Here is a 288,358-nt window from a genome sequence, read left to right as displayed (position 1 = left end):
CTGTAAAGGCCCTGCAAAAGGTAATTGAAAAGAGAATACCATCAATAAAGTCACATATTGAGAAGAAAGTATGTAGTGAGTTCAATGAATGGCTGGTTAACATAAGGAACAAGGCTAGGGAAATTGGCCAGATAGCCATAGGACAAGCTGCATCAGCTCGTCAAAGGGATGAAGAGATGAGGAATCGCCAGAGGGAGGCTGAGGAGCAGAGCAATTCAGGATTAGGTGATTATGTATACACTCTAGATGTCGAGGAAGTTGATGAAGGTTCAGTTTTGAAGTTTGATCTCACACCTGTCTATCGTGCATATCACATCCATACTTGTCTTGGGATCCAAGAAAAGTTCCGAGAGTGTTACTATAAGAATCGATTGTTACAGCTTAATTCGGACTTACAAATATCCTCAGTACAGCCATTTCTTGAATCCCATCAGACATTTTTTGCTCAAATTGCAGGGCACTTCATAGTGGAGGATCGAGTCCTACGGACTGCTGTGGGGATTTTGTCTACTAATCAAATGGAGACAATGTGGAAAATGACTGTTGTAAAGATGACATCAGTGTTGGAGGAACAATTTTCCTGTATGGATGTTGCAAGCCATTTACTTCTGATTAAGGACAATGTCACTCTTCTTGGTGCAACACTTAGACAATATGGGTACCAAGTAGGTCCCTTGCTGGAGCTTCTTGATACTAGCAAAGATAGATACCATGAACTCCTATTAGAGGAGTGCCGTCGTCAAATGACTGATGCTTTTGCAAATGAAACTTATGAGAAGATGGTAATAAAGAAAGAATTTGAGTACAACAAGAATGTTTTGGCATTACATCTCCAAACATCAGATATAATGCCAGCTTTCCCCTATATTGCTCCTTTCTCCTCCAGTGTTCCTGATGTTTGCCGCATTGTTCGAACATTCATTGAGGACTCTGTCAATTATTTGTCTTATGGGGGGCGCATGAACTTCTATGATGTTGTGAAGAAATACCTCGACAAACTCTTGATAGAAGTGTTGAATGAAGCTCTACTGAAAGTAATTCATAGTTCCACAACTGGTGTTTCTCAAGCCATGCAGATTGCTGCCAACATAACTGTTCTTGAGCGAACTTGCGATCTCTTTGTGCAACAGGCAGCTCAACACTGTGGGATCCCTGTGCAATCCATTGAGAGGCCTCATGCAAGTTTATCTGCCAAGGGGGTTCTAAAGACATCACAGGATACTGCATATAATGCTTTAATGAACCTTATTAACTTTGCATTGGATGAGTTTATGGCACTAACCCAAAATATCAATTGGACAGCAGAGGAGATACCACAAGATGGAAATGACTATGTACATGAAGTGGTGATATACCTTGACACTGTGATGTCCACAGCTCAGCAGATCTTACATTTGGATGCGTTATTTAAAGTTGGTAGTGCTGCCCTTAAACACATCTCCAACTCAATTGTGACAGCTCTCCTAAGTGACAACGTGAAAAGGTTCAATGTGAATGCGATCATGAGCCTTGACAATGATCTAAAGATATTAGAAAATTTTGCAGATGGGAGGCTTCACAGCATGGGCCTGAGTAAGGAGAATAGTTTAAGAGATTGCTTGATTGAAGCTCGACAATTGATTAACCTATTATTAAGCAGCCAACCAGAGAACTTCATGAATCCAGTGATAAGGGAGAAAAACTACAATTCACTGGACTATAAAAAGGTTGCTAGTATCTGTGAAAAGTACAAGGATTCACCTGATAGGCTGTTTGGAAGCCTTTCAAGCCGGAATTCAAAGCAAAATGCCCGGAAGAAGTCAATGGATGTGCTAAAAAGAAGACTAAGGGATTTCAATTGAGAAAGCTTGAAGTGTGCTTTTTGATTCTTACTCCTATTTCTGTTTCTTTATTTGCATCCTTCACTGTAATTTACAGTGACATGGGCAAGGACTGGTATTTATTGGAAACATGGGCATGGTACTGGTATTTATTGCAGACTTATGATTTTGAATTTCCTAGTGTTTTATAGATATCTTTTTGGATTATTAAATTGAAGAATGATAATATTTATTTGGAGGAAAACGACATTGTGAATCACTGTTTGACTTGCTTTATACTTGATTAATCTTGATGCGGAAGTTTTATTGGTAAATTTTAAAATGGAATATACAATTCCATTAAGCTTTGTCCCAACTATAAGAGGTCGGTTACATGAATCCTTTTCTGCCAGTAATCTCTATTCAATGCCATATCTGTTGTTAAATTAAAATGAAATATCTATTATCATATTCACTTAAACAAAGCAAGTCCTTTGTTTCTTCTGGTACTTCCAGACCAATATTGCCATGTTCCTTTTAGTTATGTTGCATTACCAATATCAATTTACCTTTTATCTTACAGGACTCTAGGGGTAAAATGGATTTAATCTCAACTTCAAGCTTTATAAGCCCTGTAATCTTTGTTTTGAATTTTCTCTTTAGTTTATAAACTATTTAGTGTAGATCCCAGTCTATAATTTTCTTGGCTTGGCTGTGCTCCCTTCTGAAGGTAGGTAGATGAACTTTTGTCCAGATCCCGTGCACTTCATAAAATCTTGGCCTTATAATGCACCAAATTCTAATAATTTTGTTGGAACATTGAATCTTCAATTTGTCCAAAGTTCTTATCTCAACCATTTTATTACAAGTCTTTCTGCATAGTGCTAACAAGTTTGACTTATCATGGAAAAATGGTATACATATATTATTGCTATTTAGCAATTTTTATCTAATAGCTTATAATAACTTCTATGAAATTATTTTTCACAGATTAGATACTACTCTTTTTGCTGTATACTTTGCTTTTCTGCTCTAGGAGTAAGATTTGTAAACCTTGATCCTGTGTTAAGTGAAATTGTTTAGGGGCTGTGTATCTTTGTTATGTTCTTTATTTATGTTCCTTTTTATACTGTTGCCTAACTAAAGAAAAGGAAACTTAATGAAATTATGAAGTTTGCTTGTGCCGAAATGTTGAAATTGGAAAAAAGAAAAAAGGGTAGAACCAGAGGCCATTTGTCAGATAGTTATTATGTCATGATCCGTGGACAATAATTGTTGTTGGTAATGAAGAGATCTAGATGGTCTTCTAATGCATATGCTATGATTTTTTCTGACAAGTAGCAGGGATCAGCTACAGTTTTTAGCTTACAACAAGCTAAAGTGGCAGTAACTATTATCAATGAGTGAAGCAGAAAGCTTGCAGGAAAGAAATCAACACCATCTCTATTTTAGTGAGCCACATCAAGGGCAGAGTCTGATTTAAAATGTCTAAATTTATGTGGTCATGGTAGGTATGGCAGAATCTCATGAGAGTATATATATATATATATATATATATATATATATTAAAACAAAGTAGTAAAGAAAAACTCTCCTTTTTTTGATCTTTTGATTTTTTTATTTCATATCATTTTTTTAAAAAACCAATGAGATGCTCTCATTCCTCAAAAAATTATCTAAAATCTCTTTCTTACCCATTGTTCCCAACAATCTCCTCTCCTAAAATTTATCTTAATACCTCCCTCACTTTCTCCTAAATCATCTCTATTTATCTCCTAACTTATCTCTAATTTATTACAACATTTCTCTCCAAATTATCTCTAATAAATTTTAAAATAATTATTTAAAATACAAAAAATAATTATAATAGATTTAATAATATTTATATTATTAATAGTTTTATATTTCTACAAAATTCATCACGAAATTATGTACTAACAATATAAATTATGATTTCCTTGATTATTCAAATTAAATGTTATTCAAATAATAGAAATTTAACATTAAAAAACAACCAATGAGATGCACTTTTCCAAAAACCTAAATAATCTCTTCTTATGAAATATCTCCTAAACTACCTCCCCCACTATCCTCCAGTTTTTCCAAAATTATCTTTAATTCCTTTTTATCTTCTAAATTATCTCTAATTCCTATTTATCTCCAAAATTCTCTAATTTACCAAAGTGTTTATCTCCTAAATTATCTCCAAGTCCTATTTATCCTCTCCCTGAAAGTTTGGATTAAAAAAGTTAAGAATAATTTAAATATTCTAAAAATTATATAATAACTTTAAAATATATATTAAAAGCATAAAAAAATAATTTTATATTTTTACAAAATATATCACGAAGTTATGTACTAGCAATTTAAATTATGTATTTCCTGATTATTAATTTAAATGTTTTTCAAATATTTAATAATATTTAAAATAACAAAATTATGTAATAAATTTAAAAAAATTCTTCAAAGTAGACAAATAATTATAGCATAATATTGAAATCAATAATAATTTAATATATTACAAAATTAATAATGAAATTATGTAGTAATAGTATAAATTATGATTTTATGGATAATTAAATTCAATAAATAATTGATATTTTAAAATTTAAATATTTTACATATTATTTTAGTATTTAAATAGCTAAATATTTAAAATAACTAGATTTTAAATAGTTGAAATAAAGAAATTATGTAATAAAATTAAAAAAGGTCAGCGGTTTGTTGATCAAATCAATGCTTTTGGGCAAATTAATGGTTTTGGGGTAAAACGGAACTGGTCACATCTCGGTTTTTTTTACCCGACCATCCAATTCGGTTCGGTTTTGAAAACCATGTTTATTGTATTTTTGTTATAACCTATTGATTAATATTTATTAGAGATTAAACTTATACTATTTATTGACTAAGTTAATATATTTTTAGTACTTATTGTATTTTTTGTAATTATTGTATTTTTTCATTATCAATAAGTTTCCAATAATTGTGTAATTTTGCTATAAATTTTTAATAATCATTGGAGATTAAACTATTGTTCTTTGTCATATATGAGACTATTAATTTAGTTGAAATTATGAGTGCTCATGAGTTGGCCCGGTTCGGCTGTAGGTTATTTGGCCAACTAAATGACATGGTCAGGTTGGGGAGTTAGTTAGTTGAAATCGACTGACATTTTGTAAAATCCGATACACTCAAGTTGTATTGATTTGAGTCAATTTTTTGGTTTGGTTAGTCGGTTCAAAAGATTTAAACTTAAAAGTTAAATTTAATTTAAAAAATTATAATACAATTATTAAAAATAAATTTAAAAATTAAATTTATGATATAAAACATTTTACACTAAGAAATATGGGAATTTTTTTATTTTTCCATATTAAGAATTATATTTAAAATATAAAATATTAATATATATCCATGGTTAGGTCGTTTAATTTTGATCGGTTTACAAATAGCCAAAGTGAAGCTGATCCAACTTGGTCCAATTGGGAAATTTTTGAAACAAATCCAACCTAAAATACTAGAAAAGTGACCAACTCGGGTCGAGTTAATCGGGTTGGTCAATTTCATTAGTTTGATGAATAAACCTAACTAAAATTAATTATTGTTATTTTTGTATTATAAAAAATTATTAAAAGTAGTATAAAAAATATGAATAATTATTAATTATTTAAAAAATTGAAAATATAAAACAATCGTATACTCTTATGTGTTTCTATTAGGGTCATTTACTAGAACACACCTTATAGTTTTACATATTTACTTAAGCCTATCTTATAGTTTTACATATTTACATCCCATATATTTTGCAACTTATTTACTTAATCAACATTTCATTAAGGAGTATTTATTTTATTATTAGGCCCATGATTTTTTATTCTAAAAATATCTTTGACACTTTTTTGTACAGAAAACAAAATTGACCAAATATAACCAACATAATAGTTGTCTGTGTCTTATTAAGGGCAAAAATGGTATTTTTATTTTTATTTTCTTTTGATTAAATTTTTTTAAATGAACATTAGGATCAATACTGTCATTTTTTACTGTCATCTAATGGAAAATTTATTTAATCCATTGCAAATTAGAAGTGGTGTTTTAGTAGAATGTTAACTATAGGTAGATTTTAGTAAATCCATGAAACTATAAGGGATATTTAAGTAAATGAACATTTCTATTATTTAGCTTTGGCTTAATAAATCCCATGCATCACATAGGTCCCCACTAGTTTTTATTGATAAAATGTTCCTCGTTACATGTCTACATATGCTAATAACTCTGCCGAATTGTTATCTAAGTACTTTAGCTTCTTTTTTTTTTTTTTTTTGATATACTCTTAAGTTCTTTAACATTGTAAAGTGAATATTATATGCACCAATATGAGTTCCTATTAACCACATGTTTGGGGGTTTTGAACTTTTGACATGCTTGAGTATAAAGTATCACGTGTGAGTGACATGTTCTTGATTTATTTTAGTAGGTGGCTCTTTCCCTTTTTCTTTTCTATTATCCATAATGCAATTATCAGAACATGTTTTTCACAATCCTCTAGGGCAGTTGGAGCATATTAATATATCTGAAGATTTGCATTAGAGATGTAAACATGTTTTTGATTTATTTAAGGGTCGTTCATTGAAACATCTCCTATAGTTTCATGAATTTACTAAAATCTACCATATAGTTTGTGTTTTACTAAAATATCCCCTATACTTTGCGATCAATTTACTTAATCGACCTTCTATTAGATGAAAGTAGGAAATTAATTATAATTTTAACCCTAACATCCATTCAAATAAATTTAATCAAAAGAAAATAAAAACAAAAATATCATTTTGGCCCTAATAAAACATGGACAATCACACTTTTTCTCTATTTGATCAATTTTGTTTTCTATACAAAAAAAAATGTTATGGGTACTTTTGGAATAAACAACCATAGATATATACCCTTAAACATTTTTCACTCAGTTTAGGGGTATTTTTGGAATAAACAATCATTGATTCATGCCCTTGAACATTTTCCACTTAGTTTAGGTGATCATGTTAATATTTTCAGATAGCAAAAGGAATAGTTTTTAATGAAAGGTCGATTAAGAAAATAAGTTGCAAATTATAAGGGGTGTTTTAATAAAATGCAAATTATAGTATAAGTGTAAAATTTAAACAAATCTATAAAACTATAGGGGGTGTTCTAGTAAATGACCCTTTATTTAAATAGGTGGCTTTTTACTCCCTTTTCTTTTCTATATCTCGAATGCAATTACCAAAACATGTTTTTTCAAATCCTTCATGCAGTCAAAACATATTAACATATCTATAGGTAGTAAGCTTTAGAATGCTTTCCAAATGTTAAACAAAACTGTTAGATAGTGTATGCCCTTACCTCCAATCAGATAGATGTACAGATACATTTATTGTAAATGAATAAAAGTACATTATTGTTTCATGTTGATATTGATATGTTTCTATGAAATTTATTCCTTAAATTGAGCACTTATGAGACTCATGTTAGTTTAGAATGTTCTCAGTCGTTGGATAAACGTGCGAGTTTATCCTACCAAGGCTGACACTAATGTGCTACCAAAGAAGTTGTGGCAGCTTGTCTTAGTTGCTAGGGTTGGTTGAAATACTGAACCCGAACCATTTTTCAGTTATGCCCTAAACCTTGGAGATTGATGGGCAAAACTGAAAAGTTACACATAACCCCTAGACTTGATTATGGTACTATACTAGTGTTGGACTGAGTTGTTTTTGATATGCCAATCAATGAGATCCACTGTGGGGGGTCAAAACCTAGATATGTTGGGGCAGTCTGAGAATTCACCTAAGTGGGTGATCATAGTGATAGGATCGGCCATTTTATCGGACAAAGTGAATCATAGGGTTTACACTCTCTCTGATGGAAACCTAAGCTGTCAGCAGTGGATTTCAACTGTGTTTGAGATTTGGTTTTGCAATATATATATATATATATATATATATATATATATATATATATATATATATATATTGTTTTACGAAAAATGTTTGCAAAATGTTAATTCCCAAGATCCATCCGAGCAAAGAGTGTGACACTGCACTTTGCAGCCAGGGGAGAGATCCTTCATTGTCGGTTAGTGTTTAATCATTATGGGCCGAGAAGTTAAGTGTAAGAGATCATTACAGGGTTGATTACCTAATGGATTTTATCTTACTTAAGTCAATTTTCCTTGGGTCTTCATAGGATGGTTGAATTTAATGATCATTTAAGTGTAAATGTTAGGCTCATTTTGAGCCCATAGTGATGTGCTCAGGGGTTCACTGTGTTTAGTAATGAATTCGGCCAGGCCTTTTCACAGAGGTCGGGCTGAACCCATATGGACTTATATAGGGTCATTGTGGGGTCCCACACCATACAAATCGGGCCTAAGTTGGCCATATAACACCCTTGGGTCGTGAGCCTTATAGTTGATGGGCCTAAAGCCCATAATTAATATGACTAATTAAGCTATCACATGACAGTTTAAGTTGTCATGTGACTTGGGGTGAATCTAGGTTTGGATCTAGGTATGGAGCACCTAATCTTATAAGAAGATAAGGTATATCTCTAATTAGAATCCATATCTGATTTAGATTTGGAATATCTCCTAATTAGATTATGAGATAGCTCCATAAGATATTATAAAAGAGGAGGGGCGGACCAGTCCAAGATAGCTTCATATTTTTGCAATTTCCGGTTCTCTCTACACCCTTTTGTCTCCCAGCTTTTTCTTAGATACTACATCTTATTTAGGACTAATAGAAATCAGTTTTCCTCTGACTTTTGCAAGAAAAATCCAGAGGAATTTTGTGCTCACCTCCCCAGTTCGAATCAAGCAGTTGGATTGCAGTTTTGTTGAAAACTACGTTGCTGAACCGACTTCAGGAATACACTACGCCATCTTCAATGAAGGCTAGTTTTAGGACTGATTTGGGCATGAATTTTCACCTAAGGATCTGCCTTTGTGGTATCCATATCAAATATACATTTCCCTCTTTGTTTGGTTTCAAATCTGTTTCGGTTTAGTACAAGACCAATCTTGAAAAATGCTATTTTTCAAAACGTAGGGAATTCGATTCCTGAAAGGATTAGGAAATTTTTGAAATTTAACTGAGCCATCTAGCATGATTCGTCCATCCATATGATGGATCCTAACCCTTTCTTTAAAAACTTTATCGTATTAAATAACCTCTTCTCTACAATGATGTGCAAGTTACTCATGGTTGTTCTATTTCTTCTATCTCATCCCTCTACTATTCTAGAAACAAGTCTAGTAGCTGTTTTGACTTTTTAATCGACCATCAAGTCTATTGGTTTATAAACAGTGCATGGATGAAAAATACATACTTTTAGAACATTTTCTTATAAAGCGTTCGTTGTCCTGCTTTTTAGACATTAGAGGCTGTGAAGGTTGTGAAGAGGGGGCATTGCTAAGTGCAATTGTAAAATCTTGGCCCCTTTTAGGAGGTTCTGAAGATAAATAGATCATTTTAGCTTAGGGTAGAACGTTGATGGTTATACAAGGATTCAATGATCTTCAACCAGTTTGGCTTAGAAAATTTAGTTGAAAAAGACTAAGATCTGGGGTGAGAGTGGTAGTCCCAATAATAGTGGATCCTTTTTAGAAGTCTGAAATATATGTGAGAGAAAGTTATGGCTCACAAGAGATAATTTTAAAACCAAGGAAATTTATGACTTGGATTATGTACTCTCCTATCCCATCTCTCCTTGGGCAATTAGAAACCTGTCTTTTGCTTGTCTTTTTCTAAAGGGATGCCACATGTAGAAAATATGACATAGGTAGCGTTGGTGGATATTATCCATACCATTTAAACAATTAAATCCAATTCGAATATAACCTAATTCGATTCGATAAATATTTAGATTCAATTGATATATAATATGCAAAATATTTAAATATTTTATACAATTTATATATATTAACTAAATTATATAAATAATTTATTTATATAAAATAAATATTTTATTTATATAAAGAATTTATTTTATCATTTTATTAATTACCTAAAATAATTAATCGATTGAATTCGAATCGAATAAAATATTTGAATATTAAATTGAATTAGAATTCAAACATTAATTTTCATTATCTACTAGATATTGAATTGAATTCAGATATCAAATTTTCTAATCAGTTTTGAATTCAGATATTGTTTAATTCGATTTGCATTCAATCCATTCACACCTTGTTGGAAGGGTTAGAATTCAGGTTTGACATCTCCAAACCAGGTTTGGTGGCTAGTCGAATTTACAAAAATTTTCTAACATAACCCAGGAATTGATTTCCCTGTAACTTTGAAATTTGAAATTTATGGATCGATCTTGCACTGAACTGGATCAAATTTGAAATTCAAATTAAAACTAATCATACTTGATACAGAGACCATAAAATTCAGCTCCCAAAGTTGTAGTTTACACCCAATATTAGTCCCAAAATCAACCTCCAACTAAAGATTTAGTGTGTATGTGAAGCTGATTCAACAACAACATTTCAACAAATATTATTCTCTAACTTACTTGGATCGAATTGGCTTTGTGAACCTAATGTACCTTGATGTTTTTCTTACAAAAACATAGTGAAGGAATGATAGAAATCAGTCCCTAACAATGCTAGGTCAAATTAGGGTATCCGGGAGGCAAGGGAGAAGAGGAAAGAACAAGAGAGTGGAGAGAATTAGTTGAATTGGACTCTCCCCTCTTTCTCCTTTATATAGAGTACTCTCTTAATTTAATTAGAAACTGATCCAAATCAAATTTGGATTAGGACTCCATCTTTAATTGATAAGCATTATCCTCTTAAGAGGATAGGTGTTCTATACCTAGATCTATGCCCATTTTCAAGTTGTCATGTGATCACTTAACCAATCATATTAGTAATGGGCCTTAGGCCCATTTTATCTAATGGTTCACGTCCCAAGGTGTTGCATGGCCACTTTGGGCCTGAATATTATATGGTATGGGACTTGCAAAAGTTTCGCACAAGTCCATAAGAGGTCAACCCTATCTCTAGAAGAAGTTATGCCGGATTCACTGCTTAGGGTAGTGAACACCTGACCTAATAAGCTTGGACTTAGTTTGGGCCCAACGTTTACACCAAAATGATCATTGGATTTAGCCACCCTATGAAGACCCAAAGATATTGGACTTATGTAAGATAAAGTCTATCAGGTAATCAACCCTGTAATGGTTTCTTATACCTGTCATCTTGGCTCATAATCATTAGAACAATGTCAACAGGGATAGACTTTTTCCCTAACTGCAAAACACAGTGTCATACTCTTTGCTTAGATGGATCTTGAGATTAAAACATTTTGCAAACCTTTTACGTAAAATAGTAATATAAAATATAGATACATTGTTCAAATAAGATTTCAAATACAGTTGAAATCCACTACTGACAGTTTAGGTTTCTATAAGAGTGTAAAGCCTGACATTCACTTTGCCTGACAAAGGGATTGATCCTATTACTATTATCACCCACTCAAGTAATTTCTCAAATTACCCTAACATGCCCAAGTATTTAACCCTTGATGGATCTCATTGGTTGGCACATCAAAGGCAGCTTAGTCCAATACCTATTACAATATCATAATCAAGTCTAGGGTTAAGTGCATCTTTTCAATTTTGCCCATCTATCTCTAAGGTCCTGGGCATAATTGAAAATTGGTCTGGGTTTAGTGCTTTTTCTAAACACTCATTGTATGTGCTTGGGGTCTAACCCTAGCAGCTGAGATAAGCTGCTCCACCAGTTCGACAACACACCAGTGTCAACTTTGTTAAGATAAACTCCCAAATTCTATTCAATGGCTAAGAACATTTTAAACTAACATGAGTGTCGTAAGTGTGCAGTTTAAGGAATAATTCATAGAAAACATATCGATTAAAACATGAAAAAATAATGTACTTTATTTATTCATTAATAATATTTTATATACATCAATTTGATTAGAGCTAAAGACATATACTGTTTAACAACCCCTGAGTCTAGGTGGATAAGGGTAACTAATAGGGATCTACACAGATCAAAATTGAAGTGAATCAAGATATATCTAAATTTGAATTTGATTGGATAAATAAGGTTTTGAATTTGATTCAATATCCGTAGAATATTTAAAATCATTAATAGGATTCAAATTCAGGTGAATAATCGAATGTTCAACTTATTCAAATTCAACCGTTTAGGTTTGGCAACAAAAACATAAAATTTTAATCCTAATAAAAATAAAGAAATTGGAGATAAATGGAAGATGAGCATCTTGAACCAAAATCTTGTTGTTCCAAACCCAAAAAAACAAGCAAGGCTACCTATTTCTATTTGTGAATTAAAATACAAAAATATTTCTTATAATCAAAATATAATGGCTACAATTTTGACAAATTTGAACCTAAACCGGAAACCATTCCCACGGTAAAGAGTACACAAAAGAAGAAATAAAAGCTGTACACAAGAAAAATTATAGATGAGAAAGCAAAAAGAACAAGTAGGAATCTGACCTTAGTTGATATGCCGTGCCACTAATGCTCCTCGTCATCCATGATAAGTCATTGGAAATCTCTTGCCTTTGGGCTTAAAAGTCATCAATTTTTGGAAATCTCTTGCCTTCGGGCTTAGAAATCATCTGCTTTTTGAAATATCTTGCCATCAGTCTTAGAAATCATCAGCTTTTGAAATCTTTTGCCTTAAGGCTTAGAAATCATCAGTTTTTGAAGTATCTTGCCCTCGGTCTTAGAAATCATCAAATTTTTGAAATCTCTTGCCTTTGGTCTTAGAAATGATTAGTCTCTTGCTTTCAGGCTTAAAAATCATCAATTTTTTAAATCTCTTAACTTTGGGCATAGAAATCATTTGTTTTTGAAATCTCTTGGCTTAGGACTTAGAAATCATCAGCTTTTGGAAATCTCTTGTTGTTGGGCTTAGAAATCATCAGTTTGTGAAATCTCTTGCCTTAGGGCTTAGAAATCACCAATTTTTTAAAATCCCTTATCTTAGGTTTAGAAATCATCAGTTTTTGGAAATCTCTTGCCTTCAGGCTTAGAAATCATTAGTTTTGTAAATCTCTTGCCTTTAGGCTTACAAATCATTAGTCTTTGAAATCTCTTGCCTTAGGGCTTAGAAATCATTAGTTTTTTAAATCTCTTGCCTTTGGGCACAAAAATCATCAGTTTTCAAAAATCTCTTACCTTTGGGCTTAGAAATCATCTATGTTTAAGTTAAAACTCATTAGTTTCATGTCAAATTTCAGTTAACAATCATTCACTTGAAATATGCTTACAACGAAGTCCCTCATGGAAACAAAGTCCCATGAGGTAATAAAAGTTCCTCGTGGCTAAGATATCAGTGTTTTATTGCTTATTTCCCAATATACCGTGGATTGTTATTTGCACTATGGCATAAAGCATATTAGATATAAAAATCATCTGCTTTAGTTAAGAAAAAAACATTAATTTCTTGTTTAAATTATATCTTTTTGGGAGCTATTATGGTGCTAAAGTCCCTTGTGGCACTAAAGACCCTTGCGGAATCAAAGTCCATTGTGGAGAAGAAATTGGCATTGTTTTGCATCATTGCATAGCATAAATCTTGTTAATTTCCTACCTTACAGCGGATTGTTATTTGTACTGCAATATAATGCACATTTTTATCAATGTTTTTATTTTCAAAACATATCATGATTAAAAATGAAAAAAAAAAAAAAAACGAAGATAGAAATGATGATAATAAAAGCTTGATAACTGGTCAACCACCTTTCTCTAAACTAGTGGCAGCATGTCCAGAATTTACAAATTACCCATCATCCAAAAGGAGCATATGTGAGAATACTATCTTGAAAGATCATGTTAATTATGCATTGGCATCTTAATGTCACTGCCATGCACTTGAAAGTGCAACGTTTTACACCCTCATCATATTTATCAAGTGTTTTACTTGGAGTTTTCAAGCGTAGTTTGCTCTATTATGGAATCGGTTACGCTAGATCAACCATCGGACCTCTGTCAAGTTTTTGGAATGTTTTATTAAAAAGCTTTTAAATTATAGTATGAAGAATATCTACAATTATGATTTGCGATGAACTTAAATATCTTGTTCTTGAACTGCTTTCAGTGTTGTGTTTTCCTTGCTTTTAATGCTTTTCTTTATGGTAAATATACATTGATTCCGTAAGGTTTTTGATACCTAGGTGAAGGAATGAGAGATCCATCATATGAATGGCTGAACCCTACAGGAAGGTATGGCGAAATTTAAAAAATTTCTCTCTCTCATGTGGGAATTGCATTCCCTGTTTAGAAAAACTACACTTTTCAATGATCAATCTTGAACCAAGAACCGAACCAGATCTGAACCAAAACAGTAGGAGGGGCATATACCTGATACAAAGATGCAATATCTCCCAATGAAGGTGTTCATGCCCAAAGAAAGACTCAAAAGATTGCTCCCATTGAATATGACACAGTGAATGGTGGATCAGAATCAGTAGGGTCCATCCAACGAACCGAATTCTTTAGCAAGAATTCAATGGAGGCAGTGAGCACGACTTCTGATCAACCTTTCTTCAAAGATTGATGTCAAGACACCTCTTGATCGCACCTAGAAAGGATGGAGATCGAACTAGCAGCATGGCGGCAACTGGACGAAACTCAGGGAGAAGATGGCGTAGTCACACTGTTGTTGTCTTCTCTCTGGGTGTTCTAGATATCTGATCTCTAGATGCTTGGGAACTGATTGGGATGAACTTAATGGTTTGCCCCCTCCTCCTTTTATAGGCTTAAAGCTACCAGCTCCTAATCCCATTAGGAGTTTCCTGATTCAAATCCTTATTTGAATCTAAACTCTCTTTAAGAGATAAGGATAAGCATTTATCTTATCTACAGATTAGATAAGTTGTTATGGACACACCACCCGGCAGCGCAATGCGGCGCAGTCATAGGCAGCAGCACGCATAGCAGGCTGCCCAGTAGCTCGCACCGCCCGGTAGCGCCGCACAGTAGCAGCACGCACCGCACGGCAGCAGCATGCACCACACGACAGCAGCACTGTGAGACGCGCGCATCGCTCGGCAATAGCAATAGGGCGGGACCCACACGATAGCTCATCAAGGTGGGTCCGCACTTATCTAACTACATCAGCTCTGCTCGCCAACTCGCCACCAGCTACTCCATTCCTCATCTCATCTTATCTTATCTTCTTAGTAGGAGTTTTGTTCTTACTTATCTAGTTCTGTTCTTATCTATTAGAGACAAGAACTAAGTACTGTTAGAAGTCTGTTAGAAGTAGGAGTTTGATTTAAAGTTGGATTGTCCTAGCTTAGTCGAATGTCCCTCTTGTAAAGGTATTCAGTTTTCCAGTCAAGAAAGAGAGTGAGGAGAGTTCGGGTGATCTCTTGGACAAATCACCCATTAGGAGAGTTCGAGTGATCTCTTGGACAAATCACCCACGCGATTGCCACAATAGGGTCTGTACGCAAGGGCAAGGGCAAGGGAAGACAGGAGTCTCTCCCAGTAGACCGACCCGTGATGAGATCCTACGTGCGGGCCCATAACATTTTGGTATCAGAGCCAAACGTCATGGGCGATATGGAGCAGCTGTCTTCCAAGGTCCACTAACTGCAACACAAACTTGCAGAGACCAGCATGGAGGTACGTGAGGTCAAGGACGATGTCCGGGAGATTCGACGCTTGCTAGAGACATTCTTAGCCAATAGGGAAAGAAACTTAGAAGGAACTGCCACCAACAACAGCCGCAGACTGGACTGGGCAGAAATGCCTGCCGATCATCAAACGGCCACCCTGACTACCGCTGTTATCCCCAAATACAGTCAGCTAGAATTTTTGTCCTACAACGGCGCGGGAGACCCACTGGGGTGGTTGGACCACTGCGAACATTTCTTCCGCAACCAGCGCACCGATGACAAAGACAAGGTCAGCCTGGCCGTGTTTCACCTGACCGAAGAAGCATAGCTCTGGTTCTACCGAGTGGAGCAGGAGGAACCAGGTCTTAGTTGGGGGTAGTTCAAGTCGTATTGCCTCCTTTGATTCGGACCCCCACTAACAAACAACCCCTTGGGGGAACTCATTAATCTCAAGCAGACCGGTACCGTAATAGAGTACCAGTGGCAGTTCCAAACCCTTCTTGCTAGGGCCTCTTCAGTACGCCCAAACCAGCAGGTGGATATGTTCATAGTTGGTCTAGCCGAACCCCTGAGAGTTGATGTAGAGATGCAGAGCCCACCTAACCTGGTCTTGGCAATGAATTTAGCCTGAGCCTTCGAGCGCAAACTGCAGATTAGCCGAGGGCCGTTCAACATGGGATGCCCAGCAACGGCTTGGACAAACCCGAAGCCTACTGGAGGAGGGTCTTCGCTGGTAGCCAACAGGGAACCACTCGGAATGGCTCCATATCCAACAGCCAGCCCAGAATGGAAGCCACATACGAGCATCAATTCCAGATCAGCATCTAGTGTGGGGAGCAGCAGTGGTACACCCCCTATTAAGAACTTGTCTAGGGCTGAGATGGCAGAACGCAGGGCAAGGGGGCAATGTTTTAATTGCGATGAACTCTACTCAGCAAGGCACAGGTGCAAGAGACTTTTCTGCCTCCTGGTGAAACAAGAGGAAGATGAGGATGAACCCCCTCCATGGGAACCCAATCCAGAAGGGCGAAGCCATCCAAGATTCCTTTGAGGGTGTTTTCGACACCCAATTCGAGCTTGAGGACAAGCTTGTAGTCCGGGAGGGGTGTGATGCTATGGACACACCACCTGACAGTACAATGCGGCGCAGTACGCACAGCGGGCCACCTAGTAGCACACATTGCCCGGTAGCGCCGCACAGCAGCAGCACCGGGTAGTAGAACGCCCCGCACGGCAACAGCACGCACCACACGGCAGTAGCACTGTGAGACGCGTGTGCCGCCCGACAGCAGTAGTAGGGCGGGACCCACACGACAGCTCATCAGGGTGGGTCCGCACTTATCTAACCACGTCAACTCTACTCGCTAACTTGCTGCCAGCTACTCCATTCCTCATCCCTTATCCTCATCTCATCTTATCTTATCTTCTTAGTAGGAGTTCTGTTCTTACTTATCTAGTTTTGTTCTTATCTATTAGAGATAAGAACTGAGTACTGTTAGAAGTCTGTTAGAAGTAGGAGTTTGATTTAAAGTTGGATTGTCCTAGCTTAGTCGAATGTCTCTCTTGTAATCTCCTATTTAAGGAGCCACGAATTGAAATAAAGGCATTCATTTTTCCAGTCAAGAAAGAGAGTGAGGAGAGTTCGGGTGGTCTCTTGGACAAATCACCCATTAGGAGAGTTCGGGTGATCTCTTGGACAAATCACCCATGCAATAGCCACAATAGGGTCTGTATGCAAGGGCAAGGGCAAGGGAAGAGAGGAGTCTCTCCTGGTAGACCGACCCATGACGAGATCCTATGCGCGGGCGCATAACATAAGCTCTCTCCTAATCTCATTAGGAGGCTTCTAGATTTGAATTCAGATCTGGTCTCACTGAGTGGATAGGGTAAGACCCTATCATATCTACTAATTTAATCCCAGATCCACCCCCTTTATTTAACTAGTCAAACTAGGCCAGTTCAAAATGGGCTTTAGGCCTAATAAGTCTAAGTGCTCAAACTGCTTCCAACCTACTGCCAGTTGGGCTTCTTCGTATGGCGTGGGACCCAAACATTGATTTATACATATCAACCACATGGGTTCAGCCCAACCTTTGTTACAAGGCCTTGCCGAATACACTGAAAAGAAAGTGAACCCCCTAAAGCCCATCACATGGACTCTTAATGGGGCCAACACTTATACTAAATGGTCCCTAAGCCAAGCCACCTTATAAAAACCCAAGGACTATGGGCAGATGCAAGATTAGCCCATCAGGTATTACCCTCAATGGTCTAACACTTAACCTCTAAGTTTTGACCCCCAAGATTAACCCAAGGATTGTCCTAACATACCCAAGTTTTGACCCCCTCTAAAGATCTCACTGATTGGCATATCAAAGACAACCCAATCCGACACCTAGTGCAGTATCATAATCAAGTTTATGGGTTAGGTGTAACTTTCTAGTTTTGCCCATCAATCTCCAAGGACCAGGGCAATACTGGAAATCTAGTATGGTTCAAGGTTTCAAGTAAACCTACACTACATGTACCTCGGGTCTCACCCTGGCAGTTGAGACAAGCTACCCCAACACTTGGCAGCACATCAGTGTCAACCTTAGGAGGATAAATCTCCCCAGACTTATCCAACAGTTGTGAACATTCTAAACTAACATGAGTCTCATTAAGTGTCCAGTTTAAGGGTATTACACAAAAACACACCATAATAAAATGAATCAAATATGTACTTTATTCATTTACAATAAATGTCATAATGTACATCAACATGATTGGAGCTAACTGCATACACTGTTTAACAACTCCCATTTGCACTTAGGTCCAATCTAGTATAAGCCGGAATCCTAAACTTTCCATGTGTTTCTCAAATACTTCTTGTGTGAGTGGCTTAGTGAATGGGTCTACTACATTCTCCGCTGACATTACCTTCTAAATCAGGATGTCCCCTTTACTAACAATCTCCCACAGTACGTGGTACTTCCTCTCGATGTCCTTCAACTACGAGTGGGTTCATGGCTCCTTAGCCTGAGCGATAGCTCCATTGTTGTCACACAACAACGGGATGGGTGATGTGCTGGACAAAACTAATCCTAATTCATGAATGAACTTTTTCATCCCCATGGCTTCCTTGGCAGCTTCACTTGCGGCTATGTATTCGACTTAGGTTGTGGAGTCTGTCGTGGACCCCTGATTGCTGCTTTTCTAGCAAACAGCACACGATCCTATTGTGAAAACATACCCAGATGTAGGCTTTCTATCATCTGGATACGACTGGAAATCAGCATCAGTATACCCCCGGATCTGTAGTGATCTACCATTGAATACCCAACAAAACCCTTTTTTCCTTCGAAAGTACTTGAGTACATTTTTCACAGCGGTCTAGCGCTCCTGCCCTAGGTTGGCCTGGAATCTGCTTATCACACTCACTCCCTAAGCAATGTTAAGACGAATGCACAAAATGGCATACATGATGCTCCCAACGGCTAAGGCATAGGGAATGTCTTTCATGCTTTCAATCTTCTCATAAGTCTTGGGAGACATCTTCTAGGAGATAGTGATTTCGTGTCTGAAAGGAACATTTCCCTTCTTGGAGTTCTCCATGCTGTATCTCTTGACAATTTTGTCAATGTAAGCAAATTAAGATAATCCTATTGTCCGCTTCGATCTATCTCTATAGAGTCGAAAACCCAATATATAGGAGACTTCTCCAAGATCTTTCACGAAGAATTGCTGTGAAAGCCATACTTTCACCATAATCAACATTCCTATATCATTCCCAATGAGTAGAATACCCTCTACATACAGAACCAGGAATGTAACCTTATCCCCACTGGACTTCCTGTAAACACAGGGCTCATCCGGATTCTGCTCAAAGTCAAACTTTTTGATAGAAGAGTGAAACCGGATGTTCCAACTCTTAGAAGCTTGCTTAATTCCTTATATGAATCTATTTAATTTACATACCATGTATTCCTGACCTGCAGCTATGAAACCTTGCGGTTGTTGCATATAGATATCTTCAGAAAGATCTTCATTCAGGAATGTAGTTTTGACATCCATTTGCCAAATCTCGTAGTCATGGTATGCGGCTCTAGCTAGTAGGATCCGAAAGAATTTAAGCATGACCACGGGTGAAAAGGTTTCCTCATAATCGATGCCTCTTTCTGAGTATACCCTTTCGCCACCAAACGAGCTTTGTAGGTTTCAACCTTACCATTGGGGCCCCTCTTACAGATCCATTTGCAACCTATTGCTTTTACCCCAGGGGGCGGATCTACTAGAGTCTAGACTCCATTGGTCTCCATTGAGTCCATCTCAGCTCTCATGGCATCTACCCACTTCAAGGAATCTATGTCCAACATAGCTTCCATATAAGTCACAGGATCCTCCTCATTGGTCGTGGCTTCCACCAAGTATTTTTCTAGAGCTGATCGGGGACCACATACATCAGTATGTATAAGGTCAAGTGTGCCCGTACATCTTTTAGGCTTACCGTTAAATGGTGCCCATATCATCTTATGAAAGACTCTGACAGATCCAGTAGCAAATGGATAGCCCAATTTTATAGTGTGTTTCTTCATTACTGAAGGACCCATCTTCATGCTAATGATGGAAGGCCCTTAGAGAGTTCATCATATGAATCTCCCTATCACATGCACTCATATTTCAGGAGGGAACAAATGTTACGCCCTAGTATAATTTAGGTCAAACCGAAGTGGCTCCCACTGACTTTCATAAAACCAGATTTCTGGTGGGCCCTAAACGGCTAGGGTTCCGCACGTATCCTTTTCAGGGGTGTGGGGTCCACCACTGAGGGAGATCATCCAGTGACCTTTAGAGACACCATGGTAATGATGTGCATTCAGCCATGGTGTGCGTAAGAGCCACTGTCGTATCTGCATGGGCCAAGTACTTATGGCCCATGTACGTAGCACATCACACATCCATACATCATATGCAAGGATATAATTGATCCAATCAATTAATATTTGTAAAGCCCATTATTAAAGCCCATTTTAATCCATAATATTACTAATTAATATTATCTAGGTATATGGGATGAAAAGTTGTTAGCAGTTCGGTCCACATAGCTTTCCTGCAAATAGTCGGCTTTTGTAGTTTTAACACCTTAAAATTGGGCCTTACAGGTGTGGGCTGAATTAAGTCCCTTAATTTATCATCATTCCCTCAACCCAAAAGTGGGAAATTAGGGCTGACATCAGCCTCCATCGAACCACATATTCGGTCCAACCAGTTTGGGCCAATGTGGTTCGTATGAGTCTAGGGTTTGATTTTTAATTAAAGATTTAATTCAAGAAAATGATCTGAAATTAATTACTAATAAAAGAACAAGCAAGAATCAGTCATAGGGCTGTTCGCACACCTCCATCCTGCAAAACAAATGCCAGATCCCAATTTGCTGTTTCACAAATTGCAAATCGCAGATAGCGATCTTGATATCTATGAAATCTCTTTCTGCGCCGCCATCTTCGATCAAGAAAATAAAATAAATAGAAAACCTAATTTCTATTAATATTACATCTGATTGAATCCTATACATTCAGTCTAGAAAATAAAAAAAAAAAATTATTTACAGACCAGAATGTAAAAAACAAAAACTACAAATCGCATGTTCATTGCGCCAATCAAGATTTTGATCTCCATTTGTACGAACAACCCATAAATCAAGAAAATAATAAAGAACAATTCTAAATAAATTCCAGATTTATAAAAATTAATTTTAGATCATTTTCCCTTTAACTAGGAATCGATTTCCCAAAAAAACCTTAATCTGTGCAAATAAGGTAGAACGCCTTCTGCCCATTTGTGCGGGTTCAGATCTGATTTAATTTGGTTCAAGATTTGAACCATGGCTGTGATACCACTGAAGGGATGAGAGATCCATCATATGGATGGCCGAATCTATAGCAATGTAGGGCGAAATTTCAAAAATTTCTCTCTCTCCCATGTGGGAATTGCATTCCCTGTTTTAGAAAAACTACATTTTTCAATGATCAATCTTGAACCAAGAATCGAAGCAGATCTGAACCGAAATAGTAGGAGAGGGATATACCTGATATGAAGATGCAATATCTCCCAACGGAGGTGTTCACGCCCAACGAAAGACTCCAAAGACTGCTCCCACTAAAGATGACAGTGAATGGTGGAGCTGAATCAGCAGGGTCTGTCCAACGAATCGAATTCTTCAGCAAGAATTCGATGGAGGCAATGAGCACGATTTCTAATCAGCCTTTCTTCAAAGACTGATATCAAGACACCTCTTGATCGCTCCTACAAAGGATGGAGATCGAACTAGCAGTGTGGCGGCAACTAGAGGAAATGCAGGGAGAATATGGTGCAGTCACACTATTGTTGTCTTCTCTCTAGGTGTTCTAGAGATCTGATCTTTGGATGATTGGAATGAACTGAATGGTTCACCCCCTCCTCCTTTTATAGGCTTAAAGAGATCAGCTCCTAATCCCATTAAGAGTTTCCTGATTCAAATCCTTATTTGAATCTAGACTCTCTTTAAGAAAAAAAGGATAAGCCCTTATCTTATCTACAAATTAGCTCAGCTCTCCCCTAATCTCAGTAGGAGGCTTCCAGATCTGAATTCAGATCTAGAATCTCTGAGTGGATAAGGTAAGACCCTATCATATCTGTTGATTTAATCCTAGATCCGCCCCATTTATTTAACTAGCCAAACTATGCCAGTTTGAAATGGGCTATAGACCCAATAAGGCTAAGTGCTCAAACTACTTCCAACCTGCTACCCAGTTGGGCTTCTATATATAGCGTGGGACCCAAACATTGATCTACACATTAGCCACATGGGTTCAACCCAGCCTTTGTTATAAGGTCGGGTCGAATACATTGAAAAGACAGTGTATTCACCCCCTGAATCCCATCACATGGACTCCTAATGGGCCCAACACTTACACTAAGTGGTCACAAGGCCAAACCACCTTATAAAAACCCAGGGATTATGGGTAGATGCAAGATTAGCCCACCAGGTATTACCCTCAAAGGTCTTACACTTAACCTCTCAGCCCATAATGATCATACACTACCCGACAAGAGAGGACCTCTCCCTCGACTGTAAGGAACAGTGCTGCACTCTCTACTCACATGGATCACAGGAATTAAAACCTTTTGCAAACATTTTGAAACTATAATATATATTTATATCCGTATGTAAAATATATTTTGCAAAACAAATTTCAATGATTGAAATCGGCTACCGGCAGTCATGGTTTCCATCAGAGAGAGTGCATCCCCGATCATTACTTTTGTCCAAAAAAAGGGGTTGATCCTGTCACTATGATCACCCAATCAGATGAATTCTTGGATTGTCCCAACATACCCAGGTTTTGACCCCCTCTAAGGATCTCACTGATTGGCATATCAGGGATAGCCCAATTCGACACCTAGTGCAGTATCATAATCGAGTCTAGGGGTCAGGTGTAAGTTTCCAGTTTTTCCCATCAATCTCCAAGGTCCAGGGCAATACTGGAAATCTGGTCCGGTTCAGGGTTTCAAGTAAACCTACACTGCATGTACCTCGAGTCTCACCCCGACAGCTGAGACAGGCCACCCCAACACTTGGTAGCACATCAGTGTCAGCCTTAGTAGGATAAATCTCCCTAGACTTATCCAATGACTGTAAACATTGTATACTAACAGAAGTCTCATTAAGTTACCCTAAACCCTCCATTCACTTTGAAGTTTCCTTGAAAATCCCCCCTTTTATAATAGGAGGCTTTATTCCCAAAGCAAGGAGGTTGGATGAGAATGGGAGGTTGAATAGAATAAGAGTGGTCAAGTAGAATAAGTCCGGTGAAATATGTATAGGAGTACCTCAATTAAATGAGAGGGATAGAGGAGACAAAAAGAAGAGGTCACTTGTTTTTTTCTCGAATAGGAGAATGAAAGAATCACTTAGATAAAAAGGAGAGGAAAGAGGTCTCTTCAAAGAGAAATAGAGGGAAATATTGACATTGTAAAGTCTCAATTTGATCTAGTTGTGATTCCAAGTTTTAAGGTTTAAAAGGAGGGTACGAAGAGGTAGGGTGAAGGGACAGAGCAAAAATTGGGTGTTGAAAGTTGTCCCTCTTTGTTGGATGTAGCAAGCTGATGAACAACAAAGAAAAAGAAGCACACAAAGATTTTTGTAAGGGACAACAAGTTAGAGGAGGAAATTTTGCTATTGGAATTTTAGTTAAGGTTTAATTTGATGTAGTACAAAGCCTTTTCTTGTAAGATATAGTACCACCCCAAGCCCTAGAAGGCAACTGCAGTTGTCATACAAACATGAGAAAAACATAGTGGTGCCATCCCAAAAATAACTAGTATTAGTTGATGTTTTACTTTTACTTTTGATTAATTCTTGCATTAGTGATTTGTGTGTCGATTTGAAGGGTTTGATAGAGTTTAGAAACTTGTTCTTTGATGTAGTTTATTAAGTTTTATGGAGTTTTGGATTTTGATTTTTGGGTAGTTGGTGTTATGAAGTTCAAATTAGTAAATTGATGAAAGCTTATAGATTTTGGTTTCTGATATCTGATAAGAGATTATTGAGTTTATATGGGTTTTGAATTTTGATAGTTGATGTTGGAGTTCAAATTAGTAGTTTGATAAAAGCTTATGAGTTTATATGGATATTGAATTTGTTATTTGATTAAGTTTAACAAGTTTATATGTTCAAATCAATTATTTGATTCCAATATTTGATGGAATATTACTAAGTTAAAATGAATTTTGATATTTGGTGTTTGATGTTGAAAACATTTTAGAAACCACTTTGAAAACTTAACCAAGGTCCTGTGATTGTTGTTGTGCATACTATCGCTCTGATAGATGACAAGTGCCCTTTAGGTGGGAGCAGCTTATGTGTCAAAACATCGACAAGTAAAACGATGAAAACTATGCAGTGCAAGTGTATGGTGCTAAAAATTTTTGAACATGGTAGTCTAGTTATATGATATCAAACTTTCTATACTTCTGGACATACCGTGCATTGGAAACAAAATATTTTTGAACTCTATAATTGATTTTAGGAATGTGCCTGAACTGAAAGATTTTTTTTTGCTTGCTTATAATTATGTACAAATGGGAAAGCTATTGATTGATTTTCTCGAAGGCAGCTCACATAGGGTGGTAGATTTTTGCATTTTTTTAAATTAGGATTTTTGGATTATGCCAAGTGAATACTTTTGATTGATCTCATGATTATGCCCGAAGGTGAGTCATACAATGCGAGAGATTTTGATGAATTTTGGATTATGCTCGAAAGCAGACCACATGAAGCGAAAGCTTTAGATTGATTTTAGTTTATATCCAAAGGCAAATCACACGAAGCTAATGCTTTTGATGAATTTGATTTCGGATTATGCAAAAAGTAAGAGATTTTGAAGAATTTTTTATGGATTTTAGATTATTCCGAAAGTCAGATTGCAAGAAGCGAAAGCTTTTAATGGATTTATATGCATTTTAGAATATGCCTAAAGGAAAATTGCACGAAGTGAGAGTCGCATGAAACAAAAGCTTTTGATGGATTTTGGATTATGCATGAAGTGAGAGATTTTAAAGAGTTTTGGATGGATTTTAGATTCTGCCCAAAGGCAAAATGCATAATGTGAAAACTTTTAATGAATTTTAGATTATGCCCAAAGGCAAATCACACGAAGAGAAAGCTTATTATGAATTTTTTTATTGATTTTAGATTATGACCAAATGTGGATTGTACAAAGTGAAAGTTTTTTATGAATTTTGATGAATTTGTGATGGATTTTAAATTATGCCTGAATGTGGATCGCACGAAGCGAGAGCTTTAGATGAATTTTGATGGATTTTAGATTATGCCCGAAGACGAATCACATTAAGTGAATGTTAGACAGTTTTGTATGCCCTTAGCTTCAATCAGAATGATGTACTTTATGAGTTTATTGTAAATGAATAAAAGTGCATATTTGATTCACATTCCCTTGGTATGTTTCTGTATAATACCCTTAAACTGGACACTTAATGAGACTCGTGTTAGTTTAGAATGTTCATAGCTAATGGGTCGGTCTGGGGAGACCTATCCTAACAAGGCTGACACTGTGGTGCCAACAAGTCGGTTGGAGTGGCCTGTCTTAGCTGCAAGGGTGAGACCCTAGGCAGATATAGTGTAGGATTAATTGAATCTATGAACTGAACCAGATTTCCACAATTGCCCTGGACCTTGGAGATTGATGGGCAAAACTAGAAAATTAGACCCGACACCTATACTCGATTATGATACTGCACTAGGTGTCAGATTGGGCTGTCTTTGATATACCAATCAGTGAGATCCTTAGCGGGGGTCAAAACCTGGGTATGTTGGTACAGTCTGAGAATTCATCTAAGTGGGTGATCATAATGACAGAATCAGCTCCTTTGTTGGACAAATGTAATGATAAGGGATGCACTCTCACTGATGGAAACCAATACTGCCAGTAGCCAATTTCAATCATTGAGATTTACTTTACAAAATATATTTTATATGAGATATAAAAGTACATATATTATGGTTTTAAAATGTTTGCAAGAAGGTTTTCATTCCCGGGATCCATATAAGCAGAGAGTGCAACACTGTTCCTTGCAGCCGAGGGAGAGGTCCTCTCTTGTCGGGCAGTGTATGATCATTATGGGTTGAGAGGTTAAGTGTAAGACCATTGAGGATAATACCTGATGGGTTAATCTTGCATCTGACCACAGTCCCTAGGTGTTACAAGGTGGCTTGGCCCAAGGACCACTTAGGGTAAGTGTTGGGCCCATAGAGCCCATTTGATGGGTTTCTGGGGGTGCACTGTCCATAACAGTGTATTCGACCAAGCCTTGTAACAAAGGCTGGGCCGAACCCATGTGGCTGATGTGTAGATCAATGCTTTGGTCCCACGCCATACATGGAAGCCCAACTGGACAGCAGTTGGGAAGGTTTGACCCTATCCACTCAGATGGATTATCTGATAGGATAGGGTTTGACCCTATCCACTCAGAGAGTACAGATCTAAATGTGATTCAGATCTAGAAACCTCCTAATGAGATTAGGAGAAAGCCGATCTAATCTTCAGATAAGATAAGGTTTATCCTTATCACCTAAAGAGAAGGTTGATCCAAATATGATTTGGATAAGCAGCTCTTGATTGGATTAGGAGATGATCTTTTAGGTTAACAAAAGAAGGAGGGGGCGGCAGCCTTGAGCATAATTCATTCATATCTTCTTTAGTGCTGAAATCAAAAGAAGGAAGAACTAAGCATCCCTGCAGAATTCTTTCTTGCCACCTCCCTGTTCTTGCCGCCCTGTTTGCCAGTTCGATCTCCACTTGTGGGAGAAGTCAAGATTCGATCTTGACATCAGTTCTTTGATAAACAATTGATAGGAAGTTGTGCTCACGTGCCATCCTACTGATTCTTGCGAAGGACAAAGTTCTTGGAGATGAACACTACTGATTTTGCTCTATCCTACATGGCGCCATCTTCAGTGGGAGCAGTCTTTGGATCCTTCCTTGGGTGTGAACACCTTCATTGGGGGATACTATTTCTCCTTATCAGGTATAATCCTCTTCTACTTCTTTTTGGTTTAGATCTGGTTCAGTTTATGATTTAAGAATGATCCTTGAAAATATGATTTTCTAAATAGAGAATGTGATTCCTAGTTGAAGGAGAGAAAATTTTTTTGAAATTCGCCTCCTTATTCCGCAATCTTTGGGCATCCATACGATGGATCTCTCATCCCTTCAGTGAAAGCTTTTGATGAATATTGATGGATTTTTAGTGGATTTTAGATTATACCCAAAGGTGGATTGCATAAAGTGAAAGCATTTGATGAATTTTGGTGGATTTTTGGTTGATTTTAAATTATGCTCGAAGGCAGACTGCATTAAGCGAAAGTTTTTTATGAATTTTGATGGATTTTAGATTATACCCGAAGGAGGATCACACAAAGCAAAAGCTTTTGATGGATTTTGATAGAATTTGGATTATGCCCAAAGCCAGGTTGTAGGAAGAAAAAGCTTTTGATGAATTTTTATGTATTTTAGGTTATGCCTGAAGGTGAATTGTACAAAGCAAAAGATTTTGATGGATTTTAGATTATTCTTATAGGCGAATTGTATGGAGTGAAAGATTTTAATGAATTTTGATGGATTTTATATTTTGCCCAAAGGTATATTGCACAAAACGAGAAATTTTGATGAATTTGGATCAGTTTTAGATTATGCTCGAAGGCAAATTGCACGAAACGAAAGCTTTTAATGAATTTTGAAGGATCATTGGTGGATTTTAGATTATGCCTGAAGGCGGATCGTATGAAGTGAAATTTTTATGAATTTGGGTGGATTTTTAGATTATGCTCGAAGGTAGATCACACAAAGCGAAGGTCACACAAAGAGAAAGTTGCACAAAACAAAAGTTTTTGAAGAATTTTGATGGATTTTTTATTATGCCCAAAGGCATATTGCACGAATTGAAAGCTTTTGATGAATTTTGATAGATTTTAGATAATGCCCGAAGGCAGGTTCCACGAAGCAAAGCTTTTGATGAATTTTTTGAATTATGCATGAAGGCAGAACGCATGAAGTGAAATCGTTTGATAAATTTTGATGGATTTTAGATTATGCCCGAATGAGGATTTGATTCATTTTAGATTATGCCCGCACGAAGTGGGAGAATTCATTGATTTTTGGATTATGCCCAGATGACGATGAAGCAGAAGAATTCAATGAGTTTTGGATTTGGATGATGCAAAGAGCTTTAGGTGAGGTATATGCCAAAATACGGATAATTTTTAGATAATTTTGGATTTGGAAGATGCCAAAAAATTTAGAGGAGGTGTATGCTAAAATCTGGATGAAAGAAAATTTGATGAAAGATTTTGGATAATGAAGGAAATTTGTATGAAAAAATTTAGATTCTTTGGATGGAAGAAAATTGGATGATTTGGATTTGGATGCGAGATTTTTAAATAACTTTGGATTTGGAAAATATTTTTGGAAATTTGGATGCGGTTGAACTTTTCATTTTCTTTGTTTTTTCTTTTTTTTTTTTTTTGAATTTAACAAACAAGGATTAGTCGGATGGTTAAAGCTTACTTTCAATAAAACAATGGCATTCAGAAGTATTCATTTACTCTTTTAATGGTGTAAGAGACTTGACAATAGAAGCACTACTAGTTTTTGAGATACATGTCTTAGAAATATTATATGATAATTGAAAATTCATTTTAGGAAATATTCGAGCAAGTGGTAGCTTGCCCTTCTGCGTAGAAATTGAATCCTAACGACTTGCTGAAAAAGTATTGCATTTTGTTGTGATTTGAATGCTGAGTCAAACAACTTGAGTTCTGATACACTTGCCCCAAATTTGGAACATATTTGTTTTTTTTTTTTTTTTGCCTCTTTTTCCCAAGTTTAGTGTTTCTAGGTCTAGTTTCTTTTTTCCTTCTTTGTTTTCCCTATTTTCTATTTCTTTCTTTTTTTTTTCTAGAGTGCTTGTACTTGATTCTGTCATTGTCAACGGAAAAAGGTTTATCTGAAGGGATGATAGATCCATCATATGGATAGCCGAAACCTGCAGGAAGGTGGGCAAAATTTCAAAAATTTCTCTCTCTCTCTCCCATCTAGGAATTATATTCCCTATTTTAGAAAATGGCATTTTCAAGGATTAATCTTGAAACAAACCAGACCAGATCTGAAACGAAAAAGGGAGGAGAGGGATATACCAGATATAGAGTAACAATAACTCCCAATGAAGGTGTTCACACCCAAGGAGAAAACCAAAATTTGCTCCCACTAAAGATGACACGGTGTGAGGTGAAGCCGAATCAGTAGGATAGCTCTTCAACAAGAACCAAATTCTTTAGCAAGAATGTAGTAAATGGCTGGTGAGCACAACTTCAGATTGCCTCTTCTAGCAAAAAGCAATATCAAGAACAATTCTTGACCACTCCCATAGGTGGAGATCGAACTAGGTAGGGATGGCAAAATAGGAAGAAAAGAGCATAAAACAGGAGCAGTCAAACTGGGTGTTGTCTTCCCTCTTAATTCAGTAGATTGTGAGTGTGTTTGGAGGTCCGCCTGCTCTCTTGTTTATAGCCTTAAAGAGAGGTTCTCCTAATCCCATTAGGAGTTTCCTAATCCAATTCTTATATCTGGATCTAAACTCTTTTAAAGAGATAAGGATAACTCATAATCTTATTTGCAAATAAAGATCAGCCTTCCTAATCAAATTAGGAGTTTCCTGATCCAAATCTTTATTTGGATCTGGACTCTTTCAGTGGATGGGGATAATCCCTTATCCTATCAGCAGATCTAAATCCCAGAATCGCCCCTTATTTAATTAATCTTATTAAGCCAGCTTGAATGAGCTTTAGGCCCATTATGTTTACGTGCTCATTTAACATCTTAACCTGCTGCCCCAGTTGGCTATCCTTGTATGACATGGGACCCAAACATTGATCTACACATCAGCCACATTGGTTCAGCCCAGCTTTTGTTACAAGGCCTAGCCGAATTGACTGTAAGAGACAGTGAACCCCTGAGTCCATCACCATGGGCTCTTAATGGGCCCAACATTTACAATAAATGGTCCTTGGGTCCAGCCATCTTATGAAAACCCAAGGAATGTGGGCAGATGCAAGGTTAGCCCTAGATCTGTAGTGAACTACAACCGAATACCAGACAAATCTCATTAAGGGATAAGGATAAGCCCTTATCTTATCTATAGATTAGATCAGCTCTCTCCTAATCTCATTAGGAGGTTTCCAAATCTGAATCTGTATTCAAATCTGGACTCTCTAAGTAGATAGGGTAAAACCCTATTCTACCTGTTGATTTAATCCCAAATCCACCCCTTTATTTAATTGACCATATCAGCCGAGTTCGAAATGGGCTTTTAAGCCCATGAAGTCAAAGTGCTTGACTGCTTCCAAACTGATGCCCAGTTGGGCTTCTTAGTATGGTGTGGGACCCAAACATTGATCTACACCTCAGCCACATGGGTTCAGAACAGCCTCTGTTACGAGGCCTGACTGAATTCACTGAAAAGACAGTGAACACCCTGAAGCCCATCACATGAACTCTTAATGGGACCAACACTTACACTAAGTGGTCCTTGGGCCAAGCCACCTTACAAAAACCCAAGGACTGTGCGCAAATAATGATCATACACTGCCCATAATGATCATACACTGCCCGACAAGAGAGGTCCTCTCCCTCGGCTGCAAGGAATAATGTTGCACTCTCTGCTCACATGAATCCCAAGAATTAAAACATTTTGCAAACAATTTGAAATATATATATATATATATATATATATATATATATATATATATATATATATATATGTTTATATTCATATATAAAATATATTTTGCAAAACAAATTTTAACGACTGAAATCGATTGTCGATAGTCTTAGTTTCCATCAGAGAGAGTGCATCCCCGATCATTACCTTTGTCTGGCAAAGGGGCTGATCCTCTATGATCACCCACTCAAATGAATTCTCAGATTGTCCCAACATACCCAGGTTTTGACCTCTGCTAAGGATCTCACTGATTGGCGTATCAAATATCATAAATATCATAATGAATTCTCAGATTGTCCCAACATACCCAGTCTTAGTTTCCATCAAATATGTACTTTATTCATTTACAATAAATATCATAATGTACATCAATCTCCTTCGAATAAGTCATATGGAACGTCCTTCATGCCCTCAATCTCCTCAAAAGTCTTACGAGACATTTTCTTGGAGAGAGTGACTCCGTGCCTGAAAGGAACATTTCCCTTCTTGGAGTTCTCCATGCTGTATCTCTTGACTATTTTGTCAATGTAAGCAGATTGGGATAATCCTATTATTCACTTTGATCTATCTCTATAGATTCGAAAACATAATATATAGGAGGCTTCTCCAAGATCTTTCATGGAGAATTGTTGTGAAAGCTATACTTTCACCGTAGTCAACAGTCCTACATCATTCTCAATGAGTAGAATATCGTCTACATACAAAATCAGAAACGTAACCTTATCCCTAGTGGACTTCTTGTAAACACATGGCTCATTCAGATTCTACTCAAAGTCAAACTTTTTGATGATAAAGTCAAACCGTATGTGTCCAACTCCTTGAAGCTTGCTTAAGTCCATATATTGATCTATTTAACTTACAAACCATGTGGTCCTGACCCATAGCTATGAAACCTAGCGGTTGCTGCATATAGATATCTTCAGTAAGATCTCAATTCAGGAACGCAGTTTTGACATCCATTTGCCAAATCGCGTAGTCATGGTATACTGCTACAACTAGCAGGATCCTATTGGATTTAAGCGTGGCCATGGGCGAAAAGGTTTCCTCATAATCAATGCCCTATTTCTGAGTATATGCTTTCGCCACCAAACGAGCTTTTTAGGTCTCAACCTTACCATCGAGGCCCTTCTTCCTCTTATAAATTCATTTGCAACCAATTGCTTTTACCTCGGGGGGCGGATCTACTAGAGTCTATACTCCATTGGTCTCCATTGAGTCCATATTGGCTCTCATGGCATCTACCCACTTCAGGGAATCTATGTCCAACATAGCATCCGCATAAGTTACGGGATCCTCCTCACTAGTCATGGCTTCCACTAGGTAACTATCCTGATTATATCCAAAGCGGACCGGTGGCCTGGGAACCCAGGTAGATCTTCTAGGTTGGTCAATACCTGGAACCTGTGGGATACCTCCCACTGCTCCTGAGCTCTCCTCATCAAGAACTACTTCCTGACGATGGGTGTCCAGGATGTAATCATTTTCCAAGAACTGTGCATTTCGACTACAGAACACCTTCTGCTCACTTGAGTCATAGAATAGGTAACCCATAGAGCCCTTGAGGGAGCCTACAAACAGGCAACGACTGTACTTGGATTCCAATTTGTCCACACTCATTCTTTTAACGTGCATAGGACAAGCCCAAATCTTTAAGTGTCCGACACTTGGTTTCTTTCCGGTCCAAAGTTCATATGGAGTATTCGGAATTGATTTGGTTGAAACCCGATTCCACACGTATATTGCAGTCTCTAATGTGTAACCCCCAAAGGATGTGGGTAACTCTGAGTGTACGAGAAGTGACCGGACCATATCCAATAAGGTCCTATTCCTCCTCTCTGAAACACCGTTAAGTTGTGGTGTAGCAGGAGGAGCCAACTGTGATATTATGCCATTGACCTTAAAGTAGTCCCTGAATTTGTCAGAGAGATACTCACCACCTCGATCCGATCGAAGGGTCTTAATTTCTCTCCCTAATTGTTTCTCAACCTCTTGCTTGAACTCTTTGAACTTTTCAAAGGATTCAGACTTGTGTCTCATTAGGTACATGTAATCATACCGAGAATAATCATCGGTAAATGTAATGAAATACACATGCTGGCTACGAGTCCTAACACTCAGGGGATCACATACATCGATATGTATTAGGTCAAGCATGCCAGTACATCTTTCAAGCTTACCGTTAAATGGTTGTTTTGTCATCTTACCCTGAAGGCAAGGCTCACAAGTGGGAAGATCTTCTATAGTTAGAAAATCCAAAGGACCATCCTTTACCAACCTTGTAATATGATCAATGTTGATATGGCCAAGTTGGTTATGCCATAGGCACGTCGGATTAACTGTATCGCGGATCCTTTTCTTGGGATATCAGCCGACGTAATTTTGGCTATGCCATAGGCACGTGCGATGAATATGTTGTTTCTTTTAGTAGTAATCGTATTACTAAATAAGACAGAATAACCATCCACACACAGTTTTGAGATAAAATCAAATTTCTTCTTAAATTCTGTACAAAAAGATAATATTTGAGTACAATAAATCCCCAAGTAGAGCGTTACTTCTCCTTCACTCAGCCTTTTGCTTACCTTGAACACTTGTAGTGAGTTATACGCATGAGTTGAAGCCCCAGAGTCAATACATTAGGACGCAGAAGCTACCAACAAATTGGTTTTTAGGACACAAGATTCTAAATTACCTTTCTTGGATTCCAGGTATTGAGGACAGTTCCTCTTCCAATGGCTGACCTGATGGCAGAAATGACTGGCATCCAATGCCTTGTCTTTCCTCAATTTCTTGGGTTTGGTGGCCTTTTTCTGGGGCTTTCTCTTTGCCCTCCTCTTCTTGCCCTTCTTGCCAGCTTCAACAAGCATGGCTAGGCGCTCATCCTTCTTAATCAGTTCTTCGGCCCTCTGCAACATATTACTGAGTTCCTGAATGCTGATATTCAATTTATTCATATTGTAGTTCATTATGAACGGATTGAAGGACAGAGGCAAAGAGTTGAGAATGGTGTCTATCTGGGTCATGTGATCCAGCCCGGATTCAAGAGCCTCAAGCTCATTGATGTAACCCATCATCCGAAGACAATGGTCATGAACTTGTTGCCCCTTGGACGTCTGTGCGGTCTTGAACTGTTTCAAGACCTTCTGCAAAATAGAACAATTATGCTCTTCATACATTGTCTTTAACCTATCCAATATGTCATTGGCTAGTTCGATCGATCGAACTACCTCTGTATCGGATTGTCCAAAGAGGCAATGATGTAACACCAGGCGGGAGAGTTTTTCTCTTCCCATTCCTGATCGCCCTTCTCCGTGCCTTAGAAGCCCGATCTCCCGGATGTTCCGGGGCAAGATTCTTGCCCACCTTGTCCAGTTTTTCAGAGGTCAAGACCAGCATAAGATTATGACACCAATCAGCATAATTTGGGCCCTTAAGCTTGTTGTCATAAAGAAGCTTTGAAAATAGTCCATTTTCCATTTTCTGATAAAAGAGCAAACATCAGTCCACAACCTAATTTGATTCATGTTATCCACATAGATATGATTTTTAATTTATGTTCCTTCCCATTTATTCATCTCTGAGACTACCCTCCTATCTCTATGACGGAGACTGCAAATTGTCTCTGAAAATGTGGGAAACCACATAGGGTGCAATGGAACCAACTTTTTCAGCTGCATAACCCCACCACCTTTCCGTGAAGGATCATATCCACTCATCATATGAGCTTTCCCTTTAGCCTTTATCAGACAAGGGTCAGAGCCATTTTAGGTTAAACCTTTCTATCCAGTGAGTGCCCACCCATAATATTAGTGAACGCCAAGGTACCGTGAGAGAGTTTCCATTTTCTGGTGAAGCCCCTCCCACATCGGTCTATGATGACCCTATCATCTTATGAAACACTCCGACAGATCCAACAACAAATGGATAACCCATTTTCTGGTGCATTTCCTCATTACTGAAGGACCCATCTTCATGCTAAAGATGGAAGGCCTTTAGAGAGTTCATCATATGAATCTCCTTATCACATGCACTCATATTTCAGGAGGGAACAAAAGTTGCACCCTAGTTTAATTTAGGTCAAACCAAAGTGGCTCCCACTGACTTTCATAAAACCAGATTTCTGGTGGGCCCTAAACGGCTAGGGTTCCAAACGTATCCTTTTTCAAGAGTGTGGGGCCCACCATTTGAGGGAAATCATCCAATGATCTTTAGGGACACCATGGCAATGATGTGCATTCAGCCATGGTGTGCGCAAGAGCCACTGTCGTATCTGCAAGAGCCAAGTACTTATGGCCCATGTACGTAGTACATCACACATCCATACATCACATGCAATGATAGAATTGATCCAATCAATTAATATCTGTAAAACCCATTAATAAATCCCATTTTAATCCATAATATTACCAAATAATATTATCTTGGCATATGGACCGAATAGGGTTAGACAGTTCAAAACATATAGCTTTCCTACAAAAAGTGGGCTTTTGTAATTTTAACACCTCAAAACTGGGCCTTACAGATGTGGGCCAAATTAAGTCTCTTAATTAACCATCAATCCCTTGACCCCAAAGTGGGAAATTAGGGCTGACAATCAGCCTCCATCGAACCATAGTTTCGCACCAACCAGTTTGGACCAACCTGGTTTGAATGGGTCTAGGTTTTGATTTTTAATTAAAGATTTAATACAAGAAACGATCTAAAATTAATTTACTGATTAAAGAATAAGCAAGAATCAATCATAGGGCTGTTCGCACACCACCAACCTGCAAAACAAATGTCAGAACCCAGTTTGCAGTTTCACAAAACACAAATCGCAGATAGCGATCTTGAAATCTGTGAATTCTCCTTCTACGCTGCCATCTTCAATCAAGAAAATAAAATAAATAGAAAACCTAATTTCTATTAATATTACATCTGATCGAATCCTATACATTCAGTCAAGAAAATAAAAAAAAAATATTTAAAGACCAGAATGTAAAAAGAAAACTACAAATCGCAAGTTCACTGTGCCAATCAAGATTTTGATTTCCAGTTGTATGAATAACCCAAAAAACAAGAAAATAATAAAGAACTGTTCTAAATAAATTCCAGATTTCTAAAAATTAATTTCAGATCATTTTCCCTTTAACTGGGAACCGATTTACCAGGAAAACCCTAATCTACGCAAATCGGGTAGAACGCCTTCTGCCCATTTGCGCAGGTTCAGATCTGATTTAATATGGTTCAAGATTTGAACCACTGCTCTGATACCACTGAAGGGATGAGAGATCCATCATATGGATGGTCGAACCCTGCAGGATGGTAGGTCAAAATTTCAAAAATTTCTCTCTCTCCCATGTGGGAATCGCATTCCCTGTTTTAGGAAAACTGCATTTTTCAATGATCAATCTTGAACCAAGAACCGAACCAGATCTGAACCAAAAAGTAGGAGAGGGATATACCTAATACGAAAAAATAGTATCTCCCAATGAAGGTGTTCACGCCCAAAGAAAATCTCCAAAGACTGCTCCCACTGAAGATGACATAGTGTAGGGTGGAGTAGAATCAACAATGTTCTTCCCAAGAACCGAACCCTTCACAAGAATTCGATGGAGGCAGTGAGCACAACTTCAAATCAGACTTTCTCCAAAGACTGATATCAAGATCTGATCTTGATTACTCCTAAGACTGGAGAACAAACTAGCAATATGGCAACGGTAGGAGGAGAATGCAGGGAGAAGGCATAGTCACATTGTATTCGACTTCTCTCTATGCTCTGAGATCTTGTATCTCTGAGATTTTTGGATGCTGAGGGTGGAGAAGAATCAACAGTGTTCTTCCCTATAACCGAATCCTTCACAAGAATTTGATGGAGACAGTGAGCACAACATCAAATCAGTCTTTCTCCAAAGACTGATATCAAGATCTGATCTTGATCACTCCTAAGACTGGAGAACAAACTAGCAGTATGGCGGCGGCAGGAAGAGAATGTAGGGAGAAGGCATAGTCACACTGTATTCGACTTCTCTCTATGCTCTGAGATCTTGTATCTCTGAGATTTTTGGATGCTGAGGATGAACTGAATGGTTTGCCCCCTCCTCCTTTTATAGGCTTAAAGACAACTCCTAATCTCATTAGGAGTTTCCGATTCCAAATCTGTATTTGGATTACGAGTCCTGTTTAAGCGATAAGGATAAGCCCTTATCTTATTCGCAGACTAGATCATCTCTCTCCTAATCTCATTATGAGGTTTCCAGATTTGAATTTGTATTCAGATCTGGACTCTCTGAGTGGATAGGGTCTTACCCTATCCAGTCAGCATAGTTTGGGCCCTTCAACTTGTTGTCATCAAGCAATTTTGAAAATGATCCGTTTGTCATTTTCTGATAAAAGAGCAAACATCACTCCATAACCTTATTTGATTCATGTTCATTACATAGATATGGATTTTAATCTACGTTCTATTTCCATTTATTAATCTCTGAGATTTCCCTCCTTTCTCAGTGACGGAGACTACGGGTTGTCTTTGGAAATGTGGGAAATCACATAGGTGCATGGAGCCAACTGTTTTAGCTGCATAACCCCACCACCTTTCTATGAAGGATCATATCCACTCATCATATGAGTTTTCCCTTTGGCCTCTGTCAGATAAGGTTCAGAGTCATTTTCAGGTAAACCTTTCTGTCCAGTGAGTGCTTATCCATCATATTCGTGAACGCCAATGTACCGTGAGAGAGTTCCCATTTTCTAGTGAAGCCCCTCCCACATCGGTTTATGATGCCCCTATCATCTTATGAAACACTTAGAGAAGCCCAACAGCAAATGGATAGCCCATTTTTTGGTGCATTTCCTCATTACTGAAGGACTCATCCTCATGCTAATGATGGAAGGCCTTTAGAGAGTTCTTCATATGAATCTCCCTATCACATGCACTCATATTAGCTGGAGGGAACAGTTATTACGCCCCAGTTTAATTTAGGTCAAACCAAAGTGGCTCCCACTGACTTTCAGAAAGTCAGATTTCGATGGGCCTTAATCGGCTAAGGTTCCGCACGTAACCTCTTGATGAGGTGTGGGGCCCACCACTGAGGGAGGTCATTCAATGGCCAAAAGAGACACCATGGCAATGATGTGCATTCAGCCATGGTATGCGCAAGAGCCACTGTCGATTGAGCATGGGCCAAGCACTTATGGCCCATGTACGTAGCACATCACACTTCCATACATCTCATACAGGGATAAATTGATCCAATCAATTAATCATCTATAAGGCCCAATTGAAGCCCATTTTAAATCCATAATATTAACCATGAATATTATCTAGGTATATGGGTTGAATGGTTCAGCCCATATAGCTTTATGTGTTAAGTGGGCTTTTAGCAGTTTTAACTATTTAAAATTGGGCCTTTACAGGTTGGGCCGAATTAACCATTTAATTAAATATCAATTCCCAGGCCCATTAGTGGGAAAGTTATGGCTTACTTTCAACCTTGATTAAACCCTAGATTTGGTCCAAATAGTTTGAATCAATCTTGGTTCAAATGGTTCTAGGGTTTGATCTTTAATTAAATCTTTAATTCAAGAAAATAATCTGAAATTAAATACTGATAAAAGAAAATCAAGAATCAGTCAATAGGGTTGTTCGCACAGTCCATCCTGTAAAACAGAGGTTAGATCACAGTTTGCAGTTTCATAAACTGCAAATTACGGATTGTAGTTCTCCCATCTGCGAAATCTCCTTCTCTACGACGCCATCTTCGATAAAAAATAGAAATCCTATTTCTATTAATGATTTCATCAAATCGAATACCTATACATTCAGTCTAAAAATTAAAATATATATATATATATATATTTTACAGACCAAATGTAACAAAATGATCCAAAATCTGCAAAATCGCAGGTTCCCTGCACAAATCAAGATTTTGATCTCCTCTTGTACAAACAACCCATAAATCAAGAAAATCATAAAGAACAGTTCTAAATAATAATCAGATTTATATAAAACTAATTTCATATTATTCACCCATTAATTTTGGGAACAAATTTCCCAAAGCCCATATCTGCGCAATCTGTGACGACGGTGTAGTCGCTCTTCCCGTCGTCGCCGGTTACTCGCACACACCCAGTTCTTTTCTTCTTTTCCGCTACCACTGAGGGCTTACATCGTGCAAGGTCTGGTAGCTACAATCCTTCTACCTTGGCTATCCTCATTTCCTCTTTGTCTGCCAGCTCCGTATAATAAGTTGTGCTTGTAGGCAGGCTTCCAATTTGTCGAAAGGGACCTTGGGGTTCGGGATCCTTATTACGCGTCCCTTGTGCTTGGCTTTTATGCATTAGTCATATTGAAGGGATGGGAGATCCATCATATGGATGGCCTAACCCTACAGGAAGGTTGGGCAAATTTAAAAAAAAAAAAATCTTTACTCCCATTCAAGAATCATATTCCCAATTTAGAAAACTACATTATCAAGGTTTGTTCTTGTAACCAAACCAGACCAAATCTGAAACCAAGATTAGGGAGGGATATACCCGATATGGAATCCACGCAAAAAGCTCCTCCGAAAGTAGGTGTTCACGCCCAAAGAGTGTACCAAATCCACCCTCCACTGGAGATGACACAACTTAGGATGAGGTAGGATCAGCAGGTAGTTCTCCCCCAAGAACTTGTGATTCTTCAGCAAGAATCGAATAGGGTAGTGAGCATAGTTTCAAAATTGTTTTTTCCAGTGAGAAACAATATCAAGATCAAATCTTGATCAGATCCAAGAACTGGAGATCTAATAGGGTAGGGCGGCAAGAGCAGGAAGAAAAAGAACTAAAAGGCAAGATCTGAAGGGATGAGAGATCCATCGTATGGATGCCCAAAGATTGCGAAATAAGGGGGAAATTTTCAAAAAAAAATCTCTCATTCAACTGGGAATCACATTCACTATTTAGAAAATCATATTTTCAAGGATCATTCTTGAACCATAAACTGAACCAGATCTGAACCAAAAAGGAGTAGGAGAGGATTATACCTGATACGGAGAAATAGTATCCCCCAACGAAGGTGTTCACGCCCAAGGAAGGATCCAAAGACTACTCCCACTGAAGATGGCGCAGTGCAGGATGGAGCAGAATTAGCAGTGTTCTTCTCCAAGAACACTATCCTTCGTAAGAATCAGTAGGATGGCATGTGAGCACAGCTTTTTATCAATTATTTCTCAAAGAACTGGTGTCAAAATTGAATCTTGACTTCTCCCACAACTGAAGATCGAACTGGCAAACAGGGCGGCAAGAAAGAATTCTGCAGGGATGCTTAATTCTTCCTTCTTTTGATTTCAGCACTAAAGAAGATTTGAATGAATCATGCTCAAGGCTGCCGCCCCCTCCTTCTTTTGTTAACCTAAAAGATTAGCTCCTAACACGAGTCTCATTAAGTGTCCAGTTTAAGGGTATTACACAGAAACATACCAAGGGAACATGAATTAAAACATTTTGCAAACATTTTGAAACCATAATATATATAAGTATATCTATATATAAATATATTTTGCAAAACCAAATATCAAAACATTTAAAATCCAATGCCGGTAGATTAGGTTTCCATTAGAGAGAGTGCATTTTCCCAATCATTCACTTTGTCCAACAAAGGGGCTTATCATGTCACTGTGATCACCCCACTCAGATGAATTCTCGGACTATCCCAAAATACCCAAGTTTTGACCCCCTCTAAAGATCTCACTGATTAGCATATCAATGACATCCCAATCCGACACCTAGTGTAGTATCATAATCGAGTCTAGGGGTCAGGTGTAACATTTCAGTTTTGCCCATCTATTTCAAAAGTTTAGGACAATACAGGAATTTTGGTCTAGTTCAAGGTTTCAAGAAAGCCCACACTGTCTAAAACATATGTTGATGGGACCAGGGCTAGACCGTGTATTTGAGGTCGCCCTCAGAGGACATGGTGGGCGGTCCTTCCGGAGATGACCTGGAACTCCTACATGATGGAGAATGGTCCAATCGCTACCTGTAACTCAATAGACCCCTCTGTGACATATGCATTCCCATTAAAGTCTATTACCTCCATGGGCAGGTCTTTGACGGTTTCCTGTTGTATGCTCATTAGCTTCAACGTGTGAACAAATCAGATTGAAAGAACTCCCAGGATCGATCATGGACCTTCTCATTTCGAAACCCCCCACTCTTGTTGAAACATAGAAAGGCCGGTTGTGGTGAGGGTCAACAGCCAGCATGTCTTCCGGTGTGAATTCCACACTAGTGCGATCGGTAAGGTTCTAATGGTCTCTTCAAGTCTTCTGCTAGCACTTTGATAGCCAATTTCCTTGTCGAACTGATTTCCCCTGCTTAGTGAGGAAGTGTTGGAGCTCATGGCTTTGTGCAAGCCTTTCTATTAGTGCTTCAGGTTGGTATTGACCCGAGGCCCCAACAAAGTTGACACTCCCCCCTTAGACGTGAACTGGGAGGGGATCAATTTCCACCTGTGTTGGGTCTCTTTTCATGAACTCATCTATTTTACCTTTTGTACAAATAGCCTTCTTAAAGAAAAGTAGTCCATTAGATCATGATGTGATGATTGGTGCTAATTGCACAACCTCCCACCGCACCTATCCTTCTATGGGTCTACTCTTGCTAGCGGCAGTGGCAAATTGATTACCCTATCTTCAACTAGCGTGTTCATTACCATGATCACCTCCTCCCTTGTACAGGGGAAAGGAGGGATCAGTAGGTCATTCCTCTTTCCTTGGACAGCATTGTGATAGTAGGGCCCCTGCCTTGGTCCCCCATTGTTCTGGGGCTTCTGATCAACTACATAAGCTTCGTTTCTTCCATATTGCCCTTGAGTTGGTGTATATTGGATTAAAGTGTTCTTGACTGTGCGCATTGTTCTCTTCATGCACATCCATAGCTAACTGAATGTTTCTACTTCCACATTCTCAATACTTATCCTGTAGGCATGTTGCATCCCTTGCACACATTGTTTGACAAAGCTTTTCTCCGTGGCGTGTTCGTCAAAGACAGAATATGTCAATTTCTGGAACCTTATGACATACACCAATAGGTCTTCTCCCAAACACAGCTTTGTATTTCTTAAATCAGCCATTGTTAGCTTCCTCTCCAGAGTGAACCATTTTGACAAGAATCTTCTCGCCAATTCAACCCATGAGTCGATACTCCTAGCAGTAAGGTTGACAAACCAGGGGTATGTCGAACCGGTCAAGGATTTTGAGAACTCACAAACTTTGAGATCCCTATCAAGAATGAAGGATACCAAGACGTCCTCAAACTTTCTTATGTATTCCTGCGAGCTCCTCTACTGCCCGTCATACTGCGGCCCCAGAAAAGAGTTTTGTGGGGTAGTGCGTGCAAGGGATGCACCCAGCCTATAGAATAGGGAACGAGAATGTTGAATTCGAAACCTCCGTCAAACAATGGAAGTGCACAGAGAGAATATCGCACACCATTACCAACCCAACATCAACAGTGTCATAGTATGCAAGGAATGAAATATATGTCATTGTTCATAGACCCCATAACACCAAGGGATCTAACCAGGGGCCTTACTATCACAACGACAACCAGAACCGATGGAATGGCCCACTACCACCACCCGAAATCAACCCCGAGAAATAAAGACATGGAAGGAGGTGGTGTAACTACCATCAATCACAACACCATGATTTAAGGGACCGTTTCACTCTCCGGTAACTTTTCGGGCAAGAGGTAAAGCTAGATGATGTTGTTAAGAGAAAGCCGACCCATGTGGAGACCGACCCCCTCCTTGCACACTTGCAAGGGGATAGCATAAATGAGGTTGGGACATTAGGAGGTGACCGCCCAGACATGCTGAACCTCATTGCATGGGGGTAGCATAAACGGTTCGAGCAGAGCCCAGACTTACAAGAGTTCCTTAGTAAACAAGGGGCTACTATCACGACGCGACAGCTTGCCATCAAGGCACTAGTGGAAGCTTTCAGAAGGCCACTGGAACCTCATCGCATGGACAAATCCCATGTAGAGTTCACCCTGGATGACATGTTGGCCACAGATCCCCATCACAACCGGCCTCTATACATCATAGCGAAAATAGGGGATATGAGATGTGACGCTTGTTGGTTGACCAAGGAACCTCGATGAGTTTGATCTCCCTCCACACACTAAAGCTTATGAACATATAAGAGACTGTTATAGGGCTACCCATGGAGGTCATAGACTTTAATGGAAATGCTTCTGTCATGAAAGGGTCGATTGATTTATCGATGGCTATCGGACCATTCTACATCAACTAGGAGTTCCAAGTGATTTCTAGAAAAATGACATACCATGCCCTATTGGGGTGGCCCTTGATACATGGCATGGCATTTGTTTGGTCCACCTACCATCAATGCATAGAAGCCAAGCACAAAGGTCGAACCATCAGGATCCTAGACACTCGTGTCCTGTTTGATAGAACAAAGACCCACCTACAGGATGCAATATACTATATGGAGTTTGTCGAGGAAGGGGAAACCAAAGAGGCCAAAGTAGAAAGTGTCCAACTACCGAACCCAGTGAGTGAGCCTCTGATGGCCCCAAAAAGGAAGAAAAGGTCCAAGTGTGTGCGGGTGACTGACGAGAATGAGGAGAGCTACTATTTGATCGTGGAGTATGAGGACCCTGACATCCCGACCATGAAGAAGGCCATCCCAGAGGTATCTATATTTATATCTATATCTATATCTATATCTATCTATCTATATATCTACCTATCTATCTATCTATCTATCTATATATATATATATACATAACATAGCTCTCCTTTAAGAGAAGCTATTTATCTATTATCTCCATTTTTTGTATTATTTCTTATTTTCTTTTGTTATAAAAATATAAAACAGTAATCATTGCTTATCTTGATTAGATTAAACAACCAATGAGATGCACTTTCCCAAAACCTAAATAATCGCTTCTCCTAAAATTTCTCCTAAACTACCTCCCCCACTTTCTCCAAAATTATCACTAATTCCTATTTATCCACAAAATTATCTCAAATTCAGTAGAGAGTTCCTCTCCTAAATTATCTCTAATTCCTATTTATCCTCTCCCCAACTCTCTATCTATATCTAAAGAAAGTTTGGATTAAAAAATTTAAGAATTATTTAAACATTCTAACAAATTATATAATCTTTAAAATATTTACTAAAAACACAAAAAAAAATATTTTTATATTTTTATAAAATATATCAAGAAATTATGTTTTTTTGGAATATCAATTTATATGATTTTCAAATATTTAATAATATGTAATATCTTTCACGAGATTATTTTTTTTGAGAAAATAACTTTCAAAAATATTAATATTTATTAATAATGATTTTAAACTCTTAATCTATATTTATTATATAAATATATATATATACTAAGATTAATATTTATTGTATTTTAGTAATTATTTATTGTTTTTTGTGATAAATGTATTTTCAATGATTATGTATAAATTTATTTTTTTTATTTGAATGAAAATTTTCAATAATTATTGGAGATTAAACCAAGGTTTTGAAAAGTGACCCAAAGAATGAACTGGTTAGGAGTTTAGTTCCCGGGTTGAACAGTCAAATTGTTCTGACAAAAAAAAATTAAAAAAAATAAAGATGGTCAAAATCATTTGAACAATTCGAACGGTTAACCGCCCGGGTCAACAGTTTGTTGACCAAAATCAATGGTTTTGAGGAAAACGGAACCGGTCACCTAAGCGGTTCCCGATTTTTCAGTCAGACCGTTTAGTCTAGTCTGGTTTTGAAAACCATGGATTAAACTATAATATTGAATTTTTTAAATTTAATTTGTTGTACTTATTGTATTTATTCTATTTTTTTATAACTTAATGATTAATTAATATTTATTAGATATTAAACTATTATTTGAGATTATACTATTTATTGACTAAGTTAATATATTTTTAGTACTTATTGTATGTTTTCGCTATAAATTTTTAATAATTTTTGGAGATTAAACTATTGTTATTTATCAGAGACAAGACTATTAATTTATCTAAAATTATGAGTGTCCATGAGTTGGTTTGGACCAGTCGTAGGCTATTTGGCCAACCAAATTGACCTGGTTAGGTTGGGGAGTTGGTGAGTTGAACCCAATTGACCTTTTGTGAAAACTAACTGGTGTGTTGTCGTAGGCACCCAAAAATAATACCTATACTCCTAAAAATAAATGCAGTAGTGCGAGTAAGGATCGTTCCCACAGAGAGTATCTGACCAATTTTGTGTGTTGCGTGAACAAAGATGGAGGGGGTTGTATGTAACGAATCAGAATTAAAAAGAACGAAAATCAAATGAGAAACAATGCAATTCAAAGTACTGAAATTAATCAAAAGAATGAGTCTTGGTCTAAGTCAACATTCACCATCAAAACAATGCAATTCAGAGTACTGAAATTAATCAAAAGAATGAGTCTTGTTCATCGATGCAAAGATAAATCAATTCAAACTTCAAATATTCTTCGTAGGAATTATTTTTCTACATCTCCCTAATCTCAGTTAATCAAAAAACAAGTGATCCTCTTAACCCTTACTACTGAACAACTCCTAAACAAGCGTTAAAGATTTAATCCAGCAGTAGCCTTAAGATTTAGAGATCGATGAAGCTAAACAACACAAGCACAAGCGGTTGCATTTAATTTAGTTGAGTGTTCTTCCTATGATCTAACAATTTCTGATGCAACAAATGATTAAACCCTAGTTGCTTCACAGATTAGAGGGATCAAACAAATACAAATCTGGTATCTAACCTACCAGTAGATTGCAACGAATAATAAACTAGTAGGCCTCCTAGCAATCAAACGAAACAATCATAAACATGAACATAGAGGAACATTCGATATACAAAGCATAAATCAAACAATAAAAATCAAATTAGACATCATAGTTTTGTTGATTCTGAGGCTTTTGTTTCCTTTGACCAAGTATCAGAGTTTAGCCATGCATGATCATAGTGAAAACTCAAGAAAAATCAGAGAAGAGAGAAGAGTAGAGAGGTGCAACAGCCCTAGGTCTGATTATTTTCTTTCTTTCTTTTCCTCTTCTTTTCTTTCTCTATACTTCCCCCAAGAGAAGCCTACAAAATCTCCAAGTCTGACTTATCAAGAAAAATATCAAAGATAAGATAAAACAAAGTTCTAATGCAAGTGGGAGAGTGGTGATTTCGCATATGAAAACTTGCAGGCGAAGGAATGTTTCCAGCACGTCAGTAGTGCAGTTTCAGCTCTTTCGGGCCCAATTTCGATCTCGATGCAATCAGTTTCTATCAAAATTCAAAACATGAAAGTTGTATAATGTTTCCTTATCGTTCCAACGCATCTTGAATCATCTAAATCGGAATTCGGATGAAAGAGTTATGCCTAAATTATGATGTGGTGCCGAAACTGTCGAGAATTATCCGATTAGACTTGTTTTTCACTTAATGCCTCTATTTGTGCCCTAAATCAAAATATAAGAATAATGAATGCATTTGGGCATCAAATAAATATAAATGACTAAATATTAAGGAAGAAAATATGATATTTTTCATTCTCATCACTAACCCACTCAAGTTGTATGGGTTTTGGCCTATTTTCACAAAAGGTTATTCGGTTCAAAAGATTTAAACTAAGAAATTTAATTTAATTTGAAAAAATAGTAAATTATAGTGCAATTGTAGGTAGAGGTGTAAATCGGGTTGTGCCGCTCGCAGCACGGCACGAAATTGGATCGGCCCGGCACGACGATCTGCGGGTCGTGCCAGGCTCATCACGAGCATGCAGGCCTAGGGTTTTAGGTCCATGGGCCAGCACGGCATGGCACGACAGAGCGGAAAGTGCTGCCCGCGGGCCAACACAACATATATATATTATATATATCTATATAATATTATATAAATTATAATTATATAATAATATATAGTATATATAATATATTAATAAAATAAATATTTTTAAATTTTATTATACTAATTTATTTAATTATTGTATATATAAACAATTTTATACCCAAATTTCATATAAAATTAAAATTTTAAGTTTTTTATCAATTTTTTAAATAAATAGATTTGGCTCAATGCACAACCCGATCTAGCCCAAGGCTCGACGCACGGGCCAGCCCGGCCCATGACACCGGCCTGGATGGGCTTGGGCTGTGGGCCATGCCGGGCCGACCCCCAAATTTTTCACCTGGGTGGGCGGCACAGCCCGTGACAGCCCGCGAGCCAGTACAACACGGCCCGCACTTTACACCTCTAATTATAGGTACATGGTGGTCACTTATCAAAACAAAGGTGTCAAACTAATAATATGCGAATGCATGTAATGAGTCCATAACTCATCACACATCTTAGCGGAAACAAGTTGCGATGAACTTTGTACTCATGCAGACTTGCAATGAGTTTAAATCTATCGCAGTACCGCGGTGAGCTCCGGAACCACGCGGACTTGCGATGAGTTTAAAGTTATTACAAAATCGCGATGAGCGCAGACTCACCACAAATCAGAAACAAATAATATAAACACATGTGTCGTTAAGTAACGCACATGATGGGACACCCCGTGAACCTAACGAGGGTGCGCAAACTAAATAATGACGTCACACATACCACATCTTTTTAAAGGGATTACAAACGGAAGTAGCACATGTGTATCATGAGAATCCTCAAATGAAAGGAAAGTTCATCCTTGAAATTGAAGGAATGAAATATCCATCGTATGGACGCCCGGATAAAAAGGAATTGAATGGGTGAATTTCAAAACTTTCTTTCCTTCCTACAACTGAGAATCGCATTCCCTATTTTAGAAAATTAATTTTCAAGCATCAATCTTGAATCAAAAACTGAACCAGATCTAAACAAAATAGTAGGAGAAGGAAATGCCTAATACAGATAATTAGTATCCCTTAACGAAGGTGCTCACGCCCAGAAAAGTCACCAAAGACTACTCCCACTGAACATGGCGCAGTGTAGGACAGAGCAGAATCAACAATGTTCTTCACAAGAACTAGATCCTTCGCAAGAACCCACTGGACGGCAGGTGAGCACAACTTCTTTTCAATTCTTTCACAAATAACTAAAATCAAAAATGCTTCTTGATGACTCCCACGTGAATGGAGATGAACTACTAAAGGCGGCGGTGGAAGGAAGGAGGTGGTAGGGAGAAATTGGTACAGTCTCACCGTATGATGATTTCTCTCTTCTATGTTGTATCTATATCTGGGATGAGTGTGTTTAGAGGCTGCCGCCCCCACCTCCTTTTATAATCATAAAGGGATCATCTCCTAATCCTATTAGGAGATGTTGATCCCTTTAAATGATAAGGCAGAGTCCTTATCTAATCTGTAGATCATGATCAACCCTCCTAATTTGATTAGGAGTTTCTAGTTTTGAATCATATTCAAATCTGGACTCTTACTGAGTGGATAGGGACTTTCCCTTATCCTTTAAAGCTGGTCCATATCTCAGATTCTCCCCATTCAAGCTAATCTAATTAGCCCAACTCATATTGGGCTTTTGGCCCATTAAGTGTATGTGCTCACTTAAGCCTTCCAAATTGCTACCTAGTTGGGCTTTCTCTGTATGGCGTGGGACCCAAATGTTGATCTACACATCAGCCACAAGGGTTCAACCCAACCTCTATCACAAAGCCTAACCGAATTCACCGGAAAGCCCAGTGAACCCTTTGAGCCCAACATATGGACTATATGGGCCCAACACTTACACAAAGTGGTCCTTGGGCCAAGCAACCTTGTGACACCCAAGGACTGTGGGCAGATGTAAGATTAGCCCGTCAGGTTTAACCCTCAATGGCGTTACACTTAACCTCTCAGCCCATAATGATCAAACACTGCCCGACAAAGGAGAACCTTTCCAACAACTGCAAGGTACAGTGCAGCACTCTCCTCTTACATGAACCCCGGGGGTTAAAACCTTTTGCAAACAATTTTGGAAACCTATAATATATATAGTATATCGCATAAATATCTTTTGTAAAACAAAATTTCAACGATTGAAATCAACTACCGGCATTTTTTGCTTTCATCAGAAAGAGTGCATTTCCCCGATCATTACCTTTATCCGACAAAGGGCCTGATCCCATCACTATGATCACCCACTCATATGGGTTCAAGAACCATCTCAACATACCCAGGTTTTGACCCCCTCTAAGGGTCTCACTGATTGGCATATAAAAAATGGCCCAATCCACCATCTAGTGCGGTACCATAATCGAGTTTAGGGGTTAGGTGTAACATTCCAGTTTTGCCCACTAATCGCCAAGGTCCAGGGCAATACTGGAATTCGGGTCCGGTTCAAGGTCTCAAGTTGATCCCACACTGCATGTACCTCGAGTCGCACCCTGGTGGCATAGACGGGCCACCCCAACTGATTTGGCAGCACATCAGTGTCAGTCTTATCAGGATAGGTCTCCCTAAACCGACCCACTAACTGTGAACGTTCTAAACCAACACAAGTCTCATAACTATCCGGTTTTAAGGGTATTACACAGAAACACACCACATAACATGAATCAAATATGCACTTTATTCATTTACAATAAATGTCATAAGACATCAAACGGATTGGAGCTAAGGGCATACAAAATTGTCTAACAACTCCCACTTGCACTTTGGTCCAATATGGAATAAGCCTAGTCCATACTTTCCACGTGTTTCTCAAACACTTTCTGTTTGAGTGGCTTAGTCAATGGGTCTGTAACATTCTCCACTAATGCTACCTTCTGAATCAAGAGGTCCCCTCTACCAACAATCTCCCGTAGTACGTGGTACTTCCTCTTGATGAGCTTGGACTTCGAGTGCGTTTGTGGCTCCTTAGCCTGAGCAATGGCCCCATTGTTGTCGCACAGCAACGGGATGGGTGATGTATTGGATGGAACTACTCCCAACTCTTTGATGAACTTCTTCATCCACACGGCTTCCTTACCAGCCTCACTTGCAGCAATGTATTCGGCTTCGGTTGTGGAATCCACCGTAGACCCCTGTTTGCTGCTTTTCCAACAAACAACACACGATTCTATTGTAAATATGTAACCAGATGTATACCCTTGGATCTGTAGTGATGTACCATCGAATATTAGATAGAACTCTTTTATCCTTCGAAGGTACTTAAATATGCATTTCACAGCAGTCCAATGCTCATGCCCTAGGTTAGTTTGAAATCTGCTTACTACGCTCACCGCGTGAGCAATATCAGGGCGAGTGCACAACATGGCATACATGATGCTCTGCACGGCTGAGGCATAAAGAACATTCTTCATGTCCTCAATCTCCTCAGATGTCTTGGGAGACATTTTCTTAGAGAGAGTAACTCCGTGCCTAAAAGGAACGTTTTCCTTCTTGGAGTTTTCCATGTTGTACATTTTGATGATTTTGTCAATGTAAGCAAATTGGGATAATCTTATTCTCTGCTTTCATCTATCTCTATAGAGTCAAAGACCTAGTATATAAGACGCTTCTCCAAGATCTTTCATGGAGAATTGTTGTGAAATTCATTCTTTGACCAAGGTCAACATTCCCACATCATTCCCAATGAATAGGATATCATCCACATACAGAACCAAGAACATAACCTTATCCCCATTGGACTTTCTGTATACACAGGCTCATTCGGGTTCTGCTCAAAATCAAATGTTTTGACGGCAGAGTCAAACCGGATGTTCCAACTCCTAGAAGTTTCCAAATCTCATAGTCATGGTATGCTGCTACAATTAGTAGGATCTTAATGGATTTAAGCATGGTCATGGGCAAAAAAGTATGACTCCTAACCATACCGCGAATAATCATCGGTGAAGGTGATGAAGTATACATGTTGGTTATGACTCCTAACATTCAGAGGCCCGCATACATCACTATGTATAAGGTCAAGCATGCCCGTACATCTTTCAGGCTTGCCGTTGAATGGTCGTTTTATCATCTTACCATGAAGGCAAAGCTCACAAGTGGGAAGATCTTCTACAGTTAGAAAATCCAAAGGACCATCATTTACCAATCTTGTGATTCGGTCAATACCGATATGGCCAAGACAGTAATGCCACAGGAACATGGGACTAACGGTATCACGAGTTCTCTTGGGAACATCAACCGATATATTTTTGGCTATGTTGGTTTCTAGAGAAGGATGCAGAACAAAGAGATCGTTCTCCAGTTCCCCGTATGCGATGAATTTATTGTTTCTTTTAATAGTAAACGTATTACTAAAGAAAACAGAATATCCATCAGCACACAATTTTGAGACAGAAATCAAATTTTTTCTTCAATTCTGTCCATAAAGACAATCTTTAAGTACAAGTGATCATTCTCTAAAAAACAATTATGCGGTTCCGATGGCCATAGCTGCAACGCTTGCAGAAGTTCTCAAGAAGAGAGTCACCTTTTCCTCACTCAGTCTTCTGCTTATTTTAAAACCCTGCAATGTGTTACATGCATGAGTCGAAGCCCCGGAGTCAATACACCAGAAATCAGAAGTAACCAACAAATTGGTTTCTATGACATAGGATTCAAGATTACCTTTCTTGGATTCCAGGTAGATAGGACAGTTCCTTCTCAAGAATGCAAGTAATTTTATGCATGAAAGAGGGTGATTGTCATAAAGGATTCTTCTCTCAAATGATTTAACCCTCCCATTCTCAATTCGGGTGTGGGAAACCCTTAAAGGAGCAAAAGATTTGGCAACAACATGCCACTCTCCTTCTTTGTCCAAGGTTCCCCTCATTCCTACCAAACAAATGGGAAAGGGAAAGCACAAGTGATTCAATCTCCAATGAAAATCCCTTCCAATTGTTTTTTCCAATATAAAAAAAAATCAAGAAAAAAATCATTCAACCTAGACTAAATCAAATTGAAAAATTATGAAAGTGAATAGATTTCAAAAATGAAACAAATTCAAATTCAGCCAAAATAAAACACTATAAGACAAGGGATATTCATTCAAAGTGATTAAAAAAGTGTTCTAATGCTTCCTACATCTATCCACCCTGAAAAACTACTCAAAATAATGACATAATATCACATACATGAAAAGGGTTACATGCTGAAATTAGAGATACCTAGGATACCAATAAAGTTCAAGAAAAAATGTATAGAAAAAGAAAAAAAATGAGATGAGAAGCTCACATCTTTGTGGCCTTTTGACAAACAATTAGTGATGGATGATACGAGCTGAAATGTTGATGGTGCTGAAATGCTTGATGGTCTTCTTTGCTTGGGCCGAAATCTAGTTTTCTTCTTCCTTTTACTCCTTCACATGGCTAACCCTCTTTACCATTGCCCTTGCTTCTCTCTTGGTCGAATGGCTTGTCTTGGCTTCTCTTGGTCGAATGAGATGGTTTCCCTAAGATTTTGGTTGTGAGATGGTGGTGGATAGGAGACTTTGGTAATAGAGTGAGAAGGGAGATAAAGAAATTTCGGTTTTGCTTTGGGTGTGAGAAAGGTTAAGGGAGAAAGGAAATGGGGATTTTGGTTCAGGTTAGAATGTGTGAGAGAGAGAGGAGGAAGAGGGAGGAAGGTAGAGATTTCAACTATGATGTTGTTGGTTGAAGGTGGATGAAGGTTTTCTTAGTAAAGTTTGGTCAGGAAGATTGGGAAGGATGGGGAGGAGAGTTAGGAGAGATGGTGAGGTTCGATTAGGGTTTCTTTACCGGGCCAAAATTGAGGAGATCTTCTCCTTCTCTTCTTCCTTCATCATCTTTCTTCTTCTTTCTTATTCCTCCTTCATTTACATGAAAATGGGATGTTCTCTCCCCCCCCCCTTTTTTTTTGAGGGGCTGAGATCGAATAGGGGTTAGAGATGGAGGAGAATGGGGGAGTGATTGAGAGAGGAGGAGGAGGGTAGGGTTTTTGGTTGTTGGGTATGAAGGAGAAGAGATGAGAGCCAAGGAGTTCGGTGGTGGAGGAAGGAGGTTGAGAGAGAGGAGGAAGGTGGAGTTCGGTAGGAAGAGTCTTGAGGAGAGAAGACCGAATGTGAGAGAATCCCTCTTCAAAAAAGATGGTTTTTTTTACTTGTCTTTAGGGTTTTTTTATTGGGATAGGGTGTGCTAGGTTGATTCGGTTAGGGACTGGTTTAATCTCATTAGAACAAAACTAGACTTAGTTTGGTTAGGTTTGGACTGAATTGGAAAGGGTTTATGGTCTAGTTTGGTTTAAGAAAGAATGGTCAGGGTTTTAGGGTTTTGGGTAAACTCTCAAAATGATGGATGGCTAAGATGATTTGGTTCCCATCTAATGGCTAGGAGGATTGCCACATATATTTTTCTTTTTCTGTCATGGGCTCTCTCTCCTTCTTTGACTAAATTTAAGACTAAGGGACAACATACCTTGAAAGCCCCCCCCCCCCCCTTGTCTCCCTTATTTATGGCTAAAATGTGGGAGATCTAAATTTAAAATTTAAACTTAAAATTTGAAATTTGAAAATCAAATTTGAAAGGTAAATATGAAGGGAGGCAATTAGGGTTTTGAAATTTAGGGTTTTTGGGGTGTGGAAGTTAAGGTTAGGCTGATCCTATGGTGGTGAAGCAAGGGGGCTCAAACCTAGGGCTAGGAATGATTCTAGGTTTAGTGGGGGGTTTAGATGAATTCCTAGGAATGTGTAGGGACTTAAATGAAAAATAGAAGGTGGATTTTTGCAATGAGAAGGCAAGTCCAAGGGGGTATGATGTGCAGGATTCAAGGGCTGAGATTAAACTCAAGATGTTAAGGTTTATCTCTAATAATGAGATCGCACAAATTGGAATCTTCATATATGAAGGGATAAAATGGGGAATTTTGTAATGAAAATTTCCAACGGAGTTCTAAGGTGTTCGAAAAGGGTGATGATAGGTTTCATGGCCTTGGGAGTGCACCAGAGTGATAAATCAAGATTTGGAGTGTGTCGAGCAATAGGGGGCGTTAAATCAGGATTTTTCTTGATGAAAGGGTAAAATGGCCATTTTGGGTCTAAAAGTGGATAAGGGTTTATCCAAGTGTTTAGGAAGGTGATGGTGTAGTTGGTGGGTGCCGAACCCAACCAAAGATAAATAGTCTTGTTCTGAGTTAATAATTTTCAGATAGCAATGAGCAAGGTCGTTCTCTACAGGGATTGGGTGGATTTATTTTCAAATAGATGGATTAAGGGGGTTGTAAAGCTAAGGAAAACCAGTAAATAGCAGAAAATAACAGAAAACAAAAGATTAAGTCAATGGGAGAAAACTTCCTTGATGCAAAGATAGATTCATATGTTTATGAATAAATTGGTTACAGCTATTAACAAGCTCTAACAGTCAGCCTCTACTCTTATTATTCGACAAGAAAAACAAGATCTTTGATTGCTTCCCTTATTAATAGGCAGTCCTAAAGAAGCTCTTACGATTTAACCTATTAATAGCATTAAAAGGGGAGAGACCCAATTCTGGTCAACGATCTCACAAGCTCGAACCGTTTAAACTAGATCATGCATTTTTCTAACATAGATCAAAAACTTTTTTGCAATCAATTTATGTTAGTTGCCACCATGATCGAACCTACCAATCATATATGAAACTAGAAGTTCAGTCGGCCATAAATTATTTTCATTGAATGAGCAAGGGGCCCTTCTTGCTTAATCAACAAAAATAATCCTCGTAGTTAATTCGCAGAAAACACATGAATACTCATAAATAATGAACTGAAATAAAAATCAATTAGATCTCTCAATGCTTACAGAATCAAGGCTTCCCTAACCCTTCAACCATAAATAAAAACTTACAGACACTTCAGATGAGAAAGGGGGGGTGAACTCTTACTTCTTCTTCCTTGGTTGCTGATTTCTCTCTCTGAAGACTGAAGCTCTCTTGGTGGAATTGATGCCTTGGGTGCTGGTCTGCCCTCTTTTATATAGGTTTGGGGAGAGGGCTGCTCTCCAACTCCCTTAATGAGATTATCCTCAAACTGGAAAGTCCTAGTCTAATTTGAACTTATCCTACCTAACTCTTATCTCTTATCTTTCTAGGATTACAACTTGCGAATTTAAATCGATAAAACTCTTTTATTGAGATTAGATTCAACTTCTATTCTAATGAGACTCTTGGATCTTGAATTCGAACTGGGCTTCTTTAACAATTCGGGCTTGCTTCAAGACTCTTCTGCGAAATGGGCTTCAGCTTGTGAAATGGGCCTTGCTGCGAAATTTCTCAGACTTTGGGCCCAAATTCGTCTTCGATGCGGACCGGTTCTGCCAAAACCCAAAACATAGAAGTTGTGGGCCTTTTCCTTATATTTCCAGTGCTTCTTGAATTGTCCATATCATAGTGTGGAATTGAGAGTTATTCCCAGATCACTAATTGGTGCCGAAACTGTGCAAAATCATCCGATTAGCCCTGTTTTCTTCCAAATCGCCTTCTTGCTTGCCCTGAATCGAAATACAAGAGTAATGAGTCCAATTAGGTACCATAAGTGTAAAATACTGAATATTGAGGGATAAAGATATGACAAATTTTATTCTCATCAAATCCTTCCACACTTATAACCTTGCCCGTCCTCGGGCACGTCAAAATTCAAGTAAAAATAGAACAAGAACAAACTAGCTATCCTACCAATTTTTAAACTCGACTCTCTTTCACCTTTCTCCACAAATATTTTAGGTTAATTATTGCGAACCTTTAAATCAGCAAAACCAAGTCATACACGACTCATCCATCAATCAATCCAATTTTTGCTGCTACAAACCAGGTAGTAAACTAGGGAAAACATCTTTTTCTTCTCTCTGTTTTTGTTTTTTTTGTTTTTTTTTTTTTGTCTTTCTTTTGAAGAAGTGAGTGCATTTTACGCTCAATCTCACTCTAGGATTACTTGGTCAGTAGGTGCATTTTATGCTCCATCCTACTGTTTGAATTGCTAGCTAGTAGGTGCATTTTATGCTTCGTCCTACTATCAAATGACTTGGCTAGTAGGTGCATTTTATGCTCCATCCTACCATCGGATTACTTAACCGGTAGGTGCATTTTATGCTCCATCCTACCAATTGTAGCAATGTTTGCCCCATTTACTTAAACCTGAATTTAGGATTAGCTTCAAAGGGAATGACTTTAGATAGGTTGTGTACTTCTTAATTGTACCCCATTTACTAGGTTCACAAGAATTTTTCAAAATATTGTTTCAATTGAATTCAAAATAGTTGAGTTTTTTTTTTGAACTAAAATAAAACGGTTAAAGCCTGCACTCCCCCCCCCCCCCCCACATACTTAAAACTTAATAAAAGGTGGAAATGACTAAATGATAAATGCAAAAACAAGAAAAGAACAAACTTCCCTGTTTTTAATCATAAACCAGATCCTCCAGGTCTTATAGTTGCAACTTCCTATGTTTTCTCCTCTCATCCATCATGGGTGGGTTCAAATCTGGTATAGGGACCTGCACAATAGATGGGAGGAGTTTTGTGTGAGCCAGAGGCAAACTAATGAAAGCAGAATTATGAGCAAATTCAAAAGAATTCAGTTCAGAAGTTAAAGTTTGCAGTTCCGAATTCAGCATGAACTTCTACTCTGCTCATTACAGTCGATCAGGCCCATTGTTAAGTGCAACTCTCAGTGTGTCTTCGTCATCTAGCTCAAAAGTTTGTTGCACTAAAGAGTCAACAACGTCTATAGAAAAAATGGAATGCGCATCATTAGGGTATCTCATGGCATCATAGATATTAAATTTAATAATTTCACCATCGAATTCCATGGCAAGTGTCCCCTTATGCACATCGATTTTTGTTTTGGACGTCTTAAGAAAGGATCTTCCCAGCAAAATTGGAGACGAGTTGGAAGAATTATCTTCTTCCATGTCGATCACATAAAAATCGAATGGAAAGACCAAATTATTAACTTGGACTAGAACATCCTCCAAGACTCCCTTCGGGTATGTAGTAGATCGATCAGCAAGTTGTAAGATCATGCTCATTTCTTTTAATGGTCCGAGATTCATGGTTGTGTAAATAGAATGGGGCATGACATTTATCGAAGCTCCTAGGTCTAGCATAGCTTTTTCGATCTGGACATTTCCTATTTTACAGGGAATGGTGAACATACCTGGATCCTTGCATTTAGGGGGTAGTCTTTTCTGGAGAATAGCTAAAACATTTTCTCCTATATGGATTTTCTCATCGCCTTTCAGCCTTCTCTTAGTAGTGCACAGCTCCTTGAGGAATTTGGCATAGCGTGGCACTCGCTTAATTGCATCAAGGAGGGGGATGTTTACCTCAACTTTGCGGAATGTCTCGAGATTGTCCTTATCTTGCTCCTACTTGGATCTCGTGAATCGGCTAGGAAAAGGTGGAGTGATGACTATGGCTTGGGGTGGCTTTCCACTTGAATCCGTTTGGGGAGATGGTGTCTCCTTTTTGGTTGTATCATTGATGCTTCTTGATTGGGTTCATCGGATCGAGGTGGCGAGTATCTCTCTGACGAATTCAGGGACTACTTAAAGGACAATGAGATAGTGTCAGGGTTTGATTTGGTCCAAACAGTTTCAGGGACTACTTAAAGCCCATTTCGAACTGGGCTAATATGATCACCTATTCATGGGCTGATATGATCACCTTAGATTTGGTCCAAATAGTTTGAACCAATCTTGGTTCGAATGTGTGTAGGGTTTGATTTTTAACTAAATCCTTAATTCAAGAAAATAATCTAAAATTAAATAACTGATAAAAGAAAAACAAAAATCAGTTAATCTGGGTTGTTCGCACACTCCATCCTGCAAAACAAATGTTAGATCACAGATTGTAGTTTCTCAAACTGCAAATCGTAGATAGCGAATCTCCCATCTGCGAAATCTCCTTCTCTGCGCCGCCATCTTCGATCCAAAATTAAAATAAACAAAAATCCTATTTCTATTAATTATTACATCAGATCGAATGTCTATACATTGAGTCTAAAAATACAAAAAAATATTTACAGACCAAATGTAATAAATAAATTCAATAAACTACAAATCTTGCAGTTCTCCCTACGCAAACCAAGATTTCGATCTCCTCTTGTACAAACAGCCCATAAATCAAGAAAATTATAAATAACTATTCCAAATAATAATCAGATTTATTTAAAATTAATTTCAAATTATTTTCCCATATGTTTTGAGAACAAATTTCTCAAAACCCATATCTGCGCAAATTGGGTAGAATGCCTTCTCCCTATTTGCACAGGTTCAGATCTAAAAAAGAATGGTTCAAGATTAGAACCTGGCTCTGATACCATTGAAGGGATAAGAAATCCATCACATGGACGCCCAAGATTGTGGAATAAAGGGGGCGGCGAATTTCAAAAATTTTTCTTTCCCTTCAACTAGGAATCGAATTCCCTATTTAGAAAATCATATTTTCAATGATCATTCTTGAACCATAAACTGAACCAGATCTGAACCAAAAGGAGGAGAAAGAGATAATACCTGATACAGAGAAATAATATCTCTCAATGGAGGTGTTCACGCCCAAGGTAGAAACCAAAATCTGCTCCCACTGAAGATCGCACAGTGCAAGGTAGAGCAGAATCAGCAGTGTCCTTCCTAAGAACTTGATTCTTCCCAAAAATCACCTGGATGGCTTGTGAATACAACTCCTACCAATCTTTTCTCCAAAAGATTGGAATCAAGATCCAATCTTGATTTCTCCCAATGAATGGAGATCGAACTGCAATAGGCAACGGCTATAGGAAGGAGGCGGCTAGAGAATATTTGCAGGGTGCAGAATTCTCTCTTTTGTGATCTCAGCTCTGAAGACAAGATTGTTGCTGGTGAGTGTGTTGGATGTCTAAAAGCTACTGCACCCTCTTCCTTTTATAGACTTAAAGGGATCAGTTCCTAATCCCATTATGAGTTGCTAACCCAAATCACATATGGATTAGAAGTCCCTTTAAAATAAAGGATAATCCTTATCTTATCTGCAGATTAGATCAGCCAGCTCCTAATCTAATTAGGAAGTTTCCAAATCTAAATCTCATTTAGATCTTGGACTCTCTGAGTGGATAGGGTGTGGGCCCAATCCTATCAGCTGATCTTATCTCAGAATTCGTCCCTTAAAGACTAATCAAATTAGCGCAGTTTGAAATGGGCTTAAGGCCCATTTAGGGTTATGTATTCATTAAGCCTTCCAAACTGCTGTCCAGTTGGGCTAGTGAGTGTGTTGGATGTCTAAAAGCTACTGCACCCTCTTCCTTTTATAGACTTAAAAGGATCAGTTCCTAATCCCATTATGAGTTGCTAACCCAAATCACATCTGGATTAGAAGTCCCTTTAAAATAAAGGATAATCCTTATCTTATCTGCAGATTAGATCAGCCAGCTCCGAATCTAATTAGGAAGTTTCCAAATCTAAATCTCATTTAGATCTTGGACTCTCTAATTGGATAGGGTGTGGGCCCAATCCTATCAGCTGATCTTATCTCAGAATTCGTCCCTTAAAGACTAATCAAATTAGCCCAGTTTGAAATGGGCTTAAGGCCCATTTAGGGTTATGTATTCATTAAGCCTTCCAAACTGCTGCCCAGTTGGGCTTCCTTGTATGGCGAATACATTGGTCTACACATCAGTCACATGGGTTCAGCCCAACCTTTGTTACAAGGCCTAGCCGAATATACTGTTATGGACAGTGCACCCCCTGAAACCCATCAGATGGGCTCTATGGGCCCAAAACTTACCCTAAGTGGTCCCTGGGCCAAGCCACATTGTAACACCCAGGGACTGCGGGCAGATGCAAGATTAGCCCATTAGGTATTATCGTCAATGGCCTTACACTTAACCTCTCAGCCCATAATGATCATACACTGCCCGACAAGAGATGACCTCTCCCTCGGCTGCAAAGAACAGTGTTGCACTCTCTCATATATGGATCCTGGGAATTAAAACCTTTTGCAAACATTTCGAAACCATAATATATATATATATATATATATATATACTTTTATATCTCATATAAAATATATTTTGCAAAACAAATCTCAACGATTGAAATCGGCTACAGGCAGTCTTGGTTTTCATCAGTGAGAGTCCATCCCCGATCATTACCTTTGTCCGACAAAGGGGCTAATCCTGTCACTATGATCACCCACTCAGATGAATTCTCAGACTGTCCCAACATACCTAGGTTTTGACCCCCGCTAAGGATCTCATTGATTGGTACATCAAAGACAGCCCAATCCGACACCTAGTGCAGTATCATAATCGAGTCTAGGGGTTGGGTGTAACTTTCCAGTTTTTCCCATCAATCTCCAAGGTCCAGGGCAATATTGGAAATCTGGTCCAGTTCAAAGATTCAATTAATCCCACACTGTATGTGCCTAGGGTCTCACCCTGGTACCTAAGACAAGCCACCCCAACCGACTTGGTGGCACCACAGTGTCAGCTTTGTCAGGATAGGTCTCCCCAGACCGACCCACTAGTTGTGAACGTTCTAAACTAACACGAGTCTCATTAAGTGTCCAATTTAAGGGTATTACACAGAAACATACCAAGGGAACATGAATCAAATATGCACTTTTATTCATTTACAATAAATTCATAAAGTACATCATTTTGATTGAAGTTAAGGGCATACAAAACTGTCTAACAAAGAGAAGGGAAGGATTATACCTAATCCAAAGAAGCATTATCTGCCAAAGTTGGTGTTCACGCCCAAAGAAGATCCCAAGATCAGCTCCCACTGAAGATGACGCAATGATGATGGAGCCGAACCAGCAGTGTTCTTCCCATGAACTAGGTTCTTCTGAAGAACTCGATGGAAGATTGTGAGCACCACATGAACAATCAAGAACCTTTCTCGATTTTCTCTAACTGAGAACTCGAGCTGGCAGAAGGGGTGGCGGCGACTACTGGAGAAGAATGCTAGAGAAGAAGATGGCAAACTGCTATTTTCTTCTCTAGGGTTATCTGAGATCCTATCTCAAGAATGCAGAGTTGTCTATTGAAAACACCCTAGGGTTCGAATTCAGTAATTCGAAATTAGGGTTTTCCTCCTCTTTCTTAGTGATTAAGAAAACCTCTTAATCATTTCAGGAGTTGCCCTTATCCAAATCTGTATTTGGATTAGGACTCCTAATCTTATCTGTAGATTAGATCAGCTTTTGGGCTTAACCTAATCTCATATCCGCCCCTTTAAGTGACTGATCAAATCAGCCCAGATCGAAATGGGCTTTAGGCCCAATATGTATTAAGTGCTCAATAGTCTTCTAGACTACTGCCCAGTTGGGCTTTTTTGTATAGCGTGGAACCCAAGCATTGATCTACACATCAGCCACATGGGTTCGGCCCAACCTCTGTTACAAGGCCTAGCCGAATTCACTAGAAAGCCCAATGAACCCTCTGAGCCCATCACATGGACCCCATGGGCCCAACGCTTACACTAAGTGGTCCCTCGGCCAAGCCATCTTATAAAAACTGAGGGACTATGGGCATATGCAAGATTAGCCCATCAGGTATTATCCTAAATGGCCTTACACTTAACTTCTCAGCCCTTAATGATCAAGCACTGCCCGACAAGAGATGACCTCTCCCTCGGCTGCAAGGAATAGTGCTGCACTCTCTACTCACATGGATCCCGGGAATTAAAATAATTTGCAAACATTTTAAAACCATATGTAAGTATATATCATATATATAAATTTTGCAAAACAAAATTCCAACAATTGAAATCAACTACCAACAGTTTGGTTTCCATCAGAGAGAGTGCATCCCTGATCATTACCTTTGTCCGACAAAGGGGTTGATCTCGTCACTATGATCTCCCACTTAGATGAATTCTCAGACTGTCCCAACATACCCAGGTTTTGACCCCCGCTAAGGAAGTCACTTATTGGCATATCAAAGACAGCCCAATCCGACACCTAGTGTAGTACCATAATCAGGTCTAGGGGTCAGGTGTAACTTTCCAGTTTTGCCCATTAATCTCCAAGGTCTAAGGCAATACTGGAAATTTGGTCCGATTCAAGGGTTCAAGTAATCCTACACTGCGTGTGCCTTGGGTCTCACCCTGGTGGCTGAGACAAGCCACCCCAATAGTTGGCAGCACACAGTGTCATCCTTGACAGGATAAATCTCCCCAGACTTATCCAACAGCTGTGAACATTTAAAACCCACACAAGTCTCATTAAGTGTTCAGTTTTAGAGTCTTACACAGAAGCACACCACACAACATGAATCAAACATGTACTTTATTTATTTATATTAAATATCAAAAGTACATCAAAATTGATTGAAGCTAAGGGCATATAAAATTGTTTAATAGATGGAGTATCTCGAATTAGGAGAGTAGTGGCTAATGATGATCGTCTATTTGGGATCTTCTTGGGTAAAGGGTAAAATGGGTATTTTTGGGTCTAACATTTGTCAGATGGTCAATCAGGTGATTGATGATTTTTTTGTGAGGTTTGGGTGAATTTGGGAATGGTGTTATGATCGAGATCTAAGATTTCGAGAGTAAAGAGTAACGAGAGTTATCAATTTGGAATCTTTGTGTATGAAGGGCAAAATAGGGATTTTTGGATCTAAAATTTGCGCTGTGGGTATCCTGGGGTCTTTGGAGTCTAATGGAAGTGCCCAATGGCTTTAGAGGTGTGGGAATCGTAAGGATCTATGTTATGAGTATTTTGGCCAACGAAGGGTTCAAAATGGAATCTTGGTTTGATGTATGGGTAAATAAGGGTATTTTTAGTTGGAATTTGGTGATGTGGCATGGATTTTGAATTATGAGGCTGTTAGGAGGGTTTGATCATGTTGGAAATGTGTGGATGGTAGGTTTTGGGTTTTAAAAAGTGGCATAGTGTCAGATGTGTTGAAATGGAATCTCTAATGGATGAATGGTGAAATGAAGTGATTTAGAGCTAAAATTTGGTGTGATTGGTTGATAAATAGATTTGTTTCATGTGATGGAGTTTGGTTGGGTAACAGGTGTGGTGGTGTGGCATAATCGTGACCATTAGTAGGGAATCTTGTTGATTTAAAGGTGGATTTAGGGGTATTTAACTTGAGATTCGGTTTCTTAAAGTTTTGGCATGTTTCGAGGAAGTTGTGAGGTCTGATCAGGCATCTGGGGGTGCAAAAAGTGGGTTAGAGAGGGAACTGAACAAAAATTGGGTGTTAACTACGTTACTTAAGTATTCACTTTGCATCGATCCCAAGTTTAAGCTCGTGAAACAACCACAAAGAATCTTCAAACAACAAATAGCTTTAAAGATCAAAGAGGAAGTCGATTGACTCCTGAAAGTAAGATTCATAAAGCCAATTGCTCACCCACAATGGTTAGCCAATGTCGTCCCAGTCAAGAAGAAAAATGGCCAACTAAGTTTAGTACCTAGATCCTAACATGTTAGTTATTTACTATCAATAAAGGACTAGTGCACTAACACGTTAGTTCATGACTATCAGCAAACCACCATAGAACTCTAGCCATTAACCATCGCAAAACAAATATAGGAAAATGAAAGAAAACAAAGTAGCTGAAATTGAAAGAGTTAAGAGAGATTGTGAGGAAGGAAATGAGAGAGATGATAGAAAGGAAAGGGACCAATTGATGGGGAGGAGAGAAGAGAGAGAAATGACAAGCCCATATATTAAAAAAGCCACATGTTAAGAAAAAAGAGGAAAAAATAAGTGGGGAGAGAAAGAGAAGAGAGGGACACATATCACAATTGCGCATGTATCTTAGAAGGGCACACATCACATGAATGGCACAATAGCTACTAAAAAGAGAATGCTCGATGGTACACCTTCTTTATGAAACCACTAACTTATTGATTTTAGGCGAGTGATTATTGGACTACAAAAATCCAAGACAACGGCTCATTGGATTGAGGAGCTATCTTTGTTTCTAATTAATAGCTAGGTCCAAGAGCTTTCTTTGTTAATTATTTATTATTTTTTATTAGTCATTAGTTATTTTTATTAATTTTAATTGCGTTACTTATTATTTATTAATTTATTATTCTTTATTTGTATTATTTCAATATTATTTTGAATTTCATAAATTATTTGATATGAAATAGTGCAAATCGAACTCAAATTTATCAAATAGTCTGCTCTGGGGTAAAATAGTAAAATCAGGGAACTTCAGATGTTGAATGGTTGATCCAACACAAACAACTTTATCTATTCAGAGCATCTAAAAAGTAGAAAAGCATCATACCTCTTTTCAGATTTCAAACACTTTTAACATCTTTTTAACTTTCCTGATTTCAATTTCAGAATTATCAATGTCACCTTAAAGCGATGTCATAAACTACCTTTCACTTAATAGAGATTGCATAGGTCTCAACTAGTTCATAACAAGACAACCATTTTATTGCATTGGCTGACTATACATTTTTTACTAGCCAATCCATCCATAAGGGATGCAATTTTCCCCATCCCTGGCTGACTTAATGGAGATTGCCTTGGCAAGGGAGAGGATTAATAGGGATCCCCAAACTAGGATGGGGAGTGAAGTCCCCGCCTCACCTTGACCCTAGTTTTATATATTAAGTTTTATTTACTTTAAATTATTATACTATATATAATATTATTTATAACAATATTTATATTATATATATCAAAATATATTTAAAATATTATTTGTATTTAAAAGATTTCTTTATTCTAAGTAAATATATTTCCAAAAGTGCTTTTATTTTAAAAAAACCAGGGATTGGATCCTTGCTCTCCATTAGGGATATCAGATGGAGGGCAACTTATATCGCCAACAAAGGTCAGGATTGGGATAGGGAATATGGCCCCTACCTTGAGCTTGCCCAATTGCCATTCCCTGCCATATATATCCATATATATACATTAAAAGGGAATGCGCCAATCTAGCACTTTCCTACTTTCTAGTTGTTTTTTGAAAGGCACTTATCTTTTTCTTTTTTTTTTTTTAATTTTCTAATTTTAAGATTGAACAAAATAACTCCAAGTGGCCAATCAGCTTTAACACTTTTTATCTCCTCTCATTAACTCACCATTAATTCTCTCTCCTCTCCATTACTTCATTAAATTACCTAAAATTCATTAACTTTTTCAATATCCATAGCCATTTAATTTAACTATAACTTTATATATATTAGATATATTTATATTAAATTATAACTATTAATAAAAAATAATCATATTGAAATGGAGATGCTCAATGATATATTGTTAGGCTACATAATCTACTTCCATTTGAAAGATAACTAATTTTTAAGTTAATTAATAATGTAATTTGCATTTCACAAAAAATATTATTTACTTCACTCAACAAATAAAACCAATGCTTTAGAAAACTAGCTTGGAGTCTAAATAGTTATTACCTCTAGGTTATGAGCCAACATTTTAACTATCCAAGTTGTAAGAGTCAAACAATGACACATCATCCATTTATATATATATAACATGATATAATATAATTACATTTTGTATGTATACGTGTATGTATGTATGTATGTATGTATGTATGTATGTATGTGTGTGTGTGTGTATGTGTGTATGTATGTATTTATGTATGTATTTATGTATGTATATTATTTTAGGTCTAATTTGTACTTTTTATTTTAGTTTTAACTTTTTTATAACAAAAAAGAGACAAAAATTGAAATTTGAGGCCACAAAATAAGTTTTTTTGTATAGTGGGATTGCAAAGATCACGAAAAGTTACCCAAAATAAAAAAAAAAAAAAAGATCACCCCAATCAAATAACTAAGCACAGAGTTAAGTCCTTTAGAAGTTTTCATTACATTGTATATTGTAACCCTGACCTAATGTCTAGGTCAAAAAAATTAGTGGTTCAACCACATAGGCAGAACGGGTTTCAGCCAAATCAACGGTTTTTGAATTAACAAATTTTAGGAAAACAAGAATTAGAAATAAGCGGTGATGGTTCAAATGGTTTAACTGTTTGAGTCAATAACAAGTTTAAAACATTGTAAAAATTATAATCCATTTATATTTCATTTGAAAATAATAAAAATTAATCGACCATAGTAAAAATAATTTATTAAAGTACTTAAATAAAATATAAATAATTATTAGAAAATGTTATTATTGATAACAATATTTTATTAATACAATAAAAATAAATTGTTTAATAAAAAGTAACAAGATAAATTAAAACTAATATCTATTTAAAATTAATATAAAACCAATTCAAAATTATCTAACAATTATTAGTTTTGAAATTAAACTTAATAAAGATTAATATAAGTAAAAATTAATAAAAATTAATCTTAAATATAGTTTAATTAATTTTTTGGTAAGAAAATATAGTTTAATTAGTTTAACAATCTTATGAACCTCTCCTGTGTTTTGACATTAACAAAAACCTCCCATATTGTTTTGAAAAAAGGTGTAAATACCATCCATCTATTAGCATTTGAAATAGAAAATGTTGATGTAATGTATTAATATCTTTAAATACCAAATTTACCCTTAACCAACATCTTAGGATGTAAATTTACTAAAATGCCTTCTTTGTCCAAGAAGAGTAGAGAGATTTATTCTTTAAAGTTGTTAGGCAAAACAAATTAGTGGAAAGGTAAATTTGAAATTTCAATGTCTTTGTTACTAAAAAGCTAAGGGAGATGAGGTGTTTGCATTTTTTTTTTCAAAATTAGAGGGGTCAAAACACAAGGATGGTTTATAAAATTGTTAATTACCTAAAATTAATTCAAAATAATTATATATCAATAAAATTTAAATTTATTAAAATGATTTAGCATTAAAATACAAAAAATAACATAAATATATCTAGAGCATAGGAAGTTAAACACTATCACCACAATGCAACTTGAATTATAATGAAATAAACTGCACATAACCCATCTTGAATGGAACATGTTTAATTGGAAACTAGCAGGGACCAATGCACGGAAAATATGAAAGATTTAATAATTATATTTACATATAATGTTGATTTATAAAAAATAATATTGCTAATTGAATATGAACACACATTTTTTAATAAAATTGTGTAATTATTTGTTCAAATTATAGTTTTCCATTTCCCATAGTGATTTATCTTTAATAATTTTCAATAATTTGCAATGAAAACTATATAAATTTTCAGTGGTTTTCCAAAATCTATAAAATATAATAAATTTTCCTAAAATTTACAAAAATATTCTAATAATATTGTTATTTAGTTATTGAAATAATATTGTTATTTAAATTCTTAAAATATTAATTATTGCTATTTTTCTACTTTTATTTTTTTAATTTATTACATAATTTTGTTATTTTAACTATTTAAAATTTTGTCATGTTAAATATTTTGTTATTAAAATATTTAAATAATATATAAAATATTTAAAAATTTTCATCATTTGAATTTTATTTATTTTATTATTATTACATCATGTTAAATATTTTTTTATATTATTTAGCTATTTTTATTGTTTTTATTTAAGTTTTTTAGTTATTGAAATATTTAAATAATGTTTTATTTTTTAATGTTAAATTTTTATTATTTGAATAACATTTAAATTGAATAATTCATAAAAATATAATTTATATTATTACTACATAATTTCATGATGAATTTTGTAAAAATATTTAATTATTAATAATATGATTATTATTAAATATATTAGTTTTTTGTGTTTTAAATAAATATTCTAAGTTTAGTATATAATTTCGTTATAACATTTGAATAATTTTGAATTTTCTTAATTGAAACTTTCTTTACATAGATATAGATAAAAAGTGGGGGAGAAGATAAATAGGAATTAGAGATAGTTTAGGAGGGAATTAGAGATAATTTAAAAGATAAATAAGAGTTAGAGATAATTTAAGATATAAACAGGAACTAGAGAATTTAGGATGAAGTGGGGGAAAGTGTTGCCATGAAAAGCAAATCTCTCTTTCTTTATGGTTGTTAGAAATAGTTAAGCATATGTGATTTCTTTATTAGTTTGTTTAATGGATAATTTGGTGGATTAAAAAAATAAAATATTCAAAAAAATAGAAAATTAAGAAGGGGGTTTAGGAAAGCTATGCTGACATGGGAGAATCAGTTTTAATATATATATTCGATTTTTTCTAACTAAACCGTGCATCGCACGGGTCCTGACTAATATATTGAAACGAGATAATCAACTGACCGGGTTAGGCCTTGGGTTTTCTTGGTGGATCGTTTAGTCTCAATCGATACGAACCTGCACGCTACTGGGCGCGCTGACAAGTGACAACCTTCCTCTTCCAGCAGACATTCTTCTATCTTAAACCGAACGCTTCCTCTGAGAGTCTCTTCCTCAGAAGACGCCGGAGACTGCGGCCAACCGCCAACCCGGTATTGTCTAAGATTTCTCTCCTTTTTTTTTTCTTTGTTTGATACTTGTTATTTGATTGTTCTCCGTGGGTTTTTTGCCTTGTTGGAAACATCTTTTTTCTCTCGCTATAGATCTTATGTGCTTTACGTTTCTGGAACTGTAAGAGATTTTTAGGGTTGAAGATGAGGATTTGGAGGTGGATTAGATGGGAATTGCGAAATGTACCTTTTCAACTGATTTAATTTGCAATTTCTTGGAGTTTAAGGAATAGGCGGGATGGAAGAACTAATATAATCAGTTCAAAGCTTCAACCATCAAACGGTGTATGTGAAGATCATTTAATAAAGCGGGGAACATTTTTATTTATTTCTTTTGCTTTTGGTGTCTTCCAATTTTCAAATGGATTTAGGGATAATTCTTATATTTGTAGAATGAAACATATATTTTGGTCTTCCCCAATTCTGTATGGTACATTATCCTGTTCGTGTAGATTATATATGCATTTAGTTTCTGCCTCTTTCTTGAGGGAAGTCTTTGGAGAAAGAGAAAGACTTTTTGCGATCAAATAAAAAAAATGTTGGATGGTAAATCATTTCCTACTACATTTCTCCTCTCTTATAGAGTCTGAAATTATTTCCTTTGTAGTAATGCATCTGCTCCTGTCAGGAAGCATAAGAGATATGGTGCCAGATTGAGTATCATTATTTAGCCGTAGGGGAAGAATATTATGGAGATTACGGCTTTTTATGGTATGCTGGGGACTCTAAAACGAATGAAATGCACTATTTTCTGAAGGGGTACAAGAAGAAGGCAAAGTAATGACAGCTGAAATACACTCTATTTGTGGGACTGCTATCTTGAAGAACTTTGAGACTATCAGATTCTGTGATTTTGTGTGTTGCTGGGAGTAACTAATTTATATCTCACATATGCTTTGGTTTCTCTTTCTCTCTTCAATTTTTTTAGTGTACAAAGGCCTATACTTGATGGATATCATGCAATGGAATAATTCTTTTTATGACATTAATGCATAATTTACTTTCCAGATATAATTTGGTTAGCTTTCACGGTTTCACCTGTGGATATAGTACTTGATCCTCATGACTTTACTCATTGATATATTAGGTTTAATATCAATCCTATACTTAGGGGGTCATTGCTTGGTGCAATGGCTTACCTTGGGATGACAAGCATAAATGCAGGTTTCAGTCTGATAGTGCCCACTTTCTGCAAAAAAGCTAAATTTAGGTCCTTATCTAGCTTACTCTTCCCAAGATCCCAAATAGCCAGGTTTGATGCTGATTGCTCTTTTAATGTTATCCCTTTTTATTAATGTCAATTCTAAACTTAATGTTAATTTTGTGATTGGTTTTTATTTAAGTGTTTTCCTTTTCTTTTTATGAAAGTTAGTTGTGGGCATTGGATTATATCTTATTTATATTTTTGAATTTTGGGGTCTTCTCATTTTGATGTTATTAGTCTTTTCATTTAAACTCTACTTTCCTTTCGCTACCAGTCTGCCACTAAATTGTATTAGTTTTTCTCATTTTAGATTTGCCCACCTAATTCTTGGGCACCTATTTTCTACTTTATTTTTCTTTCATTTTTTAATACACACTTCTGCCATCATTAATCTATATTGTGTGGTCAAGCTTTTCCTTGGAACAACTTTGCAATTTTTACGCATTATTCATTCTATTCTCCTTACTACCAAAGTACTTGGTACCAAAGTGGTCAAGCTTGTGTGGTCAAAGCTTTCTATATATATAGAGAGAGAGAGAGAGAGGGAGAGAGAAAATAACTATAGAAATAAGGGGCCTTCCTTTTCTTTTTTTGTTTGAATGAAAGAGATGAGGGCACACAAAAACATGCAGGGTACTGATGGTAAGATGGTTACGTATATATTTTCGGCTTTCACAAGATTGTTAAGGGCCTAAAAGCAATGGCCAACTTACCCAACAGATAAAGGAGTGAATCCAAAACCCAAATGGAAGAGATATACTTTTCAAAGTTCCTGAAACTATCTTCCTATTCAACTATGATGCGTTTTCTGAATACCCAATCCTTTGGGTTGGTGACCTCTAGGGGTGGATTTGAGCCGAGCCAAGCTGGATATTACGAGGCTCGAGCTCGACTCGAGACTATTCTACAAGGCTTGAGCTCGAGCTCAACTCGAGTAAAAAATTCATAAGCTCGAGCTCAGCTTAGCTTGAGCTCGGCTCAGCTCGAGCTCGATTTTGAGAAATAATATTTTATAAAAATAAAAAATTATATATAAAAATATTTTTTATTTGATATTTAAAAAATTAAGAATTATAATATTTTATTATATATATATTATTTTCTATAATTTTATTATATATATTATTATATATATTATATATTAAATATCAAATATATATATTTGAGACGGATCGCGAGCCTCACGAGCTGAGCTCTAGTAGGCTCGAGCTCGGGCAGCTCGTGAAAAGCTCGTCTCGTTGCCACCCCTAGTGACCTCAAGCTTTTTTGGATTCAGCTATGACATAATTTCTCGGGCCTCTTGATAGTTCGTGTGTCATCGATGAGTAGCAATGTTCAAAACGGGCTTTTAGGCTCAGTGCTTCAGTTGCAGGAAATGAAAACAACAATTTAAATCTGAACTATAATCCCAAGAAACCTTTTTGTTATTTGCCCCTATGCTATGCTCTATGATTTGAGTTAGCGGCTGGTTCAGGAGGTTGGATGGCTGATGTGGAACTGAAAGACAGGGTAGAGAGAGGCTGCTTACAGACTGTGGTGTCTTTAGCTTGGTTGCAGCAGTAGAGAAAATAAAGAAACAAAGGGAAGAAGAACGAGAAGAAAAAACGAAGAGAGAGTGAAGAGAGAGGGGAACAACGAGAGTGGAAAATAGATTGGGGTGTGACGGCTATAGTTAATGTTCTGTTGCTGAGAACAGAATTGGGGCAGAAGGGGAAGGAAGAAAGAAGTAAAAGAGAAGCAAAGAAGAAAAAGATTGGAGAGAAGAAAGAGAGTGAGGTGGTGATTGTTGTAAGGTTTGATTGTAGATTAGAGGGAAGAGAAAAAAAAGAAGAGAAGAATAATAAGAAAAGGAAAAGGGAAGGGGTGGTGGTGAGCTGCTACCTGGTTCAACCAAGAGTTGGGAAGATGAAGGAGATTAATGGTAACTAGTGGAGGTGTGGTTCAGGCTCTGATACCTAACTGATGCAGCACCACCTGTTAGAAGAAAAGAAGAAACAACAAGAAGAGTAGTAGTATAGAGAGGAGAACAGTTGAAGGTGAGAAGAATTTGAAAATTTCAATTTCTCAAAATGTAACATAACCCTAATACATAATGTTAGGCTTTGTAAGAAACTTAAAATTGAAAATTATAAGTAAATCCCTACTAAATATAAAATAACAAATAACCCCTTACTAAAAAGAAATATTACAAATTAATTTAACAAAGAAAAGAAGCTTTACAAGTGAACCCAAATCCTACATTAAGTTGGTTTTTGATGGGAGTAGCCAGGGCAACACAGGGCCCTCTGGAATGGGAGGTGTATTGAGAAATGAGTTTGGAGAGGTTATTCTTCTCTAATTAGGTCCTTTGTGCTTTGGGAATTCTGTTAAGGCAGAATTACTAGCTGCCATACAAGGAGAGTATCATGCAAATGAATTGGGTAGTGGTGTAGTGGTTGAAGAATCCTGAGGATGTTGTGGTTCTACAAGAATGAATTAAAGAAATTCAAGTGGCTGACAAGGAATATGTCTATAACAATACAGTGGGTGGGGAGATCAACAAATGCCTTTGCTGATTGATTGGAAAAATAAGGGGAAAATAGGGAAGCTTTGTTCTGGGCTCCACTATAATGTTGTATTAGTCTTCATCTATTTTATGCTTTAATTTTTATGTAATCTATTTGGAGAGGCGACAACCTCTGCCTCTCCAAGGGGCTTTCATGTAATTTGGAGAGGTGACAACCCACGCCTCTAGTGACAATTTTGATAGTATATGTTGACGACATTATTGTCACAAGCAGTGATCTGGAGGAGATAGATGTGCTCAAGAAATCCGTGTAGTAGGACTGTAGGAGTTTGAAATCAAGGACTTGGGAGAACTAAGATACTTCCTGGGAATAGAAGTCGCAAGGTTTGGACTTGGTACAACGGAAATATGTTCTCTAGATCTGTTGTAGGAGATAGGAAAACTTGGGGTGAAACTTGTAGATACACCCATTGATTAGAATCATAGAATTAGTGCATTAGATGGTGAACTAGTTAAGGATGTATGGGGGTATTAGAGATTAGTGGGCCGATTGTTATATCTCTACATGGCACACCCAAATGTTTCCTGTAGTGTGGTTAGTTAGTACATGCATGCCTCATTGGCTACTCATTGGGAAGCTATTGATAGGATCCTTGTCTACTTAATGAATCATCTTGGTCGAGGTGTGTGATGTGCTAATCATGAACATGTGAAGCTGGAGGCATATACAGATATAGATTGGGTAGGATACTTGGATGACAAGAGATCTACATGTTAGACAGTGTATGCCCTTAGCTCCAATCAGACTGACGTGCATAAACATTTATTTATAAATGAATAAAGTACATTGTTGCTTCATGTTTATATTGGTATATTTTTTTGTGTATTACCCCTTAAACTGGATACTTAAGAGACTCATGTTAGTTAAGAATGTTCTCAACCATTGGATAGACTTGGGGAGTTTATCCTGACAATGCTGATATTAATGTGTTGCCAAATAGTTGGAGTATCTTGTCTTAACTGCTAGGGTTGGACCTAAAGCACAGACAGTGGGTGTTTGAAAGAGACACTGAACCCGAACCAATTTCTAGTTATGCCCTGGACCTTGGAGATAGATGGGCAAGACTGGAAAGTTATACATTACCTCGGACTTGATTATGGTACTGCACTAGGTGTTGGGCTGGGTTGTCTTTGATATGCCTAACCAGTGAAATCCATCAAGGGTCAAATACCTGGGCATGTTGGGGTAGTTTAGGAAATCTCCTGATTGGGTGACCATAGTGATAGGATCGACCCCTTTGTCGGACAAAGAGGATATCAGGGTTTACACTCTTTGATAGAAACTTAAACTGCCGGCAATAGATTTTAACTTTATTTGAAATTTGATTTTGGAAAATGTATTTATATGTTATACTACTATTTTATGAAAAATGTTTTAATCTTGGGATCCATCTGAACAAAGAGTGTGATACTGCATCTTGCACCCAGGGGAGAGGTCTTTCCCTGTCGGGCAGTGTTGTGATCATTATGGGCTAAGAGGTTAAGTGTAAGAGATCATTACAGGGCTGATTACCTGATGGGCTTTATCTAACATAAGTTTATTATCCTGGGTCTTCATAGGGTGGTTGAATCCAAGGATCATTTAGGTGTAAATGTTGGGCCCAAACTGAACCAATGCTGATTGGGTCAGGGGTTCACCGCCCTGAGCAGTGAATTCGGCCTAGCCTCTTTCAGGGGTAGGGTTGGACTCTTATGGACTTGTGTGAGACATTTGTGGGGTCCCATGCCATACAATATCAAGACCAAAGTGGCCATGCAACACTTAGGGATGTGAGCCTTTAAGAAAAATGGGCATAAGACCCATTACTAAATATTAATATGATTAGTTAAGTGGTCATATGACAACTTAAGTTGTCATGTGATTTGGGTTGAAAGCTGGGTATGGAGCACCTATCATTTTAAGAGGATAATGCTTATCAATTAAGAAAAGAAAAGTTCTGATCCAAATCATATTTGAATCATCTCCTAATCAGACTCGGAGTTTGCTCCATTAAGAGCACCTATCTTCTTGTTCTCTACTCCTCTATTGTCTCTTAAGAAACCCTAATTTGACTTAGGCTTTCAAGAATTGACTTATGTTTGTTTTCTTCTGTGTTTTTGCAAAAAAAAAAAAAATGAAGAAATTCAGGCTCACATATCCCACTTGATCCAAACAAGTTGGATAGAAGAATTTCTAGAACAAGTGTTGCTGAACTGGTTTCTTCAATCTTGGGAGCTGTAATTTATGTTCTCCATATCAAGTATAATTTGCTTTCAATTTGGTTCCAAATCTGGTCTGGTTCAGTGCAAGATTGATTCAAAAAATTTAGTTTTCAAAATCATCAGGAAATTGGTTTTTGAAATTCTCCCAACCATCTAGCATGGTTCGGCCATCCATATGATGGATTCTAACATTTTCAACACTACATTAGGCTTTTGTACATTTGTTGGAGCCAATTTGGTTTCACGGAAGAGTAAGAAACAAATCGTGGTGGCCAGATCTAGTCCAAAAGCAGAGTATAGGTCCATGGCTCATGGTGTTTTGGAACTTCTCCGGCTTAGATCTCTATAAAGTGAGATTGGTATCAATGTAGAGCAGCCTATGATGCTATAGTGTGACAAGTTATTGTTAATATTGCATACAACCCGTTTTAGCATGTGTTAAGACTGCTGAAACAGAACGACAGAAAATAGTTAGCCAGTTTTACAAGAGAAGGCCACGTCAATAGCCTAATTAACTGACCATCCACTTGTAGTGGTTTTAACAGAAAAAGAAATTTAAGAATATTAGTGAAGGGAATTCTGTAAAACAATATAAATAATCAAAGACAAGGGAAATAAGGGGGGGACCTTTCAGCATCATTCTCTCACTCACTCTCACATACTCTCTCTCTCTCTAATTCAAGAGGTTGGCTCCCTCGAAGAGCTCTGTGTTAGATAGGTTCCTAACAAGTTGGTATTAGAGCCAACATGACCAACATGAGAACAACCCAAGTAGATGCTCGGGTGGATTAGATGGAGGTAGAGATCCATTGGATGTTAATAGACCTCAAAGAAATGAAGGAAGGATTCACCGCTCTCCTCAATCGACTGGATCAAATGTCACCAAACAACGACAGGTAAAGTCAAGAAGAGCGTAGCAATGAGAATAGCGGTAGAACAAGACTTGGAGCAATGGGAGCAACAAGAATAGACTTTATTGTTTTCTTAGGCGGCGATCCGACTCCTTTGATTCTTAGAGCAGAGCGCTATTTCGATTACCATGAGACATCCGGGCAAGATAGGGTGGCTGTAGCTTCTATGCATTTGGAGGAGAAGCTATCTTATGGTATCAGTGGTACTGACGGGGGCACCCTCGCCAATCTTTGGGCGGATTTTATCGACGCCTTGACCATCCGCTTTGGATCATGTGGGTTCGAGGATCACGATGAAAATTTGGAAAAATTGCGACAGGTGGAATCAGTTAAAGATTACTAGATGGAGTTCGAGAAGCTGGCCGTGTGGGTCCAAGAGTGGATGGAAAAAGCTCTGGTGGGAAGCTTTGTCGGTGGCCTGAAGGAAGAACTACGACTTTAAGTAAAGGCGATGTAGCCTACTTCGGTCATAAAAGCAGCAACTCTGACAAGACTGTATGAAGACAAGTTTGCATGAGCAAGAAGGATTCATCGGCCATGGGGGCAATCAACCAGACCGATAGCGCTGAACAAAGAGAATGGGATACTGGGCTTAGGCCCAACCATCCCATTCAAACGATTGACCTGGGCCGAAATGCAAGCCCGTAGAGATAAAGGCCTGCGCTACAATCGCAAAGAAAAATTCAGACCGGGCCATTGGTGCAAGATACAACAATTGTTTCTCCTCCAAACAGAGACTAAGGAGGAAGACGACTGCACCGGTTACGGAGAATCTGAACTTGGATGGGAAATACAGCCGACTGGGACAGCCAAAATATCCCTGCAAGCCCTCATGCGACTTGTGTCTCCACAGACAATGAGAGTATCCGGGTTAATCCAGGGACGCCACGTGTCGATCCTATCTTAGATTTTGTGGATAAATTGGGACTTTTGGTTCAACCAACAGAGGCCCTTTACAATACATGTAGCCAACGGTAATAGCCTATCTTGCAACATTATATGCTTGGGCTTGCCCATGAAGATTCAAGGGCATCTATTCTCCGTGGACCTATATCCCCTTAATCTCGGTGGAGAAGACATGGTGCTATGTATCCAGTGGTTAAGGCAATTAGGGCCCGTGGTTTGTCATTGGGCTTGCCTCACCATGGACTTCACATCGGGTGATTCTATAGTCCATTTACAAGGACAAATGTGCAAAGTCCCAAGGCCCATCATTCTTGTAGCATTAACAAAACAAATGGGGGATCCTGATCAGCCCATATTCATGCACATTGATTTGAATTGGGCCAGCCTATTCTTAGATAAAAGCAACCCAAGTGGGCCTGGAGACTACCACAGCTACCTACAACAACTCCAGCAATATGACGTGTTTGGAGAACCCCAAGAGCTTCCTCCACCCTGGGAACATGACCATCACCCTCTCGTGCCAGGAGCCACTCCAACAAAATGTAAGACCCCACTGATACCCTTATTTTTCAAAAATTTGAAATTGAGAATCAAGTTCAAGATATGCTTGAGAAAAGAGTAATACAGCCTAACCATAGCCCATTCTCTCACCGGTATTACTAGTTACTAGTTAAAAAGAAGGATGGGACTTGGCGATTTTGCATTGATTATAGGGCCCTTAACAATATCACCATTAAGGACCGATTCCCAATACCGGTCATTGATGAACTACTTGATGAACTCAATCGGGCTACCATATTCTCAAAGTTAGATTTACGGGCCGGGTATCACCAAATAAGGGTACATATGGAGGATATTCACAAAACGACTTTTAGGACACATGATGGCCACTATGAATTCTTGGTCATGCCATTTGGATTGACCAATGTTCCAACGACATTTCAAGCCTTAATGAATGACATATTTCAACCATATTTACGTAAGTTCATTCTTATATTCTTCGAGAACATATTGGTATATAGCCTCAATTGAGAGGAACATCTGAACCATCTGCAGGTTACACTTGCAACACTTAAGGCCCATTCGCTGTTTGTACAATCTCAAGTATATTATCTGGGACATGTAGAAAATGGGACTGTAGCTGTGGACCCAGATAAAATCACTAGTATAGTGGGCTGGCCGCAACCAAAAAATGTGAAAGATTTGAGGGCCTTCTTGGGCCTGACAGGTTATTATCGCTGCTTTGTCAAAAGCTACAGCCTAACATCTGCCCCCTTGACCCAGTTACTAAAACGGGATGCTTTCCACTGGTCAGCCCAGGCCCAGCAAGCCTTTGAGCAATTGAAACATACAGATTCGACACCACCCACATTAGCATTACCTGACTAAACAAAAGATTTCATCATTGAATGTGATGCATCCAGTCAAGGTGTTGGGGCTGTCCTCATGCAAGAAGGCCAACCAGTAGCCTTTTTCAGCAAGGCTTTGACATCACAAAAGTGGGCCAAGTCAGTTTATGAACGGGAACTAATAGTAGTGGTTCTAGCAGTGTAGCATTGGCGATCTTACTTGCTTGGTAGACGATTCGTCATCAGGACCGACCATCAAAGTTTGAAGTTCTTGTTAGAACAGACGATCCTATCACCTGAACAACAACGATGGCTGCCCAAATTACTAGGGTACAACTATACAATCGAGTACAAAGCGGGGCCTACTAACCGCATGGCCGATGCCCTCTTACGGCACCCACAATCATTTCAGTTACTCGTGTCATCCCCAACCTCTCCACTCATGGATCAGCTTCAAAGTGAAGCTCACTCCCATGCTGGATTACAACAATTGAAGACCCAAGTATTGGAGAAGCCGTCACAACACCCATGGTATACTGTCAAGGATGGTCTACTTTTCTTCAAGGGTCACCTGGAAATCCTAGCAGATTCTGCCCATCTTTGGAAGCTCCTTGAACTACTTCATGGCTCATCCACAGGTGGTCACTCCGGTGTCCTACACACTCAGAAACGCATTGCCACACAATTCCATTGGAATGGCATGCGTTCCTCGATCCAAAATTTCATAGCTGAATGCATTGTGTGTCAACAGAATAAGATAGCTACTACAACACTAGCAGGCCTCTTGCAACCACTTCCAATTCCAACTCAAGTTTGGGATGATATATCAATGGACTTCATCACTGGGTTGTCTGTTTCCACCGGTAAAACTGTTATCCTTGTGGTGGTTGATCGATTGGTTAAATACAGTCACTTTTTACCTTTATCACATCCATTTACAGCAGTCACAGTTGCTGAAGTGTTTCTCCGGGAAATTGTACGTCTTCATGGGCGTCCCAGGTCAATTATGTCTAACGGAGACTTTATTTTCATGAGCCGTGTCTGGGCTGAACTTTTTCATCTACATAGGGTTAAGCTCTTCAAATCAACTAGCTACCACCCCCAATCTGATGGACAGACCGAGGTGGTTAATAGGAGTCTTGAAACATATCTCAGATGTTTTGCTGGAGATCGACCAAGGCAATGGGAGAAATGGATTCAATGGGTTGAATGTGGTACAACACCACTTTCCATAGTGCCACCGGGATGACTCCCTTCAGAGCTCTATATGGTCGGGACCCTCCTCTACTTATGAAAAGGGGACTACGACAGTGGCAGCCCTAGAGGAACAATTAATACAACGAGAAATCATCTCCTACAAGCACAATAGTGGATGAAGCGCAGTTACGATAAGCATCACAAAGATGTCTACTATGCAGTGGGTGATTGGATGTGATGCTACGCAATCCGAGCACTCCTAGCTAGTAGCTGGCTGGCTTCTGGCTGGCGACGGACGGTACCTGAGAAGAAGACAGTGAAGGATTCCCGGGGGACTTGCCCGATGGGAATACTCCGATTCTTAAGTTAGAATGCTGGAGAAAGTAATAAAGAGTGCAAAGAAGGCTAAGAGTGCAGGTCGCACTGGATCACTGAATGTTCGAGATTAGCTCGAGAGAGAGTTCAGATATATTCCAGGTGTTCAAGATACCTTTTCCCCTTCGACCAAGGGGCTCTTAAATATGGGCGTTCTTGTCAAATCAGGCGTAATCACCACTAGACCTCTGTCGCAGCCGTTATCAGTCAGGGCTGCGCAGGTAACCGTTGTAGAGTACTACCCAATCGGATGAGTGACACGTCCCGGAAGGACAGACACGCCACCATCTGTCGAGAGACGTGGGTGCAGTCTGTCGGGCTGGCAGGGACAGCGCCGTCAGTCAGGAGACGTGGTGCAGTCTGACGGGTACGGTCTTGTCAGATAGAAGCTTTCTGAAAACTTCGTGTCGCTTAGTAGCGAGTTGCCTTGTAGCGAGCTGCCTTGTAGCAAGCTATTTTGTTGCGAGCTACCTTGTAGCGAGCTCCTAGGGGTACTTCGAGGTGATTCCTCTTGAGGTTGCCCTTAGGGCAGTTTTTCTGCCTAAGTGTTCGAGCGAGTTGGTTATCTTAGCTCGCGAGCTGGGATGGACTTATCTTGGAGTATTCCCTTTCAGTACATCGGGGGTTCTCAAGCTCGTGCTATAGCGAGCTGTCCTGCGGGCTTGTTACTTAGTCACGGTCAGGCTGTGGTGCTGAGCTGTTACTTGTGCTGAGTCATGTCCACGTGTCACCGTCTCAGGGGGTCGGGTCAAATAACCCTCCATCAAGTGCCCCCCACTCCTCGGGCTAAGGGTGCTACCTTAGCGTGAGGAGTTCATGAAGTGTGACGGGTGGATTTGACCCGAAGTTCAAACTTGATTGACTGCTTGCATTAGATGAGCGCGCGAAAGTCAGGGGATTTTTGAACTTTTTGAATGCCGAAAAAACGCGCCGAAGCGGCTCTTAATTCCGGAAGTCGTGCAGCCGTCATTACCTTAATCATGGGAGATGTGCAACCAGTCACGTTCGGTTTCAGAAGACGTGCGATCAGCTTGACTGCGAACCGTTAGATTTGTCTTAATCCGAGCCGTTGATTTGAGGGCACAGTGGCTATAAATAGGAGGGCCCCAGGCCTCATTTTCTTTTACACTAACTTGCCTTGTTTTCGGATTCTGAGGTTGCGTCTCCATCTAGCTGCCCGAGCTCTTCTTCTGCTCATGCCGTCTCTTCGACTCATCTCTTTCCTGGTGAGTCTTATGATTTTGTCAGTATGTCTAGGTATCCGTACCACGTCTTCTCCCGGGGTGATGACCAAGATGACGCCCCCTCGAGCTCAGGGGGAGCCTGGGGGCAGGCTCCGAAAGCTCGGGAGGCTTTTGGTGAAACTGCTTCTACTTCTCGGGGTAGGGAGCCAGATAGCTTTGGTCCTTCCTCCATGTCAGTGGAGAGACTTAGGACCTTGGTTCTCCAATTTAACCTCCCCAGAGACCTTGTCTATAGTCTCCCCTCTGGTAACTATCCCTGGGAGCACGGTCCTGATGAGATAGTGATCTTCCAGGAGCAGCTCATCGCTGGCCTCCGTTTTCCTCTACATCCTCTGATAGTGGAGGTTTTGAATCACTTCAACGTGACTGTTGACCAGCTTCACCCCAACTCCATCCGAAATGTAGTTGGAACCATCTCTTTATTTTATGAGTACTGTCTTCCCCTTAACCTTGACATCCTTTCCACTATTCTGTGCATTAAGAATGCTTCTCCCAGAGCGCCTTCAGAAAGGCATTCCTACTATTTTTCTCCCCGCTACGGCTTCAAGCTCTTATATGAGCTGCCGAACAGGATCCCGGCCTGGAAGTGGGACTATTTTGTAGTTTGCAACCCCGAAGGGTGGCCCTTCCCAACTTACTGGAGGGCCGCCATCCAGGATTCAGGGGTTGACTTGGACCCCAAAGTTCGGGAAACGTTGCAATCCTGGGCAGCGGTTGGCTTCCATTGGTTGGACTACTTGACCGAGGACAAGCTCGTGTAGGCCGGCCTAAGCCCTGGTAGGTTGCCTTTTAGGTCGCGTAGTGCCTTGCAATTTTTTTTTTTACTGGACTAATACCTTGTGATTTTTGGCAGCCATCATGTCTGGTGTAGACGCACGCTGCCTTCTATCCAGCAACCAGAAGCGCAAGGCGAAGAAGTCGCGTCCTGACCGAGCTTCCACTTCTCGGAGCGCTGAGTTCGAGGCTGCTGATCCGGCCTTCGCTTCCCCACCGCCCGAGGTCTCATTGGTCCCACTCGCGGGAGTTGCCACGGAAGGTGGCCTTGAGGAGGGCGAGCTCCCGGGGTAAGGGCAATTCCCTCCGTCTAGGCCATCCTGCTCCTTCCCCTTCCCGCAATTCCCTACCGGGAATTGGGAGGGTGTTAATGACTTCATCGTGGCTGCGCGAAAGAGCCCAAGGGCGGTCTGCCATGAGGAGGTCACCAGTTGGGGAGAGATGGACCCCAAGGAGCTTGCCAAGCTAGCCTCCGCTCACTGCATGGTGGTAAGTGGCCTTTTTCTTCCTTCTCTTTCTTTTCTCTCCTTTTCTCTTTTCTGACCTTAGTCTTTTGTTGGCAAGTGAACTCCGCCATCCAAGCCATGGCCCTCCAGACCAACATTCACTCCGGTGATGCTCGTGCTCAGAGGTCAACCGTGCAGAAGCTCCAGGGCGAGCTCGACTAGGCCTGAGGTGAAGTCCTCCAGGCTCGAAAGGGGAGCGAGGCCCAGGAATTGCTCGTTCGGGACCAAGAGGCGCAGATCGCCCGACTATCTGAGGAGAGTACTCGCTACTAGGAGGAGTCGTCGAGGGTGGTAGCGGAGAGGGAGCTTGCCAGTAGGTTTGAGACTTGGAGTCCACGCTTCAAGACCGAACTCGGAACTTCGACTCCATGGTGGAGGCTGAGCAGCTTGACATTTTTGGCCCTTAGGCTCTAAGAGTGACTCGTGGTCTACTCAGTAGTTATAGGTAATACTGCCTTAAGTTGACAATATTCCATGCCTGAGGTACTTGTTTCCCTTCTAGGGTTTCAATCTTGTATATTCCTTCCCCGAGCACCCGTTTTACTTGGTAGGGTCTTTCCCAATTCGGTTTGAGCTTGCCAACACCTGGCTTAGGTACCATAACTTTACGAAGGACCAGGTCGCCGACGCGGAGGTTTTGCTTCTTGACCCTGGCGTTATAGTACCGAACTACTCTTTGCTGGTAGGCTGCGGTTCTGATATATGCGAGGTCCCTTACTTCGTCAAGCAGGTCAAGGTTGGTACGTAGCTCGTCTTCATTTGCCTTGTCGTCATACGCTTCTAGTTGTAGCGAGGGAACCTCGATCTCGGTTGGGATGACTGCTTTAGTGCCGTAGGTGAGGTTGAAGGGAGTTTCTCTTGTGGTGGTCTTCACTGTGGTTCGGTAAGCCCATAGAACACTAGGTAGCTCGTCTGCTCATAGTCCTTTAGCTCGGTCTAATCAGTCCATGGAGGATAGCTCTGTTCGTAACTTCTGATTGACCGTTTGCTTAAGGGTGTGCGACTGAAGTGAAGTTTTGTCGGATTCCCATGTCTTGGCACCAATTTTGGAATTTAATGTCTTCGAACTGCTTACCGTTATTAGAAATCAGTACTCGAGGTAACCCGAAGCGGCACACTATATTTTTTCAAAAGAAGTTTTGTACGTTTCGAGCTGTGATTGTCACGAGAGGTTCAACTTCTACCCACTTGGTGAAATAATCAACTGCTACCAGTAAGAATTTCCTCTGGCCTGTTGCTGGTGGAAACAGTCCGAGTATATCGATGTTCAATTGTGCGAAGGGCCACAGGTTAGCACTTGTCACACTTTCTGACGAGCTCAATAGCATTTGCTTTCATTGTTGGCTAGTAGTACGTACCCCTGTCGTAGCGGCTTTTGGGTGAGGGCCCTTCCTCCCAAGTGTCCGCCGCACAGGCCCTCATGAGTGTCGTAGAGCACGAGCTCAGCTTCGGAAGGTCGCAAGTAGCGCAGGTAGGGGAGCGTGTAGGATATTCGGTACAGTCGTTCGTCTATCATGACGTACTTGGTCGCCTGACGCTCTACCCTTCTGGCGGCATTGTGGTATGGTGGGAGGGTCCCGCGTAGCAGGAAGTTCGCAAGTGGGTCAATCCAGCTCGGCTCTGCTTGAACGATAGGAGCGACCTCCTCTGCCCCCCCCCGAGAATGCAAGGTCGAGGCAGGTTCTCTATGTACACGGTTCTCATGGTATTATCACTGGTGCTGGCTAACCGGGACAAGGCGTCAGCCTCAGCTTTCTTCGACCTCGAGATTTGCCTGATGAAGTGTGACTGGAAGTTGAGCAGAGCCTCTCTTACTTTGGCTAAGTAGGCAATCATAGTTGGTTCGCGAGCTTTGTATTCACCTGTGACTTGATTGACCATGAGCTGGGAATCGCTGCAGATGACGATGTGCTTGGCTTTCACTTCTTTGGCTAGAGCTAGCCCGACTATCAACGCCTCGTACTCCGCTTCATTGTTGGATGCTACGAACTTGAAGCGTAGTGCGTACTCCAGTTTTGTGCCGCTTGGGCCGTATAGAACGATTCCGGCTCCGCTGCCTTTCTGGTTTGAGGAGTCATCTACGTTAAGGATCCAGGGTTCTTCATCCGAGTTCGTGCTTGGCCTAACTAGGAGAGATGCCGCACTGGTTGCTACCTCACGGTGCTCGGACTCAACTAGCCTGGGAGCTTCGGGCTCGCCCGAACTGGGGGCCTCGTGCTCAACCGGCCTGGGGACTTCGGAGCTGAAAGTGCATTCCGCGACGAAGTCTGCTAAGGCTTAGGCCTTGATAGCAGTTTGCGGCCACCCCAACTGACTTGGAAACACATCGGTGTTAGCCTTGTCAGGATAGGTCTCCCCAGACCGACCCACTGGCTGTGAACGTTCTAAACTAACACAAGTCTCATAAGTGCCTAGTTTAAGGGTATTACACAGAAACACACCACAAGAACATGAATCAAATATGTACTTTATTCATTTACAATAAATGTCATAAGTACATCAAATTGATTGGAGCTAAGGGCATACAAATCTGTATAACAACAACTTCAATGCCAAAGAAATACCGAAGGTCTCCCAAGTCTTTGATTTCAAATTCAGAATTGAGAAATCCTTTTAGTTTCCTGGCCTCTTCAATGTCATTACCCGTGACCACAATATCATCAACATAAACAATCAAGAAGGTCACCAGAGTGTTATTTCTCTTCAAGAACAATGTATGATCAGATTGTGTTTGAATGTAGCCAAAGGAGACAAGAGCAGCCCAAAATCTCTCAAACCAAGCCCGAGGAAATTGTTCGAGACCATAAATGGATTTGTGTAGTTTACACTCCTTGCATTTCATTTCTTTCCCGTACACCCTTGGAGGTAGAGACATATAGACTTCATGCAGATCTCCATTCAAAAAAGCATTTTTAACATCAAACTGGTGTAGGGGCCAGTCAAAGGTAGTTGCTAGAGAAAGCAAGACCCTGACTGAAGTCATCTTAGCTACAGGAGCAAAGGTCTCAAGATAGTCAATACCATACATTTGGGTGTAACCCTTGGCAACCAACCTAGCCTTATACCTCTCAACCGAGCCATCAGAGTGATATTTAATGGTAAACACCCATTTACACCCCACTGGTTCCTTCCCTTCCGGCAAGTCCACAATATCCCAGGTATGGTTCTTATATAATGCTTCAAGTTCAGTGGAAACAACCTGCATATGTCTGAATCTCCGCCTTTGGTAACACCAGTGGAAGAGGTGGACACCCCATGATCAGACTCACACGGGATGGGAAGAGGAACAACTGGAGACATAGCAAAGGGTTCATCAGATGTCTCCCCTTCTGGAGGAATACTAAAGAAAAGAGCCAACTCTGCAAAGGTGACATCCCGAGATACAAAGCGGGTGCCACAAATTGGATCAAAACAACAATAACCCTTTTGTGTAGAGGCATATCCCAGAAACACACATGAGCCTTAGGTTCAAATTTATGCCTTTGGTGATTATGAATATGCGCATAACAAGTACTCCCAAATACACAAAGAGGGAGAGAAAAGAGATCCTCATCCGGGAAGAGAAGACTAAAGGGGGTTTTAAAGCCAAGGACCCGGGAGGACATACAGTTGATTAGGTAGGTAGCAGTATGAACAACATCTCCCCAAAACCTTACAGGAACATGGGATGCAAATAAAAGGGATCTGGCAACCTCAACCACATGTTTGTTCTTTCTTTCCGCCACCCCGTTTTGTTGTGGAGTATAGGAATAAGAACTTTGATGAATAACCCCAAAAGTTTCAAGATTGGTGGAGAGGGTTTTCTCAAAATACTCCTTAGCATTGTCAGAGCATAATATTTTGATACGGGTATTAAACTGGGTGAGGATGAGTTCATGAAAATTTTTCACAATAATTGGTACTTCACCTCGGGATTTCATGAGATAAATCCAAGTATAACGAGAATAATCATCAATAAAAAGGATAAAATACATGTAGCCCCCATGGTTGGCATATGATATGGCCCCCACACATTAGAGTGAACAATATGGAAAGGAGAAAGAGATCTTTTATTACTGATTGATTAGGAATGTCTACAATGCTTTGCTAGCTCACATGACTCACAACAAAGACTAGATAAAGGCACTCCTTTAAACATATATGGGAATAGATGACTTAAAGCAGAAAAAGACAAATGACCAAACCGAAAATGACATAACAAAATTTTGTTAACAGACTCTGACACAATTGACTCTAAAGAAACTCCATGAGATGGTTCCAAGGCTTGATCTGGTGTGTCCAGCAGGTATATTCCGTTCGCCTCATGGCCACTCCCAATCGTCATCTGAGACTGCAGGTCCTGAAAAACACAATGAGTGGGAAAGAAGGTTATGCTGCAGTTCATGGACTTTGTTAAGCTACTAACAGATAAAATGTTTGTTTTAAGCTTAGGAACATGGAGAACAGAAAATAAGAACATGGTGTCAGAGGTCTTTATATCTCCTTTACCAGAGGTGGGGGCAAGTGACCCATCGACAAGGGATATTTTCTCTTTCCCAGAGAGGAGATTATATGAACATAAAAGGTTAGATAGGCTGGTCATATGGTCTGATGCACCGGAATCTATAATCCAAGGGAGTTTATGATTACCTGAAACTGAAGCATGATTTGCTGAGGCATATGTACCTGAGTGAGAAAAGGCCGATGAAGAGGATGTACTGTTGGAAGGGTGGGATGAAGAAACTGTAGCTTCCAGGTGATTTAGGAGCCTCCCATACTTCTCAAAGTCTAACTTCATTGCAACCAACTGCTCAATGGTTGATGTTTTCTCACTTTCCTTACTTCCCCCTTCAGGTACTGTAGTAGCATTAGTAGCCTTGAGTTTTCCCGCTTGACTGCCCTTCCTTTCCAGCAGGTGTCCTTGGTATGCCGTGGTTTCTTGCAATATTCACACACCTACTCCCCCTTTTCAGTAGGCCCCTTAGATTTCATTCCTGCATGTGCAAAGTGTTTTGTAGGTGGACTCTACAACTGAACCTGTCGTCTACTTTCCTCACTACTTATCATGGCATATGCCTGTGATAGAGTAACCTCATCTCTGGCCAAAATATTCTGTTTGATAATATCAAACTCAGGGTTGAGTCCAGTGAGAAACTCGAACACCCTATTCCTCTCCACCAACTTTCTGTACATTTCAGCATCCTTTTTACTCTCCCATACCACAGTTTCCATAACATCAATTTCATGCCATAGGGATTTTAGTATAGAATAGTAGATTGCTACACTCTTCTCCCCTTGTCTCAGGTTCTTCACATCACTTTTCAATTTGTACGCTCTGGCTACATTCGGTTTCTATGAATAAGTCTCAGTTACACTGTCCCATATCTCCTTAGCAGAAGACATCTAGAGATAGTGCTAGCTTATATGAGGTTGCATAGAGTTAACTAACCATCCTATAACGGTATAGTTCTTTTGCATCCATCTCTCAAATTCAGGATTTGTCTCTTCGGGTTTCACCTTACTGTCTGTGAGATACCTGGGTTTTCCTCTACTACAAACATAAATTTTTATAGACTGTGCCCAGGCAAGATAGTTCGTCCCATCTAGCTTAATCGTGGTAACACCAGTCAAAACGGAATCTACTGGAGCAGGTCCAGAAACCGGCACCTGCTTGAACTCACTTCTGTATGTCTCCATTAATCAAATGGAAATCAAAGAACTGAAATTTTAACTATGCAAACTTACTTGAAGTCAAACCAGAAATAGGGTGCTTGAAAAACTAGGATTTTGCTCTGTCCAGCAGATGAGAGGAAGAGAGAAGATGGTGCCGCACCAACCAGACTGACCCAAACTCTTCCTAACCTGAATCGCCCTCCTTTAGCAGTCACAAGACACCTTCCAAGCACAAAGCGCCACAACCAAGCTTCACCTTTCTTGGTAACCTCGAAAATCTCTAGTTGGCTAGGGTTTCGGGCAGCAACAAAACAACATCACTTGGCAAAATTCGGCCAGAACTTAAATCTCCAAACCCTTCTAGCAACTGGGAAAGTGATTCTCTATACTATAGAGAATCTATCTCTCCATACACTCTCTTGATTTTAGAGTGTACAGGAACGAAGAAAAAGGAAGAAAGAAGAACTGTACCCGCTCTGTTACCAAGATGCGAATCAGTCTTCTAATATCAGGTTTAAAATCAGTAATTAACAGTGCAAATCAGATCTGAATAATAGTGCAAGAGCTGTGTATGTCGAAGAGAAGAGGTAAGAGAAGAAGAAGTCGAATGAATCACCCTTCTCCTCTAACCCTATTTTATTAATCTCCAAAAACTAATGATGACAAGTATGTCCTTAAATGGGCGGCTAGCTTGGCAATTACATAAAGAAAATAAAACAAGAACAAATAACAGGCCCATTAAGTGAGGCCCATCAACATAAAATAAAAGATAAAAATAAAGGATATCACACAAGCAGCTGTTAGGGCCCATTCGACCCAGTCTCTTTACACTCCTTACTGAAGAAAGGGCCTAAGCTAGGAGCCAATACAAGTGCTACCCTACCCACATTTTTAGATGAAGGACAAGTGCAGACTGAGCCTGCCCGCATCATTGACTTCAGATGGGTGCGCTGTGGCGGTAGAGTCATTTCAGAAGCACTAGTTGTATGGTCTAAACTTCCAGAGGGGGATGCCACCTAGGAGCCTTAGGGCCTGTTTGATTCCTCTTAACTCTTATCTCTTAAGAGGAATCTTTTAACTTTAAGAGAAAAATGGTTGTTCGTTTCCTCTTATCTCTTATCTCTTAAAGTGCAATCATACAATTTTTTGTTTTCTAATGATACCCCCAAAAAGACAAACAAAAATTCTGATATATGGGATCAAAATGGATATTTGATAATTTTCAGAATTCAGAATTTAGAACAACATTCTCTGCATTCAGAGTTCAGAGGAAAGAAAAGTTCACCAATACCAATATACCTCTTAATGTAATTATTGCACTTTCAGATGTCAGACTGACTTCAGAGCAAATGAACAGGCCCTTTCTTGGATCTGCAAACCAACTTTCCCACTTTAGACCTTTAGGGCAAGGTCTCTCTAAAGGAGGGAGGGATTGTTAAGACCGGTGAAACAGAACAACAAAAAATGGTTAGCCAGTTTTACAAGAGGAGGCCATGTCAACAGTCCAACTAACTGACCATCCAGTTGCAGTGGTTTTAACAGAAAAAGAAATTAAAGAATGTAAGTGAGGGAAACTCTGTAAAACAGTGTAAATAATCAAAGACAAGGGAAATAGGGGGGGACCTTTCAGCATCATTCTCTCTCTCTAATTCAGGAGGTTGTCTCCCTCGAAGAGCTGTGTTAGGCAGGTTCCTAACAGCATGATAGGAGAATAGGACCAAACACATCGAGGTTGACAGATACTTTATCAGGGAGAGGCTGTCCTTAGGTGAGGTGTGTTTGCCTTATGCCACATCACAGTTGCAGTTAGAAGATGTCTTCACTAAAGGAGTTGCAAAGCACAAGCTTGAACATGATCTATGCGAGTTGGGAATGATTTACATCTTTTCCCAACTTGAGGGGGAGTTTTGACAGTTCAGCTACTGGGCCAACAACTCTATGAGCCCAATTATCTTTTATATTTTTATTACCTATTATGTTTCTTTTAGTTGTTGTGCCTAAGCCCTCTTGTTCTTTTAATTTTTAAGGGGTGTTTAGTCTTTGTACTACATCAATTAAATATAAATACAATTAGAGGAGGCGACTAGAGAACATTTTGCCTCTCTCCTCATCTTTCTCTCATTCTTTTTCTCTTCTTTGTCCTTCTTCACAAAACCATTGTTCTTTTAATTTTTTAGGCAATATTTCTTTGATATTTCAGTTTCTACTATCCCATTCTTTCTCGACAATCAAACAGATCATTATTTTAACTTAATTTCTAGTGACCAAGACATTTCGTCAAGGCTTTAATTACTGTACACTTGATTTCTTCCTCTTAATGCTTTATATATTAAATTTACTATCCTTTACCACACAATGACTTTACTTTTTGATGTTTAATTATTATTCATATGTGAATTTTATTGCTTCTATTTAGATGTTGCTTATTTCCTTTTATAGGTTAAGCCATAATGGCAGGGAGAAATCACATGGCTCGTCATATTCCTGAAGTTCCATATGCTCGAGGTCCTGTGCCTCGACCACCCCATTCTGCATTGTTGGAGGAAGAACTTGAGATGCAGCATATTGAAATCCAGCGGCTCTTGGCTGACAACTGGCGGTTGTTTGAAGATCGTCTGGCACTGCAGCAGGAGCTAGGTGCTGTAAAGGAGGAGCTTCATTGCTTGAATATTGCCATCGCAGACATCCATGCTGGGAAAGAAGCACATTCACAGGAACTGATTGAGAGGGGTTTGAAGCTGGAAGTTGATCTTCGGGCAACTGAGCCTTTGAGAAATGAAGCTGTCCAATTACGAGCAGAAGTTCAGAAATTGAATTCTGTTAGGCAGGATCTGGCTGTGCAAGTTCAGAGCCTTACACAAGATTTAGCAAGGTTTCAAGCCGATAATCAACAAATTCCCCTCTTGAGGGCAGAATTAGATGGTTTACATCAGGAGGTTATGTGTGCTAGGTAATAATCAACAATATTGATTGAATTGCTTAGTTTTTTTGTTGACTTGTTTTATTTTTTCCATCTTTCCTGGTCATTTTTCTTCACTGCACTTTCTGTACTGTATTACCTTGTTAAACAACTCTAAAAGCACTATTCTTTTATAGGACTGCTTTTGAATATGAGAAGAAGGCAAATTCTGAGATGGTGGAACAGAGGCAAGCAATGGAGAAGAACTTGGTTTCCATGGCTCGTGAAGTTGAAAAACTTCGTGCAGACCTTGCAAGTGCTGATGCCAGACCATGGGCTGCTGGTATATCCTGTCTTTCACCCCTTTATATTTTCTCCACTATTAGCATGTATATTCTTTATTGATATTCCTCATTCTTCCAATCCATATTTCAGATTGAGTATTTCTACTTATAGGGGTTTTACTGTTTCTGTTTTTATCCTAATACTTTATCATTCATGTTCTGGTTTCTCAAGGTGGTTCTCCTGGAATTAAACTTAGTAGCCCTGAAGGGCGCTTCCTTTCTTCCTATGGGGATGGATATGGGCTTCACTCGGTATGTCTGATTATCTTATTTGCCTTTTCGCTAATTACCAGTCAAATTGTGAACATGTACCAACTTTAGGAATGAACTATTGTATCTTGTCAGTTTCTTGAGATTTTGGTTTGCTGCTTCACAGGGTGTTGCTGACAAGGGTCCATTGTATGGTGGTGTTAGATCTGGTTCATGGAGTGCATTTGACAAGTCACGCCTTGCACATCGCTGAGATCTGAAAGATATGCAGTTTGAAATGAAAAAGCATGACCTAGACCTTTTTCTTGGCTGTTTACTTGGCAATATTCAATGGTTAAGGGTTAGGTTCAACAATTTCACAGCACAGTGATCTTTGATCTCAATATTGTTAGACATAATAACCTGACTTATTATTACAAGACTTGTTATGTACCCTTTACTTGTATCTACTAAACACTATGGTACTAGTTCAACCTTTTGTTTTGGACATTCTTGTCTATTTCTATCTGAAGGTATTCTTCTTTTTCTAAGATCTTATTTATTTGTGCCTTGTGCTTTGAGTGGTCCTCTTCTGAATTGGAGATCCTATTGAAGTAGGTAATGTCTTAATTTCATTGAATATTTTTGATCATAAATGGTGTTCCAGATCCCCCATCTGTTCTTTTATTATTGTTAGCTTTCCAGATCCCACATCTGTTCCACTCTTGACCATAAGTATTTGGTTACATATCGACGATGCTGTTACAGGGTGAAATGGTCGAACAGTATTTGTATTGCTGACTCAAATAGTAGAAATGAGGTTTTGTTAAGTTGATTTGAGTTGAGTTGGTTGGCTGTGACATATGGACAGAAATGCCAGTGGTATATGGAGACCGAAGTGCCAGTAGTAGATACTGTATGCAGCAAGCATTTGATGTTCTGACCTCTCTGTGATGCATTCCAATATGAAAGCTCATCTCCTTAAGCAAACATGAGACTATTTTTGAACTTTGAGTAGTGAGTATATAAGTATATTGTACCTCTTGAAGGGTTGAGAGATCCATCAGATGGATGCCCAAAGATTGCGGAATAAGGGGCGAATTTCAAAAATTTTTCTCTCTCTTCAACTGGGAATCACATTCCCTATTTAGAAAATCATATTTTCAAGGATAAATCTTGAACCTTAAACTGAACCAGATCTGAACCAAAAGGAATGGGAGAGAATGATACCTGATACGGAGAAGCAATATCTCCCAACGAAGGTGTTCACGCCCAAGGAAGGATCCAAAGACTGCTCCCACTGAAGATGGCGCAGTGCAGGATGGAGCAGAATCAGCAGTGTTCTTCCCCAAGAACTCTGTCCTTCGCAAGAAACAGTAGGATGGAACGTGAGCACAACTCCCTTTTCAATCTTTTCTCAAAGAATTGATGTCAAGATCCAATCTGATCCTGTCACTATGATCACTCACTCAGATGAATTCTCAGATTGTCCCAACATACCCAGGTTTTGACCCCCGCTAAGGATCTCACTGATTGGTACATCAAAGATAGCCCGATCCGACACCTAGTGCAGTATTATAATCGAGTCTAGGGGTCGGGTGTAACTTTCCAGTTTTGCCCATCAATCTCCAAGGTCTAGGGCAATACTGGAAATCTGGTCCAGTTCAAAGATTCAATTAATCCCACACTGTATGTGCCTAGGGTCTCACCCCGGTAGCTGAGACAAGCCACCCCAACCGACTTGGTGGCACCACAGTGTCAGCCTTGTCAGGATATGTCTCCCTAGACCGACCCACTGGCTGTGAACATTCAAAACTAACACGAGTCTCAATAAGTGTCCAGTTTAAGGGTAATACACAGAAACATACCAAGGGAACATGAATCAAATATGTACTTTTATTCATTTACAATAAACTCATAAAGTACATCAATTTTGATTGAAGCTAAGGGCATACAAAACTGTCTAACACCTCTCTATAAGCTTGTCTACTTATATGTGCGATGGTCCATCACATGGTTTGGGCTTTGTTATGGTTTGCTGGATTTCAGAATGAAGTGTGAACTTCTGGATATCATGTGCAGTATAAAGAAAAGCTGTTCAAAACATATTACTAGTGTTGTAGTTATGTGAGATCCACCATTAGAGGTGGTTCTACTAATTTGGTGCAAAGACTTTTAAGAAAGCAGTGAAATGAGAAAAAAAATTCTATTTCAAGACGTACTTCTCCAAGATATTCAATATTGTCAAAATGTGTAGTGCATCACGGTATTTCCTTGGCTGCATAGAAGAAATCTTGTGCATTATTTCGGGGGCAGTGTTCATCTCTATATTATAGCTAGCATCTAATAGAGGACAGTTTCGTATTCTTGTTGGATGTAGTCACTTGAGTATTTTCTTGCACACTTATATGATAATTGAAATTTAGGGGGCAGATGGCATGTAAAAGTGCATGATGTGGATGATTGTGGTGTTAAAGCATATGAACATGTGAGTTCTCATTTATGTACTGGATATGGATAACTGATTTACTGGTTGAAGGTGCATGCATTTACTTGGAGTTGTTTGGGTATTACCCAACATTGATACCTGCTATCTGGGATCTTAGGAGGGGTGGACTGGATAAGGACCTGACCTTTGGATTTTAACACAAAGTGGCCTCTCTCAGACTCAGGTGTCCGGGGAATGGGGTACACCATTTGACTGTTAAAGTGGACTGTTGTCTCTAGGGATGAATGGTAGTCTGAAAATAATCTGTTTGCATCTATTTTTTATCTCAGATGTTTATATGTTCTGTTGATGTTATATTTTAGCAGTATATTTGAAGTTTTGTTCTCTAATTTTGAGATCTAATCTTATATTTGTTTGAGGTTTCTTGGATGAGGCATATTTTAACTTGGGATCATTTCATGTTAGATTCATGGCAATTACTGTTCATTGTGTAACTTGTTTTCTCTTCACAGCTCTGGTCCATTTATTAGGTGCAGTATAAGCTCAAAATTAAAGCTCCATTTTGTTTTGACCTTATGGATGAAGAAGAAACATAGATGATTGAGATTGTGGATGTATGTCACGACGTTCTGGGTCTCAGTATGCCTTCATTTTATTATGTTGTGGGAGATTAAATAGTGACGTATTTATCTCTCTTATTTGCATGCTGATTAGAATTGGGAATGCTATTTCCTTAAAGTGGGCTTGTTTGGTTAAAGGATCAGTTAGATTTTGGTGGTTAGTGGAGCATTAGTGGCATAACAGAGGAGATATAAATTGTTGTTTATCTAGTTCTTTCATAGAGAGTAGTCATTGAAATTGATCATTGTCTTTTTTTTAATTGTAAACCATATGAGTGGATTGAATGGTGGCATATGGTACTTGTAATAAATTAAGTTCAAGAAGTGGTCCTTTATCTCTCTTTTTCCTATTCATTTAATCTTTGTCTTTTTCACTCTAGATTTATTTTTGTTATGAATTCCTAATTTTTAATTTGTTTGGTTTGCCATTTCCTTATAATTAAATGGCTATATAGACTGGATACCTACAAGAAAAAAACTAACATTATCCACTTTAAGTTGAGATGCTCCTGGAATATCTGAGGAGATATTTTTAGTCTTGCAGTGAGATGATCAGTTCACTACATGCCAAATCAGCTCCTCCAGGATCTCCGAAGCATACCTACTCCTTCCATCCCTTAGTCATCATCTGTTTAGGAGCTTGACAAGAATACTAGGAATTTATTTGATTGTCTTCCATCTTTCCGATATCTCCCACTGATGCTGCTGATTTATCTGACTCATTTATATTCTTTTTGCTGAAGATTGAAGTCAGTTAGGGTAGAATGGCCTTGTGAGTCTTAAGTATGCATTCCATTGTTGTTTTGTTGTTTTATCAGTCATGCTTGTAATGTTTAAGGCTCGTGTTAGTGTCATCTATGCTCTGCTTTGGTTTTGAATGGTTGTTTCTGTTCTAAAAAGTGGACTAAACAATCTACGGCTTTCCAGATTGAAACTTAAGAGTACAAAATTCATCTGTAGACTACCGACAGTGAAACATAGTTGGGACTGATGGCCAATGTGGGTTTTTTTTTAATCACCGGAACTCATTAATTATCAATTGGATTTGTGTAAATAAAATTAAGACAATAATACCATAAAAGAGATGCCTGGGAAGGATAGGCATAAAGAAGATACGAAGGGGTTGGGGTGATTCCTTTGTTTGTAAGTTCCAAACAAGAAGAGCACTCGATAGAGAAAGTAATAATAAAAAAGATAAAAAACTAAAAATAATAAATAAACAATAAACACATTGGGCAAGGTAAAGTGGGGAGGCTAGTTCAACAAGCTTGGACGAACTTAGGTGGTAGGAGAGAACTACTGAACAGGGAATGGTAAAAAATATAAAATATATAAAAATAAAAGAATTAAAAAATGTATAAAAAAGATTAAAAAATTAGAAAGTAAAAAAATAAAAGATAATAAAAATTAAATGGGGTTTCATAGGATATGGCACAAATAATTGATTAAATAAATTAAAGAAAAACAAATGAAAGCATAAAAAATCAAACAATAGAAAAGAAACAAAAATAAAATAAATTAATGAAATATAAAAATATATAAAAAATAAAATAAATAATAATATTTAGGGAAACTTTCTTGTTATGTTTTGTTTTGTTATACTCTTATTCCATTGAATAATTGTTTATTTGCATTCATGCTTGAGACACCATGTGGACCCCACCTATTGGACGCGGGAGAGGGGTGCCTAACCTCTTCCCTCTCCCATCTGAGTCTTACCCGTGTAGAGAACACTAATGTGGACCCCACTAGTGTGGTCCCCACATCACTATGTTCGTATGTCAGCAATTAGTTATGATTAGGATTGGTCTATTAGTTATGATTAGGATTAGTATTTCAAATTTATCTTATCTTATCTTATCTTGCCATGTAAGCAATTCAGTCGTTTTACAATTATGACACTAGGTATATAAATTTAAGAGTGGGGCGGCTGTTTTTAATGCAACCTCTCTCTCTTTTCTCAGAAATCTTTGTCGAGTTCTCTCCCCTCTTCTCCTCTTTTCTTCTCTTCTTTTAGTTTCTCTTCAAAACCTAAGACTAGTTGCAATCCTGTACGACTACTTGGTATTAGAGCACTCGATCTAGGGTTTGTCATGTGGAATTAATTCAGCCAACCACATGAGAATTATTTAGGGCTGGAAGTTTAGAAAGATCCTTCATTTGGCTGATTCTTGGATGTTACAAGAAGTCTTCAGCAACTGCCCAAGGACTGGAGAGTGCTCCTTGTAATCAGGAAGAATCAGAGAAGAATCGAGTGATCAAGATTAGTTCTTTGATCAAGATTAGAGGTGCCGATCAGATTTTTTTCTGGTTCTTTGATCAAGATTTAAGCTTTCTAAGAGGATTTTCTCATGATCAGTTTGTTTTCAGAATTTTCTAGGGTTGATTAGAATCAAGATCAGTTTTTGGAGCAAGACTGAAGGTGGCGATCAGGATTTCCAAAGGACTTTTGGATCAAGATCAGTTTTTTCAGAAATTTCTGGGTAAGATTTCATTCCTTCTTGAGGTCGGCAGCAAGGATAGCTTAATCTGAGAGGTACGACTATTAAAACATTACCTTTTTTAAGTTTGGTTGGCATCAGATTTCTCTTCTCTATTTAGGTGTTCTATTCTTTGTATTTAAAAACCTAGTACTGCTGAATCTAATTTCTGTTTCTAGGCCGACTGTTATTAGAACCGGCTGACTGACTGATACAGTGATTTAAGTTTGTTTCTGTTCTCTATTTCAAAGACCCAATATTGCTCAATCTGATAACTGCTTCTAGACCTACTGTTATTAGTTTCAGACCCAGTAGGCTGACTGTTTCAGTGATTAAAAGGTGTTTTTGATTAACCCCTAGCCAAGAATGGAGTTTAAGAGCCAAAGGGAGGGTGTTTTTGGGACTGGTTCAGGTAACATGATTGAGAACACTTTCCAGATTACAACAATTAAGTTTGATGGATCAAACTACTTAGAATGGACCCAGTCAGCCATGATGGCCATTGGGGGTAGAGGAAAACTGAATTATTTGTTGGGAGATATGAAGTGTTTGCTGGAATGAAACTGCCGAAGGAGAAGAGAAGAAGAAGAAGAAGGAGAGTTGAGAATGGCGACAATAATCTCACAGCCGGCCCTACTCTTAATAAGTGTATTACATAATGTTACACAAATAGACTAGAATGCCCCTGATTAGTGATGGGACACCTAGACAAATAAAAAACACTAAATAAGATTGGGCCCAATAACTAAGGCCCAATAACAAAAGACTAAGGATCCAACAGAGATAAATAAACATATTAAGACAACTGAACCAACACTCTCCCTCAAGCTAAGCATGGATGTCAATCATGTTTAGCTTGCCAAGCAAGTCCAAGAATTTTACTATAGCTAGCCCTTTGGTTAAAACATCTGTGATCTGCATTTCGGAGGGAGTATAAGGAATGCATAGTTCTCCTGAGACTATTCTTTCTCTGACAAAGTGGCGGTCTATCTCAATATCTTTCGTTCTATCATGTTGCACTGGGTTATTTGCAATGTTAATGGCAGCCTTGTTGTCACAGTACAACCTGAGAGGGCACTCGATCCTTATTCCAAGTTCACCAAGAAGGATCTTAAGCCACTTTAGTTCAGCAACGCCATGAGCCATAGCTTGATATTCAACCTCTGCACTTGATCTAGCAACCACATTTTGTTTTTTACTCCTCCATGTAACTAGATTTCCTCCAACATAGGTGTAGTACCCGGAAGTGGACTTCCTGTCCCCAACAGAGCCAACCCAATCTGCATCAATATATGCTTCAACTTCAATCTTATTGTGTTTTCTGAACAAAATCCCTTTCCTCGGGCAAGACTTCAAATATCTAAGAATCCTTTCCATAGATTTCATGTGAAGGACCGTAGGAGTGTGCATGAATTGACTGACAACATGTACAACATTAGCAATGCCAGGGCGAGTGAAGGACAAATTGATCAATTTCCCCACCAGCTTTTGGTATCTTTCTTATCAAGGTAGTCATCTTCTACTGATTCTTGTAGGCCATGGTTCTGTTTTGTTGGAGTATCTGCTGGCCTACACCCCATCATGCCTGTCTCTTGTAGAAGATCAGGGACATATTTCCGCTGACATATGTAGATGCCCTCTTTTGATCTAGCAACTTCAATCCCAAGGAAGTATCTCAGCTAACCCAGGTCTTTGATCTCAAATTCAACAGCCAAGAACTCCTTTAGTCTTTTAATCTCTTCCAGATCATCCCCTGTAATCACCATATCATCCACAGACAATAAGTGCTGTAAGTTTTCCATTTCTCTTACTTATGGACAAGGTATGATCTGCCCCACTTTGAGTATAACCACCTTTCTTCATGGCCCCACAAAGCTTCTCAAACCAAGCTCGAGGAGACTGCTTAAGACCGTATAGTGCTTTTCTCAATCTGCACACCTTCTTGCCAAACCCATAACCTGGTGGAGGATCCATGAATACCTTTTCGTGTAGGTCACCATTTAGGAAGGCATTCTTCACGTCCAACTGATGTAGCTCCCATGAGAAATTTGCAGCTAATGACAATAGAACTCGGATTGTGTTGAGTTTTGCTACTGGAGCAAAGGTTTCTTTGTAGTCTATCCCTTCTTTTTGAGTAAACCCTTTTACTACAAGTCTGGCCTTATACCTTTCAATGGACCCGTCCTCCCTATGCATTACAGTGAACACCCACTTGTATCCAACAGTGCTTTTCCCTTTCGGTAGATCCACTAATTCCCAAGTCCTTGCTTTCATTAAGGCTTTCATTTCTTCACCCATAGCCTCTTTCCATCTTGGGTTGGATATTGCCTCTGAATACCTAGTAGGAACATGCACAAAAGAGATAGCAGACACAAAAGAACAATAACGGGGAGACAAATGTGAGTAAGACACAAAATCAGCAATGGGGTGTCGGATAGTACAAGAACGGGTAGGCTTATGAAGGGCAATGGGAAGATCCAAGTCAGAGGGATGTGTGGTAGGATTACATGGGGTTGCTGAGACAGGTTGATCCGAGTCCAATTGGTTGCTGTCATGAGTTGGAGGATCATTTTTCCTTCTGTTGTATGTGATTCTTATATCGTTCTTCTGTCTTCTGGAGTCTTCAGTAACATCTGCAACATCACTAGTAGTAGCTGGTACAATGGGAGCCTCATTAGATTCACCCGGGATACCACAACTAGGAGGATCAGGAGGAGAAGGTGGAAGGTCCAAGGCAGAAAGAGGCACAAAGGAGGGAATAGAAGAATCCTCTTCCATCCCGCTAGTCACCCCCTGAAGAGGATTCTGGGAAGAAAGAAAATAGGATTGAGACTCAAAAAAAAAACCACATCCTTTGTGGCATTTTTTCTTGGTGACTGGATGATAACACTTGTAACCTTTCTGTGTAGGAGAGTACCCCAAAAAGATTCCTTTCGTAGCCCTAGGATCCAGTTTGGTCTTCTTTGGATCCATTACATGTATAAAGCATACAAACCCAAGATTCTTGGTGGAAGAGAAAAGTCTAGAAGATGAGGGCAAAGGATAGAGAAAGGAGTTTTCACCCCCAATACCTTGGATGACATTCGATTTATCAGATATGATGCAGTAAGGACTGCTTGAGACCAATAGTTTTGGGGAACCTTGTGCTGAAATAGTAAGGTAGGTGTCTATTCTTGCGCTCAACAACCCCATTCTATTGGGGTTTACTAGCACAAGATGACTGATGGATCATTCCAACATCCTCCATAAATAGATTCAAGGACCTTTCAAAGTATTCAGTTGCATTATCAGACCTGAATTGTTTAATTTTCTTGTCAAATTGTGTTTCAATCATTTTGTTAAACGCCATGGTTACCCCGTGGCACTTCATCGCGTTCTTTTAACAAGTAGATCCATGTGCATCAAGAGTAGTGATCAATAAAACTGATAAAGTACCAAAAGCCATCAACAAAAATAATGGGTGAAGGGCCCCAAACATCAGAGTGGACTAAATCAAAAGAAGCTTGAATTTCATTACTAGAAATTGGATAAACAGTTCTACATTGTTTTGATAACTGACAGACTTCACAAACTAAATTTTGACTTGAAACACCTTTGAATAATTCTGGAAACAACACTTTTAATGATGAAAAAGGTAAATGACCTAGCCTAGCATGCCACAGATGTAACCTAGCTATTGACTCCACATTGGACTGACTACTAGTAGCAGATGTTTGTAAGGCTGAACTGATGTCTGCATCAAGGTAGTAGAGGCCTCCACACTCATGACTGCTCCCAATTGTTCTCTTCGTCAATCTGCCTTGAAAGACACAATGAGTAGGAAAAAAAGTTATTATACAATTCAAATTCTTGGTAAGCTTTGAAACAAATAAGAGATTTGAAGAAAGATTGGGAACATGCAGGATAGATTTGAGTGAGAGGCCCTTGCTTAGGTCAACCACCCCTTTCCCAGCGATGGTAGAGAGGGAACCATCAACAACCCTCATCTTATATTGGCCAGACAGTAAATGATAGGAAGAAAATAGAGAAGACATATGCGTCATGTGGTCAGTTGCACTGGAATCAATAATCCAAGAAGCAGGATCAATAGAACTAGTTGCACTAAAAGCAAAGGTAGTACATGATCTGGCAAGGGAGGTGGAAGCAAGAGAATTGGTCCTTAGACGGGCTAGTGCCCGGCTAAGTACCTCTGCCTCATCGACAGTGAGACCCAAGGACCCGTGTTCGGGGGAATTAGCAATCTGTCCCATGGAAGAGGAAGCAACTGTGGATGAGTGTTTTGAGCCATCACCATTGTGACTGGCAACCAGATTCCCAATTGCAGCTTGACCCTTCTGATGCTTTTTATCTTTCTTCAAAGCAGCTGGTTTCAGATGTGGATAGAGAACCCAACAAGTCTCTTTCACATGCCTTTCTCCTCCACAGTGGGTGCACTTCAGATGTCTCTTGTCCGAGTACTTATTCCCCTTTTGATTTGTAGAAATTAGGGCCGAATGTTCCATAGACTTTTCAGCTGTCTTAGTTTGAGTATCAACTTGCATCTCTTTTCTCCTAACCTCTTCATTCCTCACGAGGTAGTAGACATGATGTAACTTTGGCATTTCATCCCTTCCCAGAATTTGGGACCTTATGCTCTCATATATTGGATCTTGGCCAGCCAAAAATTTAAATTCTCTGCCCTCTTCAATTTGTTTGTCATGCCTTTCCTTGTCTCTGGCATTCGTCCAATCAAGAATGAGGTGATGATCTAGCTCTTCCCATAGTCCTTCTAAGGTAGCAACATATGTTGCAATAGTCATATCCCCTTGCCTTGGCAGCAATGCCTTGATTCAATCTATAAATTCTGGCAATATTTTTTCTTTGCCCATAAGTTTTAGACACTTTCTCTCATATGTTGGCAGCAGTGGAGAAATGTTGAACAGTCCTAGCTACCCTTGGAGTCATTGAAGCAAGTAGCCAGGACATAACTGTAGCATTCTCCTTACGCCAAACTGCATAATCAACACTACCCACTTCAGGTTCCTTATTTTGCCCGTCCAAATAACCAGTGAGTTCCCGGGATGTGATGAAGAACATGGCTGAAGTAGACCATTCTCTGAAGTTATACTCATCCAACAACACATTAGTAATCTGCAGGCTGTGCAGGTTTGGATTCTCCAGATTAGGGGACCTCCCACCAGTCCTAACATCTCTAGAAGACACTTCCCTGGATATAGAAGATATCTTCTCCTACTTGCAAAGATCAAAACTATAAACACAATATACAGAGAACTGTTTCAGACTTACGGAACTTGCTGCACTGCAAACTCTGTCCAGAGAACCCGTAACAGAGTTGAAACCACGAGCACCACACTGCTGCACTGTGCTCTAATTACTGCTGTTGCAAATTGTAATCAGTCCAGACTTCTGTTGTGCTCTAATCACTGCTGTCGCAGCCTGTAATCTCTGCCACGACCAGTTCTAGGACTGCCGAGATTAGTCCTCCCACCTAGATCTGTTCCACACAGATCTCTCTTAGCCGAATGGCTACAATCTACTGTACTAAGTCTATTAGGGCATCAACTTCTGGGACTAACTCCCCTTGGGCCCTACAACCAAGGGAAACCCTAGATGTAGGTCTGGCTGTGTTCTACGACCAACCCTAGGGTTTCTTTGCAGCAACCAAGATAGAAAAGAGGAAGAAAGAGAGTTGGATACGAGTAGAAGATGAAGCGGCGGCTGTAACCAGGTGAAAGATTAGATCTCTGATACCATGTTTGCTGGAATGAAGCTGCCGAAGGAGAAGAGAAGAAGAAGAAGAAGAAGAAGGAGAGTTGAGAATGGCGGCAATATTCTTTCAGCCGGTCCTACTCTATTATTCATAAGTGTATTACATAATGTTACACAAATAGACTAGAATGCCTCTGATTAGTGATGGGACACCTAGACAAATAAAAAACACTAAATAAGATTAGGCCCAATAACTAAGGCTCAATAACAAAAGACTAAGGACTCAACAGAGATAAATAAACATATTAAGACAGCCGAACCAACATGAAGCAACCAACTAAGGAGGATCCCACTTATGCTAAGTGGATTCAGGAGAATTATTTGGTGATGACATGGCTGTGCAACTCTATGCAACCACACATCAGTCGAAACTACTTATGGGCAAAAACAACTAAGGAAATATGGGATGTTGTGAAAGAAACATACTCTCAGCCCCTTAATGTTGCTAGGGCTTATGAGCTGAAATGTGAGGTTTAAAATCTCAAGCAAGGAGAGAAATAGGTCTGTGTTTATTTTTCAACATTGAAATCCTTGTGGCATGAAATTGAGCACCTTGAAACAATTGAATGAGAGTTAGAAGGACACACAAAGTTACAGAAAGCAGGTTGAAACTAATAGTGTTTGAGTTCCTAGCTGGTCTAAATTCTGAATATGATATTGTGAGACAATAGTTGACAAGAGGCAGTGTAACTCTATCCCAAGCCTATTCCCTAGTGCATAGTGAGGAGACTAGGAGAAAAGTTATGCTACAACAACAACCTTTCGAATCAGCACTGGTAGTAGTTAGGCCCAAATCTGGGGGTGATAAGGACAGGGATATGAAGAAGGAAGCTAAGAAGGACCTAGTATGTGAGCATTGAAAGCATAGTTGTCTAGGCAACTGGGCACTTTTTAGAAGTCGCCTTGCCCAACGCCCAATTGTTTTTGTTTTAGGCGCTCACCCATATCCCATATATATGTTATAATATTTTTTTGAATGTGCATATGTATTAATTATATCATTTTATTGGTTTGTTTTATCTTATTAGAATACACCCTGTTGTATATTATCATTTTTTTGTTAAAGTAATTCTCTTTTACATTTAAACTACGAAAGTTTCTTTAGGTTTGAGACTTTGAGTTTTGAACCGAGAGCTGAGAAGAGAAAACGATGACTGAGAGGTTTCCATTGTTCGGTCCAAGTAGTCCAAGACCTCCATGTACGTTTTTCCCTTCTTCTTCTTGAAATATTTTTGGGATGAAACAGGGGCTCTGCCTCCTCCTTCTTCCTAAACCACACTGGTACTCCTTTCTTACATTCAACAATCCTCCATTTTTTTTTTAGCCTGAAACAGGGTCTCCACCCCCTTAAACACAGTCCACATTGTCCTCTTTGACAACTTATGTTGGGAACGAAACAGGGACTCCGCCTCCCTTATTTTTCACTCTTTTCTTGTCTGCAATCCCCCATTTTTTGTTGGCTTGGATGCTAGCTATGGCATTTTATGTTTTATTCGAATGATTTTATTGCTAATAGTTAGCATACAGGTATGTTGATTAGTATATAAAACCAGTAAAGTAGCTTAGAATATATATTTTATTACTTTCAAATTCCATTGCTTAGCCACCTACTTAGTTGCCTAGGCGACTGAGCGCCTTGTGGGCACCTTGACAATTATGATTGCAAGAAACCTAAACATACTAAAGACAAGTTGCATCCACATCTAGTTCTAGTAAAACTCAGAAATAAAAAGGGGAATGCAAATATGGCTGTTAACACTGATAGTACAACCTCATTTGGCACAAGAGGCACTCCTCTAGACACCCTAGCTGCTGTCCGAGCTGCTCTAACTCAGCTGGAAAATGAATTTGGTACTTTAACTTCACCTCCTCAGACACCATCAGCTCCTCCTACCTCAATTTTTGCTCATTCAGGTAATTGGGCCTCAACTCACCATGCCTCCGCTACAAGTGATACAGAACATTCTTAGATAATAGATTCAGGAGCATTTGAGCATATGACTGGCTTGCCATCACTGTTTACTACCTATCACTTATCTTCCGGCAGAGACAAAGTGTCCATTGCTGATGGCTCCCTTGTTCCTATTTCTGGCAAGGGAGACATCAAGTTGTCTAATGCCATTTCCTTATCTTTGGTTTTGCATGTTCCTAAACTTAGTATTAACTTGCTTTCAGTTAGTAGCATCACAAAAAACCAGAATTGTTCAGTACCTTTTTTTCCTGATCGATGTGTTTTTTAGGACCTGGAGACAAGGAAGGTGATTGGGACTGGTCGTGAGATGAACGGAATCTATCTTCTTGGAGGGAGTTCTCATTGGGAAGATAGTAAAACTAAGAGGTCTTTTGTTTCTCCGTCTATTGATCAGATTATGCTAATAGAACTGTAGATGGAGGGGGAGAGAGGATTCAGAACTGTAGGAAGATGGAGAGCTGAGGTGTCGATTGAAGCTAAGTTTGAAGAGGAACGGGTAAGAGGTAAGGAAGCACTAAAGATAAGAGAGAACAACAGGGCAACAATACTGGTTCTAAATGAAGTCATTGTATGGATGAAAGGATTTGTAGATGGGGCTATCAACTCTGGCAAGGTGAATGGATGGAGAAACTCAATGTCAGTTCCAGGCAAGAAGTATGTAATAGAACTGAAGAGGAATTGGAAAGGGTGGTTCATCACAGTGGAGGGTCTACGTATCGGAAGGGAGAATGCAGAAAGGATGGAAGGTCTTTGTGAAGGTGCTGCAGTCCTTTCTTGAAGCATTGGAAACTAGAAAGATGGAAGTAGTGGAGGCAATTGGTCAAAACTTCAAAGACTAGTGGCGGAGACAGGAGTCAGTGTCATTTGGAACTACTGGAAGTGCAGAAGTCCAAAACCTTCAGACCTCCGAAGTGGTGGTGGCTTGTTCATCTATACATCGACGTATTCTGGTGGGAGCAGGGAAGGATGCTTGGAAGAAAAGAATGGTTCTAGTGGCTGATAAAAAAGTGAAAGATTGGAAGGTCCTGGAGGTTGCTAGTGAGATAGGTGTTGGAGATGAAGCAACACTGGTTCCATTTGCAGATACGAAGGCTGCGTTGGATGTGGGCAATTAGGAACTGAGCTTTAAAGCTTTAGTAGTGGACGGGGGCCTTATACAGGTCCAAAACTGGAGCCCCATCTGCTATGAAGTTGCAGTCAAGACGGGTGTGTTAGGTTGAAACTTGTAGGTCTCCCATTCCACCTTTGGTGCGAATCTGTTCTTGAACACATTGTACAGAGTCTAGGAGGAGTCTTGGTGGAAGTTGATAAACGAAACTTGGTTGCCGTTGAGGTACAAGTGGCAGGCATCAAACATGAGAATATGTCGAGGTTTTTTGAGGTTTGTTCAGATGATGTGTGGTACAAAGTCTGGGTAGCTGCGGAACTTGAACAAGCGTGGTGGGGAGGAGGATCCAAGGTTGAAGATGATGAGTCAGTGGGGTGGTGGACACATGGAAGGAAGAAAGTGGGCAGTGAGAAAGGGGTGCGAGTGGACATTAAAGGAAGGATTAATGGGTTGGCTAGGGTAGCCCAAACGACAGGCCTATTGTTTAAAGAAATTAATTAAAAAAATTTTGAATGAAATAATCTTAAGGTGGGCTCATTAAGTTATGCTGATATGGAAAGGAACCTGAATGGACCAGGGGGCAGACTGGCTCGGTCCGAGCCGGTTGAGGAGATAGGAGGGTTGGGTGGGCCGATGAGTAAACCGGGGCCTTTTCTAAGTGACCCACGTGACAACTTAAATGGTCATGTGGGTCGGGGTAAGGGGAGTTTACCACGAAGGATGATAGACGCTGGTATCGGTCTATCATTGTCCCAAAAGAGAGGAGGGTTGGAAAACTTACTAGCAGCCGCGCGCGAATAGGTCGGGGGATCTACAGTGGGTCCCTTGCCGGAACAGAGAAGAGGGGAGCTCCGGACGACAACTTTCAGAGAGGCCAAACCTGAGATACTCTAGGGAGAGAGCTGAAAGAGAGGAGGCGGATGAAGGTTGGGTGATGTGCAGTGGCGATGAAGACGAATCAGATGAAGGGGTAGAGGATGGCACCCGTATCGGTAGTGTGGATGAAGAATATGGTTACGGTACAGATGATAGGGGATAGTGGGACATTGCGAAGATATTCCGGGACAACTCAGAGGAGGACGAGAGGTGTGTAAGAGGAGGAGGCTAGGAAGGTCAGACAGAGGAAGCAAGAAGCTTGGGACCCCATGAAACAAGCAAGACTGAAGTTCTGAAGTGGGAAAACCTATACCCAAGACCTTATGTTGTGTAAGGCACAAATGAAAGGGGCGAATCAGGAGAGCTTGAAGCAAAGCTGGAACATACCAATCAGGGGTGAATTAGGGTACAGAGAAGAGATCACCATGTTGACCAAAGGACAGGACTCTCCCACCAACCCAGGGAGACAGATATTGACCAACTTCGGGAACTAGAAAGGGAGGCCAGGAACAATCCTAATCCATTTTCCCTCTCACACCCAGGTAATCAAGTGAATTCGGATTTTGTTACTAATGCTTTTTCTGTGTCCTTTGTTACAAGTTTTGCTTCCGATCCATGTCTTGATGCCCTTGTATGTGCAGTCAATCAAGAGGGTGGGGTTTCAGAGGTGTTGGAAAGGGAGGTGAAGTACAACGGAGAGGAGTGGGAAGGGAGATATAGAAAAGAGAAAGTGTGGGTAATTTTTAAGAGGGTATTCAAAGGGGTGGAAGGAAATATAATATGGAGAAGGGGTGAAGAACAGAGAAGAGGGGAGGGTTCACTGGAGAGAAGGGAAGAACAGGAGGGTAGGGAAGGAAAGGATAATGTGGAGTGCACAGTGGAGGAGGGAGGAAATGTGGTAAGGGTGAGGGATGGAGAGGAGAGAGGAGGGGAGAGATTAGAGGAGAGGAGGATAGGGCCGAAAAGGAATGTGGATGAAGGTCAGTGGGGGAGGAACCTAGGCAAGAGGATTAATAGCAGATTTTGTGGGGAAGTTGGGATGCAGATTAGAAGATTTGAATGTGCTGAAGGAGGGGTTATAGAAAAGGAGGGAGGTTAGAACAAAAAAGAGAAAGTTGAGTGAAGTTGAGAGATTGAAAAGAGACGTGGAAGGTGATAAGACGTTTGGGGCAAAAGGGGAAAGGAGCAAAGGGGGAAAGTAGTGGGTAGGTGTAGAAGGGAATTAAGGAAAGAGTGAGAATGAAGATACTAAGCTGGAATGTGAGGGGAATAGGAAGTGCGAGGAAAAGAGCAACAATAAAAGAGATAATAAAGAGGTATGACCCAAACATCGTAATGTTACAGGAGTCCAAGAGGATGGAGTTTAATGATAGATGGGCAAGGAGTGTATGGAAAGCGAGGGGGATCAGATGGGTAGTAGCTCCCTCCTGGGGTGCTTCAGGGGGGATAGTGACTATGTGGAAGAGGGATGTGGTAGAGGGGTTGGAGGAACTGATTGGAAAATTCTCAATTTCCATGAAGTTCAAACAAGAGGATGGATATGTGTGGGTGCTCACAAATGTTTATGGGCCAAATGATTATAGAGAGATAAAGGAATTGTGGGAGGAATTGGCTGATGTAAGAGAACTGTGGGATTGGCCTTGGTGTGTGGGTGGAAACTTCAATGTGATTAGATACTCAGAGGAAACAAATAAGACCACTTAGAGGGTGACAACTAGCATGAGGAAGTTTAACAGGTTTGTGGATGCCTTTGAGCTTAAGGAGATACCTCTAGCCCAAAAGATTTTTACTTGGTCAAATCTCCAATCTAGACCCATTTGCTCTAAGTTGGATAGGTTCTTGTTTTCTTTGGATTGGGAAGAACACTAGGGGAACTTGGCGTCTAGAGCCCTACCTAGGGTGACCTCGGATCATTGGCCCATAGTGATTTGCAAGGAAGAGAGGAGTGGAGGACCTGCTCCTTTTAGATTTGAAAATATGTGGTTACTCCATCCCGGGTTTACAAATAGGTAAGGGAGTGGTGGAATGAGTGTAACCAAGTGGTGGAATGGGAGGGGATGAGGTTTCATAAGAAGCTACAATTCCTGAAAGCTAAGATCAAGGAGTGGAATATCTTGGAGTATGGGAGGCTAGAAGAAAGGAAGAGAACTCTGATGGACAAAATTGAAAGCCTTGATTTCAAAGAAGAAAGGGGGGAATTTGGGGAGGGGGACAATGAACTAAGAAGAGTCTTGAGAAGACAACTAGAGGATTGCCTACATAAGGAGGAAGTTAGCTGGATGCAGAAATCTAGGCGTAAATGGTTGCAAGAGGGGGACAGATATACTAGGTACTTTCACTCTTTAGTAGATGGACGGAGAAGGAGAAATTTCATTTCCAAACTGGTTGTGGATGGAATTGAGTTAACTCAACAAGAGGAGATAGCTGGGGCATGTGTAGAACATTTTAAATCCATTCTAAGAAGGCCTGTTAGTGGAAGGGTGTGGGTGGAAAGATTGGATTGGCCAGATGTAGGGGGGGATAACAGGAGAAGTTTGGAGAGGAGGTTTGGCTTGGAAGAGATTAAGGAAGCTGTATTTTCTATGGATAGAACAAAAGCTCTAGGGCCGAAAGGTTTTATAATTGCTTTCTATCAGGATTGTTGGGATTTTCTGAAAGAGGACCTTCTACGGGTTTTTGAAGAGTTTCATAGGATAGGAATTATTAATCCAGGGGTGAACTCCACTTTCATTGCTCTGATTCCCAAAAAGAAAGAAGCCTCAAACCAAGGGACCTTAGACCAATTAGTCTAGTCAATAGCCTGTACAAGATCATTGCATAAGTGTTATCTTTGAGACTGAAGAAGGTATTGTCAGACTTAATTGAACAAAATCAGGGTGCCTTTGTGAGTGGAAGATAGATTATAGAGTCCTCATTGCCAATGAGAGTGTGGAGAGTGTCAAGAATGATAAAAAGAAGGGGGTGGTTTGTAAACTGGATTTGGAGAAGGCATATGACATGGTGGATTGGGAATTTTTGGGGAAAGCCATGACCAAATTGGGGTTTGGGGCTAGATGGCGTGAATGGATCATGGGGTGTGTTCCGAATTGTCATTACTCAGTACTAGTGAATGGGACAATGGTAGGTTTTTTCCTAGCCACTAGGGGTATAAGATAGGGTGACCCCCTATCCCCTTTTTTGTTCTTACTTGTTGCTGATGTGCTGGGAAGGTTGATTCACAGAGCAGACTCTAGGGGCCTCATTAGAGGATGGAGGGTTGGTAGGGAGGACATCCCACTCACTTGCTTACAGTAATGCGAGGTTCATCAGGAATTTGAAATTAGTGATTCAACTTTTTGAGCAAATGTCAAACTTGAAAGTGAACTTCGGGAAGAGTTGTGTAGTGGGTGTGAATATGGAGGAGGGAGAGGTTAGGGAGAATGCAGAAGTGCTTGGGAGTGAAGTCTCAGGTTGGCCTTTGAGTTATTTAGGTTTGCCCCTAAGTGATAATCCCAAGAGAGAGTGTTTTTGGAGCCCGGTGGTGGAGAGATTTGAAAAAAGGCTTGCTTCTTGGAAAAAGAATTATCTCTCCCTTGGTGAAAGGACTATACTGGTCAAGGCTACGCTAGCAAACTTACCCATTTATTTTCTTTCAGTGTTCAAAATTCTAGTGAAGGTTTCCAGTAGGTTGGAGAGATTAATGAGAGATTTCCTTTGGGAGATGGGAGAGGACAAGAGGGACCATAGAGTTAGCCGGAAAATGGTGACCAGGAGTAAAGCTTGTGGAGGTTTGGGGCTCAGGAATATCGGTAAAAGGAACTCGGCCCTCTTGGGAAAGTGGTTGTGGAGGTTTCCTTTGGAGTAGGAGAAGCTGTGGGCTAAACTAGTGGCAAGCATACATGGGATGGAGCAGAAAGGATGGGATGCTGGAATCAGAGCAAGGCCCACAAGCAATTCACCTTGGAAAGCCATTTATGATTTGCTTCCAGTCTTCTCCCCACTTGTCAAGTATGATTTGAATTCTGGCACTTGCATAAAATTCTGGGAACAAACTTGGGTGGGGAATGTTCCACTTAAGGACCAGTTTCCTTGTATGCCCTCTTTGAGTTTAAAAATAAGCCAATTTCTTTTTTCATCACCCCTTCCTCCTCAAGTTATGGGTTTGGGTGGAACCTGGGATTGGGGAGGGCTGTGAGGGACTCTGACCTCCATAGTGTCTTGGGCCTCCTTGACCTTCTAGATAATCTCTTCATTGACCCCTCTAAGGTGGACTCTAGAACTTGGACCCCAACCCCCACGGGTTCTTTTTCTTGTTCTTCCTCTTTCAAAGTCTTATGTTAGTCCACCAGTCCTGCAACCTCCCCTTTCCCGGTTAATGAGGTTTGGTGCAGACCAATTCCTCCTAGGGTTGGTAGTTTTTGTTGGGAAGCCTATCTGGAAAGATTCAATACTGGTGATTTGTTTCAAAAGAAGAGACCTAATACATGCTTATCACCTCATTAGTGTGTTCTATGCAAAGCGGATGGGGAGATTGGTTTTCACTTACTAGTGCCGTGCCAATTTGCAAAGTCAATTTGAGAATGGGCTTTTTCTCTCTTTGGGCGCAGGTGGATCCCTCCTTTAGATCTGCAGAGCCTTTTTCTCCTTTGTTCAAGTGGCGTGTGAAAAGGGGAAGGACTATGTGGAAAGGACTGAGGGCTGCAGTATGTTGGTCTTTATGGGAAGAAAGAAATCTTAGAATCTTCTCAGATGAAGAGAGAGGGGCTGAACAATTGAGGGTTGTGATCCATATCAGGGTTGTACAGTGGATGAAATCTCTAGAGCTATTCATAGACTACACAGTGGATGACATGTTGAGGAAGTGGGGTGAGATTGTAAGCTGTATGAAGTTCAAATCAGTTGTGAAGTTGTCATAGACACCCCCACCTGCTGGATTCCTAAAATTGAACTTTGATGGGAGTTGTAGGGGGAATCTTGGACATTTAGGGATTGGGGGTGTTTTTAGGAATGAGAACAGGCTTATTTCAGCCATGTTCTCAGGTCCAATTGGAGTGGGGGATTCTCCTAGAGCTGATCTTGGCAGTTATGGAAGGAGTTCAGAAAATGGACGTTAGAAAACTCATAATTGAAGGGGACTCGGTGGTGGTGATAGGGTGGTTGAAGAAAGACAACTGTGGATTATGGAAGTACAACAGTGAGAGAAGAAAGTTCAAGTGGCTGGTGCGGGAAATGGAAATCAGGATGAGTTGGGTTAAAAGATCAGCCGACTCTATAGCTAATGGGCTAGCTAAACAGGGGATAGAAAGGGATGTAATGCTTTGGGCTAAGTTGTAACTAAATTGCTTCTTTTTTCTTCCTTTTCTTTCTTTGAGGACTTAAGTTGTTTTTGGAAGATAAGAGTGCTTGTCTTCCTTGCTGCAACTATTCTTGTGATATTTTAATAAAATTGCTAAAGTTATTGATAAAAAAAAAATCGGTTGGGTCATTTATCTTTTCGGGCTTTAAGTTTGTTTCCTAGTTTGTTTGAATCCATCCAGATGTCCAATTTGAGATGTGAAAGTTGTGAGCTTGCAAAGCACTATAGGACAATTTATTCATTAAGTAACAGTAGAAGCAGTATTCCTTTTGAAATTGTGGATACCGATGTTTGGGGACCTTACCATATCACTGCCATGGGAGGGTATGGATATTTCCTGCTGTTTGATGATTATTATACTCGGTTTTCTTGGGTCTATCTTATGCGTTCTCGAGATGAGGTTCTAGCATTGACTCGGATCTTTCATCAAATGATTTTAACCCAATTTGGGGTCAAAATCAAAATTTTTAGATCCGATAATGCGAAATAATATTCTGCAAACCCATTAGCCTCTTATTTGCTTGACCATGGGATTTTCCATCAGAGTAACCTCTCGTACACCACAATAGAATGGGGTTGTTGAGAAAGAATATACACATATTTGAGGTGGCCAGAAGCATTATGTTTACATCCATTGTGCCTATACGTTTCTGGGGTGATGCTATTCTTACAACGGTATATCTCATCAATTGAATTCCTTCACGGGTTCTTGACATGAAACCTCCTTTTAACCCTTTTATATCCTGATAAAGTGTTATTTACCTTTGGGTATATTTGCTTTGTTCAGATTCTTGGACCTCATCATTCCAAATTTGATCATAAGGCCTCAAAATGTATATTCCTTGGTTATGCACAAATTCAAAAGGGATATTGCTGTTATGTACCAACTTCTGGGAGGAGATTTGTCTCTATCGATGTCACATTCTTTGAGGATGTACCCTATTATCCGAAGGTTTCTCCTTAGGGGGAGAGTAGTGAGGTTAGGATTAACTCATTAGAAGTTCCTTTACCTGTTCCATTAAGTGAAGAGGGATGTAACGGGGAGGGTTGTTAGAGGTGCAAGGATGTGAGAGTCTATCACAGATAGTGGAGGCAGGTTAATTTTGGTTATCAGCAGTCCATGCCAACCCTAGTTCCTTCTGTAGATCCAGATCCAGGTACCACAGTCCCTTTACCAGATATTATAGATGAGATACCTTCCACCATTGAGCCTTCACCTTCATTGGATGACCTTGACCTTACCATTGTAGTCCGAAGGCAAACGCCATTGCACAACATGCACAACTCACTGCATTTCCCAATTCTTGTCCTATGATCATTTGTCTCCCTCCTACAGGTATTTTCTTGCATCCATTTGCTGATATTCTCATTCCTAGAACAGTACAGGAAGCCTTGTCAGTTCCTGACTGGAAAGATTCAATAAAAGTATAAATGGATGCCTTCATCAGAAACAATACCTGGGAGATAGTTGATCAACCTAAAGGGAAGAAACCGGTTGGATGTAGATGGGTGTTCACTGTGAAATATAATGCTGATGGTTCCGTTGAAAGGTATAAGGCTTGATTAGTTGCAAAGGGATTTACTCAGACATATGGTATTGACTACTTGGAAACTTTTGCACCAGTAGCAAAGATGACCACTATTAGAGTCATATATCTCTTGCAGCGAGTTACTCTTGGCCATTGTATCAGATGGATGTTAAAAATGCCTTCCTCAACGGAGACTTGCAGGAAGAAGTTTACATGTAGTTGCCTTAACATGAAAGATGGTTTGCCGATTGAACAAAGTCTTGTATGGACTAAAACAGTCCCAGAGCTTGGTTTGATAGATTTAGACAAGCCCTTGAAAGGTTTGAATATGTGCAGGCCCAATCTGACCACACCTTGCTTATTAAGAGAGTGGATTCTTCCTTAACCTTTCTTGTTGTATATGTTCATGATATTGTAGTAACAGGGAGTGATAATAGTGAGATTGAGTCCCTTAAGCAACTCCTTCATCAAGAGTTTGAGGTGAAAGATCTGGGAGAGCTATGATACTTCTTGGGCATTAAGGTAGCTAGGGCCAAGCATGGGATTTTTTGTTTATCAAAGAAAGTATGTTTTCAATCTGTTGGAAGAAACTGGAAAGTTGGGTGTTAAGCCTGCTGGCACACCTATTGAACGGAACCACAATATTAGTGCAGAGGGTGGAGAGCCTCTTGAAGATAAAACTATGTTCCAACGGTTAGTTAGAAAACTTCTCTTTCTTTGTCTCACACGACCCAACATCAGTTATGTAGTCAGTGGTGTTAGTCAGTATATGCACTCTCCTAGAACTATTCACCTCCTTGCAGTTGAGAGGATATTGGCATATTTGAAGAGGTGCCTAGGCAGAGGCATTTTGTTCAAGAATAATGATCACATGAAGATAGAAGTTTACATTAGATGCTGATTGGGCCGGGTGTGTTGATGATAGAAGATCTACCTTTGGATATTGTTTTTTTGTAGGAGGTAATCTTATCTCTTGGAAGAGTAAGAAACATGATGTTGTTTCTCATTTCAATGCTGAAGCTGAATATAGGTCCATGGCAAATGGTGTGGCTAAGATTCTATGGTTGAGATCATTATTTAAGGAGTTGTGTATTGTTTACGAGAAGCCCTTAATGCTGTACTGTGATAATCAGGCTGCCATTAATATAGCCCATAATCTGGTACAGCATGACAGAACTAAGCATCTTGAAGTGGACCGACATTTTACCAGAGAAAGGGTTACATCTCAAGATGTATGTTTTCCGTACATCACCTCCGTCATGCAGCTCGCAAACCTTCTCACCAAGGTTGTTTCAAGGAAGAAGTTAGAGGCAGATCTATGCAAGTTGGGAATGCCAAATATCTATTCCCAACTTGAGGGGGAGTGTAGAGAACACTAATGTGGACCCCACTAGTGTGGTCCCTACACCACAGTGTTTGTATGTCAGCAATTAGTTATGATTAGGATTAGTCTATTAGTTATGATTAGGTCCTTTGGATTAGTATTTCAACTTTATCTTATCTTATCTTGCCATGTAAGCAATTCAGTCCTTTTACAATTATGATACTATGTATATAAATTTAAAAGTGGGGCGACTGTTTCTAATACAACCACTTTCTCTTTTCTCATAAATCCCTCTCGAGTTCTCTGTCTCCTTCTCTCTTCTTCTATTTTCTTCTTTTCTTTTAGTTTCTTTTCAAAACCTAAGACTAGTTGCAATCTTGTACGACTACTACCTGGACTGGCTTAGCGCCAAGCCTTGGGATGTTGGAGTCAGTATTAAAACAAAATGGTTTTGAAAATCATTCTCCGAGGTAGTTGATGGGTGGTAACTCCAATTCAGCCCAAGTGAGCCATTTCCTGATGCTCACTGGGGGGTTGTTCTTCTAGAGTTTGATGTAGCTAATCTTCGGGTGGCAAAGATTAAAATCGTTGGAGGGAAGCTTGAGAGTGTTCCTTGCTCAATTGACATCCTAGTTAATGGTTTTTGGATCCAAGTCTAGTTGGTGATGGAACCTGAAGAGTCACTTTGGAGATTTGGAGAGAAGGGTTAGAGGTTGAAGATGAAATTGACCTAGCAACTTGGAGTGCACGTGGCGGTAGAGGAGAGGAGAAAAAAATAATTGAAAGGCTTGTTTAATATGGAATGGGAACAATTGAACTAAGGGGCCCAAATCAAGATGGACCTTGAGAAAGAAAATATTTCAAAAAATTTGAATTTAATTTTAAAATGCTAGCGTTAAATCTTATGATGAAATTGCTAAAGTTTGGACTGAGTTGACTAGTGATTTAAAAGGCGTGCCTAGGCACACAGGCGAGTCGCATTTTAGGGTAGGCGCCTCACCCAGGTCCTAGGCGTAGCCCTTTCAAAAGGCGCACGCCTGATGCGCCCCGTGCCTCAGCCCAGTCGTGTGCCTTTTGAAAGTTCGATGCGTTTTTGCTTTTTTTTGAACCTAGCGGCTGCGCCCCTGGACCCCCTGCCACACCCCTTAAGGCAAGCCCAAACAAGTCCATGTTAGGATCCTAAATTCTTTCGAGAACCTCCTATTTGGTAATGTTGTTCATTCATTCATCCTACTAAAATATCTTCTTAAAAAGCAATTAAAATTATAAAATCATTATTTTTTGTGTGAGAACAAAGAATCTAGGACCCTAACATGGACTTGTTTGGGCTTGCCTCAAGGGCTGTGGCACAATGGCGGCTTGTAGAATTAGGAATGTAATATGTTTTACATCACATTAGCTACTTGAAGTAATGCAATTGAGGAAAAAAAGAGATTGTTGGGTTTTGCATGCTTGAAAATGTTTTATATGTTTGATTTTATTTTTAAATTTTCATTTGAATACACTTTACATTTTATGTATTTTAATTTTAGATAATAGGTTTTTTAAAACATTTATTTTAAAATTTAAGTCATATTTTTTATTAATATTTATGTTTAATATTTGTTATTTTTTTTCATTTTTTGAATTATTTGGAAATTTTTTTAATTTTCTGACATTTTTTTTTATTTTTTAGCATTGTTTTTGTATTTTTGCACCTTGCTTCAAAAAGGTACGCACCTCACCTTGTGTTTTTAAAACATTGGAGTTGACCAAGTCTAACCCTACTAGGGGCCTAACCCATTTAAAGATGAAGATTAGGAAAGTTTTGGACCCAACTACTTTGAACCTAGTGGGTGGTATCTCAGGCCGTGTTGTGGGTTCGTTTATAAATTTTAGCGAGTCTGAGCAGGTTGGTCATGTGCAGCATGACTTACAATCGACTAGGGACCTTAACCAATGTGTATCATTATCCCAAACCAATGGAACTGCTTGCTTGAAGCCTTTTTCTCGCCTAAAGACTTTACTCCTGTGGATCCCAAGACCAAAGGCAACATTCATTATCTCTTCTGAGGCAGTGGTTGATTGGTCAAACCCCAACTATGTCAGTAATTGATTAGAGGACAAGGGAATCGAGGATAATGGTTGTTTGGACTATAATTAGTTGGAGGATGATGTTTGAAACTCTGATACAAAGCTTGATTTTTTGGTGGACAACGTGGTTCATGGACAAACTATTATGGAAGACTTGAAGGTTGAGTTGAATATAGACATTCTGTTTACTTAAGCAGAGGAAGCTACGAAGGAAATCCCATTTTTTAATCTGCTGGCAATTGGTAATGGCCTCATTCAGGTGGAGTACAATGAGATGTTGGGGTGGGAAACTGAAGTCCGAACAAGGGGTTACTGGAATCAAATGTACAATTTAGGCAAGGTGTCCGTAAGGGTTTGACAGAGTACATATAGGGTTAGAAATGTTACAGAAAGCTCCCTAGCAGTTGCCCCAGTTGGGAAAGATAGCAAGCCCCAATTTGTCAATCAGGAAAAGATATTGCCCTTTCCTAATGTGTCTAAACCCTCCCATATAGTTAAATTGGGTATATTTTTTATTCTGTTTTAGCTACTAACTGTTGTTCTGTGCCTGAAGCTTTCATTTCAGCTTCCTGGGAGACCATCTTGTTGCAAGATGAGATTAGAATAGTGGGGAAGGAGATTAATAGGGAGGGTGGAGTTTGTGCAGAAGAGGAGGATTTGGGAGATGATAAAAGGTTTCTTTGAGGATCTGAAGAGAAAAGAATTAGGGGTGGGAAATATAACAGAGGTGGAGGATGTAGGAAACAGGGATGAGGTTTGTGGAGAGGATTTTGGTGTGTCAAATATGAAAGAGGTTAAATTTGTGGAGGATTAGGCAGGGTTAGGAAAAGAGCCACTAAAGCACTATTGAGGAAAGAAAGGCCAGATACTCTTGATACAAGAATCTAAACTTCTTGTTTTTATAGTCATTGGGCAAAAAGCATTTGGTAAAGTAGGGGTCTCAAAAATGCCACCCTTGTCTTGTGACTTGTGGCCGGGAATACTGTTCACCATAATTACAAGAATGCCACTCCTTGTCTTGTGCATCAAGAAACACAATAGCTTTCTATCTACTAATGCAAATAAACTGAAAATTGAAAGATAGGCCTTACTAAACTAGATGAACAAAGATGTTATAGCCTAGGCCCCACACAGGACTAGTTAAAATGACAAAAATACCCATACTGTCCAAATATACAAAAATACAGAATATTTAAGAAAATTCCAAATTTGATTCTTCAGCTCCTGTATTATTCTCCCCTAGTTAAAACTCGTCCTCAAGTTTTGAAGAACTTGAGGATGAAAAGTTGATGTACCCAATGACAAAAGGAGTAGTAATTCCCAAATCTACTACAACCAACACTTTTGCATCTTGCACCTGAATTTCTTCAACATGCTCCATTTCTATCTCTTCTTGATCGTTAGCCTCAAGCTGACCATGGGTGTTGGAAGTTCCTTCTTCAACAATTCTAATATTTCCCTGGCCAGCACCCTTTTGATCTTTAATGTTTACAACATCTATAAGTTGAAATTCTTCATTCACAACTTTAGGTCTAGGACGGGCATCAATATGCAAGAAATCATCTTCTTTATCTTCAACTTTGTACTTTCTTCTCATTGGCTTCAAATTCTTTGTTGTAGCCAGTTGCTTCTTCTCTATCTTGAGAGCCAATTCAAAGGCATGATCTGAGTCATAAATCTGAATTGTAGACAATTCATTCTTGATATCATCCCTTAGTCCATTCATGAAATAAACTTATTTGTGCCTTTCACTTTTTGTAATGTCACATCTAATATATAATTCATCAAACTTATGCATATATTGAACTACAGATAGCGAACCTTGCTTGAGATTAGTCAACTCCTCGTATAGATCATCATGGAAGTATTGTGGAATGTACTTTTCTTGCAAATACCTCTTCATCTTTGCCCATGTGGTAATAGGATATACACCTCTATTTTCTAGTCGTTACTCAAGAGTTCTTCACCATACATTAGCAATACATGCAAGCTTCATGCGTGCAAATCTAAAACTTTGGTTTTCAGACATATCATGCCAATCAAAATATTATTCTAGTATAGCAATCCAATCAAAGAATGTTTGCCGGTCTTCATCTCCCTTGAAAGTAGGCACTTCTCTTTCTCTCCTAACATTCTTGAAAGCCTTACTAGGATGTCAATCGAGCAAGGAACATTCTCAGTTGATTGAGACATTTGAAGTGGTGACCTGTCCATGTGGTGGGAAAAGTGGTTCATCATGCTCCGAGTCAGGTTTTAAACATTATCTAGTCATACACCAAAATCAAGAGGTTGTTTGGTACTGTGGCCATTTATTGAAGAAACATTTTGTACTGGATTAAAAATGAGAATAAACGTTTATTTATTGTTCTTTGACAGTTAGGTGACATTAGACACCATTAGGTGCCACATAAGCTGAATTGTAAATAAACAGCTGGGTGTTGGGGGAACCATTAAAAATGGTGTTTTCTGAACAGTTGGTTCAACCATAAACTTAGACAAGCGATTATCTAATAAATGTCTTACTAAATAGAATTTTGGAATAAATGCCTATGTGGTGATGAGCTGGTACCGTTTTTCAAATAAACGGCTATAGAACCAAACACAATCCAAGTCAAAGGGATAATTTTGATCTTTAAAAGTAGGCTTCAAGAACAAGAAGAATATAGAACCTATAACATCAACTTTTCAAAGATCTAAGAAACTCTTCTGTGAAATACCTTGAACTATTTTGACCCTAGTGTAACTGGATTTATTCTTATGACACCAAAAAACCATAAGATAAAGCTTTTTCAAGAATAAAAAAGACTCAAATATTATGAATCACTACTGGATCAGGATTTATGATTTCTTTCTCTTCTATGATTTCTCTCTTCCATGTCAGTATTGATCATTACTTGCTATACATTCATTTTGGCATCTTGAGAATTCTAAAATTTTTAGATATGTGAGGATCATTTGGTCTCTATATGATTGAATTGCATTTCTTAAAATATTAGACCCATTGACTTAGCTTTCCTTTTCTGTTATTTTATTTTCAAACAAAGTTTCTTATAGTTTGAAGTTAGTCCTACAGTATAAATGCAACTGCCATGGATCTTATTGCATTTGTCTTGAATTGTGTTGGCACTGGTATTCTTTGCGGCTTTGAACTTTTGATCCTTGGACAACAGCATCTGTTAAACAGTATATCTTTATTATTTTTCTTGCTGGTGTGATCTGTGGATGTTCTAATGGTCACTATATCATTATCACATTCCATAATCTTAAACTGATAAAGCTGCCAATAACGGATTTTACTGAGGTCCTTTTTCCTTATTTTGCAGATTGAAAGGCATCCTCAACTTCCGAGAGTATTGAAAAAGCAGCACTAGATTTCCTCAAATTGGCAGATTGAAGGAAAAAGGTAAATTTACGGTCTGCAGATTTATCAGATGACCATCCGTTTAATATTTTATGGGGCATGGTTCAGAGGTTACACTAGTTCCTCCACTTGTTTAAGCAGGGGAGACATCAGAGGAGCATTGCATGGAGGATTAAGTAAACAATATGATTGACTTCTTGGTTCCCTTGCCAGCCACTGTTCCTATCTACAAAAGGGATTATTTGTGGCAGGAGAGAAGGAAAATCAAGTGGAGGATTGTGGCAGAAGGAACCAAAAGATGACGTTTATGTGCGGTCCACATGTGCAAGGTCACTGGGCAAAAGGAATTGATGCCACTGCTGGAATTTTCCATCGATGGAATTAATGTCAAATGACAATGTAGTTCTGTTATCTTGAAGGTTCTTTTCTGGGTCTGCAAATCAGTCTAGACATTGATTCTAGGTTACAGTTTACGTGATCCTGCTTGTTGCTGAATTATATCTCTGCACCCTTTAAGGTGTTGACTTATTTTGGTTCTTTTAATTTCGTTGAACATTCCATGTGCATTAGGGGGCCGTTTGATGACAGCTGAAACTGAAATAGGTGCTGAAAAGATTCCACACTAGCTCAAAATCAGGGGTACTGCTCTGGCATATAATAAAACTTTGGAAAAGCAATGTCGAGAGATGTAGTAAGATTAGCAAGCTTTGGAATGTGCAAATGCATGGTTATTGATGAAAAAATTAAGATATGCATGAATATACTATAATGGTGTGTACAAACCTTGTATGGGTTTTTCTAGCTTTCTCTTCCTTTCCCTACCTATTCTTTCGAATCAAATACAGCTTAAAAGTCTTAAGGTATTAATGACATTTTCGAAAAAGGGTGTACCGCAACCATTTCTAATGATTGTCACATGGCAAGGGTGCAATTGGCTTAGTGCCCATTCATTCCTCACATGCTGGTTGTCATTAACTCATTGTGTATCGTGCTGTATCAATCGTGAGTTCGGATTTCCTCACAAAGTTGCTCCTCATGCCCACCTCACAACCCTTGCAGTTGCCTTGGGAACATTTCATGGGATGATGTTTCCAATGCACGGTTACAAGTGTTGTGGGGTGAGTGAGGAAATCTCTAACTTGTAGAAAAGATGGGTATGGATTGACAGATTGATAAAGATCACGTGCTGGTTGCATAATTTATGTTTTCTGGTTTTAGGTTTCTCACATTCTTGAGTGTCTGCCAAACCACTTGAGATCTTGCATTGAAAACCGGAAAAAAGCTCATTAGAATTGAGAATAAGAGGATTTGCTTGTCTTAGTAGATTCATGGATCTTTACAAAAAGTTAGAGAAATAAAAAAAGCATAAGAAAACTATTTTAAATAGAATAAGTATTTTTGTAAAGATCATTAACCCTATAGACACAGCGATGGGGTTGAGTTACAGCCCCAATGCTTCAAAACCCAAGCTCCCAATGCTTGAAAACCTTAGATGGGGTTGAGTTACAGTTTAAACAAGAGAGAAAGAACTAAAGAGACCCCTAACAAAACAACCCCCTTATCTTTTATAAGACTCACTAGCTTGTTGGACAAGCTAATTAAAATATTTACACATAAGCCCCCAGAATATTTTCTTCTCACCAACAGTTCCTTAAGAATAAAATTAAGTTCAACTTCAATGAACTCTTAAAAGATAACTTTTGCTACAAAAAGATCCAATTGCCCTTGACCAAGAAATGGCTTATAAAATAATGAAAATACCCCTGGTCCCAAACTATCAACAAAGCTACCCAAAAACAAACAACAGTTTGGGATCCCACTACAAGAAAAACATGCAAAACAGAATACATACACACATTTTTTCTTTTTTTCTTTCTTTCTTTTTTTCCTTCTTTTTTCTTGCCTATTCATTCTTGCCGAGTTAAAAAGGGCTTGACCCCGTGCGAGTAGCAATTTTAGCAGCCTTACACATATTTCCATCTAGCTTCATAAACTCCTCTTCACTAATCCAAGAGTTATCAATTGATGGTTTTCCTTTCCACTTGACCAAGAACCTAAAATAGGCCCTATTTCGAGTGTTGGTGACTCGGGCATTTTCTACACCCTCTACTTGTTAAAACTCATTAGAACTATTGGCCCTTTATGCTTGTCCTTGCCTATCCTTTGTTGTTGGTCCTAGGTCCCCATGGTAATCAAAGAGGTCTGCTACATTAAAAATGGGTGAAATGGACAAATCAGTTGGTAGCTCAATTTCGTATGCATTGTCACCAAACCGTCTCAACACTTGACATGGACTAATCTTTTTATGCTTCAACTTATGGCAAGTCCCAACAGGAGACCTCTCATGTTGCAAATAAACCATGACTAGATCGCTCTCATGAAACTCTTTCACCTGAAATGCTTATCCTTAACTTCTTTATACATTTGGTTGCTTTCTTTCAGCTTTTGTCGCACATTCTCTTGAATCCCTCGAATGGATTTAGCTAAAGCTTCGGCATCATCACTCACTCGTCGCAACCCTCTTATAGGAGTTAGGTCAACAACACTTTTAGGTGATCGACCGTACACAACCTCAAAAGGAGTCTTACTTGTAGACCTATTAATTGAATCGTTGAAGACAAATTCAGCTTGTGGTAGGATAAGATCCCATTGCTTTAAGTAGTCTCTAACTAGGCTCATCAAAAAGTTTCCTAGACTTCGGTTAACCACTTCAATTTGTCCATCTATTAGTGGGTGAAATGTACCGTTATATTGTAGGGTAGTACCCATACGCTTCCATAAAATTCTCTAGAGATGGCTAAGGAATCTTGTGTCACAACTTGATGTAATAGATCTTGGCAATCCATGCAACCGAACAACTTCTTCGAAAAACAAGTTAGCTACATGAGAAGCATCAAAATTCTTTTAGCAACCAATGAAGTGGGCCATTTTAGAGAAACGATCAGTCATAACAAAAATAGAATCATTACCCCTAGCAGTTCTTGGCAACCCTAATACAAAATCCATAGTAATATCAGTCCATGGTGCTTCTGGTATGGGTAAGGGAAGATACGAACTTGTATTTTGATGCTGCCCCTTAGATGTTTGGCACTTGTGACATCTATCAACATAATAGAACACATCCTTTTGTAGCCTTGGCCAAAAATACCTTTTGAAGATCATTTCAAGTGTCTTTTTGCGATCAAAATGTCTATTGCAATGCAAATCAACAATGAGTAATGCCCTCAAGGATCCTGATGGATTACATAACCTATTGCCCATGAATAAGTAACCATCATTCCACACAAACTTAGCTTGAGTATCCTTGTCACCTGCTATATAGCTTCTATAAATAGGGCCAAAATAAGGGTCATCTTGGTATTAGTCTTTGATGGAGCTGAATCCCACAACATTAGTAGACATTGTTGACACCAAGTGAACTCTCCTACTAAGAGCATCAGCTACCCGGTTTTGTTGTCCAGTCTTATGATTCAAAACAAAATTATATTGTTGTAGAAAGTCAACTCATTTAGCATGTCTTCCCCTTATTTTCTGTTGGAAGTTAAGGTGTTTAAATGTTTCATGTTCTGAATACAAAACAAACTCATGGTGGATAAGAGAATGCCTCCAAAACTTCAATGCTTGTACAATGGCATAAAACTCAACATCATTAGTGGAATACCTCATTCTAGCATCATTGAGTTTCTCACTAAAGTAAGCAATTGGATGGCCTTCTTGGCTAAGGACAGATCCAATCCCAACATGGGATGCATCACATTCAACTTCAAAGAGCTTGTTAAAATCAGGTAAAACCAATACTAGAACCTTCGTCATCATCATCTTTAGCTCTTGGAAGCTTTTCTCAATTGTGGGAGTCCAAGTAAACTCACCTCCTTTCAAGCATTCAGTAATGGGTGCCACAATAGTGCTGAAATTCTTATAAACCGACGATAAAATGTTGTTAGCCCATGGAAACTACGAATTTTAGTTAAGGTTTTTGGTGTTGGCCACTTTTGAATAGATTGAACTTTTTCTCGGTCCACCTCAATTCCCTTGGCTGAAACAACATACTCCCAAAACACCAATCGATTTGTCATGAAATTACACTTCTTCAAAATTATATATAGCTGATTTTGTCTCAAGACTTCTAGGATTGCTCTCAAGTGTTATAAGTGGTTGTCATGATCTTTACTGTGGATGAGTATGTCATCAAACTAAAATACCACAAACTTCCCCATGAACGGTCTTAAAACTTGGCTCATGAACCTCATAAAGGTGCTAGAGCATTAGACAACCCAAAAGGCATAACCAACGATTCATAAAGACCTTCCTTAGTCTTGAATGCAGTCTTCCACTCACCCCCCTTTTGGATACGAATTTGATGGTATCCACTCTTCAGATCTATCTTTGAGAAGACTTGTGATCCAGCCAATGTGTCTAACATGTCATCAAGGTAGGGTATGGGAAACATGCATTTAATTGTAATCTTGTTAATGGCATGACTGTCAACATACATACACCAATTACCATCTTTCTTTGGTGTAAACAAAGTTAGTATAGCATATGGGCTTAAACTCTCATGGATCAGCCCCTTCTTCAACAACTCTGTTACTTGTCTTTGGAGCTCCTCATGCTCCTTAGGGCTCATTCTATAGTGGGGTAGGTTAGGTAAGGTTGTTCTCGGCATTAAATCTATATGATGTTGTACATCTCTTAGGGGAGGAAGGCCATCGAGTAGTTCGTTAATCATCACATTAGCATACTCATGAAGTAGCTTCTTCACCAACTCTGGAACAGGTGTTTCTTTGCTAACTTCTTTTGCAACCAGCATGTAAACAACATCCAAATTCCCATATTCTCGAACCAATTTATTTGAGGTGAAGAGAGTAGCGGTTGGCTTTGTTTCCTTTTTTGGAAATGAATCAAGTTGCATTAGTTTATGAGTTATCTTCTTATTTCCTTTTGCAAGTTGCATTGGTTTAAGAGTTATCTTCTTTTTGTCCCCATCATGAGTGGTCTTATGGTCATATTGCCATGGGCGACCCAGGACAATTTGGCATGCATCCATTGGGACAACATCATACCATACCGATTCTTCAAATGTATTACCAATAGAAAAATTAACTAGGCATTTAGAAGAAACTCTTACCTCATTTCCTTTGTTGAACCACGAAATACGATATAGTCAGGGGTGTTGAATAATCTTGAGCTGTAATTTATCCACAATTTCTTGAGAAATAAGATTCTCGCTACTCCCACTGTCAATAATCAAGTTACACAACTTACCACCAGCTGTACAACATGTTCTAAAGATATTCTTTCTCAACCAGTCCCCTAGTAGTGGTTCTTGAGATGCAACCATAGAGTGTCGTATCACTAGATCCTCACCATCAATATCCCCATCCAAATTTTCTTCCTCTAAAGCATTAGATCTAGTAGTTTTAGCCACTTACCCATCCTCAATATGGCCTATATCATCTTGTTGTTCATTAGTGACTTCATCAACCAGATGTGTTTTTTCTTCAATCCTTTTATTAGGAAATTCATTTGAATGATGTCCCAACTCCATACACCTAAAACATCTAATCGTAAGCTGTCCTTAATTGCTCTTTGTTGCATTTGAAGTCCCTTGGACTGTAGGGCATGTTTAGTTGATCACACGATCCCTACCAGCCCCAACACTTTGACCTACTGATGAAGATGTAGCTTGTACAACACTTAGCCTCCGCCCTGAGCTCCCACTCAATTGAGCTTCAACCTTTAGAGCTAGCTGATATGCATCATTTATCTTATATGGGAAATGTAGGCTGACTTGATCTTGTATTTGCAACCTCAAACCATTGATATATCTACTAACCTTTTGCTGTTCAGTTTTTGACATATTACTCCAAAGAGTTAATCTATTAAACTCTTTTTTTGTACTCCTTTACACTCTTTTCCCGTTGCCTTAAATTCTACACCCTTTGATAAAGAGCTTGCTCATAGTCTGGTGGTAAAAATTGGGATTTCAACTTCTCTTTCATTCTTCCCCAGAAACTAACATTTCTTTTCCCCTTCTTTTCTCTATCCCTGTGGTAAATTTTCCACCAATCTAAGGCTATCCCATGCATCTTTGCTGTTACAAGCTTCACTTTTCTTTCTTCATTCATTTCTTTCTAATCAAAATAATTTTCAATATTGTCAAACTAATTTAGAAGCTCTTCGGGTTTCAACTCACCATCAAACTCGGAAATATGAAGTTAAACACCATGACCTTGATTAGATTGTAAAGCTGGCACTATTCAGTTTTCCTACCGCTGGTTGTTATTCCTTCCATGTTGATCACCTTTAGGTTGCTCAATGTCTTCACTTGATTCTTTACTAATAATGTCAATGAGTTGATCATCAACTCTAAGGAGCTTGTCTTCTTCTTCCTAGCCCTAAATCATTCGTTACATCACCATCCCTAGTAGCATTTTGAGTTACAAGTTGAGCAAGATGTTCAATCTATTCTTGCAGTCCTCTTATAGCCTCTTGGAAAACCTCTATAGTGACATGTTGTGGTCTTCTACCACCCCTACCATCTCCACCCATTGCAGCCATGATAATATAGAAAACACAAGAAGGAGATGAACTTTGAAGCAAATGATACCACTTGATGTGGACAGAAAGACAAGCTACATGCAGTACAACAATAAGCACAAGAAACACCAAATTGGAAACAACAAAATAAGTTGGATTTTTAGGGATTTCAGACCTGAACTTGAAGTAGAACTCTTCTTGGAACAGTTCCACTATAATAACAATGGCAGCAAACTGACCTCCCACGTGGATACGCAGCGATGGAGGGATTGGAAGGTGCCAAAATGGGTCGACTTCTCAAAACCCAAACTCCCAATGCTTGAAAACCCTACCTGGGCTGAACTATATCTCATATAAGAGAGAAGAACTAAAAATATGCCTATACAAATAGCCCCCTTCTCTTTTATAAGACTCACTACCTTGCTGGACAAGCTAGTTTACACATAAGCGCCCAAAATGTTTCCCTTTCACCAACAATTCCTTAAGAATAAAACTAACTTCAAATGAACCCCTAAAAGATAACTTTTGTTACAAAAAGACCCAAGAGACCAAAACCGAACAGAAATGCACCCAACTGCCCCTGACCAAAATCTGGCTTATAAAATGACAAAAATACCCCTAGTCCCAAATTATCAACAAAGCTACCCAAAAACAACAATTTGGGATCCTACTACACGAAAAACATGCAAAATAGAATACATACACACATTTTTTTCTTTCTTTTTTTTCTTCTTTTTTTTCTTGCCTCATCAATTGAATTATACAATTGTTATGTATTTATACTTTCTTCATAGTTATTTCAAACTTCAATTTTGTATCAATAATATATTTATTGATTTGATCTTTCTACCATATCCATGCCTGCCCAAAGTGTATCAAGATAGCCATTTCCAAGCCTTTTGATATGCAACCTTGATGCTGTAGAAATTCAAATACATCGTCAAAATACATTAGTAACATTGAATTTGATCTTGAAATAAGGTATAGACTTAAGAGGGTAACCATGATAGAATTTTCTATGGAATTTGCAATCTTCTTCCTTATGAATAATATATGAGTCTATTTCTATCGGTAAAAGAATAACATATGATATTCATGCATTTTTAGTTTATTTTATTCATGTTATGTAACATCTGAATTCAATAGGAACGTTAATGGATAATTGGCCCAACCCCACATATTTTCTTTTGATTTGTAAAGAATATATATTAATATAAAACTCATATCGAACTCATTCATTGTAGAAAACCTAAGACTAGATATCCAAGAAATAGAAGAAATTAAGTCTTTGTTTCTTTGTTGAGAGCATTAACATTGCCTACCTAAAGAGTTGAAACTATGTATAACATCATTCGTACCTAGTAGGGTAGATCAAGGTTGTCTATTAAACTAATTCTTAGGGATGAGTTGTATTGGGGTTCTAATTTATTATGATGTTTCCTTTTCTTCTTTGTGCATGCTTGGCGGATGCCCCAATAGTTGAGATGGTCATCATTTAGGTGGCGTTTGATTGTATTTTTTAGAGGTTTGAATCTGAAAATGCTATTTTTCAAAACTCACCCCTTGTTTGGTTGTACTTCTTAAACTGGGTCTGAAGTTGATTTTCAGATCTAAAAATCATAGACCTTGGGCCGACTCTTAACGTTTCAGAGCTGGCCCAATGTCCAAAATATCTTTACAATTTTTTGTAAATGACCCAAGTTACCCTTGATAACTCCAAAACCTAGAAAACCTAAACATTTTTGTGTTTACGAATGATCCCAAAGCGCCACTAGTGAGTCAAGCTCGAGGAAGAACGCTGCTGTCCAAGCTCCAGGAAGAACACCTCTGTCCATGCTCTGGGCTCCAGGTAGTCATTCTTCTTCTGATTCGTTTGATTTGTTTTTGTTTGATTTATTTATGTTTGTTTTTTTATTTTTTTGGAAGATGAACCGTTGTTTGTTTTCTTTGATGATTTTTGGAAGATTGCTTTGTTGAACGGGAGAAGAACTGTTGTTGTTTGTTTGCTTTTACGTATGTTTTTTTTCCTCTTTGCTTTGGCTTTCGGAAGATGAACTGTTGATGATTTATTTACGTGTGTTTTTTTAAGTTCCCACATTTTTATTCGCCTTAGTTATTCCATTGTTGATGATTTATTCTGGCACATTTTTATTCGCCTTAGTGAAGAGTAATATGAAGACGCTTTAGGACGATATTTTTTGTTTTTTTTTTCTTTAAGGAAACACGAACTTCATACACTAGGATCTGTAACAAGAAGGTGATACAGATTTTGCCACATTCTAAACATAAGAGAAACAGAAAGAAAATAAGGCCAGTTATCTAATATCATTACCAATGAATTTTCCTCCTGAATCCCAAGAAGGACTTCTTAATGATACTGCGCTTCTGGTTTATACTTCCATTCTCACACCAGTACTCTGGAAAGTAATCCAAAAATGTTTTGCTTCCTAGTGTATCAACTCCATTGAAAAGGAAGCTTCTGATCAAACCTTCGCATGACTCTCTCCAATCAACTTCTTCAGAACTTGATTACCTGGATCCTTCTCTGCTCTCCATGATAGACATTTATGCTGTGCTTCACGATTACAGATAACCTGAGAAGCATCCATCTCCTTTGATGCTTGGTCCATCAAAGGAGATGGATGCTTGGTCAATGAATCCAGAATATAAATATTATGTTTGTCTTGGCTTGATGTGAACTTGGTCCATATCACAATTGGTGAGAAAAATCTCAATGACTCACTTGTAATCTTCCCTCCCCATGGTAAAATATTGGTATACTGGAGACCAAGAGGCATTGAGTTTTTGTAGTACTTGTTGGATTTTAATCTCATAAGAGATTAAATCCAATGGGTTTGATTGGTCAATTACATGAGAAATTGCACCTGCACACTTGGTTGAAAAATCAGTTTTTCTCTTACAAAAAAAACCCAGTTTTGAACTTGTCCCACATTGGATAATTATAAGGTTTCTTTTCAGTATTTCAATAGGAGCTGATTTACACTCCTTAGAGTTAGTAGATGAGAGTATGGAGATTCAATACCACGCAACGCGCGTGCGTGCGTGTGTGTGGTGCAATGAGGCGCTTTAGAGGTACATTTTGCTCGCTCCCGCGTGGCTCGCGATGGGCGGCTTTGGTTTTGGTGCGTTGATGCCCGTTGATCATCATTGATGAGATCAACGGTCACGAATTGATCGGGTGTGATCAAGAGGCACAATTCAAAGTTAACAGTAACTTTTTAAACAATCACAATGTTTGAAATTGTGACTGTTCAAGGTGCCTTCTCTAAACCAGCACCTACCTTTTCCTCGTACCTCTTCACAAATTATTTAAGGAGCATGAATCAGAGTCCAAAACACACAATTTCGAAATTCACTATCTCTCTCTCTCTCTCTTAGTTTGGTCTGCTACAGTCTCACAGAATGTTTCTTTGGAGACTCTTCAACTTTGCTGGTTGCAGAATCTCGCCCAAGGCTCTGTTGTATCCTGGGAACAAATTTGCCTGTAACCCAACAACAAACTCAGTAAAACTGAGTGGGGGCAAATAACGTTCTAAAGACAGTGTCTTCAGACGTGCCTCAGAGCTTCTCCTCCAAAGTTACACTGGCCCTATCTTCTCCAACAATTTTAGAATGTTATTCTACAATGGAGGCGGAAGCAAGCATGACTTCAATCAAGATGATGAACCAAAATCTTGTTCGACTAGACCAGTTCGATAGAGCAAATTTCAACCGATGGAAAGACAAGATGATCTTCTTTCTAACCACACTGAAGCTATACTATCTGTTGGACCCGAATCTGTGATCACTTCCTGAACCCACTAACAAAGACTCTGAGAAACTAAAGAAGGAAAGAGCAAAACAGGAAGAGAACTCACTTCTGTGCCGATGACACATATTGAATGCCTTATCAGATTGGCTCTACAACTTCTATAAGGAACTTACATCTCTAAAAGAAATCTGGAAGGCCCTGAAATTCAAATACAAGGTGCAAGAAGCAGGTACGAATAAGTATCTTATTACAGAATACTTTAACTTCACCATGAACGACCATAAACCTATACTGGAGCAAGTTCATGAACTACAGGTGATAGTCAATAAAATTCGATCCCTTAACATCATCCTTCGTATTGAAGAAGAGTCTCGAATTAGAGACAGTAGGGATAAGACCCTGACCGGTATGCTGAACTTTAAGGTAAATTTTGTGGAAAACGGATCAAAGAAGACTAACCCTGCATTACGAGTAAAGAAGAAGGATGGGAACTTCAAAAAGAGCAACAATAAGAAAGGATCCTGCTATGTTTGTGAAAAGAAGGGGCATTATGCCCGAGTTTGCCGACATCGGAAAGGCGGAACCAAGTCTGCAAACATGGTAGAAGACAATCTCGTGACCATGATTACTGAAGTCAACATGACAGAATCGTCTTCTAGATGGTGGTTTGATTCAGGTGCCACAATCCATGTTTGTAAGGACAAGTCCTTATTCAAGACATATGAAGAAGTGACTGATGGCCATGAGGTATAGATGGGAAATCAAACATGTGCCAAAGTTGCTGGAAGGGGCAGCATAGAGTTGAACTTCACCTCCGGAAAGACACTGACTCTCCTGAATGTTCTCCATGTTTCTGACATTAGAAAGAACTTGGTCTCAGTAAATATTGTTTGTAAGAGGGGATTCAAAGTTGTCTTTGAATCCAACAAACTAATCGTATCCAAGAATGGGATATTTGTTGGAAAGGGATATGGTTGTAATGGTATGTTCAAATTAAGTATTAATGAAAGAAAAGTTTCTGCTTATATTGTTGATTCTTTCTCTTTATGGCATGATAGATTAACACACTTGAATTTTAAATCCATAAAGAACATGAGCAAACTATGTATAATTGCTTATAGTAATGAATCAAGTAAAAAATGTGAAATATGTGTAAAATCTAAAATGGCTAAGAAACCTTTCCCTATTGTTGAGAGAAATTCTCAATTTCTAAAACTAATTTATTCTGACATCTGTGAACTCAATGGTGTATTAACTAGAGGAGGCAAGAGATACTTCATAACATTTATAGATGACTTTTCTAGGTACACCTATGTCTATCTTATGAGAACTAAGGATGAAGCCTTTGACATGTTTAAAATATATAAGATTGAAGTTGAAAATCAACTAGAAAAGAAAATTAAAATCCTTAGAAGTGATAGGGGTGCTGAATACTTTAAAAACGAGTTTAATTTTTTTTTTTGTGAAGAATTTGGAATAATACATCAGTCTTCTGCTCCTTATACCCCTCAGCAGAATGACTTGGCTGAAATGAAAAATAGAACACTTACAGAAATGATAAAATGCATGTTGTTAAAAGCTAATGCATCCTTAAACCTGTGGGGGGAAACACTCCTAACAGCCTGCCATTTACATAACTGAATTGTTTCTAGAGTTAATAACAAATGCCCATATGAATTATGGACAATAAGAAAACCTAATTTAACATATCTAAAAGTGTGGGGGTGCTTAACATATTATAGAGTTCCAGATCCTAAAAGAACCAAATTAAGACTCAGAGCTAAGAAAAGTATGTTTGTTGGATATGCAAAACATAGCAAGGCCTATAGGCTTCTAGACTTAGAGTCCAACATAATAATTGAAACTAGAGATGTTGAATTCTTTGAAAATAAACTGTGTTCTGAAACTGCAGAAAATAAATCCACAGAAAATGATAGAGAAACTCAGATCTCAATACCTGTTGATAATAATGAGACTGAAAGAAGAAATGACACAATTATAACACCTACAATAGGACTTAGAAGAAGTCAAAGACAAAGAATAGAGAAACACTTAGGTTCAGATTTTATCTCTACTCAGTCAATTGTATTTTTCGTTGAGGCTGATAGAGAGAAGATTTTAAATAAAATACCCATTGTCCTAACCATTGAAAATGATCCAAAAACCTATAGTGAGGCCATGGCATCAAGAGATGCTGCCTTTTGGAAGGAAGTTATAAATGATGAAATGGATTCAATAATGTCAAATAACACATGGGTACTAGTAGATCTGCCTCTAGGATCAAAACCAATAAAATGTAAATGGATGTTTAGAAGAAAATACAACACTGATGGAACTGTGCAAACTTTTAAGGATAGATTGGTAGCCAAAGGATTTAGTCAAAATGAAGGGATTGATTACTTTGACACCTATGCACTAGTGGCTAGAACATTTATAGCATTAGCATCCATTTATCACTTATCTGTTCACCAAATGGATGTTAAAATTGCTTTCTTAAATGGTGATTTAAATGAAGAGGTTTACATGGAACAACTAGAATGATTTGTTCTTCCTGGAAACGAGAAGAAAGTCTGTAAACTGGTTAAATCACTATATGGAATAAAACAAGCACCTAAACAGTGGCATGAGAAATTTGATTCTTGCATTCTAGCTTTTGGTTTTAAACATAATAGTGCTGATAGATGCATCTACTCAAAATTCACTAAAAATTATAGAGTAATTATGTGTCATTATGTGGATGATATGGTTATTGTGGGTACAAATATGGTTGGCATAAATGAAACTAAAAACTACTTATCCTCTGTTTTCAAGATGAAAGATTTAGGAGAAGTAGATATCATCTTGGGAATAAAAGTTAAAAAGCATAGTAGGGGCTATGCATTAAGCCAATCACATTATATTAAGAAAGTACTTGAGAAATTTAAGCATCTAGGGTTTAAAGAATATAGCATGCCATATGATTCTAGTATAAAGCTAGTAGAAAATACTGGTAGAGCAATTGCACAACTCGAGTATGTTAGTGCAGTAGGGAGCTTGATGTATGCTATGCTTTGTACCAGACCTGATATTGCATTTACAGTATGTAAACTCTGTCGATTTACAAGTAATCCCGATGTAGAGCACTGGAAAGCAGTTGAGAGAGTTCTTGGGTATCTCAAGAGAACCTTGGAACTTGGCTTGTTTTATTTTGATTATCCAATTGTACTAGAAGAGTACACTGATGCAAGTTGGATTACCAGTAATGGAAATAACAAGTCCACATCTGGATGAATTTTTGTCCTTGGTGGGGGTGCGATCTCTTAGGCATCCAAGAGACAAACTTGTATATCTCACTCGACCATGAAATCTGAATTCATAGTCTTAGCAGCTGTTGGAAAAGAGGCTGAATGGCTTAAGAATTTATTATTAGATATAAAACTTTGGCCTAGTCCTATGCCTCCAATTTCCATTTACTGTGATAGTGAGGCAACTTTGTCAAGGGCTTACAGTGGTACATACAATGGTAAGTCCAGACATATAAGTTTGAGACATGAATTTGTTAGGCAACTGATTCAAGATGGAGTCATCACTATAACCTATGTGAGGTCAAGTAAAAACTTGGCTGATCCTCTTACCAAGGGTTTAGCCAGAGAATTGGCAAGAATGACAACCAAAGAGATAGGATTAAAACCCTTTACTTAGTCACCTGTAATGGTAACCCAACCTGAACTGACAAGCCATCAGTATTGGGTTTAATGAGTAACAACAAGTTACAATAATGTGACTGTTAGCACTGACATTGAGAAATTTCCCATCACAACATAAATAGTGTTGTCTGTTATGATGAGAGGTTGAGATAAACTCTTAATGAAGTTCTGAAATGTGTCAAATAATGGAGCACATAGTGGAACTTCACCTATGTGAACATCGAAGTGTTGTCGTTTCTCATGAGGGTTTGGGTTTGCTCTTGGGATTGTTAATGAAACTAGGAAAGAAGCACATGGCCATAACAGTGCTGAGCAAAATTTGAAACTCTTGCAGAGACTGAACATTTTTATGTGTATAGGCGTCTCCGGTCTGTCTTGAGAGTAGTTGGTTTAAGGTCTTACCACCAATAACTTTGACAAGGCTCTGAGATAACTATACTAACAAGAGGTTTAAGTTGATAAACAACTTTTGTAGGCATAACTATGTCATAGTAGTTTGGATTGAGAGAGAACTATGTAATTGATCAATCAATGTGGGGGATTGTTTGATTTTAATCTCATAAGAGATTAAATCCAATGGGCTTGATTGGTCAATTACATGAGAAATTGCACCTGCACACTTGGTTGAAAAATCAGTTTTTCTCTTACAAAAAAAACCCAGTTTTGAACTTGTCCCACATTGGATAATTACAAGGTTTGTTTTCAGTATTTCAATAGGAGCTGATTTACACTCCTTAGAATTAGTAGAGGAGAGTATGGGGATTTGATACTGTGCAACACGCGCGTGTGTGTGGCGCAATGAGGCGCTTTAGAGGTGCACTTTGTTCGCTCCCGTGTGGCTCGTGATGGGCGGCTTTGGTTTTGATGCGTTGATGCTCGTTGATCACCGTTGATGAGGTCAACGGTCACGATTCGATCGGATGTGATCAAGAGGCACAATTCAAAGTTAACAGTCACCAACTGTTAACAACTTTTTAAACAGTCACAATGTTTGAAATTGTGACTGTTCAAGTTGCCTTCTCTAAACCAACACCTACCTTTTCCTCATACCTCTTCACAAATTATTTAAGGAGCATGAATCAGATTCCAAAACACACAATTGTAATCACTGTGGTTCATAACATCGAAGGGAGAATTAAGGTCCAAGACAACTATATTCATGTTAGCTGTTGTGAAAAAGTTGGCACAAAATATAGGTAGATCAAGCTCAGGTTCAGGTAAAACAGCAAGATCCAAAATCTGCATTGTTTCACTCTCTTCAATGCTGACTGCAGAGGAGTTTGATATTGGGAACTTGAAAAGCTAGCATCTATAGCTCTGTTTTTACATCCATGGCCTTCATGGAATTGAATTTCTCTTGTAAAGGCGAAGGAACCAAATGGGTTCGTCGTTTTGTTTCTTCCAGAGTGAAGCCAACAAACTTCTGGTAAGAGAATGCTGAGACTTCCACAGAAGGCCAATTGAATAAAATTTTGGTTGTAGAAAATCCGAATATCGCAACCACTCGAGGAAGAGATGGCACTTGGATGCAGCGTGCATCATTTATATGCAATGTCATCCAATTTATTATTATTGTCATTTTAATTTTTTTTGTTTATTATTGTTGTTGCAGTTGCATAGGGTAGTTAAGGGAGATATGAACAAATGCTAGTGGTTAGGATAAATATATGTATGATGTATGGGCATGTAGATGATGACAATCGCTTTATTATGTATTTAATTATTTTTATTTGATTATTTTAATTTTTATTAAACTTTAATTTGTATTTGTTGTTGAAGATATTTTTAATCAATATTATTAATTATTAATTAGTAACCATTGATTTTTTTTTAAAATTTTAATCATTTTATTATTTTTAATAGTAAGTAATTATTTTTATCATTTTAATTACGTTATTTATTAATTAATTATTATTTTTCGTAAATATTATATATTTAATTATTTTTTTATTCACATTAGTTCAATATTATTATAACTATTAATTTTTATTAAATTTTAATCATTTTATTATTTTTTAATAGTCAGTAATTATTTTTTATTATTTTAATAACATTATTTATTACTTATTAATTATTTTTCGTAATTATTATGTATTTAATTTTTTGTTATTTGCATTAGTTCAATATTATTATAACTATTAATTTTTATTAAATATTAATCATTTTATTATTTTTTAATAATGAGTAATTATTTTTTATTATTTGAAATATGTTATTTATTAATTATTAAATTTTTTTTTGTAATTATTATGTATTTAATTAATTTTTATTCGCGTTAGTTCAATGTTATTATAACTATTAATTTTTATTAAACTTTAATCATTTTATTATTTTTTAATAGTGAATAATCATTTTTATTAATTTAATTACGTTATTTATTATTTATTAATTATTTTTCATAATTATTATGCATTTAATTGTTCTTTGTTCGTGTTAGTTCAATATTATTATAACTATTAATTTTTATTATTTTATTATTTTTTAATAGTGAGTAATTATTTTTTATTGATTTAATTATGTTATTTATTAATTATTAATTATTTTTCGTAATTATTATATATTTTATTAATTTTTTGTATGATTTCAATATTATTTTTGAATTTGATAAATTATTTTATATGAAATAGTACAAATTGAGCTCAAATTTACCAAATAGTCTACTCTAGGGGTAAAATAGTAAAAACAGTTCATTTCATATGTTAAAAATTTGGTCCAACACAAACAAGCTAAAGCATTTCAGATTTATCAAACGCCACCTTAGTGTTAGGGGTGACAATTTCTAAGCCGACCAACTTAACCCATCCATCTATCATGTGTGTTAATAGGGGAAAATGGTTAGTTCATGGGTACCCATAGGATTGTCACCACTCAATTTTTGCTCAATTTTTTCTCAAATCCCCCAATCCATGCCCTAAGCACCTGATCACACCTTAATGTTTTTCTTGAAAGGACTAAAAACTCTAGAAACCCAATCACCAAACTTGCACAATCTTTATCTGATTACCTTGATCAAGCTCCATCTTACACTCTTACTAGCATCTCAAATCAAACCATCTAGTTTAAAACCCTAGCATACTTGTTCAAGCCAAATTCTAGATCTAAAGTCCTAGGTCTTATTGCCCATTGAGTAAAGATTAAAAGCCATCTGGGAATGTCAACAACTATTGCGACTATATCTATTACAGTAGTAAAGTTAGCTTTTGGGCAAGAAATGTTAGTTTTGAAAGCTTGTCTTTACATTTGGTAGTTAAGAAGAGATTTTATTTGTCTCTAAACTTATTAGTGATGGATATTCTTTTCTTGTCGGTAATATGATTACTATTAAATTGAATTGTAAAGTCATAGTTAGTGGAGAAATAGAGAATACCTCTACATACTACATCATTCCCTAGAAACTAATGTTATTGAACAAACAATAGTCACTGTTTCAATGAAAAGAACTCGTGAAACTGTTAACCCTACCTATTTGTGGCACTTCAGATTTGGCCATATTAATAAAGAAAGGATCAGAAGACTAATTAAGGATGATCATTTAGATTTTCTAAACTTATGAGAATTTTATAGACTATGAACCATGCCTACAAGGAAAAATGACTAAAAGGCCATTTACTAGAGAAGCTCATAGATCCATAGGTGCATTAGATTTGATACGGATAAATGTATATGGTCCTATGAACGTAAGGTACGTGCTGGATAAGTTTACCTTTACTAATGATTCTTATGGTATGGGTACATATGCTCGATGTGACACAAACCTAAATCGTTTGAGTTCAAGTGTAAGGGGATGAACTTATATAATACTAAAGCGTCACCATGGGCTGTCAATAGTAACAAGACTAGTTTTTATGGTTATTTAGTTAGTAGTACTCACCTAAGGAGGGCCATAGACTCTTCTTGTAGAGGGCAGCCACAGATGCTCTTTACCGCTAAACCTTGAATTGTAGATACCTTTCGTAAAATGCAAAACAAAAACGAATAAAATAAATTATAGTTTAGGGAGAAAATAACTAAAAAGTTTATCATATGGTCGATATTGTTTCCCCTGAGATGACACAAAGTAGGAGCTCGTGGGCATGGAAAACAAAGTGAATATGTTCTCTACATTGTAGCCGAATATGTATCATCATCAGAGAAACCTAAGGACTTAAGCCCTTAACCACCTGGAGAATATTCTAGAATTCTTAAGTCATTAACCGTTTAGGGGATGCTCTAAAATTCTTGCCTATGCATGAGGTGAGCCCTATTCTTGTCTATAAATAGTAGGGCTCATGACGTGAAAAGGAACTTCTATCATTCTGACCATTCTATCATTCATCTTTCCACCATTTGGTTCCATTTGCTTTGTCCAGACTTAAGTCATTCCCTAAGCTTTCTAACCCTAGCATCATCTTGCCCTTTATTACCTAAAATTTTCATTTTCACTTAAACAAACTAGTATCATCTCTGATGCCGTTAGTATTTCCAGCATCCTAGTCACTATCTCCAGAACTTGGGTCATCTTTATAGTGCCATACCTACACAAGTAATTCAAACAAGACGTTAAGAAGCAATTGGATAAGGAGATCAAAGTCCTTGGTCAGATTGAGGAGGTGAGTATCCCTTTGATGAATTCAAGAATTACCTTAGGGAAAGCAAAATACTTTCATAGTTAACCCCTCTAGCTACACACAATTAAATAGTGTATCTAAAAGAATGAATTGAACATGATTAGATATGATTCGATCTATACTCGTTCACTGTGAACATCCCAATTGAGTTTGGGGTTCACTCCATGGCTGAAATGGTATAGAGCCACCACCCATTAATGCAAGGAACATGGGAGTGACGTGCCTCCCAAGTTCAAAAAACAGAACAAGACTCTCATGTGCCCAAAGTAAGGTTATTCTAGGTACTTTTTAGGGGAGAGAGGGAAGGTGTTAGGCATCCCTCTCCTATATTCAACATGTAGTATCATTCCCTTAATTAAGTAAAAAAAAAAAAAAAACCTAGAATGGATTAAGCCAACAAGAATGCTAGTGAGTTTGCCTACCAAAGAGGATGGTCACTGTGGGGTTGTTTCCCAAGTGATTCAACTACACGGCACCCTCCCTCTTTATCCAAATTTCCTTACACTCCTACTAAGAAGATGAAAGAGGCCAAATCACAAGGGGTTCAATCCCCCATGTGCAACCTCTCTAAAGCAGTTCTCAACCCAAAAAGTAAACAATCATGATAGCCAAAAAAAAAAAAAATTCGAATTAGGATGAGAACAGAATTAATAACACCAATAAATATACATTCTTTCATTCAAAAAAAAAAAAATCTAAAATGCATGTCCACTTAACTAATCACAACCGAATTGGACCCCAATTAATATAAGTTGATTTCAGCACTGTTTTTTGGTTCAAAACATGCCCAATAAACACTAAAAGAGCATGGGATAATGATACGTGCATGCATGCAGCAGCCGAAGACCCGGTCAAAGTGGATAGCAGCAGAAGACACGGTCATGTTAGCTCTTAGTTGGGATAAGCCTTATCCATTCAGTTTTAATTCTGTTAGAATAGATAAGTCTTCAATTCTGTTCCTAGATAAGTGCATTCTGTTTCCTAGATAAGTGCATTCTGTTTTTTTTGTTGATAAGCTCCTAAGATTAAGGGGCAGTAGTTCCTATTTCTACTCCTAGTTTGTAGCACCATAAGGCTATAAATATAGCCTGAATGAATGGAGTTGGATTGGCTTTTCTACAAACAAACTCTCTCTCTCTCTCTTCTCCTTATTCTAGATCCTTCTCCCTCTTGTTAGATAACTTGAGCGTATCATTGGTATCAGAGCCGGTTCGACAATGGATACCCGTGGAAAGACTAACGCGGAGTTCCGCAATGAGGTCAATGAAACCTTAGCACGACATGAGTCGAGCTTCGACCAAATGAACACTGTCTTACAAGCAGTGTTAACTGAACTCCAAGCCCTTCGAGCCTCACGAACCACTCCCAATACCACTCCCGAGACCAACCCCTTCGCCCATGAAGAATCCTCACACCCCCATACTTCCCACTCAAGCTCCACCCATGACCACCCTCATCAACACGTCAAGCTGTCATTCCCAAAATTTAATGGGGATGATCCGAGCGGTTGGATTTACAAGGCGGAGCAGTATTTTGAATTTCAAAATATTATTCCGGACCAACAGGTGCAGCTAGCTTCCTTCCATTTGGAAGGCATCGCCTTACAGTGGCACAGGTGGTTGACCAAGCATCGCGGACCGCTCACATGGGAAGAACTCTCCAAAGCGGTGTTACAACGGTTCGGCCCCACCGACTACGAGGACCCATCAGAGGCATTAACCCGCCTAAAGCAAACCACCACTGTGACGGCTTATCAAGAAGCCTTCGAGAGGCTCTCTCACCAAGTTGACGGCCTGCCCGAGAGCTTTCTCATTGGCTGTTTCATTGCAGGACTTCGTGATGACGTTCGTTTAGATGTGAAGATCAAGTAGCCTCGAACTTTGATAGAGGCGATTGGAGTGGCCCGGTTAATTGAGGAACGAAATCACTTACAGCGGAGAGCTAGCCAACCGATTCGATCCCCATCAGCCATGACAACCCAGAAGGTGTCGCCCAACCCCATGGCCGGTGTACTTGGGCCTCCACCAAGCTCGCGCGCGAACCAGGTTTTCAGTGCTCCTTCCCCAACATTCCGGCGACTCACCAACCAGGAGGCGCGAGAACGTCGTGAGAAGGGGCTGTGTTACTACTGTGATGAGAAGTTCACCTCCGGCCACCGTTGTGCACGTCCACAACTGTTCATGATTGAGGATCTGGAACCGGCGGACGCGGAGACTGTCGAATCAGAGGAGGAAAACCAAGAAGCCATCCCTGAAATCTCCTTCCACGCTATTGCAGGAGCTGAGCAGCCGCAAACCATACGTGTTTTTGGGAAACTGAAAAACAAGAACGTGACCGTATTAATTGACGGCGGCAGCACCCACAACTTCATTGATCAAGCCATCGTCTCCAAGCTTGGGTTGCCAGTGAACCGAGACAAGAAATTTCAAGTTATGGTGGCCAATCGTGAAAAGATCGAGTGCATGGGGCAGTGCCGATCTCTCACCCTCGCCATTCAAGGACACCCCGTTACCGTTGACTATTATGTTCTTCCCGTCGCAGCATGCCAGTTGGTGTTGGGAGTACAGTGGCTAGAGACGCTTGGACCCGTCGAGATGGATTACAAACAACTAACCTTGACGTTCAAAAAGGAGGGACTCTCTTGCACCTTCCAAGGATTGGGACGAGCCAGCATCGAAGCGTTAACCAACAAAGAATGCAATGGGTTACAAGGTACGGGATTTTTTTTTCAAATAGTTCCTTCACATAGCAGCGTCCAACCAGGTTTTCTTCCACCCGAGATGGACCACATTCTCACTGAATTTTCCCATGTGTTTGAGCCGCCCACAAGCCTGTCTCCTAAACGACCACATGACCACCGGATTGCACTGCTTCCCGACAAAGGACCGGTGAGTGTGAGGCCATACCGATACCCGTATTACCAGAAGACCGAAATAGAGAAGATGGTGAAGGAGCTTTTGCAGACAGGGCTGACAAGACCAAGCAATAGCCCATTCTCATCGCCGGTTTTGCTAGTGAAGAAGGCTGATGGAGCTTGGCGGTTTTGCGTGGATTACCGAGCACTGAACGAAATCACTATTAAAAACAAGTATCCCATTCCCGTGATTGATGAATTATTAGATGAGCTCTACGGCACCAAATTTTATTCCAAACTAGATCTACGGTTGGGATACCATCAGATTCGAGTGCAAGAAGAAGGCGTTCCTAAAACGGCTTTCCGAACACATGAAGGGCATTACGAGTTCTTAGTGATGCCGTTCGGCTTGACGAATGCACCTGCAACTTTTCAAAGCCTCATGAACGACCTCTTCCGCCCATACCTCCGGAAATTTATTTTGGTCTTCTTCGACGACATTCTGGTTTATTCTAAATCATGGGAAGACCACCTATCTCATTTGAGAGTTGTTCTAACTGTATTATCCTCTAACAAATTATTTGCAAAAATGTCAAAATGTCAATTTGGGGTTTCGCAGGTCGAGTACTTGGGTCATGTGATTTCAGAACAAGGCGTGTCCGTTGATCCAGCCAAAATACAAGCTATTCTCGCATGGCCTACACCGACATCAGCAAAGGGGGTCCGTGGCTTCCTCGGGTTAGCAGGATATTACCGGAAGTTCATCCGCGACTTCGGAAGCATTGCAGCTCCCTTAACCCAACTGTTGACCAAAGGGGGATTTCAATGGAACGAGGCAGCAGAGCTGGCCTTTCAGCAATTGAAGAAGGCACTCACTTCACCGCCAATCCTACGTCTACCAGATTTCTCCCAACGGTTTGTGATTGAATGTGATGTGAGTGGAACCGGGATTGGCGCCATCCTTATCCAGCAAAACCGACCGGTGGCCTACTTCAATGAAGCATTGAAAGGTTCAGCCTTGGCATTATCCACCTATGAGAAGGAGATGTTAGCTATTGTCAAAGCCGTTAAGAAATGGCGCCCATATCTGCTTGGGAAACCATTCACAGTCCGCACCGACCAAAAAAGTCTTAAATATTTACTCAAGCAGAGGATAACCACATCGGCACAAACGCGGTGGCTGCCAAAGATACTGGGCTACGACTATGAGATCGAGTATAAAAAAGGGGCTGAGAACCAAGGTGCGGATTCCTTGTCACGTATGGCTGAATTTCAGTTTCTTTCCATCTCTATACCACACGCAGACTGGTGGCCGACGCTACAAGAAGAGGTCAAACAAGACACCTTTTATGGGGAATTGATGAAAAAGCGACCCTCCCACAAGTTGCTTCAACGGGATGGGGTATGGTTCAAGGGGGACAAGATTTATTTGAGCCCCGCCTCCACCTTGATTTCAAAGGTGGTGGCGGACTGCCACTCATCCCCTGTAGGGGGACACTTTGGGTTTCATAAGACCCTCTCTCGCATCAAGCACAGCTTCCTTTGGCCCCACATGCGTCGGATGGTGAAGGAGTTCTTGCAACAATGTGACGTATGTCAGCGCTTCAAAACAGATTGCATGAGACCAACGGGATTGCTTCAGCCATTACCAATTCCTACTCAAATGTGGACAGACATCTCCATGGACTTCATCGAAGGATTGCCTTCCTCCAATGGGTACACGGTTATCATGGTAATTGTGGATCGGTTGACAAAATATGCCCACTTCATTCCCTTAAAACACCCATTCACTGCCACCACAGTCGCGAAGGCATTTGTTGCCAACGTTGTCCGCCTACACGGAGTACCAACATCCATTGTTAGCGACCGTGACAAGGTATTCATCAGCTCATTCTGGCAGACACTTTTTCAAATGCATGGGACGAAATTGTGTATGAGCTCCAGTTACCACCCCTAAACCAATGGGCAAACCGAAGTTGTTAACCGGACGTTGGAGCAATATCTACGGTGCTTTGCAGGTGACCAGCCGCGAAAATGGGTAGAGTGGGTTCCTTGGGCAGAATACAACTACAACACCTCCACTCACTCTTCCACCAAAATGACACCCTTCGAAGCAGTCTACAGAATCCCACCCCCTAGTCTCCTGACCTATGTACCGAGTACAGCTCGAGTAGGGGCAGTTGACGAATATTTGCGTGACCGGGACATCATCCTACGCGAGCTACAACATAACCTCCAGGTAGCCCGGAACCGGATGAAATGTCAAGCGGACCAGTACCGACGAGAAGTCTCGTTCGTAGCAGGTGACTTCGTGTATGTGAAGCTACAGCCTTACCGGCAGACCTCGGTGGCGTTTCGGCGTTCCATGAAGCTCGCCCCACGTTATTTTGGGCCGTACCCAATCATTGAGAAGATTGGTCCAGTAGCCTACCGCTTAGCCTTGCCCCTCGGCTCTCAAATCCACAATGTGTTTCATGTCAGTTTGCTGCGGAAGCACTTGGGACCCATCACCCCTACTTCCACTCAACTTCCTCCAATCTTGGATACTTCGACCATCCTACCCCAACCGGAAGCAATCCTGGATCGTCGTATTATTCACAAGGGCAAATACCGCCCAAAATCCGAAGTCTTGGTCAAATGGATTGGGGCGCCAGCTGAGGATGCAACCAGGGAGAATGAATGGCGCTTCAGAAAATCTTATCCCGACTTCCTTGCGGACAAGGGTCCTTCAGGGGGGGAGGAGAATGATACGTGCATGCATGCAGCAGCCGAAGACCCGGTCAAAGTGGATAGCAGTAGAAGACCCGGTCATGTTAGCTCTTAGTTGGGATAAGCCTTATCCATTCAGTTTTAATTCTGTTAGAATAGATAAGTCTTCAATTCTGTTCCTAGATAAGTGCATTCTGTTTCCTTGATAAGTGCATTAGATAAGTCTTCAATTCTGTTCCTAGATAAGTGCATTCTGTTTTTTTTGTTGATAAGCTCCTAAGATTAAGGGGCAGTAGTTCCTATTTCTACTCCCAGTTTGTAACACCATAAGGCTATAAATATAGCCTGAATGAATGGAATTGGATTGGCTTTTCTACAAACAAACTCTCTCTCTCTCTCTTCTCCTTATTCTAGATCCTTCTCCCTCTTGTTAGACAACTTGAGCGTATCAGATAATCATTGAAAGCTATCAACAAACTATCCTAATTTTTCCTACATCTAGTCACAAGAGAACTAAACTTCAAGAAAATTGCATAACAACATTCAATAAATAAAATAGACAAATCTGAAATAAGGGACTACCTAGAATATTAGTATAAGAATAAACAAACAAGTAGCTCAAATCGGCATGTTTCACTTAACTTAGACAAAATCAAATTAAAAAGCTATGGAAATGAACAAATTTCAGCACTGAAATAAATTCAAACTAAGCTAAAATAAACACTATAATACATGGGATATTCATTTAAATTGATTAACAAAATGCTCTAATGGTTCATACATCTAACCACCATATGGTCAACTAAAGATAATGCATGAAATTATCATATAAGCAGACAATGAAGTTTTGAAAAAAATAAAACTAACTACAAAATCAATAGGATGCATAAGGAAAAAAATAATATTAAGAATTAAAAACAAAAATGAAAAGAAAAAAAAATGAGTGAAGTGAGAAGATCAACTTTTTTGTGGCCTTTGATCAAATGGATAGTGGGGGGATGCAATGGACTGGATTTTTTCCTCCAGATTTGCACAAATATTGTAGAGGAATCCCCTTTCTAGTTTTCTTCTTGGGATTGTTTTGCTCCCAAGATCCTTGGACTGGATGTCTTCCTTCTTCCTTCTTGCTTTTCTTTTCTTTTCTTTTTTTTTTTGTGTTTCTACCTTAGTGGAAATGTACTAAGTTTTCCACACAAGCTCTCTCTCCTTTTTGTTTTGTTTGGGGTTGCTTGGACTAAATGAGAAGGATGAAGGTAGTGGGGGTTCATTGGTTGAGGTGGTTCAGTGGAAGGAAGAAGAAGAGGGTGAGTTCGGTTGGGTTATGTGGGGGTAAAGGTTTGAGAGAGAGATCAATGGCTCAATCCAAAGGGGAGGAGAGTTCTTGAGGGTTCGGTGGTGATGGAAAGGAAGAGAATGAAGCTAGGTTTTGTTGTGAGAGGAAAAGGATGGAAGGTAGGAGAATGAGAGCTAGAGAGAGAGAGATCAATTGGTTCAGATCATACCTAGGCTGAAAAGGGTGAAGGCCCTCCATCTTCTTTTCTTTCTTTCTTTTGTTTTCTTATTCTTCTCTCTCTTATTCTCTTATCCTTTCTTCTTTCTTTCTTCTTGGCCGAAAATCCCTGTTGATGTTTTCTTTTTCTTCATTTTTTGATGGAAATGGAGAAGTAAGAAGATGGTATTCGGTGGTGTTTTTGATGGAGGTTAAAGGAGATGGAGATGGGGGATAGGAAGTAGGAGGCATTGTGAGAGGGAGAGATCTTGAGAAGGGTTCGATGGTGGAAGGTTTTGATGGCTGGTTTCATGTTATGGAGGTTTATTCATGGAGGACTTGGGAGAGGGAGCCATACCTTGAATTCCCAAAAATGTTCTCAACATAGAGGCCTTAGCTTTAACAGCATAGGCCAAAGTTAACTCATAAAATGCCATATAAATACCGAAATATTCGCAATGCACGGTTGTAAAAGGCTGTGCAATGGGTGTGGTCAGGGTCTTCGCACGGGTATTTCTGTCATAAAATGCCAAACAACATCTACTTTCCCAAAAGAGAGCCGTTACTTTTCCATACTGAACGGGTATTTCTGTCATTATGCAGAGTTCCTGATTTCTCACCACTGAGAGGATTTGTTATCGTCTCGGAGAGAAGTGTATCACTGGCTCACTGCCTCGTCATCTATTTGAAAACTCAATTTCCCTCCCCATAGAGCAGAGAGAAAGACGAGCAGCAATAATGGCGCTTTGCTCGTCCTCTCTTCAAATTCCTCTCCTCTCAATTCAATCAAGAAGACGCCAACCACTTCCAATTACACTTTCTCAGGATAAAATCTTCAGATCGTTCCAGTTCACATCGCCTTCTCGACCAATTTCTCCTTTTCGAACCCTAACGTGTTTCTCGCAGAGGCAACCCACCGAAAAATTTGAGAGGCTGTTTTCTAACTTGAATCAAGCAACATTGAAGAGGGAGCCGGGTCAGTTTTCAAGTTTCTATTGAATTTGAACTTCAATGCCTCCATAATTCAAATTTCTCCGCATTTTTTGTTTTTGATCAACAGCAATGTCTCCTGCGTTTCTTTTACCATTTTTTTCTGTTTTTATTTTTTCTTATTTTTTGAGAAATTAGGTGTCCTTAAGAATGATGAGTGAGTTGGGCATTAAATAGTTTCTGTTGTTTTTTGTTTTTATTTTTCAGGTAGCCTTTCTAGTGGAATTTTTCTGGTTGCAGGAACCACGGTATGATTTCCTCGTTAACGGATTTCATACAGAGGTCAATGCTCACAGATATGCTTAGATGACTGCTGACGTTCTATACATAGAAACGCTATTGCGTATACATACTTTCGTACTAATGCTTCTCTAGGTGGTAAATATTTTTTTAAAGTTAATACAGTAAATGTATTCATTCAAGCATATGGCTTGCATATATTCTCTTATTTGTATTCGCTAACATGCTTATAACCGTAAGAGTTCATGCTTTTAAGTTCATGGTTGTACTTGCATGACACATTCATACATCTATTTCATATTGCACATAATCATTTTGCCAGCATTGATATGGTGCTGATAGGATAAACTTAGGTAGGTGAAAGCGCGTATTTGACATACACTGATACAAGCTCAACTGTAAACAGACCTGGGGTTTTCTGGTTTGAGATATAAAATTAGATCTTTTTAATCTGCAACTGAACAATTGACCAATAATAATTGATAAATTGGCTAGTATATGAGCCTTAACATGGGTTTTGGAGAACCTTTTGTTGATAAAAAAAATTTCAGATCCAACCTTGTTTACAAAACATTGCAGTTTTATATGTAAATGCATTCATGCAAGTAAACATTCACTTACCTCAATACCGTTGCATTTTAGGAAGACATTGGATATGTCTTTTGATTCATAAATTACATATCTAGTTAGCTAATAATGAAAACTAACACCTATCTTAATCTAAAAATAGGACTATATTATTGATTAATCTGCTTTATTTGCTTTAACATTCTCATTTCCAAATTCTTTTAAATTTTATAGGTAGGTGCAGGTATCCTTGCAATCCCTGCAGTGACACAAGAAGCAGGATTTCTGGCCTCTGCAATTACATGCATCATATGCTGGATTTATATGGTAATAGTTAGGTTGAATGGTATTATTCACAGAGCTGTTTGTTTATGAGTGATTACTCCATCCCTTTCTGTTTTCTTTTTCAATTGTGCATTACCTTTTTTGATGAGTTATTTACAACCCAAAAAAAATAGAGAAAAAAAGACATGAGAAGAAAAAATTCAAGTGGCTGGTGGTATATTGGCTGAAGGGAGACAAAACTGGCATGTGGATGTACAGAAATGAGAAGAAAAAATTCAAGCGGCTGACAAAAGACATGGAAGTTAAAGTAGCTTGGGTTAAGAGATGTGCAAACTCCTTTGCTGATGGGTTAGCAAAGCAAGGGGTGAATAGGGGAGAACTTGTTTTGGGCTCAACTGTAATTTTTCTGCAATATTTCTTGTTTGGGGGAGATAAGAGAGGTTTTTTTAGCAAGTGTACAGCCCAAAATAAATCATTCCTTCCCACCCCTTGTTTAGCAAGTGTATCGGATGCAGAATTTGCTTCTCTTTTGACCCAATTACAAGACACCTCTACCCCTTATAGCAGTTTAGCAGCTTTCCTCTTCTCATGAATGTAGCACCACCATCCCTCATCTTCCTTTTTTTGGAGCCAACTAATTCCAAGCTTCGAGCCACCTTCTATTACCAGCTTCCTGATATTCAGCTCTTAGCCTTCTGAATCCCTTCCATAACAGCCATAATTTCAGCTCTTAGGCTATGTTGGTTTGAAGGAAAAGGTAGGGAAAGGAAGGGAAATTTGTAAAGGTTTCCCTATCTTTCCCTTCCTTTCCCTACCTTTTCCTTCAAACCAAACATAGCTTTAAGGAATCTCCTTCACCAATTGGGCCTGAGAATAGTGCAATGATGTTTCCTTCTTCTTTCCTAAAAACTCCTCCTATACAATAAGGGCTAGGATTACCTTCACTACTACCATCAAAGTTAAGTTTAATGGAACCACTAGAGGGTGGGGACCATAAAGGCCTAACCACCTCCTTAACTGGAGCAGAATCAGCCACCTCCCTCCACTTTCTCACACCTCAATGCCAGAAATATCTCTAAAAATCTCCAATGACTTTACCCAATGGACTGCCTTTATGGTGATAGCTTCAATGACAGCTTCTTTACTTGTTTTTCCATGGAAGAGTCTTTGATTCCTCTTCTCCCAAATTGTCCAACACACTGCAGCCCTTGTGCATTGCCACAATATTCTTCCCCTCTTCTTTGATCAGCTTAGGAAATTGGAAGCGGATAGGCTTTGTACACTAGGAGGAGGGTTCCACCTGCACCCAAACAAAGACAAGAACCATTCCCAAATTGAAGAAGAAAAAGGGCAGGAAATTAATAAGTGATAGCAATTCTCATCATTAGCTTTGCAAAGGGAGCACCAATGAGGGGAAAGGCACCAATTGGGTCTTTTTCTTTGTAGTAATTTACAAGTATTAAATCTTTCCAAATACATTTCCCAGCACAAACCACCCATCCTGAGAAGAATAGGTTTAAACCAAATCTCTTCTGAAGGAAAGGAAGGCACTTGGCCATCACTGGATGAATAAAGGCTGAAAAAAGGAACCATGAGAAAAGGAACCCGAGGGTGAAGGCGTCCAAATTCTCCTATCCCTTCCAAACACATCCCTTCCAATTTCTGAAGAAGGTCAATGACAATGTTCATTTCATGATCATATGGTCCTCTTCTGAAACCCAAGTCCCGATCATTTTCTAATTAATGAAATCCTTTATGATAAAAAATAATAGCATGGAATCCACTCAAAGAACTCCTAACTTGGCTCTGATACCAAGTAGAATTCTGCAACCCAGGAAAACAGAGAAAGATCTATGCAACAATAGATTTTCAGCAGTTGGGAAGAAGAGGAGAAGGGAAAGAGAAGAATAGAAGAGAACGAAGGGGGAGCCAAAAGTATCCATTCAACTTGTATTTATATTTTTGTCAAAAAGTATATACACAAGGACCAATATGCCCTTAGAAGGGCAGCTGTTAAAGAACACTAATAAAAACTTAAAACAACTATGGGCCAAGGCCCGTCAACTACACAAAAAGAATTGGATGAAAATAAAAGGCCCATGTGGGGCAACTGTGAAGTGGCGAAACCACCATTCATTATGGTATTTTATTTAGTTAAGAAAAGTGAAGTGCTCATTATTAATTCTTCTAATAACTGGAGAGGTTTTTTTTTTTTTTTCTTTTTATTTTCCTCTTTCTGAAGTATCAAATAAGTAAAAAAAAAGACAAATATTATATAGCTAACTAAGTTAATGCAGGTTGTTACTGGATTGCTCATTGCCGAAGTAAATGTAAACACCATGTGTGAACTTGGTTCTGGTGGCGTCTCTCTGGTAAGTTGTTTTTGCTCTCTAACTGCTTAAGACAATGATTAAAAACATACAGTATTTTGTTTTACACTAAATTGACATCAGAAGACCTGTAGGTGACTAATATGTGCATTCTTTAACCATTTTGGTTGAGTACATAAGTTTATTCTTATATGTTTATAAACTATACATTTGGATTTTGGAATGCCTTGTGAGAAGATGATGAGAATTATAGTTTCATTGCTAAAAAGAGGAATTCTTGGTATAGATTAAAATCAAGAAGAAAAGGAAAAAGGTGTTGGTCTAGGGGATCTAAGCAGCCTTCTATAATGAAGGAAAAATCAGAAAATATAGTGTTCTTAAGAACTAAGGGATTTCAGAAGGATCTTGATGAGGGAAAAATTGGGATCCTACTCCAGGGCCTCAAGTTGATGGCTTCACTGGGTATTGAGGAGGTAGAAGTGGAGAGCACCTTGCAGGTGGTTTGGAAATGGTGTTGTGGAGGATCATGGTCTATTGCTAGAGGTAGATAGCTTCCAGGTAAAAATTCCATTCACCTGGATTCTGAGATCAGCTAACTTTGAGCCTAATGGTTTTGGGTGGCTGGAGATGGGGGGTGGTGATATCAGCTTCACTGAGTGTATTGAGCAGGTAGAGGTGGAGGGCACTCCCAGGTGGTTTGTTGGATGGTTTAGAAACGAAGTTGATGGATCATGGGCTAGATCTAGCTTCCAAAATAAACATTTCATTCAACTAGACTTTATGATCAGTGAACTCTAAGCCTCTATTGCACTGAGAAGATTTAGAAGATGGAAAACCAATCAAACGATGCAAGTCTCAAAAACTTTTGCCAGGTTAATGTTGGGATGTTTGGGACGGGACTAAAGAAGAAGGGGCAGAAGACAAAGAAAGTTTCTCAGACGAGCATTGAGAGCTATGCTTCAGACAATGAATACACAGAGAAAATGGATAAAGCTTGAGTTGTGTTTTTCATTGGAAATGGATGGTGGGGATCGAGGTGTTTTCTTCTGTTTTTTTTTTGGCAGGGGTTGGAAGGGTGTCGGACCTGCAGTTTCCCGCTTATCTATTCCAGTGATTGGTGGGAGGGGTATACATGATATTTGTTTGGGGTTTTTGCAGTTGTATCTGGGTTTGGATTTCTGAGGGTGTACTAGACTTTGTAGGGCTGGTTTTCTGTTTTAGTTTTTTTTTTCTTTTTTTTTTTTTTGTTTTTGGGTGGGCTTGTTTTGCTGAGTGATTTCTTATCACCCTGTTGTATCCTCTCTAACTCACTTTCCTTTTTTCATTAATGAAGTTTATTTTTTATCTTCAAAAAAAAAAAAAAGAATCCTTCCCTTCATGACTTATTGTATTACTGTTTCATGATCATTTTATGTTGAGATTCTTGGTTTGCATTTGTAGTCTCTTAGCAAATGGAGAGAAAAATTTTTGATGATAGAAAAATGGAGGGAAAAATTTTATTAAAAGAGAAAGGAGGGTATGTAAAGAGAGAAAGGGTGATGATCAGATCAACAAAGCTTTTACTGACATTTCTGAAGTAGACCAAAAACAAGATCTGACAGTCTCTTTCGACATTATTTATAAATAAGGAGTCTCTTTGGAAGGGAAATGAAGCCCAATGTTTGTTTAAGAGTCCACCCTTCCACCTGAAAATCTTTGGGTCATTTCTTTATTCCCATTGGTGCAATTGTGCAAGAACAATCTCGTAGTCGTTTTTGTAGAAACTGTAAAGATTGTTTCCTACCATTATGAGTTACATCAACATCAATATCCAATGCTTGTTTAGGAGTTCACATTTCTACCTGAAAAGCTTTGGGTTATTTCTTTATTTCCATTGGTGCAAGAACAATCTCGTAGTCCTTTTTATAGAAAATGTAAGGATTGTTTCCTACCATTGTTAGTTACATCATAATGAAATTGCCAAGGTCTACCAAGAATAATGTGGCTAACATCAATATCCATAACATCAAATATGAGCTCATAAAAATATACATCATCAGTAGAGAAGGTCACCTTGGATTGTTGTGAAAACCTTTTCCAGTTTAATTTTTCTTCACCAAACCAGCAATAAATGGGTTGGTGCTAGGTTTGGTTGGCAAGCTGAGAGTTAGAGGGAAAAGATTAGGGTCCATTGACCTACTATCAAAGAAGTTAAGTATGGTCTAAATTTGTTAAATTCAATTTCTTAGTGTTGCCCATGTTGTGCATCCACTGGAGACATGTATCAATTCATATATCATGGATACTGTTTCTAGGTGCACATTATATGATTCTGATCCTTTGTCCTTAATTTCAGGTGTCAATGGCCATGCGAACGCTTGGAAAAATTGGAATTCAAATTGCTTGGTGAGTTAATGTATAATCTTTCATTCAAATTTTTAATAAGTATTGTCAAATCAATTATATTGTTAATTGCTCATGTTTTTGATAATATTGTTCAATGGTGATTTATTACTTTGTGAAGAAAGAAATTTATTAGTGGATATTGAAGGCTTATGATCATGTGGATTGGTGATATCTACAGTGGGTGAGTAAGAGAATGGTGTACGAAGAAGATTTTTCATCAACAACGAAGTGGAGAAGGGAAGTGGATATTGAAGCTAAGAGGTTTTGGTTTGAAGAAGGCAGAAACAAAGTAAGTGGACATTAAAGATTAGAGAAGAAAAAAGAGGCACCATTCGTGTAACTGAGGTGATTGGATGGCTGAAGGGATTCATGGATGGGACAACATTCCCCATTAAAAGACAAGGTTGGAAGAGTGCAGTGGGAGCAGATGGGAAAAGGTTTGAAGTTGAGATAAGGAGAAATGTGAACTGAGGTGATTGGATGGCTGAAGGGATTCATGGATGGGACAACATTCCCCATTAAAAGACAAGGTTGGAAGAGTGCAGTGGGAGCAGATGGGAAAAGGTTTGAAGTTGAGATAAGGAGAAATATGAAAGGTTAGTTTGTTGTGATCATGGAAATATTTGGTGATAACAGAAAACATATGCTATGTGTACCAGAGGGTAGAAAGAGAACAGGTGGAGATCGTTTGCAGATTTATTACAGGAGTTTTTGCTGAAAGTGGAAGGAAGACAAACTCCAAAACATTGCAATGGTTCAGAGGTCTGCAATAAGCAGAGCGGCAATGAGAATTTGAAGGAAGAAAAATAAAAATAAGGAGATCCATAAGCTTAGTGTGCAGAAAAACTAAAAGTTCAAAGGTGCTATTAGATGGGGAGAAAGGAGTTTGGGAAAAGAAAGTAATTATTAACAACAGACAAAAAAGTTATAGATTAGGGGAGGATCCTGGAGGCAGTTGTGAAGAGATTCAACTTAAAAGATTCTGTGAATATTAAGCCTTTCGATGATTCGAGGGCCATGCTATTTGAAGCCGACGAAGAAGTCGAGCTCCCCACTCCTGAAATGCATGGAGTCTTCAATTGGTAGGATTATGGCAGCTGGCTGGAATACGTCTTGTAATCAGAATCTGATCCCTAAAGGAATTCTTCAGCTTTATCTAGTGGGACTCCCCTTTAATTTATGGAATGAGGAATTTCTTGAAAAGATGATCCAGGTCATGGGTGGAAAGTTGATAGCATATAATCTCCAAGATCTTCATGCCACGAGAATCAGAATTGTGGTTTTGAAACCTAAAAAGTCCCTAGATGCCTAAATCTAGGGATGCAAATGGATCAGATTGGACTCAAATAAGGGTATATTTGAATCCGATCCGACACTGTTCATGTTGGATCTGATCTGATCCGAAGGTCCAATCGGATCTGATAGGACTCGATTTGAATTCGAATCCTATCGGTAAGTTGGATCTTCGGATCTGATTTGATCCGACTTGTTTTCTTTAAAAATTACTAAATTCTTAAAAGAAAAATAAAATATAGTAATTTAAATAAAGTAAAAACAAAAAATACAAGTACTTTTTAATTATTTTCATCATATATATACATGTTTTTTTATAAAAACTTTAATAATATAATAAATTTATAAAAACATAATATAAAAAATATATTTATAAATAAATAACAAATATATGTATCATATATGTTTATATATATATTGGATCGGATCGGATAGGGGGTGATCCAAATCCTATCTGAAGATATGAACAGGGGTGATCCAAATTCAACCAAATAGGATCGGATTCGATCATGATCTGATCCATTTGCACCCCTACCTAAATCTGCTTGTTGAAGGTCTCTAGCTCAAGGTTTGGGTTCTGTTGGAAGTTGAAGTGTTACTATGGATGAAGTATACCAAGGAAGAAGATGATGGCATTTTCGAGGGATGGGTTACATGTTGTAAGGAAACATCTAGCCAAAGGTCAAGGGCTGTTTGGCCAAATGTTGGAGGTTATCTTCTACCTCAGTTCAGTAGGATCGACTGAAGTGTTTGACTCGTCCAAAAGGGCTTTCGAACAGAGCTCTAGATCTCAGCGCTGCTGGGCATAGTGGAAGACAAGGAAAAAAGATTAGGAAATCTGGCAAGAGAAAGTTTCTAGGGCTCAACCAACCAAGTTTTAAAAGAAGTGGAACTGCAGGTAGGAGTTCCTTGACAGAGGTTAGAGATAGAAAGGGAGAAAGATGGTTGTGGGATATCACAAAGTTTGATAAACGTGGTATGAAGAGGATTGTTGGTGATATAGAAGTGAGTTTCGACGATTGCACGCCTTCTTTGGTGATTAGAGATGTCAGAGATGGAGTGCAAGAAAGAAGGGGTACGGATGGGACTTGCACCTCCTCCGAACCTTGGGTTTCAGCTACAGTCAGATGTGGAACTGAAAAGTTAGGGTCTTTGACTTTGGACAAGAATGTTTCAGCTGGTTCAGAGAGGTTGGGAGGGGGGAGGAGGAAGATGGAAAAAGGAGTGTTAGTGTCGTTGTTGAGGTTGCGAGTAAAGATGAGATTGTAGGTAAGGAAGCTTGAGGTGATAGGTGTTTAGGTTTTTGGGCAGATTTGTGCAGATTTAGTAGTTGTTTTTGTTTATTTGTTGTTTAGATAGGGAGTGGGGACCACAACACGGGTCCCTTTTAGTGGTTCTTTTGAGTTATATAGGCAGTTTTATGTGTTAGCCACTCTATAATGGCATATTAGTCATTGTACCCATTTTTAATTAAAAGTTTTATGTGAGGAGGGTGCGGCCAGAAGTGATTGTTCTCTTTTTCTTTCTCAATTTCTTCTCTTCTTGCCTAGTTAAATTTTCTCAAAAAAATTTCTTCTCTCCTTCAAGAAATATCTCTTTTCTTTACAAATTCTTTGATTCAACAGTTTTCTACTTGGTATCATAGCAAGACTAGGGTTTCTTGGAGTTCTTCCATGCAGTCCTAGATCAGCCGATTGCAACGGGAGATAAAGGGCTGATCGATCTACTTCAGACTGCCCAGTTCTTGGATTTTTTTGGTGGGTTCCAGTCATCAAGAGGGTGATTTGTGTTTTGGCATCAAAATCAGGAAGAACTAGAGTGTGGGGAAGAGTCCTAGTCAATTTTGATCTAATCTTGGGTGCTTGGACTTTGTTGGACTTCTCTAGGTTATATATAAGGGGTTGTTTGGTTTCTGGGAGTTTCAAAGCCCTCTAGAGTGATCGATTCACTTTTCTCTCCGGTGGGAGACGGTGAGAGCAGAGGGATTTCTCTCTGGATAGGCTTTTCTTCTTTCGGAAAGGTCAGTTACCCTTGTGTGTGAGATCGATTTGATCTTGGAGGCTTTCTACCTAGTTATTTCTTGTTTTTGATTTTTTTTAGTTGAAATGGAGGGTTGGAGTATTGAGCAGAAGTCCACCGGTAACATGGGTCTGGGTGTTGGAGGTACTAGTTATATTTTTGGGTTTGGAATTATTATCATAATGAAATTGCATGGTACAAATTATTTAGAATGGGTACAATAAGCCAAGATGGCTATTGGTGCTCGTGGGAAATTGGGGAGGAGAAGAAACCTGCTAATACAGATTCCTCCTAGTGGGTATATGAGAATTACATGGTGATGTCCTGCTGTGTAATTCTATATTACCTCACATTGGTAATTGTGAGCTAATATTGCAAAGAAAATTTAGGATGGAGTGACTGAAACCTATTCCCAGAAACCAAATGTAGCTAGAGCCTATTAGTTAAGGAATCAGGTGATTAATACAAAACAGAGAGATGGACCACTTTCCATGTATTTCTCCATGCTGAAAACAGGATGCAACAACCTGTTAGAAGACTAAGCATACCAAAGACACTTGTTGGAAGCTCTACCCACATCTCATACTGGCTCAGGTCAAGAACAAGAAGGGATATGCAAATATGGGAATTATAGGAGACTCTTTGGGGCATCTTACCCAAGCTGACTTGGAGTACATTGCAGTAGTAGCAATTAGAACTGAATTGGAGAAGTATGGACAGCTTATGAGCAAGCAGGATTCAGCCAGTTCTAGTTCTTTAGATGGGCAACAGAGTGTAGGAGCCAATCGTACTACTTCCTTTGCTCATACGGGTAGTTCATATGCAGTTGTAAATTATGCATCCACGTTAGGTAAGGAGGGACTTCCATGGATTATAGACTCAGGGGGGCATCTGAGCACATGACCAATATACCTACCCTTTTTAGTTCTTACCAGTTGTGCTCTAGTAGAGACAGAGTCTTCCTTCCTGGTAATTGTGTTTTGTAGGATTTAGAGTCAAAGAGGACAAATGGGAGTGGTCGTGAGGTGAATGGAGTCTACCTTTTAGATGAGATTCCGAGACATCAGAGCCATCATGTTAGTAGCAACAGTAGTAGTGGATCAGAGTTAGTGAGTTCGATTATGATCTGGCATAATCGCTTGGGTCATCTTTCTTTTATTTCATTAAGATCTTTGTTTCCAAAGTTGTTTGAGCCTCTTCAGTTATCTAGTTTGGAGTGTGAAAGTTCTTAGTTGGGAAAACATTGTAGACATTCTTTTAAACCAAGTAATAAAAGAAGTTCTTTTGCTTTTGATATTGTTCACACTGATGTATGGGGACCTTATCATATTTCTTCCATGGGTGGTTACCGTGATGAGGTACCTATTTTGGTGCGATAGTTCTACCAGATGGTTCTCACACAATGTGGAGTGAGGACTAAGGTTTTCAGATCAGACAATGCTAGAGAATACTTTGAGAAGGATTTGACCACATTTTTTGAGCATGGAGTGATTCATCAGAGTAGTTGTGCATATACATCGCAGTAGAATGGGGTAGCAGAGAGGAAAAATAGACACATTGTGGAGGTGGCAAGAAGTCTTATGGTGTATGCTTCAATTCCTGCTCATTTTTGGGGGAATGCAGTTCTCATGGTTGTGTACTTGATTAACCATGTACTTTCATGCATTTTGGGGTTTAAGGTGCCATTTAGTCTTCTTTTTCCAGTTGGGGAGATATTTCATATACCTCTGAGAGTTTTTGGGTGTGCTTGCTTTGGTTCACAGTCTTAGTCCTCACCGTAGGAAGTTGGATCCTAAGGCTAAGAAACGTATTCTCCTTGGGTATGCTCAAAACCAAATGGGGTATTGTTATGATCCGGTGTCAGGGAACATGTTTGTCACTACTTGTGTTACTTTTTCTGAATCTACATTCTTTGTCTCTCGTGGTTCTCCTTGGGGGGAGTTTCTTGGGGAGGAGAACTCATAGTTTGTTCCTTTTCCTGTTTCATTTGATCCATTAGTTCCACCTGTTGTTACACCATCAGCAGCTCCAGTCCCACTGCTTGATCCACTATGGCTAGCCTCATAATGTTATCAGCACCAACGGGTTGACTCCACACATGCTCCAGTAGGAGAACTCATAGTTTATTCCTCTTCTTGTTTCATTTGATCCATCAGTTCCACTTGTTGTTACACCATCAGCAGCTCCAGTCCCACTGCTTGATCCATTACAGCTAGCCTAACAATGTAATCAGCACCAACGGGTTGACTCCACACATGCTCCAGTAGAAGAACCTGCACCATTCTCCATCAGTCCATCTGAGATTCTAGGTTCGGCTGATACTGTTCTAGGTATTTCCCTTGAGCTTGAGCCTGTTATTTCTCTTGATGGTGATGTTTTTGTACCTAACACTATTGTTGCAGCTGATCCCATTGATCTTGATGTTCCCATTGCACTCTACAAGGGAAAGAGAAAGTGTACAGCCCATTGCATTTCACACCATCTTTCCTATAGATGTGTGTTTGTCCTTCAAATCTGATATATAAAACTAATAAAAGAAATAAGGAAAAGTGAGAGAGAAAGAAAGATTACAATAGAATAGAAGAAGAAGATGGAGAAGAAGAGAAAGAATAAGAGAGTTCGATGAATATCTCTCTCTCTTCACTCATCTTTTATTAAACTTAATTAATCATGCTAATTACAAGTCTGCCCTTTAAGTGGGCGGCCAGCAAAGTAGTAACTTAAAAGAACTTAAATAGAGGTTAACAGGCCCATTAAGAAAAGGCCCATTAACACAAAACAGATTTAACATTACTTAAACATAAAAGAAATGTTAGGGCCCATTCAGCCCAGTCTCTCTACACTCCTCAAGCTGAGCATAGATGTTAATCATGCCCAGCTTGCTTATATAGTGCGTCAGCTTTCCTTTTGGAACACCTTTGGTCAAAACATCAACCAACTACTATGTGCAATGTTGATAGTTGCCTAGTTGTCACAATAGATCATCATTGGCTTTCATAGTCAATACCCAACTCTCCCAAAAGCGATATGAACCACAATAATTCTGACACTCCATTTGCCATTGCCCTATACTTTGCTTCAGTTGAGGATCTGGCAACCATAGACTGTTTCTTACTTCTCCATGAGACAATGTTCCTTGCCACCAAAGCACAATATCCTGAGGTGGATCTCCTATCATCAATACATCCGGCCAGTCAGTATTAGTGTATGCCTCTAGTTTGATGTCTCTACTTTCATGTCTCCATGCTTGGCAAGCATAATATGTTTCCCTGGAGTGCCTTTCAAGTGGAACAAAACTCTTTTTTGCGGCTGCTAAATGTGCATCTTTGGGAGAATGAATAAACTGACTAATAAAACTTACTTCATAGGAAATATTTGCTGAGTCATGGTTTAAGGTGGGAGATGGGGCAAGAATTAGATTCTGGGAAGATGAGTGGTGTGAAGTAGGGAAGTTGTGCGAAGTTTGCCTGAAACTTTATAGGCTATCTAAACACCAGATTAGAATTGATCAATGCTTTGAAGTGTGCAGATAAAAGATTGTATGGTGTCCCAAATTCAGAAGACCCTTGCTAGACCAAGAAATAGAAGAATGTGTTTAGTTGTTGAACTTGCTTCAAGTTGTCTGAAACCAATGAGGTTCAGACCTGTTTAGTAATTAGAAAAGAAAACAGAGATGAAGAGAAGAGAAAGGAAGAAGAGAGGAGGAAGAAAGAATAGAAGAAAAAAGGGGTTCAAACTTGTTTAGTCTGCCACCCCAAGTACTATTTATATTAGGCTTACAATAAAAAGAGGTACAATGACAGGAATACCCCTATCACTAGAAACTACTAAAAGAAACATTGTAACAGCACTATGATCAGAGAAACAAATGAAGAAGTGGGACCACAAGCTGGTCAATCATTTTCTCTACACTCCCCTTCAAGTTGGGAAAATATATTTATCATTCCCAACTTGCTTAAATTTGTTTCAAGCTTGATTCTGTTGACTGCCTTGGTGAAGACATCGGCAAGTTGCATATTAGTGGCAACATAAGGAAGGCATACTTCCGGAGAGGCAACTTTATCTCATATTAAATGTCAGTCAACTTCATTGTGTTTGGTTCTACCATGTTGTATTGGGTTGTGAGCAATGTTAATGGTCACCTGGTTATCACAATATAGCATCAGGGGTCTTTCAAACTCAATTCCCAATTCTATAAGGAGAGATTTCAGCCATAATATTTCTGCAACACCATTATCCATAAACCTGTATTCAGCTTTAGCACTGAAGTGAGCAACAACATTTTGTTTGTTGCTCCTCCAAGAAACTAGATTTCCTCCAACAAAGGCACAATACCCTGAAGTAGATCTCTTATCATCAATACAACCTGCCTAATCTGCATCAGTGTATACTTCTATTTTCATATGACCATTATTTTTAAAAAGTATACCTCAGCCTGGACACCTTTTCAAGTAGGCTAAAATCCTCTCAGTAGCAAGGAGGTGTGAGGTCTTGGGAGAGTGCATGTACTGACTAACAACACTGACAGCATAAGAAATGCTAAGGAGAGTCAAGCATAGGTAGAGAAGTCTTCCTATCAGTAGGCTTAGCTCCCAATTATCCTGTTTCTTCCAAGAGATCAAGAACATACTTCCTCTGGGAAATAAAAATGCCATGCTTGGACCTTGCCACTTCAATCCCAAGGAAATACCTCAACTCACTCAGGTCCTTTACTTCCTGTCACAACAATGTCACCAACATACACAGGTCGGACAATGCCAAGGAATATTTTAAAAAGAACTTAGCATTATATCTATTAGAGCATGGAGTAATCCATCAAAGTAGTTGTTTTTACACTCCACAACAAAATAGTGTAGTAGAAAGGAAGAACAGACACATCGTAGAAATTGCAAGAAGAATGATGATACCCTCTACTGTTCCAGTTCGGTTTTGGGGTGATGCAGTTCTCATAACAACTTTCCTGATTGATCAGCTGCCTTCTCGTATTCTTGGATATAGCACCCCGTTCAGCCTTCTTTTTCTTAAGGGGGAGGTGCTCCACATTCCTCTTAGGGTATTTGGTTGTGTTTGCTTTGTCCATGTTCTTGGTCCTCACTGCTCGAAGCTTGACCCGAAGGCAAAGAAGTGTGTCTTTCTTGGGTATGTAAAAAACTAGAAGGGATATTGTTGCTATGACCCATCCTCTAGGAGTCGGTATGTTACTATGGATGTCACATTTTTTGAGTCCACACCTTTCTTCTGGGGGGTTCTTCTTAGGGGGAGTGTTTTGGGGAAGGAAGTGAGCAATCTATACCACTTCCGGTTCCAGTCCCCTTGTCCACTCCAGTGTTCGACCCTCCTATGTCACCTACTTTACTACCTCCCTTGCTTCCTGTTTCTCAATGCTTTACACGACAACGCCTACGACTTCGCAGGGAGGTTGATTCCACAGTAGAAGAACCCACATCATTTCTTATCGACTCCTCGGAGACTCCAGATTCGACTGACATTGGCTGAGGTATGCCCCTTGCTTCCTTTGATGTTTTAGTTCCTATTGATTTCGCTAACCCCGTTGCAGATGACCTTGACCTTCCTATTGCACTCAGAAAAGGGAAGAGAAAGTGTATTGCTCATTGTATCTCACACTGCCTCTCCCATAGTGGACTTTCTCCTTCTTACCGAGCCTTCCTTTTTCTGATTTGCAGCTTGTTGATGTTCTTACAAAAGGTGTTGCAAGAAACAAGCTGGAGCATGATCTACACAAGTTGGGAATATGTGACATTTATTCCCAACTTGAAAGGGTATTTTTGTATTTGTACATTATTTTTTATGAAGTATATAAATCAAAGGAAGGGGGCGACTAGAATTAATTCTTTTCGGCTTCCTCTCATTTTCTTCTACTTCTTCTCTTCCTTTCTAGATGAAACCTTTCATCTCTTTCTTCTTTTCTTCACAAAGTTTATATCAAAAAATAGCTATAAGCTTTTCTACTGTAATATAGTCCACTAGCTTCATGCCCTCCACCAATCTTCATCCCTATCTTGAGATCTTGAAAACACGAGAAGAAGGGTAAAAGGTGATAGAGCAATTAAGAGACTTGATTAATTTACTAACAAACATAAGGTTTAAAAGGGAATTTGGGAACACACAAAACTGAGGACAAGAGTAATGAATCCACGTTAGCATTACCAATACCACAGATAGAAAATGTAGAGTCATTAGCAAGTGTAACTGTGTGTGATGTAGAGGACTGAGAAAGAGAAGAAAACACACATGGAGTCCTAGTGCTATGATGTGAAGCTCCCGGGTTGAGGGTGGCCCATGTAGCATAACAAAAATTGATAGTATGTCCCTCTAGTCCATAGTGTGTATACTTCCTCGGACTATTACTATGTCTTCTACCATGAGCTCCCCCTAAATCTTGACCATGGTTTTCAAGGCGCCAAGGCGAGTCTAGGCTTTTGGGGGGCACCATGTCGCCTAGTCACCAGATGTTTTTATGTTAAAAACATAGATCCAATGGTATTTCCCTAGGTACCATAACCATATTTCTTTAATAATTATTCATGATTTTCATAAGAAAAGTATAAATTTCATTTAAAGTATAGAAAATCAACATATTCATGAGAAGAAAAGGAAGAAGGAAAATAAAATTAAAAAAATATAGGGGCTGAACCCTTATTTTTGTTATAGGAAAAGAATAAAATAAAAGGTATTGGTAGTAGAAGAAGAAGAAGAAGAATAATATAAGGAAGAAGAAAATGTGTTGATTAGATAAAATTTTAAGTTCTTTCTTACTTATTGGTTCAAGTTGAAGTCTTTTTTTTTTGTTTGATCAATAACAACAATTTCATTAAATTAAGAGAATAGAGGGAAAGGAATACAGAGGGAGATAAAATAACTTAGCTCCCCAAAAAACAGAAAACTCAAGGAAAGCAAAGAAAATTAAAAACTAGCCTAGAAAACAGCCTCCCTAGTCACTCCTTGCTTGGCCAACCCATCCGCAAATGAGTTGGCACTCCTCTTCACCCAACTGTACTGAATCTCTATGTCCCTACCCAGCCATAAGAACTGTTTTTTCTCATTGTTAAAGTTCCACAAACCACTGTCCTCTGTCTTCAACCAATTAACCACCACCTTCGAGTCACCTTCCAGAATCAAACGACTAATATTTAGATCTTAATGTTTGTGTTGATTAAACTCCAATAAATAAGAAAATAATAAAAAGAAATTAGTATATAAACATACAAAATGATTATTTTAGTTTAGTAATGTCTATTCTTTAATTATAATCTCAAAAAAGAATGAATAAAAAAGTATTTTATGGTAGGAAGTAGAAAACTGCTTGGCGATTAGGTGAGGCGAGCTTCAAAGAGCACCTTGTTGCCTAGGCATTGCCTAGGTGTCACCTTGATAACTATGATCTTGACCTCTAATGCGCCTACCACCATGATTGAACATGGGACCACTACTACCACCATGACCTGGCTGAACTCCTCGAGCTCCTCTGCCACCACAATCTCCCCCTCTTGTCACTACAAAAGTAGACCTATCAAACACAATAGAGTGCTCCAGAGGTCTAACAGAAATCCTCTAAAGACATGCAAATACTTTTTTAAGAGTGGTCTTGACAGTATGGCCGGCCAAAAATAAGAGGAGAAGAGGAGAGAAGAGGAGAAGAGAAGAGAAGAGAGGAGGGAAGAAAGAAGGGTTTTGCAATGTAACAGTGTTGGCGGCGCCAACCTTTATTTTAATATATATAGGGCGGTAGAAATAACAAGGGAAAAGACCCTTGTGCCCCTGAGTACAATAACAGACATAACAAAAAGAAAAAACGAAATAAAAAACACTTTAATTAGCCAAACAGGCCCTAACATCTGCAACTAAATTATTTTAACATTATTCTAACACTCCCCCTCAAGTTGGAGCATAGATGTCAATCATGCCCAACTTGTCACACAAATCTTTGTGCCGCACATGATGGAGGCCTTTGGTGAAGATATCTGCAAGTTGTTCTTCTGAGTTGACATATGGTGTACACACTTCTCCACTTTCAAGTTTCTCTCTAATAAAATGCTTGTCCACTTCAATGTGTTTCGTCCTGTCATGCAGAATTGGATTAGCAGCAATATTGATGGCAACTTTATTGTCACAGTAGAGTGACATTGGATTGCTTATTGCGAAACCTAGTTCACCTAACAGATTTCTTATCCACATGATTTCTACAACTCCATGAGCCATCGCTCTATACTTTGCTTCAGCACTGGATCTAGCCACCACACTTTGTTTTTCGATTCTCCATGTGACAAGGTTTCCTCCTACAAAGGCACAATACCCACTGGTAGACTTTCGGTCATTGACTGCTCCTGCCCAATCTGCATCAGTATATATTTCCACTTTTAAGTGACTGTGTTTCTAGAACAACAAACCAGCTCCAGGAAACTTCTTGAGATATCTCAAGATCCTCTTTGCAGCCTCAAAGTGAGTTGTCCTAGGGCTGTGCATGAATTGACTAAGGACACCCACTGCATAGGAAATATCAGGCCTGGTCATAGACAAATACAAAAGTCTCCCCACGAGTCTCTGGAACATCTTTACATTTTTCAAAAACTCTCCTTGACTGTCTCTCAGGTGGTGGTTAGGTTCAGTAGGTGAATCAAATGGTTTTACCCCCAACTTGCTTGTATCTTCTAGTAGATCTAGTACATACTTCCGTTGAAATAAAGATGCCCTTGTGAGAGCGGGCAACATCAATTCCAAGAAAGTATCGTAAGGGGCCTAGATCCTTCACCTCAAATTTAGTGGCTAAGAATTTTTTTAGTCTCTGGATTTCTGCCTCCCAATCTCCTGTGATCACTATGTCATCCACATACACAATAAGAGCTGCAATTTTACCTTCACCTCTTTTCACAAACAAAGTATGATTTGACTGACATTGTTTGAACCCCATCTGTTGGACTGCTAAATGGAACTTACTAAACCAAGCCCGAGGTGATTGTTTCAACCCATATAGGGATTTTTTTAACCTGAACACCTTTTGTTCACTGCCTGCCAAGGAAAGGAGAATCTGGATAGAGTTCATCTTGGCTACTGGAGCAAAAGTCTCTGCATAGTCCACTCCATATACCTGTGTGAAGCCTCTTGCTACCAGTCTAGCCTTGTACCTTTCAACAGTTCCATCAGCCTTATGTTTCACTGTGAACACCCACATGCACCCCACTGGTTCCTTCCCTTTAGGAAGGTCTACCAACTCCCAAGTACCATTTTTGTGTAAGGCATCAATTTCTTCATGCATTGCATCTGTCCATTCAGGTTTTGACAAAGCTTCTGCCACAGTCTTAGGAACGGGGACACTATCCACAGAAGAGAGAAAGGCACGGTACAAAGGTGAAACATGCTCATAGGACACAAAATTAGAGATAGGATGATTAGTGGTACAAGATCTAACACCCTTTCTCTTAGCAATAGGAATATTAAGATCATTGGTGACAGGGGAATCAACATTTAAAGGAGCAGATATACCTGGCTGATGAGACGGATCTGCCTCGGGTGAATCCAATGATGTTGGTTGCATAGTGTCTGGCTCCATGGCTCTTGAACTCTGCTGGCTCTTATGGCGACGATGAAAAACCCGGAATGGAGGAGGATCGGGTAAAGGAGGTAGTTGAATTTGAGTCGTCGCCTGTTTCTCCTCAACCCTACTCTCCCCCTGAGGAGAAACCGAGAAAAACGGTTGACTCTCAAAGAATGAGACATCAATGGAAACATAGTACTTGCGGGCAATGGGATCATAGCAATGATACCCCTTTCCCCTTTTGAGATAAAGGGTAACCAAGAAAAACACAATGAATAGCCCGAGGATCAAGCTTACCACGAGTAGGGGACAGGTTATGGACAAAACAACGACACCAAAAAACACGCATCGGAATGGTGGACAGTGGGGCTGTAGGGAACAAGAGCTGATGTGGGGCCTTATACTCTAGTAGCCGAGAGGGCATGCGATTGATGATATATGTCGCACACAAGACTGCATCCATCCAGAATTGTTTTGGCACATTCATATGAATCAGCAAGCCACGAGCAACTTCGAGAAGGTGACGGTTTTTCCGTTCAGCCACACCATTTTGTTGGGGTGTCCTGGCACAAGAGCTTCGTTGAAGTGACCCACTCAAAGCAAAGAACTTCGTGAGATCACTATGGAAATATTCCTTTGCATTGTCCGACTGGAAGATATTGATTTCCGTTTGGAACTGAGTGAACACCATGCGTTGAACATCTTTCACAATTTGTGGCACTTCATTTCGAGATCGCATAGGGTAAACCCAAGTGTATCTAGAATAATCATCAATCAAAGTAACAAAATACTTATAGCCGGCCGCAGTAGGTAGAGTAACAGGGTCCCAAACATCGTAATAAGCAATACGAAATGGAAATTCAGATCTTTTATTTCGTAAAGGTAAAGAACTTCTACAATGCTTACTCAACTGACAAGTTTGACATTGTAACTGACTCACTGACAAGGACTCAAACAACTTTGGGGACATAACTTTTAACGACTCAAAAGAAAGATGACTTAAACGACTATGCCATAAGTAGGCTTGACTCTCACTTGACGAACTCGTGGACTCTGTTGCCACTTGACCAGCATTATTCTCTAACACGTAGAAACCATCCACCATGCTTCCTCTACCAATCGTCTTCCTTGAGGTCAAATCCTCAAACACACATGAAGACGGAAAAAAAGTGACTGAGTAGTTCAAAGAGTGAGTAAGACTACTAATGGACAGCAAATTAATAGGTAATTTCGGAACGTGCAGTACATTAGGAAGAGTAAGGCCAAGTGGGACAGGTATGGTGCCTCGGCCAGCTACGGTAGAAAAAGAACCATCAGCCAGTCTTACCTTATCTCTCCCAGAGAGAAGGTTATATGTCTGAAACAAATTAGACTTACCGGTCATGTGATTTGAGGCTCCAGAGTCGATAATCCAAGGAGAATCAGTAGTATGAGATGACACATGGAAGGTTGTGGCATTACCTGATGTCGACACAAACGTGGTAGGAGTAGGCCCAGAATCCATCTGGTGGAGAGTCCTACCATACAATTCCAAATGTTCACGAAGGAGTTGATAATATCTTCCTTAGGGTCAAAACTGGGATGTCTCTCCTGAGTTATTGAAGGACTAGTCTCTGTTGATGCCATATGAGTTATAACTTTTTTGATTCTGCTGGCCTGGTTTCTTGCCCTGATCAGGTGTTGACTTCTTACCCAAATCCTATGCCCATTTAGGTTTTCCATGGAGATCCCAACATGTATCTTTCGTGTGTCGTGTCTTCTGGCAGTGATGCACCAAAGCTTGCTCTTATCATCTGATTTTTTCTAAGTGTCACCCTTTTTAAAGCCACCTCCGACATTTGTATCTGAATTTCCCTAGACAGCTAGGGCAACTGACTCCCCTTCTACACCATTCATCACACTTCTTTTGCTTTCTTCTAACTGCAACAAGGCATACACCTCCTGGACTGATGGCAAGTCTTTACTACCCAAGATCTGCACCCTGTTGGACTCATATGATGGATTCAGCCCTAGGAGAAAGGCAAACACTCGTTGCTGTGATACAAGTGACTTATAGGCCTTTGCATCTTCATTGCACTTCCAATTCACATTCTGATAGTGATCAAGTTCTTTCCATATTGATGTCAAATCAGAATAGTACGTCGAGAGACTCCTCCCCCCCTGCATGCAAGTAGAGGATTCAGCTTGTAGTTGATATATCTTGGCATAGTGTCTCTGCTCTGAATAGGTGGACTTCACTTGTTCCCATATCTTACAAGCAGTTTCAGCCCACATAAAAGTCTTCCTTACCTGTGGCAGCATTGAAACCAAGAGCCAAGACATCACCATACTATTCTCTTGGTTCCACCTATCATGCTCAACACTTCCATACTTAGGTTCCTTCACTCTCCCATTGATGTATCCTATTTTCCCCCTAGCAGTGATGTAGAGTTTTATTCCCCTAGACCACTCAAGGTAATTCAGACCATCAAAGGGAATAACAGCCATGGGAAAGCTCATACCCATTCCCCCACTCACTCCATTGTGGCTCCTTGAAATCTCTGAAGTTGCAAAATTCTCAGTCGACATGGTCAAACAGTAAATCAGTCCCAACCACTGGACTTAGGATCCCTCCTTACTCCACAAAACAATGCTCCACTCAGTTCACACCCACACACTTGGGTTTAACAACCAGGTTGAGCACAATCAGTACCAAGTTCCGGACAAAAATAGAGGTACTATTCGGCAGATTTTAGACCTGTATAGTTTTAACAGTCCCAACCTACCAGAATTCCAGAATGTCTAACAACCACTAATCAGTAGGAGAGATCCTTCTTACTTATATTCAAATCAAACCATTGAGAAAACGGGTCATCCTTGACCTACTGTTGTCTTAACACATGAACAGGATCACACGATCCAAAAAAACAGGGGTTACACAGATTTGACAGCATTCAGCCGCCCAGACTCATAGGGTTTCCACTCGGCACATGACCAAGAAGGGTAAAGAAGAGAAAAACAGGGAGAACTGTACCAGATGTAGCTATTTTTTCAGTTCGAATCAGATTTCTGTTCCGCCCAGGTTCTGCTAGTCTGTTCGATCTTTTCTCTCAGTAAGGATGTTCGATCTGCTCTCTTTAATCAGTATTCCCGCTCTGATACCATCTTGACAGTATGGCCGGCCAGAAATAAGAGGAGAAGAGGAGAGAAGAGGAGAAGAAGAGAATAGAAGAGAGGAGGGAAGAAATAAGGGTTTTGCAATGTAACAGTGCTGGTGGCGCCATCCTTTATTTTAATATATATAGGGCGGCAGAAATAACAAGGGAAAAGACCCTTGTGCCCCTGAGTACAATAACAGACATAACAGAAAGGAAAAACGAAATAAAAGAACACTTTAATTAGCCAAACAGGCCCTAACATCTGCAACTAACTTATTTTAACATTGTTCTAACAAGAGGGAAGGGCAGATCCACCTAGTATTTGTGGTCTCACTGGTTTATGTTCAGCCTGCAACCCTACTAAGAATCTGGTTACATCAAGTTGTTCTTTCTGTTGTTAAATTTTGACATTAGATGTAAGGGGATGATAAACATTCAACTCATTCTAAAGATTCTTGATGCTAGCATAATACTCCTCAAGACTTTGATTACCCTATTGTAGATTAAAATACTCTTTCTAAAGTTGATATACTTTGGTAGTGTTATATTGTCCAGATTAAAGCTTCTTTTCATGGTCCCAAATCTCCTTAACTGTATCTAAGAACATAAAATTCACATTAATCTTGGGTTCCATAATATTCCACAACCATGTCATAATCTGTGTATTTTCTTGTTCCCACTCACTGTACCCATGAGAATCACCTGAGGGTTTTTCTTCTTTCAACCTGAGGGTTTTTCTTCTTTCACATGCTTCACCAAGGTGCACAATTCTCACCATTCAGTTTAATAGAAGTCATTGCACATTCAGGTAATTAGGGGGAATCATAACACTAGATTTGTATTCACTTCTATCTCCCATAGCTGCCATGGTAAAAAAAAAATCCACTCACTAGTATTTCACACCACCTCAATTGCTAGCCACAACACTGCACATTAATGTCTGGTTATTGCTGAAAACATCTGCTGTCACAGTTTTCAGCAATAACTGTCACTGCAGTCCTACACCTTCCACCAAAGAAAGCATCTGAATACACCCAAAACACATATTACTAGGTCTGCAATCAATACTTGTTTCACACTGTATCACCCATAACCCACCTATTTAAACCACCCAAATCAGTTCTGCACTAATCTACCCACTGCACCTGAAACAGCCCTCTTCAATCCATCGATTAGAGGGTTTTTACCAAACCCCTGAAACAATCACTTCACCACCAATTGGAGGCATGAAAGCCTCCAAAGAGAGAAAATGATCAACTCCTTTTAAGCCCCTCTGTGAATCTCCATGTGGTTGATGAGATCTCTGCAGAGATCTAGGGCAAAGGGTGATGCAAGAATCTGGATTGACCTGAACTGACTACAGATGCTCTGATACCATGTTACAGAACTGATCTGTACTGGTTTCAGCCCTAGAATAACAGAGAATAATAGCAGAGAAGAGAGAGAGAGAGAGAGATAACTGGTTTGCACTAGAGAGAAGAAAAGTAGATCTCTAGTCGGCCAGGTATTATTTATATGTTTCTAATTAAAAACACAAAAACACTTATGCCCCTGATTAAGTATGGGAAATAACACTTTAAACCATTATATAAAAGACATTACACCACACTCTTAATATAAAATAAAATGACCAAACTACCCCTGTACAGCCAACTCTAACAATTCCCTTAGAACTTTGACGTTTTCTCATTCCTTTTCTTCTTGTTTCCTTCCAATCATACTATAGGGCTTAATTGTAAAGTAAATTTAATCGGAACAGAATGTAAATAGCTATGATTATACTTGCTGTTTATGTTAATAAAAGGTATTGTTATTCATAAAAAGGAACACCTAGAACAAGGATATCCCATGCATTAAATGTGAAACCATGTAGGTTTACAAGAGAGATCCATATATGGAGAAGTAATGGCAAAAATAAATATAATGGTCATATCTTATATACATAATTTAACAATGAATATGACATTAAAATAATGGAATGGCAAAACAGGATTCATGTCGCTGGCCCCATATAGTTGGGATAAGGCTTGGATGATGATGGTGATATCTTATATGCATACTGTCTCTGTATCATAAAGAAGATTATGTCTTATATACATACTGTCTCTATAGTAAAAAGATGATGACGATGATGATATCTTACCATATAACACAAACGAAACCGCGTGAATACTTTAAAAAGTAAAACAAGTTATTGCAGTTTTCTTAAACCCTCTATACAAGGAGTTCATCTTATTCATTTACAAAATCACAATAGAAGAACTAAAGGGGATATCAGAAAATAGAAACAAAAAACAGAGAATCATGATGCTATTTAACCAGGAGATAGGGTATGCCTGATGCATCTTCTTGGAGAATTTGTACTAAATTGGCTGGGAACTCATCCGGCAAGTTAAAAATGAAATTGCTTCTCAAATCACAAGCAATTTTATCTAGTTAAATCAGTTATCTGAGCCTATAAGCTAATTGTTGGTATTTTATGTGTTATCTTTGGTTATGTATGCCTTATTTCATAATCTTTAGTTTCGGTAATGCAATTTGTTTTAAATTTTATTTTAATATGAAAATGTTTGTATATATGTTTCAGCTTGTCATATATCTCTATACACTATGCCCTTCTGGTTGCCTATGTTGCTCGATCTTCAGATATATTAACGAATTTCCTCGGCATTCCATTGTATGAATCGTGACTCTAGCTTCTATTTTTGTTTATAGAGGAATGATGATGCCATTTTAATCTGTGAGAATTATTCTATGTTTATATTATGCATCACATGATTTTTTACCAGTAACTAAAAGAAAATTTCATTAATCAAAAGAGAGCATTACAATCATAAGCACGCCCCTAGAAGGCTAGCCTCAGATAGCCTCTCCACTACTTTCAATACAAATATCTAGTTCAGATTACAATGGATTAGTGAGCTCTCGATATATCTCATTCCTATTAACTCTAAGCTTGGCTAGGCCATCTGCCAAAGCCATAATATGCATCATACAATTTTATACCCTATTCTTTTTTTTTCTTTTTCTATTTTATACCCTATTCTAATAGTTGATTGTTTTACTTTTTTTAGTGTGTTGAATAATGACATGTTTTTCGTTGATGTGTTCTTCAGGTATCCTATTTTGTAATATCTCTTCATGGCTTTGTTCTCTATTTTGCAATATCAGCCAATTGTAATCATATTTTAATGGGTTATTCTATGGTAGGAACATGTCTTTTTAGTACTAACACCACAAAAGCATTGTAAGGCTTTGTGAGTTTGCATGCTTGGTCTATTACGTCTATAATTGTTGCCTCCAAAGACCAATGTACATTTAGGTTGTAAATCTTGTGAACAAGGTGTAAATATTTGTAGCCTTAAACTCTTGTCAACTAAGAATAGTCTAGAATAATGACATGTTTTTCATTGATGTGTTCTTCAGATATCCTATTTTGTAATATGTCTCTTCATGGTTTTGTTCTCTATTTTGCAATATCAGCCAATTGTAATCATATTTTAATGGGTTATTCTATGGTAGGAACATGTCTTTTTAGTACTAACACCACAAAAGCATTGTAAGGCTTTGTGAGTTTGCATGCTTGGTCTATTACGTCTATAATTGTTGCATCCAAAGACCAATGTACATTTAGGTTGTAAATCTTGTGAACAAGGTGTAAATATTTGTAGCCTTGTGTAACATTTATAGTTGATAATGCATTCACAGCATTGATACTTGTTGATAATAGAGATATTTTTTTATATGTATTTGGGCAGTGGGATAGATGAGACTTTTATTATATTAATATATATAGTGGGCAGACTGCTTTAGGAGGTTTTAAGGGTCTGTTTGGTTTCCAAGAATAGGTGTCTATCGGAACCCTATTGTTTGTTTGGCAGGTGTTAGCGTAGAGGTATTTCTGTCTTTATACCTTGATTGATGTTGCTGATCTGTAATGTTGTGTTGAAACATGTGCTCTTAACTTAAGTAAAGGCACATAGGTCTTTTCAATCAATAATAATATAAATACTTACTGGCCGACTGGGAGAAGTCAAGTTGACTCTTTCAGTTCGAACCAGAATTCTCTCTTCTCTCTTTCTCTCTTTCTTTATCACTTTTTCTTCTTCTACATAACTGAACTCAGTCAGGCCGAACTCTAAGGCAGACCTGAATTATGAGAGCTAGGTTAAATCTACCTAGATTTCTGCTTGCCTAGGGTTCATTCTCTGCGCACCCTATCTAGGGTTTTCCTCTTTTTTTCTGTGTTCGATTGGAGATAAGGGAAAGGGCCAAAAAGGAGTGATCGTCCTCTTCTCTTGGGGGTCTCTATGCCTCCAGTCAGGTCGTATGTGGTCGGTTGCTGTGATTTCTGAGATCGCCCTCTCCTGGTAGAGGAAGAATAGAGGGCCGAACTGTGTGGGCAGTGGCTGTTGTGTGTGAAGCGGCTGATGTGTGTGGACTGCTCTCCTGCTTGCATGGGTGTTACTTCAGCGATAAGGTAAGAGATTTCAGTGCATGATATCTGTTATGGATTAAATAGGAAGTTTGTTTCAGACCATTTGCTAGGGTTTCGGCCAGTAAGTGCTAGGGTTTATGATGATTTCTTTGTGCATTTTGAAGGAAGAGATGTGATCATATAGTGGCGAGATTTCAGGTAGTTATAGGAGTTGGGTTTGTGGTGTAAAGAGCACACATTCCAACAACAATTAGTGCTGCAGTCAGTGTGATAGGTGTGACTTAGTGGTGTGTAGTGTGCAGATCTCAGTGATAATAGAATTCAGCAAGTGTGCAGAATTGGTGATAATATAATGGGAGACAATAATGATTATAAACCTAGTGTGATGGCGCCTACTGACTACCTGAATGTTCAGATGACCTCCATTAAGTTAAATGAAGAGAATTATGTGCCTTGGGCTAAATCCGTTGAAGTCTTTCTGAAGGCAAAGAAGAAGGTAAAACACATCAGAGAGGAGAAACCCTCCTCTGACTCTCACGAGTATGAAGAGTGGGAGCAAGAGGACACTCAGATCATCACATGGTTGTGGAACAATATGGAACCCAGGATTAGTGTGAACTTCATGTTCCTTGATACTACCAAAGATGTGTGGGACCATGCGAAGAAATTGTATTCGGGGCAGGACAATACAACCAGAGTTTATTAGCTTTATCAAGAGTACTTTAATCTGCAACAGGGCAATCAGAGTCTTGAGGAGTACTATGCCAACATGAGGAACATACGTAATGAGTTGAATGTCTATCATCCTCTCACTTCTGATGCCAAGATTCAGCAGCAACAGAGAGAGCAACTTGATGTGTCTAGATTTTTGGTGGGACTAAAGTCTGAATATGAACTAGTACGGGCTCAGATATTAGGGGGATTAGCTCTTCCGTCCCTAGAAGAGGTATTTGCTCGACTTCAGAGGATTTCTACCGGATCTACTAAGAACTCTAATATCTCAGATAGATCTGCCTTTGCTGCATCGAGAGGCCGTGGTGGTAGAGGTGGAGCTCAGGGAGCTTAGTTTGGCCATGGTGGTGGTAGTGGTAGTGGTTCTGCATATGGCCGAAGTGGCAATGGTGGGTCTACTCATAATCGTGGTGGTGGTCGTACTGGGAGCAGAGATTCAGGGGGAGCCCGTGGTAGAGGACGTAGCTCAGGCCCGAGGAAGTGCACTCATTGTGGTATGGATGGACATACCATCAACTATTGTTATGATCTACATGGTCCTCCCTCAACCTGGGCCAATCATGGCGCGACCGGTGACTCAAGTTCCAACTTTAGAGAGGAGAATCATTCATCTGACCAGTTGCCTCCTACATCCACAGATGGTTCCATGAAGGAGATGGTGAGTGTTCCCCGTGATGAATATGAGAGGTTTATCCAATCACAGCAGAACACGAGAACTTTTGCTCACTTAGGTATGGCTTGTCTGGCATCTACACCCAATCCTTGGATCATTGACTTTGGAGCCTCCGGTCACATGACTGGAACTCCAGGTGTGTTTTCCTCCTTATCTCATTGCTCAACATCACAAGCTGTCACCCTTGCTAATGGTTCCACATCCTCAATTTGTGGTGTTGGTAGTGTTGACCTAGATCCTATATCCCTCTCATCAGTTCTGTATGTTCCTAAATTGCTTTTTAACCTTGTGTCTGTTAGTAAGCTGACCAAATCACTTAACTGCTCCATTACCTTTTATCCTTCTATGTGTGTTTTTCAGGATCTCAAGATGGGGATGAAGATTGGTGGAGGGCATGAAGCAGGTGGACTGTATTATCTTGACGGTGGTGGTGGTAGAACTTCAACAGCTCTCCAGTCATCTCTTTCTCCTTTCCAGTGGCACTACCGATTTGGTCATCTGTCGCTCAAAGTCTTGAAGTCCTTGGTTCCGTCCTTGAGTCAGCTTTCTGTTTTGGATTGTGATTTCTCCTTTCCAGTGGCACTGCCGATTTGGTCATCCGTCGCTCAAAGTCTTGAAGTCCTTGGTTCCGTCCTTGAGTCAGCTTTCTGTTTTGGATTGTGAGTCGTGTTAGTTTGGGAAACACCATCGCGTTCCCTTTAGTTCTAGGGTTGATAACCGTGTGTCGAGTCCTTTTTCTTTAGTTCATTCAGATGTTTGGGGTCCTTATAAAGTAATGTCATATAATGGATACAAATATTTTGTCATTTTTGTGGATGATTTTTCAATGATGACGTGGCTCTATTTAATGAAAGAAAGAAGGAATTGTTTACTATTTTTCAAAAATTTTATGCTGAAATTCGTAACCATTTTAGTACCCACATCAAAGTTTTTTGTTCTGATAATGGCTGCGAATATTTATCCTCATCATTTTAGGAATACCTGGACCAACACGGCATTATACATCAGACCCCGTGTACCTACACCCCACAACAAAACGGGGTGGTTGAGAGGAAGAATCGCCATCTCCTTGAAACAACAAGATCTCTAATGCATCACATGCATGTTCCCAAACCTTTTTGGAGTGATGCAGTGCTTACCTCTTGTTTTTTGATTAATCGGATGCCCACGTACATCCTTGATGGTCAATCTCCGTTTCAGGTCTTGTTTCCCACTTTGTCTCCGTTCCCTCTTATGCCGAGAGCTTTTGGGTGTGTCTGTTTTGTCCATAATCTGGGTCCCGGGAACGACAAGCTTGATGCCCATTCTCTCAAGTGCATCTTCCTTGGCTATTCTCGGACCCAAAAAGGGTATAGGTGTTACCATCTTGGTTCTCGATGGTCCTTTGCGTGTGCTGATGTCAGTTTCTTTGAGTCTACTCCGTTCTTTTTGGGGTCTGGTGATGCTTCTTCCTCCTCATCACCTCCTCCTCTTCCACTTCCCGTTCTCGATCCTCCTCCCTTTGTTTCAGTCGTGACCAAATCCTTGCGTCCGGTGCCACCACCTGTTGAACGCCCACCTATCCGTCATGTGTATACACATCGCCCACGTGCACCAACTACTACTTCGGCTACATCACCGTCGACGGATCCGGCACCAGACCCCCACTTAGCATCTGAGATTGATCTACCCATTGCTTTACGGAAAGGTAAACGTACTTGCACCCTTCATCCCATTTCTAATTATGTTTCTCTTACTCACCTTTCCGCTTCCCATCGCCAGTTTGTTACCTTGTTATCATCAGTTATTGTTTCTAAAGATGTCCAGGAAGCCCTTGCCTCTCCAGGGTGGTGTCATGCCATGGAAGAAGAACTCTCAGCCCTTCATCATAATCATACTTGGGATCTCACTGCTCTTCCTCCTGGGAAGCAAGCTGGTGGTTGTAAGTGGGCTTATACGGTGAAGTATCTGCCTGATGGTAGTGTTGAACGCTTGAAAGCACGATTAGTTGCAAAAGGGTACTCCCAAGCCTATGGCATTGACTACACAGAGACCTCACCGGTTGCTAAGATAGGGTTAGTTCGTGTTGTGATCTCTCTTGCAGCCATGTATGAGTGGCCACTATATCAGCTTGATATCAAGAATGCCTTTTTGCATGGTGACTTACTCGAGGAGGTCTACATGGAGCAACCTCCAGGGTTTGTTGCTCAGGGGGAGGATGGTAAGGTGTGCAGACTAAGGAAGGCTATATATGGGCTTAAGCAGTCTCCTCGAGCATGGTTTGGTAGGTTCAGTGAGGTGGTAAAGAAGTTTGGCATGAAACAGTGCAAAGTTGACCATTCTGTATTTAGTCATGACTTTCCGGGAGGAAAAATACTGTTGGTGGTGTATGTAGATGATATTGTTATTACTGGGAATGATAACATTGGTATTGACAGGCTGAAGACTTATCTGCAGGATCACTTTCAGACAAAGGATCTAGGTAAACTGAAATACTTCTTGGGGATAGAGGTAGCGAGATCCAAGTATGGGATTAACCTGTGCCAGAGGAAGTATGTGCTTGATTTGTTGGAAGAAACAGGCTTGTTGGGTGCCAAACTGGCTGAAACACCCATGGACACAAATACCAAGCTAAGCAGTGATATGGGTGAAGTGTTTGAAGACCCTGGCAGATACCGACTACTTGTGGGCAAATTGAACTACCTAACCATTACCAGACTAGACATCTCATTTGCAGTTAGTGTGGTAAGCAGCCAGTTCATGCAAAAACCTTTGATTCCTCATTGGATTGCGGTTCTGAGAATTGTGAAGTATCTAAAAGGGCCCCTGGGTTGTGGTCTGATATACAAGAGTGGGGGAAAACTTGAAATAGAAGGGTATTCTAATGCTGATTGGGCCGGTTCTATGTCTGATAGGCGGTCTACTACAGGCTATTGCACGTTTCTAGGAGGTAACCTGGTGACATGGAAAAGTAAGAAGCAGACGGTTGTGGCAAGAAGCAGTGCAGAAACAGAATATAGGGCTATGGCGCACACCGCTTGTTACAGGCTATTGCACGTTTCTAGGAGGTAACCTGGTGACATGGAAAAGTAAGAAGCAGACGGTTGTGGCAAGAAGCAGTGCAGAAACAGAATATAGGGCTATGGCGCACACCGCTTGTGAATTAGTGTGGCTAAGGAACCTTCTACAGGAAGTAGGGTACAACATTAACACTCCAATGAAGCTCTATTGTGATAATCAGGCTGCAGTTCATATCTCCTCTAATCTAGTGTTTCATGAAAGAACCAAGCACATTGAGGTTGACTGGCACTTTGTGAGGGAGAAGGTGCTGAATGGAGAGCTAGACACTACACATGTTAATACAGGAAATCAGTGGGCTGACTTATTTACAAAAGGCTTGAGTTGGGGAAGAGTGGACTACATATGTAACAAGCTGGTGAGTATAGATATATACTCACCAGCTTGAGGGGGAGTGTTAGCGTAGGGGTATTTCTGTCTTTATACCTTGATTGATGTTGCTGATCTGTAATGTTGTGTTAGCGTAGGGGTATTTCTGTCTTTATACCTTGATTGATGTTGCTGATCTGTAATGTTGTGTTGAAACATGTGCTCTTAAGTAAAGGGCACATAGGTCTTTTCAGTCATGTTTTAATAATAATATAAATACTTACTGGCCGACTGGGAGAAGTCAAGTTGACTCTTTCAGTTCGAACCAGAATTCTCTCTTCTCTCTTTCTCTCTTTCTCTCTTTCTTTATCACTTTTTCTTCTTCTACATAACTGAACTCAGTCAGGCCGAACTCTAAGGCAGACCTGAATTATAACAACAGGAATGGGTTTTGATTCCCATTCTTAGGGAAAGGGATTCCCCCATATTAATAAATATATTAATAATGAAATAATAAAATATTACCAAAATATTAGTAAAATAGAAATAAATAATAGTACTATAATAAGATATTAATAATTAATAATAAAAACAAAGATATTAACTATTAAATATAATAATAATAAAATATATAATGTAATTAAAACAATAATAAGCATTAATGATAAAATGATAAAATAGTATGAAAGTAATAATAAGATGATAATAATTTAAGAGTATATTAATAATTAAATTAATAATAAAAATATATTAGTAAAATATTTATAAAAATATACTATAATATTAATAAATTAATAATAAAAAACAAAGATATTATTTATTAAATAATATTAAATTAATTTTAAAAGAATAAACAAAAATAATAGACTATTAATAAACTAATAAGAAAGTAATAATAAAATATAATACAATAACAGATTATTAAAAAAATCCATGTTAGAAGCTCTTGTCCTTGTATTACTAGATTTTGAAAAAGTCTTTGTTGTGGAGAGTGATGCTTCTCATGTAGGAATTGGTGCAGTCCTTAGCCAAGAGGGCAGATCAATAGCTTATTTTAGTGAAAAGTTATCAGAATGCAAGACAAGATACTCTACATATGACTTGGAGTTCTATGCTTTGGTAAGAGACCTACAGCATTGGCAGCACTACTTAATACACCGAGAGTTTGTGATGTATTCTGATCATCAGGCCCTTTGAGCCGAAGATATGTTTTGTTGTCAAGTTTGAAGGCACAAGTAGTTGGATTTGAAGAATTGAGAACACAATACAGCAATGATCTTTTTTTCAGCCACATATTGAAGGAATTGGATGACCCAACCAGTAGGAAGGTTTCTTGATTTGTGTTAGTGTCGATTATATAGGGGCAGATTAGTCTTTTTGTTTATGTTTAATATGAGGTGTAATATTGAGTTAAGTGATGTGTCCCATACTTAAGTAGGGGCACAAGAGTCAATTTGTTTTTGAAATAGAAAGCTAAATACATCCTGGCCGACTGGAGAGATTGGATTTTTCTCTCTTGTTCAAACCAGCCTTTCTCTCTTCAGATCTGTATAGTCTTCTGTGCACCCTAGTTAAGTATTTTGCAGATTTTTCTTAGGGTTTTTGGAGTTTGTCAAAAAGGCTGAAAAGGAGTGGTCATTTTCTACTTCTGGAGGTTTTACTGCCTCCTATTGATTGTGGTGTAGTGGTTTCAGGTGGCTGGTAGAAAACCCTTGGATGGACCGAAGAGGGGTTGCTACAGTAATCTCGTGGTCTATGTTCAGATGTGTGGTTCAGATAGGTGGCCGAAGATCTAGTACTAGATGTGTGGAGTGCTGGTGTGATATCTTTGTGTGTGATGGTTTCTTGTGTGGTGCCGAAAGTGGAGAACAGTGGTGACTACCATGCTGAAACCTGTGATAGTGAATGTTTCAGCAATGGTCAGCTGTAAGTGTGAAATAGTGGTTATCGTTCAACTATAGGAGTGTGGTGTGGTGGTTGATGGTGAGTTAGGGTAACATATTAGTGTGAGAAGAATTTTTTTTTTTTAGGCAGCTATGGGAGACATTAGTAACACAAGTCTGTTATGATTCCCCTGATTACTTGAATGTGCAAATGACCTCCACCAAACTGAATGGAGAAAATTATGTGCCTTGGGCCAAATCTGTTGAAGTGTTTCTTAGAGCTAAGAAGAAAGTGAAACATGTGAGAGAAGAAAAACTCCTAGTTGACTCTCAAGAGTACAGTGATTGGGAACAAGAAGGTGCGAAGATTATGACTTGGTTATGGAACAACATGGAACCTAAGATTAGTGTGAACTTCATGTTCTTAGACACAACCAAGGACATTTGGGGTCATGAAAAGAAGCTTTACTCAGGGCAGGACAATACCACTAGGGTATACCAACTCTATCAAGATTATTTTAATCTGCAGCAGGGTAATCAGAGTCTTGAGGAGTACTATACTAGTTTGAGGAATCTAAGGAATGAATTGAATGTGTATCACCCTCTTACATCTGATGTCAAAATTCAGCAACAATAGAGAGAATAACTTGACGTTACCTGATTTTTGGTGGGATTGAAGTTTGGATATGAACCGATGAGAGCATAGATACTGGGTGGGTCTGCCCTCCCTTCCCTTGAAGAGGTGTTTTCCCATCTCCGAAGGACTTCCATTGGACATCCGGAGAACCCTACCATATTAGATAGGTTTGCTTTTGCAGTGACAAGGGTGGGAGGTCGTGGTGGTAGAGGAGTAGTAACTCATCAGGGCCAGCCAGGCCGTGGTGGTAGAGGTGGACACATGTATAGTCGTGGTGGTGGGCGTATTAGAGGTCGAGATTTAGGGGGAGCTCGTGGTAGAGGACATAATAATGGTCCGAGAAGGTGTACACATTGTGGTATGGATGGACACACTGCTAATTTTTTCTATGATCTACATGGCCCGCCTTCATCCTAGGCAAATCATGAAGTGGCTAGTGGTGGTATGGAACAAGGAACTCAACAGACCGATCAAGACACCTCCATCTACAGATGCCTCCATACAAGAGATGATGAGTATTTCACATACTGAATATGAGCGGTTAATCCAGGCTACTTCTCAGCCGAGTACAACTATGCTTGCCCACTCAAGTATGGCTTGTCTAGCATCCAAACCCTCCCATTATATCATTGATTCTGGAGCTTCCGATCATATTACTGGGACTCTAGGTGTGTTCTCTTCACTTTCTTCATCCTCTACAACCCACACTGTCACCATTGCTAATGGTTCCACTTCTTCCATATGTGGTATTTGTTAACACTAGTTCATTATCTTTGTTTTTAAGTCTCTTAATTGCTCTATCACCTTTTACCCTTCATCTTGTGTATTTCAGGATCTCAAGACGGGGATGAAGATTGGTGTGGAGTGCATGAAACTGGTGGACTGTATTACCTTGATGGTGGTGGTGGTGATTCGTCAACAACAACACTTTGGTTGCCTTTTTCCCATCTCCAGTGGCACTATAGATTTGGTCATTCGTTTCTTAAAACACTTAAGCAACTTGTTTCAGTATTGAGTCGTCTTTCTACTTTGGATTGTGAGTCGTGTCAGTATGGGAAGCATCATCAGGTTTCCTTTAGTCCTATAGTCGATTGTCGTATGTCGAGTCCTTTTTCTTTGGTCCATTTGGACATTTGGGGTCCATTTGAATTACTTTGTTATTCAAGGATGACATGGCTTTATCTTATGAAAGAAAAAAGTGAAGTATTTTCTATTTTCCAAAAGTTTCATGCTGAAATCCTCACTCAATTTGGTCTTCATATTAAGATCCTACGTTCTGATAATGGCCGAAAATATTTTTATACACCATTTCAGCAATATTTAGAACAACATGATATTATTCATCAAATCTCTTGCTCGTACACCCCTCAACAAAATGGGGTAGTTGAACAGAAGAACCGTCACCTCTTAGAAACTGATTGGTCCCTATTGCACCATATATGTACCCAAATGTTTCTAGAGTGATGCTGTGCTTACATCTTACTTTCTTATTAACCGAATAACTATGTCCATCCTTGATGGTCAGTCTCCCTTCTCTGATTTGTTTCCTACACTGTTTCCTTTTCCTCTTACCCCTCGGGTTTTTGGGTGTGTGTGTTTTGTTTATAACCTCAGCCTTGTTCTCGACGTTGTTTTGTGCGTCCTGATGTTACCTTCTTTGAGTCGATTTTGTTTTTTTCTGGGTCGGATGTCTCTTTTCCTTCTCTTCCGCTTTCAGTTCCCGTTGCGGACCTCATTCCATTTGTTCTAGCTGTGACTAAGTCTTTGCCTCTGATGCCACTCCCTCCTACGCGGCCACCTATCCAGCAGGTGTGTACACATCGACATGCACCGACTCCTCCAACTTCTTCACCTTCGACAAATTCAGTAGTGGTTTTTGTAGCACATCATACCCCGTTTCTGACCTTGACCTTCCCATTGCCCTACAGAAAGGTAAATGTAGTTATACCCTTCATCCTATCTCTAATTATGTTTCTATTTCTCACCTATCCCCTTCCCATCAACAGTTTGTTTCGTTGTTATCTTCTGTTTCCGTTCCTAAGGATGTCTAGGAAGTCCTTATCTCTCCAGGGTGGCATCAGGCGATGGAAGAACTCTCCGCTTTGGCTCATAATCGTAAATGGGATCTCACCACTCTTTCCCTTGGTAAGCATGCTGTAGGATGTAAGTGGGTATACACTGTCAAGTATTTGCCTGATGGTAGTGTTGAGAGATTGAAAGCTCGGTTGGTTGCCAAGGGTTATTCACGGTTCCTGGCATTGACTACATAGAGACCTTCTCTCCTATTGCCAAGATTGGTTCTGTTCGTGTTTTGATTTCCCTATCTGCTATGCATGATTGGCCCTTGTTTAAGCTTGATATTAAAAATGCTTTTTTGCATGGTGATTTTCTTGAGGTGTATATGGAGCAACCACCCAGGTTTGTTACACAGCTCAAGAAAGCTATTTATGGACTTAAACAGTCCCCTCGTGCATGGTTTGGAAGACTCAGTGAAGTAGTGAAGTGTGGCATGAAACAATGTCAGGTTGATCATTCAGTATTCAGCTATGATTCTGATGCTGGGAAGATTTTTTTGTTAGTGGAATACGTAGATGATATTGTTATTACTAGCAGTGACAAGTTCAGGATTGATAGGTTGAAGACCTTTTTGCATGACTGCTTCCAGACAAAGGATCTTGTTGGTAAACTAAGATGTTTCTTAGGGATAGAGGTAGCAAGGTCCAAATATGGTATTAACTTTTTCCAGAGGAAATATGTCCTTGATCTACTGGAGGAGACAGGGTTGTTGGGTGCCAAACCAGCTTAAACACCCATGGAATTGAATGTGTTAAGCTGAGTAGTGATACAAGTGAGGAGTTTGAAGATCCAGGAAGGTACAGAAGGTTAGTGGGTAAGCTAAACTACCTAACCATTACTCGACTAGATATTTCATTTGTGGTTAGTGTGGTGAGTCAGTTTATGCAAAATCCTTGGGTTCTACATTGGGATGCAGTTCTAAGGATTGTAAGATACTTGAAGGGAGTTCCTAGTCGTGGTTTTCTATACAAGAATGGTGGAAAACTTGAAATAGAAGGATACACCGATGCTGATTGGGCTGGTTCTATATTTGACAGAAGGTCCACTATAGGTTATTGTACCTTTCTTGGGGGTAACTTGGTGACATGGAAGAGTAAGAAACAGACAGTGGTGGCAAGAAGCAGTGCAGGAGCTGAATACAAAGCCATGGCACATACAACTTGTGAATTGGTGGTTGAGAAACCTTGTATAAGAGATGGGGATCAATTGACACACCAATGAAGCTTTATTGTGACAACCAAGCTGCAGTCCACATTTCCTCTAATCCAGTTTTTCATGAGAGAACAAAACACATAGAAGTTGATTGTCACTGTGAGAGAGAAGGTTCTTAGTGGAGTAATAAGTACAGCTTATGTTAACATAGAAAGCCAATGGGTAGATCTGTTCACCAAAGGGTTGAGTCGGGCAAGAGTGGACTACACATGTAACAAGCTGGGATTATATGATATGCACTCTCCAGTTTGAGGGGGAGTGTTAATGTCGGTTATATTTGTCTTTTTGTTTATGTTTAATATGAGGTGTAATATTGAGTTAAGTGATGTGTCCCATACTTTAGGGGCACAAGAGTCAAATTGTTTCTGAAAAAGAAAGCTAAATACATCCTGGTCAACTGGAGAGGTTAGATTTTTCTCTCTTTTTCAAACTAGCCTTTCTCTCATCATTCTTCTTCTTTCTTCCCCTCTCTTTTCTCTTTCTCTCTTTCTCTCTTCTTTATCTTTTCTTCTCTGTTAATCTGAAACTAACAGGTATACAAATCTGAATTTTGTCAATTTGTTATAATTGAAGGTTATTTATTTAATGGAAATCAATTATGCATTCTTGAAGGGTCACTATGGGAACAAATCATATGAGAGATGCATGGAGGAGGGTTAACAATAAAGGGACGTGACTCAGTTTTTGTTGTGGATGATCGATTTTTGAAGATGGCACACTTTATCCCATGTTATAAGATAGTTGATGCTACTCATGTAGCGGATTTGTTCCTAAAAGAAGTTGTGCGACTAGATGGGGTGCCAACATCTATAGCTTCTGACCAAGATGTGAAGTTTTTTGGTCGCTTTTGGAGAATGGGCAAGCGGAGGTTGTTAATAGAAATTTGGGTAATATGCTAAGGAGTTTTGTGGGAGAAGAGATCATGTGAAGATATGGGATCAGGTCCTGCACCAAAGTGGCAATCAACTTCAATATGCTTTGTTCTCTTGTGAAAGACTGGATTAGAAGAAATGTGGACTGTGGCTTGGTTATCACAGTACAACCTCATGGGTCTGTAAACTGAGAACCCCAGCTCCTGCAAAAGATTTTTCAGCCACACTAGTTCACATGTAGTATGAGCCATGGCCTTGTATTCAGCTTCAACACTACTTCTTGCTACCTCAGTTTGTTTATTGCTCTTCCAAGTTACTAGATTACCACCAAGGAAGGTACGATACCCTGTAGTGGATCTCCTATCAAACACAAATCCGACCCAAACAATATCTGTGTACCCCTCTATCTCAAGAGTTCCTCCACTCTTGTATAACGGTCCATGATCTAGAGCTCCCTTCAAGTACCTAACAATTCTTAGAACTGCCTCCCAATGTGAAACTCAAGGGTGTTGCATAAACTGACTCACCATACTTACTGCAAATAATATATGTAGCCGAGTAATAGTCAGGTAGTTCAGTTTACCCACCAACCTCCTTTACCTTCCAGGGTCATCAAACACTTCACCTGTATCACTACTCAACTTGACATTTGGTTCCATGGGTGTTTTAGCTGGTTTGGCACCCAAAAACCTTATTTCTTCAAGTAAATCAAGGGCATACTTTCTTTAGCACAAGTTAATACCATGCCTTGACCTTGCAACTTTTATTCCCAAAAAATATTTCAATTTACCCAAATCTTTTGTTTGGAAGTGATCATGTAGAAAGTTCTTCAACCTATCAATTCCACTGCTATCACTACCAGTTATGACCATGTCATCCAGATACACCACTAACAAAATCTTCCTAGCTTCTGATTCATAACTAAACACATAATGGTCTACTTGGCACTGTTTCATGCCAAAGTCCCTCACTACTTTACTGAATTTGCCAAACCACTCACGTGGAGATTGTTTTAGCTCATGCCTTCTTAAGTCTGCAAACTTTACCATCCTCTCCTTAAGCAACAAACCCTGGTGGTTTCTCCATATATACCTCCTCAACAAGATCTCCATGTAAGAAGGAATTTTTGATGTCATGCTGAAAGAGGGGCTAATCATACATTGCTGAGTGAAATCAACACCCGAACTGAACCAATCTTAGCAATAGGAGAGAATGTCTCCATATAGTCAACACCGTACAACTAAGAATAGCCTTTGGCCATTAACCTGGCTTTCAACCATTCTACACTGCCATATGGAAGATATTTCATTGTGTATACCCACTTACATCCAACAACATGCTTACCAAGAGTGAGAGTGGTAAGCTCCCACATGTGATTGTGTGCCAGTGCAAACAATTCCTCTTCTATTGCTTGTTGCCACCTTGGAGAGGTAATGGCTTCTTCGACATTCTTAGGAATGGAAACAAATGATAACAAAGATATAAACTATCGATGGGAAGCAGAAAGGTGAGCAACAAGAAAACATAATAGGAAATAGCATGAAATGTACAACTACGTTTACCTTTCCTCAATGCAATAGGAAGATCAAGGTCAGGAGGAGGAGGTGCAACTACAGGATCCGTTGAGGAGGGCTGAACTAGAGGAGGGGCCGGTGCTCTTCTGTAAGTATACTCTTGTGTGATTGGTGGCCTTTTTAGTATTAACCTACATTGGAAAAGACGTTGACTGAGACGTGACATTAACCGTAGGAAGGGGTCCTCAATTGGAACTAGAAGAGGAAACACTGGAGTAGGAAGAGGAACATTAGAACTAGGAAAGAATGGAATATACTCAAAGAAAGTGACATCAGAACAGACAAAGGACCGATGAGAGCTAGGGTTGTAATACTTATACCCTTTCTAGGTTTTGGAGTAGCCAAGAAAGATGCATTTTGAAGCATGTGCATCTAACTTGTCCAGCCTAGGTCCTAAATTCTGAACAAAATAAACACAACTAAAGACTCTGGGAGTAAGAGGGAATGGAGAAAGAGTAGGGAACAAGATTGAGAAAGGAGATTGACTTCCAAGGATAGACATGGGCAACCCATTGATGAAAAAACATGATCTAAGGACAACATCACTCCAAAAACACTTTGGAACATTCATATCAAGCATAATAGACCAAGCATTTTCAGGTAAGTGTCGATTCTTCTATTCAGCCACACCATTCTATTGTGGGGTATAAGAACAAGAAGTTTGGTGAATTACCTCGTGGTGCTCTAAGTATTGCTAAAATGCTATTAAGGTGTATTCTTTTGCATTATCTGAGTGAAGAATTTTAATATGAACGCCAAATTGGGTACGAATTCAGCATGAAACTTTTGAAAAATAGAAAACAACTCATTTTTGTCTTTCATAAGATAAAGCCATGTCATCCTTGAATAATCTCATCAACAAAATTTACAAGGTACTTGTAGCCATTGTACGACACTACTTTATTTGGACCCCAAACATCTAAATGAAGTAAAGAAAAGGACTTAAAGCACGACTATCAACTCTAGGACTAAAAGAGACTCTATGGTGTTTTCCAAGCTGACATGGCTCACAATCCAATGATGAAAGATGACTTAAATAAGGAACCAATAACTTCAGGGCCTTAAGTGATGGATGACCAAGTCTATAGTGCCACTGGAGAGGAGTAAGAGAGGATTGAAGAGCTACTTTCGGACCACCACCATTAAGGTAATACAATCTACTTGCTTCATGCCCTCCACCAATCTTCATCCCCGTCTTGAGATCCTGAAACACACAAGAAAAGGGATAAAAGGTTATAGAACAATTAAGTGACTTGGTTAATATACTAACAGAGACAAGGTTAAAGGGAAATTTGGGTACAGGTAAGATAGAGGGTAAAGATAAAGAAGTGAGATCAGCATCACCAACACCATAAATGGGAGAGGTAGAACCATTAGCAAGGGTAATTGTTTGGGACTTAGAGTCCTAGTCATATGATCAAAAGCTCTAGAGTCAATAATCCAATGTAAGGGTTTGGATGCCAAGCAAGGCATACCTAAATATGCAAGAGTAATTGTGTTATGTTGAAAGGATGTCTAAAGAAACTCCTCATACTCCTCACATGGGACACTCACCATTTCATTCCCAAAAGCATCTATAGATGTGGAGGGTGTCAGATTATCCTGTTGGTTCTCACTCACTATACCACCACCACTAGTCATAGCATGATTGGCCTAAGTGTTGGGTGGACCATGTAAGTTATTGTTGAAACTGAAGAGAGGAGAGGAGACTTGTGTGTTTCGGCAATGAGGGTTATGAGAAGAGTTTTCGAACAGTCTCTATCTCAGCCCTCTAACACTGTTTTATTAGATATTTTTGAGTAATTACAAAGAGGCCCTTAGTTGGGCAGAATGTGCAAAGAACTCAAAAAAAAAAACTTAACATTAACAGGATGGGCCCAAAATAACAAGAAGAATAAACAACCTATGGGCCATTCGGCCCATCTTCTCTACACTCCCCCTCAAGCTGAGCATAGATGTTAATCATGCCAAGCTTGCTGGTATCATGCTGAAGTTTTGCCTTGGGAATGCCTTTGGTAAGAAAATCTGCCAACTGTCCTTCAGATGTGATGAAAGGAAGACACACTTCACCCGAAGAGACCCTTTCCCTAATGAAGTGTCGATCAACTTCAATATGCTTGGTTCTATCATGTTGCACTGGGTTGTGAGCAATGTTGATGTCCGCCTGATTATCACAGTATAACATCATTGGCTTGTCATATTCAACTCCAAGTTCTTCCATCAAAGATTTTAGCCATAATAATTCAGAAACCCCATGTGCCATGGCCCTGTATTCTGCTTCAGCAGAAGACCGGGCAACAACCGATTGTTTCTTGCTTCTCGAAGAAACAACATTACCAGCTACCAAGCTGCAATACCCAGATGTAGATCTTCTGTCATCAATGTTCCCGGCCCAGTCAGCATCGGTGTAAGCTTCAAGTTTGATATGACCATGCTTGGCAAACAGAATACCCTTTCCTAGGGAGCCCTTCAAATAACTTAGGATTCTCTCTGCAGCTTCCAAATGAGTGTCTCGAGGAGCATGCATGAATTGGCTAATGCAACTGACTGCATATGCAATATCTGGCCGAGTCATGCATAGATACAAAAGTTTCCCAAGAAGTCTCTGAAAGATTCCTTTGTCTTCTAACAATGTCCCTTCTGAGGCTGAGAGTTTATGACTCATATCAATAGGAGTAGCCGCAGGTCTAGCACCCATCTTTCCAGTTTCAGAGAGCAAGTCAAGAACATACTTTCTTTGGGAGATAAGAATCCCATCCTTGGATCAAGCCACTTCTATGCCAAGAAAGTATCTCAATTCCCCCAAATCTTTAATCTCAAACTCTGTATGGAGAAAAGATTTTAGATCTTGAATTCCTGAGGCATCATTACCCGTCACTACAATATCATCTACATACACAATGAGGTATACTGCCAGAGGTCCACTCCTCTTCACAAAAAGAGTATGATCGGACTGTGTCTGCACATAACCAAAGTTAACAAGTGCTGTTCTAAATCTCTCAAACCATGCCCTAGGGGACTATTTTAGTCCATAAAGAGATTTCTTCAGCCTGCATACCTTCCCTTTTATATTAGTTCCATACATCCCTGGAGGAAGAGACATGTAAACCTCCTGATGTAATTCACCATTCAGAAATGCATTCTTCACATCCAATTGATAAAGGGGCCAGTCAAAGTGAGCAGCTAAAGATAGAAGAACCCTCACAGATGTCATCTTGGCAACAGGTGCAAAAGTCTCTAAATAATCAATCCCATATGTCTGTGTATAGCGTTTTGCAACCAGCCTGGTCTTGTACCTTTCAATGGTACCATCAGCTCTGTATTTGATAGTAAAGACCCACTTGCAACCAACAGAAGATCTTTTATTTCTCAAAGGATACTTGCTTCTACAATGCTTTGACAATTCACAAGACTCACAATGAAGACCGGACAGACTAATTCCCTTAAACAGTTCAGGGAATAGATGACTCAAAGCCAAAAAAGACAGATGACCAAAACGACAATGACACAACATAATCTGATTAATAGACTCGGAAGAGACAGATCCAAGAGCAACATTCCCAAGATGATCAGTGCATTGTCCCGGAGTATCAAGCAGTTATATTCCGTTCGCCTCATGGCCACTCCCAATCACCTTCTGAGACTCCAGATCCTGAAAAACACAGTAGGAAGGAAAAAAGGTTACACAACAGTTTAATGACTTGGTTAAACTGCTCACAGACAACAAATTTGTATTTAGTTTAGGTACATGAAGGGCAGAAGGGAGGTACAAGGAATCTGTAGCCTTGATGGTTCCCTTACCAGAGATAGGGGCAAGTGAACCATCAGCTAAAGTGATTTTATCACGACCAGGAAGTAAGTCATATGGAACAAACAAGGTAGACAGATTGGTCATATGGTCAGAAGCACCTGAGTCAATAATCCAAGGGATCTTGAGATTACCTGAAGAAGTAGCATGATTAGCAGAAGCCCTTATACCTGAATGAGCAAATGCTGAAGTAGTAGATTTTCCTGAAGGGTCGGTAGCAGAGGTCACATCACTCAGCTGACTGATCATCTTCCCAAACTTTTCATATTCTGCTCTCATGGCTGCCAACTGTGCAGAAGCAGACATCTCTTCACTATTTGGCCCGACAGCTACATTTGCACTTCCTGATCTTTTACTATCATATTTTTCTGAGACCTGATGGGAACAAGATTAGGATGTAACTTCCAGCACTTGTCTTTGGTGTGCTTCGGCCTCTTGCAGTACTCACATACAACTTCTTTCTTTCCTGTGCCACTAGAAGTTCCAACATTCCCTTTAGTTTAATCCCCATATTGGCAAAGTGATCATTAATATCAGCCCCTTCAACCTGTACAGCCCTTCTGCTCTCTTCACTACTCACCAATGCATAAGCTTGTGACAAAGATACACACTCCTTGGAAAGAATATTCTGTTTTGTGATATCATATTCCGGGTTTAGTCCGGTTAAGAACTCAAATACCCTGTTTCTTTCAACCAGTTTCCTGTAGGTCTCTGCATCATTGGTGGTGTCCCAGGTTACAGCTTCTATCAAGTCTACTTCTTGCCACAAAGACTTCAAAGTTGAGAAGTATACAGATAATGGTTTCTCCCCTTGTCTCAGATTCTTCACATCACTTCTCAACTTATAGGCTCTAGCCACATTTAGTTTTTGGGAATAGGTTTCAGCAACACTATCCCATATTTCCTTTGCTGAATTCATCCATAGATAGTGTTGGCTGATCTGTGGCTGCATTGAGTTCACAAGCCACCCAATGACAGTGTAATTTTCTTGCATCCACTTCTCATAGGATGGATCATCTTCTGGGGGAGCCTTCTTACTCCTGGAAATGAACCCCCACTTTCCTCTACTACAAACATGAATCTTTACTGATTGTGACCATGCCAGATAATTAGTTCCATCTAGCTTAACTGTGGTCACAGTCAATAAGGAATCACTTGGAGTCCCCTGACCCAGTCCATATTCAGCACCACTTTTGTTTTCAAACTCTGAGGAGTACATCATGTAAACACTCCAAATATGATTTCAGATGACTTCTACAAGTATGCTGGATAAGAACAAGCAATAACTGAGTTCAGCCGACCACAAGGAGACAACACACTGAGTTCAGCCGACCACAAGGAGGCAACACACTGAGTTCAGGCTTCAAGAAGAAATCAGAAACTCCTAGGCACTGTGCACTTAGCCGAAGTACCTTTTCAAGGTTGTACACTCAGCCAAGAAGAGTAAGTACCAATCGGTATTGCTGAATAGGCCTTTTCACAAACACAGTGTGGGCAATAGAGACAACCCCACTGTCAAAGAAGAGAAAAGACCCCAAAAACTGTTCGTACAGCCCTCTAAAAACAGCCGAACAAGAGTAACAATACACAGCCTTGTTACAAGGATGTTTCAACAGGTTTTAACAGTCCAAGAAGAAGAGAAAAACAGCCCAGAAATTTCTGGGTTAAACCAGATTTAATGCAGTTGAAGGTAGTACAGAACAGCTAGGATTTTCGAACACTTCAACAGTCCAAACACAGTCGAAGGTAATGCAAAACAGAACTAGAAAAACTGAGCACAACTTACAGTTCGAGCTTCAGCAGTCCAAACACAGTCGAGCTTCAAAAACAGAACCGAGCTGTTCCCCTTCCCTTTTTTTCTTCTTCTCTGATTCTTCCTGGTTACCGAACCCCTTCTCCAAGAGATTCTAGTATTGGGCTTGTCCAATGACCTCCAAGAATCAGGTAGTATGTGACTAAGCCTCCAGCCCTAGGACGTTCAAGTTCAGATATGCTCTGATACCATGTTGAAACTAAAGAGAGGAGAGGAGACGTGTGTTTCGGCAATGAGGGTTTTGAGAAGAGTTTTCGAACAGTCTCTATCTCAGCCCTCTAACACTGTTTTATTAGATATTTTTGAGTAATTACAAAGAGGCCCTTAGTTGGGCAGAATTTACAAAGAACTTAAAAAAATAACTTAACATTGATAGGATGGGCCCAAAATAACAAGAAGAATAAACAACCTATGGGCCATTCAGCCCATCTTCTCTACAATTATAACAGAACTTAACAGTATGCCCCTCTAATCCACAACATGTGCACCTTCTAGGACCAGTACTCTGTCCTCTACCATGACCTTCCCCTGAATCTCGACCTTCACTCCGACCACTAGTACGGTTGAACATAGGACCACTTCGGTTCCCTGGAAATCCATGACCACCTCCACCACCTTTATTTCCGCAACCTCCTCCTCTTGCCACCACGAAAATAGACTTGTCTGAGAGAGTGGAAGGCTCTGTAGGTTCAATATAAATCCTCCAGAGTTGAGCAAACACCTCCTCAAGAGAAGAGAGAGCAGATCCACCTAATATTTTTGCTCGAATAGGTTAATATTCAGATTTTAAACCCACTAAAAACCTTGTCAAGAAGTGATTGGTGTAGTCTAGACATCACTATGTATAAGCTCAAAGGGAGAGGTAGCATGCTCAAACATGTGAGGAAAAGGTAAAGTATGACTCTTAAACAACTGCAGACAGACGACCCAACCTATGCTCCTTCCCTTTCACCTTCCTAGTGTTCCAATCCTGAATAAAACATTCATCATGAAAAAAGGTTAGAATGTTACCTTCATCAACTAAATGGCCAACAAAAGTTATATTTGTAGTGAGATCAGGAACAAGAAAGGTTTTGGTAAGAGGGAAGATGCGGTGGGTGAAACCTTAAGAGATAGATCATTGCTACCAATGATGTTTAACTTTTCACCATTGGTAGTAACAATATGTTTGCAATGGGTTTTAATAAGGTTACTTGGTTGAATGTTTTCCTTAACCCTAAATCCCAAAGAATCACCTTTAACAAAAGAATCACCACCAAGAGAAGATTTCTTACTTCCATGTGCTACAACAGTAGTGTCAATCCCATAGGTTGATCCATCTAGTTTCACAGGAACAATATCAACTCTATCAGAGGCCATTTCAGCAAGGAAACTGTTGGTTCGGCTTATTTAATGTATATTTTAGTCATTGTTGGGTCTTAAGTCATTAGTTATTGGGCCTAAACTTGTTTAATGTTTTATTTGTCTTGGTGTCCCATCACTAATTAGGGGCATTCTGGTCCATTCATGTAACATTATGTGATAAACATATATATGAGATAGTAGGTTCGGCTGAAAGGTTTAGAGCCGCCATTCTCAAACTTTCTCCTCTTCTTCTTCTCTTCTTCTTCTTCGGCTGCTGTGTTCCAGCAAACATGGCATCAGAGCATTAATCCATCTCCTGGTTACAGCCGCCGCCACCTTTTCTACTCTTATTTATTCCTTCTTTTTTCTTCTCTATCTTTGTCGCTATGAAGAAACCCTAGGGTTGACCGTAGAATATAGCAAGATCTGTATCTAGGGTTTCTCTTGGTTGTAGGGCCCAAGTGGAGTTTGTCCCAGAAGTTGATGCCCTACTAGACTCCTTACAATAGGTAGTAGCCATTCTAGGTGGAAGGACTGATTTCGGCAGTCCTAGTACAAGTCGTAGGGGTGATTATAGTCTACAATAGCAGAAGTCAAAGCCCAGTAGAAGTCAACACAGTGCAGCGGTGGGTTGCTCTTGGTTTCAGATCTAATACGAGTTCTCAGGAATGTAACAACCTTGGTAAGTCTGAAACAGTATTCTTTGTACTGAGTTTGCAATCGTGATCATTGTAAGAGGGAGGAGATGTCTTCAATATCGGGGGAAGAGTCTTCTAGGGATAATAGATCTGGTGGGAGGTCTCCTAATCTAGAAAATCCAAATCTGCACAGCTTGCAGATCACCAGTGTGTTGTTGGATGAATACAATTTCAGAGAATGGTCTGTTTCTGCCATGCTCTTCATTACTTCTTGGGAACTCACCAGTTATTTAGATGGGCAGAAGAAGGAACCTGAAGTGGGTAGTGTGGAGTATACAGTTTGGCGTAAGGAGAATGCTACTGTTATGTCCTGGCTGCTTGCTTTAATGACTCCAAGAGTAGCCAAGACTGTTCAACACTTTTCCACTACTGCTAAGATTTGGGAGAAAGTGTCTAAAACTTATGGACAGAGAAAGAACAATGCCGGAATTTATAGGCTAAACCAAGACATTGCTGCCTTGAGACAAGGAGTTATGATAGTTGCAACGTATTTTGCAACCCTAGAAGGACTCTGGGAAGAGCTTGATCACCACCTTATTCTTGATTGGGAGAATGCCAAAGACAAGGAGAGGCATGACAAAAAAATTGAAGAGGGTAGGGCCTTTAAGTTCTTGGTTGGTTTAAACCCAAGGTATGAGAGCATAAGGTCTCAAATTTTGGGAAGGGATGAAATTCCAGATTTACATCATGTTTATTATCTAGTAAGGAATGAAGAGGTTAGGAGGAAAGAGATGCAAGTTGACACTCAAATACAGCCTAGTTGAACAACCTGTTGAACATTCAGCCCTGATTTTTTCAAATCAAAAGGGGAACAAGTATTCAGACAAGAGGCATCTTAAGTGCACTCATTGTGGAGGTGAAAGGCATGTAAAAGAGACGTGTTGGGTTCTTTATCCTCATCTGAAACCAGCTGCCTTGAGGAAAGACAAGAAGCACCAGAAGGGTTAAGCAGCAAGTGGGAACCTTGTTACTAGTCACAGTGGTGATAGTACAAAGAACACATCAACAGTTGCTTCTTCTTGTCTCTGCTTTTAGTGCAACTAGTTCTATTGACTCTACTTCTTAGATTATTGATTCCAGTGCAACTGACCACATGACACATATGTCCTCTTTATTTTCTTCCTATCACTTATTGTCTGGTCAAGATAAGATGAGAGTTGCTGACGGTTCTCTCTCCACCATCTCTGAGAAAGGGGTAGTTGACCTAAGCAAGGACCTCTCTCTTAAATCTGTTCTGCATGTTCCCAATCTTACTTCCAATCTCTTATCTATTTCAAAGCTTACCAAGAATTTGAACTGTAGCATAACCTTTTTTCCTACTCATTGTGTCTTTCAGGACAGATTGACGAAGAGAACGATTGGGAGCGGTCATGAGTATGGAGGTCTCTACTATTTTGATGCAGACATCAGTTCGGCCTTACAAACATCTACTGCTAGTAGTCAGAATATTGTGGAGTCAATATCTAGGTTACATTTGTGGCATGCTAGGCTAGGTCATTTACCTTTTTGATCATTGGAAGGGTTGTGTTTTGGAGCAGCAACAGTAATCCGAACCAGTGAAGAAGGAAGAAGAAGATGAGGAAGAAGACAAGAGAAAGAGAGAATAGGAGGGTTTAGTCGAAACTGATTAGTCTCCCATTCAGTCGACCCCCTTATGTTTATTAGGTTCTAATTACACTTAGAAAGACTAAACTGCCCTCACTTAAGTGTGGGGCAGAGTACTCTAATAAAACAACCACATAAGCAAAGTACTTAACTGACATGAGATTACTAAACTACCCCTATTCGGCTCACTCTAACACTCCCCCTCAAGCTGGAGAATATATGTCATATAATCCCAGCTTGTTACATAGATGGTTCACTTTCCCTGAGTTTAGAGCTTTTGTAAACAAATCTGTCCATTGATCATTTGAGGCCACATGTTCTGTGTTTATCTCTCCAGCAAGGACCTTCTCCCTCACAAAGTGGCAATCAACATCTATGTGCTTTGTCTCTCATGAAATACAGGATTGGATGAGATATGGAGTGCCACTTGGTTGTCACAATACAGTCTCATAGGTCTATCCATGTGAAACCCAATTTCTTGTAGAAGATTCCTCAACCACACTAACTCACAGGTAGTATGTGCCATGGCCCTATACTTAGCTTCAACACTACTTCTGGCCACAACCGTCTGCTTTTTACTCTTCCACGTCACAAGATTTCCTCCAAGAAATGTGCAATAGCCCTTAGTAGATCTTCTATCATTCACTGAGCCTGCCCAGTCTGCATCTGTATAACCCACTACTTCAAGTTTTCCTCCTAGTTTATACAATAGTCCATGGCCTGGAGCTCCTTTCAGATACCTCACAATTCTAAGAATTGCATCCTAGTGAGGTATACAAGGGTTCTGCATGAATTGGCTCACCACACTAACTGCAAAGGATATGCCGGGTCTCGTGATAGTCAGATAGTTCAGCTTCCCCACTAGTCGTCTATACCTTCCAGGATCTTCAAATACTTCTCCTGTATCACTGCTCAACTTAACATTTGATTCCATAGGGGTCTCAGCCGGTTTTGCACCTAACAGTCCTGTTTCTTCCAATAGATCAAGAACATATTTTCTTTGGCACAGATTTACACCTTGTTTTGATCGGGCAACCTCTATTCCCAAGAAATATTTCAATGTTCCAAGATCTTTTGTTTGGAAATGATTTTACCGAAATACCTTTAATTTTCCAATCCCCAATTTATCACTGCCAGTAATGACAATATCATCCACATAGACCACTAATAGAATCTTCCTAGCTTCTGAGTTATAGCTGAACACTGAGTGATCTACCTGGCACTGCTTCATTCCAAAACTCTTCACCACTTCACTGAACTTCCCAAACCAAGCACGCGGCGATTGTTTCAGCCCATAAATTGCCTTCTTCAATCTGCATACCTTACCATCCTCCCCCTGAGCAACAAACCCAGGTGGTTGCTCTATATATACCTCCTCCACAAGATCACCATGGAGAAAGGCATTCTTTATATCAAGCTGAAACAGAGGCCAATCATTCATAACTGCCAGGGAAATTAGTACACGAACAGAACCAATCTTAGCCACCGGAGAGAATGTCTCCATGTAGTCCACTCCATACAACTGTGAGTAACCTTTAGCAACAAGTCTGGCCTTCAGACGCTCCACACTACCATCTAGCAAGTATTTCACAGTATACACCCATTACATCCCACAACATGCTTACCAGGTGGGAGAGTAGTAAGTTCCCACATTTGAGTATGTTGAAGAGCAGAAAGTTCCTCCTCCATTGCCCGCTGCCAATCAGGTGAACTGAGAGCTTCTTGAACATTGTTAGGTATGGAAATAGAGGATAAAAGGGAAACAAACTGGCGATATGATGTAGAAAGACGAGATAATGAAACAAAATTGGAAATGGGATGGAGGGTAGAACTGCGTTTACCTTTAAATAAGGCAATGGGTAGGTCAAGGTCTGAAGGTTCAACAATAGGAGCCATGAGAGGACCCACAGATGAGGTAGAAGCTGGAGGAGGGGCCGATGTCGTTCGACGTGTATACACTTGTCGGATTGGTGGACGTTCAGTGGTGATCTGCATGGGATGAGGTGATGAGTCTACTCCAACAACAACATCTGGAACTGGATCACTGACCGGGAGAGGAAGAGGAAGTGCGGGTGGAGACGAAGGCGCTTCAGGACTTGAGAAGAAGGGAACCGACTCAAAAAAGGTGACATCAGGGTAGACATAGCACTTACGGGTAATGGGATTATAACACTTGTACCCTTTTTGAGTCCGTGAGTAGCCAAGGAAGACACATTTAATTGAGCATGCATATAGCTTGTCTATTCCAGGGCTCAGATTTTGGACAAAGCACACAAAACCAAAGACACGAGGAATTAATGGGAATGGAGATAAAGTGGGAAACAAGATAGAGAAGGGGGACCGACCATGAAGGATGAAGGAAGGCATCCGATTAATGAGAAAACATGCAGTGAGTACAGCATCACTCCAAAAATGTTTAGGAACATTCATGTGGTGAAGAATAGACCGAGCAGTTTCAAGAAGCTGACGGTTCTTCCGTTCAGCTACCCCATTTTGTTGAGGGGTGTATGCACATGATGTCTGATGGATAATGCCACGCTGTTCTAAATACTATTGAAATGAAGTAAGAAAGTATTCACGACCACTAAAAAGCTTGTAACATCTAGTTGCTCCCTTTGCTGTTGCTGAACTTTAATATTTGGAGTAAGGGGGTGATAGACATTGAGTTTATTCCTTATATTCTTCATGTTGGCATAGTACTCTTCTAGTGTTTTGGTTCCTTGCTGTAAATCAAAATACTCCTGATAAAGCTGATACACTCTTGTTGTGTTATCTTGTCAAGAATATAGCTTCTTAGCATGCTCCCATATATCCTTAGCCGTATCAAGGAACATAAAGTTGGCACTAATTTTGGGTTCCATACTATTCCACAGCCAAGTCATGATTTGAGCATCTTCTTGCTCTCAATCATCAAACCCTGGAGAGTCCTCCGGTGGCTTCTCATCTCTTACATGCTTTACTTTCTTCTTTGCCTTGAGAAACACTTCCACTGATTTAGGCAATGGAACATAGTTCTCCCCATTCAGCTTAATTGAGGTCATTTGTACCCCTAGGTAGTCGAAGGAAATTACCACATTAGGTTTCTGATCATTGTAGTCATCTCCTATTGCTGCCATTGTACTCTTTCACAGCTGCCTCTAACCTTACTTCTCAGCTACAAGCTGATTGATGTTGTTCACAGTTTGATACTTCAGCACCTATTGCAGCCCCCAAACACAATAGTGGGAGCACACACTTGTTCTTCTTCACACTACTGCTGACTTCACACACCTATGACCCACATAAGCATCACAAGCACCACAACACAACAGTAGGCCCTCTTACAACCATTCAATAAAAAAAATTGTGCATCACAAGCACCACAACACAGTCAAACTGCTACACCCAGTTCAGATTTGTTTAACACACTTAAGAGGGCATTACACGACCACAAGAAGCTTGGCAAGGTCACTGCATTCCACCTTACACACTCGGCCACCTACAGCAGCCCTAACACCACTCAACAACTCACAACAGCCCTACACCATTTGGTTACTGCACACACAACCCTTCTTAGGGAAACAATGAACCTAGTTCTCTAGGTACTAATCAATACTAACTGATTCTTGAAGGGTTCCTACCCAGAAATACCAGCAACACAAAAGGACTAAATAACCAACCTTCCTTTGAGAGTTTCAGCCAACCATTCACTGCTGAAATCACCTTCCTTGATGAAGAAAACTGTGCGCAGCAGAGAGCAACGAGCTGTGATGTCTCAAACCTAGGGCGAACCAGCTCTCTCCATTAACTAACTAGAAACGAAGAAGAGGGTGTCACGAATACAGCTGAGATGCTTTGTAAGCGGAAGCAGGTCAGAAGCCTTGCTCTGATACCATGTTTTGGAGCAGCTACAGTAATCCGAACTAGTGAAGAAGGAAGAAGAAGATGAGGAAGAAGACAAGAGAAAGAGAGAATAGGAGGGTTTAGTCGAAACTGATTAGTCTCCCATTCAGTCGACCCCCTTATGTTTATTAGGTTCTAATTATACTTACAAAGACTAAACTGCCCTCACTTAAGTGTGGGGCAGAGTACTCTAATAAAACAGCCACATAAGCAAAGTACTTAACTGACATGAGATTACTAAACTACCCCTATTCGGCTCACTCTAACAGGTTGTTTCCTGAATTATTCAAGGGTATTTCAAGTCAAAGTTTAGTTTGTGAAGTGTGTCAGTTGTCAAAACAATGTAGAATTGTTTATCCAGTTTCTAGTAATGAAATTCAAGCACCTTTTGATTTGGTTCATTCTAATGTTTGGGGCCCTTCACCTCTTGTTTTTGTTGATGGCTATCATTACTTTATCAGTTTTATTGATCACTACTCATGATGCACATGGATCTACTTGCTATAAGGATGTGATGAAGTGCCACGAATAACCATGGCATTTTGTAAAATGATTGAAACACAATTTGACACGAAGATTAAGCAATTCCAATCAGACAATGCTACTGAATATTTTGAAAGATCCTTGAACCTATTCATGGAGGATGCTGGCATGCTACATCAGTCATCTTGTGCTAGTACCCCTCAACAGAATGGGGTTGCTGAGCACAAGAATAGACACCTATTGGAGACCACTCGAGCCTTACTATTTCAGCACAAGGTTCCCAAGTACTACTGGTCTCAAGCAGTCCTTACCGCATCATATCTGATAAATTGGATGCCATGCAAGCTGTTGGGTATGAAAACTCCTTTCTCTGTCCTTTGTCCTAATCTTCCAGACTTTCCTCTTGCACCTAGAGTCTTTGGTTGTGTATGTTTTATACATGTAAATGATCCAAAGAATACCAAGCTGGATCCTAGGGTTACGAAAGGAATCTTTCTAGGGTACTCTCCTACACAAAAGGGTTACAAGTGTTATGGTTCCGCCACCAAGAAGAAATATGTCACAAAAGATGTGGTATTTTTTGAGTGTCAATCCTATTTTCATTCTTCCCAGAATCCTCTTCAAGGGGAGACTAGTGGGATGGAAGAGAATTCTTCTTCCCCCTCCTTTTTTTTGCCTCTTTCTGCCTCGAGCCTTCCATCTTCTCCTCCTGATCCTCCTAGTTGTAGCATCCCGGGTGAACCTAGTGAGGTTCCCATTTTGCTTGTTACCACTCTTGATGCTGCAGATGTTACTAAGGACTCTAGTAGGCAACAAAAAGATATAAGAATCATCTACAACAGAAGGAAAAAGGGCCCTCTAACTCATGACAGCAACCAATCGGACTCGGATCAACCTGTCTTAGCAACTCCAAGTAATCTTATCACACATACTTCTAATTTGAATCTCCCTACAACAGAAGGAAAAAGGGCCCTCTAACTCATGACAGCAACCAATCGGACTCGGATCAACCTGTCTTAGCAACTCCAAGTAATCTTATCACACATACTTCTGATTTGGATCTCCCTATTTCTCTTCGTAAGTCTACCCGTTCTTGTACTATCCAACACCCCATTGCTGAATTTGTTTCTTACTCACGTTTATCTCCTCGTTATAATTCTTTTGTGTCTGGTCTCTCCTCCGTGCATGTCCCTACAAGGTACTTAGAGGCAGTGTCTGACCCAAGATGGAAAGAGGCTATGAATGAAGAAATGAAAGCCCTAGTGAAAGCAAGGATTTGGGAATTAGTGGATCTACCGGAAGGGAAGAGCACTGTCAGATGCAAGTGGGTGTTCACTGTAAAGCATAGGGAGGACGGGTCGATTGAAAGGTACAAGGCCAGACTTGTGGCAAAGGGGTTTACTCAAAAGGAAGGGATTGGCTACAAAGAAACCTTTGCTCCAGTAGCGAAGTTCAACACAATCCGGGTTTTTTTGTCATTAGCTGCAAACTTCTCATGGGAGCTACATCAGTTGGATGTGAAGAATGCTTTCCTAAATGGCGATCTACATGAAGATCATGGATCCTCCACCAGGTTATGTTTTTGATAGGAAAGTGTGTAAACTGAGGAAAGCATTATATGGTCTTAAGCAGTCTCCTCGGGCTTGGTTTGAGAAGCTTTGTGGGGCCATGAAGAAAGTGGGGCAGATCATACCTTGTTCATAAGGAAACAAAATAGCAAACTTACAGTACTCATTGTCTATGTGGATGATATGGTGATTACTAGGGATGATTTGGAAGAGATAAAAAGATTAAAGGAGTTCTTGGCTTCTAAGTTTGAGATCAAAGACTTGGGCCATCTGAGATACTTCCTTGGGATTGAAGTTGCTCGGTCAAAAGAGGGCATTTATATATGTCAGCGGAAGTATGTCCTTGACCTCCTAGAAGAGATAGATATGATGGGGTGTAGGCCAGCAGATACTCCAATAGAATAGAACCATGGTCTACAAAAATCAGTAGGAGAGAACTACCTTGATAAAGAGACATACCAAAAGCTGGTAGGGAAGTTGATATTATCTGTCTCTCACTCGACCAGATATTGCTTATGCTGTACATGTTGTCAGGCAGTTCATGCACTCTCCTAAGATCCCTCATATGAGAGCAGTGGAAAGGATTCTTAGGTACTTGAAGACTTGCCCAAGAAAAGGAATTCTGTTTAGAAAACACAATAAAATTGAAATTGAAGTGTATACTGATGCAGATTGGGCCGGTTTTGTTGGGGACAGGATGTCAACTTTTGGGTATTGCACATTTGTTGGAGGGAATCTGGTTACATGGCGGAGTAAAAAACAGAATGTGGTTGCTAGATCAAGTGCAGAGGCTGAATGTCAAGTTATGGCTCATGGTGTCGCTGAACTTCTGTGGCTTAGGACCCTTCTTAGTGAGCTAGGGATAAAGATCAAGTGTCCTCTCAGGTTGTACTGTGACAACAAGGCTGCCATCAACATTGCAAATAACCCAGTGCAACATGATAGGACGAAACATATTGAGATTGACCGACACTTCGTTAGAGAAAGAATAGTCTCAGGGGAACTCTGCATTCCTTATACTCCTTCCGATATGTAGATTGCAGATGTGCTAACAAAAGGGCTAGCTTCAACGGAATTCTTGGACTTGGCAAGCTAAACATGACTGACATCCATGCTTAGCTTGAGGCGGAGTGTTGGTTCGGCTGATTTAATGTATATGTTAGTCATTGCTGGGTCAAACATATATATAAGATAGTAGGGTCGGCTGAAAGGTTTAGAGCCGCCATTCTCAAACTATCTCCTCTTCTTCTTCTCTTCTTCTTCTTTGGCTGCTGTGTTCCAGCAAACAGAAACAACAGTCCAGACACAGTACTGGAGGAAGTCAGGGGACCTGAAAATATACAACAAACAACTTCAGCAATCAATAACTCAAAGTTGACAGTCCAAAAAAAGGCAAGTTTTAGGACTGTCAAATCTAAAACCTCTCAAATATCAATCTAAAATCTGAAACAATTTAATGGGAAGCAAGAAAACCCTAGTACAGCACCAGATCTAAGGTTACAGGTTGACTGAATCAGCCGATTGAGAGAAAACTGTGATTTGCCAACATATCAGGTGTCTTTTCCAAGAATAAAGTGGTACCTTGTGCTGGTCGAAACAACACTCAGAAAACTCCAAACCAGAAACTAAGTGTAGGGTTGAAAAGAGCTTGAGAGAACCCTTCAATCTGGAGAGAAAAACCTAAATCACTGGCTGGTTTATAAGGCCTGAAGTCCGAAGCTGTTGCAGTCAAAAAGGGTAACTGTACAGTATTGCCGCCCCAAGAAGAAGATCAGAATTCCTTCAAAAATTTTACCAAATCAGATGCTGTTCGTAGGGTGAATAGATCAGGTCTAGGTAACACTAGACCTGAAGTTTGGCCTCGAACCAATGTCTCCCAAGAAAGATCTAGGCGACACCAGATCAGGTTATCACAACCACAAATTGGAAGAGATTCACCATTAGCAGTAACAATGTGATTTTCAAAGGAACATGGTTTAGGGGACTGACCAAAGGAAGCCCTAGTCATGTGGTTTGAGGCTTTCAAGTCAATGATCCACTTATCTGATGGGGAAGAACAAAAGTAAATAGACTTACCAGATAGACCAATAGCTGAAAAAGCAGAGGAAATAGCCAAATGACATCAGTTGACAGATTTTAACTTCAATAAGAGAGCTAGAAGAATCTGCCTTTGGAGCTGAAGTGGAGGAAGATGAGACATCAGGTGATTCAGCCACTGCATGATAGGCCTTAGGCTCTCTCCCTTCTTAGGGGGCCAAATGGGGCATTCAACAATGATATGACCAGTTGCTTATAGTAGGTAAAAAAGTTATTTTTCTTGCAATGAGATGGCACATAACCAAAGTTGCACTCATAACACTGTATCTTTGATAAATTTTTCTTTCCTTTTTGCTTAGTAGCCAGAAAAATGACATCAAAGCCATGCTCTATTATCAAGAGAGGACTGAGTAAGAAGCCGGTTTCCTCTCTCAATAGTTCACAAAGACAACAGTTTGTGATTAAATCCCCCAAGTGAACCAACTCATATTCATTCCAAAGATTTAGAAATCCAGCATAGTACTCTCAAATCCTTTTCTCTCCTTGAGCAATATTGTCTGGAGATATTGGACTGCTAATAAACTTTCTCAAGGTAGTCAAACATGTCATGTGCAGTCTTAAGTCCTCTCATAGGAATAGCCACATCAACAATGACTGAACCTAAGATCTAGGAAATGACTTGTTCATTCTCAATCTTCCATTGCTTCAGCCCCTTTGCATCACTAGTATCAGGCATAGTTGTAGAGCCATCTATATAGCCCCTCATCCCTTTTCCTTCTGCACTATGGAAGTTACTACCATCAAACTTAACTGATATTGTCTGATTCGTCTTGGATCCCATCACTAGTAAACATATACGAGTACAGTGAAAGAAAGACCTCTGAAGTTGAGGAATGCTGTCCAAATCGCAGAGGAAATGAAAAATTAAAATTGCAGTCCAAAAATGGAAGGAAACCCTGCTGCCACCCAGAAGAGAAGATCAGAACTTCTCCATATCTCCAAGACTGCTTGAAAAATGATGTGACATCTAGGGAGAGAAAAACTGGATGAGGCAACACTACCACTAAAGTTTCAGCTCAATCTAATTTGTTACAAGAGAGTTCTAATAAGAACTCTTCTGCTGGTTTTTCTGAACAGAGAAAACCGTTTTAGGGATGATCTCACAAGATGACTGATGTGAACAATTTGCCTAAGCAAGTGAAGCAGAGAAGATGAAGATACAACAGATATGTTCAGTTGGTCTCAATCTGTCAAGCCAATCCAGAAACATAGCTTCATATTTAAAAGGGGTAAAAGTACAAGTTTAACCTTATAAAAGAAAATAAGATACAAAAGAGTACATGAGTCTAGTGTAAGTTCACATTTGTTTCCTTCTCTCTCTGAATCTTTTAATCATTGGAAGGACCCAGGAAAGAATAATAAGATTATAAGCTGAATCTGAGTCTGAGAGGGGCCTCATCCTTTTTCTAACGATGTTCCCCTGAGATCCAAAGCACAATTTTGTTTTTTTATTCACTTAACGGAAGGGAAAAATCAGCATATCAACTTTGCTGTTAATATTTAACGACGATGTCAATTATCAAAGTACTTGGGGGTATTTTAAGGGAATTTTCAAATAGTTGGGTAAGTTTTAGTCAATGGTCAGAAAACATAGGGGTAGTTTAAGTACTTTTCCCTAGATTTATTTTTTGTATACTTGCACAGGTGTTTGTTTGATATTTAATTGGAATTTATGAATGTTCTGGTTTTCATCTTTAGCACTCTTAGGTAGCAATATTATAAGTGACATTAGCTTTTGAATTATTCTTGCAGATGGGAAAGTGCAACCTTATTTTCAATGGTTTTGGGAGGTATATGCTACTTTGGAAGGTTGGTTGTTATGTCAGTTTTTTCTCAATATCCTATACCTAATTGAGTTAATGACAGAAATACCCTCTAAACCTCTCAATATTGTTTCTAGTATCCCCTTCAAATAATGGATTGCATATAAAATATAACCTAGCTTGTTACAAATGTTATCAACCCTTCTTTAACTAAAAAATTTAGTAATCAAATCAGCTAGTTGATTTTCAGTTTTCAAAAAAGGTTAAATAAATCTCAACTGAAGTTTTTATCTCACAAAGTGGAAGTCCAATTCAATATATTTTATCCTTTAATAAAATACTAGATTGGATGAAATGTGAGCAACAACCTGGTTTTTAGAGAATTTCATGGAAGGTGAAACCATATATTCAATCTCTTACAGTGAATGGTTTAACCATATTCATTAACATGCAGTACAACCATTGCTCCACACTTCAACATTACTTATTGAAGTTACACTTCATTTCGTACTCTTCTTGGCAATGTTCCCCCAGAAAGGTTCAATACCCTAATGTAGATGATCTTTTGTTAGAAGAAGTTTCTGTCGAATGAGCATTTATTTACCCTTCAACCTACAAATGACCTCTTGAGTATATTCATTGTCTAGGAGTTCATTTGGGATATCACAATATTCTACTAACAAAGTCCTAATGGGGAAGCCCAGGAACATGCATAAATCGATTCATCACACTAACCATAAATGAGATGGTAGGTCTTGTGATGATTATGTAATTTAGTTTGAACCAACAACCTATGTTTTTCTAGATTATCAAATAATTCTCATTTATTAACACGCTCAGCCTCAAATATGCCTAGGGGATATAAGATTGAGGTTTCTATTTTCTTAGGGCTAGGATTTCACATAAGAATACATTATCCATCTTCTCTTTTGGTTGGAATCTTTATTTCATTTTCCAATTTATGGTCAATATTAGAAAGACATCCTATAATTGTAGATGTAATATGCCCAAACTCCTAGCTAGTTAATATAACCAGAAGTTGCAAACTAGCACACCAAAAGAATAATAAGACTGAAGTCTCTAACAACAATCAATAGAAGTTTGAGGATGTCCGAATAATCCGTCCTTAATAGCAATCAACTAGAGAGAATAGTTGGAAGAAAGCTGTTGAGGTGAATAGATTTCTTGTATTTGGGGCAGTAGAATAGCTTAGTATTTCCTTTCTTTTTTTAAGGGCACTCCTATCCATATTTTATCATAAACAGGGGTATTTTTGTAAACACCATTTATTTACACTAATACAAGTAGTGGGCCGACTGGTTTAGAGTATTAGTGACTTCTAAACTATTCTCTAATCAGTTTTGACCCAGTTCTCTTCTCTCAGTCTTCTCCTTTGTCTTTCTCTTCCTCTTCGTTCTCTACTTTCTCCTTTTTTCTTTTATTTTATTTCTGGTTGTTGACTCATTATTGATTGACAGTGATTACCATCTTTTCATGATATCAGAGCAGGTGAAGTGATTAGGGTTTCTTTTCTTCTTTCCTCCCTAATTGTTTGATTTTTTTTTTCTCTTCTAAGTGTGCTGCAACTATTGTTGGTGATTGGAGTTGAACCCAGATAGATTTCTGGGTGATTTGTGATGGTCTATACCATTACAGCTTCTGTGAAAAGTGACTGGTGATGTGTTGTGACCCTCTAGTGGACTCAAACCAGGAGGGAATCCATTGTGAAGTGAAAGGTGCTGTTTTTTTATGATCATGAGAGTGACAAGGTTGGTATTTTCATCCCCTATTTGCTTTCAGTAGTTTTGTTAGGCCAAGATAACCTTTGGAAGTGTGTGTGTAGAGAACACTGATGTGGGCCCCACAGCCACGGTCCCACTGTGTTCGTAGGGTAGAAGATGTTCTAGTCTGCCTAGGGTTAGCTATTGGTCATTTAGTTGTTTTAGTTGTTATTTATTTCAGACTTATTTTTTGCTCTATTTGTTATGTAAAGACTAAGGGCAGATCTGTCCTTTCCATGTAATGAGCATAACCTATAAATATTAATTAAAGTGGCGGCGGCAGGACATTAAGCTTCTGCTCCTCCTTTCAACCCTTGTGTTCTACTGCTTCTCCTCCCTCTTCCTCTTCTTTCCTCTTACCTTTCTTCTTATCTTCGATCCTGAAATCCATTAGGGTTCAAGACTGATAACAGTCCTAAACTTCTACTTGGTATCAGAGCTAGGGCTTCTCATGTGAGTCTAGTCCAGCCGACCACATGAGAACCATCCAAGGCTGGAAGCTGAGAAAGCAGAGTTCATTGACTGGTTCTTGGAGATCTCCAGAGGATTAACAGCTGTTTGAAGAAGTGCCACAGTTGCAACGAATTGGTGATCAAGAAGAATCAGAGAAGGCTAGGGTTCGGGTAACCTTGGTAGGTAGCGAACTGCATCCTATTGTAAGTCTTTTATTTTCTGAGAGAAGTAACATCAGAGAAGATAGGTTGGACCTATCCAGCAAGGATGGCCGAACCACTCTAGGGTTTTGTCTTATCCCTGTGGTAAACCCTAGTATTAGGCCGAACCTTGTGATCTTATCCCTGCGGCAAACCCTAATAGTTCTCCTCAACATTGATCAGTTTTAGGGTTTCATATTAACCCTAATACAAACCTTATCCGTACGGTACTGTCTGGAGTGTACGGCTCTTAGGACTATTAAAACCTCAAATTGGCTTCAGCATATCAGATTGCTCCTCAAACTGTTTTTTTAGTTTTCTTTTGGGGTTTCGAACACTTCTAAAGGGGTGAAAACAGTTTGGACTGTTGCTGTTGTGTGTGGTTATTGATTTCAGATCAGTCTTATACATGTTTCATGCACATCTACCGTGAGTACAGATTGGTTCTATACTGATTTTGTGACTATGGTTGGGAGTCCTAGTGCTGGTTTTGACTGTAGTAACCATAATTTTGAGACTTCCAGTTCTTGACCGAAATGGAGTTTAAGAATTCAAGTTATGGTGGTGGTTCTGAGACAGGTTTTCAGATTACAACCGTAAAGTTTGATGGATCAAACTATTTGGAATGGGCCCAATCAGCCATGATGGCTATTGGGGGAAGGGGCAAAGTAGGGTATCTCTTGGGAGATGTGGCAGAACCTTCCAAGGGAGACCCTATGTATACCAAGTGGGTCCAAGAAAACTACTTGGTTATGACATGGCTCTGTAATTCTATGCAGCCCCATATCAGCCGAAATTACTTATGGGCAAAGACAGCCAAGGAGATATGGAATGTGATGAAAGAGACTTACTCCCAACCCCTTAATGTTGCCAGAGCATATGAGTTGAAATGTGAGGTGAATTCCCTTAAACAATGAGAGAAACCGATGTCGGTCTACTTCTCTACCTTGAAGTCCCTGTGGCATGAGATTGATCACTTAGAGACTCTTGAGTGGTAGAGTCCCAAAGATGCTCAGATACATAGAAAGCACATCGAGACAAACAGAGTGTTTGAGTTCCTGGCAGGACTGAATTCAGAATATGATATTGTGAGGCAGCAGAATTTGACTAGAGATAGTGTGACCCTCTCTTAGGCATACTCCTTAGTGCACAGTGAAGAGACCAGGAGGAAAGTCATGATGCAACCTTAGCCGCTTACACCTGCCTTGGTAGCTGTCAAACCCAAAACAGAGGGTGATTCAGAGAGGGACAGAAAGAAGGAAGATAAAAGGGATGTGGTGTGTGAGCATTGCAAGAAATCTAAACACACAAAAGAAACATGTTGGAAGCTGCATCCACATTTGGTCCCGGCAAAGTTGAGAAATAAAAGGGGTAATGCTCATGTGGCTATGACTACTGATTTAGCATCTTCATCTGGCACGAGAGGCACACCATTAGAGACCTTAGCTACAGTTCGGGCTGCTCTAATACAATTGGAGAAGGAAGTTGACTGTTCAACTCAGTTACCGCAGTCATCATCAGCTCCGGCCACATCGGCCTTTGCACACTCAGGTACTCGAGCCTCAGCCTACCATGCCTCCGCTCCAAGTACTACTGAACCGTGTTGGGTAATAGATTCAGGTGCATCCGACCATATGACTAGCTTGCCCTCTTTGTTTACTACTTATCACTTATCTTCTATTTGGGATAAAGTATCTATATATGATGGCTCTCTTGTCCCTATTTCTGGCAAGGGTGACATCAAACTGTCAGATACTATATCCTTGTCCTCTATCTTGCATGTTCCTAAACTGGATACTAACCTCCTTTTCGTTAGTAGTATTACCAAACATTTGAACTGCTCAGTAACTTTCTTTCCTGACCGATGTGTTTTTCAGGACCTGGAGACGAAGAAGGTGATTGGGACTGGCTGTGAGACGAATGGGATCTATCTGCTCGGGGATAAGAAGTTACTTGTTTCTCAGGTTGTGAGTCCGGTTATGTTTTGGCATAACCGATTGGGTCATTTATCTTTTCGGTCCTTGAAGAGTCTGTTTCCTACTTTGTTTGAGTCTGTTGAGTCATCTCAGTTGAAGTGTGAAAGTTGTGAGTTTGCTAAACATTGTAGAAACTCTTATTCATTGAGTAATAAAAGGAGTAATAGTTCTTTTGATATTGTGCATATTGATGTTTGGGGGCCATATCACATTCCTTCTATGGATGGGTACAGGTATTTTTTGTTATTTGTTGATGACCACACCCGGTTTTCTTGGGTTTATCTTATGCGATCACGAGATGAGGTGCCTGCCCTGACCCAAAACTTCCACCAAATGATCCTAACCCAGTTTGATGCCAGGATAAAAGTGCTTAGATCTGATAATGCAAAGGAATACTTTGCTAAGCCATTGGCATCGTACCTCCTTAATCATGGGGTTAATACCGTTGGGGCTATTCCCTTACCTGTTCTTCAGGGGGATTGCAGTGAGGACAAGGTTAATACCGTTGGGGCTGTTCCCTTACCTGTTCCAATTGGTGATGAGGGCTGTAGTAGCGAGGGTGGTCAAAGGGATCGGGAGTTGAGAGTCTATCACAGGTGATGCAGGCAGGTTGATCCCCATCATCACCAGTCCCAGCCAACTCCAACTTTTTGTCCACATCTATAGCCCACTGCATCTCTTAGATTTTGTCCTATGATCGCCTATCTCCCTCCTACAGGTCCTATCTCACCTCCATTGCTGATGTCCCTATTCCGAGAACAGTGCAAGAAGCTCTATCAGTCCCGGAGTGGAGAGGTGCAATGCAAGTTGAAATGGATGCCCTGTTGAAAATAATATCTGGGAGCTAGTTGACTTGCCCAAAGGAAAGAAACCAGTTGGATGCAAGTGGGTATTTACTGTGAAGCACAATGCGGATGGTTCCATTGAGAGGTACAAAGCTCGGCTAGTTGCAAAAGGGTTCACTCAGACTTATGGTATAGATTACTTGGAGACATTTGCCCCGGTAGCCAAGATGACCACCATTCGGGTTCTATTATCTCTTGCAGCAAGCTACACTTGGCCTTTGTACCAAATGGATGTTTAGAATGCCTTCCTGAATGGGGACTTGCAGGAAGAGGTTTACATGCAGTTGCCTCCTGGATTCTATGATACAGAGGCAGGTAAGAAGGTCTGCCGGCTCAATAAGGCATTGTATGGTTTGAAGCAGTCACCTAGAGCTTGGTTCGACATATTCAGACTTGCCATTGGGAAGTTCGGTTATGTACAATCAGATCATACACTGTTCATCAAGAGGGTGGAGTCGTCACTGACACTACTTGTAGTTTATGTTGATGATATTGTGGTGACAGGAAATGACAACCTTGAGATTGAGTCACTCAAATAGCTCCTTCATCAAGAGTTTGAGGTGAAAGATCTGGGTACACTACGGTATTTTTTGGGTATTGAGATTGTTAGATCTAAACAATGGATCGTTATCTCTCAGAGGAAATATGTTTTAGATCTCTTGGCTGAAACTAGAAAGCTAGGTGTCAAACCTGCAGATACACCCATTGAACAGAACCACATGATTAGTGTAGAGAGTAGGGAGCTGCTTGAAGACAAAGTTATGTTCCAGCGGTTAGTGGGAAAGCTCCTATATCTATGCCTTACCCAACCAGACATCAGTTATGTCGTTAGTGTTATCAGTCAGTACATGCATTCTCCTAGAACCACGCACCTTCTAGCAGCAGAAAGAATACTAGCATATTTGAAGAGATGCCCGGGTAGAGGTATACTGTTCAAGAACAATGACCACATGAAGGTGGAAGTCTATACGGATGTCGATTGGGCTAGGAGTGTTGATGACAGAAGGTCTACCTCTGGATATTGTGCTCTTGTGGGAGGTAACCTGGTTTCTTGGAGGAGTAAGAAACAAAGTGTTGTCTCCCGATCCAGTGCTGAAGCTGAGTACAGGTTAATGGCTAATGGAGTGGCTGAAATTCTTTTGGGTGAGATCACTACTTGAGGAGTTGGGTATTGAGTATGAGAAGCCCCTGATGCTATATTGTGATAATCAAGCGACTATTAATATAGCACACAACCCAGTGCAGCATGACAGGACTAAACATATTGAAGTTGATCGACACTTTGTACGAGAGAGGGTCTCATCACAAGAAGTGTGTCTCCCATACATCACCTCTAATATGCAACTGGCATATATCCTCACCAAAGTTGTACCACGGAAGAAGCTAGAGGCAGATCTATCCAAGTTGGGAATGATAAACATTTATTCCCAACTTGAGGGGGAGTGTAGAGAACACTGATGTGGGCCCCACAGCTACGGTCCCATTGTGTTCGTAGGGTAGAAGATGTTCTAGTCTGCCTAGGGTTAGCTATTGGTCATTTAGTTGTTTCAGTTATTTATTTCAGTCTTATTTTTTGCTCTATTTGTTATGTAAAGACTAGGGGCAGATCTGTCCTTTCCATGTAATGAGCATAACCTAGAAATATTAATTAAAGCTTTTGCTCCTCCTTTCAACCCTTGTGTTCTACTGCTTCTCCTCCCTCTTCCTCTTCTTTCCTCTTACCTTTCTTCTTATCTTCGATCCTGAAATCCATTAGGGTTCAAGACTGATAACAGTCCTGAACTTCTACTGTGTGTAACTTTGATTGAAGATAAAACTCAGAGTGGATACAAGAAGATGCAGAAATTAAGACTTGGTTTTGGAATTCCGTGGATACCAAAATCAGCAGCACACTTATTTTTCTGGATACGTCTAAACAGATTTCGGATCAAGTGAAGAGGATGTATTCGAGTAGCAATAATATCACCTGAATATATAAGTTGTTTTAATCATTATTTAGTTTACAGCAGGGAGATAAAACATTCACCAGCTTGCCACTAGTGATATTACAGTTATGGAAAATCAGAGGAAAGAGTTATATGTTGCTAAATTTCTCCCAGGCATCAAACCTGAATAAGTACGAGCTCAAATTCTTGGGGGTCCAGAATTACCTGATTTAAAGGATGTGTTCTCTAGATTTCAAAGGGCTAGGTTACCTGAATCTACTCCTTTATCTGATCGTGTTGCTGTTGTTATTTCTAGAGTTGGTGGTTGAGGTGTACATAGTGGAGGATGTTGAAGTGGTGGACGTGGCCCATCTGGGCAATATGGTGGGAGAGGTGATATTGGAGGTAGAGGTGGTCATAGTCGTGGAAGGAATACAACTATTAGATTTTGCACTCACTATTGGTTAGAAGGTCACACCTTTGGATACTGTAAAGACTTGTATGGAGTTTGATTTTGCTCACAGTGCCATCATGAGGGCCATATAGTTGATTGCCATTTGTTGAAGAAAACAGGGAGTTATGCAAATCAAACCACTTAACATGATGGAATGACTAATACATCTTTGCAGACTATTGCTATAGATAATCAATCAGAAGGGGAAACTATGACCATCTCAAAGTAAGTGTATAATAAATTGATTGCAGCTACATCTTCATCCACTACTACTCTTGCTTAGACATCAGGTATTGGCTCCACTTGCCTTCTTTCTACCACATCTCCATGGGTCATTGACACAGGAGCTACCAACCACATGACAGGTACTTCATCTGCTTTTACCCAGTTTCATTCTTTACCCCTTCTTCTACACAACATGTTACCCTTGCCAATGGGTGTACATCCCTATTTTCTGGAATTGGAAGTATCAGTCCAACTCCACAACTTCCTTTATCATCTGTACTTTATGTTTCAATTTCCTTTTAATCTTATGGCTGTGAGTAAACTGACTATCTCTGTCACCTTTTATCCTTCATATTGTGTGTTTCAGGACCTCAAGACAAAGAAGCAGATTGGTGGACACGAGTCCAGTGGTCTCTACTATCTAGAGGGTAGCTTAGAGAATATTGGTTTTTAGTCATCATCTTTTAATGTGTCACCTTTCCAGCTATATTGCCGACTAGACCATCCTTATAGTCTTCATGTTTTGTTTCCTCCAATACTAGCCAACATTAGCTTTGAGTGTGATGCATGTCAGCTTAGCAAGCATCATTGGGCTACTTTTCCTCCTTGTGCCATCAGTCGTGTGTAGTACTTTGTTACTTTTGTTGATGATTTCACTCGAGTTACTTGGTTATTTTTGTTAAAGGAAAGATCAGAGTGGGAAAATTCCCAATTAGTACCCTGTACTTTGGGCCTAGTGCCACTTTGGTCCCCAAACTTTGAAATGCGACAATTCAATACCCAAACTTTTAAAATGTGACAATCCAGTACCTTCCGTTAATTAGTTGTTAAGTGGCATTTGAAAAAGACACTGTTGAGTGGGCCAACTTGTGTTTAGTTTATTTTCTTTTAAATGAAGATGTTGTTGGGCCTTGGGCCCATTAGTTTTTATTTTTTAAAGAGCTGTAATTACTTAGTTTGAGTTGCCGCCCTACTAAGGGCATCTTTGTAATATCTCATACTAAAGTTAATTATAAATAGAATGAGGGGCTGGCGGCTAGGGTTATGTAAATCAGTCCTAGTCGACCTTCTTCTCTTTTCTTCCCTTTCCTCTGTCTCTTGCTGAAATCCCCAACTTTCTACTCTTCCTTTCACAAGAAGCTTGGTCGAAATCAGATCATAAGGCTTTCTACTTGGTATCAGAGCAGGTTGATGGTTCTTGAAGAGATTCGTTCCTACAGCCCTAGATCGGCCGACTGCATGGAGATTTAAGAGGCTGATCGAAGCTTTCAGGTAAGCCCAGTTTTTGGATTTTCTTGATGGATCTGTATGCCCTGTAGTTGGTCTAGGGTTTCTCATCAGAATCAGGAAAAACTGGAGAAAGGGGAAGAGTCCTGATTTTGTTGGACTCTTCAATTTTGACCTAGGTAGTGGCACCCTATTTTTTTATGGTTCCTCTGGGTTTTTTGTAAGGGGCAATTCAAGTTCCATGTGGTTTGGACGCCTCTAGAGAGGGCGGTTGCTTCTTCTCTCTCTTCTCCCCATCCCACCGAAAAGGAATCTTTCGTGGGAAGAAAGTCCAGGACACCAAAGGAGTGTCGTTGGTTCCAAAAGGTATTCTGTTTATTCTTGTTGCATTTTTTAGCCGTTTTCTGTACCTCTTTGAGACACATGGAGGGACACAGAGTTGAATATAAGCCCGGGAATGAAATGGGACCAGTGGGAGGAGGTGTTGGAGACCCCTTCGGAGCTGGAACCATTACTACAGTTAGGTTGGATGGTACAAATTACTTGGAATGGTCCCAATCTGCAAAGATGGCCATTGGGGCTCGTGGAAAATTGGGGTATATTACTGGTGAAGAGGTAAAACCCGAAACTGGCAACTCCCGGTGGGTGCAAGAAAATTATATGGTAATGACATGGTTGTGTAATTCTATGGTGTCACATATAAGTAAAAACTTGTTATGGGAAAACACTGCTAAGGGGATATGGGATGGGGTTGCAGAGACCTATTCACAGAAGGAGATTGTTGTTAGAGCTTATCAACTGAGAAATTAGATTATTGCTACTAGGCAGGGAGATAGATCTGTTGCAACTTATTTCTCAGTCCTTAAGACCCTGTGGCAGGAGATTGACCATCTAGAGACCTTTGCTTGGGAAACCACCAAGGATGCAACTACCTATCAAAGACACTTAGAGAAGTATAGGGTGTTCGAATTCCTTGCTGGCCTTAACCCTGAGTTTGACATTGCACGACAACATCTTCTTTCCAAGGACAGTGTCACTCTCTCCCAAGCATATGCATTCGTGTCAGGAGATGAGTGCAGGAGGGATGTAATGATGAAGAATCTCATGTTTGATCAGTTTGCTATGGTAAGTGCTGTGAAACCTAAACAGAATGGCAATGAGAGAAAGAAGGAAGACAAAAGGGACTTAGTCTGTGACTACTGTAAGAAACCAAAGCATATAAGAGATACTTGCTGGAAGCTTCACCCACATCTTGTGCCGATCAGATTGAAGAATAAGAAAGGAAATGCACATATGACAGTTACTGGTGACACTCCGCCCCCCCCTACTACAGCTGCCTTGGAGTCTGTTGTAGCTGCTGCAGTAAGGGCCAAGCTTGAGAGGTTTGGGTTACTTCTGAATCAGAGGGATATAGCTAGATCCAATTCAGCCGCAACCGGACAACAAGGTACAGGTAGCACAGGTGGAACTCACTCTACCTCCCTTGCCCACACAGATAGTCCACATGTCACTAAAAACTATGTTTCTGCTTCAGGTAAGGAGAGATCTCCTTGGATTATAGACTCTGGAGCCTCAGAGCACATGACCCATTGCTCCACCATTTTCTCCTCTTACCAGCTCAGTTCTAGCAGAGATAGGGTCTCCACAGCTGATGGATCCCATGTGCCTATTGCTGGGAAGGGATCTGTCAAGATTAATGATTCCATTTGGTTACCCTCTGTCCTCCATGTTCCTAGATTGAGCACCAACTTGTTATCTGTTAGTAGTTTGACTAAGAATCTGAATTGCTTAGTAATTTTTTCTCCTGGACATTGTATTTTGCAGGAACTGGATTCAAAGAGGACGATTGGGAGTGGTCGTGAAGTGAATGGAATCTACCTCCTGGATACTCTTCCAATTCACCAAAGTCATCATGTTTGCAAGGACAGTGAGGCAAAACTTGTGGATCAAATTATACTTTGGCATAATCGTCTGGGTCATTTGTCGTTTTCTTCTTTAGGTTCTTTATTTCCAAAACTGTTTGAGTCTGTAAGTCTGTCAAGGTTGAAGTGTGAAGGTTGTGAACTTGGAAAGCATTGTAGACACTCTTTTAAACCAAGTAATAAAAGATGTTCTTCTCCTTTTGATGTTATTCATTCGGATGTGTGGGGGGGCCCTTATCATGTTCCCTCTATGGGCGACTATCACTATTTTCTCCTATTTGTGGATGATTTCTCTCGATATTCCTGGATTTACTTGATGAAATCACGTGATGAGGTACCATCCTTGGTGAGGCAATTCCATCAGATGGTATTAACACAGTTTGGAACTAGAATCAAGATGTTCCGATCTAACAATGCTAGGGAATATTTTGAGAGACATCTTGCCTCATATATGTTGGAGTATGGTGTTGTCCATCAGAGTAGCTGCTCCTACAGTCCACAACAGAATGATGTTGCAAAGAGAAAGAACAGACACATTGTTGAGACGGCAAGAAGCATGATGATCACAACAACAGTTCCGGTTCGTTTTTGGGGTGATGCTGTTCTCACGGCAGTATATCTGATTAACAGGATGCCTTCTCGTATACTTGGATTCAGCACTCCATTCAACCTTCTTTTTCCTCAGGGGGAGATGTTTCATATTCCCTTAAGGGTGTTTGGGTGTGTCTGCTTTGCGCATATTCTTGGTTCTTACCATTCGAAGCTTGATCCCAAGGCAAAAAAATGTGTCTTCCTTGGATATGCAGAGAATCAGAAAGGGTACCGCTGCTATGATCCAGTCTTTGGGAACCAGTTTGTTACTTTGGACATCACCTTTTTCGAATCTACATACTTCTTCTCAAGGAATCCTTCTCAGGGGGAGTGTTTTGGGGAAGTAAGTCAGCAGTTTATCCCTCTCCCAGTTCCACTTCCTGTGTCTACTACTGTGCTTGACAACCATCCGATGTCACCTACCTTGCCACCCCCTTTGCGTTTCGTCTCACAGTATTACTCACGGCAAAGACTTCATAAGGAGGTTGATTCCACTACAACAAAACTCACACCACTTTCTGTCGATCCCTTGGAGACTCCAGATTCAGCTAATACAGATCCAGGTATTCCTCTTGATCCCTCTACTATTTCAGTTCCCATTGGTCCCACTAACACTGTTACAGATAACCTTGATCTCCCTATTTCTCTTAGAAAAGGGAAGAGGAAGTGCACTGCTCATTGCATATCACAATACTTATCCTACAATGGACTTTCCCCTTCCTACCGTGCTTTTCTTTCTTCTCTTGATTCCGTGTCTATACCCAAGGGTGTTAGTGAGGCTCTCTCCAAACCTGAGTGGAAGGCAGCTATGCAAGAAGCGATGGAGGCTTTGATTAAGAATTAGACATGGGAGATTGTGGACCTACTAGAAAGCAAGGAGACAGTTGAATGCAGATGGGTTTACACAGTTTTCTCTTGCTGCCTCATACTCTTGGCTCTTGTTTCAACTGGATGTGAAGAATGCTTTCCTAAATGGGGATCTGCAAGAAGAGGTGTATATGGATCTTCCAGCTGGTTTTTATGATAATGCTAAAGAGGGAAAGTATGCAAGTTGAAGAAGTCACTATATGGCTTGAAACAATCCCCTAGAGCATGGTTCGACAGATTCAGAAAGGCCTTGATTGTTTTTGGCTACACTCAAACTCAATCTGATCACACCTTGTTTGTGAAGCACAGGGGATCCTTGGTGTCAATCCTAATTGTTTATGTGGATGATATTGTTGTCACTGGGAATGATCTGAGTGAGATTGATAGTCTGAAGAGGAACCCGCATAAGAAATTTGAGATTAAGGACCTTGGAGAACTGCAATACTTCTTAGGCATTGAAGTTGCAAGATCGAAACATGGAATTTTTATCTCTCAAAGGAAGTATGTCTTGGACCTTCTCCAAGAAATAGGGAAACTTGGAACAAAGGCAGCTAGCACCCCCATTGATCAGAACCATAGAATTAGTGCATCAAAAGGTGAACCAGTAAAGGACCTTGGGAGGTACCAAAGACTTGTGGGTCGGCTACTATATTTATGCATGACAAGACTGGACATCTCCTATGCAGTAAGTGTAGTGAGCCAATACATGCATGCTCCACGAGACCAGCACTGGAAGGCAATTGACAGGATCCTTGCTTATCCGAAGGGACATCCAGGCAGAGGCATATTGTTTACTGATCATGGACAACTCAAGCTAGAGACCTATACAGATGCGGACTAGGTAGGATGCCTCGATGGCAGAAGATCAACTTCAGAAGTGTGCACCCTAGTTGGGGGTAACCTAGTTTCATGGAAGAGTAAAAAACAAACAGTTGTGGCAAGACCAAGTGTAGAAGCCGAATATAGGGCCATGGCACATGGAGTTTCAAAACTTCTCTGGATCCATTCTCTGTTGGAAGAAATCGGTGTTCAGGTAGAAGAACCTATGATGCTATACTGCGATAACCAGGCAACAATTAATATTGCTCATAATCCAGTCCAGCATGACCGAACTAAGCACATTGAAGTAGATAGACATTTTATCAGAGAACTTCTGGAGAAGTTTGTCTTCCATACATTTCTTCTGATCTGCAGCTTGCTGATGTCCTCACAAAAGGCGTTGCAAAGAATAAGCTAGAGCATGATCTACGCAAGTTGGGGATGCATGACATCTACTCCCAACTTGAGGGGAAGTGTTGAGTGGGCCAATTGTGTTTAGTTTATTTTCTTTTAAATGAAGATGTTGTTGGGCCTTGGGCCCATTAGTTTTTATTTTTTAAAGAGTTGTAATTACTTAGTTTGAGTTGCCACCCTACTAAGGGCATCTTTGTAATATCTCATACTTAATTATAAATAGAATGAGGGGCTGGTGGCTAGGGTTATGTAAATCAATCCTAGTTGACCTTCTCTTTTCTTCCCTTTCCTCTGTCTCTTGCTGAAATCCCCAACTTTCTACTCTTCCTTTCACAAGAAGCTTGGCCAAAATCAGCACATAAGTCTTTCTACTGACACAAATGCCCTTCAAGTGTTATTTAATTTTCTTTATTAACCATCTAAACGTTGACAAAAAATTAATAGTCCCAAATCCTTACCTCTTCCATTCAAGAAAGTTGGGGTCACGTTTGAGTGGGCATTTTGGTGACCCCAACTTTCTTGAATAGAAGAGACAAGGATTTGAGACTTAATTTTTTGTCAATGTTTGGATGGTTGATAAAGAAAATTAGATGACACTCGAAGGGCATTTGTGTCTTTTTCAAATGCCACTTAACGGTTGGTTAACAACTAGTTAACAACAGGTATTGGATTGTCATGTTTTGAATGTTAGGGTACTAAATTGTCGCATTTGACATCCTTACCGGATTTGGATTCAAATCAATGTTTGTGAGATCTGATCCGAAAGGATCTGTGGTTTATAGTATCAGATCATATTTGGATATTACCTTCTTTGAAAAATTGAAAATAAATTTCAATCTATTTCAATAAAAGTCACTGATTTTAAGCACGTCAGTCTCATCCTTCCCCACCATCAATATAGTTAAAGCAGTCGAGATTCGAGAAGAAGAAGAAGGAAGAAGAAGAGAGGAAGAAAAAGAGTTTTTCGAATAACTCATGTGTGTTACTGTTCACAAACTGAAGAGTTTCTTTTTAACATTTTAAGAAAATTACAAATGGGCCCTTGAATAGGTGCCAAAAAAAAGGAGAAAAGGACATAAATGCCCTTACATTCTCAACACTCCCCCTCAAGTTGAGCATAGATATTTGTCTTGCCCACTTGTTCAAATTGTTGTCAAGCTTTGATTTGGAGGCACCTTTAGTAAGACAATCGACCAGTTGATCTTCAGATCTAACGAAAGGTAAACAAATCTCTCCATTGACAACTCTTTCTCTAATGAAATGCCGATCAACCTCTATATGCTTTGTACAGTCATGTTGAACAAGATTGTGGGCTATATTTATGGCTGCTTGATTATCACAATATAATATCATTGGAGTATCAATTTACACTCTCATTTTTGTCAACAAGTTCTTCAGCCATAACAATTTGGAAACTCCATGAGCAATAGCTCTATACTTTGCCTATGCACTAGATCGAGCCACGACTGATTGTTTCTTACTTATCCAAGATACAACATTACCACCCACCAAGGTACAATAGCCAAAAGTGGACCACCTATCATCAATAGAACCTGCCCAGTTAGCATTAGTAAGCCTCTACCTTGAGATGCGCATAATTAGAATACAACATCCCTTTTCCTGGACATCCTTTTAAATAGACTAGTATTCTTATTCACTACTTGCATATGAGATGACCTAGGCTTGTGCATATATTGGCTAACCACACTCACAACATATGATATATCTGGCCTAGTCAAACACAAGTAGAGAAGGTGATTGACAAGTCTTTGATGTACAACTTTGTCAAGAAAGACATCTCCATCATCAACTCCCAAATTATGATTGGGATCAATTGGAGTTTCACTTGGTTTATAATCCAATTTCCCTACTTCCTGAAGCAGATTAAGAACATATTTCTTCTGAGAAATATAAATGCCCCTCTTGAAACTTGCGACCTCAATCCCTAGGAAATATCGAAGATTTCCATGATCTTTAATTTCAAATTCAGTAGCAAGAAAAGACTTTAGGGGACTGTTTAAGGCCAATTTTTAAGATAGCTTTTCTGAATCTGTCAAACCAAGCTCTAGGGGACTGTTTAAGGCCATAGAGGAATTTCTTCAAACGACAAACCTTTCCTTCACTCCCAGGGATGTTAACTCGAAGAGGAAATTCCATGTAAACTTCTTCCTGAAGGTTGCCATTAAGGAATGCATTCTTAACATCCATTTGATACAAGGGCTAAGAATAATGGGCAACAAAAGACATGATAATTCAAATTGAGCTCATCCTGGCTACTGGAGCAAAGGTTTCTTGATAATCAATGTTGTAAGATTGAGTGTACCATTTTGCCACAAGTCAAGCTTTATACCTTTCAATTAAGCCATCAGCTTTATGCTTCACTGTGTAAACCCACTTACACCCAACAAGAACTTTTCCCATTGGAAGAGAAACAATTTCCCATGCCTGATTTTTCTCAAGCACCTCCATTTCCTAATTCATAGTATCCTTCCAATGAGGGAACTGTACTACCTCAGTAACACTATGAGGGATAAAAACAGAAGCAATGGAAGAGATATAGGCACAATAAGAGGGAGATAAGGTATTACAAGAGACATAATTGGAGATAGAATATTTAGCACATGTCCTTTTTTCTTTACGAACCATAATAGGAAGGTTAAGGTCAGAAACCACACTAGGAGGCTCAATAACAGGTTCACCGCAAGTATCAAAAGTAAGAAGGGGTTCAAAATCCAGATTACATGAGTCCGGGAGTCAGATTGTAATGGACATTCAATCTTTGGAGTCCTCTTTTTTTCATCTAACGAACCATTGATGCCAAGACCGAGGAATAGGAGGAGGCACAGGAGTATTACTACCACCACAAGGAGGAAGAGGAGAAGGAGAAGGATTGACAATACCAGTTACAGCTGGAGCAGGTTTCGGCATACAAAAAGGAGTCCGATCTTCACTAGTAGTCTCCCCATGAAGAGAAGGACGAGAAGAGTAAGAGAAGGGAGTAGACTCAAGGAATGTAACATCTTTGGACACATGCCTTTTTCTAGAGCGAGGGTCATAACAACGGTACCCTTTTTGGATTGAAGAATATCCCAAGAAGACACACTTAATAGACTTTGGATCAAATTTCAACCTAGAAGAACTCATGTCATGGATGAAACAGACGCACCCAAAGATCTTAGGAGGATGATGGAAGGTATCCTCATAAGGAAAAAGAAGTTGATGATAAGACTGGAGATGAAGGGTCCACGAATGAAGTCTTTAATAAGATATACAACTGTTTGTACAGCATCCCCCTAAAATTGAGTTGGGACATGCATATGGAATAACAATTCCCTAGCAACTTTAACCACATGTCTGTTTTTCCTCTCTGATACCCCATTTTGTTGTGGGGTATGAGGACATGAACTTTGGTGAATTGCTCCTTTCTTTTCAAGGAAAGTTTGTAAGTGCTTCTCAAAGTATTCCTTGGCATTGTCAGACCTAATAATCTTAATCTTCTTTTCAAATTGTCTCCACCATATTTAAAAAGCCTTTTATAATTGAAGGAACTTCATCTCGGCTCTTCATCAAATAAGATGGAAAGAATGTTATAGAACAATTATGAGACTTTGTAAGAGAGCTAACAGATAAGAGAGTGGTTGGTGTGTTTAAACAGCCACCCCCCTCTTAAATTTATATACATAGTATCATACTTGTAAAAGGACTAAATTGCTTACATGGCAAGATAAGATAATTTAACAAGATAAGATAAGATAAAGTTGAAAAAGACTAATCCTAATCTTATCCTAATTTTATAAAAAACTGGTCCTAATCTTATCATAAAGAACTAATCCTAATCATAACTTATCACCCAAACACCTTTCCTTGAAGGTTAAACATGGGCTACAACAATAAATAGAAGAAAAGAAGGTGTTGGCAACAAAATAGGGGAAGAAAAAAAATCCCAAAAAAGGTTTTAGGGCTCCAAAAAATCTAAGACTGCTTCCTATAATCTCAAAAAATTACCACACTTCAAACACAAGTGGGTTTAACAGCAACCAGCCCACCATGCGAGCATGCAAGCCCTAAACTCCAAATCTATAATCCAAGAAAAATGTAAAAAATCTTCAAACCTCTATGAAATGTATATCAAAATTCTTCTAAAAATGAGGCGCATCAAGGGGTGCCAAAACTACACATGAACGCAGCCGACTGTACGGGCTGCTGACGTCAACTGACGACGTGCTGACATCAGTAGGTTTGTCTGTGAGTCACGACCAACAGTAGATGCTCTCCTTGATCTTCCGATGCCCTAATACCAAGTTAAAGCAATTGAGATTCGAGAAGAAGAGAGGAAGAAGAGTTTTTCGAATAACTCAGGTGTGTTCACACCTTGAAGAGTTTCTTTTTAACATTACAAGAAAATTACAAATGGGCCCTTGAATAGGCGCTCAAATACAAAAAAGGACAAAAGGACATAAATGCCCTTATTACATTCTCAACAAATACATATGAAGTTTGGTCGGTTTTTTATTGGAAAATGGTCATTGGAACACTCACTGACATTTGTACAGTGGTAACCATGTAGAACATCAACATTTTGTTGCAATAGAAGAGCGGTTAACAATTTCTGTGTTCACTACTTCAAGTGAACATTGTAGTTGATAACAGGTTAATAAGAAAGGCTTCTTAGGTCGGATCCAACCCAGATACGATCGAAACTCATGCTACCGGTTACCAACCTAGATACATCCTTATTTTGGAACTTTTTATAAATTACCAAAATAAGCCAGTAAATTATTGGAAAAATTAATTCATTTACTTTTAATTAATTAATATTAAATTACTATTAAATAATGTTGGCTTACCATTAATTATTAAATAATTATTAAAATTACATTAATGTAATTCAATAATGTTAATATACTATTAAATAATTATTGGCAAAATTATTTTTAAGTAATTTTGGTAATTTGCAATTATCAGGGATTATTCATTTATAGTAAAAATTTCTATCACACAACCATGTTTGAACACACACCACATCCCAATTTCTACCACAGGAAAACACCAAAAAATAATAGGTTTCTTGAATTACCAGCTGACCCTATAATCACATAATTCAACTACTGCTACACCAAAACATCTCACACAATCACCACAAAGTGATGGACACTTACTACAACCATTTGAAACCCAAAAAACCAGCCCTTCTTCAAACTGTTGATTAGAAGGAAGCTTAGAATGCCGAAATTCTCAAAACCTGTTGCAACTCGAGGGCCTCGAGGCATCAAAGCCCCTTTACTTAGAGGGTAATCTGTTCTTCGCGGTCCTTTTTCTTCCCTTGAAAGAGTACAACTTTTCTAGAGAAGCTGAAATTGACATCTAGACCAAGTTAGTATAGGAAATTGTGGACCCCACATTAAGAGTAGTTGTGCGACACCCTGAGATGTACTTAGATTTAATTGATTAGGATCAGCTTTCCTAGTAGGATAAGTTTTATTCTATCTTATCTAGGATTAGTTTTATTTTAATCTTATCTTTTATTGCCATGTACGCATTAAAGTTCTTTTACAATTAGGAAACTATGTATATAAATTAAGGAGTGGGGCGGCTGTTTTAAGCACTCCAACCATTCTTTTCTTTCAAAGCTTCTCCCATGAGTCCTTCTTCTCTATCTCTCTTCTTCTCTTCAAATTTTCTTCTTCTCTTTTATTTTCTGTTCAAAACCTAACGAGTCTCTTGTACGACTACTTGGTATCATATCCAAATTTAGGGCTTCTCATGAGAGTTTGATCCAGCCAACCACATGAGAACTGCCTAGAGCTGGAAGAATAGAGAAAGCTCCCTTCGGCTGATTCTTGGAGGTTATGTACAACAACAGTCCAAAGATTGGATCAGATCTTTGACAACCAGGAAGAATCAGAGGAAGAGAAGAGGATCAAATCAAGTCTTAATCAAAACTAGAGGTGGTGATCAAAGTTTCAGAAGAATTCTGGTTCAGGATCGGTTTCTTCTATTCAAGACTGAAGCTAATTATCAAGATCAGAGTTTCTCAGAATTTTCTGGTAAGTTTTCAAGCCTTACCAGAAATCGGCAGCAAGGATCTCTTGATATAAGAGGTATGATTAAGAAAAAAACCCTTTTTGCATTTTTTGGATGATCCAGTAGTTCTTTTTAACAAGACTGATACAATTCAGTCTCAATAGACCAACTATCACAAAATTAGGGTTTCTAAATCAGAACCCTCTTGTTATCTGCTACAGACCCAGTAGGCCGATTGGTATAGTAATTAGGAAGTATTCGAATGGAGTTTAAAAGCTAAGGGGAGGGTGTTTTTGGGGCTGGTTCAGGCAGCATGGTTGAAAACACCTTCCAGATTACAACTGTAAAGTTTGATGGTTCAAACTACTTAGAATGGGCCCAATCAGCCATGATGGCCAATGGGGGAAGAAGAAAGCTGAACTATTTGTTGGGAGATGTGAAGGAACCATCCAAGGAGGATCCCACTTATGCTAAGTGGATTCGGGAAAATTATTTGGTGATGACATGGCTGTGCAACTCTATGCAGCCACACATCAGCTGAAATTACTTATGGGAAAAAACAACTAAAGAAATTTGGGATGTTGTGAAAGAAACCTACTCTCAAGGGGAGAAACAAGTCTCTGTTTACTTCTCAACCCTAAAATCCTTGTGGCATGAGATTGACCACCTTGAGACAATTGAATGGGAGATTCAAAAAGATGCACAGACAACAAGTATTTGAGTTCTTGGTTGGTCTAAATTCTGAATATGATATTGTAAGACAACAAGTATTGACAAGAGAAAGTATAACTCTATCTCAAGCCTATTCCCTAGTGCACAGTGAAGAAACTAGGAGAAAGGTTATGTTACAGCAGCAACCTTTCGAATCTGCCCTAGCAGCAGTTAAACCCAAGCCAAGGGGAGATAAGGAAAGGGATATGAAGAAAGAGGCTAAAAAGGACCTAGTTTGTGAACATTGCAAGAAACCTAAACACACCAAAGACACTTGTTGGAAGTTGCATACACATCTAGTTCCGGAAAAACTCGGAAACAAAAAGGGTAATGCCAATATGGCTATCAACACTGATAGTGCAGCCTCAACGGCTTCAAGAGGTACTCCTCTTGATACCCTAGTTGTTGTTCGAGCTGCTCTGACACAATTAGAAAGTGTCAGTAATTTAGTACCATCTCCTCAGCCATCATCAACTCCTTCAACCTCATCTTCAGCTCCAGGTAATACAGAACATTATTGGATAATAGATTTAGGAGCATCTGACCATATGACTGGCTTGCCATCACTATTCTCTACCTATCATTTATCTTCTGGTAAAGACAAAGTGTCCATTGCTAATGGAGCCCTTGTTCCTATTTCTGGCAAAGGAGACATCAAGTTGCTTGATGCAGTTTCACTATCATCTGTCCTGTATGTTCCTAAGCTTAATACTAACTTGCTCTCAGTTAGTAGCATTACAAAAGGGCCGAATTGTTCAATAACCTTTTTTTCCTGATTGATGTGTGTTTTAAGGATCTGGAAACAAGGAAGGTGATTGGAACTGGCCGTGAGACAAATGGAATCTACCTACATGGAGGAAGTGCTCATAAGGAAGATAGTGAAACTAAGAAATCCTTTGTTTCTCAGTCTGTTGATTAGGTGATGCTTTGGCATAATAGATTGGACCATTTATCCTTTCAGGCTTTGAAAAGTTTGTTTCCCAGTATATTTGAATTTGTTCAGATGACTAGTTTGAAATGTGAAAGTTATGATAAGTAATAACAGAAGCAATATTCTTTTTGAAATTGTGCACAATGATGTTTGGGGACCCTATCATGCCACTACCATGGGGGGGTACAGATATTTCCTATTATTTGTTGATGATTACACTTGATTTTCTTGGGTTTACCTTATGCGTTCTCAAGATGGGGTCCAGCATTAACCCGAATCTTTCATCAAATGATTTTAACCCAATTTGGGGTCAAAATTAAAATTTTTAGATCAGATAATGCAAAAGAATATTTTGCAAGCCCATTAGCCTCTTATGATTATGGGATTATCCATCAGAGTACCTGCCCACATACACCACATCAGAATGGGGTTGCTGAAAGAAAGAATAGACACATATTGGAGGTACCAGAGGCATTATGTTTACCTCAAATGTGCCTATACCTTTCTAGGGGGATGCTGTTCTTACAGCTGTTTATCTCATCAATTGGATTCCCTCACGAGTTCTTGACATGAAAACTCCATTTACCCTTTTATACCCTGATAAAGAATTGTTTACCATTCCCCTCAAAACCTTTGGGTGCACTTGTTTCGTTCAAATCCTAGGCCCTCATCGTTCCAAATTTGATCCCAAGGCCTCCAAATGTATTTTCCTTGATTATGCCCAAACTCAAAAGGGATATTGTTGTTACAAACTGACTTCTAGAAAAAGATTTGTCTCAATGGACATCACCTTCTTCGAGGATAAACCCTATTATCCAAGGGTTTCTCCTCAGAGGGAGAAAAGTGAAGTCGGGAGTAGCTCATCGGAAGTTCCTTTTCCAATCCCATTAAGTGAAGAAGGATGTAATGGGGAAGGATGTCAAAGGTGCAAGGATGTGAAAGTTTATCACAGACAATGGAGACAGGTCAATTTTGGACATCAGCAGTGCAGGCCAGTCCTAGTCCCCACTACAGATCCAGATCCCGGTACCACAGTAGCCCCAGTTCCTTCTGCAAATCCATATCCAGGTACCACAGATACTACAGATGAGAGACATTCATCCATGGAGCCTTCACATTCATTCAGTGACCTTGATCTCCCCATAGTAGTCCGTAAAGGCAAATGCCATTGCACCACAACTCATTGCATTTCTCAGTTCCTACCCTATGATCATTTATCTCCCTCCTACAAGTCTTTTCTCACATCAATTATATTCCCATTCCTAGAACAATACAGAAAGCATTGGAAGTACTAGAATGGAAAGATGCAATAATAGAAATGGATGCCCTCATCATAAATAATACCTGGGAGATAGTTGATCAACCCAAAGGAAAGAAACCGATTGGATGTAGATGGGTATTTACTGTGAAACATAATGCTGATGGTTCTTTTGAAATGTATATGGCCCGATTAGTTGCAAAAGGATTTACTCAGACATATGGTATTGACTACTTAGAAACTTTTGCACTAATAGCAAAGATGACCACTATTAGAGTATTATTATCTCTTGCAGCTAGTTATTCTTGACTATTGTATCGGATGGATGTTAAAAATGCCTTTTTCAATGAGACTTGTAGGAAGAAGTTTACATGCAATTGCCTCCAGGATTTTATGGTACGGAGACAGGAAAGGTTTGTCGGTTAAACAAAGCTCTATATAGACTAAAACAGTCCCCCAAAGCATGGTTTGACATATTCAGACGAGCCATTGATAGGTTCGGACTCAGTCAGACCACACCTTGTTTTAAGAGAGTGGGTTCCTCCATAACCTTGCTTGCCGTGTATGTGGACGATATTGTAGTAACTGGGAGTGATACTAGTGAAATTGAGTCTCTTAAGCAACTCTATCAAGAGTTTGAGGTAAAAGATCTGGGGAAACTACGATACTTCTTGGGCATTGAGGTAGCTAGATCCAAGCATGGGATTTTTGTCTCTCAATGAAAGTATGTTCTTGATTTGTTATAAGAAACAGGAAAGTTGGGAGTTAAGCCTGCGGACACACCTATTGAACAGAACCACAGGATTAGTGTAGAGGGTGGAGAGCCTATTGAAGATAAAGTTATGTTTCAACGGTTAGTTGGAAAGCTTCTCTATCTTTGGCTCACAAGACCTGACATCAGTTATGCAGTCAGTATATGCACTCTCCTAGAACTACTCACCTCCTTGCGGTTGAAAGGATATTAGCATATTTGAAGAGGTTCCTAGGAAGAGGCATTTTGTTCAAGAAAAATGACCACATGAAGATAGAAGTCTACACAGATGCTAATTGGGCTGGGAGTGTTGATGACCGAAGATATACCTCTGGATATTGTGCTTTTGTTGGAGGTAATTTGTTCTCCTGGAAGAGTAAGAAACAAAGTGTTGTTTATCGTTCAAGTGCTGAAGCTGAATATATGTCCATGGTAAATGGTGTGACTGAGATTCTATAGTTGAGATCATTACTTGAGGAATTGGGCATTGTTTATGAGAAACCCCTAATGTTGTATTGTGATAATCAGGCTGCCATCATATAGCCCATAATCCAGTACAACACGACAGAACTAAGCATATTGAAGTGGACCAACATTTTATTAGAGAAAGGGTTACATCTCTAGAAGTATGCCTTCCCTACATCACCTCCGACATGCAGTTTGCAGACATTCTCACCAAGGCTGTTTCAAGAAAGAAGTTAGAAGAAGATCTATGCAAGTTGGGAATGACAAATATCTACTACCCAACTTGAGGGGGAGTGTAGGAAACTATGGACCCCACATTAAGAGTAGTCATGTGACACCCTGAGATGTACTTAGATTTAATTGATTAGGATCAGATTTCCTAGTAGGATAAGTTTTATTCTATCTTATCTAGGATTAGTTTTATTTTAATCTTATCTTTTATTGCCATGTAAGCATTAAAGTTCTTTTACAATTAGGAAACTATGTATATAAATTAAGGAGTGGGGCGGCTGTTTTAAGCACTCCAACCATTATCTTCTTTCAAAGCTTCTCCCACGAGTGCTCCTTTTCTATCTCTCTTCTTCTCTTCTTCTCTCTTTCTTCCTCTTTTATTTTATGTTCAAAACCTAAAGAGTCTCTGTAGTCTTGTATGACTACTGTTAGAATGAAACCTGGAGCTCTGATACCATATTAACTTTAGGAAACAATTAAAAAATATGAAAGAAAAAGGAAGGAAATCATAGTAGAAAGGTCCAATTGATAGTGAAAGTAGGAGAAGAAGAAGAAAAAGAGAAAATATGTGAATAAAGGGTTTTCAGGAGAGAGGGTATCGAACCATTATATCTCATTGTTGACCCAAGTAACATTCTGCTTCTACTATGGTGATGGAGCTTACAATAATAACTATCATCTTATGCCTTGCTACAACCTAATGAGGGGCTGTTTTATCTCTTCATGTATCTTTCTTAAACCCTCATATAGATGATAGTGCAGGGCTGGAGAATACTGCCCATTTCTCTTAAACCTTGGTTGAAATTCGTTGAAAGTACTCTCAAAGTACCCCCATTGTTAGAAATACTTGAATCTGTTTTCCATACTAAGTACCATTTAATAAAACTAGCAAATAATATTTGGTACCCTATTCCTTGTCTTTATATGATATATCAATGTGAATTGAGAATAATCAATGTAATAAAATACTTCATATGACCCAATGAATAGGCATGAAAACACAGATGTCAAAGTGGACAACAGAAAACAATCAAGTACTTTAATTATTAGGATAAAAAGGAATTCTTTAATGTTTAGACTCATGCAACTCACATTGAAGACTAGAGGAAGGAGTAGACACAAACAACTTAAAAGACATGAGTCTTAAATATTGCAACCAGGAACCCACAAGAAAATATTGCTTTTATTTTGACTCTGATTGGGATGAGCAGTTGAACTACCACAAAAAGTAGAGCTGATTGATTGAAGTGTGGAGTCCAATATGTAAAGGCCATCAGCTTCTTTCTCATAGCCAATCATCATCCCTGATGCCAGATCCTAAAGGACAATGACCCTGAAAGATACTAATGGATGATAGGTTAATAGAGAAATCAGGAACATGAAAAAATAGGATAATGATAATAGATCATAGATCCTAATGTTTCCATTCCCTGCAATAGTAAAAAGGGATCAGTTAGCAATTTTAACCTTATCCCAACTAGAAAGTACACTTATGTAGAAAACAAGGACAAATGGGTCATATGATTGGAGGCTCCAGAATCAATGGCTCAAGTAGGAGTGGATGAATTGAGAATCTCATGATTAGTATAAAAATGTTTACTTAAATGGCTGAAAGAGATAAAAGTTATAGAATTACCCCCTTTTGAAGTTCCAATTAAGGCATTGACTAACTGAACTTGACCATCTCTTCACTACTTTTTAAGAACTAGTATGAACTAGTGTTGGCTGTATTACCACTAGTATACCTCTCTTGACCCCTTTGTCTCATTGCCAGAACATGCAACGTGAGCATTATTTCTCTGATGTTTTCCCTTCCCAAATGCAAACCAATTAAATAGCTAGAAACTTGTTTTCAATCCCACATCTGTAGTGCTCTGATACCATGCCAATCAAGTATGTACAATTTGAAGGTCTATATGAAAAGTGTAAACAAAATATAAAAAGTAATAAATAATTCTACATAATGCAATAGTACTTCACCATATAAAATGGTACCACGCATCTATTCCTCATCTACACTAGTAGTTTCTCTTCATGTTACCTCTATTTATATGAGATCATATAAGTAAATAACTAAGACATTTTAAATGACCAAAAGAGTTCTGATTTGGAAGCAATGCTTCATGCAGCCAGCGGTTTATTGGTGCTATTAACGGGTTTCTGGTTTTCGGTATCATAATTTCTTTCACAGCTCTTGTGGTAATTCTCCTACCCAGAAGCATCTCTTAGTTTTAGTTATAATTCTTCCTTGCAAAGATAGATTCCAAGCATCCATCATTTGTCTAACCACCAAAATTTATAATTAGTAACAATGAATTTTTGTGGTATGCCATTGTGTTCTAGAATTCAACCAAGTATTGCTTACTTATAAAGTCTCAAAAAGGTACCTACTAAAGAAGAAAGAACTCAAAAACTAAAAGTGAAAAAGAAGAGAAGTGAAAAGGAAAGAATCAATAGGAGAAAAAACTAGTCTCACCTATTTTCCAATTTTTTTTTTCTGTTGGGGGCATGGTTACATATTGAAATACTAAATTACCCCTACCCTAGAATAATGAGACAAAATTACCTTTCCACCTAATATCTTTGTGTTTTCCACTACTTCTAACACTTTCACTCAAGTTGGATCATATATATCATATAATTCTAGCATCTTATTAATTTAACCCACTCTATTCCAACTTAGGCTTTTAGTAAACTGTTTTCCACCTGGAACCAGTAGGAAGGAGAGAAGAGAGGAGAAGAGAATAAAGGAGAAGAGAAGAGTGACAATGGAGAGCCAAGAAACTTGGGCTGGTGGTGCCTTGTTTATTATTTATAATAGGGTGACATAATAAAAGGTGGAAGTACAATAGTACCCCTGAGTGGCACACTCTAACATAAACATGAGAAGTAAAAATCAGAAAACAGTAAACTAACAGCATTCCCCCTCGAGTTTGATTGTATATGTCAGTGCCCAACTTGTCACATAATTCATTGTGCCACAATCATTTGAGCCCCTTTATGAGAACATCAATAAGTTGCTCCTTTGAACTCACATAAGGAGTGCAAACTTCACCCTTCTCAAGCTTCTCCCTTATAAAATGCTTGTCCACTCTTGGCAGTGTAGCCGGCCAGAGATAGGTGGAAGAGGAGAGAAGAGAAGAGAAGAGAAAAGAGAGAGTTTGCAATGCAACAGTGCTGGCAGTGCCAGTGTTTATTTAATATATATAGGGCGACAAAAATAACAAGGGAAAAGACCCTTGTGCCCCTGAGTACAATAACAGACATAACAGAAATAAAAAAACGAAATAAAAAAACACTTTAATTAGACAAACAGGCCCTAACAATTGCAACTAAGTTATTCTAACATTATTCCAACACTCCCCCTCAAGTTGGAGCATAGATGTCAATCATGCCCAACTTGTCACACAAATCTTTGTGCCGCACTTGATGAAGACCTTTGGTGAAGATATCTGCAAGTTGCTCTTCCAAGTTGACATATGGTGTGCATACTTCTCCACTTTCAAGTTTCTCTCTGATAAAATGTTTGTCCACTTCAATGTGTTTTCGTCCTATCATGCAGAACTGGATTAGCAGCAATATTGATGGCTGCTTTATTGTCACAGTAGAGTGAAGTAGGATTGTTTACTGCAAAACCCAGTTCACCTAACAGATTTCTTATCCACATGATTTCCGCAACCCCATGAGCCATCACTCTATATTCTGCTTCAGCACTGGATCTAGCCACCACACTTTGTTTTTTGCTTCTCCATGTGACAAGGTTTCCTCCTACAAAAGCACAATAACCACTGGTGGACTTTCGGTCATTGCTGCTCCTGCCCAATCTGCATCAGTATATACTTCCACTTTTAAGTGACTGTGTTTCTGGAACAACAAACCAGCCCCAGGAAACTTCTTGAGATATCTCAAGATCCTCTCTGTAGCTTCAAAGTGAGTTGTCATCGGGCTGTGCATGAATTGACTAAGGACACCCACTGCATAGGCAATATCAGGCCTGGTCATAGACAAATACAGAAGTCTCCCCACAAGTCTCTGGAACATCTTTACATCTTTCAAAAACTCTCCCTAACTGTCTCCCAGATGGTGATTAGGTTCAATAGGTGAATCAGATGGTTTTACCCCCAACTTGTCTGTATCTTCTAGTAGATCTAGTACATACTTCCGTTGGGAAATAAAGATGCCCTTGTGAGAGTGGGCAACTTCAATTCCAAGGAAGTATTGTAAGGGGCCTAGATCCTTCACCTCAAATTTAGTGGCTAAGAATTTTTTTAGTCTCTGGATTTCAGCCTCCCAATCTCCTGTGATCATTATGTCATCCACATACACAATAAGAGCTGCAATTTTTCCTTCACCTCTTTTTACAAACAAGGTATGATCTGATTGGCATTGTTTGAATCCCATTTGTGGGACTGCTACATGGAACTTACTAAACCAAGCCTGAGGTGATTGTTTCAATCCATATAGGGACTTTTTCAACCTGCACACCTTTTGTTCACTGCCTCTGGCACAGAACCCTGGGGGTTGGGTCATGTACACCTCCTCTTCCAAGTCATCATTCAAGAAGACATTCTTGATGTCCAATTGGTGAAGATCCCAGTCAAGATTTGCTGCCAAGGAAAGGAGAATCCGGATGGAGTTCATCTTCGCTACAGGGGCAAAAGTCTCTGCATAGTCCACTTCATATACTTGTGTGAAGCCTCTTGCTACCAGTCTAGCCTTGTACCTTTCAATAGTTCCATCAGCTTTGTGTTTCACTGTGAACACCCACTTGCACCCCACTGGTTCCTTCCCCTCAAGAAGATCTACCAACTCCCACGTACCATTTTTATGTAAGGCATCAATTTCTTCCTACATTGCATCTGTCCATTCAGGTTTTGACAAAGCTTATGCCACAGTCTTAGGGATGGGAACACTGTCCACAGAGGAGAGGAAGGCACGGTACGAGGGTGAAACATGCTCATAGGACACAAAGTTAGAGATAGGATGATTAGTGGTATAAGATCTAACACCCTTTCTCTTAGCAATAGGAATATTAAGATCATTGGGGACATGTGAATCAACATTTAAAGGAGCAATGGGAGAAAGTGTACCTGGCTGATGAGACAGATCTGCCTCGAGTGAATCCGATGATGTTGGTTGCATAGTGTCCAGCTCCACGGCTCTTGAACTCTGTTGGTTCTTATGACGAAGATGGAAAACTCGGAACGGAGGAGGATCGGGTAAAGGAGGTAGTTGAATCTGAGTCGTCGCCTGTTTCTCCTCAACCCTACTCTCCCCCTGAGGAAAAACCGAGAAGAAAGGTTGACTCTCAAAGAATGAGACATCAATGGAAACATAGTACTTACGGGCAATGGGATCATAGCAATGATACCCCTTTTGAGATGAGGGGTAACCAAGAAAAACACAAGGAATAGCCCGAGGGTCAAGTTTACCACGAGTAGGTGATAGGTTGTGGACAAAACAACGACACCCAAAGACACGCATCGGAATGGTGGACAGCGGGGCTGTAGGGAACAGGAGCTGATGTGGGGCCTTATACTCTAGTAGCCGAGAGGGCATGCGATTGATGATATATGTCGCACACAATACTGCATCCATCCAGAACTGTTTTGGCACATTCATATGAATCAGCAAGCCACGAGCAACTTCAAGTAGATGACGATTTTTTTGTTCAGCCACACCATTTTGTTGGGGTGTCTTGGCACTAGAGCTTCGCTGAAGTGACCCACTCGAAGCAAAGAACTTCGTGAGATCACTATGGAAATATTCCTTTGCATTGTCCGACTGGAAAATATGAATTTCCGTTTGGAACTGAGTGAACACCATGCGTTGGAAATCTTTCACAATTTGTGGCACTTCATCTCGAGATTGCATAGGATAAACCCAAGTGTATCGAGAATAATCATCAATCAACGTAACAAAATACTTATAGCCAGTCGTAGTAGGTAGAGTAAAAGGCCCCAAACATCAGAATAAACAATATGAAATGGAAATTCAGATCTTTTATTTCTTAAAGGTAAAGAGCTTCTACAATGCTTACTCAACTGACAAGTTTGACACTATAACTGACTCACTGACAAGGACTCAAAAATCTTTGGGAACATAACTTTTAACGACTCAAAAGAAAGATGACCTAAACGACTATGCCATAAATAAGCCTGACTCTCACTCGCCGAACTTGTGGACTCAGTCGCCACTAGACCAGCATTATTCTCCAACACGTAGAGACCATCCACCATGCTTCCTCTACCAATCGTCTTCCCCGAGGTCAAATCCTGAAACACACATGAAGATGGAAAAAAGGTGACTGAGCAGTTCAAAGAGTGAGTAATACTACTAATGGACAACAAATTAATAGGTAATTTCAGAACATGCAGGACATTTGGAAGAGTAAGGCCAAGTGGGAGAGATATGGTGCCTCTGCCAGCTATGGTAAAAAAGGAACCATCAGCCAGTCTTACCTTATCTCTCCCAGAGAAAAGGTTATATGTCTGGAACAAATTTGACTTACCGGTCATGTGATTTGAGGCTCCGGAGTCAATAATCCAAGGTGAATCAGTAGTATGAGATGACACATGGAATGTTGTGGCATTACCTGATGTAGACGCAAATGAGGTAGGAGTAGGCCCAGAATCCACCTGGCGGAGAGTTCTAAACGTAACCATAGTATAGTTGATATCATATATATCAGTTTTTCATTAGGATTTATATTTTTAGGAGGGTTTTTGAGATTTAGAGGTCAAAAAGAAAGAATTGGCTAAATGTTATGACTCATCAATCAGATGGATTTTTTGAAAGAACGGTTCAAGGAACAAGTGATTCCTTCTCTCGGCACCAGTTACTCTCTAGAGCTACCCCCTCCCGTTCCATCAACTAATCTTATTCTGGGATCTTGTTAGTGATATTGAGAAAAGGTCAATAAATATCTCTATGAATTTTCCTAATTTCTATGTATATTAAACTACTACAGTATCCTATATATAATTTAATATTAATAATTCATTTTTATAATTAAAAAAAAAATTAATTGCTTTATTGTTTTTTATTATTTTCTTTGTTCTATTTCCTTTTCCTTCAGATGAATCTAAAACTCCATAGTATATTATCTTTTCACGGGTCGAATCAAAAGAAAAAAGACACTTCAAATATTTCCCCATTTACTTTTTTACTTTACCTTTTTCTTTTCGGTCAGAAAAAAGTAAATTCCCTACTTTTTTGTCCCTGTTCCTAAATTCAATATTAAAATGAAATAATAGGAAACTGGAAATGAAAGTATCTTTCTCGCATCCGTTCTCAATCACATTGTCGGAACAAATGGATGCATCGGTATAGAAATATTTAGTACATGAAGCCACGATCTGAGATATATATCCAGAACTGATTTTTTATGGACTAAAAGAAAGAAAAGATATTAAAAAAAAAGACGGCTCTTGCATTGTGACTTGGAATAAACGTTTCTTTGTGGAGGAACGGAATAACAATTTATTCCTATAGAGCATCCAGGAACAAGAAGATTCAATCGGAAATATCGATAAATTCTTTCGTAGTCCAAGGAAATTCAATAAAAAAAAAAGGGTCCGCAGCTACAATTTCATCTCTATTGAATTTTAATATCAGAATAGCTGATATAGTCATGATTCAATGGGTCAGGTCCACTTACTTTTCTTTTGTTGATTTTTTTTTTTTTTGATTTCTAATCTTTACAATGGATTTGATTGGAATAAAAAAAGCAGGAATATTTGGTGATTCATAATTGGGATTGGGTAGATAGAATCTCTATGTCCTAGGACCAAAAATATTGAATAATGAAACATGAGTAGGAGTATGGCCTATAGTAACATAGTCGTCCTCCAACTCCAAAAAGTGGGATGACTTATCATTACTTATCATTATAATGAACAAATAATGAACAAATATTGTTAGAACTATACTACTACTATAGTATATATAGTATACTTTATAGTATACTATAACTCATTATAATGATAATTTATCATGCAGTATACAGGCAGTTACTTTTTTTTATTACAAATATAAAATCTCTATTCTCCGCTTAAAAAAAATGAAGACTAAGACTGGAGTTTTTTGAAAAAAGCCCCTTATCGGATTTGAACCGATGACTTACGCCTTACCATGGCGTTACTCTACCACTGAGTTAAAAGGGCTCATTTGATTTCATTCTTGAATGAGCCACTAGACACTATGAGTCTACCGCATGTACCTATGTATCGAATTCTCAACTTTCTACGACGTCTAGGTGATAAAATATTTTTAGGAGCAAGCAAATCATACTGATTTTTTCTTCCATTTCCAACCATTTGTTCATGTTTTGAAATGGATTCATCAAAATTATTCTTATCAACATACCTTTTTTCTCGGTATCTTTGATTAGTTTGGTCCATATTAGTAAGAAGTTTGAAACCATCATCCCAATTATTCCTGGATCATTGGCTAAAGCAAAATTTTGTAGCGAGGCTAGCTTCTTTGGTATGGCATGGCTAGTTAGTTAGTTTAGTTCTTCTCCCGCCCAACCACCCCATAGTTCTTAGTAGTTGGTTAGGTAGGGATTGATTGTTAGGTATAGTCTTCTTATCCCACCCATCTCCCTTAGTTTAGTTTGTAACGACAGCGACAGCTATCGCCTTTCTTAGTATTTAGACGACAGCTAACGCTCTATTTTCTTATTTCGTTTCGTTAGATCAGTCGCACTAGGGAATTAGGGAATCCCATAAGGGAGATCCTCGATACGAAAAGATCATCTAATTGACTTAGATGGGGCTGATGACCTATATGTTGTTATAATTGAAATTGAAAAGAAAATAATTCAAAATCGATACTGATTACTTGTGTATCAATTGAATTTTCTTATGTCATTAAGGAAATACAATTTTAGATCCAAATCCAAGAATTGTTTATGAATTCACAGTCAATAGTTAATGGTTCCAACTTGCTCTGATTTTTTCATTCTGTGACTGAAAATCCACATTTATTTTCTCTTTCAATAGAAAAGAAAAAGGGAAGTTTTTAGGCATATGTTTTGAGATACTATACAATACAATCAATCGAAGGGAATCAACTGGATTCAATAAAAAAAAAGGTTCAGTAATCCCCCAAAAAGGAAATATTTCTATCTATTTTGTATCGTTTTGGCGGCATGGCCGAGTGGTAAGGCGGGGGACTGCAAATCCCTTTTCCCCAGTTCAAATCCGGGTGTCGCCTGATCAACGAAAGACTTGGAATCCCTTATTCTGCTGATAGAACTCGCAGAATTTTTTACCAGCAGAAGCAGAGGAAAAGGACTAGGCAGGCCTGTCGATACTTGCTTTATTTGAAGAATCTGGAGGTTCTATTCTATAAAGGGCTGTAAATCCTTGCGCCTAGGATCCAAGGAAAGATTATAGTATAGGAAAGGCTATGAAGATTTTCTATTAGTTGCGATGCGAACAGGCGTTTACTTATGAGATTAGTTGAGTAGGCTTGCGTTAGTTGTCTGCTAGTTGATAGCTAGTTGTGGGGCTTTCGACATAAAAAAGGGCTTCAGCCTATCCGGCTTGGCTTCACTATAGCTCATGACTTGTATTGTAGTCGTAGTCTTGTAGTCGGCCCGGAATGCCTCTGTAGTCTTTCGCTCCGCTCCTTCCTTCATTCATTTTCTTTTAGTTGCGGTAGCTTCCGCGCAAGCAAGATATGGCGAAGCCAACAAGCGAGAAAACGTAAGCGCGCCCAACCTAGGTTAGGAGCTTTCTTCGCATGCTTTCGCGCCTTGTGCTCAAGCCGTTGCACGTTAGCGTAGCCAGCAAGATGCGGCTGAAAAGCCGTATCGCGCTATCACCAGTCAGGGAGAAGTCAACTATCCACCCTGCCCGCCTCATAGTCCATTAGTGGGTCTCCCGTACCTCTCATATTAGGAAGTTAGCTCGTCCTCTCTCAAACTCATAACAAGCGGAAGTCTAATCAACATCTCATTGTCTTCATTATTAACAAGGTTGGGAATCACCTGTAATAACTCGAGATCTTGGGGAGCTCCTTCCGAAGAGAGAATATGTTGGAAATAATTAACAGCTTCCGGACCCATCTCCTCGTGATTATTAGTCAAAATTCCATCGCTATTTTTGATTCGGGATATGTAGTTTTTCCCATTTTCTGATGAAGCCCCTCCCACATCAGTCTATGACGCCGCTATCATCTTATGAAACACTTGGACAAGCCTAACAGCAAATGAATAGCCCATTTTCTGGTGCGTTTCCTCATTACTAAAGGACTCATCCCCATGCTAATGATGGAAGGCTTTTAGAGAGTTCATCATATGAATCTCCCTATCACGTGCACTCATATTTACTAGAGGGAACAAGAATTACGCCCTAGTTTATTTTAGGTCAAACCAAAGTGGCTCCCACTGACTTTCATAAAGCCAGATTTCGGTGGGCCTAAGTCGGCTAGGGTTCCGCATGTAACCTCTTCAGGAGGTGTGGGGCCCACAATTGAGGGAGGTCATCCAATGACCAGGAGGGACACCATGACAATGATGTGCATTCAGCCATGGTGTGCGCAAGAGCCACTATCGAATCTACATGGGCCAAGCACTTATGGCCCATGAACGTAGCACATCACACATCCATACATCACACGCAGGGAGGAATTGATCCAATCAATTAATTATCTGTAAAAACCCATTTGAAGCCCATTTTAATCCATAATATTAACAATTAATATCATCTAGGTATATGAGCTGAATTAAGGTTACCCAGTTCGGCCCATATAGCTTTATCCTTTGAAGTGGGCTTTTGGCAGTTTTAACAATTTAAAACTGGGCCTTACAAGTTGGGCCGAATTAAATATCCAATTAATTATCAATCCTTAGGCCCATTAAACAAAAATTAGGGCTGATATTCAGCCTTGATCGAACCCTAGATTCGGTCCAAACAATTTGAACCAATCTTGGTTCGAATGGGTCTAGGGTTTGATCTTTAATTAAATCTTTAATTCAAGAAAATAATCTAAAATTAAAGAACTGATGAAACAAAACAAGAATCAGTCAATCCAGGGCTGTTCGTAGAATCCATCCTGCAAAACAGAGGTTAGATCACAGAATGCAGTTTCACAAACTGCAAATCGCAGGTAGCGAATGTCCCATCTGCGAAATCTCCTACCTTGCGCCGCCATCTTCGATCCAAAATAAAATAAATAAAAATAGAAAACATAATTTCTATTATAATTACATCAGATCGAATACCTAATACACTGGGTCTAAAAATAAAAATATATATATATATATTTACAGACCAAATGTAATAAATAAATCAAAAAACTGCAAATCTTGCAGGTTCCCTACGCAAACTAAGAATTTGATCTCCTCTTGTACAAACAGCCCATAAATCAAGAAAATCATAAAGAACTATTCTAAACAATAATCAGATTTATATAAAATTTAATTTCAGATTATTCGCCCATAATTTTGGGAGAAAATTCCCAAAAACACTTATCTGCGCAAATTTGGTAGAACACCTTCTGCCCATTTGCGCAGGTTCAGATCTGAATTAAATTGATTCAAGATTTGAACTTGGCTCTGATACCACTGAAGGGATGGGATATCCATCACATGGACGCCCAAGTCTTGCGGAATGGACTGGGCAAATCTCAAAAAAATTTCTCCCATCTTTGCAGGGAATCGAATTCCCTATTTTAGAAAAACATATTTTTCAAGGTTCAATCTTGAACCATGAACCAAACCAGATCTGAACCAAAAGGAATAGGAGGGAGGATGTACCTGATACAGAGAATTAGTATCTCCCAATGGAGGTGTTCACGCCCAAGGAAGGATCCAAAGACTGCCACTGAATATGGCGCAGTGCAGAATGGAGCAGAATCAGCAATGTTCTTCAAAAGAACTTGACCCTTCGCAAGAATCAACTTGATGGCTTGTGAGCACAGCTCCAATCAATCTTTTCCCAAAAGATTGGTATCAAGATCAGATCTTGATTTCTCCCAAGAACTGGAGATCGAACTGAAGGTAATGGTGGCGGCAGGAAGGAGGCAGCAAGAGAGATTTTGTAGAGGTTGCAGAAATCTCTCTTCTGTGATTTCAGCTCTGAAGACAAGAGTCTTAGGTTGCATGTCTAAAGGCTGCCGCCCCCTCCTCCTTTTATAGATTTAAAGGTATCAGCTCCTAATCCTATTAGGAGTTGCTGATCCAAATTATATTTGGATTAGAAGTCCCTTTAAGTGATAAGGGAGAACCCTTATCTTATCTGCAAATCAGATCTGCCATCTCCTAATCTAATTAGGAGGCTTCCAGATCTAAATCTCTTGGACTCTCTAAGTGGATAGGGTCTAGGCCCAATCCTATCAGCTGATCCATCTCAGAATTCGCCCCCTTTAATTGACTGATCAAATCAGCCCAGTTCGAAATGGGCTTAAGGCCCATTTAAGGTTATGTACTCACTTAGCCTTCCAAACTGCTGCCCAGCTGGGCTTCCTTGTATGGTGTGGGACCCAAACATTGATCTACACATCAGCCACATGGGTTCAGCCCAGCCTTTATTACAAGGCCTGGCCGAATACACTGTTATGGACAGTGCACCCCCTGAAACCCATCTTATGGGCTCTATGGGCCCAACACTTACCCTAAGTGGTCCTTGGGCCAAGCCACCTTGTAACACCCAAGGACTGTGGGTAGATGCAAGATTAGCCCATCAGGTATTATCCTCAATGGTCTTACACTTAACCTCTCAGCCCATAATGATCAAACACTGCTCGACAAGGGAGGACCTCTCCCTCGACTGCAAGGAACAGCGTTGCACTCTCTACTTACATGGATCTCGGGAATTAAAACATTTTGCAAATCATTTCAAAACCATAACATATATATATATATATATATATATATATTTTGCAAAACAAAATCTCAACAATTGAAATCGGCTGCCGACAGTTTTGGTTTCCATAAGAGAGAGCGCATCCCCGATCATTACCTTTGTCCGACAAAGGGGCTGATCCTGTCACTATGATCACCCACTCAGATGAATTCTCGGATTGTCCCAACATACCCAGGTTTTGACCCCCGCTAAGGATCTCACTGATGGGTACATCAAAGACAGCCCAATCCGACACCTACTGTAGTATCATAATCGAGTCTAGGGGTCAGGTGTAACTTTCTAGTTTTGCCCATCTATCTCCAAGGTCCAGGGCAATACTAGAAATCTGGTCTAGTTCAAAGGTTCTATTAATACTACAATGCATGTGCTTTGGGTCTCACCCTGGTAGCTGAGACAAGCCACCCCAACAGTTGGCAGCACACCAGTATCAGCCTTAGCAGGATAAATCTCCCCAGACTTACCCAATGGCTGTGAACATTCTAAACTAACACAAGTCTCATTAAGTGTCCAGTTTAAGGGTATTATACAGAAACACACCACAGGAACATGAATCAAATGTGTATTTTATTCATTTACAATAAATTCATAATGTACATATTTCTGATTGAAGCTAAGGGCATACATTTGTCTAACACTCCCAACAAGCAGCTGAGTTTTCCTCTACCCCCAATGGCCATCATGGCCAAATGAGCCCATTCTAAGTAGTTTGATCCATCAAACTTCACAGTTGTAATCTGAAAGGCATTCTCAGACATGTTACCAGCATTGCTAGTCTCAAAAATACCTTCCCCCTGATTCTTGGACTCCATTCTTGGTCAAGAATTAATAATAAAAAACCTTTTAAACCACTGTAATAGAAAGCAGCACCCAAACAACTGATAACAGCCGGCCTAGGTCTTCCAAAGAACAAAGAAAACAGAATTATGTACGAAACCAGTTTAAAAATCTGATCTGAAACCAACAACAGTTTTGAATTATAGGGTTTTCTCTCAAAACCCTAAAGGAAAAAACACAGATTTTCCAGCCACACCTCTCAGAATAGACCAAGATGATTTTTCCAAGGTTATTCTCAAGAAAAAACTTACTTCATGAAAGAAAATTTCTGTCTAATGCAAAACCCTAATCTTGAGGATCTGAAGCCTTTTCTGATTTTTCCTGACTACTGGAACTCTCCCAGCCTTCTACAATCTCCTTAGTAGTAGCCGCACACTACCAGTAACCTCCAAGAATCAGCCGATCCTCCTTTGTTGAAAAACTTCTAAACATAGGAGATCAAGACTAACATAAGAGCTCCTAGGTCGGCTCTGATACCAAGTAGTCGATCAAGACTACAACCAGTCTTGAATTCAAAAGAAAAAGAAAGAAGAAATTTCAGAAGAGAGGAAGAAGAGAGGGAGAAGAGAGAAGAAGCACACAAAGAGATTTTGAAAAGAGAGAGAAGGTTGATCAGTTGATCTGCCGACCCACTCTTAATATTTATACATGTTGACTAATTGTAAAAGGGCTGAATTGCCCTTATTGCTTACATGGCAAATAAACTAATAATAAAGCTGAAATAACAAGTTGTAATAACTACCAACTAACACTGACATAACTAACAAAAGTATGCTGCCATACGAACACAGTGGGGACCACAGCAGTAGGGTCCACGTCAGTGTTCTCTACACTGAACCTTCCCAGAATCCTCTTCAGGGGGGGGGGGCGGAAATTGCGGGGTGGAAGAGGAGATTTCCTCAGAAGTTAATCCATTTGTCTCTACTCCTATTGACTAGAAAACTCAGGAAACAAACATCTTAAGGAAGCAAAGTATAAATGACCAAGATGACAATGCCAGAGATGCATCTCATCTTTATTACTACTCTTTTGTAGACTCGATTGACTCAATAAATTGGTGCTTGTAGAAGAAGCAGACGCTACTGAATCCAAAATGTGGAGTCCATCTGTCATACGTTCCCTACCAATCATCCTCCTCAAAGTCAAATCCTGAAACACAAGAATTAGGAAGGAAAGTTACATAACAATTTACCGACTTAGTAATAGAACTGATAGAAAGAAGATTAATAGGCATTTTTTGAACATGGTAAACATTAGACAAGTTTAAACCAACAGGAAGGGAGACAACTCCCTATCTAGAAATAGAAGAGAAAGAGCCATCAACAAGCTTTACTTTATCTTTTCCAGACAAAACATGATAAGAAGAGATTAAGAAGAAATTGTTGAAACATGAAAACCATTGGCATGAGTACCTGAGTTTGCTGCATAAGAAGTGGAGGGAGTAAGGGAAGTTTCTTTCAACTGTCTGAGAACATGCCCAAACTGCTCAAATCGATTACGTATGGTTCTCAAAAGACCTTCCTTAGGTGTGGAGCCCATAGATTGAACAGTGGAGGAGCTACCCTTACTTGGCTGTTGTTGGATCCCTTGATTTGGTGTAGTTGAAACAGTATTGGCTGCATTAGTTTTCTTACTTTACTTCTCTTGGAACTTTTTAGGTTTTCCATGTGAATCCCAACAAAAATCCTTAGTGTGTTGAGACCTTCTACAGTGGGTACACCATAATTTATCCTTACCAAAATTACTTCTTTTTTGCATATCACCTCTCTTGTTTTCACCCTTAGGAAAGCAACCTGCTCCCCCCTCAGGAGGATTGATGACTGTCCTCCTAGTTTCCTCAGACTGAACCAAAGCAAAGACTTCTTCAAGACCTGATGGTTCCTTGCTGCCCAAAATTTGAACTCGAAGAGGTTCACAAATGGAATTCAGACCTGCCAAAAAGGCAAATACTCTTTCTTGAGAAAGTAATTTTCTATAAGCAGAAGCATCATCATTGTTTTTCCAGTCAATAGTCCTATAGTGGTCCAACTCCTTCCACATAGATGTGAGAGAAGAATAGTAGGCTGTAAGAGATTTGTCCCCTTGTTTATAGGCTGATGATTCAACTTGTAATTCATAGATTCTAGCAAAATGCCTTTGTTCCAAATAATTTGATTTTGCACAGTCCCATATCTCCTTAGCAGTTTCTGTCCACATGAAGTTTTTTCTAAGTGAAGGCCGAATGGAAGAAACAAGCCAGGACATGATTAAATAGTTCTCTTGACTTTCCCTTGGCTCCAACAAAGATTTTTATACTTTTAGACCACTCCAAGTAATTTAAACCATCAAGAAGGATGATGGAAACTGGGAAAGTAACATTCTCCATGCTGCTATTAGCACTACTTTGTCCTCCAAGAGGATTAGATGTGATTGAACTACCAGTTCAAATGGCTGAACAAATTGTTAACATCACACCATTAGGTCCCGAAACTGGTCACACAACTGATACATTTCTAGGAAACACATCAACAGATGAATAAAAGTTAAAAAAAAAAGAGCTAAACTGAAGCTCAAACAGCCACATGAACAATTCAGGAGGCTTCTAACACCAAGGAAACATTTTTTCAAACAGTTCAAGGGCAACAAACTTACCAGATTTCAAACTTGTTTACTAAATAAACTTGGCTGACTACTGCTGGTCTTCACACAGTTATCAAACACTTTTGACATGGAAAATACCCAAAAAACTCTTCCTTTGAAGGTTGCAAAATCTTCCTACATGTGCTGAAAGGTGAAACACCACCCACAAACAAGAGACAACTGGTCCTATGGCCAGAAAAAAAAAAAAGGAAAACACTGAAGAGATGATAGCCAATCAGTCCAAGAAGATTACAGAGCTGCACCCTTTAAGAAACCAGATTGCTGTAGAAGATGAGAAGAAAAAAAATGGTTTTCTATGACAGATTATGCTCTGATGCCATGTAATCTCTCACAGATACCTCATGAGAAGAGAAGAAATAGAAGAGAAGAGAAGAAAAGAAGACAACAGGATGTTATATTAATAAATATAAAAGTTACAAGGAAGTCCCTGAGAATAAGAAAAATTACAGAAATATCCCTGCACCTAAAATACATAATAAAAAACAAAAATAAGAGAAGAAAAAGGAGAAATTGGTGGGGAGAAATTTGTCCCAACCTCTAGGGGTGGAATTACATATTGAATTACCCCTACTTAACTAATATGTAATGAGGCAAAACTACCTTTCCACCTAATATCTTTATTCTTTTCACCACTAACACCTACAAATTGAGAATTGTTTTCTCTAGAAGAAAAGCTGATCATTCTTTTAGGCATTTCATTCATTTGTTAAGCAGTTAATCTTGCCACCTCTCATAATGCATGGCATTTGTTTTAGCATAAACAACATATTATAGTAGGATTATACAAAACATTAGTCATCCCCGGTTGGATGCTATCAGAATTATGTCTTAATTTGTGTCTTCTTGTGGGAAGTTATGCCATTTGTAGTAAAAGTAAATAGAACAAAGTTTCTTTCCTTAGGGAGTGACCAGTGGGAACCTGCAATGGAACACACTTCTGCAAGGCAACTTTGAAGCTGTTCCATCAAGTATACCAATAATTGCACTCTCATTTGTTTACCAGGTAACTGCCCTACTTTTCATCAAGATTTCGAGATTCAAGATTGACATCATTTGAATATTCCGTCTATTGCAGAACGTAGTGCCTGTTCTTTGCACGAATCTTGAAGGGGATCTGTCAAAAGTAAGGTGACAAATTTTATCGTCATACACGTCACTTGGATTTTGTAGCTCAATAAAGTATATATATTTGGTGAATTCTGTTATTAAGTGTGATATTTTATCACCTGGAATAACTGGATATAACGGTGCTGATTGCCTTATTGTCCATGACATCAGAAAGGGAATCATCTCTTCATATAATGACTTGGGCAAGGCAGCACATTACTCTTGATAGCATTCCAACTGCATAACTCTCTTATCATTCTATTTTTGACTCGAATGAAGTTGTAGAGAGACTGGGACAAATGGGCCCTAGTGTCTATTTTATGTTTTAGTAGTAGGTTATTTATTTTGTATGCTAATGGGCCTGTCTAATGGGCTTGTTAACTTCTTTTAAGTTATTTTAATTTTATCGCTGGACACCCCACTTAAGGGCTGATTTGTAATTAACCACATTAATGAAGATTAATAAAAGGACTAGTGAGGGGAGAGAGGTGATTAATCGAACCCTCTTCTTCTTCTCTATCCCCTTCTTCTATTCTGCCCTTTTCTTCTTCCTTTCTCACGTTTTACTTCTTTAATCAAGTTTCTCATCAGATTTAGAAGTCAGATTTACTTATTGGTATCAGAGCAGGTTTTCCCTCTTTTTTCTTTTCTCTTTTCCTATACACCCTTCGATTAGGAGTGTGTATGGAGAGATAAATTCTTGATAAATCAGAGAATATTTTTGCCTAGTTGGTAGAGGGTTTGAAGAGTTAGAATCTGGCCGAAAACTGCCAAGAAGTGGAGCTGTAATTTTCTGCCCAAAACCCTAGCCAACTAGAGATCTTTCAAGTTACAGGTCAAGGAGAAGATTTGGGTGTGGCACTCAGGATTTGGGAGGTTTAGTTTGATCTCTAGAAGTGTGCATATGAGACTTGTAGATGGTTTGGAAGATTTGGTAGGAGCGGCTACCTCTTCTCTCTTCCTCCCTGATAGCCAGGTGCAGCAAAACCCTAGTTTTCAAGTCTCCAGGTACTGTATTGACCTCAGATAAGTTTATATAGACTGAAAAAAAACTGGTTTTTTTATTTTCATTTGATCAATGGAGCATTTCGGAAGTGAATTGAAGCAGATGCTGGTATTTGAGATTGGCCAAATAGATTCCTTTTTTACTGGAGTGACCACAATCAAGCTAGATGGCACCAATTGTCTAGCCTGGGCACAGTCTATACAGATTCATGTTTGTAGTAGAGGTAAACTGGGATATCTCACAGGTAGTAAGGTGAAATCCGTAGAGTCAGGCCCTACATATGAGAAATGGATGCAGGAGAACTACACTGCTATTGGATGGTTGGTTAACTCTATGCAACCCCATATAAGTAAACATAGTGTTACAGAAACATATTCACAAAAGTTGAATGTGGCAAGAGTCTATAAGCTGAAAAGTGTTGTGAAAAATATGAGACAGGGTGAGAAGAGTGTAGCGATCTACTATTCCTTGCTGAAATCACTATGGCAGGAAATTGATGTTATGGAGGCAGTTGTTTGGGAGAGTACTAATGATGCGAAGACTTTTAGGAAACTAGTGGAATGAAACAGGGTGTTTCAGTTTCTTACAAGACTCAACCTTGAGTTTGACATTACCAGACGGAGTCATAGTTTTCAAGGCGCCTAGGTGAGGCTAGGTAACCACAGGGCACCTAGGCGTTGGAATTTTAAAATGCTTGTTTTATTGAGTTTTTACTTTATATATGCTTTTCAGACATGTAATTCAGCCATAAAAAAAACATTTGATTCAATTCAGCCATACAATCACTGAATCAGCCATAAAAAAATCAGTCATAAAAAATTTGAATGAGAAGAAGAAGAATTAAAGAAGAGATTAGAGAAGAGATTAAAAACTGAGATGATTCAAGACTTCAAGTGTGAAACTGTGAATGACTAAAGGGAGGAGAAGAGTAGGGCGGAGCCCCCTTTTTAAAAAAAAAAAGGGACTCATGGGGCGGATTGACGACTGAGAGTGAGAGTGACTAACTGAGAACACTACTCATGGGGTGGGTGGAAGAAGAAAGGGAGGACTGAGGAGTATAGGGGTGGAGCCCTTGTTTTTTCGACTGAATTGATATCTGAGAAGAGAGAGAAGAAGAAGAAGAAGAAGAAGAAGAAAGGGAGGACTGCCAGAGCCTCTATTTTTCAAAAAAAAGTAAAAAATGCTGAAACTCTAAAATCTGAAGAAAAAGAAGAAGAAGAAGAAGAAGTGCATGCTCGAACTAAGGTGCGAATGCGACTGCGATGGAGCTGGGCTACTCGAGCTTGCAGAGTTTGCCTGTTCGATTCTCCTCCCTCTTCTAGTCGAACCAAAACCCTTGTAAACCCTTGTCTTAGTTTAGTTGTATATACTATTCTATAGTTGTCTTAATACTAAACTGATATATTGTAACAAGGCTTAGGCATATGTTTGGGTGAGGCGACCTTCAAAAACCGCCTAGTGCACAAAACATCTGGCGTTTGGGCGAGGCGACCTTCAAAAACCGCCTAGTCGCCTAGGTGTCACCTTGACAACTATAGACAGAATATTCTGGCAAAGGATGAGGTCCCTCTTGCTTAGGCATATGCTATGGTAAGCAGTGAAGAGAGTAGACGACAGAGGTACAGTTACAAAGTTCACCTACAGAACATTTTGCACATGCTAGAATAAAGTCGAAAGGTCCGACCAAGAAGAAAGCAGTGATATGTGAATACTACAAGAAACCAAAGCATACTAAGGACACTTGTTGGAAACTCCATCCTGATCTTCTCACGGATAGGTTTTAGAATAACAACAATAACAGCAATAGCAGCAATTTTAAGAAGAATCGACAAACAAGAAATCCTAAGAATGCTAATGTTGCCACAATACCTGAAAGAGGGAACAAGGAGAGTGAAGAAAAGTTATCTACAGAGTAGTTGGCAGTAGTAAAGGCAAAGATTGAGAAGTATGGGAGGTTACTGAATCACTTAGGTACCACTGTAACAGCATCCTACACTTCTGGCAACACTTCATCATCTGTGTTTGCTCACTCAGGTACTCGTGCTTCTACAAATCATGCTTCTGTTTCAGGTAATCATAAAATCCCTTGGACTATTGATTCTAGTGCATCAGACCATATGACAAGTTTGTCTAACCTCTTTTGTTCCTATCATCTCCTATCTGGTAGAGAGAAGCTATCTCTTGCTGATGGGTCTCTTGCTCCCATCTCTGGCAAAGGAGATATCAAGGCCTCTAACACACTTGTCTTGTCCTCTTTTCTTCATGTCCCCAAAGCTTAATACCAATCTCTTATCTATTAGTAGCATGACTAAATCCATGAACTGTAGTATAACCTTTTTTTCCTACCCATTGTGTTTTTCAGGACCTAAAATCTCAGAGGACGATTGGGAGTGGCCATGAGACGAATGGAATATACATGCTGGACACACCTGATAGGTGTCTTGGACCACCCAATGGAGTAGCTTTGGAGTCTGTTGTGTTAGAGTCTATTGATAGAGTCATGTTATGTCATTTGTGGTTTGGTCATTTACCTTTTTCAGCCTTCAGTCATTTGTTTCCCGATATGTTTAAGGGAGTGTCTTTATCAATTCTTCATTGTGAGCCATGTGAACTTGCAAAGCATTGTAGACAATCTTATTCAGTAAGTAATAAAAGATCTATTTCTCTTTTTCATATTGTGCACTTTGATGTGTGGGATCCATATCATTTGCCTACTATGAGGGGTTACAAGTATTTTATCCTCTTTCATGAGATCCCGAGATGAAGTACCAACTATTGTGCAAATTTTTCATGAGCTTATCCTTACTGAGTTTTAATACACAGATCAAAATATTCCAATATAATAATGCTAAGGAATATTTTGAGAAGAATCTTTCATCCTACTTTGAGACCTTTGGGGTTATTCATCAAAATTCTTGTTCCTACACTCCATAACAGAATGGAGTGGCAGAGAGGAAGAACAACCATGTGGTTGAGGTTGCTCGATACCTCCTTTTTGCATCTCATGTTCCTATTAAATTTTGGGGGGATGTTGTCCTTACTACCACCTTCTTGATTAACCGTATGCCTTCTCGGGTTCTGGGCTTCAAAACCTTGTTTAGCCTTCCTAAGGCACATAAGTGTGTCTTTCTGGGATATGCCTTCACACAAAAGGGATATTGTTGTTTTGATCTAGCTCGTGGCACCTGCTTTGTCTCTAGGGATGTCACATTTGTTGAGTCCATTCCTTATTTTGGTATTTCTCTTGAGGGGGATCATCTTGAGGAGCCATTTGCTAAGTCTCCAACTATTCCTCATCCAGTTCCTTTTGAGTCCCCTATTGAGTCATCTTCTTTTGGTGCCTCCCCTTCCACTATGTCTCCACCACATGTTCCTACTCCCCCTCCAACCCATCCTCCTACATTTCCTTCACATCTTGTGCTCCAAAGGTGGTAACAACGGCAAAGATTCAGGCACGGCAAGTTGTTTCCACTCCTTCCGCAAAACCTCTTGCACCTTCCATCACTACTGAGGTAATAGGTCAACCCTCCTCTAACCTACCTACCTTCCCAGACCTTGACCTTCCTATTGCCCTTCGAAAAGGATAGTGGAAGTGTACAACACATTGTATCTCCAAACACTTCTCCTACAACCTTCTATCCCCTACCTATTACTCTTTTCTTGCCTCTGTTTCTACCCATGTGATTCCTAGGTCTATACCAGAAGCCCTGTCCAAACCTGAATGGAGGGATGCTATGATGACCGAACTTGATGCTTTGCATAAGTACCATACCTGGGATATTGTGGATTTTCCTGAAGGGAAGGAACCAATGGGTTGTAAATCAGTGCTCACTATTAAGTACCATTCTGATGGCACTATTGAGAGGTTTAAGGCTCGATTGGTTGCTAAAGGCTACACTCAAATGTATGGTATCGACTACCTAGAGACCTTTGCTCTTGTGGCCAAGATGACTTCAGTTTGAGTTTTGTTGTCTTTAGCTGCTACCTTTGATTGGCCCCTTCACCAGTTTGATGTTAAAAATGCCTTTTTGAATGGAGAGCTCCATGAAGAGGTCTATATGTCTTTGCCTCTAGGGATGTATGGAAAGGAAATGTAAGGGAAGGTGTGTAAACTACAGAAATCTATTTATGGTCTTAGGCAATCTCCTCGAGCCTAGTTTAAGAGATTCAGAACTACTCTTGTATCTCTTGGTTACACACAAACCCAATCTGACCATACTTTATTTCTAAAAAGAAGTAACTCTTTGGTGCTTTTCTGATTGTTTATGTTGATGACATTGTGGTCATGTGTAATGACACATAGGAAGTGATTAAGCTCAAAAGATTTCTTAACTCTGAATTTGAAATCAAGGATTCGAAGGATCTCAGATATTTCTTAAGAATTGAAGTTGCTAGATCCAAGGATGGTATCTTCATTTCTCAACGCAAGTATGTTCTTGACCTCCTTGCAGAGACTGGTAAACTTGGTGCTATACCAGCTTCCACCCCCATAGATCCCAATCATAAGCTCTTTGCCACTAATGGTGAACTGTTGCCTGATAGGGGAGTGTTTCAAAGACTACTTGGGAAGTTGTTATATATCTGCATGACTCGGCCGGATATTTCCTATGCCGTGAGTGTTCCAGTTTATGCATTCTCCCAGAGACACATATTTAGCTATTGCAAAAAGTGTTGTGTGTTATTTGAAAGCACTCCAAGGAAAGGTATTTTGTTTGCCAAACATGGACACGAAGTTGGAAGCATGCACTGGTGTTGATTGGGCTAGATGTATTGATGATAGGAGATCCACCTTAGGATATTGTGCTTTAGTGGTAGGGAACATTGTCTCATGGGGGAGTAAGAAACAATCTATAGTAGCCAGATTCTCAATTGAAGTAGAATACAAGGCAATGGCACATGCAGTGTCGGAATTAGTGTGGCTGAGATCACTTCTGGAAGAGTTGGGTGTTGACTATGAAAAGCTAATGATGCTCTATTGTGACAACCAGGCTGCTATCATCATTGCACATAATCCTGTTCAACATGACAGCACTAAGCACATAGAGGTTGATAGACATTTTATACGATAAAGAATTGCTTCAGGAGAGGTTTGCTTGCCATTTATTTCTTCAGAAGAGCAGTTGGCTAATGTCTTGACCAAAGGTGTTCCAAAAGGGAAGATGAAACACTATATAAGCAAGTTGGGCATGATTGACATCCATAGTTGTCAAGGCATTGCCTAGGCGCCTGCCTAGGCATCACCTAGGTGACTAGGCACCCTTGGCTGGGCACCTCGCCCAAACGCCTTGATTTTTAGCAACTAGGCACCCTTCTAGGCGACTAGGCACCCGCCTAGGCAACAAAAATGACAAGGCAGAATCATTTATATTGTTGTATCTTATTAATGTATTTGTTAATACATTTTATTATATGCTATATATATCAATTATACTTTGTTTTAATGTTTTACTATTGAAATTTAAAAGATCAAAGGGTTTTGAGAATAGAAAAAGAAAGAAAGAAAGAAAAAAAGAAAAGAAAGAGGAAAGAAAGAATAGAATAATAAAGTTATTTTTTTCTATTATCTCTCTCTAATTAAATAAAACAGAAACTCCATCCTTGTCTTTTTTCTATTTTACCTTCCATCTTGAATATTTATCATATTAAGTTAATAACCTTATTTAGTTGCTAATTAATATGAAATTGCTCTATTAAGAACTTATTATAGTAGTATTATTTTTGAAAATAATGAAATTAATATATGTAAGATTTTTATCTTTTAGATGTGATGATTTGCCACATTTTTAGAGGAAATTTAATGTTCTTAATAAAGAGAATTGCTATTCTTTCATGCTGAATGGTATATAAAACTAGGAAACTAGCCAAAAGTCGGTTTTTTATATTATAAAATTTTTATCGTCTAGGCAACTAGGCGCCCTAGGGTTGATCAGAACCGCCTAGATGCCTTGAAACTATGTTGACATCCATGCTCAGCTTGAGGGGGAATGTAGAGAGACTAGGCCAAATGGGCTCTAGTGTCTATTTTATGTTTCAGTAGTAGGTTATTTATTTTGTATGCTAATGGACCTGTTAACTTCTTGTAAGTTATTTTAAGTTTATGCTTAGCTGGATGCCCCACTTAAGGGCTGATTTGTAATTAACCACATTAGTGAAGATTAATAAAAGGATTAGTGAGGGTAGAGAGGTGATTAATCGAACCCTCAACCTTCTTCTTCTTCTCCATCTCCTTCTTCCATTCTGTTCTTTTCTTCTTCCTTTCTCACTTTTTACTTCTTTAATCAAGCTTCTTATCAGATTTACTTCTAAAGTAATTCATTTGAGGACAAAAAGAGAGAAGAGGAAAATTAAGGGATCGTGGGGTTCCTCCTAGAGACTACTTTATGTAATGAAGGGAGAAATTACAAAGATTGCCCCTACATGGGTGGCAGCAGTTATAATATCTTGTAAGTTGACCTAATAGGTAAAAGAAACATAACAGGCTCATAAAACTCACTTTTCTGTACAATCCCCTTCAAGCTGAGCATAGATGTCAATCATGCCCAGATTGCCCAGAGTTGAACTAAAGAGCCGTCTTAGAAACCCCTTTCATGAAAATGTCTGCCCATTGTTGATCAGTTTTCACCAAGGGAATACAAGCATCACCAAGAACAACCTTCTCATTTATGAAGTGTAAATCCACATCTATATGTTTGGTTCAGTCATGATTTGTTGGGTCATGAACAATGTTAATTGCAGGCTTATTGTCACAGTATAGCAGCAAAGGCAACTGAATTACAACACCCAACTCTTCCAACAAGGACTTAAACCATAAAGCCTCAGATAACATATGTGCCATGGTTTGATACTTAGCCTCTGCACTAGACCTCACCACTACATTTTGTTTCTTAATTTTCCATGACACTAAACTTTCACCCAACTAAGGTACAGTAACCTAATGTAGATCTTCTATCATCTAGGGACCCAACCTGGTTGGCATCCGTATAAATCTCCACATTCATATGATCATGCTTCTTGTACAAAATACCTATGCCTGGGTTCTTGTTTAGATAAGCAAGAATACAATTTACTACAGCCAAATGTAATGAATGAGGACCATGCATATATTGACCACACTAAATGCATAAGAAATGTTTGGTCGACTCATGCATAGGTAGAGCAACCTCCCTAGAAGTCATTGGTACATGGAACAATCCCTTGCTCCCCCTTAGTAGCACACAACTTATAATTAGGTATATCTGCAAGTTTCACTCGAAGTTTTCCTGTTTCCTTGAACAAAGTCCAACACATACTTCCCCTAGGAAATGTAAATATCATGCTTGGTCCTGCTACCTCAATACCTAGGAAATATCTCAACTCACCTAGGTCTTTAATCTCAAAGTCAGAAGCTAAAAATATCTTAAGATGTGCAATACCATCTATATCACTACCTATCACCACAATGTCATCAACATAGACAATAAGAGTAGTAATCAACTAACCCATCTTCATAAATAATGTGTGGTCAGATTGAGGCTACTAAAACCGATCCTTTGTAATGCTTTTTTGAACCAATCAAACCAAGCATGAAGGGACTTCTTTAAGCCATATAAAGACTTCTTAATTTTGCTTACTTTATCATTGTGCTCCCCACTATATAACCCTGGAGTTAGCGCCATATACACTTCTTTATTAAGATCACCATTTAAGAAGGAACTTTTTACATCAACTGAAGCAATGGCCAATCATACTGAACTGCCAAGGACAAAAGTACAGGGACTGATAGCATTTTGGCAACAGGACTACAGGAGAGAATGTCTCCTCATAATCTACACCTTAAGTCTATGTGTATCCCTACTCAGCTTCCTACTATTATTCTTCTCTATACAAATAATATAAGTGCTATCAAGATTGCATCTAGCCTTGTCTTCCATGAGAGGACTAAGCACATCGAGGTGGACTACTACTTTATCTGACATCTTTTCAGTACTGAATCTATATTGCTTCCCCATGTATCCTTGGACATGCATATTGCTGATATGCTCACCATGACTATGACTAAAGCTCAAAACATCTTTTTTATAAGCAAACTAATGCTTATGTCCATGCAACAATTTGAGTGGGAGTGTGGAGATTCTGTGACTTATATCTTACTACTATAGTCCCTGTTGCACATTACTTGTATTCTGTATTCTTTTTTCTCTTTCAGCCCTATATGGGCATTCTCATAATTGTACATATCTTTCAATATATAAGAGGCCCTTTGAAGTTGAGGTCGACTATTCTAGACACCTCTAAGATTATTCGTGTTATCTTCTCTATTCAGCCAAGAGTGTTGACATAGTATCAGAGCAGGTTGCTCTCTGATCTATTTTATCTTCTCTTGATCCTCACTGAAAGTAGTAATCCTATCTTCCTATTAGGATTTACTTCCCTCTCTGTTATGTGAAAGAGATTAGAGCTGTTTCGATCAACTCTAAATGCTGTTCAGTCTACTTTGTGCAACTAGCAGGAGAGATTTTAATAGATCTCTCTTGGGAGATCTTGGATCGAGGCCAACCTTCAGATCTAGTGTCACCTAGACCTGATCTATGCACCCTACAAACAGCATCTGATTTGGTAAAGTTTTTGAAGGAGTGTAAACTTTCCTTTTTTGGACTGCAACACCTTTAGGCTTCATGTCTTTTATACTAGCCTGCAATCTAGGGTTTTCTCTCCAAATTAAAGGGTTCTTTCAAGGATTTTCAACCGCTACACTTGGGGGTCTGGTTTGGAGTTTTTCTTAAGGTTGTTTCTATCAGCACAAGGTACCTTATTTTTCCTAGAAAAAATACCTGATAGGTTGGTAAATCACAGATTTCGCTCAATCGACTGATTCAATCAATCTATAACCCTAGATCTTTTGTTTCCCTGGGGCTTTCTTGCTTCCCATTAAAGTGTTTCCCTGGGGCTTTCTTGGACTGTTGTTAGATCTGGGGATAGAGAAGCATTCCAACAACAGAGGAAGTCAAGGGACATCAAAAAATACCACAAACAACTTCAGCAACCAAGAACTCAATGTTGACAATCCAAAAGAGGCATGTTCCAAGACTGTCAAATCCAAGAAGGGATCAAAAACCCTTAAATATCAATCTGAAATCTGAAACACTTTAATGGGAAGCAAGAAAGCCCCAGGGAAACAAAAGATCTAGGGTTATAGATTGATTGAATCAGTCGATTTATGGTTATAGATTGATTGAATCAGTCGGTTTAATGGTTTTCCCTAATATTTTTGTGCTTGGACTGTTGTTTCTTTGTTGAAATAACCTCTGATAGAGTTGATATTATTCTTGTGAAAGTTGATGGATTAACCTATGGGATTGACACTGCTTTTACAGCACACGGGAATAAGAAACCTTCTACTAGTGGTGATTCTTTTGTTAAAGGTGATTCTCTGGCATCTATGGTTGAGGAAAACATTCGAGAGCTAGTAACATCTACTATTTCTTCTCCCTTTTCTGCTATTGGATTATCTAATGAGTTCTCCGGTGGTTGTTCTTCTCCTTCTCATGTTTGGATCAACCATATGATAGGAGCCTACCCTAGCTAACCTAGTAATCTTACTAAAACCCATCACAAACATATTTTTACTACCAATGGTGAAAAGTTAAACATCACCGGTAGCAATGTCTATCTCTTAAGATTTCTTCCACTGTGTCATTCCCTCTTAACAAGGCCTTTCTTGTTCCTAACCTCACTACACATCTCATTTCTGGTGGCCAATTAGTTGATGAAGGTAGCATTCTCACCTTTTCCCATGATGGATACTTGATTCGGGACCGGAACACTAGGAAGGTGAAAGGGAAGGGGGGCACAAGTAGGACTGTCTGTTTGCATTGGAGTTCGAGAAGTCTCAGACTGCAACATCATTCGCTTATTTTAGTTCCTCTACTTCTAGTTCCTTTCTGAGTCACAAAGATATGTTTGGGACTTACGGAATAAACATTTGGGTTATATACATGCTGAGAAATTAAAGTTTTTGTTTGATTCAAGTTTGATTAAGAATAAAGTTCCTTCATTGCAAACCTTTGATACATCTTGTGCTTCCTGTTGTTTAAGTAAGAATTGCAGTTCTTTACTTCACATGTTTGAACTTGCTACCTCTCCCTTTCAGCTTATACATAGTGATGTCTGGACTGCATCCATCACTTCTCAACTTGAATCAAATACTTTGTATTGTTTATTGATGATTGTACCAAATACACGTGAATATACTTTCTTCGCCACAAGTTAGAAGTGTTCCCAACATTTAGGGTGTTTCATTATATGGTACAATTTTGGTTTTAATCACGAGTGTGTATTCTCCATTCATATTCACGGGGAGAATACATTGATGGAAACTTTTCTTCCTCAATTATTCTCTTCTTCCTTCCCTTTCTTCCATATTCTTCTTCAATTACTTTTCTCTCTTCCATCTTCTTTTCTGTTTTTCTTTTTTCTTTGTTCTTTATTTCAGTTTATTGCAGGTGGGATCAACAACTTGAATAAAAAGCAAACAATAAAACAAGCTGTAAATAATGACTAATAAAGACTGTTAACATATTGAATTGCATGATATTGGCATACATCTGACTCAAAGGTGCCCCACATAATATAGTTTAATATTCTAAATCAATGCCTTGAAGAAAGTTCCTTTTATAAACTTCTTGTATGCTTTTATATAGTTAGAGGTTACTAATCAATTGATTGCATTTCTGTAGTCTTTAGTTCCATGGATATTATTGACTCTTTTAACTTTTGCAGGACCGCCATTGTTCTAGGAACAGCTATTCCTCTTCTTCTCTTTCTTATTTGGGATGCTGTAATTCTTGGAACCATTTCAAATCTGGGTTCAGATAGCTACAAGATCACAGACCCATTAGAACTGTTGCGGTCTGGCAATGGGATTGTTGGAGTAAGTTGTTCAATGGTCATTCTTAAATCTCTTTATTGGAAGTTTAAACAGGATAAGAGAAGAGTGTAAATTGATAGGGAAAGTCTGTGGTAAATTTGAATTTTCATTTTTTGCAGCCAATTATTGAGGTTTTCTCATTTCTTGCGATTGCAACATCATATATTGGATTTGTTTTGGGTCTTTCCGACTTCCTAGCTGATTGTGAGTGGGCCTCATTCCTTTTTTTAAGGGAAAAAAGTAATATTTATGTGCTTTGGAATAATGTAATTTTTTATTATTCTTCTCCATTACCATGTCCTGTATCCTACAAATACATGACCAACAGACTTATCCAGAAGTGCTATACAATCAAGACTACAAAATTATTTATTATTCTTCTCTACTTTCATATTCTCTATCCTAACCGCATACATGACCAACTGACTTATCCTCAGGGATTATAAAATCAAGATTATAGATCATACTTGCTATCATCCTATGGTTTCACCAATGGAACCCAATCTTGTATTCATGTTCTTTCTGGTGCTTCACTAATGTGGCTTTTTAAACCTTGGGCTATCCTAAAGGACAAAATTTTAGAAAGGGATGCAGTGATAAAATCCCCATTAATTACAGGAATAGAAGCTAAGCATTCTTACAGAACATAATTCGGGTCATGCAAGTGCATCTGAAATCACATCTGAACAAAATACAAATAATTATACATAGCCATGCATTTATGTCACAAATCTCAATCATTCTTGCATTCTTTTGGTTTCTTAGTTCTACTGAAATGCATTCCCCTTCTTGAATTTTACTCTTTACCTTGTCATTTTGGTGAATCTCTAGTGTTAAAACTGCCAAGTGGCCAGAGCAAGCCTCTCCCTTACTTGTTGACTTTATTTCCGCCACTAGTTCTGTCACTGCTTGACCCAGAGATATTTTTCAAAGCATTGGATTTTGCAGGGACATATGGAGGTAAGCCATTTTTCTGACAGATCCTTGTTTTATTTATTTGTTGTTGCTGCTGTTTGTATTTATGGATTTTGAAAAGCGACATTCTCAAGTCAATTCAATAATTCCTTATCCCAAACTAATCTGGAGCCTGCATGAACCTGGCTTTGCCTTGCCATTCTGCTTAGGCCCTAAGGCCTATATTTTCTGTTAACTCACAATTTGTCAAGTTCTTTCTCATATTCTAATCTATATGCTTATGGACTTCAACCTTATCCTTTTATAGGGACCTACCCCCCTTTGCAGCAATTTTTAGATGCTTAGTAACAGTAATTTTCTAAGAAGTTCAGACAAAGTTGTGCCTACTGCCTGATTTATCAAAATAGAGAGACTTAGGAGATTTATTATAAATTTTTGTTGTTAGCTGCCCTTGTTGTTACCTACCCCCCTTGAGAGTTGCATTAATATATTCCTTCATTCTTTTTTAACGATATTAATGAAAATGAACAGCAATTCTGAGCCCAATTCCAAAATGTTACTATTTGGGCAACTCAACAGTGTCTTTTACATGTGAAGTTACTTTATTTCTGAGCTTGTATCTGATATGGGGCTCTTTCCAATTCATAGTTTTGGTCTTGTTCGGAATTCTTCCTGCTGCCATGGCATGGTCAGATAGGTTCAATGATTCAACCCAGCCTCCAAAGCTACCTTTACTTGTCCCTGGAGGAAGATTCACCCTATCTATTGTAATTGGAGGAGCGGGGTATGTTATTCTCTCAGAAATACTCAAGAACTTGGGAAATCCATGATTACAAAAATTGAAGGTTCTATCTATTGTTGTAAGTTTCAATTGCATGAAAGCTTTTTTTAACTTGAGGAAACAATTGACGGAAAAAGAAATTCAGGAAAAGTTATGAGAATTTGTTTGGTTATGCACATTTTCCCTTTTCACCTCTTGTGGTCTAAAAGATTGTATATTATTGAAAGATGATTGCTGAAAGCAGAATCTTTTTTTTTTTTTTTTGGTAGAGTTGAGTTGAGTCAGTTGAGTTATACAATCAGCTTCAGCTGATCGGTTGATTTTCAAATGCTTCATTAAATATAAAAAAAGGGAAGAAAAAACATTTCAGATATACCAAGCCATCCATTGGATTTGCCAGTCGAAAATGCAACTTATCACAAGAAATCCTCCCAAATAGATTACAATTTGAAGTTTGTAATTCACTACTTGTAATTTTGGTGCAAGACCTCGATTGTAGTTTGTATCCAATGTATTTGAGTAAGGAGGATCACAATAATACCATAAAGTCTGTCTGATAAAATCGAAAACCTAATCTGGTTTCCCGCAACAAGTTATATCTATATCTATAGAAGGGTAGAGCAGTACACAAGGCTCCTGCCAATGTGGGGTCTAGGGAGGGACAGATGTGTGCAGCCTTACCCCTGCACATACAGAGAGGTCTCAAAGATTTGAACCCCGGTCGCCCAAGTTGCAATGGAGAAATCAAGGCGCACCCTCTTATATCTATGTATCTATCAAAGCATTAAGACTGTTGGGATGCAGTCAGCAAATCTATTTAATCAATATTAGGGCTGCTCATGGTTAACCGAACCATGGGTATTTTTTGAACTAAACTGATGCAACCGGCTGATTGCCTATATTACGGTTTTTCAGTTTTTCTATACTATAGCTTTGCACTCAAAATTAAAAAATAAAAAAATAAAAAATAAAAAAATAAATATCTGAGAAATTTCTGAGATTTTGCTAGGCTAGTCGACATTTGACTGGTTGTCTAAGACATAGTTGTTAAGGTAGGCTCCTCGATGTCGTGGTTATGGCCTCAATGGAATTGACAATACTTTCTTCAGTCCCTCTTGTTCCCATTTAACCTATCTTCTCAGACCAATGGATGTAATCCTTGTCCTAAATCTGCATTAGGATTTGGGTTCTCAAGGTGTAGAGGGGGAAGTACTTTTTGTGCTATTTGTCAGCTTGCTCCTTGCCGTACTTTGTACTAGCTAGGGAATTTTCAGCATTAATGTACTTTTCTTCTTGGGAAAGCAATTCAAACATGTTTTTGGGTTGTCTCTAGGAAAGGGAGAAATTAAACCTAGAGACCTTAAAGGTCTTTTATGATTGTTGCCACTTCTATCACCTGATCGAGGTCATGGATCTCCAAGAAGGCTATGTTAAAGTGCCCAACAAACTGTTTGTTGAATTGCTCCCAAAAACTAATGGATTGAGGTCGAAGCCCTAAATACCACAACCAAGTTGCCTCTTTCAAGGTCACTCGAAAAACTTGGCACATGATCACCTTAGAAGCTCCATGTAGGACCATGAGGGCCTTAAATCTCTCCAACTAGTCAATCGAATCCCCAAGACTGGGCATTTTGATTTTTGGTGGGAGAGGCTCCTCCATCATGTCCAAGGTGAATGGTGGCTCTCTAGAGACATCAAGATCTACATTCTTGCTTCACTCCACCTCGTTTACAACAAGCCTGGCTGTCATTTTCCAAATCTACTTATCTTGGTCATGTACTCAATTTTGGGGATTAGGTGAGCCTGTCAATAACCTAGCTCGATTCAGCCTTGGAATGACTGGACATAATCAATTTGAAGAGTTGTTCATTGAAACGAATTCTAGGCAGTGCTTTGATGGCAGAATGCCAAGCTTGGTGGTCAGAATGGTGGGCTAGCAAATCAGCTCCACTAGCCTTCCTCTCCTACCCTTGGTTGTTGTCATTGGGAAGGGGTGCAACATTCCTCATCATGGTAATGACGTCCTAGACTTGTCTCTAGAGCATGTTAAACTACTCTTGGAAGACTGCCTAAGGCTGGAGTTAATTCTGAGGTGTACTTCCAAAAGAGGCATGCTAGGAGTTACAAGATTCTCTGAGTGTAGTTCTATGTAGGTTTCGTCTTGGGTAGTGGAATAGAATTTTTGTTTAGGTTTCCACAGACAACACCGGTTGTTGATGTTCGGTCTCTTAACATGGAGTGATTTAGAATTCTTTCCAAACTCAGCTAACTTGTGATCACTAAATAGCACTAGAGACTAGGTCTGTCAATGGATTATTTCTGCTCGACTGCCCAAACTGGTTATGTTAGTTCTGGTTCCATGATTTTGTCTCAACTAATAATTGGGTTTATTCTAGTTCTTGCCCGTTCTAACCCAATTTAGACTCAATTTTGGTTATTTTATTAAATATATAATATTTTCTTAATTTTATCAGATTTTATGTTTTAGATGGTAAACTTGATAGGTAATATAAGATAATATTAGTTTAATATTTAATTTATTAACATATAAAAAATTTAGGGTTCGTTTGATTTGCAGACAAGACCAGAATCGGAATTGGAATCGAAATCCTCTGGAACCGGAATCGGAATCACCTATTCCTAATGCATGTTTAGTCCAATCAAGAATGGTATTGAATTCTGATTGTTGTTCTTTGGTTCATTCAGAGTTGGAATCAGAATCAACTGGAAATGTTCAAATTTGTATTAGTCTACTTATTATATCATTATTACTTTATTAATATTTTATGACTATATAATTATTATTTTATCAGTACTTTGTTATTATAAATTAATTTATGAATATTTTATTTATCACTATATTTATTAATAATTTATTATTATTAAATAAGTAATATATTATTATGCTATTGTTACTTTAATTATATTATATTAATATCTTATTTGTACTTTATTATTATTATTATTATTATTATTATTATTATTTAATAACTAATATTTTCATTTTTTTAATTTATTGATATTTTATTTATAACTTATTATTATTACATTTAACAATTAATATCTTTGTTTGTTATTATAGTACTATTATTTTATTACTATTTTACTAATGTCTTGTTAATAGTTTATTAATATTAGGGTTTAGGGAGCATTTTGTCATGAGTTCTTTACTTTTTGATAGACTTTGGAATGAAAACCCCATTCCCTAGGGGGCATGGGAATCGGAATCCAATTCCTACCAAATAAATGGTAGGAATCGTAATGGGTCATTCCAATTCTGATTCCAGAAACCTATTCCTCAAAACCAAATGGATCCTTAGTATTTTATCATCATTTTTATTAAGGTTATATTATTATTTAAATAAATAAATGTAATTTTCCTTATAATTGGATCTGTCGCTCTAGACTTGATAAACCTAACCATAAACTAGGATAGTTCTGGGTCCATGATTTTGTCTGTTAATAATTGGTTAGGAGCTGGAAACACCATGTCCCAACCCAGATCCAACCCATTAACAACTTATCAGAGACTTTAAGGCTATGTTTGGTTTGAAGGAAAATGCGAGGAAAGGAAGGAAAAGGTAGAAAAACCTTTACAAACCTTGTTTGGTCTCTGAAGAGGATCTTCTGACGATCAAGTCAGTGCAGAGGTGGAATGCATAGCAGGTGAATAGCTCAGTGAATAAATGAGGTATGCCAAGGTGAATAAAAGGCAATGAATGTTGAGAATAAGGAGAGAGATTCCAGAGAGAGAGAGCCTCTACCTTGGTGAAGGGTGTGGAGCGATTGGCCACTTCGGTCGTCCCAATGTCCACACTGGAAACTACCCAATCGTTATTTGACTGATGTATGGTCAACGGCCTGCTGAAGTGAAGCCATTACTGGGTGGTTCGTCGTGGTCAGCAGCTCTGATAAATCTCCATTTATCCTTTTGGCATGGGCCACCTGGCGTGTTCTTACTGGCCGCTTCTTTCTGGCCATATCACCTCTCTAGAAAAAAGTAACTTGTAATGCTCTTCTATTCATTCTCCTATGAATCAATGAAGAGATATATAAGCTACTTCCAAGGTTCAAGGTATCGATACAGCATGGAATTTCAGTCATCATTACTCTAAATAGTCATTTAACATTTGCATTGACAAATGGTTATGCAAAATAATAATAACAATAATAATAATAATAATAATAATATTTTATTTAATAGAACTCTTGATACACATCTGAGGCTAACCCAAACCCAGCCCAAAGTTTCAGGTTGATAGGGTTGGGGTTCAACAACTCGGGTTGGATTAGGGACAGTTGACCTCAACCCCAATTAACCAAGATCGGATCACCTACCAACAAAACACATTCCAACCCATACAAATATCATCTCATACATGGCAAGTCCCACTTTTATGGTGAATCCTAGTCTCAAGTTGAGATGTGCGGTGTAAGATGATGTTGATAGAGGGTTGAAACGTATTTTGTTGGCAGAAAATCCCAATTCCACTTAACCCGGCTCAATTGGACCGCTAGTATCCTCGAATTAATTAATCAAATCTTATCTTTTTTCCTCCCTGATAGATGTAAAGACGGGTAAGAAAAAGAAACTCCCTTTTCACAAGGTCCCATTAGCTCTCCAACCTGCATTATGACCAAATCTGCAAATCATACCACCATGCCACGTGCCCATCACTGTGGAAATGAATAAAATACGCCCTATATCAGGTACCTCATGACTCATATAAATACCACTAAACCTTGCACAAAGCATTTCCCTTTCTCCATCTTTTATTTCAAACCAAACACAGCACTAAGACTGACATCAACATTGTTTGCAAAATACAAAGCCAATAAACTAATGAAGTGAACCTAAAGGCAAGGTGAAACAGAATTTGCACTCCCATGCATGTGTTGTTATGTGAACCAGCACAGATGAATTTACACCACACGCAAATGAAAACACAAAGTAGCCTTGCAAATTGCGTATGCGTTTCCAAATTTTGAACCTCGACATGTGCTGTAAGTTAAGAGTAGATAGATCATTAATTGAAAGTGGAGATGTGTGGTATACTACCATGCCTTCCCTGATATCCAAGTCCTAATTCCTAAACATATTTTAGCTAGAATGATGAATCAAGCATGACGCCAATGCCCTATTCTTTTTGCTATTGCCACTCCTTCCCATATTTTCGGTCGTAATTCTGTTCAGGAAGGGGAAGGGAATAGCAAGCGGAGTGATGTTGAAGTTGAACCATTAATGAAATGCTTAAGCAAGAAAAATAAAAGAAATAGAAAGGAAACCAAATATCACCCAGGAACTAAATTCTTTACACTTTTTTAAGCAGCAACAACCATCAACACGGCATAGAACCAACAGCAGCAAATCCAACCTCTTTTATCTGTCCTTTTATCCTTTTTTTTCTATCTTTCAAAGTCCTTCCCCGTCCTACAGAGAAGGGGAAGTAACAAACTCCCTGGGTAGACTAAAAAGATCCTTCCCTGCAAATGGTGATGTCCACTCGTGAGAACCTGCAGAAGATGATGTATCTGTCGCCACCACTCCATCCTGCAATCCCGTGATGCAAACACCACTTGAAGTTGCTGACCTCATTGCAGGCATTGCAGCTGCAGAAGTTGCTGACGACCATGAGTCATACATCCGACTGTTTTTCACAAATGAAGCAAGCCCCAACCACAGCCCATTTGGTCTTGAAGATGTTGACTCCAATGTCCAGTCTATGTTGGTGTAGTCACATTGTGGCATCGAGTCCCCAGTATTCCAATCAACTGGTGAATTTGAACCTGATGCACCTGTTGAGCCCCACGCAGAGAAAAGCCCCAGAGAGGATGGCACAGAAAGAGATGATGAATTCCCTGTGCTGCTCCAAGAACCACCCCAGCCATTTGTTGTGGACTCCACGGGACTGGATGCAAAAGGTTGATACTGAGGTTGGTAGAACTGTTGTGAGCTCATATTGCTTGAACTCAGGCTTGTTGGTGGAATATACGGTAAACTACCGCATGGCTTCATCATTTCCATACCTGCAATACTGTTAGGATACCATCTGGTACTCACAGTAGGGGGCGCATTGATACTTGTGGCTGAGTTCTGCTTTGCATTAGTTGTTTGTGGGCGCTGCATCATGATCACTGGTTCTCTCACTACTCCCGTTTGAAGGTTCTTAACTTCACCTCCAACAACATACCGAATTTCGGTCTTTGTCGGTGGAGGTGCAACTTGGATAGAAGATGCCAAAGAATATGAAACAGAAGGGCTTGACCCCACAGTTGGCCACCTCTTCTCTGCTGGTGCAGCCACTTGCGGCCTTACCCACTCTGATTTTGGCTGGATCCTCAGAGACTGTAAGTTCTTGTTTCCGGATTCAGGAGACACTGCCACCATTGTAGCTGTTGCCTTTGTATAGTTGAAATCTTTTTCATCCCTTCTCTGTTGTATTGTAACAGGAATAGTGGGCTTCGCTCCCTGTCTCATTGGATTGTGGGTGACAGAAACTGCAACCTTACCACTACTGACCACTGGAGGATCTCCAGTTTCTTCTGGCTTCGGCAGAGCAGTAGGTGGATGCTGTTTCTGTGGCTTCAAGGTTTCTGCTGCTTTCTCCAAATCACCTTCACATGCTACGACAACTCTTTCAACCTCCTGCTTTGAGCACTTGAACCTTATCTCCATCTCTGCAATCCGAGCAAGCTCTTCAGCAATATCAATTTTCAAGTTACCCCCACCATCAAGGTTTGAATCCTTATATTGAGCTGCTTCTTCACCTCCCTCAAATAACCATGCAACTGATTCCTCTACCTTGCCTTCATTCAATATAAGAGCCATTGTTGCTCGCTCAGAAGAGAATCCCATAGCCACAAGCTGCTGGGCAAGTGCTTCTAGTTTTCTGGACATGAGATAGCCACTGCACCGCTCATGCAACTCCTGGGCCCTCCTCTCCCTTTGGCGCTGGTGCTTCCTCTCATTCTTCTGTCGGATCTTCTCCCGTTTATCATTGTCTGCACCAGGTATCGTTTCCTGCCGGACAGTACTATTTATCTTTTCTTTTTGTTGATCTTCTGATTCACCAGAGCAACTATCATTATTTGACACAGAATCATATTCTGCCCCAGTCCCAAGAGAGCTCCCAGAATGATCATCTGTCTCATCTATATTTCGGAACCGACCATTACTGTGGGAAGGTGGAGAAGAGACAACTGGTGCTGTCTCAAGGGAATGGAATGTTCCTGAAAGTGGATTGTATGCACTTGCTGGAATGCCATTCCCTGTAGTAGAAGCTGTAGAAGGCTTGGATAAAGCCTTTGGCTGCTCCTTGGCAGCTTTTGCAGAGGACTTGTCCTTAGATTTGGATCTGGAGGCTGGAGACATTTCACTGGTTTCCAAAAGCAGAAGAATCCCTGAAATGTCACAAAGATAAAACGTTTAATTCCTCAGAATATATATCAAAGGATCAAAATCACACAATCATGTAATAACTTCCCAAGGTTAACATAATGGACAAGAACTTTGTTAATAAAGATTTGCATGCATGCCACAGAGCTTCAGATAAGAAATGAGATGTTATAATCATACAATACGTACTAAATGTGAAACTATCAACAGAAACAGATTAATCTCACAATTATTCGACTTATATATTGACTTTCTAAGGTAATATATATATATATATATCAAGGAACTTGGGAGGCACTAGCAAGGGGGTTTATTGCCCAACTATGATAAATAGAAGGGCTTCCTTCAAATAAGAACAAAAGGCAATTTATAACATTGCAAGACGAACACTTGTCCATAAGAACAGGAATAGCAAACCTCCATTAGAACTGTTTCTTTGCTTGTTACCCCCATGGCTAACAATGGTAGGATATGCCTGACATGAATGAAACAGAAACTTAAATATTTATTGCCCAATACATATATATACCAAATTGCCAATAAGGCTTAATCCTTTAAAATTTGTAGATTACAGGTTGAAATGCCACTTCCCTACACAATGACACCAACAAACTTATATCCTTTCTAATCAATAACAATATATAGATCTTCACCTTTTTTATTCAAAAATCGCCATTAAATGGGCAATAACATTGATACTCCACACATCTACAATATTGTCACCAATTCAGGTTATAATACCATATCTTGTACTCAAGATAGTGCTAATAATGTTTACAGGGGAATACGTCGATTCCAGTAAAACTTCATGTTGGTACCCATGGAAATATTAGGAAATTCATGAACATTTTAAACCTTCAAGATCTCACATGATCACTTGAGGTGATACTATACCTATAGTAAAATAAAATGCATATTGAGAAATCACATTGAAACTAAAATTTATTGAACCCAATTCCAGTGCCCACAACAAAAACCTTGCTTCTCCCTCCCTCTCCTCTCATAGCTGAGTAGTGGGTACAATGTAAAAGTCCCCCCCCCCTTTCCAAAGTGATCAGATGCCAATAACAAAACTCAGCAATTTATCCTGTTTATTGTGCAACTTTTTAATTCTCTTTTTCCAAAAATTGTAAGGGTACATTTCAATAGAATGGCAAAAGATACAGGAAATTAAACCCATGTATACTAAGGTTCTGTACAATGAAAATATACAGTCATATGCACTCTGCCCTTTCCCTACCCTTCTTATATACTTCATGTTCTCTTAGACACCTTACAGTTAGCATTCAAACCATAATCAAAATCCTATCATAGGAAACAATGCTAAAACAAGATGTGCATAGAGTTTGTCCACTCCCTACAGTGGCAACTATCATCTATTTGATTTCACTCCATCAGCTCCCTCAAATGTTTGTCTACAATCATTATTTCCCACTACAGCAAGAAAACACAGTCATATGCACTCTATCCTTTTTACTTCCCTTTTTATACACATTATGTTCTCTTAGACACCTTACAGCTAGAATTCCAACCATAAGCAAAGTCCTATAATAAGAAACAATGCCGAAACTAAATGTGCTTACAGTTTGTATACACCCTACAATCACAGCTACCATCTATTTGATTTCAGTCAGCTGCCTCAAATGTCAATCTAGAATCATTATTCCCACTGTAGCAAGACAACACACAGGTAAGAGTTCTGCATGTAATCAGTGTTGCATGGACACAGACACAGGAATTGAAATCCAATGCATGTCCAAGAGTCTAGCTTATCAAGATGTGTTGGGTGCTGCCTAACTCAGGGTTCGTAGAGTGAATCAAGCTCGTGAGGGAAGAGGAAACTGAAGGGAAACAGAGAGAGGGGAAGAAAAGGGGATTCAGAGGGAGAGAGAGAGAGAGAGAGAGAGAGAGAGAAAGAGAGATTTGTTCAGATGGAATTCCGTGGCTCTTTATTTCTTCTTCGGGTTTTTATAGACAGGTAAGTTGTTTACAGTTGCAGTCTGTTACAAGATGGTTACAGCTTGTTGGACTGTTATTCTGTTCTAACAGTCAGCCACTTGGACTACATTCTTGCTGACATGGCTTCTCCCTTTTTTTGTAAACTTGGTAGACAGGCTGGCTATTCTCATGCACAGACCTTGGTTTTCTGCAGCTCTTGGTCTTATCAATACCGCCCAGGTTAAGCTGGACCTTGCCCTCAAGGTCAATATGGGGGAACTGGTGTTGCAGTTGTAGATAGGGTTCCCATGTGGCATCCTCTTCCGGTAGTTGTGACCATACAACTAAGGCTTCTGGAACAATGTGAGAGCCTTTTTTGACCCATCTGAAATTAGTGATACGCACCGGTTCTGTTTCTAGGTTCATGTCACTTGAGAATTTTGGAAGATGTGGTTGAGTTATAGCCACTGGTTTCAGGCATTTTTTGAGAACTGAGACATGGAAGACTGGGTGCACATCTTGTGGGAGATCCAATCTGTATGCAAGAGGTCCAATTTTCTCCAAGATCTTGAAGGGTCCAAAGTAGCAAGGTGCCAGTTTGTTCCATCTCTGTTTTTGTACAGAAAGCAATTCGTAGAGAAGCAATTTCAAGTAAACCGTATCACCAACTTGATAGTGTGCTTCCCTATGGTGTTTATCATATGATTGTTTCATCCATTGTTGGGCCCAGAGTAGGTTCTGTTTAAGTTCCTATAGAATGTTGTTTCGATTTAGCAGGTGTTCTTCTAGTGAAGCTACTGCTGTGGAGCCCCTTTCATAGGGAATCAGTGCGGGTGGATCACGACCAAATAATGCCCTTAAAGGGATTATCCCAGCCGATATTTGATAGGTAGTGTTGTACCACCATTCAGTGCGGCTGAACCATTGTCTCGGCTTTGTTCCGATGAAACATCGTAGATATGTTTCTAAGCAACGATTGACCACCTCCGTTTGCCCATCTGACTGTGGATGGTAGCTTGTGGATTTGCTGAGCTGTACACCTTGGAGGCGAAAAAGTTCTTTCCAAAAGAGGCTGATGAAGACTGGATCTCTGTCAGAAACAATAGACTTTGGGAACCCATGGAGCCGAGCTATTTCTCGCACAAAAGTGTTAGCTACTGTAACTGCATTAAATGGATGTGACAATGCTAAGAAGTGGCTGTATTTTGTAAGGCAATCAACCACTATTAATATAACTGATTTACCGGCAGAGGTCGGTAGGCCTGTTATAAAATCCATAGAGATATCTTCCCAAACTTGGTTGGGTATGGGTAATGGTTTTAGCAGGCCAGCTCGGAATTGGGCCTCATACTTGCATTGTTGACATACCTGGCATGTAGATATGTATTTCCTTATGGATTTTAGCATACCCTTCCAATAAAATTGTAGACACTCCCGAGTGTCTACCCATCGGTGTCGCATGGAAGTAATTTATGAGTTGGTCCAAAAGTGGTGAGTCCGCTGGTAACACCATTCTACCTTCATAGTACAGCACTGACCCTTGGATAGAATACCCCGGTTTGTCCCCTGTTTGCTGCAACAATTGTGTCTTTATTGCTTGGAGTTCCTTTCCTTATCACTGCCGGCTGCCTCCCTTAGTTGGTCCCATAGTGCTGTCGTGGGTTGTTGGAACACCTGCAATTGGAGTATGCTCCCCACTCCATGTTTGGGTTGATGTGACAATGCATGCGCAACCCTATTTGTTGCTCCCGGTTTGTATTCAAAAGTGTAATCAAAGCCCATTAACTTTGAGACCAACCGCTGCTGATCTGGAGAAAGGACCTGTTGTTCCAATAAGAATTTCATACTTTGGTGATCAGTCTTAATTACAAACTTACAGCCTAGCAGGTAGGAGCGCCAATGCTGACTGCTAATACAACTGCCATCAATTCCCGATTGTAGACTGAAGAGTGGTTTTGTGTGATGGATGATGCCTTACTGAAGAAGGCAAGGGGCTGACCATCTTGCATCAGCACTGCTCCCACGCCCGGTCCCGATGCATTGCACTCAACCACAAATGGTTTGTTGAAATCCGGTAAGACTAGAGCTGGTGGGGATGACACCGCTGCTCTTAAGGCTTCAAATGCTACTTGGGTTTTGTTGTCCCAGCTGAATGAGTCCTTCTTTAGAAGGGCTATCAATGGGGCTGCAATTATGCCATAGCTTTTAATGAAGCGTCGGTAGTACCCTGTGAGTCCTAGGAATGCCTGGAGTTCCTTGGTGTTACGTGGCGTTGGCCACTGTTGGACGACAGCTATCTTGTCTGAATCTGCTGAGACCCTTTCGTCTTCCACCACATGGCCCAGATAATGTACATGACCATTGGTAGGAGGCGCATCCGGCAATAGTGGGATTCTATGGTCATGATCCCTTGTTGGAGGTAGGTCCGTTGGCTCCTTGAAAACTGCAACATATTGATGGAGGATGTTGTGGAGCTGCTGTTTGTATTCAGCTTGAGTTGTTGTATCCTGGGCCCATATGATTTGATCCCCAAATGATGAGCTGATTTGGGTATCGTGCTTGTTTCAACATGGATGCCAAGCTTATTGGGTGGCTCGGCTAGCTAAGTGGCCTTGCAAATGTACTCTAGTCACTTCTATCATGAAATCCGAAGACAAACAGGCCCAGTCACAAAGAACAGGCACAAGTTGCTGCAACCATTGAATTCCCAATACAATGTCGGCCCCACTTAACTCTAGTGGATACAAATCAACCTGAAATTGTTGATCTTGGATGTGTAACCCAATGTCTGTGCAAATTCCATCACATTGGAGTGAGGTCCCATTTGCCACATGGACCTTAAATGAGGTTGTGGGCTGAACTGGCAATCCTAATCGTCTAGCTAGCACAGCGGTTACAAAGTTTAAAGTGCTACCACTGTCAATTAGGATAGACACCTAGTGACCCTGAACTAAACCCGTCGCCCTCATGGTTTGGGGTGATGAGAACCATGTTAAGGCCTGTAGCGATATTTCTAGTTGTATAGTCTTGACCCAATGTTCTTCAATTGACGATCCTTCTTCCGGTTGCTGATCTTCCCCTTCCTCCTCAATGTGTAACAAGAAGGCTTGTTGAGTTTTGCATCTATCACCGAGGACAAACTTTTCTTCGCAGTTGTAGCAGAGACCTTTGTCTCAACGATTTTGCATTTCTGCCCACGTTAATTTCTTTAACGAACCCCATCCCTTCCGATCTTGGTGCAGTAAATGATTTGTTCGTTTGTTGCCAGGGCCTGTTTAGACGTCGGGCTCAAGCTATCTTTTCTTCTTGGGTGCGGGCTAGGGTTGTCGCGGCCATTACCGTTGTTGGGTGCATCGCCTTAACCTCCAACTGGATTTCTCCCTTGAGTCCTCCCACAAAAACTCCAACCAGAGCCTTCTCTGGCCACCCTTGGACTCTCAATGATAGACGTTCAAACACCAATTGGTAATCACAAACACTTCCAATTGTTTTATCTTCGCAAGACTCTCGTCAAAATCTTCATAACCGGAAGCTCCAAACCGGACGCACAGAGCATCTGTGAAGTCGAGCCATGAAATACAAGGATGTCCTCAGCAATACCATTGATACCAAAGGATGGCATCTCAATCCAAATGCATCGCTGCCAATGCCACCCTGTTTGGTCTAGATGTCTCATTATATTCAAAAAATCTTTCCGCCCTACATATCCATGGGATGGGGTTTCCGCCTAAGAAAACTGGGAAGCTCGGTTTGGTGTTTCTCTCCAAGATGGAGCTGCTTCTTCGATTGCTTCATTGGCTAACTCGATCTTGGTCGATTTCCCTGTCTTCAGCCGGTGGGCTTTGCTCCAATCTTTGCAAGATTCCTATTAAAGTATCCTTGATACCTAGCATCTCGCTTGAAACTCAATGGAGCTCGACTTCCACCTGATCAAATCGGGCTTCCAGGGTTGTATATCGCGTATTAGTCATGCTCTGATACCAATTTGTTAGGTGCTACCTAACTTAGGGTTCGTAGAGTGAACCAACTTCGTGAGGGAAGAGGAAACTTAAGGGAAACAGAGATAGGGGAAGAAAAGGGGATTCAGATGTAGACAGGTAAGTTGTTTACAGTTGCAGTCTGTTACAAGATGTTACAGCTTGTTGTAGGACTGTTATTCTGTTCTAGCAATCAGCCACTTGGACTACATTCTTGCTAACGTGACTTCTCCCTTTTCTTGTAAACTTGGTAGGTAGGTTGGCTATTCCCATGCACAGGCCTTGGTTTGTCGCAGCTCTTGGTCTTATCAAGATGAGAAAACATGGATTCATGGAACATCATGGAAAAGTATATACTATTAAAATAATTCATACTTTATGAATTCTAACATTATATACCTGCAAAAAAAATTGCCCTTTTAACCAAGTAATGTTTGATATAAAAAAATAGCATAAATCTTATACATTAGCTGATATTTATGTCAAATAAGCTAGGAGATTAAAAGGAAATGTTACATAGAAGTGTCCTTAAGAAACCATGGAGTGTAGAACTTCAATGTGTGCCCAACATGAGCACATTGTCCTTTTGGGAGAGGTAGTGATTTAAAAAGCACACGTAGGCACACAGGAAAGGTGCATTTTAAGGTATGTGCCTCACCTAGACCCTAGGAATACCACTTTCAAAAGGCACATGCCTAGCGTGCCTAGACATGTGTCTGATGCACCTTGCACCTCAGACCAAGCATGTGTCCTTTTATCCTTTTGAGTTGTTTGGTGTTTCTTAAGAACCCCCTATTTGTTAATGTTGTCCATTGATCCATCCTAATAAAAGATATTTTTAAAAGATAATTAAAATAATAAAATCATTTTTATGGATTAAGAATTTAACACCCTAACGTGGACTTGTTTGAGCTTGCCTCAAGGGGTTTTGTATAAAGACATTTTGTGTTGTAGAATTAGGAATGAAGGATGTAACATGACACTAACCATTTGAAATAATGCAACTGAGAAAGATATAAAGAAACTAAAAGTTTGGCATACTTGAATATGTTTTGTATGCTATTTGTTATTTTATTTTTGCATTTTTCACTTTGAATATGTTTTATATGTTATGTTTATACATTTAAATTTGAGATAATAGATGTTTTAAAACATTTAGTTTAAAATTAAAGTTTGAATTTTTTTAATTAATACTATTTCTCAGTATTTTCTTAATTCGCTTTGAATTTTTACCTTTCTGCATTTTTTTATTTTTCTTTAAATTTTGCACCTTACTTCACTACATGAACTGATCATAAACACTTTGGAGAGGCCACACAACACTACATGCAATGTACACCATCTACCCAACATTGCATGCAATGAAACAATGTACACCACACAACACTGCATGCTAGTGCTTTCATGCTATTGACTCTTCCAAAATAGAAAATCTTTTAAAGAACTGTGGGACTCACTCACAGATATATCTTTCTAGATCTTAATCAAATAAATATGCCCCATCAAAAGTGACTGAATTTTTACTTTCCAATTGGTTAATGCCTCTCAGCAAGGAATTTAAATCAAACTTCTCTAAGAACCCAATATCAATAATGGTGTTACAAAAGAAATAATGCAAGAAAGAACATTGTTTATGGAAAGGGACATCAACCCGCTATTGCAACAAATTGTGTTCTCCTTTTCAGACAAAACCTTACACACCATGTGGATGACAACTCCAAAATGGACAGCATGAACTGATCATAAACATTATCTTCATGTAAGCTTTTAGGGTTGGCTGCATGAATCCTGTTTCACCACTCCATTCTCTTTAGTATCATATCCACTTTTAAATAATGAGAACTTCAATCATTCCTTACTACTTCCACTATGTTCTTTTTAGTCTGCCCGAACTTATCAGAAACATATCATTTAAAAATTGTGTACAGTCATGTCAGAACAAGAATACCTTCATACTGCAACACCTTAATAGTATATTTAAAGACACAAAGTTTCTAGGATTTTTTTTGGCAAGTAACAAATTTCTACAACAATAAATATAGCGCTAAACAGAACGGAATAGTGAAACAGGACTCATGTACAACACCATATAGATGGGATTAGGCTTAGATGATGATGAAAAAAAATTATTTCAACAATGTCAAAAACAAAAGCAAATGTTATTTGTTGCAGTTTTAATGGATAAGCTAGAGTAATTGCAGATTTCCCGAATTGAGATATTGCCTCAGGCTCAAGATTTAAACTTTAAAATGTCAATGTCTGTGGAAATGTCGGTCATCCAAAAATCGGATGGAAATATAGTAAAAATTATAGACATGGTGGAAACATTGTAAAATATGCAAAATATAGAATGGTATTTTATGAAATGACAAAGGAACCATAGGCACACCTTTTTAAATTATTATCTTGTTCCAAGTTATTAAACAAAACTAAGAAACTAAGGTTATAGACAAAAGAATACATTCTGAAATTGCCTTGTAAACCTTAAGCTTTAGAACTTCATGATAGAATTAGTTAAAGCAAAATTTAAACTCATAGAAAATGAAATGGTTGTAACAGATCAAATCTACAACAGAAACAAAAACTATTATTTAGCTTCACGTTTGAAATGAATATTGAACTAGCTCAAAGTTGTAATCATGTAAGTTAGGTGGACAATAACTTGTTAGTTCACATATCTACAATATTGTGACCAACTAATGTTATAATACTATCTCTTGTACTCCACATAGTACTGGTAGTGTTCAAAAGGAATATGCCAATTCTAGTAAAATTACATGTTGCTACCCATGGAAGTGAAAATGGAAATATGTCATTGATACTATCTCTTGCACTCCACGTAGGTCTGGTAGTGTCCATTGGGGAAATGTCAATTCCAATAAAATTTTATGTTACTACCCATGGAAATGGAAATATGTCATGGAAATATTAGGGAAATTAGGGACATTTTAAACTATGCTAGTCAATCTAATAAAACTGTCAATCCACCACAAGTTAACTACCATAGTGATCAAAGCAAATAAAGAAGAGAATAAAAACTCAACTGTTCTCCACTAATGGGTATACCATACATGGCAGATTGGCAGTAAACCTTTTTTGGTAAGCAAATAGGCTACACAATGGGGGAGACCCTTCCACAAACCCCAAGACCCCCCACAACCCTGGTGAGGGTGGGATTTGATTCTATGTCTCTGCTACGACCAGCTAGAGACCTTACCAACAAGCCAGCTGGTACCTTTGGCAGTAAACTGCAGCATTGGATAAATAAAAAATGCACACATAAGAAAAAAATGTATACGTGGCACCAGATTAAACAAGATGAGTATAAATTCCTGTAGAACTCATTTTAGTTTCAAGTACTTCTATAGTTTTATTTCCTGGTGCTCGCCGTTGCATAGATTAATCATCGAACAATGTACAAAAATGTGAAAGGATCACAGAACTATCTGTTCTCCATCTAACCAAACGACCAACTCCAGGGAGTGGAAAATAACCAAGCCCCCAAACAACAGTTAAGTGCAAACATATATTGGAAAACAAACGTAAACTCTGCAGGCTAATCATTATCCGCATTGAATACCATTCCAGATTCAGCCCATCCAACAACTCAGAACCAGATTTCCCAAATGAGAAAAAAAATAATAAAAATGAGTATATTTCTTAAAATTCTACAATCTCAGGAACACTACTACCGTCCAAAAATTCAGATCACGTTCACATCCCAAAAAAAATCGAAAAGAAAACCTAATCTGGAATCTTCAAACTTCGTCCTACTGCATCAAAACTGAACCCTAACTCAACTGCCACGCACGATACCAAAGATCTCAATAACATCTTCCCTCACTCATAACGCCCAAACGAACCAGAGATCAAAATCCAGAAACAAGAAAACCACATTACCAATCGAATCACGAAACCCCAACGGTCAAAAAACCAAAATCCCAAGCCGATCCACCACAGACCACGAAGCATACCAGAAAACCCAAACATGAAACACAAAATCAAATAAAAGAACAAAAAGGTAGAAACAACTGAGAGCAAACCAGCAACCAGACTCTGAAGAGAAATTAGAGAAACTAACCTGGCGAAGAGAAGCCGATCGGGCGGTCCTTCTTCAATGGCGATCCGGAACCGAAACCTGGAAATGAAGATTGGAAGGGTGAAACGGAAAGCAGAACAAAATTAGGGTTTTGGTTGCGAGATTAAAGTTTTGGGGTAAGCAAGCGAGCAAGGGAAAATAACAGAACGGGTGTGTTTTGTCGTCTGCTCGCTCTCTCGATCTCTCGTTCTTTGTTTCCCTTTTTTTCTTTTTCTTTTTTTTTTATTTTTAATTTTTATTTTTTATAATTTTATTTATTTGTCATTTTCTCTATTTTCTGTGCGCGAAATGAACATTTTGGGCGAATTAATTGGAGATTTGGAGTCCGTCGATTTACCTAAATAGAGATCGGCCGGCACTCGAGTCCGAACCAAATGGGAAAGTCTCCGTATACAACGCTGTTAAATACCGGGCGTTTCGAATTCATCGGCAAATAAAGCGTGGAGCGGCGGAGCAACACGGATCGGTTCTTTAGGGGTGCAAATCGGGCCGGGTTGATGTCAATCTAACCCAATAGGTCTAGAAGTTGGTAGGGGAGCAAATGGGTCGGATGATTCAAAGTTCAATCTTGTTTTGTTGAATTCGGATATCTCTATTTTGGATCTTCAAGTCAATAGGATAATAGGATATGATGGAGGGTGATTTGGCCCGACCTCGTAGCATGGGGACACGTGGGTACAGCTAGGCATAAGTGACAGCTCAGCGTGGCAGTCTGGCCATAACTCAGCATACTGAACTCGCCAGAGCCCAGCAATACAACTCGGCAGACATAGCAGCTCATCGAGAAGAAACATCTAGCATACTCCGAATTCTCCCCAAGGGAGAAGGACTCCTGAGCTCCTCCTAGTGGGCCCCAAACTCTTCCTTCCTAAGAAGGGAACACCCCGATCTACGGGAAGTATCCCGAAGTGGGGACACTTCAGGATAGCCCCATTAATGCTCCTGCCCATACTTGCCTAAGGCTCACCTCAAGCACTCTCACCTCGGCTACCCCAGCACCCCGGTGTAGGGTAGCTCGGACCAAGGCAGCTCGGTGCAAAGTAGCTCAGCAACCTATAGAAAAAGATCTACCTAACAATAGTACATGCCGAATTTGGAGGTTGCGCCTGACAAGTCCGTACCCTGTGACAGCTGCCCACATTTGCCACCTCGACTCTGGCAATAACGGTTGTGGCAGAGGCGGTTTATGCTTGATTTGAGAGATCTTCAATATAAAAAGACTTCAACCCTCGAAGAGAAGAGGTATTGAACTTGTGCCATCTACACTCTCAGCTCTTTGTTTTGTATTCTTCGGTTTTCTCAGAGTTCTAACTTAAGCATCGGAGTGTTCCCACTGGGCGAGCTCCTCGGGAATGCTTCACCTTCCCCTTCGCATCAGGTACTGTTCGTCACCAACTGGGAGCTAGGTTTCCGCCAGTTAGGAGTGCCCGGATCGCACAACATCATTTGGCGCCATCTGTGGGAACACTTCAAAAAGCCTTCCTCTAGTCTCCACAACTCCCTCTCAAAAATTCAGCATTCATGGCTTCTTCCAACAATCTGGACGAGGTGCAAACTGAAACATCTCTGAGGAACAGCCCCAACTTCCCACTTTCTGCATCGGATAGTTCACCATCCCCCTCTCTGCAGACGGAGTTCCCAGTCTGAATGTGCCTCAAACAGTGGCACCCGTGAATGTTCCACTTCCCCCTATGATTGGAACAACCTTCGCTAAACCCTCTGTCATCCCTCCGATGGCTTGCTAATGCCAACTTGAGGACTTGATGCAGTGCATGCAAGTTATGCAAGCTCAAATGCAACAGCTCCAACAACTTCAACTTTATCAATAGCAAGTGTTGCACCAAGTTTCCTAGTATCAATATCAACAGTAGTTTCCCCCACTGCCTCAGGCCCAACAGCCACTCCCTCCTCGGCTCCGGCCATGTAGCAAACTAAGCCCCGCTGTCGGAACGAACTTCCTTCTCGCCGAGGAGAGACCTCGGCATCGTAGCGGACAAGAGAAACCAGCTACCCCTGCCTTGCATCATGTAGTCAGGTCGGGGGCCTCCCAGCCAGTTAGGCCCGCGTTGCCTTAGCATTCGTAGTTCTAGCTCCCACTTGCGGAAAACCAATTCGAGGTGTTGGCTGCAGACTTGAGGCAAGGCCCCTCAGTTCGCAGCTACCAACAACAGTTCGAGCCCCTCCCTAGGCCCATCGAGCTTGGAAATATAGAAGCCAGTAGCACCAACGTCGAGCTAGTAAGGAAGCAACGGAGGCACCACCGAGCTCGCCGAGCTCCCACTCACGATCTGCCCGAGCTCCAAGGTAAGGAAGAGGTAAGCTCGGGTGAAATAAAAGTTACCCCACTTCTTTTAGCTTCTTCTCCTCTATCGCCAAAACTTCTTGTTATTCCTATGCCAAAGGATTTCAAGCTTCCCCCACTGGATAAATATGACGGATCCTTTGACCCGAACGACCATGTGGACGCCTTTCAGTCCCAAATGCACCTGGCAAGGCCCAGTGAATCCTGTATGTTCATGGATTTCTCCACCACCTTCAAAGGGGTAGCCCGTACATGGTACCAAAACCTTGCGCCCGGATCTATAAGGAGCTCGGCGCAGTTTGTGCAAGTCTTTATTTTCCACTTTGTCACCAGCAAGAGATGCCCAAGAACTCAAAGAGCCTCCTTGGCATAGTCCAGAAGGAAGGGGAGTACATCCAAAGCTATATCAAGCGATTCAACGACGCTTGTTTGCAAATACTCGACTTGGACCCCACAATTCAGCTCACTGTGGCCAAGCGAGGTGTCACCCATAAAGAATTCAAGTGGCATGTGGTTGTTAATCAGCCCAAGACTATGACCGAGTTCCTCAACCTTGTGGATCAGTTTATAGGGACGAAGGAGGAGATCAACCAGAAAGATGAACAAGCCCTTGACAAAAGAAAAAGGGAGACAGAGCCCTCAACCCAAGGCGATAATAAGAAGAAGAAGGACCAAGCTCGAGGGGCGAGGTCAGGATAGCCTTTCCGAGCTTTGGCAGCAGAAAGGGCGGACAACATGCCCCTAAACATGAAGCGGGTCGAGATCCTTATGGCCATCAAGGATGCCCCATATGTGAAATGGCCACCTCAGTTGAAGGCAAACCCTAATGCAAGGAATAAAAATTTGTATTGTAATTTCCATAAAGACCACAGTCATAGTACCAAAAACTGTAAAAACCTTTGTATTAAGATATAGGAGCTCATCCATCGCGAATACCTAAGGAATTTTGTACAGAATAATAATAATAATAAAGTAGGTCGGCAGGGGGAGCAGAGTAAAGACGCTCCCGAACCCAGTAGGCAGGCAGAGCAACCACAGAGGTAGCCCCTGGAAGAGAGACCAGTTCGGGGGACTATCCACGTGATCGTTCGAGGTTCAATTGTCGCGGGCTGCACTTCGGCAGCAGCTCGGGCATCAACTCGCGAGGCTGCTAGGAAAGAGCAGAATTCCCTGAAGCGGCCAAGGATGGAAGACCCGATCTTCTTCACAAAGGATGACATGCACGGGATCCATTACCCCCATGATGACGTGCTCATTAGAAAGATAAAAATTAACGAATTTGAAGTCAAGCATGTCCTCGTCGACTCAGGCAGCTCGATGGATATCCTTTTCAAAGCAACATTCGACCAGCTCCAGCTCCAAGAAAGTAACCTGAAGCCCGCAAATACTCCCCTAGTAGGCTTTAGCGGAGAGGAAGTCAGGCCCCTGGGAATGATTACAGTACCTGTGGAAGTTGGCACTTGGCCTAGCATAGTGAGGCTCAACCACGACTTCTTAGTGGTCGCAACCCCCTCCCCGTACAATGCCATAGTAGGTCGGCCGGTCACCCATGCCCTACGTGTTGTGGTCTCCACTTACTATCTGACAATGAAGTTCCCCATAGACTTCGGAATTGGGATAGCGCTGGGTGACCAGCTTGAGTCTTGCAAGTGCTACGTCGCCGCCCTCAAAGGGAAAGCTAAGGTGGCCAATGAAGAGACTGTCTCCATCCCGGCATCAACAGAGGACCTAGCTCGGACACTTCAGATTGACACTTCTATTGAGGAGCCTCTACGATCCCAACTGATAAGTTTTTTACTTAAAAATTTAGAAGTTTTTGCATGGTCCGCGACAGAGATGCCCGACATAGACCCTAGCATTATGACTCACAAGCTGAATAATGATTCTGTAGTTAGGACCGTTAGACAGAAGAAATGCAACTTAGCCCCAGAGCGATGGAGGGCAGTCGACGAGGAGGTCGGGAAGCTCCTCGTAGCCGACTTTTTCAGGGAAGTTCATTACACTAGCTGGGTGGCCAATCCCATTCTGTTAAAAATGACTAACGGTAAATGGCGCAAGTGTGTTGATTACACCGACCTGAACCGAGCTTGCCCAAAGGATTGCTTCCCACTCCCTAGGATCGACTGTCTGGTGGATGTGACCTTAGGGCATGAGTTGCTGAGCTTCTTAGATGCATATTCTGGCTACAACTAGATCGGGATGGATCTAGCTGACGAAGAAAAGACTGCCTTCATAACCGAGCTTGCCCTATACTATTACAAGGTCATGCCCTTTGGGTTGAAAAATGCTGGGGCAACCTTTCAGAGACTTGTAAATAAATTATTTGAGCCACTAATTGGTAGGAAAATAGAATGTTATGTAGACGACATGGTCGTCAAAACCCAATTTTCACATGATTTAATACAAGATTTGCATTCGGTTTTTGAAATTCTGTGTAAGTTTAACATGAATTTGAACCCGAATAAGTGTCTTCGGTGTCACCTTGGGTAAATTCCTAGGGCACATCATTAACCGACGTAGCATTGAGGCTAACTCGAACAAACTTAAGGCTACCCTAGAAATGAAACCACCCCAAAAATTGAAAGAGGTTCAAAAGTTGAATGACCATTTAGCCGCTCTGAGCCATTTCATGCCCAAGTCGGCAAACCGTTGCCTGCCTTTCTTTAAGGCAATAAAAAGCAAAGGATTCAAATGGATTAAAGAATGTCAGCTTGCGATCGACGAACTCAAAAAGTACCTCGCCAGTGTCCCTGTCTTAACCTGACCTGAAGAGGGTGATGTTTTAGAGCTATACCTCTTGGCAAGTGACGAGGTGGTCAGCTCAATATTAATAAGAGAAGTAGATTGGTTCCAATGACCCATTTACTATGTTAGTAAAGTGTTGCAGGAAGCAGAGATGAGGTACCCAGAGATAGAAAAGCTAGCCTATGCACTGGTCATTGCAGCTCGGAAGCTCCGTCCGTATTTCCAAGCCCACACCATCGTCGTCCTTACCAACAAACCTCTAAGGCAAGTCCTGCTCAAGCTCGAGGTCTCCGTAAGGTTAACGAAGTGGGCCGTCGAGCTCAGTGAGTACGAGCTCCAGTACAAGCCACGAACTACTATCAAGGCCCAAGCCTTGGCAGATTTTGTCGCATAATGCACCTTTAGCTCTGAAGTCCCCAGGCCGATCAAACACGAGGCCCCCAGCTTGGGTGAGCCCGAGGTTCCCATGCCGGTTGAGCTCGAGCACTGTGAAGTAGCAACCAGCATGGCATCTCTCCTAGTTAGATCAAGCGCGAACTAGGATGAAGAGCCATGGATCCTTCACGTAGATGGCTCATCAAACCAGCAGGGCAACGAAGTTGGGATCATTCTGTACGAGCCGAGCGGTGTGAAATTGGAGTATGCACTACGCTTCAAGTTCGTGACATCCAACAATAAAGCAGAGTACAAGGCGTTACTAGCCAGGCTGAATCTAGCAAACAAGGTGAAAGCCAAGCACATTGTCATCTGCAGTGATTCTCAGTTCGTGGTCAACCATGTTACGAGTGAGTACGAAGCTCGCGAGCCAACCATTATAGTTTACTTAGCCAAAGTAAGAGGGGCTCTACTCAACTTCCAGTCACACTTTATCCAGCGGATCCCGAGATCAAAGAACGCTGAGGCCGATGCCCTATCCCGGTTAGCTAGCACTAGTGATAACACCATGAGAACCGTGTATATAGAGAACTTACCTCAACCTAGCATTCTCGGGGGGGGGGGGGGGGGCAAAGGAGGTCGCTCCCATTGTTCAAGCAGAGCTGAGCTGGATCGATCTACTCGCGAGCTTCCTGCTACATATAACCCTCCCTGCAGATCGTAATGCCACCAAAAGGGTAGAGCATCAGGCAGCCAAATACGTCATGATATACGAGCGGCTGTACAGAAGATCCTACATGCTCCCCTATCTGCGCTGCTTGCGACCCTTTGAGGCCGAGTTCGTCCTCCACGATACTCATGAGGGCCTGTGCGACGGACACTTGGGGGGCAGGGCCTCACCCAAAAAGCATTGCGACAGGGGTACTACTGGCCAACGATGAAGGCAGACACAACTGAGCTCGTCAAAAGATGTGACAAGTGTCAGAAGCACGCCAACATCCACTACCAGCCTACTGCCGACCTAAAGTACCTTACTAGCCCGTGGCCATTCGCACAGTGGGGGATCAACATACTCATGCCATTCCCACCAACAACAGGGCAAAGAAGATTTCTAGTGGTAGTAGTCGATTATTTCACTAAGTGGGTTGAGGCTGAACCCCAAAACAATCACAACTCGAAATGTGCAGAACTTCTTCAGGAAGAGCATAGTGTGTCATTTTGGACTACCTCGGGTACTGATCTCTAACAACGGTAAGCAATTCGAGGATATCAAATTTCAGAACTGGTGTCAAGACATGAGAATTCAACAGAACTTCACCTCGATGGCACACCCTCAAGCAAACGGTCAAGTGGAAGTCACAAATAGAGTTATCCTCTACGGACTAAAGGCATGCCTAGACCGAGCTAAAGGACTATGGGCAGACGAGCCTCCTAGCATATTATGGGCTTATCGGACCACAGTAAAGACCACAATAGGTGAGACTTCCTTCAATCTCACTTACGGCACCGAAGCAGTCATCCCAGCCGAGATCAAGGTCTCCACACTACGACTAGAAGCATATGAGGACAAGGCAAATGAAGACGAGCTACACACGAACCTCGACCTACTTGATGAGGTATGGGACCTCGCATATATCAGGACCGCAACCTACCAGCAAAGAGTAGCTCGGTACTATAATGCCAAGGTAAAAAAGCAGAACTTCCGCGTCGGAGACCTAGTTCTTCATAAAGTTATGGTGCCTGAGCCCGGCATTGGTAAGCTCAAGCCTAATTGGGAAAGACCCTACCTTGTAAAGCGGGTGCTTGGAGAAGGTACATACGAGCTCAAAACCCTAGAAGGGAAACAAGTACCTTGGGCATGAAACATTGTCAACTTAAGGCAATATTACCCATGGTCATCGAGCTGAGTAAACTACAAGTCGCTCTCTGAGCCCAAGGGCCAAAATGCCAATCTAACGATGACCTTGGAACTATCTTTGGCATGGGCAAACTCCAAGAGGGGGTGAACCGTAGTCGCTCCCAGAGCCTAAGGGCCAAAATGCTGAGCTAATGTTGACCTCGGCACTATAGGACCTAGTCACCTCTTCGGCATGGGCAGACTCTAGGAGGGAGTGACTAACCCCAGCCAAAGGGCTAAAACACCGAGTTAACCAAGGGCCTTGGCACTGTAGTGCATAGTATGCCAAGGACGCAAGCAACTCAAGTATGGACCTTACGACACTTAGCCCACCTCGGCATACAACGGGTTGAACCTGCTAGAGACAGCTAGCAAGTCAAGTACTGGAAGACAGTTTGGCCATATGCCTTACTATGTCTCTCACCTTGGTGTACGTTATAAAAACCACCCCTACAAGATACTAGGAGACTGTTCGGGGAGGCGACAGATGAAAAACCATACTTCGAACACTCAACAATTCGGATAAAGTAGTCACTATGGCAAAAGTATAAAGTGCGCAGTACTTAGCATAAAGGCAAAATTCATGATTGAGAGTTCCATACAATGAGCTCGGTAAAAAAGAAAAGAAACTAAAACTGAGATCACAGGCTCAAGGTACGAGGACTACACAAACTATTTGGGGGACTCGTCATCTTTACTCGGGACCTCCTCAGGAGCTTCTGCCAGGTCGGTGGCATCTACCTCTTCATCGCCGCTCTCCTCTTCAGAATCTGGGTCCTCTGTGGCCTAGCAGGCTATCTCATCCGTGATCCACGAAGTGGTGATGGTGCTCATATCGAGCTCGAGGTATGTGTGCCTTATCAACCACCTACTAAGCTTAAAGCCCTTACGATAGGCCTCCATCAGCATGACATCAAACTTGTTCGATCTGACATAGTCTAGGGCGGCCTTTACCTTGGTCTCCTCTATGGCATGGTTGAAGATCTCAGTTTTCTCCTCAATATCAACCTTGAGGAACTCCACCTCATGCTTTAGGACACATTTATCCTCCTTAAGGCTTTTCACATTGAGCTCTAAAGCCCCCTTGCCTGCCTGGAGGGTGTTCACCTCGTCTTTAGCTCATCCCTCTCGTGTGCCAGCTCCTCCTTCTCCGCCATCAATGCCTCGATGACATTCTTCTGAGATGAAGCATCACTCTCCAGTCGATAGATTTGGTCGCAATCTGCCCTCAAATCGGTGTGGACTGCTCAAGCTGAGTCCTCGATAGCTAGAGCCCGGTTCAGATGCCTCTCAGACTGAAAGGTCAAGGCATGCATGGCGGAGTTCACTTGACCAGAGAGGATTGGTTAGCACTGAAGAGATGTACAAAAAAAAGGGGGGGTATAAAAGAGAAGAGAGAGAAGGGTCTTTATAACTTACCACCATTGTGTGGGTGGCAGCCCGGGCTCTGAGCTGAGCAAGAGTGAGGTCGGCCCAAATGGAGACCTCTTCGGCATAGACAACCCCCTTGCTCTTTCGAATGCTGCACTAAGGAATCAGGATGCTCTGGGCTCCATCTCTTGACTCCCCAAGCTGGAAATGGCCGTCTCGGCTATGCGAATGGGCTCAGCGGAAGCTTCAGCCGCTACATGAGCGGCCTCGGTGGTGACCTCGGGCTCCGCAGCTGCCTGTGGAGCAGGCTCTATCAATGCCTCGGGCTCCCGAGGTGGTAGGATCTCCTCCAAGTCGATGATTGGAGGTACGTCAAGGAGCTCAGTCTCAGAGGTAGGAGCCTATGGAAGCTCGGGTTCAGAAGTGAGGGCTTGCGGAGACTTGATGCGAGCTCTCTTGGCAGCTCGCTTCTTCCTCCCTTTCATTTGGCAAAAAAGCCTCTCCCCCTTAAGCTTCTCTTCTTCCATGGGCCCTGTAGCATAGCTCAACATTAGTAAACTCGAAAGTACTAACTATTCAAGCAAGGTGCTAAGTAAGACAACCTACCCGGGCTCAACCCGGCCTATATGAGCTTGCTCTCGGTGATATAATCCTTGTAATTAAACCTAAGCTCAGCCCATGATTGGAGCGTTTCCCTTGTCTTCTTGTCCAGGATAATGCTAGGGTCTTGAATAGCCGCCCTCCAATGAGTGGGGAAGGGCCACCTCGCGGTGTTCCGGACTACAAGGTAGTCCTGCTTCCAGGCCGCGACTTTGCTAGGAAGCTTGTGTAGTAACTTAAAACCCAGGCGAGGGGATAGGTAGTAGGCCTGCCTGTGCTTGGGGAGAACGCTTGAAGCGCTCTTATTTATTGAGAGGATCGAGCAAAAAATATCTAAGTTCAAAGGAAGGACATACTCGAAGCAAAGGGATATGGTCTCAACCACGTTATGAACGGAGTTTAGGTGAAGTTGGTCTATTGTGATGTTGAAGTGGTTCAGGAACTCTACGACAAGAGGGTGGAAAGAAAGATGGAGCCCGGCTATAAGCTGCTTTTGGAAGATCACGATCTCATCAGGATCGTGCTCCCATGTAAAGTTACCCATAGGATGACTATAGGTATACTCCCTAGGTAGATTGTATTGCCGGATGAGGTATCGGAGCCTCTCCAGGGTCATAATGGAGGGACTGAACCTATCCGACATCCGACCTCAGTGAGAAGTGGATGCCAGATTACCTGAGGCCTCCTGCGCCTCATGAGACTAGACTCTAGTGGGGTCACCCTGAGTCGAGGTACCTACCTCGGGCTCATCTAGTTGGCTATCAAAGCTAGGCATAGTGGAGAAAAGCAAAGGGGACTCACCAAGGAAAAGCAACCGAACTAGGGAGAATTGATCTGAGTTGGAGACCCTAGATGCGAGCTCAAGACGAGTGCTGAGGACTTATGGTGAGAGAAAATGAGTAGGAACCCCGCTATTTATAGCCACTGTACTCGGGCATCAACGGTCAAGATCAAGACAATCTGATGACTCGCAAGAAAACTGGCTACACGACCCCCGAGGCAAAATCACTTTAGCGTGTTTTTTTACATCCGCAAAGTTCATAGATTGCGTGACATGCACGCAGAAACTGTATGCGACCTAGGTTGCCCTTGATCGAGCCGAGCAGTGAACTATTCTAACCAATAAGCCACTTGACCAGGAGGCTAGAGCTCCGAGCCAAATCCACTTGGCACACCTCGTGTTAGACAGTTTTGTATGCCCTTAGCTTCAATCAGAATGATATACTTTATGAGTTTATTGTAAATGAATAAAAGTGCATATTTGATTCATCTTCCCTTGGTATGTTTCTGTGTAATACCCTTAAATTGGACACTTAATGAGACTCGTGTTTGTTTAGAATGTTCACAGCCAGTGGGTCGGTCTAGGGAGAAGGCTGACACTGTGGTGCCACCAAGTTGGTTGGGGTGGCCTGTCTCAGCTGCCAGGGTGAGACCCTAGGCACATACAGTGTAGGATTAATTGAATCTTTGAACTTGACTAGATTTCCAGTATTGCCATGGACCTTGGAGATTGATGGGCAAAACTAGAAAGTTACACCCGACCCCTAAACTCAATTATGATACTGCACTAGGTCTCGGATTGGGCTGTCTTTGATGTATCAATCAGTGAGATCCATAGTGGGGGTCAAAACCTGGGTATGTTGGGACAATTTCAGAATTCATTTGAGTGGGTGATCATAGTGACAGGATCAGCCCCTTTGTCGGACAAAGGTAATGATCGAGGATGCACTCTCACTAATGGAAACCAGGACTGATAGCAGCCGATTTCAATCGTTGAGATTTGTTTTTGCAAAATATATTTTATATGAGATATAAAAGCATATATATTATGGTTTCTAAAATGTTTGCAAAAGGTTTTAATTCCCGGGATCCATGTAAGCAGAGAGTGCAACACTGTTCCTTGTAACCGAGAGAGAGGTCATCTCTTTTCGGGCAGTGTATGATCATTATGGGCTGAGAGGTTAAGTGTAAGACCATTGAGGATAATACCTGATGGGCTAATCTTGCATCTGCCCACAGTCCCTGGGTGTTACAAGGTGGCTTGGCCTAGGGACCACTTAGGGTAAGTGTTGGGCTCATAAAACCCATAAGATGGGTTTTAGGGGGTGCACTATCCATAATAATGTGTTCGGCTAGGCCTTGTGATAAAGGCTGGGCCGAACCCATGTGGCTGATGTATAGATCAATGCTTGGGTCCCACGCCATACAAGGAAACCCAACTAGGCAGCAGTTAGGAAGGTTAAGTGAGCACATAAGCTTAATGGGCCTAAAGCCCATTTCGAACTAGGTTATTTAATTAGTTT

At 39.6% G+C, this 288,358-nt stretch overlaps 3 protein-coding genes, 2 long non-coding RNA genes, 2 other non-coding genes and 2 pseudogenes across 17 annotated transcripts in view; 5 read left to right on the top strand and 4 right to left on the bottom strand.

Moving 5' to 3' along the window:
• The window catches only part of LOC148871710 (exocyst complex component SEC15A pseudogene), a 3,418-nt pseudogene extending 1,354 nt beyond the window's left edge, over positions 1-2,064 (top strand). Inside the window, exon 2 of the transcript XR_016108278.1 lies at positions 1-2,064. This exon is cut by the window's left edge and continues 524 nt beyond it. The product of XR_016108278.1 is annotated as an exocyst complex component SEC15A pseudogene (transcript).
• A 65,754-nt stretch (positions 2,065-67,818) lies between these two features.
• On the top strand, positions 67,819-90,896 carry LOC148871709 (protein FLX-like 3). 8 transcript variants are annotated; one of them, XM_088968129.1, is made up of 6 exons: positions 67,823-68,009; positions 68,656-68,738; positions 89,353-89,863; positions 90,010-90,155; positions 90,329-90,408; positions 90,533-90,896. In XM_088968129.1, exons 3-6 carry the CDS (start codon positions 89,364-89,366, stop codon positions 90,617-90,619), a joined length of 813 nt encoding a protein of 270 aa, XP_088824255.1. In that variant the 5' UTR covers positions 67,823-68,009; positions 68,656-68,738; positions 89,353-89,363; the 3' UTR covers positions 90,620-90,896. The 8 variants fall into 8 exon arrangements, with proteins under 8 accessions (XP_088824248.1, XP_088824255.1, XP_088824249.1 ...); XM_088968123.1 differs by having other exon boundaries at positions 68,656-68,804; XM_088968128.1 differs by lacking the exon at positions 68,656-68,738 and adding an exon at positions 68,255-68,312.
• Positions 90,897-105,444: 14,548 nt separating this feature from the next.
• Positions 105,445-120,023, top strand: LOC148871708 (uncharacterized). The gene is made up of 3 exons (XR_016106793.1): positions 105,445-106,161; positions 119,204-119,283; positions 119,383-120,023. It is a non-coding gene; the product is annotated as an uncharacterized LOC148871708 (long non-coding RNA).
• LOC148871706 (uncharacterized) lies at positions 116,946-145,307 on the bottom strand. The gene is made up of 3 exons (XR_016106792.1): positions 144,372-145,307; positions 124,370-124,478; positions 116,946-118,086 (listed from the first exon to the last, which is right to left on the bottom strand). It is a non-coding gene; the product is annotated as an uncharacterized LOC148871706 (long non-coding RNA).
• On the bottom strand, positions 128,097-128,615 carry LOC148871707 (phytochromobilin:ferredoxin oxidoreductase, chloroplastic pseudogene; annotated as a pseudogene).
• Positions 145,308-145,448: 141 nt separating the features above from the next.
• On the top strand, positions 145,449-259,595 carry LOC148871703 (Tryptophan/tyrosine permease). 2 transcript variants are annotated; one of them, XM_088968120.1, is made up of 15 exons: positions 145,453-145,874; positions 146,096-146,136; positions 146,930-147,022; positions 149,278-149,352; positions 151,646-151,695; positions 170,285-170,374; positions 170,772-170,813; positions 204,211-204,267; positions 230,421-230,490; positions 245,542-245,643; positions 245,716-245,768; positions 257,512-257,662; positions 257,779-257,863; positions 258,491-258,619; positions 259,223-259,595. In XM_088968120.1, exons 1-15 carry the CDS (start codon positions 145,637-145,639, stop codon positions 259,402-259,404), a joined length of 1,458 nt encoding a protein of 485 aa, XP_088824246.1. In that variant the 5' UTR covers positions 145,453-145,636; the 3' UTR covers positions 259,405-259,595. The 2 variants fall into 2 exon arrangements, with proteins under 2 accessions (XP_088824247.1, XP_088824246.1); XM_088968121.1 differs by lacking the exon at positions 170,772-170,813 and having other exon boundaries at positions 145,449-145,874.
• Positions 236,385-236,456, bottom strand: TRNAT-GGU (transfer RNA threonine (anticodon GGU)). The gene has a single exon. It is a non-coding gene; the product is annotated as a tRNA-Thr (tRNA).
• On the top strand, positions 237,440-237,510 carry TRNAC-GCA (transfer RNA cysteine (anticodon GCA)). The gene has a single exon. It is a non-coding gene; the product is annotated as a tRNA-Cys (tRNA).
• A 5,025-nt stretch (positions 259,596-264,620) lies between the features above and the next one.
• LOC148871702 (uncharacterized) lies at positions 264,621-277,137 on the bottom strand. 2 transcript variants are annotated; one of them, XM_088972598.1, is made up of 3 exons: positions 276,748-276,966; positions 275,711-275,914; positions 264,621-266,756 (listed from the first exon to the last, which is right to left on the bottom strand). In XM_088972598.1, exons 2-3 carry the CDS (start codon positions 275,733-275,735, stop codon positions 264,787-264,789), a joined length of 1,995 nt encoding a protein of 664 aa, XP_088828724.1. In that variant the 5' UTR covers positions 275,736-275,914; positions 276,748-276,966; the 3' UTR covers positions 264,621-264,786. The 2 variants fall into 2 exon arrangements, with proteins under 2 accessions (XP_088828724.1, XP_088828725.1); XM_088972599.1 differs by lacking the exon at positions 275,711-275,914 and having other exon boundaries at positions 276,748-277,137.
• Between the last annotated feature and the right edge of the window lie 11,221 nt (positions 277,138-288,358).

This window comes from Nelumbo lutea, chromosome 2 (assembly GCF_056320005.1).
Source record: "Nelumbo lutea isolate HS-2025 chromosome 2, American lotus-T2T, whole genome shotgun sequence".
NCBI classification, from domain to species: domain Eukaryota; kingdom Viridiplantae; phylum Streptophyta; class Magnoliopsida; order Proteales; family Nelumbonaceae; genus Nelumbo; species Nelumbo lutea.
The sequence above is the reverse complement of the archived record's forward strand: the minus strand, read 5'-3'. Positions and strand labels throughout refer to the sequence as shown.

Bases quoted from the DNA above. Each gene is read 5' to 3' on its own strand.
- LOC148871709 (XM_088968122.1), top strand. From the start codon at position 89,364: ATGGCAGGGAGAAATCACATGGCTCGTCATATTCCTGAAGTTCCATAT. The intron at 89,864-90,009 runs GTAATAATCAAC...ATTCTTTTATAG, and splicing joins CAGGAGGTTATGTGTGCTAG to GACTGCTTTTGAATATGAGA. The intron at 90,156-90,328 runs GTATATCCTGTC...TGGTTTCTCAAG, and splicing joins TGCCAGACCATGGGCTGCTG to GTGGTTCTCCTGGAATTAAA.
- LOC148871703 (XM_088968120.1), top strand. From the start codon at position 145,637: ATGGCGCTTTGCTCGTCCTCTCTTCAAATTCCTCTCCTCTCAATTCAA. The intron at 151,696-170,284 runs GTGAGTTAATGT...TATATGTTTCAG, and splicing joins ATTGGAATTCAAATTGCTTG to CTTGTCATATATCTCTATAC. The intron at 170,814-204,210 runs GTATCCTATTTT...TTATTCTTGCAG, and splicing joins TTCGTTGATGTGTTCTTCAG to ATGGGAAAGTGCAACCTTAT.
- LOC148871702 (XM_088972598.1), bottom strand. From the start codon at position 275,735: ATGGTATACCCATTAGTGGAGAACA. The intron at 266,757-275,710 runs GTTGAGTTTTTA...GTGACATTTCAG, and splicing joins ATACCCATTAGTGGAGAACA to GGATTCTTCTGCTTTTGGAA.